Source organism: Eumetopias jubatus, unplaced genomic scaffold (genome assembly GCF_037043125.1).
Source record: "Eumetopias jubatus isolate StellerSeaLion01/CBP00866 unplaced genomic scaffold, mEumJub1_p1.0 scaffold_9, whole genome shotgun sequence".
Classification (NCBI taxonomy): Eukaryota; Metazoa; Chordata; class Mammalia; order Carnivora; family Otariidae; genus Eumetopias; species Eumetopias jubatus.
This window is the reverse complement of record NW_028274815.1, coordinates 84,669,063-84,957,420: the sequence shown is the minus strand read 5'-3', so window position 1 is coordinate 84,957,420 and position 288,358 is coordinate 84,669,063. Positions and strand designations below refer to the sequence as shown.

Genomic DNA, 288,358 nt, shown 5'->3' with positions numbered 1-288,358 from the left:
GTTTTCAACATTATACTAAGCAAAAGAAGCCAGTCACAAGAGAGTACATATGGTATTATTGAATTTATATGAAATGTCCAGAACAAGCAAGACCATGGAGACAGAAAGCAGGTTAGTCATTGCCTAGGGCTGGGTGGGGGGAAAACTGGGGTGAAATGGGGATTGACTCCTAATGGGCATACAGTTTCTTTTGGGGATGATGAAAATATTCTAAAAATGATACACAATTCTATGAATATACTAAAACCATTGAATTGTTAAGAAAGGAAAGCCAAAGTGAAGGTTTCGATGTAGTATGTGTTTCACATTCTAGTCGGTGTTGTAGGGTTCAAATATGGAACCTCCAGTTGTGCCTGCAAGCCTACCCCTTACAGAGCCCAGGGCAGTGCTTGGCATACATCAGACAGCCAAATGTTAGCTAAACATTGACAAGTGTCAAAGTAGAGAATTTAAAACACAGAACAAATTCCACGTTTTCCTTGTGCTTTATTCTGTCTCTCTCTGTCCACTGATTTGGAAGACATTTCAGAATCTTTCTGACCTCTACAGTTAACTACATGAACTGTATGAAGGTTTCCAGGTGCTAGAATGCCACATACCAGAGGTAACCTGTAATAAGCTAGACCTTTGTGTCCAGGTGTAGAGGATTTGTTCCAAGCCCCCAGGGAAGATTTTGGCTTCATGATGCTGGGTTGATTTATATAGTTTCCAGATTGCATTGACTATAAATTTCCATCCTCTTGTAGCAGGTTCCCATTATTCTCTGCAAATGGATGATATATTACTAAAGCTGGTACCGTCCTTTACATATCTCATAAATGTGCCGTCCTTTTCGGCATATCACCAGGCCATCTTGAAGGTACAGCTGCTCACAGACATAACACAGCACCTTAGTGCCCCAATGGGCTGGTGGCCACAGCTGGGCCCGAGCCATTGGTCTTGTCTCCATCAGTTGCTCTTTCCATGTTAACCTGAGAGATGATTCTCTCTGATCTCTTCCTTCTTTATCTGACTGCCCTCCCTTCTCCTTTCCGGGAACCCCAGCTAAAGCTTCAACAAAAACCCCTGCACCCTTCTTTAGGAAAGGGGGTCTCTCTTTAGCCTTCTTCCCATGCCCCCATACTGAGACTCACACAGAACTTTCTATATAGAATGGGTACTGACAATATAACTTTTGGTACAGCTACCACTGTTAAGCCAGCGACTAGCTTGGACTCTCAAAAACAAAACACGATTTTTCCTGTGATCTTCTGGTAGAAGAGAGTAGGCTTAATAACCAAAAGGATGGTGCCAGGAATTAAAAAAAAAAAAAAAAAAAAGGATGTAAAAACCTCCTGGGGTGTGTCCAGGACAGTGTTATAGACAGAAGTCATGTCCACCTTTATGGTTTAATTTGGACAGGAGTGGATGCTTGCCATCGTCTCCTGAAATTGCACCTCTGGAGATTCATTTTTTAGTTCAACACTTGTCCTACGAAAATTCTTGGAAGACATGTAATACATTAAAGTCACGTAAGTTTTTAGTATTGTACTATGAATTAATTGATTGGTTCTCTCATGTGATGGCTCATGACTTACGAGGACTGATTCTTGAAGGAGACGCTTCACAAAGACACGGGCTCACCAGTTCATTAGGAGGATGCTGGTAGGTGGGGCCAGGCAGCACAGTGACTGTGTTGGTGCAAAGTACGCATACGGATGGGAGCGGAAGAGCCAGCCACTGGCCTGAGGACATGAGATGCCTCTCAGAAGAGAGGGCAAAAGTGAGAGACCAAAGGGATGAAGAGATGCTGCGAGGAAGGAGGAGGTTCACGTACCCCAGGACACATGTAGGGATGCCCAAGCCTGCTGGAGCACAAATTCTCCACCAGAATACTCCATTTCAAACCTGTCTAGCATGGCCGCCAAGCTCCTGTTGAGGTGTCTCATCCTAGCTCACCACAGTCCCCTGTCACTCCATGCACTTCTTCCCCAAACCACTAGAACTTCCTGGAACTCTGCCTGAAGTGTCCTCCACATCTCCAAGGCTGTCTCTGGGCTAGAGCCCTCCTATATTTTGGAAATTCATTCCTGACTCCTCCCTCTGACTGACAGATGACCCTTGTTCCTATAGCACCCTGGCGTCTAGCTCTTTGAACCTCAGCTGGCTGCTCTGTGCTTCCCTTGTGATCCCTCTCCGTCCACATTAGACCACAAGGGCCCATAGAAGAGGGTGAAGTTATTCATCTTTACATTCTGGTGCCAAGCATGGAGGAGACCCTAAAAAAAAATAACAAAAAATAACAAAAATGATTTTTGAGCAAATGAATTGAATAGCTTACACTATTTTGTTTACAAAAGTGTGGCAGTGAATCAATCTTTATTTCTTTGAGAAAATAAACCATGGAATTTGGGGAAAGAATTAATTTCTTCTCAAATATTTTGAGTGGTGACTTTTCATATTCTTTTGATAAAATAAACAGAGATGAACCTGAAAAAAAAAAAAGGTATTATTTTCCAAGGCTTTCCCATAACTGGGCTCCTTTGGTGGAGAGAGAGCTATTTATGAACATCAGGGATGTCTCACACTGGTGTGAAATACCACACTGCCCTTAGGAATACTTGATCAGACCAAGAAAAAGAATGGCAATGTGTTTCAGTCAGTGGGAATATATGGGTAGCTTCAATCTAGGAACATACAAAGCAATTGAGGGGGAAACAGGACAATGAAATGCGTTCAACATGTGTAAAGTGACCAAACTGAGTGAACTGGGAGAAAGGTGAAGGGAGATCTCAGCAAGAAAGCTCGAGCCTGGGGCAGGAGCTCATGGCTCGCTGAGGACCCAGCCATGGCCAAGAAACTCACATGCTCACTTACAATTGCCATCCTCGGGGATGGGAGAGAGCAGGGTGGGCACGGAGGGTGAGGGGCAAGGACTTGAGAATGCTGAGCCAAGGGCAGCAGGAAGGCAGGAGAGGGGAGGGGTGAAAACCAGCCTACCTGACAGATGGACGGCCTGGGAAGGATTGTATTTTCTGCTCTAATGGGCCTTGGAAATGAGACATTCCCGCTCCCCCACACTCTCCTGGAGAGTTCAAAGCCTCTGTACACACGAGTTCTCAATTTCCAAGGCAATCAAGTGAGGCAAAATATATCTTTCCCACCTGTAGTTTCATTGACGAGTTATTTACGAAGCTAAAAAGACTTTTTGCTGGCCCTTTGAAGAGGTTCCTTTTGTTCTTTGCCATGTGACTAAAAAGCAAAAGCAAACCCAAATTGCAGAAATAACTTTGCTACATAACATGTGGGTCAGATAATGTTTGTGAATTCTATCTTGTGGGCCCTTTCTATGTGAAAACGTTCTTGACTAGTAGGTACAGATGAGTTATGATGCTGGGACTTTGTCTGGCAACACCAGATATCACAAAGGACGGAGGCTGAGTTCCTCTTATGTCTTCCCTGTGAGTGAGGGCAGGGGTCACCCAACTTGGAGCCATGGACCCTTGTGAAGGCGAGGCCATCTGCTGGGGCCAGGTTCTTCTTGGCTAAAGAGTAGGTCCCTGTCTTTTAGACCAGTCTTCTCTATAGGGGTCCTCTGCCCTGTCACATCTGAGAAAATCAAACCAAACACTAAAAGACTAGGGCTCTAATAGAATAAAAGATTTCCAGATCTCCAAGGCTAACATCCTACCAGGGATCATGACTGATTTGTACTTTTTTGTGTGTGATTTTAAACTTTTTTTTTTAACTTTGATAATCTCATGAATATTTTTTTAATAAATGGATTGAAATAATATAAAAGCAAATAAATAATAAGCACGTAAACTGGAAAAAATAATTTTGGCTTAGGGATTCCAATAATATAAAATTTTAATTAAGCATAAATCAACTTACTGGAACTCTAAATTAGTTAGCATTTTTAACATCCCAATATGTATTTACAATCATGTATTATTGATGTCAATTTGTCCACATCTTTATCAACAATGCTATACTGGTTGAGTTTCTATAACCCCTCATTTTGGAAACCTTGGATTTGCTGATAAATTCACTCCTAGCATCTTTTTTCTTTCAAATATTGCAGCTTATACATGTATTAAAAAATTACTTATACATGCCTCTCCAAGCTTAAATAGCTTATACAAGCTTATTTAAAAAAAAAAAAAAATAGCTCATCTATACACCCCAAGGAGAAATCTGATGGAGACATCCAAGTTTAGTAGGTGTGCAATACTGCAATGCAATTCTGACACTAACTGACCAAAGTTAATACAGACCACACAGATTTAAGGACACAGTCCCCAGGAATACCAGCCACAAGTTCCAGAGTTCTCAGGCCACCCACACTTCTGCCCAACTGGCTACCAATTCAGAGGGTTCTCATGAACCTCTCAGGTTTGATAATTCACTAGAATGACTCACAGAACTCAGGACAGCACTGTATCTACAATTCAGTTTATTTTGAAGGATATAAATTGGGGCAGCCAAAAGAAGAGACCCATAGGTGAGGTCTGGAAGGTTGCCAAATGTGGAGCTTCCATGTCCTACTCTCCTGGCACATCCATGTGTGGCTACCAACCAGCGAGGTTAAAGGAGCTACAGTGTCCAGAGTTTTTATTCTGGTTTCACTAAGTAGACATGATTGATTAAATCATTGATCACATGATTGAACTCAATCTCCAGCCCCTCTCCCCTCCCTGGAGGTGGGGCTGATATTACCTGGTTCAAAGCCCTAAACCTCTGATCGCCTAGTTGCTGTTTCAGGCATGACCAGCCTTTTGTTCTGAGTCATCTCAGAAGGTACTCAGGCATCGTCCCTGGAGCCCACCATGAATAACAAAAATATTGTTATGACTTGGAAAATTCCAAGGGCCTAGAAGCTTCCTCCTAGGGACAAAGACTAGACAAATTCTTTATTATACAATGAGAAAAACTGCCTTAGACAGCAGGAGACCTGACTTCTAAACCCTATTTCCATATTCACCAGTAGCTAAACCTGAATAAATGCTGAAATATACCTAATGGACAATTTACTTTCTGTATCTAAATTAGATGGCTTAAGAAACAACCAGTCACAATAGCTGAGCCACATTATCAGTCATTTGTTTACACAACTCATACATTTATCCACTGATTCATTCAGCACATACAAAGAAACTTACTAAGTTCCAGGCATGTTTAAACTGCCACCAGGTGTGACCTACAGTTGAGTTTGGTGGGTTGGTGTTTCACAGGAATGAATGCTTCTGAACCTGAAAAAAAAAAAAGTATTCCTGAAATATTAGAAGTAAGTTAGAGGCAGGGGCAGGGGTGGGTGGGGTTGGGAACGGTGGCTAACATTATCAAATGCCCTCAATCTGTGCATGAACCAGGGAAAGAGGGACTGCAGCTGGGTGCTTATCTTCAGGTCAATCCACAGGATAGATGCTCTAACTATGTGGCAAAGAGGCTGAGCACCCCATGTGACTAGGAGTGTGGCAGAGCCAGTGAGTGAGGGGCTGGGACTGAACCAGGCTTCCTGACCCCAAAAACCACCTCCTCTCCTTCCAGTAGGTCATACTTAACATCGCTCTCACTTATTATTGTTCCCCGGCTGGCATCTCTCCTGAAGTTTGGCTTCAGGATGTTTGGAGAATTAAAGGATACCACCTCTTTTAAGGGAAGAGATTTCTGTTGAATTTGAGCAATAGTTGGCTCCCCTTAGTGGAAAAGTGATACCCACCTTCCCCTAACAACCGTGTCCTTTCTCAGAACCGTGAGCATTCCTCTGACTGTTTTTTTCTTTTTCCAGTTGGGAAAAAAGACCTGAGTGTCTTTTCTATGCCCCCACATCCCCCAGGCAGAAGCTTTAATAAGTAGCCCACAGTATTAGTTATCACGGCTATATATCAGATTACTCCCAGAACTGAGCAGCTGAAGACAACAAACACATTATCTCACACAGTTGGAGCGGTCAGTAGTTTGGGAGTGCCATTCTTGGGAAGTTGTGTTTGGAGACCTCTCATGGAGTCACAGTAAAGGTCTTGACTGGGGCTACAGTCATCTGAAGGCTTGTGTGCAGCTGGATGGTTCACTTATAAACTCTCTCAGGTAATTGCGGGTAAAATGCCTCAGATCCTCGCCACGTAAACCTCTAGATGGCTGCTCACAACAGCTATGGCAACTGACTTCCCCCAGAGTGAGTGAATGATGAGACAGAGGATGGGTACAATGAAGTCAGAAGCTTCAATATCTTTTATAACCTGGTCTCAGAAGTAACATACCAGCATTTCTGGATGTATTTTCCTGGTCATACAAACGGATGCTGATACAGTGTGAGAGGGGCTGGCCAGGAGGCAGAAATCACGGGGGGCATCTTAGGATTGGGTACCTCCATCCGCCTTTGATCACCAATGATTCCTGTCCCTCTCACATGTTAAATACACTCACCTCCTCCAAAGATTCCCCTTCCCCACCTCACCTCTGCCAATCTTACCCCATTACAGCATCAGCTCAGAGTCCAAAATCTCAACATCAAAATCAGGTTCAGGGGCAGAAGAAGCCCATGACATAAAAAAAACAAGTTATGTACCCAACATTGGTGGGGACAGGCAGAGGATAGCTTTTTAGACATTGCTGTGTCCAAAAGGAAAAATGGGAGTCCAAAAGAGCCACTGGTCCCTAGTGATTCTGAAATCTCACTGAGCAGATGTTGGCAGTTCCTGGATTAGGACTTACCCCTACATCTGCCCAGAAATAGCTCCATGGATTCTGGGCTCTTCATTCAACCCTCTGAGTTACTTCTATTTTTCATGACAGGTAAGACTTAATATGAACAGTTTTCTCAACTTCCTCTGCTTCTAGAAGTTGGGGGTTCAGAGGCTTCTTTTTATTTTGAATCTTCTTTCATTTTGAACTGTCTGTGTCAGTCCAAGCTGGAGGTGTTTCCAGGTCTCTAATTCCCCTTATAACATTGTGGGTTTCGTGTGAATCTTATTGGGGTTTACATGAAAACCATACCCATAATTCTCTTCAATATGTACCCTTCTCTACCTGGGATTTCTGCTGAGGGGTAGTCCTTGTAAGCCTCTTAAAGACCCTATTGTATGACTGAGAGTCCATGAAACATACACTTAAAATCTTAGAGGACCTTTTTTTTCTGATTGAATGGTACACTAAGGTACCATCTTTGATATTTCTGAGTTCTTTACAAAGGATTTTATAGTCACACAATGTTTTCATTTCTGGAATATGCTTTTAGGAGAGTGCCCTGTATTTGATCTTTGCTCAGAAGCCATTTCTTAATTTCAGCATCAATTGCCATCCAGAGAAGCTAGAAATCTTCAAAAACAGCAAACCTTGGCTCCTTTTCCCTCAATGCATCTCTCTCTTCTTTCATATTTTACTATAAGCAGCAAGAAGAAAGCAGGTGGCACCTTCAATTCTCCTTCATCCCACCACCCAGTTCACTAAATACATTTCCTACTGCCTACATATTACAGGCAATAGTACTGCTGAATACTGCCACTGCATAACAAAGCTCCCCTTTCCTCCCACATTCAACAAGATTCTCCTCCCTTTCCTTTCACCCTCACCAGCAGCCTCCTCAAATTCAGATTCTACTAACATTCTGGTCAAGACAGCTCCGGCTTTCATCAGTGCTCTCTATAAAGTCCCACTGCCACTAGCTCTCATATTTTAAGTATTTGTTATGGAAACATTCTCCTTCTAGTTACCAAAATCTGAATTAGGTATCTACTTTTGTGTAGGAAGAAAATAACTATCAAAACATGGTAGTTGATGACAGCAGATGTTTATTATGTCACAAGGTTTCTGGGGGTCAGGAATCTGGGAGTGGTTCAGCAGGGTGGTGGTGGCTGAGGATCTCTGATCAGGTTATAGACAAGCCATCAGCTGGGGCTGCAGGCATCTGAGTGCTTGAGTGGGGCTGGAGGGATCATGTGCCCATTGGTGGGAGGTTTTGGTTCCTCACCCCGGGGACTGCTCATGACCTGGTAGTTGACTTCCTACAGAGAGACAGTATTCCAAGAGAGAGAGTGACCAAGACAGAAGCTGTGGTGTCCTCTATAACCTCATCTTAGTAGTGACATGCCATCACTTTTGCCATATTCTAGTGGTCACGCGGACCAACCCTGGTACAATATGGGAAGCAATCACAAAGGACACTACAGGAGGCAGAGGTCATAGGGGGTTGGCTGACAGTCCTGCTAATTATTGACACCTGCTCTCCCTGGCCATCCATTACAGCAGTTTTTCAGTCTGCTCAAAGCTATTACATCAAGGGGCTGGGCCACTTCCTCTTGGAAACACTAAACATAGCCATAAACTCTTTCCTGTGCCTTAGTGGAGGTGAATAATGCTCTCTGAGGCATTTATAGAAGAAGGGAATTTAGATCGATACCCATGTTTTCCCATAACAGAAGCACCCTCCAACCCTACAGTCTGACTTGTGCTTTTGAATTTGATTTGGTATTGGCTTGCTGTTGGGAGGAAACACAGTGACAGTTGTATCATGGTATGAATTTTTCATTTTTGAATATAAAAGTCCTGGAGGCAAGTTGCATGGGAGTATATGCCACACGACTCCTACCAAAGCACAAAGAGTGGAAAAGTTCTGCTCTTGGTTCAATCCTCCATGGAACATAGGGCTTTTTTCTGGGGCTTAGCCAGGCAGGGAGAAACTGTCCTGACTTCAACTGCCACCTCCCTTTCTAAGTGAAACCTTTTAGGCAAAAACCCAAGGCTTCTCTCTGGACTTGGGGCAGGTAGGAGGTCCAACCCTGTCCTGGGAGCCAGGCTTCCATTAAGAGAGCCTACAAGGGTGTAGATTCTTGGTGTAAAACCCTAAAAGTGCTGTGGGTAATGAGAGAGCTAGTGTAGCCTTTGAAAATATTTGTTTATTAATTTGATTTCTTAAACCATGGAAGTATTACATGCTTGTAAAATAATTTAAATGTTACACACACAGGTGTACATATATAACTTACTGTAAGTATGTATGTGTGTGTATATACATGCACATATATGTATAAAGTGTGAGTTTATATATAAAGTATAAAGAATTAGAATATAATTTCCTAGCCTTTTTCCTGTATATCTACAATTTTAAAATAGTTCTTCATTCAGCGATATTTATTTACCCTGCATACTGGGGTACAGCAGTGGGGGGAAAAAAGAACATTATGGAGCATACATTCTTATATGGGGAGAAAACAACAAGCCAAATAAATGGCTAATTACATAGCATATTGGAAGGAGTAAAATGTCCTGGAAAAATTCAAGCAGGGCGAGGATAAGGGGAGTCATGGTGGGAGAGGATTGCAGTTTTAAATAGAATGATTAGGAAGTGCCTCACTAAGAAGGTGACATTTGAACAAAGATTTGGAGGAAGTGAAGGGGCAGAGCATGTGAACATCCAGGGCCAAAATCATCCCAGGCAGCAGGAATGGCAAGTGCAAATTTCCTGCAACAGAAACACATCTGAGGGGAAAGCAATAGAGAGAGGGTTGGATGGGTGGTGGGTAGTGGAAATGAAAGGGAAGTTTGGGTCTTATTCTGGGACAGACCAAGGGCCATCGGGAGGATCTTGAGCAGAGGAACCCCGTAATCCAAGGCTTTAAAAGAGTCACTGTGCCTGCTGCGTGAGAACAGACTGTGGTGGGCAAGGTAGAAGCAGGGCCTGGTGAACCTAACCATGTGGGTCATGTACAGAGGAGGTGGGGGGCCAGACTTACCCAGGGTGGGGATTTAGCCAGCTGAGTGTGACAAGCTCAGAGAGGGACAGAGGGCTGGAAGTATGTGCAAAGAAAGGGGTAATAATTGACTCTAGGCTCACTCAGTTCTGGAGAAGAAGGAAGTGAAGAAGGGAAGAAAGAGGCAAGATTGGGGCACGTGGGTGGCTCAGTGGGTGAAGTGGCGGGCTCTTGGTTTCCGCTCCGGTTATGCTCTCAGGGTCATGAGATGGAGTCCCATGTAGGGCTCTGCACTCAGCAGACTCTGCTTGTCTCTCTACCTCCCCCTCCTCCCCTCTCTCCTCTCTGTCCCTCTCCCCATTTGTTCTTTCTCTCTCGCTCTCTCTAAAATAAATAAATAAAATCTTAAAAAAATAAAAAAAGAAAGATGCAAGATGGAGGAACAACGGAGGAGTATGGGATGGGGGTGGTGTCCATGGGTTGTAAGTCCCAGTGGTATCGAGGAGTTGTTAGAATCAGGATAAGAGAGGACTGAGTGGGAAAATAGGCTAGGGCCAGTGGAGAATAGAATACCTGAAATTGAGACTATGGCCAGCATTGCGGTTTTTGGTGATGTCACAGTCAAGGGCATGACCATGGGCTCGGGTGCAGAGAACACAATTGTCGGACGAAGGGAGGTCAAGAACTGAAAAGCCAGGGAGTAGGAGGATTACATGCATGGAGAGATAGTGAGCCAGGAGTCAAAACTTCCAGAAATGAGCAGCTCATGACCTGAGGGTAGGAAGATGATTGCTTCAAGGAGAGCTAATACTAAATTCTAATGGTGCTGGCTTCAAAGATGGAGGTTTTTAGGGAGAAAGGGGGGAGAAGAGTCTGCAAGTGGCATCGAGAAGTGCAGAGGATGCCACCCCACCTACAGACCTGGTGGACTAATAGGCATACTGCCCCATGTCATCATTCCTTCTGATCACTGCTTGGTTTCCCATTGCATGGGTATCTCATGATTTATTTAACCAGTCCCCTTTGGAAGGTCACTTAAGATCGTTTCAGGTGTTTTGTGGGGGGTTTTTTTTTGGTCATTACAAACAATCCTGCAATTACCATCTTTATTAATAATAATAGTACCCATTGAGGCTAAGTGTACGGGAAATAAGGAAGTGGCAGGCAACCTTGAGTTCCAGTCTGGCCCTTAGAATCACCAGCTGCCCCCGTGATGCCAGGATGAGGAAGAACAGCCTGTCCACAGCCCTTTGCCTTGCTATAGACACTGTAGTCTAGGTACTCACTTTCTTTGGTGTGGCATTCACCCCCCACTGCTCTGATTTCTTCCTAGTGTGCTGTAGAGAGGCCGATGTTCATCAGGTCAGAGCATGATTGTCCTGTGCAGGATGACAGCTGGGTAACAACCTAAGGTACTGAAACTGTAGGTCATCTTGCAACTCTACCTGATGGACATCTGGGAGGGAATGGGAGGCTCAGGAACCCAAGTGTTTAGTGAAGAGAGGACAAATTCACATGCCAACATCTTGGGGGAAAACCTCCAACATGAAGAAAAATGCCCCTGGGTGAAAGGAGAAGGAGCTGTAAATTAGGACTCGGGTTCCAGGCTGGTTCTGCTGTCAACACAGTGGGCAAATTCCCTGCTCTTCTTAGAGCCCAATCTTCTAAAATTAAAAATAAATAAATTAAATTAAATTAAAAAACTGGGGTCGAGAGGAGGCAGCACCATTTAGAGGGAGGGAAATGGATTTAAGAGTCAACTAGAGTTCATTTCACATCCATGTGCCTCAATTTCTCTCAGTGATTAGCTCCTGGAACTTGGTTTTCATGAGTGCTAGGAGGATTTGAGGTACCTGAAGATAGCGACCCTGGGGAGTGTGACCCTCATAGGCCCTGTGCATGTCAGGTTCTGATGAACGGTCACTTCCCATTCTAACCCGGGTTCACAATCCTTATCCAAAGCCTTGATACTTAGGGAATCTAGACTATCATGGCTTTAAGAATAGTCACCACTTATACTATATTACAAAACATCCCTGGTTGGGGCTGGGGCTGGGGCAGCTTCTGTCTTCAAATCCATGAATATTGCTGCAGGGAAATGTATGCGTATTCATAGTCGATCGGGCCAATGGAAACCAGAAACAGCCTTACCTCATTTCAGCTCAGGTTTTGCTGCCAAATAAACTATGGCAAGATTTCTCCTTTCAAGTCTGGTTCTTCCCTCTGACATAGAAAAGGTCACCAGATGTGACGCTGGAGAGAAGACATTTAATAGAACGTGGGAATTCTAGTATCAGGCTTAATGCAAGCCACATTAGAACCTCCTGTGGTCTAACTTTCCTTAGTTTCATTTTCCCCCTAAAAAAACACACAAAAACAAAAAAGCAAAACCATCCTGTTCCCAGAACGAACCCAAAACACACCCTGGTCCCCCCTTGCCCACCCACGGCCCTTCGCCAGGGCCGTGTAGGGGAGGGGGGCAGTGGGTGGCCTCAGGTCTCTTCGAAGAAACCGCTGCTGTGGAAGGTGGGGCCAAATGAGGAGCAAGGATGGACGATCTATTTTGCTGCCTCCTGCACATCACAATGACACTACCAGGCTCTGCCCTGAGCCAGGTTGTGGCAAGGTGAGTGTCTTAGCGCCTGTGGGCTACTATGACAAAAAATACCGTACACTCTGTGGCTTATAAAACAAATTTTTATTTCTTATAGTTCTGGAGGCGGGAAGTCCAAGATCAAGGTGCCAGCAGACCCAGTGCCTGGTGAGAACCCATTCCCTCATTCAGACAGTGCTATGGCCTGAATGTTTGTGTCCCCCCGCCAAAAAAAATCATGTGTTAGATTCCTGATGTCCAGCGTGATAAAAGAAGAAGTCTGCACCCTGGAAGAGGGCCCTCACCTGATCATGCTGTCACCCCAATCTCAGACTTCCAGCCTTCAGAACTGTGAGAGATAAATTCTTATGGTTTCTAAGACATCCAGTCTGCAGTATTTTGTTTCAGCAGCACAAATGGACCCAGACAGATGGTCGTCTTCCCACCTTTTCCTCCCATGGTGGGAGGGGCAGGAGAGCTCTACGTGATCTCTTTTATGAGGGCACTAATCCCATTCATGAGGACTCTACCCTCATGATCTAATCACCTCTCAAAGGCCCTACCTCCAAATGCCATCATGCTGGGGGTAATTTAGAGGGTGGACACAAACATTCAGACCCTAGCAGTGAGCAGGGAGGATTTTTTATTTCCCACATGCTGCAAGGGGATATTTTGCTCTTTCTGCTCTTGGTCTAAAATGCAAAGGAATCAGGACTCCACCTGGCATGACACCTGTCGACATTTTCCTGTGGAAAGGGCTACAGGTGAATTGCTTCCTTGTAGAATAAATGTCTGCCTCTGGGTTCAAATCCTGACTCCACCACCTGCTAAGAAGCCACCATTTCCCTGTCTGTAATACAGGGAAAAGAGCAGCTACCACTTAGCATTGTTCAATCCGCTAAGACTCATACAATGAATGGCATAATTCTTGGCCTAGGATGTTAACCAAAAAAAAAAAAAAGATATCAATGTTATTTTTCTCTCTTCTTTATTTCTGGGTGTGAGGAAACAGGAAGCACATCCAGCTAGTTCACGTCCACTTTTGTTTAGCCACTTCTTTTCATGCTATTAAAAAAAAATGGTTTTAAAAAACTATAACCAGTTAGGGTTTATTTCTCTTTTATTTTTGAAGGGTCATTTCCCAGGGCAAAGAATTCTAGGTTGGTGGGTTTTTACTCTCAGAACTTAAAATATTTCACTCCATTTTCTTCATGCCTGCATGATTTCTGAAAAGTCAGATGTAATTCTTATCTTTGGTCCTCTAGGTAATCTGCTTTTTCCTCTGGCTTTCTTCAAGATTTTTTCCTTTACTTTTGCTTTTCTTCAGTTTGAGTCTGATTTGCCCGGCTGTGTGGTTTTTGTTTTGTTTTGTTTTGTTTTTGGCATTTATCCTGCTGATGTTCTCTGAGTGCTGGTGGTTTGTCCCTTGATGTTAATTTGGAGAAATTCTCAGTCGTAATTGTTTCAAATATTTCTTCTGTTCCTTTCTCTCTTTCTCCTCCTTCTGTTATTCCCTTTGGGTGTGTCTTTTGTGTTGTCCCGCAGTACTTAGATAGTCTCCTCTGTGTTTTCTCTTTGCTTTTCAGTCTGGAAGTTTTTGTTGTCATATCCTCAAGCTCAGAGACTCTTTCCTCAGCTGGGTCCACTCTACTAATGAACCCATCAAAAGCATTCATTTCTGTTACAATGTTTTTGATCTCTGGCATTTCCTTTTGATCCTTTCTTAGAGTTTTCATTTTTCAGCTCATATTATCCATCTGTTCTTGCACATTGCCTTCTTTTCCCATTAAAGCTTTTAGCATATTAACTATAGTTTTAAAAAATTCCTGGTCTGATAATTCCAACATCCCTGCAGTTTCTGACTCTGGTTCTGATGCTTGTTCAGTCTCTTCAAACTGTTCTTTTGCCTGTAAGTGCACCTTGTAATTTTGTGTTGCTCGGCAGGCGTGACGTATTGGGCATAGGAACCTGCTATAAACAGGCCTTTAGTGACATGTTGGGTATGGGGAAAGGGAAACGCTCTACAGTCCTAAGATGGGGTCTCGGTCTTTTGATGAGTCTGTGCCCCTCAACTGTGAACTTCATTAGTGCTTTTCAGTCCCCTGCCTCCTCTTAGGTGGGATAGCATGGCTGGAGGGAGCTGGAGTTGGAATCTCCCTTCCCCAGGGTGGTTAGGCTCTGATAAAACCCCAGCAGGTTAGGCTCTGGTTAACTAGTTTCTCTTGAGGGCAAGACTTTGAGGAAGAACAGAATGCTCTGCATTTCAAAATGGTTCCTTTTCCCCTCCCCCTGCTGAAAGCAGGAGGGGGTTTTTCTTTGATCTTCACTGTGAGAATCTGGTAGAGCTCCAGGACATAAGACTCACGGAAGTGGGGCGCTCCCTTATTCTGGGTCCCCCTGGACTTTTTATCTCTCAGACTCGGCCACACTGAGCCTCCAGAAATTTGCCCGTTCCCGTTTACGTTCTGGTTCCCAAGGAGATTTCTGCTTGTGACTGTTTGCTCTGATAAGTTGTGATTCTCTGTAGCAGACTGTTCGTCTCTCCAACTTTGGGGGCAGGGGTTTGCTGGGCGATCTCACTTTTGTGACGAATCTAAGAAGAGATGTTGATTTTTCAGTTCATCCACCATTTTACTTGTTGTTAGAATGGAGCTAAGACATCTAAGCTCCTTACATGCTGGACTGGAAACTGGAAGTGGCCTGTCTTTTCCTAGCAACATCTTCCTGCTAAATGTGTATCCACAGGTCCCACATTACTAGCAAAGACATGAGAGCTGTGGCAGCTGTCCTCAGTAGACACCCATCGGGCTCGTTCCATGTCTCCATGTCTGGAGCTGTGGTTTCCAAGCAAGGGGGTACTCCCTGGGGAAAGTTCCAGACTCCACTGGGGCCTGGGGAAGAACATTAGAACTCAACTTATATTTACTTTATTATCTCGCTTTTTTATTTCTCTTTTTGTAGGTTTTACAGTGTGCCTAAAAGATTAGTGTAGAAATACTTAATGTATACTTTCTGAACAAATAATGGGGCTACATGCTCAGACATTCTGAATGATAAGAATTGTGTTCAAAATAAAATGGAGACCACTGTTTTAGAGATTGACAAGGTAACATCTCTACTGGCTAAAATAGTGCATTGGGTTCCTTCTAAAATAACACGATCCTCTTCCCCCTCTCTTGACAGAGATTTACCCAAATATATATGTTTTGCCTTGTTTTGTTTTAATGAAAGCCTCAGATCTTTGGAGTAATATTGCACTTTTGCACTGATCTGTTAATGTTTCATGCTCATTCCTTAAATTAAAAAAATAAAAAGTATTTTTTTCCCTCTTCAATTTCTCTCCACTGTAAGTTTCCATGCTGTCAAATGGAGTCAAGCCAATTTCGTCTTGCCGAGAGAGAGGACCAAGATTGTTGATTTCCAGATTAGAGAACAGCCTTCCTTTTTCTTATTTTTCTTTTTTATTGGGGCAGTGGGAAGGAGGGGCCAGTGGTCAGTGTTTACGCTCTCTGGGACCCTCAGGAAGCCATCAGGTGGTTCTGTGGTCCTGTACTCTGGAGTGCTTCCCGAGACACAGCCAGAGAACTTACTCCCAAAGGGAGGACAAAAAATCGCCTGTTGCCTCTTGTACCCAAGCATTTCAGATAGAGATGCTGGTAATGGCAATTTTCAATGGCAGGCCTTGAAAAGCTGGCAAAGATTAAGAAAATGCTTCCATTTTCCTCCCAAACACAAGTTGACACTAGCATTTGGTTTGTCTAGGATTCGGGGTTAGAAGTCAGCGAAATTACAGTGGCTACAAGACACAGCCTGCCATGGTGGGCGGTCCCAGCCCTGGTGGTGGTTTGGAGCAGGCACCTGTTGTGATGTATGGCTGCCACCGACCTTGTAAATGGGTTGGTGAGGACAGCTCTGCCTGCCTCGGGATTGTTGTGAAATCAAATGAGATCAAGTACAAATGAGGAAGAATTTGAAATCTGTGGGCCCCACACAGGCGGGAAGGCCCACCTGCTGTCCAGGTGGCCACTTGGGCTCATCTCTGTCAGCACTGCCCCCGCCCCCAAGTCCATCTAGACACCCCCAGGTGCCCAGAGACACTTCATGCCTGTGGTTCCACCAGCAGAATCTCTCCTTCCTCTATCCATGCACTGAAATGTCCCTGTCCATGGCTTACTCATTGCTGGTAACTGCCACATTCAAAAAGTATTTGAATGAGGACTTTTAGAAACAGAGTTTCAATTTAATTGAAAACCTATAAATTTAAATTAATTTCAATTTTTATAAAACAAATTTTTGGCAAGGTTCTGGGAGGCCAGGTGGAGATACTTAAGGTTGGAAGGCCACTTGGGTACACTTTAAACCATTGTTTTCAATCCTGGCTGCACAGCAGAATCACCTGAGATTTTAAAATTCCTGATGCCACATGGGCACCCCTGCCCAGGGCCATATTGATTTTTGTGAGCCTCTTCCTCTAAACATATATTGAAAATCACATTTTACTACTGCATTGGTATAAAGACAAGTATGTTAATATTACATATTAAAACCTTTTCTTTGACCTAAAAGCTCATTTTCTTCATTTGATTTTAAACAAAATAAAAACACTTGTGCGCCCCAAGCCCTGTGCCTAGTGGGTGAGTCATCCCTGCCAAGAAGGGCTAAATCAGAATTTCTTGGGTGGAACGGAGGCCTTGGTGTTTTCGAAAGGTCCCCAGGCCATTCCAGTGAATAGCAGGAGTAGACACCTGCTTCCAAGCATCCAAGAAGGAATGCCTACTTGACCGGACTGGTGAAAAATAGACTAAAGAGGTCACCTCTTCTCGTCCTAAGGGACCAAGGTTAGCCAAGGCCAGCCCTGCCTGCCTCCACACCCTGAAATTCTGGCAGAACAAAGCATCCCTTACTCCTTTATCATCATACCTCAGGCATTCAGACCCCTACCTAATAAGATACCCCTGAATCTCAGAACTGAAGAAACAGAAAGACCTGTACACCCATCTCCTTTCTAGATGCAGAAACAGCCATCACAGAAGTTCCTGGTCCAAGGTCATGGAAATGGCTGAAGCCAGAACGTGCCCTGAGCCCCATCTACGCATTTCACTATATGTTGCAACCCCTCAAGAAGGAACTCACAGGACGCAAAGGGCAGAACCAGGAAAGTCTCTTGAGGGCATAATTTGCTAGGTCCTTCCATCTGCTCATGAGCAATCATGATCCAATGAGGTGCCAGTTCCTCTCTGGGATGGCATTATCTACAGCTCATCCAAGAGTAGAGTGAATACGCCAGACCTTCCACCAGAAACCTTATTATGGGCACAGGCTCACCATGTTGACACAGGGTTCAGAGAGAGAAGGAAGCAAATGTTATAACAAGAAGTTGCAGGTGTTCTGAGAGATGGGACAGTGATTTGAGCTGCTTTCATATTCAGTGACACCTCTGGAGCCGTTTGCCTTCCCTCCCTCCCTCCTATTCTTCCTTCTCTCCTTCCCTCAACAAACACTTGTTGGGAACCTACTCCTAAATGTGTGGGATATTGTAGAATGTGTCTAACAAAGAAGAATGGGCCCCTACCCAACATTTCAGATTCACAGTCCTGGGGGGAGAAAGGCAGGTACATAGGTAAATTATAGAACATAACCCGCAGGTCAGATACATGAGAACACGGAGTGGAGGGCACATTCCTGTGCCCAGGGGCTTACTGGAGCTGCTGTCTCACAACAGACACCATTTGAGCTGAGTTTTAAAGAAGGTTCCTTGGTTGTCATGGAGATGGGATTGGTCTGTGAGAGCGCACAGAACGTGAAACTGGAGGGGAGTTTAAGGGTTCTCCAGTGCTATTTACTTAAGTGTTTCCCATTAGGAATCAGGGCATTAATTAACTGCAATCACCTGTCATTTTTTTTTTTTTTTTTTTTTGGTGAGTTTTCTGCAAATGCAGCCAGAGCCAGAGCTAAGCACTTGGCTAGAGAAATTCTTTTCCCTTCTGTGTGCACCTCCTGAAACCAAATAACAGTTATGTATGGCCCCCCAAATGTGCATTTTCACAGGTTCCTCATAGTAATCAAATTAAGAAATGGCAGTAGGTGCATAGATAAGACTGAGATAGAAATAGTGCCCAATACAATGAAGAAAAGCCTTGTGAGGGATAAAGCTTCCAAGTTAATGAACAATTTCTGTTTTCCTGAAGGTGGTCCTTTGTAAGTGCCATGGTCATAGTTTACCTGGAACTCTCAGAACCCGTTCTTATTTGCTGGTTATTACAGATCTCACCAAAGCTCTGCCTAACCAAGCATAGCATAGATCAAGAGCTTTTAAAACGGTTTATATTTTGCATCACTATTTTTAGCTATTGCATAAAAGAAGATTGAAAAGAAATATATCAAAACATTAACAGGGTTTGTGCTTGAGTGATGAGATTTTTATGGCTTCTTTATCTGCTCTCTCTCATATATTTTTTTAATTTTTTGTCTTGAACAAATTACAGACTCATAGCAAGTTGGAAAAATTGTGCAGAAAGATCCTATGCGTCCTTCACCCAGCTTCCCCCAGTTGTTACATCTTATATAACTATAATATAATCATCGAAACCAGAAAGTTGACCTCAGTACAATATGATTAACTGACTACAGACCCTACTCAGATTTCACAAGTTTTTACATATACTTGTGTGTGGGGGGGGAGGTGTCTGTGCAAATTTACCAGATACATAGGTTTGGGTTTTCATATTTTGAAAACCTTTTTATAATAAGAAGGTATTTGTCTTATTATAAACAGAAGAGCTTTACTCTTAGATTCTTTTCTGGAAATCTCTCCCAGGGGAAAAATCCCCTAAATATATAAATTGCTAGGTACAAAATTATTAATTGTGAAATTACTTATAACATAAATAACCTTAAATCACTCAAGTGTCCAACTAGATGTAATTAAAGTGAATTAGCTAGAGTATATTTGCTGATAGACTATTGTGTAGATCTATGAACTGTTCATGAATAAAGGTTGTGATAATGTAGGAAGATGTTTATGATGAGGTTAAGTGAGAGCCCAGCTACCAAACTGTGCAGGTGTGAGACGTGCGGGGGCAGGGGTGGGAGGCAGGGGGCAGACCCATACCAAACTGTTCTCTTTATTTTTCCTCATTTCCCCAAATTTCCTTATTGAGGATGTCTCAAATTTTAAAATGCATTACCTCATGATCATATTAAAATATAAATTTTGATTAAGTCAACAAGGACCCAAGATTTTTATTTCTAGCAAGTTCCCAGGTGACCTAGATGCTGCTGTTCTGCAGGCCACACTCTTTAAACAAAGGATTGTTAGTAAATGGACCTTTAGAAATAATAAGGTGCAGGGCAGAGCAAGATGGCAGAGGAGTAGGAGACCTGGATTTCATCTGGTCTCAGGAATTCAGCTGGATAGGGATCAAACCATTCTGAACACCTACGAACTCAACAGGAGATCGAAGAAAAGAATAGCAACAATGCTGAACAGAAAAGCAACCACTTTCTGGAAGGTAGGACGTGCGGAGAAGTGAATCTGAGGCGATATTCGGGAGGATAGACGGCGGGGGAGGGGGCCTCCGTCGGCCGCTTCTGGCAAGTGATAGAGCCGCGGAGCACAAAATCGGAACTTTTAGAAGTCAGCTCCGCTGAAGGATGTCACTCCAGTGGCTAAGCGGGGGGTGGAACCCTCCCGGCACAGTGTGGTCTCAGGACCCTCGGGGTCACAGAAAGACCGGGGGTGCCTGAGTGCGGCAGAGCTCCCAGGTATCGGAGCGGGAAAGCCGGCTGCAGAGACGGAGCTGAGGCGCGGACTCTCAGCTCGGGGTTGCCATAAACTGTGATCCGCAGCACAGTCGGGCCACTTCTCCTCCAGCAGGGACCCAACAAGCGGCAGAGCGGGGGAGACTCCCCTTCCTCCCCCGGGAGGAGCGGCGCGGGAGCGCACCGCAGGGATCTACTGGGTTTGGAGACTCCACACGGGGTCGGGTGCCAGAGATAGCAATGCTCGGTCACAGGCCGGGTGAGCACGGAGTGCGGCTGGAGACCGGGGAGAAGGGAGTGACTGCTTTTCTCTGGGGGCGCACTGAGGAGCGGGGCCCCAAGTTCTCGGCTCCTCTGGGGCAGAGATTGGGAGGCTGCCATTTTCACTCTTGTCCTCCAAAGCTATAAGGAAAGCTTGCAGGGAACAAAAACTCCCAAGAGCAAACCCGAGCAGCTTGCTTAGCCCAGACCGACAAGGGCGGGGCAATTCCGCCTCTGGCAAAGACATTTGGGAACCACGGCAACAGGCCCCTCCCCCAGAAGATCCGCAAGAATGGCCAGCAAGCCAAGACCAAGTTTACCGATCAATGAGAACGGCAGAACTCCAGCGCTAGGGGAATACTGCACATAGAATTCATGGCTTTTTTCCCATGATTCTTTAGTCTTTCAAGGTTAATTTTTTTAACTGTCTTTTTTTTAAAATTTTTCTTTTTCCCTTTTCAACCAACACCTTATCAATCCCTTTTTAAAAAAAACATTTTTATTTTTCATTTTTAGAGTCATATTCTCTCCCTTCATTGTAGTTACCCTTATTTTTTGGCATATATATATATATATATATATATATATATAAGTTGTTCTCCCTTTAAAATTGTGAGATACAGTTTCTTCTAACAGATGATAACAGATTATACCCTAAATCTCTAGTGTATGGCTTTGTTCTCGTCTCCTGCCTGAACATTCTCTCTACTTTTTTTTCTTTTTTCTTTCTTTCTTTTTTATCCTCTTCTTTCTTTTTTCAAACAACTTCTTATCAATTCCTTTTATAAAAATTTTTATAATTTTAATCTTTACAGTCATATTCCATCCCTTCATCGTATCAACCCTTATTTTGTACATATATAAGTCTTTCTTCCTTTAAAATTTTAGGAGGCACGTTCTTCTAACAGACCAAAATACACCCAAAATCTAGTGTGTGGCACTGATCTATGCACCAGCCTGATCATATTTGATCATATTCTGTTTTTTTTGTTATGTTTTTGTTTGTTTTTATCTTTTTCCTTTTCTTTTTTTTCTCTTTCTTTTTTCTTTCTTTCCCTTTCTTTTCCCCTGGTTTCAGGTCTTTTCTGATTTGTATACAGTATATTTGCTGGGGACATTGTTACCCTGTTAGCATTTTCTTCTCTCATTCATCTGTTCTCCTCTGGACAAAATGACAAGACGAAAGAAATCACCTCAACAAAAAGAACAAGAGGTAGTACCGTCTGCCAGGGACCTACTCAATACGGACATTAGTACGATGTTGGACCTAGAGTTCAGAATCATGATTTTAAAGATACTAGCTGGGCTTGAAAAAAGCATGGAAGTTATTAGAGAAACCCTTTCTGGAGAAATAAAAGAACTAAAATCTAACCAAGTCGAAATCAAAAAGGCTATTAATGAGGTGCAATCAAAAATGGGGGCACTAACTGCTAGGATAAGTGAGGCAGAAGAGAGAATCAGTGAGATAGAAGACCAAATGATGGAAAATAAAGAAGCTGAGAAAAAGAGAGATAACTACTGGATCACGAGGGCAGAATTCGAGAGATAAATGATACCATAAGATGAAACAACATTAGAATAATTGGGATCCCAGAAGAAGAAGAAAGAGAGAGGGGGGCAGAGGTATGTTGGAGCAAATTATAACAGAGAACTTCCCTAATGTGGGGATGGAAACAGGCATCAAAATCCAGGAGGCAGAGAACCCCTCTCAAAATCAATAAAAATAGGTCAACACCCTGACATCTAATAGTAAAACTTAGGAGTCTCAGAGACAAAGAGAAAATCCTGAAAGCAGCTCAGGAGAAAAGATATGTAACCTATAATGGTAGAAACATTAGATTGGCAACAGACCTATCCACAGAGACCTGGAAGGCCAGAAAGGACTGCAAACGTGAAACCAGCCCTATAAGAAATATTGAAAGGGGTCCTCTAAGCAAAGAGAGAGCCTAAAACCAGCATAGATCAGAAAGGAACACAGACAATATACAGTAACAGTCAGCTTACAGGCAATACAATGGCACTAAATTCGTATCTTTCAATAGTTACCCTGAATGTAAATGGGCTAAATGCCCCAATCAAAAGACACAGGCTATCACATTGGATTAAAAAACAAGACCCATCGGTATGCTGTCTGCAAGAGACTCATTTTAGACCCAAAGACACCCCCAGATTGAAAGTGAGGGGGTGGAAAAACATTTACCATGCTAATGGACACCAAAAGAAAGCTGGGGTGGCAATCCTTACATCAGACAAATTAGATTTTAACTAAAGACTGTAATAAGAGATGAGGAAGGACACTATATCCTACTTAAAGGGTCTATCCAACAAGAAGATCTAACAATTGTAAATATCTATGCCACTAACATGGGAGCAGCAAATTATATAAGGAAATTAATAACAAAAGCAAAGAAACACATTGACAGCAATACAATAATAGTGGGGGACTTTAAAACCCCCCGACTGAAATGGACAGATCATCTAAGCAAAAGATCAACAAGGAAATAAGGACTTTAAATGACACACTGGACCAAATGGACTTCACAGACATATTCAGAACATTCCATCCAAAGCAACGGAATACACATTCTTCTCTAGTGCCCATGGAACATTCTCCAGAATTGATCACATCCTAGGTCACAAATCAGGTCTCAACCGGTACCAAAAGTTTGGGATCATTCCTTGCATATTTTCAGACCACAATGCTTTGAAACTAGAACTCAATCACAAGAAGAGAGTCGGAAACAACTCAAATACATGGAGGCTAAAGAGCATCCTACTAAAGAATGAATGGGTCAACCAGGAAATTAAAGAAGAATTAAAAAAATTCATGGAAACCAATGAAAATGAAAACACAACTGTTCAAAATCTTTGGGATACAGCAAAGGCAGTCCTGAGAGGAAAGTATATAGCAATACAAGCCTTTCTCAAGAAACAAGAAAGGTCTCAAATACACAACCTAACCCTACACCTAAAGGAGCTGGAGAAAGAACAGCAAAGAAAGCCTAAACCCAGCAGGAGAAGAGAAATCATAAAGATCAGAGCAGAAATCAATGAACTAGAAACCAAAAGAACAGTAGAACAGATCAACGAAACTAGGAGCTGGTTCTTTGAAAGAACTAACAAGATTGATAAACCCCTGGCCAGACTGATCAAAAAGAAGAGAAATGACCCAAATCAACAAAATCATGAATGAAAGAGGAGAGATCACAACCAACACCAAAGAAATACAAACAATTATAAGAACATATTATGAGCAACTCTATGCCAGCAAATTAGATAACCTGGAAGAAATGGGTGCATTCCTAGAGATGTATCAACTACCAAAATTGAACCAGGAAGAAATAGAAAACCTGAACAGACCTATAACCACTAAGGAAATTGAAGCAGTCATCAAAAATCTCCCAACAAACAAAAGCCCAGGGCCAGATGGCTTCCCAGGGGAATTCTAGCAGACATTTAAAGAAGAATTAATACCTATTCTCCTGAAACTGTTCCAAAAAATAGAAATGGAAGGAAAACTTCCAAACTCATTTTATGAGGCCACCATTACCTTGATCCCCAAACCAGACAAAGACCCCATCAAAAAGGAGAATTACAGACCAATATCCTTGATGAACATGGATGCAAAAATTCTCACCAAAATACTAGCCAATAGGATCCAACAGTACATTAAAAGGATTATTCACCATGACCAAGTGGGATTTATCCCTGGGCTGCAAGGCTGGTTCAACATCCACAAATCAATCAACGAGATACAATACATTAACAAAAGAAAGAACAAGAATCATATGATCCTCTCAAAAGATGCAGAAAAAGCATTTGACAAAGTACAGCATCCTTTCTTGATCAAAACTCTTCAGAGTATAGGGATAGAGGGTACATACCTCAATATCATAAAAGCCATCTGTGAAAAACCTACAGCGAATATCATTCTCAATGGGGAAAAACTGAGAGCTTTCCCCCTAAGGTTAGGAACACGGCAGGGATGTCCACTCTCACCACTGCTATTCAACATAGTATTAGAAGTCCTAGCCATAGCAATCAGACAACAAAAAGAAATAAAAGCCATCCAAAGCGTCAAAAAAGAAGTCACTGTTTGCAGATGATATGATACTTTATGTGGAAAACCCAAAAGACTCCACCCAAAACTGCTAGAACTCATACAGGAATTCAGGAAAGTGGCAGGATATAAAATCAATGCACAGAAATCAGTGGCATTCCTATACACCAACAACAAGACAGAAGAGAAATTAAGGAGTCAATCCCATTTACAATTGCACCCAAAACCATAAGATACCTAGGAATAAATCTAACCAAAGAAGCAAAGGATCTGTACTCAGAAAACTATAAAATACTCATGAAAGAAATTGAGGAAGACACAAAGAAATGGACAAACGTTCCATGCTCATGGATTGGAAGAACAAATATTGTGAAGATGTCAATGCTACCTAGAGCAATCTACACATTCAGTGCAATCCCCATCAAAATACCATCCACTTTTTTCAAAGAAATGGAACCAATAATCCTAAAATTTGTATGGAACCAGAAGAGACCCCGAATAGCCAGAGGAATATTGAAAAAGAAAAGCAAAGCTGGCGGCATCACAATTCCGGACTTCCAGCTCTATTACAAAGCTGTCATCATCAAGACAGTGTGGTACTGGCACAAAAACAGACACATAGATCAATGGAACAGAATAGAGAGCCCAGAAATGGACCCTCAACTCTATGGTCAACTCATCTTTGACAAAACAGGAAAGAATGTCCAACGGAAAAAAGACAGTCTCTTCAACAAATGGTGTTGGGAAAATTGGACAGCCACATGCAGAAGAATGAAACTGGACCATTTTCTTACACCACACAAAAATAGACTTCAAATGTTTGAAAGACCTAAATGTGAGACAGGAGTCCATCCAAATCCTAAAGGAGAACACAGGCAGCAACCTCTTCAACCTCACTGCAGCAACTTCTTCCTAGAAACATCACCAAAGGCAAGGGAAGCAAGGGCAAAAATGAACTCTTGGGATTTCATCAAGATAAAAAGTTTTTGCATAGCAAAAGAAACAGTCAACAAAACCAAAAGACAACTGACAGAATGGGAGAAAATATTTGCAAATGACATATCAGTTAAAGGGCTAGTATCCAAAATTTATAAAGAACTTATCAAACTCAACACCCAAAGAACAAATGACCCAATGAAGAAATGGGCAGAAGACATGAACAAACATTTTTCCAAAGAATACATGCAAATGGCCAACAGACACATGAAAAAGTGCTCAACATCGCTCGGCATCAGGGAAATCCAAATCAAAACTTCAATGAGATACCACCTCACACCCCTCAGAATGGCTAAAATTAACAAGTCAGGAAACGACAGATGTTGGCGGGGATGCAGAGAAAGGAGAACCCTCCTACACTCTTGGTGGGAATGCAAGCTGGTGCAGCCACTCTGGAAAACAGTATGGAGGTTCCTCAAAAAGTTGAAAATAGAGCTACCATTCGATCCAGCAATTGCACTACTGGGTATTTACCCCAAAGATACAAATGTAGGGATCCGAAGGGGTACATGCACCCCGATGTTTATAGCAGCAATGTCCACAATAGCCAAACTGTGGAAAGAGTCAAGATGTCCATCGACAGATGAATGGATAAAGAAGAGGTGGTATATATACACAATGGAATACTATGCAGCCATCAAAAGGAATGAGATCTTGCCATTTGCAACGATGTGGATAGAACTGGAGGGTGTTATGCTTAGTGAAATAAGTCAATCAGAGAAAGACATGTATCATATGACCTCACTGATGTGAGGAATTCTTAATCTCAGGAAATATACTGAGGGTTGCTGGAGTGGTGGGGGGTGGGAAGGATGGGGTGGCTGGGTGATAGACATTGGGGAGGGTATGTGCTATGGTGAGCGCTGTGAATTGTGCAAGACTGTTGAATCACAGACCTGTACCTCTGAAACAAATAATGCAATATATGTTAAGGAAAAAAAAAGCAGAAAAAGATAGCAGGAGGGGAAGAATAAAGGGGGGTAAATCAGAGGGGGAGACAAACCATGAGAGACGATGGACTCTGAAAAACAAACTGAGGGTTCTAGAGGGGAGGGGGTGGGGGGATGGGTTAGCCTGGTGATAGGTATTAAAGAGGGCACATTCTGCGTGGAGCACTAGGTGTTATGCACAAACAATGAATCATGGAACACTACATCAAAAACTAATGATGTGATGTATGGTGACTAACATAACAGTAAAAAATTTAAAGAAAAAAAAGAAATAATAAGGTCCTTCTTACCTTGAAAACTGGCCTCAAATGCCAAAGCATAACCCACCTACCCCCCCCCAAAAAAAATCCAATAAAATCCTCTTTCTTTACAGATTCCGCTTGGAATTTCCAAGTAACAGACAATGGAGAGTTGGCCTTGTCAAGCCCGAGACAGTGAGATTATTCCTTTGTTCTAAGTGATCCGGTTTACTAAAGGTGGGAGCACAGTTTTCCACTTGTTAGGTGGCCTTGTCTTCCATCCAAGGCTTGAGTCTTGTTGACTCATTGCTTTCCTTGGGAGGCCTTATTTTGCCTCCATATCATCATAGCGCCTAAAAACAGGCATCGACCTTGAACCCCACAAAAGACAGAAAGCCATGGTTCGGCGGGGCATTCCTCAGACATGTAATCCTTTTGCTCAACAACCACCTGCTTGTTTAAGAAAAGTAATATGAGAAACGTAGACTCCGTTTATCTCTTGGCAGCCTCAACTGTGAAGCACTTTATTTTTCTTTTAATCTTTCAGCAAGGGCTGTTTCTGCTCTAAGCATTGCCAAATTAGATAACAGCACAAAAATTTCTATTTTTAAAACACCACAAAGTCTTTCTTGTGAGTCAATGAAGCAGTATATAAAGACTTTTATTTAGTTTGTCACTTATAGATTTCAGTGCTCTTCTGTAAATATGACTTGACCTTTTTAACATTATTTCTTATTAAAACTCATGTGTGTTCTATGTAGAATATATGGACTTTTTAAGATGTAAAATTAAGGAAATTAATTTCTCCACAAGCTTACTACCTATAATGGTGTTTTGTTGTGTTTTGTCTTTGCCTAAATATAATACACACGTCTCTGTTTTGTTCAGCTGTTATCATACCGTGTTAGCAGTTTTGTAATATCTGCTTTATCTTACTTGATCCTCAGAGTGGCCCTGGGAGGAGGCAGGGAAGATATTATTAACTCCAGGTCATTGGAATGGGCTCACCCCTGATACTCCATGATGGTTCCCGTCACTTGTAGAAACTCCTCCTTCTGGAGCTTAGTCCAGCATCTCTATGGGGGCCACTCCATGGTGAAGGCTACAAATGCTCTACAAATACATATGGATAAAATAGATTAATGGAGGAGAAGGGAGAAATTATTCCTAAATATTAATTGGATGAAGTAGAATTTATGGAGATCTCTCATCTTTGAAGAGGTGGCTGATGTCACCTAAATTTCATTTTCATCCAGCCTGGAAAATGACACTAGTCAGAAGTGTATTAAAACCAAATCTCCAGGTATGTGCACACAGTGGAATACCATAATTTAATGACAATAGATGCTCTAGAACGACAAGCAACAAGATGAACTAGAATAATGAGTGAAAAAAGGTAAGCACAAAAGAAGACACACTGCATGGTTGCATTTATGCAAAGTGCAAAAACAGGGGAAACAAAGCTGTGGTGTTAGAGGTCAGGAGACGGGTTACCACGGGGGCCCTGGTGACCAGAAGGGACATATGCAGGATACTGGAAGCACTGGTAACATTTCACTTCTCCTCCTCCTCCTCCTTCTTCTTCTTTTTTGGCTGTGGGAAACAGACTCCATTTTTAAAGCACATTATTAAGGTCCGATTGATATACAAAAAGCTGTATGTATCTAATGTATACCACCTGATGATCTTGGAAATAAGTATACACCTGTGAGACCATCACCACCACAATTCATGCTGTAACATATCCATCACCTCCAAAAGATTTTTCCAGTCCCCTTTGTGTATATGTATGTGTGTGATAGGAATACAAAACATAAGATCTACTCACTCGGTAGTGCTTAAGTATTCAAAACACAGTATTATTATCTCTAGGTACTATGCTATATAGTAGGTGTCTACAACTTATGCATCTTGTATACCTGAAACTTTGTACCCTTTGATTAACGCCTCCCTACACCCCCACACACATAGTCCCTGGCAACCACCATTCTACATTTGACTTTTTTAGATTTCATGATCATGTAGTATTTATCTTTCCGTGTCTGATTTATTTCACTTAGAATAATGTCCTCCAGGTTCATCCATGTTGAGGTCAAAGGCTGGATTTCCTTCTTTTTTTTTTTTTTTAAGCTGAATAATATTCAATGTAATATATTATTATATTTTCTTTGTCCATTCATCCCGCGATAGACACTTAGGTCACTTCCATGTCCTGGCTGTTGTGAATAATGTTGCCGTGAACAAAGGGCTGCAGATATTTCTTTGAGATCCTGATTTCGATTCCTTTGAATATATACTCAGAAGTGGGATTGCTGATCCTATGGTATCCCCATAGGTAATGTTTTGAGGAAGCTTCATACTGTTTTCTGTACTATCTGTATCAGTTTGCAGCCCCACTAACAACATACAAGGATTCCTTTTCTCCACATCTTTGCTCACACTTACCTTTTTGTTTTGTTTTGTTTTAATAATTTCCATTCTAACTGGTGTGAGGAGCTACCTCATTGTGGTTTAGATTTGTATTTCCCTGAGGATGAGTGATCTTGAGCACCTTTTCATGTAACTGTTGGCCATTTGTATGTCTTCTTGGAGAAATACCTGTTAAGTTCCCTTGCTTATTTTTACAACTTGGTTATTTTGTTTTTTTTTGTTCTTGAGTTGTGGGAGTTCCCTAAATATTTTGGATATATGGCTTGCAAATATTTTCTCCCATTCTGTAGGTTGTGTTTTGTTTTGTTGATTTTTTTTCCTGCACAGAATCTTTTAGGTTTGATGCAGTTCCACTTCTTTATTTTTGCTTTCATTGCCTGTGTTTTGGTGTCATATCTAAGAAATCACTGCCAAGACCGATGTCAAGGAGCTTTCCCCCTATGTTCTCTCATTAGAGTTTTATGGTTTCAGGTCTTACATATGTCATTAAATCCATTTTGAGTTCATTTTTGTCTATAAAATAAGGTATAAGATAAGGCTGTAATTCCATTCTTTGGTATGTGGGTATCCAATTTTCCAAACACCACTTATTTAGGAGACTACCTTTTCCTCATTGTGTATCTTGGTAACTCCGACCTTTGGTATCAGTTGACCAAAGACTTTGAGACCAAAGAGAAATGCAAAGAATCTGACTAATATTGATATGGAAGAGTTTTGAAAAAGGGAAACACTGCTCAATTAAAATGTGACTTTTCAATATTTCTCATTATTCAGTTAATTGACAGTGTACGTATGATGAAACGCCTGACTAGGTCAACCATGTTGCTAGAAATTCACATATTCAAATTAACCATCAACCTTCCTGTGGGATTTTCTCTTTGGGAAAATGGCAGCTCTCCTTAAATGTCGGCTGGCGCATTTTGTTTCTTGATCTGAATAAACACTGGTATGTTGTAGAAATCCTTTGAGCTGTGTACTTACCGTAAGTACACATTCCTGTGTATTCTATGTCACCAAAGGATTCTTAAAAGCCTGTTGCCAGCACTGAGAACTGATGGGTGGTGGGGTTGCCTCTGTTTTTGTAGCTCCCACTCATGCTGGCAGGGCAAAGCCCTCCGACCTCACGGAAACTGAGCCATCAGGTTATTCCTTGGGCACTCAAGAGGGCCTTGTGGACCCAAAGCAGCCCTTCTCTTGAATCCACAGGTTGGCAGACCAGCTATTTCATCTCTTAGACAGCCTGGTTAATAGGCTGCTTGTTCCCTGCTGCTGATGGGGGCTGAGAGCTGAATCTCCTCTCCCCCTCCTCCTGGGGTGACAGAGGGCACTGCTTGGCCCTGCCTGAACTCGGAAGGGCAATTCAGGGTCTTCGGCTGAGATCTCCCTGTTGCCATCCCAAGCACGTCTTCCCACACGAGACAGAGAATCTGCCTGTTTGCTCCATTCCTCTCAGTTTGCAGGGGCAAAGCTCATTCTCCTTTCATTCTTATTCTTTCAGAACTCAAACTCGTTAAGCGCAATGGGGGCAGGGCTGGGCCGGCAGGACTGACTGCACAGAAGGGAAAGCCCATGTCCACCAGCCTCCCACTTCCCCATCTGGTCATCATTAGGCCCATGATCAGTGTCAGTGGAGAAAGGGAAGTTGGCCCTGGCTTTCAAGTTTTATCCAGACCCCCAAAGGCGCCACCTGTCTTCCATTAACACTTGCTCATGGAAGAGGGACAGCATGCTGCTCAGGAAGAGATTTGTTCTCAGATTTTTGGAGGACTGCTGGGGATTTTGGAGCCCGTTGAAGTAATCCGAAATGACCTCACTGGGAGAGGGCCTTCTCTGAGTGAGGGCCTTGCCTTCCATCTTCAGCTGTTTTTAAACAATGAGGAAGACCAAAAACAGTTGTAGCGTTTCCCTGAAAATTCTCACCGGTGACAGTGGGGGCTACAGAACTGTGTCCGGCTGTCGACCCGGGATTGAATCCGGGATCTGCCCCTAAACAGCTGGTCACCTGAGGCAAGTCACTCCCCTCTGAGCCTGTTTCCACAGCTCTCAAATAGGGCTAGGAAGTGCTACTTTTGGGTGATGAGAGGAGTTAATGTATATAAGAGGCGCCCACACAGAGGGTAGAGGTTGGCACATAGTGAGCCATTCATCAATTATCCTTAGAAGTATATTCCCCTGGGCTTTCATCCGTTCAGCAAATGCATAGGCGCCAGGCACCCTGCTGGATACTGGGGACACAGGGGACACAGTGACAGAGAAGATGGGCCACGGCTGGCCTCCTGGAGCTTCCATGCTAGTGGGGGCAGGGGTGGGAGGCAGGCAGACAGTAAGCACCCACATACATAAACAACATACTTCTAGGCTGTGGTGAGTGGCTGTGAAGGAATAAATCCAGTGAAGAGATAGAGAAAGTGGTGCTGTTTAGTCCACATAAGTAGGGTGGGTGGGGGGCGTCTCTGAGCGGCCGTCAGGACTCTAGGACTAAGGGTAGATCCGTCACACGGAGAGCTGACGGGAGCACAGGGAGTCCACAGGTAGCATCCAGGAAGAGAAAAGTGCTTAGCATTGGGGGGGGCAGAAAAGAGGGGCTGGAGAGTAGGAGGAGAGGCACACAGAGGAGGGGTCCTAGAGTAAGGCAGGAGCCTTCACAGGAGAGCTGGGGCCTTTGGAGGCTGTCATAAGGAGTTTGATTTTATGCTAAGAGCAAAAGGAAGCTACTGCTGGCTTTCAGCGGGGCATGTGGATTTGACTTACCTTTTAGAAAGATCACGTTGGAAACTGAGTGGAGAACAGACTGAGTAGGGAGGGACATTACTGAGGTAATTGTAATAGGCCGGGTAGAAATGATGGTGACGCAGGAGGATGGTGGTGAAGGAAAGGAAGGAAGAGCTGTAAGCAGACAGGAGAGAGATCCAGACAGCAGCACTAGCAGGACAGACGGCCCCTAGGTCGTGGGGACCAGTGGGAGGATGGGAGAGTCAGGGTCTGAAATTGAGAAGGGCAGCAGGTGGGGGATGATGGTGGAGGGGACAAGCGCAGATGTCAAGCCCGAGGTTAGAGATCCAGGCTTGGAGCTCAGGGGAGAAGGCCTGGCTTGGAGATAGAAATTTGGGGACAGGGACACGTGGGTAGCTTAGTCGATTAAGCATCAGGCTCTTGGTTTGAACTTAGGTCCCGATCTCCCCGTTGGGAGATGGAGCCCCATGTCGGGATCCTCGCTGACTGGGGAGTCTGCATCCCCTCTGCCCCTCCCCCCACGGCTCACATACTCTCTCTCTCTCTCTCTCCTAAATAAAAATCATTAAAGAAAAAGAAATTTGGGAACGGTTAACATATATGGCCTATAAAGCCTGCCATATGGGATGAACTTCTTTTAGGGAGAGCTGATAGAGGAAGATGATCAGCCTGCTTTCAGCCCTGAGTCTTTCCCCATTTGGAGTTAAGCCAAAGGGGGACCCAGCAGAGAAGAGTAAAAAGGGGGTGCCCGTGGAGGAGAAAATCCAGCCTGTGTGCTGTCTCAGGAGCTTGGTGGGGTTGGAGGGGTGGTCAGCACATGGGATAAAGCCCACAGTCAGAGAAGCCAGCAGGAGCTTGGTGATGAACTTGCCACGAGCGCTGCAGTGGTTGGTGGCCATGGTTTGTATCCACTGAGGCTGATGACTCGTTGCGGGTGAAGCAGGATGCTGATGTTCCACGACCAAATTGAAGTTATTTGAATTCTCAAGGCGAGAGAGTAAAGCTGTGATGCGGTCTGCTGGAAACCGGGTTTGCAGTTGCTAAGGAGGCCTGGCACCTTCAGTTTTGCTTGCTGAACACCACTGCCTCTGTGGGGAGCCCGTGGGGGTTCCTGACCCCTCCAGGAAGCCGGAGCACCCCCCCACACACACACACACGGCCACCCCGCTGTTTCCTTTGTCTTTCCACCCAGTCCACCCACCAGCCCTGCTAACAGCTCAAGGGCGGCACTGTCACACACCCCGGGGCTCTGGCAGGCAATGCTCTGACCCCAGGCCTCGCAGCCAATGGGTCACATTCGGAAAGCGTCCCCTTGCTGGGATGTGGTGGCAGCAGACACTGTAAATACAGGATGTGGGATTCGTACTGAAGCTAGCCTTTCTCTGTTTTATTGCCAAAGGAAAATTTTTCAGGAAGCCAACAACCCTTCGGGTGGAACTGAAAGAAGGGAGGGATGCGGCTCTTGAGTTGTTTGCAGCAAATTTTTCCAGGTGATGTGAAAGAAGTATTTATGGGGGCCGGGAGTGAAGACAGGGAAGAAAGGGCAGGGCTGCACTGTGACAGGAAATGTTTGTCAATGCAGGGGAGAGGGAAGTCAGTGAACCTGATGGCGTCTTCCAATCTAGAGGGCCACGTTTGTAGATTCCGTGGTTCTAAACAAGGGGAAGTGTGATCACAAGTGCCAAAGGACAGTTGTCCATTCGCTCATTCGGTTGGTCTTTACCGAGGCCCTTCAATGGAGAGGAAAAATTAAAAGGAAATAGAGGAAGCCATAAATGTTTAAAGATGTTGCTGAGAAATCTAAAGCCTCATAAATTGTTTTAGATGAGTTTGTTTTAATTTTTTTAAAGATTTATTTATTTATTTGTCAGAGAGAGAGAGAGAGAGCACAAGTAGGGGGAAGCAGGCAGCGGAAGAAGCAGGCACCTACCTGAGCAGGGAGCCTGATGCAGGACTCGATCCCAGGACCCTGGGATCGTGACTGAGCCGAAGGCAGACACTTAACCAACTGAGCCACCCAGGCGCCCCAGATGGGTTTAAATAAAACAGGTAAGAGGCAAGGAGCTGCATCTATGTGATTTCTTTGGGTCACAGGTCATGAAGAGTCCTGAGCAAGTATGGCCTAAGTGTGATAGACGGTGAATTCCCTCCCACATAAAAGAGGGCACGGTGGAGCGCGTAGCCTGTCCGGGGCCGTTTGGTGGCTCTATGAATTTGTCAGGGAACTGCTCTGTCATGCCCAGGCCTGTCCCCGTCCTCTTGGTCCTTAAGCTCAAGCCACTTTGGTCAAGGTCGAGGAAGAAAGAATGATGTGTGGGCTCCACTGTAAGGAAATTTCCTGGAAGTCTCACAGGCCCTTCTGATTGCTTCTGATTAGCTAGACCATCCATACGTGGCCCCATGTAACGGCAAGGGAGGCTGGGAATGTCTTTTGTTTGGCCAAAATGTGGATTTTGTTATTTTGAGAGAAGGGAAGAAAGACTATTTTTGTCTTCCACAGAGGTTAATGTGTAGAAATCGGATATACAGAACAGATAAGAGAGATGATGATTCACTTTCCAGATGATATTTGGTTTTACCTCCGTAGCTAAAGGAACATGGCTCAGCATCGGAAGCCTTCCACTGTAGCGCCCCAACCGACCAGTCCAAACTTTTCTCCACAGCACATCTGAACAGCCCGACCCTTGGGCTAAACTGGTAATCCCTGTTCTGAGCCTTGGCTTTCTTTGCCTCAACCTGAATTTCAATTCACATGCTAGGGATTGTGTGAAGCCACTGGCTTAAATGAGTGGGCAAAGAAAGAGCAATTCCCAGGAGGGAAGCTTGTGCTCACACACACACATACACACACATGAACACACACATGCACATGCGCGTGCCCACATGTAAGTGACTCTGCCAGAAGGGGAGTTCACTGTGTACAGATTAGAGATGGGATGAAGAGCCAGTGGACTGGAAACAGCAGGTGGACGAACATGGCTCATTAGCTGGTGCAATAGCTTCCCCAGTGAGCGAGGTTCTCAAGGGCTTGCCCCATCCTGGGGAAGAGTGGCTCCCAGAAGCAGCCTCACACACCAGCAGGGTAACTGGTCTTTTAATTACCCCCAAAGAAGGCTTCTGGCCTCACATCTTTATGTTCATACAAAATTCTTCACAGATGCATTTCTTTGACCATGGAAGTCTGATGTGTTTGTAAACACAGAAAATGAACTGTCACTCTTAGTGCGGGGGCTTTCACTGGGTTCCAAATGTCTCTCACAGGATTTCATGATGTCACTTCTTGCAATTATATTGACACGGGTAGGCGGGTGTATGCATGCCTGTATTTAAAGGAGGGAACCCAGACTTAACTTTCAAAGAGGTCTATGCCCCTGTGATATTGTTATAATAAGAAATCTATATTTGGACGTGGTCCCCACTCCTGGCACAGAGCTCCTAAATCCCTTGGATTTCGAGTGAGGAGAGCCATAAAAATGTCTTTTGCAGTGCCAACAAAGTGACTTGTGGAAAGTCCTTAGATCACCTAAGGTTGGGTCCTCCTCGCCAGAGGAGCCAACCTTGTGATCAGAGGGTTGGAACTTTCAGTCCCTACCCCTGCCCATTCACCCCCGATGACATTCACTGAGCAGAGGGGCTGGAGATTAAATTTCCTCACCAGTGGCCAATGATTTAATTAATCATGACTTCTGTAGAACACCCAAAAGGACTGAGTTAGGAGAGCTTCCAGGTTGGTAAGCATATGGAGATTCAGAGATAGTGATATGCTCAGAGAGCAGGGGAGTGCCATGCCCCTCCCCACATACTTTGTTCCATGCTTCTCTTTCATCTGGCTGTAAGTAAGATGGTTCTCTGAGCTCTGTGAGCCACTCTACCAAATTAATTGAACTTGAGGAGGGGGTCATTGGAACTTCTGATCTATAGCTGGTCATTCAGAAGCACGGGTGACACCTGGACTTGAGATTGATTGGCGTCTAAAGAAGGTGGGGAGCCATCTTGTGGGACTGAGCCCTTATAACCTGTGGGATCTGATTTTGTTTCCAGGTAGATAGTGTCAAAATCAAGTTAAATTGCATGTCGCCCAGCTGTCATCACAGAGAATGGCTGGGGGTGGGAAAGAAAACCACACGCTGGTCTTGGGTGTAGAGACGAGGCAACCACAGGACCCAACCGCCCTGCTTGGTGTCCCTCACGGAAGAGCCACCCAGGGGCTAGTCTCCAGAGACGGTGCTGTGCAGCCACCAGCATAGCCAGGCTGCCACCGTCTGCACACAGTGTCACCACGGATGGATGCTCAGAATTCTGCGTGGATGAATGAAGGCAGTTTTGGAGGGTCTTCACTGTGCCCTTAGTGGAGCTAAGCTTGGACTTCTTAGCACAGAGGTGGGGGCGGAGGCGTAAAATAAGAACCTAGCAAAATGTTTTAAACAATGACCACTTAAAAACTCTCCTAACTGACCCTCCTACACTGCTGGTGGGAATGCGAGCTGGTGCAGCCACTCCGGAAAACAGTATGGAGGTTCCTCAAAAAGTTGAAAATAGAGCTACCATACGACCCAGCAATTGCCCTACTGGGTATCTACCCCAAAGATACAAATGTAGGGATCTGAAGGGGTACAAGCACCCCAATGTTTATAGCAGCAATGTCCACAATAGCCAAACCATGGAAAGAGCCAAGAAGTCCATCGACAGATGAATGGATAAAGAAGATGTGGTATATATACAATGGAATATTATGCAGCCACCAAAAAAACCGAAATCTTGCCATTTCCAACAACGTGGATGGAGCTAGAGGGTATTATGCTAAGCGAAATAAGTCAGTCAGAGGAAGACAAGTATCATATGATCTCACTGATATGAGGAATTCTTAAGCTCAGGAAACAAACTGAGAATTGCTGGATGGTGGGAGTGGGGGCGGGAGGGATGGGGTGGCTGGGTGATGGACATTGGGGAGGGTATGTGCTACGGTGAGCGCTGTGAATTGTGCAAGACTGTATCACAGACCCGTACCTCTGAAACAAATAATATATGTTAAAAAAAAAAAAAAAAGAAGATAGTAGGAAGGGAAAAATGAAGGGGGGGAAATCGGAGAGGGAGACGAACCATGAGAGACGATGGACTCTGAAAAACAAACTGAGGGTTCTAGAGGGGAGGGTTAGCCTGGTGATGGGTATTAAAGAGGGCACGTACTGCATGGAGCACTGGGTGTTATATGCAAACAATGAATCATGGAACACTACATCAAAAACTAATGGTGTAATGTATGGTGACTAACATAATAAAATAAAATTTTAAAAAAAGGACAAAAATACAAAAAAGAGAAAAAACAACAACAACAAAAACTCTCCTAACTGGTTTTCATGGAGCTGGCCCTCACTATTTACAGGAGACCTGGATTTAAGTATGTTGCTTTTTGTAAGCCATGAGCCATGTGAAATGGCTCCGGGTCAATGTACAGTTGAATAAAAGCTAATATTTCAAGCACTATTTAATATTTTGGTTATATGGAAAATTTTCAACAGCCAGGAGGTCTAGAGGGGAGGAAAGCCTGGGTCTGCATGAGATTAAATTAAATACACTTTGACTTTTATTGACATGGTATCCACATAGCACGGATAACACCATTGAACGCTGCGTGTTTCAGACAGCATATGACCCAGGACTTTATTAAAATATGTTAACTATACAATATAAAAAGCTACTCTCCTGTCCATGGGCCTGCTTCCTTCAAATTTCCACAGTCCAGGAAGGGGTCTAAGAGCTACACTGAATAGATCGTGGGGATTAGAAATAGAAAAAATATGTTTACTTATAAGACATGATATTAGATTTATGTGTCATTCATGTGGGCATTTGTAAATATTTAGTGAATACCTATCTTGAGAAAAATCTAAAACTTGGAAATAAGGAGTGGGGGCAGTATATACTTTCAATGTCACTCTGTGGCATTAATAGGCTTACCCAAGGAATTTCTCAGCCTCCAGGAGCATAAACCTGTGTTTGCCATGACTACTTACCGATTAGAGCTCAGACACTGTGAAGTTATTCGTCAATTTCTGTCCGCTAGAGAAGTCATGGTTTGATTGTCCTACAGAACACTAACCAGTGATCTACCTAAACTAACGTTCTGATTCTGATATCCTGTGTTTCAAAATTCCTGTAAGGACCCAACTCCTTAAATTGCTTTCGGAACCAGCATTATTATTATGTCTTCCCTTATTAATGATTCAGCAGATCTTTCCCTTATTAATGATTTAATATTTTGGGAAGGCCTCATAGTTTTGACTTTTTGGAAGTTGTGCTCCGTACTCTGAAAAGTATACAGGAATATAAATGACTACTCTTGCCCTACAAGCCCGTCCCCAAGGAAAGCATGTAGGAAATACTGTAGGAAATTAAAAGAGAAGAATGAATTAGAGCCAGAAACTTGGGGAAACCTTTACGAAAGCCAGGGGATGCTTTGGAAGAACCTGTGTGGTGAGGAGAGGTATGGGTTGTCCTTTGGGGAAATTTCATTTTATCCCTCTTACTTTTATCTCTCCACTTTTCTTTTCCTTCACTGTTTTAACCCCCCAGAGGCTCTCCTTCTCCTTACCCACCCTCACCCTTCCACCTCCGCTCCTATTTATCTTCCCAACGACCCTTCCTTCTCGTCCTATAGAAGGGAAGGGGTCCGGGGAGTTAGGGGGTCTCTGCATGCAAACAGGCTGGGTAGGGAGCAAATGCTGCTTTTCAGGGCAAATTCCCTGTCGTGCTCATTTTAAAGGGAAAAGCTCTGGGTATCAGCGGATGAGGAAAGAGGCCCAGGTGTCAGACAAGCTACATTTACTTAACTTGGTTTCATGGTGTCAGCTATTCCCTCTAACAGGCAGTTTAAAACAGTATCAGTATCGACGTGGCACAGACACAGCGGGTCTAACACAGCCCAACGTCTCTATCCGTGGGCAGCCAAGGGGTCTAAAGACATTGGTCTGATCCTTTGTTTGAAGGGAGTGGACATCACTCTTCCAGGGCACGGGGGCCATGGAGCGCCCCCCCTAAAGATGCTGTGCTCAGCAGTCCCTGCCAGCCATGCCAGCTTAATGCAGCCCCCCCCCAAAGTGAGTGACCCCTTTCCCCATGAGCAATCGAGTCAGGCTCATTACCTGTCTGATCAAGCCGGGTCCCTGAGTGCCACACAAAGGCCAGAGATTGCTCTCCTCGCCTACGGATGGACAAACAGAAGCCCAGTTATGAGGGGCAGGAACCAAGTCCCCGACCCTCAGTCTAAACTGAACCTCCATTGTGGGGCCCAGGAAGCACTCAATAACAGGAAGGGACAAGCTCACTCTGCTCCCTCCCGGTGGTGACACTTGGGATGCACCGTTTCGGTCCCCGGCCTCAAAGCGGTGTTTCAGAATGAGTTCTGCCCAGGAAGTTAAGTGGTATCTGGTCAGAAGCCCCAGACAAATTTTCTCTTGATTTCCATCCCTAGAAGCAAACAGGAAGGGCTTTATGCAATGCAGCAGAAGAGAGACCATCCCCAGGGGAGAAGGTCTTCACAAGCCTGAGCTCCGATGACCCTTTCCTTGATCTATGGGGTCTCTTCATTGCTCACCCCTCTTCTCTCTCTTCTCTGGATGTGTAAATAAGACTTCCCCAGCAGTGTCAGGAAACACAGAGCGAGCAAATCGCACAGTAGCTCTGTCCTTGCCGAGCCCCCAGTCCAGCCGTGGAGACTTCCAGGCTCAGGCGATAAGAAGCACCTGCTGACGCAGTGCTCAGGGCAGTACAGCGGACACGTCTCCAGTGTGGCGAGGACACCAGGGGCGAAAGCCTCGTAGAACAGCACCCATGTGGTCCAGGCTGCAAGCGCATCAGGCTGAGGATGCGCTGTAGCAACCAAAAGGCAATTTCGGAAGAACTGATGTGTGTTAGCTGGGTGTCTCACACTCCATGAGAACATAGAGACCATGGCTTCTTTAAAATCTCCTGTAGCAGAAGCCATCGGGCGCTGCCTCCATCCATCATGCATACAGGTATCGAGCTCCCTGGGGCCAGCACCTTCATTCCTCTGCCGGAGAAAGCAGAGGCAGGAAGTGGGAGCGAGCCTCACCCAATGAATGTGGGATCGCTCCATTAACACCCCAGCAGACCCCAGTCAGGACCCTGGCGTCCTCCTCGCACGCAGGATACCCTTCCGGAATTCCCAGAAGGCTCAGGCTCCAGGTCCCCAGAGCAGAAACTGGCTACACTATCCTTTCCCGAAGGCCTTCCTTTCTCTCTCTCCCTTTCCCCCTGCCATCACATGCCAAGTGCACTTGTGCTCTGGTTCTCTCTCGGGTCCGCCCGGCACAGCACAAAGCCGAGACATCCGGGGCCCCGAGGAAAACTCCTCCCACAGACCCAGGCAAAGCCCGCTCCCTGCAGCAAGCCGCAGGAGGAAAAAGAAAGCCGAGAATATTCATATTTCCATCATTTTGGCCTTTTCACATAACCCATCACATAAGTCAAAGCCTGGGATCTAACAGGGCCATCTACTAGAGGTGAGTTGTGAGTTAAATTTTGACAAACAGTAATAATAGTTAATATGTAGGAGGGACCACCGCCATGCCTGGCCGGGGCTCATCCTGGCAGCAGTAGGAGGCCCAGCTGCCAGAATCCAAAGCTTCTGCTCTTTTGCTGTGTTGCCCCAAGTGAGTGAGCAAGGGCGGCAGAAGGGAGCCAGGCATGGGGTGCCACGGGGGCCCGTAGGCACAGGGACTGGAGGGCCGCCACCCTTGTAAACCAGGAAGAACCTCATGTTTTGCTTAAGCAGGAAAAAGAATTTTCTAGCCTCTGTTCCCTCAGAGGAAGTGATTTTTAGTGGGTGCTTATACAAAAGCACCACCAGCATCCTCTTGTATCATTGAAAATGAAAGCAGAGCCTCAGAGGTCGGCCTGGATTCTTCACTGGAGCCTCCTCTCCCTGGTCCCAGCAGAGCTTCACTGCAGAGATTGAGAAAAGTGGATTCTGTCCCCGTGTCTTAGCTTCTGAGCTCCTGTCTTGTCTGTCCATCGTTTGTCTCCAGCCCTCCATCTCTTCCTCTTTTTTCGACATCCCTTCCTTTTCCTGATGTCCTTTGGTCATTCTCTCTCTTCTGTTCTTCTCCCTATTTCTTTCTTCTTCTTCTTTTTAAGACTTATTTAGTTATTTGAGAGAGAGCACTAGTGGGAGGGGCAGAGGGAGAGGGAGAGAGAATCCGAAGCTGACTCTGTGCTGAGCGTGGAGCCCGATGCCAGGCTCGATTTCATAACCCTGAGATTGGGACCTGAGCTGATACCGACAGTCAGATGCTTAACTGATTGAGCCACCCAGGGACCCCCCACCCCCGGAAGTCAGATATTTTTCAAATGGTATCAATTCTTAAAGAAACCAGATAGTCCTTAAGTGACATTTCTTTTCAACCAGGTTGCTATTCATTCTAAGGTTTGTTTTGTTGGGAAAACCAGTAACAAATGTTCAGGTTTGGGGCCTCCCCCAGGCAGACCTATTGAGCCCCCTAGTACTTCCTGACAGAGGTGGGTGGGTGCTGAGAACCCCTCCTCCATGAAATTTGCATGGTTCTCAAGGCTCCACCATCATCTCAATATTTAGTACACATAGGCAATTTCTGAAACACACCGATGGCCTCCACGGTGCGGTGGCCTAACATAATCAAGTTTTCTTTCTCACACGAGTCACAGTCCAATGCAGGTTGTTGGCAATGGGGACGGGGGTAGGGGGTCCTCTGCTCCATGCAGCCCTGCAGAAACCCAGGCTCCGACGAGCAGTGGCTCCCCCCTCTTCTACAGTCATGGACTCCTCCCCTGGGTTCCCCACAGGTGCTCAGCAGACAGGAAAGGAGCCTGTTCATGCTGCTCCTCACTTCACCTACCTTTCCTGACCGGAGTCCAGGCACGAGGCCACAGGCAACTGCTAGGGAGCAGGGACCACCAAGGAGGAGAATGACGTGGCACTGGGTAAGCATTGTGCTTGGTGACAAAGACACCTTGGGCTACCTTAAACTATGAGCTCTAAGGGCCATTAGAAGTCCATGCACTCTCGCATTGTCTGAGCTGAAAGGAAGGAGGAGAGATAATTAGATAAACAGACAGAGTCATCTTGCCTAACCAGGTACATCCAGAAGTCATGGATGGATCTCCAGTCTCAACCCCTAGCTCAGTGTTATGCACACACGTGGACTCCTGGCTTGATGCTGCCTCCATCCCACCAAGAATGGAGACGTGGGCTGTCAGACTCCGTTGGTTAACTCACTTATTGTTTGGGCCAAAAGGCTTTCACTAAACAAACTCTACTCTCCCATGGAACAAATGGTTGCACTTTCCCATTTGGAAATGCGCTTTTGTTAAACTTCCTTTTTATAGAAAGACTGAAAGCCCTACTATATCCCAAAATGGCTCAGCAGAGGGTGTTGCGATATAAACGTTGTCTTCCTCTCAAATTGACAGAGGCTCATTATCCTTATTTTTTTTTATTTATTTATTTATTCATGAGAGACAGAGGAGGAGAGAGAGAGGGGGAGAAGCAGAGGGAGAAGCAGGCTCCCAAGGAGCAGGGAGCCCGATGCGGGACTCGATCCCAGGACCCTGGGATCATGACCTGAGCCGAAGGCAGACGCTCAACCATCTGAGCCACCCAGGCGCCCGAGGCTCATTATCTTTAAATTGCTTCAAGCACCACCAAGATTAGCAATCTTCCGGAGTCTATGTTGATTCAGAAAGATGTCGCCTCTGAAGTTACAAGACGCCCCGTTGCCTCCAGATCTGTAGGGTCCCTGGGAGCCTCTAATCAGCTGACATCAGCTGCCTGACCTACTTGGAATTGGGACCAGTAAAAACTGTGTATAGTCTTGTAGAAATCTGCACTGGATTATAGGATTAACAGGCGCTGCTGGAGGCAAAGAGACTTTCGCTGTAATTGACACCAGGGCAGGTGTTTCAAGCTTTTGTCAAAGAACAACACAGCCAAGGAGCCGCGGGTTGGGTCAAAGAGGCATTTTGACGTTTAAAGACTCAAAATGAGGCTAATTGTAGAGAAAAAGAGAGGCAATAAAAGAAAGAGGGATTGACTTCAGGAGAGGAGGTCAGAAGAGAGGAAAGTTGGTTTGAAAGCAAGATCGGACCTCAGAAGAGGGACCGACAGAGGCCAAGGCTGAGCTTTTCTGACGCTATTAGTTCCTGGGGCTGGAAGCCCTCGGCATAGCAGGCCTGAGAGCATTGCTTCGTTGGTAAGACTGAGAATGCCGGAATGATCAGAGTCACAACAGTATCGATGTTCTGTGCCACACCTTCAGATCAGAACGATCCTGGCTCTCGGATCCCTCCGACGACAATCCCCGTGTTTCTAATGATAGCTGCTCACTTCTTTCTGGACTAAAATGTAAGCAGCAGCAAATACATTCCCAGTGCTTCGTTCAGCCGGCTTCTTGGTTTGTCCCCGGGGGACTGGCATATTGAGATGTAGACTAGGATATTAGGGTTCTCCAGAAAGGCAGAACCGAAAGGATATGTACTATTGGAGATATTTATATTTATATAGAGAGATGTATAAATATATCTAATATTTATAAATAATATAATATTTATATATACAAATTTTTATGTTTATATCTATATATAGATATATAAATATATTTATATAGATATAAATATAAATATTAGTATATATACTATACTAAATTTATAGTATATTTAATATTTATCTTCTATTATATTTTTATTTATATCAACATGTTATATTAATATTTATACTATATGCTTATATATAGTATAAATATTAGTACATATACAAATATCACTAATATTATATTAGTAATATATATAATAATAGTACTATATTAGTAAACTTAGTATATATGTATACTAATATTAAAGTATACTAATATATACTACATAGTATATATTAGTATTTATATAGATATATATACTAATAAGTTATCCATCTATCTATAAATGTACATTCTCAGGCTCCACCCCAGACCTGCTGCATCAGACACTCTGGAGGTAGCCTGGAAGTTTGCGTTTTAATCATTCCTCAAGTGACTGTGATGCCCAAGAGAGTTTGAAAACTGTTGGCATGGGGACTAAAAGGCTGAATACTTTCAGTGCGGCTTCCTGCCTCTTGGAGCATTGTGTAATAGTATCCCATACTTATGGGTAAGGTTTTATGCAATTTATTAATGGCTTCCATATATATTTGATCCTCATAATGGCTGTATAAAATAAAGATGATCTTTGCAAATGAAGAAGTAAAATTAAAATGACCTGTCTACTCCTGCCATTGTAATGCATCCTAATACAGTCATCTCCCTCCCTCCTCTCTCCTTCCCTCCCTCCTTCCAGTCACTCAGTCTCTGCGGTAGATACAGTGCTGTGAAGCTCAGATTCCCTTTCACAAAGGAAGGCCATATGCTCCCAGGTGCCAGAAGACCGCCCTTGGCTGCCAGCCGTCTTTGGGGCCCACTTTGCCTGAAGGCAGCCTCTCTGCCCAAGGTCACACCTCCTTCTCAAAGGCAGCCCATATCCAGTGACTCACCCTTATGAGGGTGTACTAGTCTGACCCTGCCCCATCCTCCCAGCGAAAGGCCATCTTGCTCAGAGCGCCTGGTGGCACTTCGGTTTTTGTCCCCTCCCTTCAACAGATGTTCATCCTTGTACATGCCCTCCCGAGTGTCCTGCATGCTATCCACTACCTCAGAGTGGGCATCCCAGGGAACCCAAGCTGGGACATTTCCTGGCATGGTCTTGGGCACTGACTGGACACTGATTGCTCCTAATGACAGATGATTGTATTGTCACTGCTGGGGTGACACCCTCCCCTAGCCATACTCACATGCACACTAAAAATTTTCTGGAAATTTGAGCGCGGCTCAGCAGACATCGAGGCAGCATAGATTGAGAAATATCTCTGAAAGCTCATTCCAGAACAAAAGTGGAGTATGCAAAGTCTCTCTTCAGCAGAGACCCTCGAGATATATATGTATATCTTGAATCTGTTTCCAGGTTGCCCGCTGCAAATCCTTTAGGCATGCAGAGCTTTTATTTCCCCTTGAAAATCTGCCTTTGACCTTTCGAAGTGTCCAGTTTCTGAAGGGCCATGACTTGCATCATTTCAGCATTTCACACAATAGGCCTGGGGCATGACATAGCACAAATCTTTCCAGCTACCTATTATGAAGCTGTCCATCTGGAAACTGAGGGCTCCCTCCACACCATCGATCGCCTTTCCACGGAGCATGCGTCGTCCTCCCAGAGCCAGAGGTGGCTGCCTCTGGCACGGAGAAGTCCACTGTGTCTTGTTCTGTCTCAAACATTCATATCTTCCTTTTCCTCCTGACAAAAAAAGGAAAAAAAAAAAAGATTTAAGACATGACACCCTTGGCACCATCTCTGACAGTTAGTTTTTCCTTTTTTTCCTAGAAAACAGATGAGCTATTGTCTCCACGAAGCAAGTACTAATTCGCATGGCTTTCGTGTTGCCCTTCTTTTTCCTGAAGCTCATGATTTATTGATAGAGGGGCAGGCCTGGTAGAGTCCAGGGGAAAACACTGACCAGCAGGTTAACTGTGAAGCCACAGGGATGGCATGAGAGCAAGAGGAAATGAGTCCTGATGTTCTACATCTGCAAAGTGACTTTAAAGTGCAGGAAGGGGAGACCTGCTCCCTACAGGAGCCAGGACTGGCCTTGACCTTGGCAATAAAGCTTGGCTTTACAAGTGTCAGCAAAGGAAGGACCACATCTAACCTAATTCAGTTTGCCAAAGAAAAGCAGAGTCCTTATTCTTGGAGGTGATTCCTCCCTTTACAGATGATGCCGCTGAGGATCAGAGGGGTCAAGTGCCCCACCCGACATCACAGAGCTTTTGCAATCCAGGCTTCTGTTTTTGTTTTCCCCCTCTTCCGCAATTATTCTTAGCCAATTATGCCTATATTGCTTATTTGGCAATGTTTTTATGAATTTTAAATTTTTGGTTTCAGAGCTAACTGAATTATTCGGGAAAAAAAAAAATGGGCTGAACATCAAGATCTTCCCCCACTACACAGGTAACTTTTCATCAAAGTATTATTTTAAAATGTTTAAACTTAATTTTAAAGCATTTTTTAAATTTCCTAGTTATTTATCTTAACATTTTTAAATACATCTTTTAAACTGTGATAACATAAACACAACATGAAATTTACCACTTTATTTTGTGTGTACAGTTCAGGGGTATGAAGTACAAACATCGCTGCCATGAAGGTAATGCTCTCCAGAACTTTTTCATCTTCCCCAATTCAAACTCTGTGCCCTTTAAAAACTCCCCATTCTCCTCCACCTTCCCCTGCTGACCACCATTCAACTCTCTATCTCTATAAATGTGACTACTCTTGGTCACTCATTTAAATGGAATCCTGTGATACTTTGCTGCGTCTAGCTTATTTCACTTAGCATAATGTTTTAAGGTTCATTCATGTTGTAGCACGTGTCTGAATTCCACTCCTTAGTAAGGCTGAATAATATTCCATTGTATGTCTATATCCCATTTTATCCTTTCATCCATGCATAGAGACATGGGTAGCTTCCACCTTCTGGCTACTGAGAATAATACTGCTGTGAACATGGGTGTACAAATGTATCTACGAGCTTGAACGTGACTTTTAAAATTAAAATTTATTTTTATTTATTTTTTAAAGATTTATTTATTAGAGAGAGAGAGAGAGAGAGTGCTTGTGAGTGGAGGGGGGCAGAGGGAAAGAATCCTCAAGCAGACTCCCCACTGAGCATGGAGTCCACTCTGGGGCTCGATCACATGTCCCATGAGATCATGACCTGAGCTGAAACCAAGAGTCTCTGATGTTCAACCCATTGAGCTACCCAGGTGCCCCAAAATTTATTTTAGAAAAAATAATGTTGCATTTTCTACTGGTGAAGCTTATATCATTTGAGCCAGGTTCTCACCATTTTATGGTCTGTACCTATTATATTTTGGCTGCTTGGGTACCTTTAAAAACACAAACTATGGCCCTCTTTTTTCATCTGGCTAGCCAGCGTGCATAACAATAAAGTGGGCACCACTGACTGAAAAGTGGTACAACTCTTTTGGAACATCCCTCACCAGAATAGGGCTTGCTTGGTGCCCTGCTATGGTTCTGCTGCCTCAATTCATACTTGTTAGATCAATAAATGAAGGAACTATATATTTTTCTACAATTTAGTGTATTGACCTATTCATTTTCTTACTACATTTATTTTTAATCAAACTTCCCTTCAATGTATATCCAGCTATAGAGATTATTTTCTGTCATAACCATCACTAGGTCGGATCAAGAAGAAATCCTTTCAGAGCTGTTAATTTGTCACTAAAAGGTAAAGGCACTCCTTGAAAATAGAGAAGTCTCTAACTTTGCAATAGTGTTTGGTTCTCAAAGTAGCCTTTTTTGGGGCAATAACTTAGAAACTTTGTTGTTGTACTGGAGCTGTTTAAAAATGTAAACTCTCTTAGCTACACCTCAAGTTTGCAACCCTCCAAAAGATTGTCAGTCATAGATGGATCAGATGACCCCGATTATGATAATGCTGTGTAACAAACAACCACACATCTTGCAGCATACAGCAATAAGCATTTACTTAGTTCATGAACCTCAAGGGTGGCTGGGGCTTGGCTGATCTAGGCTGGGTTTGGCTGGGCCAGTCTGCTTCCAGCCATGAGTCCAACGAGGCATAGCTTCTCATTGAGGTTTGGGCTCACTGCTTGATGCATGTTCATCCTAATACCCTGGTGAAAGGGACAAGTTGTCTAAGAGAAGCACTTCTCATGGTTAGGCAGAGGCACAAGACAGCAAGTGGAAACACCAAGGCCTCCTAGAGCCTGAGTTCAGAATTGGCATGCCATCACTTCTGTTTCAATTCATTGGCTAAAGCAAGTCACATGGCCAAAACTAAGGGAGGGGAATATGTTCTCCCTTTGAGGGGGAAAACTGTAAAATCACGTGTCAAAGATCTGGATACAGAAAAGGCTGAAGAATTGCAGCCAATAATGCAACCTTCTTAACCCAGCTATGGAAAAAGAGCCAAGAACAATTCGGCCTCTCCAAAAGAGGCAAATGGCCTGCCGACAACCTAGCATTTTAGCATTTAGTTATACTCATACAGTGCAGACGGTGAAGGCTCAAGTAGGAGTCTGCTAAAATCTGGTGGCAGAATAAAAAAGAACTACAATACCTGCTCCTTCAAGTGTGCTCCTTTGAGTCATTAACATGCCAGGCCTCATGGCAGCAGCCAAGAGAATGAGCCTGCTACCTGCCCTACTCAGGCAGAAATCATCACTCTGCCTCAGATTCTTTCTAAAACAGTTCTCTCTGACTATTGCTAAAGTAAACCTTTCTCTTTCTATGAGAAAAAATGAAAGGTATGCCTTGCATGTAATCCCCTCCATGCAAGGATAATTAGTGTCAGGTGCCATTTTGATTCCATTGCTCACCCAGCAGCTAGTGGTCAGCACATGGGATTAGTCAAAAGCAAACAGCAAGGTCCCTTCCAGCTGTTGGCCCTAGAAATTGGGTATGATGTCAGGTAACTGGAGCAACATTTCTCTAGGCTCTTCTAACTGGTGCAAAGCAGTTGCCATCAAAAACTTGACATGCTGGAAGAAAGTCTCAGTGAGGCTGTTCTCCTTTGAGATGCCCCAAGTTCTCATGAACATTTCCGACCACACTTTGCTCTACAACAGGCAGGCCTGCAACAGGGGGACTGGGTCAGCCCAATTCTACCCACTGTCCAGTTCCAGTAACAACAGGAAGTGTCGGGGACAGAGATGAGGGGAGGAACCAAGGGCTCCCTTGCATAGCTGGCCTGTTTCTGAATGACTCAGATGTGGGTATTTTTCTCATCATGAAAGCCCTCCCTAGAGTTCCTTCCCTTTCATAAAGGTCTAAGTGATCTCTTTTGTGGAGATGACTCGGGGAAGCTGGGCTCCTCTGAGAGGAAGCAGAGTTGATATGAAAGAGATGACTGGGGTTGGTAAGGATATGGTGAAAGTGGATGTCAGAAAAAACAGGCAGATAGGCCTATCTGTGGATTGGTCTAGAAATGGTTAGAGAGAAACTAGGACTTATTAAATGTAATCACATTGCTAATCCCATGTGGTACAGACTATAAATAGACATGTCCATTCTACAGAAATGCATCACTGAAGACTGATAAATACTGACAAATGAGTCAGGCCTATGGTGGATGTTCAATCGATGTCCTGGAATGAATGAAGCCTTGGTGACACCACCAAGGAGACAATATGGTGTGCAGGGATTAGAGTTCCCTCTGAGGGAGAGACTTAGACATTGCATCTCTCCCAAATTTAGGGATAGACTTGGCAGCCACAGCAGGTCACCATGACATATGTGTTCTTGGGTTCATGAAGAAGAACTTGCATGACTCGTATTAGTTATGCAGAATTTCTGACATTCAGGATCTTGTTGACTGCATCTCCCTGGTGTCTTTTCATGTGTTCCACTTTTCTCTAGGTTTCTAGTAAATGGTAGAGTTATAAGCTTGATTAGATTATGACTCAATTCTTCTGGCAAGAAGTCTTCAGGGATGGTGCTGTGTATTTCGCATTGCATCTCATGAAGAGGTTACTGCACTTCTGGTGATGTCGGTGTTGATCAAAGGGCTATCAGCCTGCCCCACCTCATAAGAAGTTACTCATTAACCCTTCATCTAAGTGTCCTAGCACCTACTGGGGATTGTTGCCTAGATCCATTATTTCATGAAAGATAATGTGTCTCTTCTGAACTGTTCTCAACCCAGGGCCATGATCCCTGATTCTATCAAATTCTCCCAAGTTTATGGCTATCTGTGGGTAGGGTTGGGGTTGCGGAGGGACAAAAAACAACAGAAGACAACTGAACAGCAAGACGTCTTTATGATTGACAATACATTCCTTTCCAGTTGTCAATCACTCTATGTTATGCAGAGGACGTTCTTCAAGTCCAGTGGCTTTCGTAAGTGGCGAGGCCCAGTATTCTTACTGCTACTGCCAATGGAGAAAGACACTTCAGTGACCTGGACTCAGACCCGGGTTACACACCTCTGTAAGCCAGTCTGCGGAGTAATTTTATTTAATGATGTTATTCGACTCCCTGCTCCATGCTCCTGAACTGCGTCTTCTCGATAGTAAGGCAGTTCTGGATGTATCACCTCACCATACACTCCAGAGTTCATTGTCATCCTTCTGATAGCAGGTGACCCCAAAGGAAAACTGTAAACTTTACCAGTTCTTCTTCTTTTCCTCTGTCTTATCTGCAGGGAATGTGTATGAGGTTGGTTTAGGGGATAATCTGGTAAAAACTGAGCCTCAAATCTGGGTTATTTAGCATTTAAAAAGTTTGCTTTTCACTCACAGTGCACATCTGAAGTGGGCTGGTGGGGAACCTTGGCCCATACAGTCACACAGAGTCCTAAGTTGACAGAGACTCCACTGTTTTAATCCTGCATCGTCTGGAAACTTCATCTCCATGGCAAAGAGAGTTCTGGAGGTTCTTGAACAAGAGTCAAAATCTTTGGCTGGAAGCAGCTTAAGTCACCTCTGCTCTCAGCCCATTGGCCAAAACTCATCACTGGTCCCACCTACTCCTTTAATCTCCCTGGTGCCTGGAATGGGAGGAAAACCGGATGTGGGTGGGTATGAGAAATACCCACCACTGAATGTTAGAAATTTATAGAATAAGCCCTGCTCTCATTTGAAAATTGTACATTGAGGTTTGATGGTTGTAACAGTTTCTGGGATTTTGCACATTCTTTTATTTATTTGTTTGAGAAAGTTTTCTGGAACTTTACTACTTGCCAGACACATGTTCCAGACACTCGAAATAGAGCAGTAAACAAATAAGACAAATCTCTCCCTTCATGGTGCTTACCGTCTCAAGTCAGAAGAAAACAGTAAGTGACAACACCGAGTACACAGGAGAGTGTCAGGCAGTGATAAGTGCTCTGATTCCAAGTAAAACAAGGGCACATCTACAGAGGTAAGAAGGTGGGTACGACTTCAGGATAGCCTTCTCTCAGGAGCGGACCTTTAAGCAGGGAACAGTATGGCGGCCAGTCATGGTCAAGAGCCTGGGTGTGGAGGAAAGCACATACACTGCCAGATGTGGAAGTGAGTGGATGGGGTCAAGAACAGCAAGTAGGGATGGGCAAATAAGTGCAGGGAAGTGGGAGGAACACATTCCATTCCAGTTATGGAATCCATAAGTCACAGGGATAAAAGGCACAGCTTAGGGATTCTAGTCGATGGCACTGTAATAGCGTTGTATGGTGACAGATGAGAGCTACACTCGTGGTGAGCGTAGCATAAGGTACAGACTTGTAGGATCACTATGATGTATACCGAAACTAATACAACATTGTGTGTCAGCTCTACTACAGAAGAAGAAGGAGGAGGAGGAGGAGGAGGAGAAGAAGAAGAAGAAGGAGGAGAAGGAGGAGGAGGAGGAGAAGAAGAAGGAGGAGGAGGAGGAGAAGAAAAAGGAGGAGGAGGAGGAGAAGAAGAAGAAGAAGGAGGAGAAGGAGGAGGAGGAGGAGGAGGAGAAGAAGAAGAAGAAGAAGGAGAAGAAGAAGGAGAAGAAGAAGAAGGAGAAGAAGGAGAAGAAGGAGGAGGAGGAGAAGAAGAGGAAGAAGGAGGAGGAGGAGGAGGAGGAGAAGGAGAAGAAGAAGGAGAAGAAGAAGAAGGAGGAGGAGGAGAAGAAGAAAGAGGAGGAGGAAGAGGAGGAGGAGGAAGAGGAGGAGAAAGAAGAAGAGGAAGAAGAAGAAGAAGGAGAAGAAGAAGAAGAAGAAGGAGATGGAGAAGAAGAAGAAGAAGAAGGAAGAGGAGGAGGAGGAAGAGGAGGAAGAAGAAGAAGAGGGAAGAAGAAGGAGGAGGAGGAGGAGGAGGAGGAGGAGATGGAGAAGAAAGAGCAGCAAGTCAGAAGCTCTGGTGTAAGCACAACGAAGTGGGAGGAGCTGTAGCGATGAGGTTGGAGGAAGTGGTCAGGGACTGGGTCACAGGGACCTGCTGAGCCCAGGGAGCATTTTGGATTATATTTTACATGTGATGAGAAGCCATGAGAGCATTTTGATCTGGGCAGTGACCTTGCATAATTTTTACTTCTGAAAGATCCCTCTGATTTCCTGGGGGCAAACAGATTGTAGGGGGAGGGGGAGATTAGGGAGAAGGCTCTAGTGTGAGCCCCGGAGACAGATGGCTATGGTGACCAAGACTATGAGGGGAGTGGCTGGACTCAGGTCACATTTTCAAGGTAGGGTTTGACAGGCCATGTGTCCCCAGAGGTCACGGATCTTCAATCTCTCCATGCCAGCACATCCGGGCACTGAGAAGCTGTGTGATGTGATAAAAAGCGGGAGCTCTGGAGTCAAGCAGAACCGTGTCTGCCCTTCTGCTCCATCACTTGCCAGCTCTCTTATCTTGGGGGACGTTGCTTAATCTCGAGAGCCTCTGAAATGGAGGTGACGATGCCCATTTCACAGGGCTGTTGTGAGGGTTACAAGAAGAATATGAAAGTGCTTCCATGTTGCTTACCATTTACTTTGGAATATTCCACTAGGGTAGTTTTAATCTACTCCCGATTCATAGTGAAATGCATCTGAAAGACCCTGATCAGTACTCTGCCCCCCAGCAGAGGCTGGGACCAGTGCTTCTATGCTTGCTATTCAAAGTGCGTACACAAGAGCTTGCTTAAAAATTAGCTTGAGAGACGTCAGGAACAATATTTCACTAGTGAAATTAGTGCTGACTAGAAATAGCGTAAGAACAAGGTGAACTCAGCAGCCTAGCACTTTCTGGAAGGATGACTTCAACTTCTGTTGTTCTAGCCAATGCCATTTCCTGGAGGATTTCCCCTGCTGGATCTGATTCGAAGGTGAGAAGGTCCTGCCCCTGATATATTACCACATCTGCCTTCAGGAACCCCTTTGTGCAAGAGGTTGTCAGAGGGCCCAGAGGACAGGGAGAACTGGACTTCCACAAACTTGCACCAAGAGCTCATCTGACTCCTCTGGGCTTTCTAATGAGGAACATTTTGAAAGTCAGCCTGATATCTGCCCTCACTATAACCTTCCACCCAGTGGGAAGGATGAGACAGAGCTGATCTACAAATGCCCCCTCCTCCAGCTCCCACTCGTCTTTAATCCCCAGAGGCTACCAGATCAACTGAAAACACCAGCAACAATGAAAACACAGTTTGACCTTGTGGATGGGCAATTTGGCTGGGTCAGTTCTTCCCGGTAGCTTAGCCCAGTGCCTGGCATACAGAGGGCACTCAATAATAGCAGCGGTTATTATTTTATGGATGAGAAACCTGAGGCCCCGTTACCAGTCAGTGAGTGGCAGAGCTGGGAAGAAGGCTGAGCTTCAGAAAATTCGGTCTTATTCACCCCATTACACAGCCTCCAAGGAGACAGACTAACCCACTGAGTTACTCTCATGCTGCAGGGAATTGGGAGTCATCGATAGCTGGATGAGAAGTAACACCAGATGTAAAATTTATAAAACTCTTCTGACAACAGAGTACAGGATAGATTTCAGTGGCTAGAAGCTAGGGACAAGGAAGGTTCTCCTTAAAAGGAAAACCAGACTTGGATGTGAATGATAACAAGGGGCAAGCCTAACGACTGTGTGTGGGGCAGCTTGCAAAGGAAGGGGTAGCGGAACATGGCTGTCACGTCTTCATCCATCACATGAGATGTGTGAGGTGATGCTGAGTCTCCGTTTGCTCTCTGGAAGATGATGGCAATACCGGGGATGGGGACACTTGCTCCCGGGGTCTGAGAAGTGTAAGACCGGGAATCTACTCCTTCTCAGCAGAGCTGTTCATTAGTTAGGGCACCCAAGCTTGAAGACATCTGGGAAGGTCTTCCTCATAAAGGTAACCCACCAAGGAAACGAAGAGGATGAGATCAACGAAGAAGGTGAGGTTGGGGGTTCTAAGTCAGAAGGTGTGTGTGTCAGAGAGGGGAGGGTGTGTTGGTAGAAGGGTGCGAGTGTGAATGTGTGTGTATGAGTGTGCGTGTGTATATGTGTGAGTGTGTATGTTGGGTGGGGTGTGTGGACCGAAGACTCGCTTCAAGTAGCAGGTGCATGGTTACATCCAGAAGCGAATACCGCACACCATTCCTTTGAGTTCCCTGGGTAGCTGAGCTTCCAGAAAAGGTATCTTGGAGTTGGGCCCCTCTATTCCAAATATGCAACCTTGCTAGTTACAAGAAAAATAAAATCCCGGCATCTGCCAAGTGTGATGGGGATTTGCTTTGCAAGTAGCCACACATCACTTGCCCAGTCCATGAATGATTTGAGGTGGGCAAGGATAACGGGGTTAGGCTTCTCGATCTTGACTTTCTGGTGTTCTCTTGGGCGTGCAGCAAGGAGGGGGCAGGGCGAGGCATCAAAACTGGAGGTGGCCTGGTCTGGGCTCCTTCAGAAGACCAGAAATTGACCGGCAAACGGTCGACAAGAGTCCTTGATGCAGGCAAGAGAAGATTTAGATTTTGAAAGGTCTGACACATGCCGATTATGTCTTTAAGAGCTTAGCTATATGTTGGTGGGGGAAGGAGAGGTTTGTTTAGTTTAGTTTTGTTTTTTCAAATACAAGGAAATTTTTGGTTGAGAGGAGCAGTTGTGTTACTAAGAGTTACACTTAACCCATCTAGCTGTCATTTCCTGAGAACTTCTAAAGCTTTCGGCTTTTAGGTTGGAGAGATGCAACACATTGATCTCAGGAGGAAAATCTGATTCAGGCTAGATTGAATCTAAGTTTATTCCAGTAAAAGAGTCAGGGGCATTTTAAAATACCACATTTGCATCACTAACTGCATAAACAACTTTCTAATTGCCCTGTTGTCTCTTTCCACACCTCTAACCCAGCCTTCTTTCAAATAAAATATTATGATTTTTAAGCTATTCTGTCTTTCATCGTCTTGAAAAGATCTTTATTCCATCAAATGGTGCTTGAGGTGGAGATTTTTCCCCCTCCAGGCTGATTTCATTTCTCTAAAGAGAAAACCCCCATTTTTTAAAATTCAGTTAGCCAACACACAGTACATCATTAGTTTTAGATGTAGTGTTCAACAATTCATCAGTTGCGTATAACACCCCAGATTCTGAAAGCCGCCTTCAAAGTTCTGGTCTTGAGGGCAATAAGGGAGTCAGAAGACCCAAGAATCCCATTCGCTCTGTCTGCAGAGACATTTTTGCCAGCTTGGCAAAGCACAGGCCCGAGCATCGGGAAAGCCAGACGTGGGTCCCTCGGCCTCGGGCCTGTCTCCTTCACCCTGGATGTCTCCGTATCCCCATGCAAGTAAGGCAGGTGGCAGGTCAGGTGATGGGCCAGGTCCGTTTCAGCTGTGAAACTTCCAAAATGGCCAGGTAGTGCCCACTCTGGTTCTTAGACTTTATGTTACCACCTTCCCACCCCAATGTATCTTGGGATCCCTAATTTTCCCTTAACTTCCCTTTATGGAGCAATCGTTCCTGAATTTATCTGGAAGTATTAAACTGCAGGTGTAACCATCCACTGTTTTACCTTATAGAGGAGGACCCTGTAGGTGTGGTGACCTAGAGGCAAAAGGCCCTGCTCCTTTGTTCTCTTTCTGCCCCTTGCTGGTCTCAGCATCTGGGCCAAAAACCAGGGTTCCCAACCACAGTCTGTTCTTTCCACAGTGCAAGACGCTGTAGTCTCTCTACGTCCTGTCTTCCACCTCTTGGAACAATGAAGTCTCAAATTGTTCTACCAGCTTCAAAAAGTGCTGTTAACTATCTGCCCCCGAGCTGCCTCCCTCAAGGCTCCAGAGAATTCTCAGACTGGAGGGGCAGATGTGATTCCTGACCACCTCCCATCTTGGAATGTAAGCTTCAGAGGACAGTGTGGGGGCTGGGTGCTCCCAGCACTGTATCCTGATTAGGTAGCACTTTGCCTGGCACACAGAGGTCATTCAGTGAATATTCTAGAATAATGAATGAAGGAGGTGTGAGCACTCCACCATTATGTGTCTCTCTCGGGCATCTTTCCTAATCGCCTTAGCACGTCCCCAACTCCAAAGAATAAGTAATGGCTGCGGTATTTCTGTGGCCACCAAGTAAATCTGTCCTTCCTGCTCATTGTCCATGCCATCTCCATCTGCAGAGTGAGGACCGGCCACCGCGGGTAGTTCTAGAATGCAAAGGCATTGGAAACTCTCAGGCAAATTCCAGTCAAAGCTAGCCCCTCCAGGCTTTCTCATTTCCCTTTGAGCAAATTGGCGTGTGGAGAAATCCTTCCTTATCCTTCTGCAGCTTCTTAAGCCTTGCACACTTGACCCTAGCCCCAGTGAAGCTGGTCATCTGGAGTTGCCCTGTCTTTGAATTATCAGTCTTCCCAAATCCACAGCCTTATTCTTGCAGTTTTGTTTTTTTTTTTTTTTTAAAGGTTCATGACCTTGGCATTGCTTTTCAGTGACATTCCCATGGAACTTCAGAGATCGGAATCTTTCTAAAATGCACACTCCCTTTGGTGACATCAGCAGATGGCCTTGTTCTGTGTAGGGGCCAAGAGCAGGCTGCCCCAAGATGGGTCACTTTGCCATGAAGACGAGTTTGAGTTAAAAAGTAACTGAAACCCGACAAATTCCGGAAAAGCTCTTTACCCTCCCCTCAACTGCCTAGGAGGAATTGAAACAGAGGACCCGCTGCAGGAAGGGAGCTGTCCCTGTAGATCATGAACTAGGTGAGGTAGACAGGAAGAGGAACGTAGTGAGGCCTGTTTGATCGAAGTCCTCTGTGTCCCGTTGTTTGTGAGGGGCCCAGCAAACATGTGGTTATCAAACATTTACGCTTTGTCACTTTCTTGTTTAATTGCACTCCTTCTCTTTGAAGTCCCAGACTCCTGCCCCCTTCTCCTTAGTTCCGTGTGACATCTATGCCTCATTTGGCCTGTGTCTGGAACTTCCACGTCTGTGTGGACTCCCTGTATGTACGAAGTTAAAATCTGCTTTTCTCCCATTTGTCTGTCTCATGTCAATTCGATTCTTAGTCTGGCTAGTAGGACCTTGAAGGGGACAGGACATTCTTGCTCCCCAACATCTGTGAGAACATCACCCCCCGCCCCAGCAGGCATGGCACCGGCCCAAAGGGAAGCAGGAAGGAGGGCAGGCGGACAGATACTGACCAGCTCAGCCATACGGGCTTTGTCTTCTTCTTTCGGAAGGGGAAAAAAACAAGACCCAGTGTTTGGGCCGCATGCTCCTCAGGAGTGTGAACTCATGAGACAGAAAAGAGGTGACTCTGTGGGATGAAGTTTAAACAATGGGTCCAGCCCTTCATTTCAGGAAGTCACAAGGTTGTTTTTTTTTTTTCCTCCCTGCAGTTTGGCAGACGCTAAGTTCTTGGTTGCTGGCCTTCCCCCTCACCCGGCAAGTCTCTCTCCCCAGACACAAGAAACCTCTGTAATTCCTGGAAGTGAGATCACAGAACAGTCTCCTGGAAAAAATCATGGCAGACTCAAAATTTTGTGTCCAGCTCACTGTAGATTTGCGCCTTGACTGGTTGCAGCACAAAGCTGTGGGTCCCAACATTCTCAGACCCCATGTTTGCAGAAGATAGGAGATCATAAAAAGCTGGATAGTGTGTTTTTAAGAACCAGTCTCCCCACAGAAGAATACTTTCATATTGAAGGTGTGAGTGTTTGATGAGAACATAGGGCATAGAGGAGGAGGGTGTGGGTGCCTCAGCCCCCAGCCCCCTCGCCTGCCTTTCACACCCCCTCTCCCCTCACTGCCCTGGCCTGGGGGCCCCTCGAGGGCCAGGGTGGTCATCTATACCCACACGAGCCCGGAGTGCCCCTTCCCAGAGTTCCAGTCATGATTTCCTTCCTCTAAGATCACATCTGCTGAAATAAAATGTTTCAGACATTAGTTTTAGGCTCTTCACTCCAATAAATGTTAAGCCTGTTAGACAGTAGCAGGGTCACTGAGTTTTCCCCGTCTTTTTCCCGATCCTGCTTTCAGAAGATTTGCTTAAAAACAACAGAAGTAAGAGAAAGTAGTAAAATGAGCCCAAGGCAGGGGGTGAGGCAGAAGAGGCCAGCAAGGCCAGGCGGGTCCCGGTGACAGAGTTGGCCCCAGACCCCTGAGGTGGTGTGGGGGCCACTGTGTGAGCGGCGGACATTCTCTAGGCTTTAAAGCTCTGGACGGTGGGGAAACTGTCCTCTGCTCCCCTGTTCCTCAGTGGGGAAACCCACTCAGTGGTGCAGCAGGTCGGCCTCAGGCCTGAACAAGAGCAGGTCGGCCTCAGGCCTCAGGCCTGAACAAGAGGCCATCGGTGGGCCTCTTTTGGCTACTTGAAAGTCTTGCTTGGCCAAGGGAAAGTCTTTTAAGTCCGTCCTTTACACTTTGATTCTAGAAAACAAAGAGCAGGAAGGGCTTGCTCAGGGCCTTTTAGGCGAGGCCCTCCCCTTTGGAGGCCACACCCGGACACCTTCCCTACCTGCAATGTCACTAAGTAATTTCTTCCTGCTGATTGCATGTTTCCCTCCAAACAACCCTGGAGGGCTGGGGCAGGCATTCTCCCTCATCTTTCAAAAAGAAAGCTAGACTATAAATTGATCAGCAACTTGGTCTGGCAGGATTTCAGGGTGGTGAAGGCATCTTGGTAAAAAAAAGGCACAAAGCGGTGGGGGAAATGGGAACCATGGCTGAGTGACCTCTGTGCCCTCAAGGCAGTTAGGAGTTTCTGCTCTTTGCCCCAAGAACCATTCAGACATCCTTGGCGTTCTGTGGGTTAGTGCTCCACATAACCAGGAAATAAGGCAGAAGTCCAGAGACGTGAGGAAGGTAGGAAAAGGGGCGAACGGCATTCCTTGGGGTTGGCTGTGAGCCCACTCCTGGACCTGCTCTGAGCTGAGCCCACAAACGACCTCCCGCGGGGTCCCTGCCTCTGCAGCTCCCACCAGAGCCGGTGACAGAGACTGGGTGGAGTTCCAGGGGCTTCCTTGGTGGGTGTGCAGGGAGGGGTGGGTCCCAGGGAGGATCATGGTTCCTTTAACCAGGCAAGGACCCCAACAAGGGCCTCTCTCCTCAGCCCTGAGGCGGGGCTGGGAAGTAGAGGTCATTTTAAAAAAACAAAATTCAACCGAGTGAATTTGAAGATCTAATTGGCTTTCTTCACAATTCCTGAATCAGGCAGCATCCCATCTAGCAAGTAGAGGAGCTCCTCTGAGCTGAACAAAAGAAAGGTTTTTAAAAACAAAGAGAGGGCATAAAAAAGAAGAAGAAGAAGAAGAAAGGAATTTATTAGCAAGGAGTTCCTTGTTTAGGCAAGTTTGTCCTCCTAAGGAGAGAAGATGGGGCCTATCAGCAAATTTCCTAGTATTGACCAGGAAATTCTATGTCAACTGGTTAAAGGTTACATTCCCCGGGGGCTTGACAATGCTGTTAGGTTAGGTATTAAGTCTTGGTTTGCTGACTGGGGGCCTTAATCTACGTGATGTCATTTGGGGCCTGTGGTTTTCCTTTTAACACCACTAAATAATTATCTGAGGCGTGAATGAGAGGATTTTGTTGTATTCAGACACACACCCCTAATAGTGCTCAAACCCAGTTCTGTCCAATTGTCAAGGCGTGGTCTCTTTCCTCCATCATGCCGAAAACAATTCAATTACCTTTGCTTCAATAGAAAGTGATTGCCTGGCCCCTGTGAGACAATCCTGTGCAGCCACAGTGAAGGAGACGCAGGGAGTGGGGAGGAGTAGTTAAGACAGACAGACAAATTCCAAGTCTCTTCGTAAGAGCGTGTGCTGTGTACGTGCTGAGGAGCCACAGGGCGTGTGAAGGTATTACTGAGGAAACAGAGATCACCAGACACTTTCTGAAAAGGAAAGAACAAAACAAATGTAGGTATTTGATGAACCACACATTGATAAAATGCCAAGGCCTAGAGGACTGTGTGATGAGTAAGAGTTCTCACCTTTGAGATTTCCTATTTTAGAGGCCGGATTAGTCAGGGTTCTCCAGAGAAGCAGAACCAGTAGGATATACAGAGATGCATAGATTGAGATGCTATAGGAATCGGTTCACACGGTTATGGAGGCTGAGGATCCCCATAATCTGCTGTCTGTGAGCTGGAGAACCAGGAAAGCTGGTGGTGTAACTCAGCCCAAGTCTGAAGGCCTGGGTTCCAGGGGCCAATGCGGTGGGTCCTGGGCCGATCTGAAGGACCTGGAAGCTGGAGTGCCAGTGTCTGAGGACAGGAGGAGAGGGACGTCCAGCTCAAGCAGAGAGCAAATTGGCCCTTTCTCTGTCTTTTTGTTCTATTCAAGTCCCCCAGGATAAGTGATGCCCATCCTCACGCATGGGTGAGAGCAATCTTTTTTTTTTTTTTAAGATTTTATTTATTTATTTGACAGAGAGAGAGAGAGAGAGCACAAGCAGGGGGAGTGGCAGAGGCAGAGGGAGAAGCAGAGCCCCCACTGAGCAGGGAGCCCAATGCGGGGCTCGATCCCAGGACCCTGGGACCATGACCTGAGCCGAAGGCAGATGCTTAATGACTGAGCCACCCAGGCGCCCCAGCAATCTTTTTTTATTCATCTATAAATTCAAATGCTAATCTCTTCTAGAAAAACTCTCACAGACATAGCCAGAAATAATGTTTTGCCAGCTAACTGGGCTTCCTTTAGCAAAGTCAAGTTGACACGAAATTCACCACCACGGAGAGGAAATCAGAATTGAACCCAAACATTTCCAAACAGGGGGTTAAGCCTGGAAGCCAGCTTCCTTTCTTGCACTGACCCTGCTGCTTGCTGGCCTAGAGCTAGGTTGTCCCATACCCTAGCCACTGCCGCATGTAGCTACTGAGCCCTGGAAATGTGGCCGGTCTGGGCTGCCATATGTCCTAAGTGTCAAATACACACTGGATTTCAAAGACTTACTTTAAAAAAAAAAGGGCTATCTCAATATTTTTTATATTGAACACATCTTGAAATAAAATACTTTGTTGAGTTAGATAAAATATATTATTAAAATTAATTACAATTATATGTAGCTATTAGGCAATTTTAAATTACGTCTGTGGCTTGCATTTTTTTTCTACTAAACCAGCACTGACCTAGAAGGAAACCTAAGATCCCCTTTCACAATTTTCCTTAAACCAAGACCCCAGGAAGAGCCCTGGGGAGCTTCCAGAATTGTCTTTTTTGGACTCCCCCCGCCCATCCCGCCCCGAACCTTTGGGCTTTCTTGGTTCTCCAGAGTCAGAGACCACCCGAGCAGATGCCCCTAAAGTCAAAAATATTCCTCCTGTAGGGACCCCTCCAAAAAGGGCCTTGGAAAATGGACTCTTAAAATGGCCTACAGAGATTCTGGACAGAGAGCTCCTCACCCCCAAACAGAGACCAGAAGCACATCTTCCAATTGTCTGTTTCTCTGTGTGCTCTGAGGCATCGCATGCAAAACCGTGTTCGTAAACTTGGTACATGCTGGACTAACCCAAGTTACAGGAATGCTCAGAGCCTATGTGTATTAATAGATATTGTGACTTCCTAAGAGTCAAACATTTTTTTTTAGAGATTTATTTATTTGAGAGAGAGAGAGTGTGTGCAAGTGGGGCGAGGGGCAGAGGGCGAGAATCTTCACGTGGACTCCCTGCTGAGCACGGAGCCCAACTTCAGGCTTGATTTGACCCATGAGATCACAACCGGAGCGGAAACCGAGTTGGACACTTCAAGGCGCCCTTAAGAGTCAAACATTTTATGTGACTCTTCCTAAATTTATTGAAGACAGATTCCTCACATCTTGTTTGAGCATCCACCAAACATACAGCAAGAAAGGCTGTGTGGGCTCTGTGACTTCTGCCACCACCCGGGTCGTCTCCCTCCCCAGAAGTGGCCAGGGTTACCAGGCACAGCCCTCTGGGTCTGAGACAAGACCGCAGCTGCCTCTAGTTTCTAGAATACTTTGCTCACTGGCATTTGGCAAAATGGCACTTGATTTAATAGCAAGAGGAATTTGCTGATATTCAACAAGGTAAGACCATTTTTCTCTGCCTGTTTTTGATATTCTGTGCTCCAAACCTCGGGAGCACTTAATTGCCCTCCGATTTATATGATTATAAGAGATTTCAAAAAATATATATAATTTGTGTACTGGGAGTAAATGAGAGAGCTTTATATCAATGCCTAATTCATTCACCTCTGTGGAAAAATATGATCAATTTCCAACAGATAGCTTGGAGATTTACAAAGTGTTGGATTAAGGACCTTACTCAATAATCATCATTTCTATTAGTTCATATCCGGGCTCTATCCTGCCCAGGGTGCGGGGGCAGAGGAGGAGATGGAGCCTGCCGGTGGCCACAGCTAAGCTTCCAGTGTCTGTCACTGGTTTCCCATACATGGCTCACTTAAAAAAAAAAAAAAAAAAGAAAAAAAAAGTCACCTATAGATTGGTCTTGCTAGCTCAGGTACTTTCTTACTCTTAACTCAGTCTTCCTGGCTTCATCATCACTAAACGTTTTTCATTAAACAGAACAGCAACACTGTGCCAGGCATGGGCTAAATGCTCCTATAGGGTCTGCACATACAAAATTGGTTCATCTGCTTTTTCTTAAATTTTATTTTATATAAATTCAATTAATTAACATAGAGTGTGTTAGTTTCAGGGGTAGAATTTAGTGATTCATCAGTGGCATGTAACATCCAGTGCTCAGTATATCACGTGCCCTCCTTCGTGCCCATCCGCCAGTTACCCCATCCCCCCAGCCATGGCCCCTCCAGCAACCCTCAGTTGGTTTCCTAGAGTTAATGATTTAGGTTTAAAAAAAAAAAAAGTCCTGGCCTCATTTGGTTGAATTCATTATTCCTTTGTGTTCTTTTATCTTCGTGACAATGAAATTAAAGTTTGATCCTGATTCGTGGTGGACCACGTCGACCAGCTGTCTTTCTTCTGGAAAGCTCCCTCATTATCCTAATGCTGGCAAGTGCCCCTATTCTCCAGAGAACCTGCTTTCTGTTCTCCTCCGGGTGGGTCCTGGAAACTGCTTGGTGGCTGGTCACAGGGCAGGGCCATCGCCAGACGCGGAGGCTTCTCTGCCTCTGCTAACACAGCAGAGACCCAGTTTCAGCTGACAATCTCATATTGCGGGACAGGAAACAAAAGAGCAATTCAGTCCTTGTGAAAACTTGCCAGATTTCCATGCAATGATTTTCCTTCCTAAAATCACTTTTTGTGTTTCTATCACAGAAATGAACTCAAAGGAAAAGGAGTAATTGCTGGTCTACTCGGAATCACTGGGTCCCCACAAGTAAGTGCATTCCTGCATGAATCTATTAATTTCCATTTCCAGGGCTTTCAGATGTAAAACAAATGTTTGATGTAATATGCACCACTACTCTGCTATAATTAAACAACCTCTTACTGTCTAAATTGGTGACGAACTTCATCGATCAGTATACATTTGGTCCTTAGGAGGAGATGGCTTTCAAATTTTCTTGATACATGGGAAAATGGCCACAAGTCTTCTGTAAGATTTCCTGGATGCTGCTCTCCCCCAGGTTACAATAGTAGAAATGTAATGCTCATGTCCAGTGATGGCTCAGTGTACATGTACGTAAAGGGGAGGGAATGGTGGGGAGTCTCCAATTAGGAATCAAATACAATTGACCCATGAATAGCACGGGGGATTAGGTAGGCTGACCCCCATGCAGTCAAAAATCTATGTACAGGGACACCTTGGCCTATCAATCGGTTGAGCGTCAGACTCTTGATTTTGGCTCAGGTCATGATCTCGGGGTCATAAGATGGAGCCCCACATTGGGCTCCGTGCTGGGTGTGGAGCCTGCTTAAGATTCTCTCTCTCTCCCTCACCCTTTGCCCCTCCCGCGCCACTTGTGCACACTCTCTCAAAAAAAAAAAAAAATCCATGGGGCACTGCATGGCTCAGTTGGTTAGTCATCTGCCTTCGGCTCAGGTCATGATCCCAGGGTCCTGGGATCAAACCCCTCATCAGGCTCCCTGCTCAGCGGGGAGTCTGCTCCTCCCTCTGCCCCTTCCCCTACCCACTCGTGCTCTCTCTGTCTGAAATAAATAATAAAATCTTTTAAAAAAACCCCATGTATAATTTTGGATTCCTCCAAAACTTAACTACTAATAGCCTACTGTTGACTGCAAGCTTTACTTATTACATAAACAATTGATTAACATATATTTTATATGTTATATATATTATAATACTGTATTCTTACAATAAAGTAAGCTAGAGAACAGAAAATGTTATTAATAATATCACAAGGAAGAGAAAATACATTGACAATACTCTACTGTATTTATTGAAAACAATTTGCATATAAGTCGACCTGTGTTGTAAGGGCCGACTGTGTATTCCATTCCAGGACCATTTCCTGAGATCCTATGCAACACCATTCTGAGCACAATTTACTAAGGCCCTTGCATGTACTAGGAGCCAGTCACAATATTCAAGATGTGGGTTCCCTGTTACCCTAACTATGCCTCGTATCATCTGCTTCCTTCTTCCACAAAGTGGGGAGGCTGGATTCCTGCCAGGTCTGATAGCCTGGAAATCACTCCTCACACATAGCCAATAGGAAGCCCGGAGTCATTCTCAGCTACTGCTCCCTTCCTTGCCCAGGTGTTGGGGCTACCACATCCAGGTCAGTCCTGGCCCCAGACCCTAGGGCTAAGCCAGACCCGAGGCAGGGAGGCTGTCAGTACTCCATCACCCCATGGTTAGCCCTCACTGCACACTGCATTTCAGACACCACAGCTTCTGCCTTAATTCTCTGAAGACAGCTGCCATGTCCCACCTGTAGTCATTCTCAGGGCTCAGCTGCAGACAAAGGATCCGCTTGAGCTAGCTGAAGCAGAAAGGATTTATCACGGGCTACTAAATGGCTTCCCCAATGCTTGGAAAAGCTGAAGAACAGACCCCGGGAGGAGCTCCCTGGAGCTACTCTCAAAGCCAACTAGCAGAACCAGGAGACATTCATGGCCTTCAGGCAGGGGTCTGCAGGATCAGCAAACAGCCCCCACACCTGCTGGCTTCAGAACCACTTCCCTCTGCTCGTCACACCAGTTGAAGTAGGTGTCTCAGCCTCTGCCTCTCTGGCCACTTGACTCTTTCCAAATTTAACCTCCCCTGTTTGCATCAGGAGGTGGATCCTAAGTGATGCCTAGAGTCCTAGTTGCTGGGATTCAGGGGCGAATGAGGTTTTCACCTGCCCACCTCTGCAGGATGGGAGGGCACACGGAAACCGGAAGGGCTTTGGAAGACAGGCTGAAAGAGCCGACACCCGGTTTTGTCAGTTTCCCAAGCAGTAACGTGACGCCCTCCCCGTCCTGACTCTATGCATTTTTATCTTCATAGTTGGCTTAGTCCCCCAGGGCTCCGGAAACCTATTTCTACTGGCTGAGAACCAGCTGGGAACCAGCCACCTGCTGACAAATGCCAAACCCAGGACTGTTTTGTACTGAACACTTCTCTTTGCTGAGGTCCTAAATTTTCTGCGAAGTGCCTCTTCTCCCCAGCACTCCTCGACATAGTTACCATTTCATGAGGTGAGCCTCCACCACCTGAGGCCACATTTATTGCTGCAGGAATAAGCAGCCCCCTGATCCGAGCCAATCAGGGATCTCCTCTTGAAACTATGGGCTGGAACGCACAACGACTGCATCAAACTTAGCGGCTGAAGCTATAAAAAAATATCTCGGGAGCTCTCAGAGGCCGTGATTTCTGCCATGTGGACAGCACTGACCATGGTGAGAGCAAAGAAGGAAGTTGACAGAAATACAGAAGGAAATTCATAAGAAGGAGAGGGAGTGCTGAAGGCATTTGCACCCCTGGTTCCGGTTTCTCCTAACCCCATCCTCTCCCCCGCCCCCCGTGCCAGCCTTTTAGCCCTGGGGGAATGGTTCTGTGCCCGAGGAGTGTTGTCATTCTCCCTCTTTTGCTGCAGTTTGAGGTGGCCTCTGTCATCTGAACCACGGAGTGCGAATTAATACATATTTATTGAGTGGTTCGAGGGGAGCTGTTTGATTCTCCTTAGCGTACACACATACGGTTATTTCTCCTAACACACACTTGCTGGCTCGGCCAGTTCTTAAAGCTCCAGTCCTATTACTCTGCTCCCCTTCGTAGCAAAGCCTCAAAAGAACTCTCTGTACTTCCCTTGTCACCTCCTCTCTCCCATCCGCGTGGCCTCCATGTCATCAACTTCAGGGTCATCTCTCAGCCTCTCTCTGGACCTCTCTGCTGCACTTGTCGCCACTGATCATTTCCATCTCCCTGGAACTTTCTTCATTTGCCTGCAGGCCACAGGTTAGCTTGGCTTCCCTCCTGCCTCACCATTGCCCCTGCCCATTGGTCCCTCTTGGTTCCTCCTCATATTCTTGACATCTTAGTGTTTGTGCCGTCGGTTGGCCTCTTTGCTTTCCTGTCCCTCCCTTGTCCTGCATCTGCTCCTCTATCGCAGGAGACCTGGCTCGAAAGGGTGCTTTCCCAGATGACCATGCCTGCTGGCTTCTGCTGTGTATGACCAACTGGAGGCTGGGCTGGGAGCCTTGAGCCTTGTCTCCAGCAGCAGCTTCATTTCATCTTGTGTCCACCTCTTGGGGGCTTGCCAGAGCTCAGCGTCCGTCAGGTGAGCCCAGCCCCCGGGTTCTGGTAACACCACCTCTGCCTTATTCCCAGACGACATGACTGTCTGTAGAGAAAATTGGATGGAATCTAAAAATCAGCTAGGAGAATGAATGAGTTTAGCAAGTTTGTGACATACAATATCAAGATACAGAAATCAACTATTTATCTATATATTGGCAACAATCAAAAATGAAAGCAAAATCAGTATCACTTAATATCACATAAAAATATTAAAAACTTAGAGATAAATCTAACAAAAGATGTAAAAGACCCCACAATGAAAACCTTTGCTGAGGGAAATTAAAGAGACTTAAATTAATGGAGCTATATACCTTACTCATAGGCTGGTTCTCCACCAAATTGATCTAAAGATTAAAAAGACATAGGCAGAGGTGCCTGGCTGGCTTAGTTGGAGGAGCATGAGACTCTTGATCTTGGGGTAGTGCGTTTGAGCCCCATGTTGGGTGTAGAGATTACTAAAGAAAACCCAAAAAAGGGCGCCTGGGTGGCTCAGATGGTTAAGCGTCTGCCTTCGGCTCAGGTCATGATCCCAGGGTCCTGGGATCGAGTCCCGCATCGGGCTCCCTGCTCCTTGGGAGCCTGCTTCTCTCTCTCTTTCTCTCTCTCTCTGTCTGTAATGAATAAATAAATAAAATCTTTAAAAAAAAAAAAGAAAACCCAAAAAAACAAAACTTTAAATAATAAATAAAATTCTAAAACACATAAGGAATAGAGTCAATACTATTGTAATAACATTGCATGGTGACAGATGGTAACCATGTTTATGGTGGTGAGCATCACATAATGTGTAGAATTGTTGATTCACTAGGTTGTGCACCTGAAACTCATATAACATAGTATGTCAACTATACTTCAATTAAAAAAAAAAGGAACAGTGCCAATCAAAATCAAGCAGACCATTTTTTTGTAGAAATTAACAAGCTGATTCTAAAATCTGTATGGAAAATGCAAAGGACCTAAAATAGCTAAGATAACTTTGAACAAAGTTGGAGGATTAATGTTACTCAGTTTCTATAATTATCATAAAGCCATAGTAATCAAGACAGTATGTCACCGGCATAAACACTGACAAATAGAACAGAGTCTAGAAATATACCCACATATACAAAACTGAGTTTTAACAAAGGTGCAAAGAGAATTCAGTGAAGAAAGGGTAGTCATTTAAACCAATGGTACTAGAGCTATTAGATAATCATATACAAAAAAAAATAAATTTTGATTCATAACTTGTACCATATATAAAAGTCAATCCAAAATGGATCATAGTCTTAAATGTACGACTATAAAACTTCTGGAAGAAAGCACAGAAGAAAATCTTTGTGACTTTGGGTTAGGCCAAGATTTCTTAGTTACAACACCAAAAATAATGATCCATTAAAAAAAAAAAAAGTTAATCTTTGCTCTTTGAATGACACTGTTGATAGAATTAGAAGATAGGCCACAGGCTGGGAGAAGATAATTGCCAATCAAAGCAGAAAAAGACTGTTAGAATAAATTATAAATAAATAAATAAATAGCTCAATAATAAGAAAACAAACAGCCTGGTTTTGGGGCGAAAGGTTTGAACAGATACTTTACCAAAGAAGATATTTGGATGGCAAATAAGCACATTGAAAACATGTTCAACATCATTAATCGTCAGAGAAATGCATATTAAAACCACCGTGGGCTAACACTACACACCTATCAGAATGTCTAAAATATAAGAGACCGGCCTTACCAGCTGTGAGGGTGTGGAGCGACGAACTCTCTACCCTGGTGGTGGGATTGCAGAATGGTACAACTACTTTGGAAAACAGTTTGGTTGATTCTTGAAAAGGAGAACCTCCACTTACCATATGATCCAGGCTTGCCAGTCTAGGCATGTATCCATACAAAGGCTCATACAAAAACATGGACAGCAGCTTTACTTGAAATGTCAAAGACTAAAAGCAATTCCAATGTCCACCAACAGACAAAAGGATACATTTTGGTACATCCACATGATGGAATGCTACTCTGCTCTAAAAGGGAATGAACTGTGAATACATGCAGCAAGATGGATGAATCACTAAATAAATATCCACTGAAATAAGCCAGAGAAGAGAGCACACGTGGTGTGATTCTACAAAATGCAAATTCATCCTTAGGGACAGAAAGGAGGTGAGTGTTTACTTGGAGGAGGGGTGGGAGGGGAAAATACAAAGGGGCGTGGTGATCTACCCATGATCTTGATTTGGTGATGTTTTCACGGGTGGGTTCACATGTCTACGTATTAAATTGTACACTTACAAATATTTGCAGTTTATGGTATATCACTGATACCTCAATAAAAGTGTTGTAAAAACAACTAAGTCAGACCGTATTTGTCCTCTCCTCTAAACCCTGCATTTCACATGCCCTGAAAGCCAAGATCCTTACCCCGGCCTCACACATTCTGGCTTTCCCCATCCTGGTCTCTGCTCCAAGCACCCTGAGCACCTGCCTATTCTTCCCACAACTGTTCCAAGACAGCAGGCAAGCTTCCACATTAGGGACCTTTTTGTTCGCTGTTCATATGCAACCCAAATTTGTTACCCAAATTTCCATGTGGCTAGGTCCTTCTTTTAAGCCTTTGCTAATGTGTCACCTTCTCAATGAGACCCACCCTGACCACATTATTTAACTCCCCCACAATCCTGAGTCCTCTTTTCCTGCTCTGTTTTTATCCTAGCACTGACCACATTTTAATAAAATAGGTATTTTACTCATATATTATATTTATGACTTAGTTTGTCTCCACCCCCCGCTAGAATATAAGCTCCATGAATGCAGATGATTTCTGCTGTGTCCACCCCACACTGATGTATCCCAAGACCTAAAACAGGGTCTGGCACATAGTGGATTCTCATAAAGATTTGTCCAGTGAATGAGTGAATGAGTAATACATGGATAACACTTGCTAAGGACAGAGGTAACCTACATAAATAGAGTTATAAAATTGAGCTCAGAATATGTTGACAAAGTTTTGACTTTCATGTCCAGAAAGTGCTTCATAATTTTACATGATTGTGTTTTGAGCAGTAGTATTTTCAATCAGTAATGATGCCCCCCCCAAAATGCTCACTGAATGTGGATGATTGCAAATACAGCTTTTGCTAACATCTCCTACGTCAAATCTATAAATAACAACTGCCCATGAGTGGCTTTTCCCATAACAGGCTGAGTTAGAAAAACAGCAATTACGGATATCCCGAGAACGAATAACTCATTTTTTACACGTGTTACCCTTTGAGACAGTAGAATCAGCTTGAGAAATTGAGTGCAATAGGCCACCGAGTTGCTTCAGTCAAATCTGGTTTAGCTCTACTGAAATTTCATCTTCACACAGACAAGGCTACCATGGTTCAGACGCCAGCAAGCTTGTAGGTAAAAAGTCTTTAAAGTAATTTCGTGACACAAAAATGTGCCTGTTGTTCTTTCTGATTTGATGTTTCAAGTTCAGGTTGCCTACCAGTTTCTGCACAAGAACTGTCTACAGCAGTAGTTCTCAAAGTTGGATCGCTATTAGAAATGCAGTTTTCCAGACCCCAACCAGATCGACAGATCAGACACCCTGGGGGTGGGATGCAGACTTCTGCAAGCCTTCTAGGGGATTCTGATGGCTGCCAAAGCAGAACCGGGACCCCTGGGTCTACACAGTAGTGAGGTTTGGAAACAAATTCACTCTGGTGTCACTTCTACTGACTGAGCTGAAATTAGTGCCCTGAATAAATCAGCAAAATATTCCTTATTTTAACAGTTTTGTTCTTTCTTCTGTTTTCTTTATTTTTTAAACGAGACAACTTTTTCAGGAGGCACATTAAAATTTAGTTAATAAAAAACACTATTCATTTCCAGGATTCAGCAAAGCCTCATCAAGAACAGAGGAAATAAATGCATTTTTAATATGTTAATACAATAGATTTACTATCCAGTGGTAAAAATGAAGTACACACACACACACAGTGTTTTTATTGATATGTGGAGGAAAAGAAGTCAGATGCAAAATAATACAGTATAATTTCATTTATGTAATGTTGAAAAACGGGTTAAACCAAACTGTACTGTTCAAGGAAGCATACTCAGGTGGTAAAAACTACAGAGTCGAGAATGGTATTAAAGTCAGGACAGTGGTTGCCTCTGGAGGGAAGGAGGGTGTTTTGATGGGGAAGAGAGTTATGGACAGGGCTTCTGGGGTAAAAGCAATGTTCTGTTTGATGACCTGGGTGGCAGTTTTGTGGGTGTCTGCCTTATAAATAGATTAAACTGTACATGGAAGTTTTTATGCATTTTATTATAGTTCACAATTCAGAACTGTCTTAAAAAAGAAAAGTAAAAGAGTTGATACTGTTGTGCCCCCTTCGGCTTCAGGAATTAATGTTACCAATACAGGTGGAGGGCCTGTGGGTTTCTCCCTGATTTCACTCCTGTCTTCTCCCCTTCACCCAGGGGAATTGTTCTGAATTTGTTATTAATCTTTGTGACTCATTTTATCTATTTCTGTTATGTATGTGTATATGTATGTATGTGGCCTTAACTAATGTATGTCACTGTGTTGCCCGTTTTTAAACTTTATATAAATAATCTCACACTGAATATATTCTACTGCAACTGTTTCACTCAAATTGCAAATTCATGTGGATTCATATGACTATGGTCGTTCGTTATTCTTTGTTTAGCTAAGCGCATTTTCTGTGGGTATTTGGTTGTTTATAGATTTTGTTATTTATTATAAATTGCATTGTTATGAAATCTTCTTGTGCATATGCCATAAAATTGCATCTATATGTATAGAAGATGATATTGTTTTAGATTTATATAAATTACAGAAATATGTATATATAAATAAGCATATAGAGACATATATGTAGAATATATATATATATGGAATTTCCTGGTGTGTGTCTAATGGTGGATTTCTCAGCCATACGGTATGGTTACAATGAACTTGATTAGAAATTGCTGACTGGTTCCCCAAGGAGGTTGTACCAGTCGACATTCCTCCCAGCAGGACACTGTGACTCATAGCCCTGGCATACTGGGACCATGTTACGGGTCTGAAACAGAATCAAAATTTGGTTCTAATCTGCATTTCTCTGTTCCCGGACTGGATGACCATCCTTTTATATGGCCATTTATGTTTCCTCTTCTGTATGTGGCCTGTGTATATGTGCACCCTTTTTTATATTGTTCCTCTTTCCCTTTTTTAAGTTCTTGTTGTCAACAATGTGTTGAGCATATTTTCTCCCAATTCATGACTTGACTTTATCTCTCTGGATTGTGTCTTCTGAGAAATGGAAATGTTGGTTTTTAATGTAGTTGTACTTGTGTATTATTTCCTTCAAGATTTATGCTTTTTGTGTCTTATTTGTAATTTTTTCCATGTCAAATTCATAAAAATATGGTGTACAGCATCCTCTAAAAGCTTTGCTTCTCACATTGATGTTTGTCCTGTCATGTGAAATGGGGCTGAGTCCACAGCCGTGGGCTGGCTTACTATGCCACCAACGGTCCCTTTCTCTACAGACCATCACTTAGTATTTACTTCTGGACCAAACAGCTAAATATAATGCAGTTATGCTGCTCTTTCTCAGTCTTCCAGTTGTAGACATTTTCTACCAACTTCCTAGTAAGAGGGATGAAATGTCGCTTTTTGACATGAACTTGAATCTCCTCTCCTCCATATCCCAGAACTTTCCATACTGTTCTCCCCAACACTTTCTCCCCTCTCCTTGGGGTGGGAATTCCTAACGGTTGTTAGCTCTTGCGTATCTTATAATTTTCTTATCTCTTCTCTCCATTTCTAGAAGATTTTCTCAACATTGTTACACAGCCCTTCTAATAAACCTATTACTAAGGCCATCTTATTTGTCATTTCCAAGAGCTTGTTCTATTCTGTCACTGTTCATGTTTCATAGCATCCTGTTCTTGCCAGGGACACATGGTGTCCTGCCTGAGAGCAGGATCGTGTAACAGTCGGAGGTGCAGGAGGGAAAGCTGTAAGGGGACTGGGCTGGGGGAGCCTGGGAATTCAGGTTCCCATAGAGACATACTGCCACCCAATTATGGCATTTTAAATGTTCTTTTTTTTAAAGATTTTATTTATTTGACAGAGAGAGACACAGCGAGAGAGGGAACACAAGCAGGGGGAGCGGGAGAGGGAGAAGCAGGCTTCCCGCCGAGCAGGGAGCCCAATGCGGGGCTCAATCCCAGGACCCCGGGATCATGACCCGAGCCGAAGGCAGACGCTCAATGACTGAGCCACCCAGGCGCCCCCATTTTAAATGTTCTAATAGACATATTTTTGAAAGTGCAAAGGAGGTTGGAATTCATTTTGATAAGGTATTTTATTAAACCAATATATTATCATTTTGACATGTTATAGATTTAAAAAATTATTAATGAGATATTTCATATTATTTTTTGGTATGTCTTCACAATTTGGCATGTATCTCACACTTAAGCATATCATCATTCGGACTTGCCACATTTTAAGTTCTCGGCTGCCTGTGGCTGGAGGCAACGGTGTTAGGTAGGTCAGGTCTACAGGGAGCTCGACCAAGCCAGTAGGCTCATTTCAAAGCTGCCTTGACTCCTTCAAGAGCTTCCTCTCCAGCCCACCTCCTGTCTTTCTGGAACTTGCCCCCAGCACTCTGCCCCACCCCCCACCCCCCTGATGGTGGGCCCTAGAGAACTGCTCCATCCCAGATCCCTGCCTCAGCCATGCCTCACTGGCCCCTGCCCACCTCTGCATCGTCACCTCGCTTGGACATCATTTGTGTTACTTCATTTGCTCCCAGTTTCAACCCTTTAGAAAGTGCTGGTACACCCAGGGCTCACTCCCTGTCCTCTCCCTCTACCAGGGCCTGTCATCCTTGGGCTCCACTTAAGACCTCCCGCTTTGCCATAGCAGCCTTGATTCCCAGGGCAGTGGCCCAGCTGACTGGCCTCTTAATCTGGTTAGAAAAGCTGCAGCTTAAAAGTGTCATGGCAGGCTGGAAAGAGCTCATCGCTGATATGGTGAGTACTAGATCCAACCTGCAGCTAGCTCTGGGTGGGGTGTGAACTCCCAGATGGGTGGCCAGCTCTGGTCATGACAGGCTCAAGAACTGGAGTAGGCTTGGGGCTACAGTGTCTAGGGGCTGGGCTCTGGCCTTTGCCCTGGTAGAGAGAAGGCAAGGCCAGGAAAAATGCAGTAGGGGCCAGCAGGAGGCAGAAGAGATGCCCCCAGGGCTCAGGGGGCAGAGGCGTGGAATGAGACCCAGGGTACACAGGACGCTCTGAATGCCCCAGACCCCTGAGGAATGGAATGGGCAGGTGTGCCTGGTGAGTCAGCCCTGGGCCCCTGCTGCCCTCCTGATGACTTACAGCTCATACAATAGCCCAATTGTGTCACTGCATATAGCTATGGCTTGGGTTGCAACCCAGGGACTCAGCTCAGGGACCTCTAGGGACAGAGAGAAACAGCTATGAGAGAGGTCTTTGTGCAAATCTGTCCTGCAGGAAGGAGCCCAGGGGTCACAGAGAGCACGGCTGTGGCTGAGGAAGGACAATGCTGGACAAGAGGAGATGGTCTCAGCAATTCGTTTGGACTCATGGCCTGTGGGTGTCAGAAAGTGGCGAGAGGAAAGCTTATCCAATCAGTGTGGAATTGCTGTGCATTTTAAGTAGGTTTTCAGACAAAAGACTGTAAGTCTGAAGTCTAAGAGAGGTTAGTGAGGTCTCAAGATACTGCAATGATTTCTAACCAAGTGAATAATTAGAATGCATTTGCCTTTTTATTGTTCTATTGTCATCACATGCAAGGACCTATTTGAGACTGTTTGTAAACAAAAATGAAGGGTAGCTTGGCTCTCTTGGGGCTGACAGCTCAGTCTCCCCTGGAAAAAAGTTTAACCCATTTTTGCAGAAGGTGAAATTTCTGAACGGTTATTCTAGACCATGTTTAGACATGAGAAATACAGAGGCATTTCACAGCTTATTTCTGTGAAATGGGAAGTTAAAATGTTCAGACACAGGTGTGGGTCTAAGACCAATGGAGCCAAGTCCTTTGTCCAAGGCACCCGAGAGTGGTGTGTTTTCCTGGGTACCAGCTTGCAAGGAGGGCTCGCTAGGTGTTAGCCTCTTGTCTCCTAGAAGAAATAGGTGCGGGAAAATTTTTAAGCTCAACACTATGTTCAAATACTAAAAGTAAACTTTTAGTTTACCTCTGTTGTCCCACTTTCACCAGCCTACGGGCTTGAGGTTGTAATATCACTGGTTTCTCTCTAGCTCCAGCTGATTCATTAATGCTGGGTCTGCAGCCCCGCTTGGATTCCCACCCGATTCTTTTTTTTTTTTAAGATTTTATTTATTTATTTGAGAGAGAGCGAGCACATGAGAGAGGGGAGGGTCAGAGGGAGAAGCAGACTCCCTGCCAAGCAGGGAACCCGATGCAGGACTCGATCCCGGGACTCCAGGCTCATGACCTGAGCCGAAGGCAGTCGCTTAGCCAACTGAGCCACCCAGGCGCCCTCCCACCCGATTCTTTATGGAAACAAAGGATGAATCTCACCTGGACCGTGAGAGCCTTCTTTGCTCCTGGATGGACCCTTCACATTCTTCCATTCTGGCCTTTCTTGTTGGAGTCCACTGCGTTGGCCTCACCACGTCTATAGGGACGCCTTTTCCTCAGCTTGTGTGACCTCCAATGGGCTCAGACGGAAACGCAGTGTGAGAGTGGGGACCATTCTCAGAGAGACCGGATGCTTTCCTTTTCCTTGTCTTCCCCTTCCCCCGCCCACACGGCTGCATTCCGTGGCCATCATTCTGTCAGGAACCCTCATGCAAATTCACTTCTACCTCACCTCCGGTCATACATTCACAGAGAAGTCTGAATCTAAACGGCAACTTAACTATGGGACCCCCACTATTAATGAGAACTTAAATCCTGGGGGAAACTCTGTGAGGTGTGATAAGATGCCAAACTTAGACTCAGTTTTGGCAGGTGTCCCAAAGGCTGTCCTTTTTGTTTCTCTGTAGGTTAACTTCGTGACTTTAAGCAACTTACAGTTCCAGCTACTGTCTATCCACTACTGACGGGCTCTCCTGTGCTTTCCTTTATGCTCTCTTTCCCTCTTCCCCTATCAACTTTGCTATCTGGAATTTTATTTGTACATTGTCAAGGTGGACAACATTCCTATGATGTCAATAGCCATATCATTTCCACGCTTTTTCCAATTAACGACAGTGACGTTCTCTCAAATCTGAGAAGATGAATTTTGCTGCCTTTAAAGTACTTATTGAATTATCTCTGTTTCTTCAGTTGTTTGTTCTATTTTTGGACTTTGGTGCTTCTCCTTATATTTCCTTTAGTATTGATAATCAGTGGGTTTTGGTCACCTGCTTCTCGAATGCCAGTTTTGTTTACCAGAGCCTGCCTCAGGTAATAGGCAGATACTTACGGATATTGTTAGTTAACATTAGTTATCACAGATAATGTTAGTCATTGCCATGTAACCTACCATTCCAGAGTTGGGACACATCCATCCGGTATCCCCACATACACTCATACATAATTCTATACCACTTCGATTCTGCAACTGCACTTTGGGTACCAACAGAAAATCTTCACAGTAGTGGAAACCTCTGGGGTGGGTCCTCTAGAATCAGGAAAATGCTGAGAATATGGTCTGGCTTGGGCTAATTTTGAGTGCAACCAAGAAAGGCACTTGGAAACATCCAGGAAAGAACTTGACTGCACAAAAGTAGGCACAAATCACTAGAGAAGATGGGACCTGGAAGTCTCATCAGGATTTATCTCAGAAAATAGCGTATACTGGGGGGCGGAGCAAGATGGCGGAGGAGTAGGAGACCTAGATTTCGTCTGGTCTCCGGAATTCAGCTGAATAGGGATCAAACCATTCTGAACACCTACGAACTCAACAGGAGATCGAAGAGGAGAGTAGCAACAACTCTCTGAACAGAGAAGCGACCACTTACTGGAAGGTAGGACATGCGGAGAAGTGAATCCGAGGCGATATTCGGGAGGATAGACGGTGGGGGAGGGGGCCTCAGTAGGCCACTTCTGGCAAAGTGATAGAGCCACGGAGCACAAAATCGGACCTTTTAGAAGTCGGCTCCGCTGAGGGACGTCGCTGCAGTGGCTAAGCGGGGGGTGGAACCCTCGCGGGACAGTGTGGTCTCAGGACCCTCGGGGTCACAGAAAGACTGGGGGTGCCTGAGTGCGGCAGAGCTCCCAGGTATCGGAGCGGGGAAGCCGGCTGCAGAGACGGAGCCGAGGCGCGGGCTCTCAGCTCGGGGTTGCCATAAACTGTGATCCACGGCACAGTCGGGCCACTGCTCCTCCAGCAGGGACCCAACAAGCAGCAGAGCCGGGGAGACTCCCCTTCCTCCCCGGGGAGGAGCAGCGCGGGAACGCACCGCAGGGATCTGCTGGGTTTGGAGACTCCACACGGGGTCGGGTGCCAGAGATAGCAATGCTTGGTCACAGGCCAGGTGAGCACGGAGTGTGGCCGGAGACCAGGGAGACGGGAGTGTCTGCTTTTCTCTGGGGGTGCACTGAGGAGCGGGGCCCTGAGTTCTCAGCTCCTCCGGGCGAAGATTGGGAGGCCACCATTTTTGCCCTGGTCCTCCAAAGCTGTACCGAGAGCTTGCAGGGAACAAAAGCACCTGAGAGCAAACCCGAGCAGCTTCCTTAGCCCGGACCGACAAGGGCAGGGCAATTCAGCCTTGGCAAAGACATTTGGAAACCACGGCAACAGGCCCCTCCCCCAGAAGATCAGCACGAACAGCCAGCAAGCCAAGACCAAGTTTACTGATCAAGGAGAACGGGAGAACTCCAGCGCTAGGGGAATACTGCACATAGAATTCATGGCTTTTTTTTACCATGATCCATTAGTTCATCAAAGTTAATTTTTGATAACTGTTTTTTTTTTATTTTTCTTTTTCCCTTTTTCAACCAAGATCTTATTAATCCCTTTTAAAAAAAAAAACATTTTTTATTTTTCATTTTTAGAGTCATATTTTATACCTTCAGAGTAGCTACCCTTATTTTTGGCATATATATATAAGTTGTTCTCTCTTTAAAATTTTGAGATACAGTCTCTTCTAACAGATCAAAATATACCCTAAATCACTAGTGTATGGCTTTGTTCTAGTCTCCTGCCTGATCACATTCTCTCCCTTTTTCCTTTTTTTTTTCTTAAATCTACTTTCTTCTTTCAAACAACTTCTTATCTTATCAAGTCCTTTTATAAAATCTTTTATAATTTGATCTTTACAGTCATCTTCCATCCCTTCATTGTATCAACCCTTATTTTGTACATATATGTCTTTCTTCCTTTAAAATTTTAGGAGGCACTTTTTTCTAACAGACCAAAATACGCCCAAAATCTAGTGTGTGGCACTGATCTATGCACTAGCCTGATCATATTTGATCATATTCTGCTTTTTTTGTATTGTTCTGTTTTTGTTTTTATCTTTTTTTTCTTTTTTTTTCTCTTTCTTTTTTCTTTCTTTCCCTTTCTTTTCCCCTGGTTTCAGGTCTTTTCTGATTTGTATACAGTATATTTGCTGGGACGTTGTAAACCTGTTAGCATTTTGTTCTCTCATTCATCTATTCTCCTCTGGACAAAATGACAAGACAGAAAAAATCACCTCAGCAAAAAGAACAAGAGGTAGTACCGTCAGCCAGGGACCTACTCAATACGGACATTAATACGATGTCGGACCTAGAGTTCAGAATCGTGACTTTAAAGATACTAGCTGGGCTTGAAAAAAGCATGGAAGTTATTAGAGAAACGCTTTCTGGAGAAATAAAAGAACTAAAATCTAACCAAGTCGAAATCAAAAAGGCTATTGATGAGGTGCAATCAAAAATGGGGGGACTAACTGCTAGGATAAATGAGGCAGAAGAGAGAATCAGTGATATAGAAGACCAAATGATGGAAAATAAAGAGGCTCAGAAAAAGAGAGAGAAACAACTACAGGATCATGAGGGCAGAATTCGAGAGATAAGTGATACGATAAGATGAAACAACATTAGAATAATTGGGATCCCAGAAGAAGGAGAGAGAGAGAGAGAGGGGCAGAAGGTATATTGGAGCAAATAATAGCAGAGAACTTCCCTAATGTGAGGAAGGAAACAGGCATCAAAATCCAGGAGGCACAGAGAACCCCCCCTCAAAATCAATAATAATAGGTCAACATCCCGACATCTAATAGTAAAACTTACAAGTCTCAGAGACAAAGAGAAAATCCTGAAAGCAGCTCGGGAGAGGAGATATGTAACCTACAATGGTAGAAACATTAGATTGGCAACAGACCTATCCACAGAGACCTGGCAGGCCAGAAAGGACTGGCAAGATATCTTCAGAGCACTAAACGAGAAAAATATGCAGCCAAGAATACTATATCCAGCTAGGCTGTCATTGAAAATAGAAGGAGAGATAAAAAGCTTCCAGAACAAACAAAAACTAAAGGAATTTGCAAACACGAAACCAGCCCTACAAGAAATATAGAAAGGGGTCCTCTAAGCAAAGAGAGAGCCTAAAAGCAGCAAAGATCAGAAAGGAACACAGACAACATACAGTTAACAGTCACCTCACAGGCAATACAATGGCACTAAATTCATACCTTTCAATAGTTACCCTGAATGTAAATGGTCTCAATGCCCCAATCAAAAGACACAGGCTATCAGATTGGATTAAAAAACAAGACCCATCAATATGCTGTCTGCAAGAGACTCCTTTTAGACCCAAAGACACCCCCAGATTGAAAGTGAGGGGGTGGAAAACAATTTACCATGCTAATGGACACCAAAAGAAAGCTGGGGTGGCAATCCTTCTATCAGACAAATTAGATTTTAAAACAAAGACTGTAATAAGAGATGAGGAAGGACACTATATCCTACTTAAAGGGTCTATCCAACAAGAAGATCTAACAATTGTAAATATCTATGCCCCAAACATGGGAGCAGCCAATTAGATAAGGCAATTAATAACAAAAGCGAAGAAACACATTGACAACAATACAATAATAGTGGGGGACTTTAACAACCCCCTGACTGAAATGGACAGATCATCTAAGCAAAAGATCAACAAGGAAATAAAGACTTTAAATGACACACTGGACCAAATGGACTTCACAGACATATTCAGAACGTTCCATCCCAAAGCAACGGAATACACATTCTTCTCTAGTGCCCATGGAACATTCTCCAGAATTGATCACATCCTAGGTCACAAATCAGGTCTCAACCGGTACCAAAAGTTTGGGATCATTCCTTGCATATTTTCAGACCACAATGCTTTGAAACTAGAACTCAATCACAAGAAGAGAGTCGGAAACAACTCAAATACATGGAGGCTAAAGAGCATCCTACTAAAGAATGAATGGGTCAACCAGGAAATTAAAGAAGAATTAAAAAAATTCATGGAAACCAATGAAAATGAAAACACAACTGTTCAAAATCACTGGGATACAGCAAAGGCAGTCCTGAGAGGAAAGTATATAGCAATACAAGCCTTTCTCAAGAAACAAGAAAGGTCTCAAATACACAAACTAACCCTACACCTAAAGGAGCTGGAGAAAGAACAGCAAAGAAAGCCTAAACCCAGCAGGAGAAGAGAAATCATAAAGATCAGAGCAGAAATCAATGAACTAGAAACCAAAAGAACAGTAGAACAGATCAACGAAACTAGGAGCTGGTTCTTTGAAAGAACTAACAAGATTGATAAACCCCTGGCCAGACTGATCAAAAAGAAGAGAAATGACCCAAATCAACAAAATCATGAATGAAAGAGGAGAGATCACAACCAACACCAAAGAAATACAAACAATTATAAGAACATATTATGAGCAACTCTATGCCAGCAAATTAGATAACCTGGAAGAAATGGATGCATTCCTAGAGATGTATCAACTACCAAAATTGAACCAGGAAGAAATAGAAAACCTGAACAGACCTATAACCACTAAGGAAATTGAAGCAGTCATCAAAAATCTCCCAACAAACAAAAGCCCAGGGCCAGATGGCTTCCCAGGGGAATTCTAGCAGACATTTAAAGAAGAATTAATACCTATTCTTCAGAAACTGTTCCAAAAAATAGAAATGGAAGGAAAACTTCCAAACTCATTTTATGAGGCCACCATTACCTTGATCCCCAAACCAGACAAAGACCCCATCAAAAAGGAGAATTACAGACCAGTATCCTTGATGAACATGGATGCAAAAATTCTCACCAAAATACTAGCCAATAGGATCCAACAGTACATTAAAAGGATTATTCACCACTACCAAGTGGGATTTATCCCTGGGCTGCAAGGCTGGTTCAACATCCACAAATCAATCAACGTGATACAATACATTAACAAAAGAAAGAACAAGAATCATATGATCCTCTCAATAGATGCAGAAAAAGCATTTGACAAAGTACAGCATCCTTTCTTGATCAAAACTCTTCAGAGTCTAGGGTTAGAGGGTACATACCTCAATATCATAAAAGCCATCTATGAAAAACCTACAGCGAATATCATTCTCAATGGGGAAAGGCTGAGAGCTTTTCCCCTAAGGTCAGGAACGCGGCAGGGATGTCCACTCTCACCACTGCTATTCAACATAGTAGTAGAAGTCCTAGCCACAGCAATCAGACAACAAAAAGAAATCAAAGGCATCCAAATCGGCAAAGAGGAAGTCAAACTCTCACTCTTTGCAGATGATATGATACTGTCTGTGGAAAACCCAAAAGACTCCACCCCAAAACTGCTAGAACTCATACAGGAATTCAGTAAAGTCGCAGGATATAAAATCAATGCACAGAAATCAGTGGCATTCCTATACACCAACAAGACAGAAGAGAGACAAATCAAGGAGTCGATCCCATTTACAATTGCACCCAAAACCATTAGATACCTAGGAATAAATTTAACCAAAGAGGCAAAGGATCTGTACTCAGAAAACTATAAAATACTCATGAAAGAAATTGAGGAAGACACAAAGAAATGGAAAAACGTTCCATGCTCATGGATTGGGAGAACGAACATTGTGAAGATGTCAATGCTACCTAGAGCAATCTACACATTCAATGCAATCCCCATCAAAATACCATCCACGTTTTTCAAAGAAATGGAACAAATCATCCTAAAATTTGTATGGAACCAGAAGAGACCCCGAATAGCCAGAGGAATATTGAAAAAGAAAAGCAAAGCTGGCGGCATCACAATTCCGGACTTCCAGCTCTATTACAAAGCTGTCATCATCAAGACAGTATGGTACTGGCACAAAAACAGACACATAGATCAATGGAACAGAATCGAGAGCCCAGAAATGGACCCTCAACTCTATGGTCAACTTATCTTTGACAAAGCAGGAAAGAATGTCCAGTGGAAAAATGACAGTCTCTTCAACAAATGGTGTTGGGAAAATTGGACAGCCACGTGCAGAAGAATGAAACTGGACCATTTCCTTACACCACACACAAAAATAGACTCCAAATGGTTGAAAGACCTAAACGTGAGACAGGAGTCCATCCAAATCCTAAAGGAGAACACAGGTAGGAACCTCTTCGACCTCAGCCGCAGCAACTTCTTCCTAGAAACATCGCCAAAGGCACGGGAAGCCAGGGCAAAAATGAACTATTGGGATTTCATCAAGATAAAAAGCTTTTGCACAGCAAAGGAAACAGTCCACAAAACCAAAAGACAACCGACAGAACGGGAGAAAATATTTGCAAATGACATATCAGATAAAGGGCTAGTATCCAAAATCTATAAAGAACTTATCAAATTCAACACCCAAAGAACAAATAATCCAATCAAGAAATGGGCAGAAGACATGAACAGACATTTTTCCAAAGAAGACATCCAAATGGCCAACAGGCACATGAAAAAGTGCTCAACGTCGCTCGGCATCAGGGAAATCCAAATCAAAACCTCAATGAGATACCACCTCACACCCGTCAGAATGGCTAAAATTAACAAGTCAGGGAACGACAGATGTTGGCGGGGATGTGGAGAAAGGGGAACCCTCCTACACTGTTGGTGGGAATGCAAGCTGGTGCAACCACTCTGGAAAACAGTATGGAGGTTCCTCAAACAGTTGAAATTAGAGCTACCATTCGATCCAGCAATTGCACTACTGGGTATTTACCACAAAGATACAAATGTAGGGACCCGAAGGGGTACGTGGATTCCAATGTTTATAGCAGCAATGTCCACAATAGCCAAACTGTGGAAAGAGCCAAGATGTCCATCGACAGATGAATGGATAAAGAAGATGTGGTATATATACACAATGAAATATTATGCAGCCATCAAAGGGAATGAGATCTTGCCATTTGCAACGACGTGGATGGAACTGGAGGGTGTTATGCTTAGTGAAATAAGTCAATCAGAGAAAGACATGTATCATATGACCTCACTGATATGAGGAATTCTTAATCTCAGGAAACAAACTGAGTGTTACTGGAGTGGTTGGGGGTGGGAGGGATGGGGTGGCTGGGTGATGGACATTGGGGAGGGTATGTGCTACGGTGAGCGCTGTGAATTGTGCAAGACTGTTGAATCACAGATCTGTACTTCTGAAACAAATAACGCAACATATTTTAAGAAAAAAGAAAAAGAAGAAGATAACAGGAGAGGAAGAATGAAGGGGAGTAAGTCAGAGGGGGAGACGAACCATGAGAGAGGATGGACTCTGAAAAACAAACTGAGGGTTCCAGAGGGGAGGAGGGTGGGGGGATGGGTTAGCCTGGTGATGGGTATTAAAGAGGGCAAGTACTGCATGGAGCACTGGGTGTTATATGCAAACAATGAATCATGGAACACTACATCAAAAACTAATGATGTAATATATGGTGATTAACATAACAATAAAAAAATTAAAAATAAAAAAAAGAAAATAGCATATACTCTCTCAGCTCTTTGCCATCAGTCTGCGCATCTGGAATTAGTACTTCATGAAATATTTATTGAGCATATAGTTTATGACAGACACTGTCCTAGTCTGTTCAAGCTGCTGCTATTACAAAATACCATAGATTGTGGGGCGCCCGGGTGGCTCAGTGGGTTAAGCGTCTGCCATAGGCTCAGGTCAAGATCCCAGGGTCCTGGGATCGAGCCCTGCACCGGGCTCCCTGCTCAGGGGGAAGCCTGCTTCTCCTTCTCCCTCTGCCCCTCCTCCTGCTCATGTGCTCTCTTGATCTCTTTCAAATAAATAAATAAAACCTAAAAAAAAACAAACAAAATACCATAGATTGGGTGGCTTATAAACCACAAAGATTTTTTTCTCACAGTTATGGAGGCTGGGAAGTCCCACGATGTAGGTGCCAACAGATTCAGTGTCTGGTGAGAGCTCTCGTCCTAGTTTATGGATGGCTCTTCTCTCACTGAGTCCTCATATGGTAGAAGAGCAGGGGAGCTCTCTGCAGTCTCTTGACAAGGGCGCTAATCCCATTTCTGAGGGCCCTACCTTCCAAATGCTCCACCTTTAATATCATCCCCCAGGGGGCTAAGATTTTAACATATGGACTTTGGGGGATGCGAACGTTCAGTCTCTAGCAGACTGTGCTAATCTCTGGAGTCACGAAGACAAATAGGACACATTCTTCATACAGGAAGCTCCCCATCTCAGGAGAAAACGAGAATGGACCCATTACAGTACAGCGTGGTAAGTACTACCGTGAAGATAAGCACAGATCCACGTGAGACCACACATGGGGGTGGGGGGCTGTAGCTAGTCCACACTGAGGAGGGGACAAGCCTCTTGAATGGGTGGTTTCTGAACTGAGTCTTGGGAGACACCCTTAGGTAAGAGAGGGTGGCAACCGGGGACAGGAAGATGAATGGTCCAGGCAGAGGGAAGGGCAGAGACAAAGGCTTGGAGGCATGAGAGAGCACAGCAGGCCCCAGTCTGAAGATAGCACGTATGGCTGGAGGACTGGCTGCTGAGGAAGAGGGAGCAGAGCACGAAGGGATGAGAATCTGGGAAATGTGTGTTCCCAGTGCTCTGGTTATCTATTGCTGCAAAACAAACCACCTGAAACAGTGGCTTAGAACAATAACAATCTTTCACTTTACTCACAGATCTGCAGTTTGAGCAGAGCTCATCACAGAGGGCTTGTCTCTATTCCACATGGGGATCAACAAGTTGGCACAACTAAGGGTGGGGGATCTGCATCCAAGATCACAGATCTCCTTATACAGCTGCCAGCCCGTGCTGCTGATTGGCTGGGAGTCTGGCCAGTGAGGAAGGCCATGAACCTTGGCTTCTTTCCATCAGGGCCTCTTCATGGGCCTTGTCTCCCTTGTGGCACAGTGGCCGTGTGTCCAGGGTGAGCATCTCAAGACAAAGAGCCAGGTGGAAGCTGAACTGGCTTTTGTGACCTTGCCTCTGAAGTCATGTAGCCTCATTTCTGCTTACTCTATTGGTTGAGACAGCAGGAAAGGCACCCAGTTTCAAGGGGAGGAGACCTAGCCCCCATCTCTTAATGGTTGAGTGGCAAACTTCCAGAAAAGCATGTGGGACTAGCTATTTTTAGAAATGCAATCTCCCACAAGCAGCAACTGTATGCAAGGCAGAGTGTAGGGGCTTGATACTAAGAGGCAAGGAGATCCATTAGGACATGTTGCAAGTGAGCAAAGAGCAGACTGGGGAGATGGAGATGTATTCCAGAGTCTCCTAGGTTCTGAAGGTCAGGAACGGAGGCTCAGCAATCAGGGAGCAGCACTGGCTACGATCCACCTTGCCAGAGGGACATTGAGCCCTTTGGTGGGTCAGTCTGTGTGTACCGGCTCTCAGTTTCCTGGCCTCGGTGCTAGGCCAGCTAAGGGTTGTTGCTGTGTGCTGTCCCCACACCAGATGGGGCCGTGGTTTCTGTGGTCCCAAGGAAGTCTGGGATACCACTCACAAAGGCCTGCTGTTGTTACTGATTGATAATAACACCGGGACCTTGCTGCCCAAAGAGACAAATCCTCCCCAGACACCACTGCTGAGAGAGAGATTTTCACCTGGGAGGGAATGAGAAGGTCTGGTCCACTTTCAGAACATGGAAACGCCTCATAGTGGCCTGCGGAGGAGGTAGAGGACACTGACCTCCAAATGCCTGGCCACCCATTCAGTGGACGAACAAGGACATTCAAGATAACATTCAAGAATGTTCAAGAACATTCAAGATGCTTCTGAGAAAGTCCATGGACCTTCAATGGTCCGAAACTGAAGGATGGAAAATAATACTATTCAGCTTGTTTGTGAAAGACAAGAATACCTATTGGGATGTTTACTGTTTCCTTCTTCCCACCAATGGTCACCTATCTGTCTCTTGTTTTTTAAGCAGCACACACCTTCCTCTCTACCAACCTTGGAATATACCTCTGATCTCCCACCTGAAAGATGACACCTTCACCTCACTCCCACCAGCAGTGAGCAGGAAGCCCAGTCTGGGCTCAGAAGCCTGGCCTTGGCTTTGACCCCATTATGCTGGTGCTGAAACCTAGCTGGTTGGCCAGCAGAATCCCACCATCTCTGAGACGTTTGAAAGTGCATGAGGACCCCGAGACAGGCTCACAGAAGGAAGTTCTACCTGGCACCAGCACGGAAGTTGTCAGGCAGAGCTGTCACATGCTTTTTCCTGATGCCAGCAAGACTAAGTCTTCGAAAAATCAAGAGCCCCTTGCCATGGCATGCCCCATGTGAAAGATGGCCCTCCCCAGAGATCGGTTAGAAGAAGCCTATGGCTGCAGACACTGCTGATCACACACTCTTCCCATGGTCCTCCTACATCTCTCTGAGCCTCACTGTCATTGTTTGTAAATGCAGTGGGCTTAACCATCCATGTCAGTGCAAACCTTTGAAGTACATTTTTTTAAGATCAAGAATTGGCCGAGGTCATCCAGATGAATCCAGTTTTTTGACTTTCTTCTCTTCGATGATTCTTCCCTCCTCTCCTTCTTGATCATTCACTGTGATTGACAAGTCCTATTTGGCAGCCCACACAACCAATTATCCTTCCGATTCGGTTACTTAATCTTTCAATATCACATAGACCTCTGAGTTCATGGATCCCTGGGGGTCTCTCTTCCTTCAATTCCTCTTTACTCTCCCCTTTATCCGGTTTAGATCCCGTGGTTTACCTTTATAACCTTTATAACTGTAGGAGAGGGTATTTTTCCAATGTCATTTGGTCAGGAAAGTGGTAATTTAAGTAAGAAAGTGTTTAAAAAGTAAAACTATTCAGTTAAAATTGGGAAGGCCAAAAACTGACACATACACTTTGAACACATTATTGTGGCTTACAACAGATAGATGGGCATTCATTCACCAGTCTTTGGAGTTAGGTCCATGCCTTTCCTTTGAGAATGGGTCCGCTTATGGGAATTCTGCACTGCCTCTCTCGCACAAGTCACTATAAATCCCCCACTACAATTTCGTTTGGTTTTCTTTAGAATGGAGTGAACACCAGTCAATGCCTGCGAAGTGACCTGAGTGCAACTGCGTTCTTACAACAGCATGTAAACCGGGAATAAACAGGTGCTAAAACATCTGTGAGCCCCGAACAAATAAAAACCCTTCTCATTACATAGAGAAGAAGAGTGGACAGAGTGGGTGCTCAGGAGTGGCACCTGCCTGCCCCCTGTGCTCACCCTCTGGTCGGGGTCCAAGCCCACAAGGCCAATAAAACCCTTGTGCTCTTCGAAAGCTACTCCCCAGCACTTCTTCTCTCCTCAAACCCTCATCTCTCGGTCTTCTCGGGCATCCCTATCAGCTTATGGCCTTGCCTCCATCACTGGGGTGATCCTAGAGCCAGACAAGGCCATGAGAGACTCAACCAGGGCTAGGTGTTTATTTAAGAGTTGTGGCAGTTGAGGAGGACAGATGGGGCACGAATCCCTGGTAGAATGGGGATTCTCACTACAGAGATTAGGTGCATTTAATAGCATGGAAGCAACTGCAGGCCTCCCTGAGTAGTGAAACAGTTAGCGGTGGGTTAGGCTGGGGACCACTTACAGGAAGGGAATGACACAACCACAGGCAGGGCCCACACCCCCCTCCCCTGGGGGGGTCACAGCTAGAACCCTGTCACTGTCTGGGCTGGGACCTCTCTGATCATAAAAAAAATCCCTGCAGGGGCGCCTGGGTGGCTCAGATGGTTAAGCGTCTGCCTTCAGCTCAGGTCATGGTCCCAGGGTCCTGGGATGGAGTCCCGCCTCGGGCTCCCTGCTCGGCGGGAAGCCTGCTTCTCCCTCTGCCTCTCTCTCTCTGTCTCTCATGAATAAATAAATAAAATCTTAAAGAAAAAAAAAAATCCCTGCAGCTGAGAAGGCAAACCCAGAAACCTCTTAGGAAATTTCTGCCAATACCGTTGCGGATAGCTATGATTGTTTTTGTAGATAAATGTTTCTTAATTCGGAGAAGACTAAATTATATATATGTTTGCTGGGATGAAACTATAGCATTAACATTTTTGAGGTAAGGAAATCTGTGTGTATTTGGTAGCTTATGTATTTACAAAATTTAAGAAAATTTGGCCTGTTAATTTAAAACATCTAACTGAATTTAGACTCGAATTTAGGTTGGACTCTTAGTAAATGTACAAACAGCAAAGGAGCATTTAAGAGAGCTTAAGACTCACTGAATTTGGTGAGTTTAATTTATTAGAGTTCCAAGGATTACTTAAGTGCTTGGAAAGGTTTGTTTGTTAATTAGATCTTTGAAGTACTTAAGACAGGAAATTGAATTAATAGAGAGATAAATGCAATTTAAAATGCTTAAAGAAAAAAAATAAAATGCTTAAAGGAGTTTAATTCCATGTTAATATGAAAATAGTCGTTAATCAAACTAATTAAAAAGGATCGCTTCATATTGCATTTGTAAAGAAAGTAAGATTTGTAAACTGAATCAAGAAACTTAAGGTAGAGCCAGGGTTTGGTAACTGTATTTTATTTTATTTTTTTAAACTCAAGTAATTTCCTTTTGGATAATCTTACCTCTAGATTCAAAAGCCATTTTTGAGGACACAAAAATCTCCCACTGAGAGCCTCATACTTCATGGGGAGACAGAAACCATCCGACAGGCACCCACCCCATCACCATCTCATTACCAAATCCACAAGCCAACTATATCCACTATTCCTTCTTCCAAGTAGCAACAGAGTGTTGTTCCTTCTGTCATTGCTCAGTTTTTTTGCTCCCTCTGTCCCTCCCTCTGGGTGTCCCCTTTCCCACACCATCAGCTCTGCACCAGCATGCAAAGAAGCTAGCACAGGGACCCACATGCAAACACTGGTTGGACCAAGAGCTACATATCTACATGAAAAAGGATGGGTGTCTAAGTGGTATAGTGACAGAGCTCTTGTGGATCCAACTATCCCAGGTGGGTTGGGTAGCCGATTTCCATCCTAAGGAATTAAATTCATTCATTAAAGTCACAGGCAGAGGGGAGTGGCGAGTGTTGGGACAACATTGCATTCTTTATTGCTTGACTTGGCTGATGTTAAGTGGTAATTATTTTCTAGAATCGATTTCCTTCTAAGGCTAATCTCCAGTCTCACGATCACTTGCTTTTAGATTTCATTTTTTTTCTAAATTAGGGTAAGCTGTACTCTCTGCATTACACCTATGAATTAAGATACATAAAAATCAACCTTTCGAGATAGTATACTGTAAGTTGAAGGTACTTGTTAATGCCAAGAGGTGTGTGGGTTTGAGGATATGCAGACACTCAAGTTTAAGCTCATGCATGTAGTTATGAACATGAAACTGAGCTATAATGATGTGACATTTTCCTCTAATCTTTACAAAAACATCACAGTAATCATACTCATTAGTATGGCTACCACTGAAAAGCCAGAAAATAACAACTGTTAGCAAGGATGTGGACAAATAGGAAGTCTTGTGCACTGTTGGTGGGGATCTAAAGTGGTGCAGCCATTGTGGTAAACGTTATGGTGATTTCCCTAAAAACTGAAAATAGAGTTACCATATGATCCAGCAGTTCTACTTCTGAGTATGCGTCCAAAAGAATTAAAAGCAGGGACTCAAAGAGATATGTGTACGCCCATGTTCATAGAAGCATTATGCAAAATAACCAAAAGGAAGGGAAGCAACCGAAGTGTCCACTGATGGATGAATGGATAAAATATAGCATATACATACAATGCAATATTATTTGGCCTTAAGAAAGGAAGGAGATTCTGACACAGGCTACAACATGAATAAACCTTGAGGACACTATGCTAAGTGAAATAAGCCATCTGCAAAAAGACAAATACTGTATGATTCTACTTATATGAGATACCCAGATTAATCAAAATCAAAGGTAGAATGATGGTTGCCATGGGCTGGGGGAAAAGGGAATGGGGAGTTGTCAACGGGGACAGAGTTTCAGTTTCAGAAGATGAAAGAGTTCTGGAGATGGACGTGGTGATGGTTGCACAACAGTGTGAATGTACTCTATGCCACTAACTGTACAAATAAAAATGACAAAGATAGTAATTTTTTTAAAGATTTATTTTAGAGAGAGAGACAGCGGGTGTGTGCAAGCAAGAGTGGGGGGGCGAGGATGAGGGAGAAGGAGAAAGAGAATCTCCACTGAGTGCGGAGCCCAACATGGGGCTCGATCTCATGACCCATGAGATCACAACCTGAGCCCAAATCAAGGGTCAGACGCTTAACCAACTGAGCCACCCAGGTGCCCCAAGAGAGTAATTTTTGTTACATGCATTTTACCACAATTTTTTTAAAAAAGTCACAATAGGTCACAGGGCACATTTGGTGTCCAATTTAAGGGGTTTTCCAGAAATCCTATGGTGGGTTAGACAGATAAGAAACAACACCTCTACCGAGTGAGACACTGACTCAATTTCAGATGCCATATGACCTTTTTCAGACACAGAGAGAGAGATGCAAGAGCCTGAGAGACGCGAGCCTTCCCTCTAAGGCTTGCATGTGCAAACTCAGAGTAAATCAAAGTACCACTGGGTCTTAGAATGTACTCTTTAGAGCTAATGTTTAATTATGTCGAGGCTTCCTTCTAGTGTTTTAAAGTGGCTTGTTTAATTCTTATTTAACCAGAGGGAAGGATGTTATTTCATTTTATAGGTTCTCTTTTTCTGTTGTTAATCGACCAACAAATATTTGTTAGGCACCCACTATGTACAGACAGCACAGTATTAAGAACTTTGAGAAAAGTTTTTAGGTTGAATCATATGAAACTGTTCAACCATTTTTGACCTGGAAAAAGGGGCAATTTCCTATGGCTCACCATAAACTCAGTTGTTGATAACCTGGGGAGAGAAAAGATGAAGACAGAGAGGTTGGCCAGCAACAACCTGTACAACAAGTACAACAACCAGTAGGACCAGTACACCCCCAAAGCCAGGTACATGCTGTAGATCTTCTAGAGAAGAGGCAGCAGGATAGAGGAAATGGAGAAGGGACTGGGACAGTGGGGCTTGATGGGCACAGGACGTTACTCATTTACCAAAATGGCTGCTTGGTGGGGTGCGGACGCAGGGAGATGGGCATGCCCGGACTCCGTGTGGAGTCACCGGTAGCGATGAGGCGGCACTGGGGAGCTGAGGCTCAGAGTGGAGTGGGAGTGTGTGGGCAGTCTAGTCGGGATTTCATCATCTCTGTGGGACGAGGGAGCTGCTGAGCACTTCGGGGCTACGATGGAAGCAGAGGTTCAGGAAGAACAGAGGTTGAGTGAAGACATTAGGTGAAGGTAAGTGGGCAAAAGTTGCCATTTAGTATAGCAGGAGCCGTGAAAAAATTCTTGGTGGTTGAGAATGGCAAGTGGTATATGAGGGAGAGCGGAGGACCTTACAAAGGAAGCAGGTGCCCTGGAGTTGCGCGAGGCGGGGCTACATGAGAAAGGCAGAAGCAAGTGCTATCGGTGAGGAGGGGATGAAGTAAAAGTGGCTTAACTAAATGTCGAAAAGTGACAGAGCTTCCTCTAGAATTTTGAAAGAAAAAGGATGTGATGTGTGAACGATATCCAGCCAAGCGAGCATTCTTTTTCAAGAGCAACAGGAAGGTGTTTTTAGACATGAAAGGTCTCAAAGCACATTGTTCTTTTCTCTTAGGTTGATTCATTCAGTGCCATTAGACAAATACTTACTGATTACCTACTACGTGCCAAGCACTGGTCTATTTTCGTTACACTAGGCAGCAAGGCAAATAAACTGAATTCTAGCTGCACACACATAGTAAATAATAACCACAGCACATGAGTGAGTTATCTAGGATGTTTGAAATTGTGAGTACTATGGGGGAAAAAAAGAACAGAGTAAGGGTGGTCAGGGTAGGCTTCCTTGAGAAGATTCTAGATGACCCAGGTTACAAATTCTGTATTTCACAATATTCATTATGCTGTTAAATGACTTCACTACATGTTTAATTTGGCAATTATGATTTTAACAGTCATTTTGCATAAAAATATTGGCTAAAGAGAAAATTATTTCCTAATACTTTCAGGAAGCCAAGCAAAGTCCAGAGCAGAAATCTTTCTCCTAAATATTTTTCTACAACCAATACAACCAATTGAGCATGGATTTTGTATTCACCGTTTTGGCCCATGCAATTTTAAATACAAAATTTTTTAAATGTGTATTTCTTTCCAATAATTTATATCCATTGTAGAAAATTTGGGAAATATTAAAAAGTGTAAAGAAAATACATTTCCAATTGCTCAAAATGATTTCTAGATAATTTTGTAGCCAATATCACCATCCCCACCAAGAAAATCTATCACTGAGAAGTCAGAGGCTACACCTGCAGTGTGGGTGGACCTTCCCCAAAGAAGAGCTCCGAAAGCCTGTTTAGCAAAGGTTGCTCCGCTGAGCCTCCAACACCTAATATGACCACTGTGATTTAAATGCTATTTGGATATCTACGTTCTGGTTAGGCAAATGTTTTAATTGGTTTCATTACTTCGAGGTCATTCCTTTCTTATGATTCTTTACTATGCACAGCGCTGGAAGGGAACTGCTTGCTTTGTAGAAATGAATACCGTTAGCATCTGAATCCAATCTGTGACTAGATGGGAGTTGGAGGTTGAAATCATTTGAATACAGTGCCTCTGTGGTTCTACAAGCAGATGTGGTCTGGAATCTTGGGATACCTTGGGCTTCGTTTAGATGACAACTTAGCATATTAATCTATTTTTCCCTTTTCATTCACATCATTTAACAAGCTATACAAAGGTTCTAAGCATGTTGCATTATTATGCAAAGCAGTTCACCTTATCTATATGCATAATAATGTCTGACAACTATAACATCCTTAAATGGTTGTGCAGAGGTGCGGCTCTGTACCAGTGTTTCTGAGGCCATTAAAATGGTACAGAGGTCTCCAAACGTGGTGGTCACACCAGGGCCCAGGCTTACTCCCAGGGCACATGCCAAAAGGGTTTGACAACCACGAAGACAGGACAACTGCCTCTTTGGAATTGGGGTTTCCCCAGGCCATGACCTATTCTTGGAAAGCCGCATGCCCTCACCCATTAGCAGGAGCTGGAGTACCAGGCTCTGGTCCTCTGGTTTCTGACTTTAGCTGAAGAACCTGGTCTCCAAGCTGAGGAGTTGGCCAAACGCCCACCCCCTAGGGAGGAGGCCATGCATTTTAAAAATCTGGCAAAGTGAGCTTTATACCAGCTGTCAGGCTTATCCATCTTCGGTAATAACTTCCTGTCATGTAACAGGATCCTCCAAGGATGGAATGAATCTTTCCAGTTAGCTTGTACGGCTAGAAGGTGTGATATGAGAAATCCACATGGAGGTTAAGGCAAATAAAGATTACTCTTTCAAAAAAGACCACTCTAGTTATTCAAGGTCTGACATTATTCTGTATAGGATCCAAAGAAAGGATATGCTATAGAAGGTGTGTTGTTGTCAGTACTGTGAACACAAGGGGGTGGGAGCAGGTGATTTTTCCAAAGGTTTCAAGTAGACTTAGAACAGTAGCCAAAGTGTAGGCCTCAAACCACCTACATCAGAATCTCCAGGGAGCATGTTAAAAATACAGATGCCTGCCCTTTGCCCCCCTTCAAATTAGAATCTGGTGGTTGAAAAACTTCATAAAAGAACATTTTCGAATGGCTGGAACTATAAGCCCTCTAGATCTGAGTGAGCTGTATTTAGAAGAGCAACGGCCAGTGTCCTCAGGACAATGGGAATAGCTTTTGTTGAGAAGAGGGCATTAGGGACTGAATGTTTGCACTGCCCCCAAATTCATGTTAACATCTAATCCGCAATGTGATAGCATTCGGAGGCGGGGCCTTTGGGAGGGAGTTAGGTGAGGAGGAAGGTGCCCTCACAAATGGAACTACGGCCCTGATGAGCTAGCAGTCTCTCTGCCATTTGAGGAGACAACATGGTGGGTCGGATGTCTGCCTCCCGGAAGAGGGCTCTCATCGGAACCTGACCACACTGGCATCCTGATCTGGGACCTCCAGTCCCCACAACTGAGAAATCAATCTCTGTTGTTTATGAGCCATTTGGTTTATGGTGTTTTTTTGTTTGTTTGTTTTATAGCAGCTCGAGCTAAGATAGGGGGCAGAGGTTTTCTGAACATTGGTTGGTCTATTCAACTTTTGCCCAGTACTCAATGACTCTTGTGTTGTCAGCTCAAGCTAAGAAATATAAGGAACTTGGAGGATGTTCTACCCTGCCCACCCCACCTCCACGCCAAGGAGAAAACAAAAATGGTTGCTCCTCAAGGGAGGATTTTTTTTAGGGATGTGAATTTGTCGACTACTTGAGGTAAGAATGTAAGGTGAGTATGGTGCTTGGTATAGCTAAGTATGGCTTTGGGGCCTGGGCTTCTAATGACAGATGGGTTACATATTTAGAACGAGGAGTTTCTTGGAACACACGTCCTCGCATACTTGAAGAGTCTAAGTTCTAAGGAGTGGGGGTGGATTGGCGCTGACACTGCCGGTAGGGGCCACGCTGAGGGTCTCATGGTGCCACACCTCTGCAGCCGGGCTCCTTGAGGAAGCCTGTGGCTGGTGGAGGCACCAAAGTTCCAACAAATGAGGAAAAATGTCAAGTAGATTATGTGACACACAATCGGCCTGACCGGCATTGATGAGTGCTGTGTAGCATGTCCTACAAAATTGGTCAAGTGCTCTATCCCAGATAATTCTCACACAATCCTGGGAATAGCCAAGATGGCAAGCAGCCCCATTTGCCCGCAAGCAAACACACTCAGAGGAGCTAATTCGCTTGAAGTCACAGGGTTAATAAGGATAACCGGGCACTTCCACACTTGGCTTTGGCAGTAGCTCCCAAGTCTGGAAGAAGGATACTGCTTCATGGGAGAGCAGACAGCACCCCCGCAAGGTGTCAGACAGACCTAAAACGACTGTATTAATTACACGAGTGGTAATTACAGGAATTACACGCCTATGGCGGAGTTCTAGTGAGAAAGTGCCCAAGACCAGGCCTGGATTTACCGGAAAGTTGTATTTTAAAAGAATACTTTCAAGCGTTTCTAGGCTCTCACAGTTCCAAACTTTGGTCTTAAAATTAATTTGGCATTCTGATATCAGGTGGCAGAAATGGTAGAGAAGTAGTTTATAAACCACTTCACATATAGAAACCAAAGACAAAATCGTACTGGCACCAAAAATACTTTGTTTGAAATGTCAGAGTTTCAGTAGACCTAAAGATTCTAATTATAATTTAAGACTCTAATTTGTGATGCACTGTGGGAGAAAACATGGCCAGTTTTAGCTCCCTAGAAACATGATTTAATAGCATCTGGCACTCGTCACGTGTGAGGGCTTGGTAGTTCAGGGCCGTAACGCAGCAGGGCTGTTTCTGAAAAATGAAGGCACACTGAATGCAAACAAATGAGCAGAGTCACACAACTATAAAATGACTGCCCTCTATTGTCCTTTGCCGTCCAACTTGCAGAGGCAAGGGATTGGAAACTCAAGATCTGTCCGGGAAATCTCGGACATGCAGGAAGGTGATGGCAGAAGGGCCACCTGGACAGAGCATCAGCGGTCCACACTCCAAACCACATGGGGACCCTGCCTTGACTGCCTTACCCACCGTCAACAGGCTCATACCGTGGCTATCAATCTACCCTCCACCAGTCCACCTGGTGCCAGGAATTCCAGGGATGCTGGAACTTTTATAAATATGAATCCTGATCTGCCCCAGGCAGCTGGAGGACTTCCCATGGTGGTTTGGAACAAGATTGAAAATGACGGTCAATTTTAACTATAAGCCTTAGAGAAGTTCCTGAAGCCAAAATGTCTACCTGTATTGTGTCCTTTAATTGCTTGTTTCTTCCTTAATTGCTATGTGTAAACCCAAGTCTTTCAGCTATCCAGACACTCATTTCATGATATGGAGGGATTCTAACATCAGGTGAAAATGGAACACACAACAGTGAGACCTGAAAAAGTCAGAAGGACTTGTAATTTCCAGGGATAAGGTATAGAACAGATGTGCTTTGTCTAAAGTAATGATCCACTTCACTCACCTGGATATATATTCTTATGGAACTGGGCACCCCAACTCCAGGTACCAGACCCCAAACGTCTAATTTATATCAGGCAACAAAGAGATACAATGAACTCACAGAGAACAGGAATGGTAGGTTAAGTGTAAGCTCTCACCAAATTGCTTATTTCTCCTGGAAGCCCCCCTGGGCTGATGTTGGAAGGGTGCGGCACCAAAGCCAGCTCTCTGGGTTTGCAACCCTCTCCGACCATGTAACAGCCATTTGTGCATTTACTTTGTGCCCCATTTTATCCATCTATTTAAGGGGGAGGAGAGCAGGACCACCTCAAGGGGTTGTGATGAGGAACGAGTGAGGACGCTGTGTCTGCGAGTCTGGCATTGATGGGGTGCTGAACACACATGCGCTGTCGTTAGCCCATAAAGGCACAACTCCTCTGTGATGTGACTGTTTCCAGCGCCTGGCACGTTGCAACTGTTCGAGATTTGTGTACCAATTGAGAGAATGAAAGTAAGACACGGGTGGAGAGAGAAAAGCTGGTGCTGAGCAGCGTGGCTGACCAAAGTTTGGTACATTTTTTAACAAATAATTTCCAAAGAGTAAAGTTACGACCAAGCTTGAGATTCTGTTTTCTCTTGGAGTTTCACTAATTAAAATTTATTATTTCAGCATACAAAATACGTGGTGGTAGAAAAAGAAAACACGCAAATAATAAATTTGTTAAACTCCTCTAAAAATTGTTTCCCCATAGGCACTGAGCGTCCAGTAAATGCTAGAGCAATTACTCTCCCACATTGGACTCTGAGTTTTCCCAAAGATAAATACACACATAGTCTTGTCATAATACTTTTTTTTTTTATTACAATATCCAAAAAACTGAGTATGCAAGTTTAGGAGGTCTCAAGACCCCTTCTTCAGTTGTAGGAATGTGCCATCTCCAGACTGTATATTTAAACTATAAAGAAGTTCAAATGTAAAGAGAAAAGAAAATGCAATTTCTTCATAAACATTCTGTGTCTCTTACTACCAATCACATATTCTCTTGTAAACCCTGAAAAATTCCCTGTAAAGCAAATAATATATATATATTATATATATGTATATATATATATATATATATATATATATATGGGGTGGGTGTGTGTATGTGTGTGTGTGTAAAGTATACGGTAGCTCCCCTTCCCCAAAGATCAGCTGTTTTCCTTAATCATCTGTATTAGTGTCAACAAATGGCTACGGATACATATTATTTTGAGAATTAAATACATAATTGTGAAATTTAAACAAGCCGAAGGGCGAGAGGAAAAAGCACTATGCGGATGGCACATTTGGGGGATTAACAACCACAACATCTGTCTTTTTGAGTCACGGGTCTCGCTTCTGCAGACTGACTTTCAAGGAAATTCTTTTATTGCAAGCATAGCCCTGAAGGCACTGGACTTTCCTCACTACTCTCTCATCTGGTGGTTCTGGTATTGCGACCAGCATGCGTGTCCACTCCCTGGACAGTCTGGAAGCCACGCAAGAGCAAAGGGCACGGAGCCACGGCTGCCAGGCCCAGGGCCGGGGACGTCTGCAGGAGCGTCCGGCCCCCGCTTTCTGTAGTTCACTTAACGGCAGCTTCGGTGCGTTCCAACTGTGCCCGATGTCTGTTTAATGAAAGGGCTTCTGTTAGCATGAACAATCTGAACAGACTAAGGCTGTTTTCAGTTGAGCAGGAGTAAAGTGATCGAACATCGCCCTCTTCCACCTCCCGTTCTGGAAACCTGGCCGGGAGGAGGGCAGGCCGGAAAGTGGGTGTCAGGGGCCGGCCTGGCAAAGGGTTGGCGAGTGGAAAAACGAACCGACCTGCACGCAAAGGTAAACGAGGCAAAGGAAGCCAAGAACCGATGAACCACCGGACCGAGCGGAGCCCGCCGCCGGAGGGCCCGTGAGCGCGGCTTCTTCCTGGGGCAGATCCGCCAGGCTCTGGGGAGGTGAGTGTGGCACCGAGGCCCTGGAGGTGGCAGGGGCTGTGGGTGGGGCCGTCACTGCAGCGCTCGGACGAGGTAGAGCTTCTCCCCGTGCTCACTGGTGAAGATAGGTGCCTTTTTGTAGTGTTCCACCAACTCGTCCATGGTGTGAAACCGCCGCTGCCCGATGCAGTAGACATTGTCCACGAGCTGCACCTTGAAATGTTTGTTCTTCCCTGATGCTTTCAGAGACACGGAGAAGTCACTGGGCTGGAGAGGAAACGAACAGGAGTCAGGAGGGGCCACACGCAGGAGACGCGGGGGAACGCCCCCCCACACGCACGCACGCACGCACACCAGGCGCGGTAGTATCTAGCGCGGCCCCTGAGGCTTGCAGCTACCCAGGGGCCGTCCGAGGTCTGCGTGCTCTGAATCCAAGAAAAACTGCATTTTGCTTAGTACAGCTTCCGTGCCAAATATATTTTAGTTACTCGACAATTGGGGACCCCATACATAGCATATGGGATACCAGTGTTACCCTGATGCTTAAGAAACTTGAATTTTATTTCCCAACTTATTTCTGATAAACTGGGAACTTTTTAAAGAGTGGTTTGCATATAGGCAGCAGCTAGAAATCTCCCTTCCTCTATTAGAAATGAAGCCATCAAAAATTTTTCTAATTCTAAACTATTTAAAAGTAAGTACTTTAAGAGCAGTTGAAAACTCTGACTGCATTTTAAACATGGTTTGTAATATCCCAGGGAGGTGGCTGTACTATGGTTGAAGCGCAGATTTTATTGAGAAGTATCTGAATTTGTGATTATGTCAGTGCCTTACTTGTATGTGAATCAATTTTAGAAAGATACTATTATTTTTATTAAAACTGGTCCTGCCTCTTCTGAGACACTGACTAGCCAGCGCAGCTGATGGGGAAGTAGGAGGCTGGCCCCTACTTTTCCAACCTGAAGAAGCCTCCCCATTCTCTCTTAATCAAGACAAGTTCTTCCCCTCCTTGGCTTGCCATACAGAAGAAAGCTGACAGCTTCCAGTGACAGAGCAGAGTGTATCCCAGTAACTGCACTGTAATAAACAATTTACACGTATGTCCTATCCCTTCACTATGCATTAGGCCAGGTGGATCACGTCTTCTCCACTGCTGTATTCCAGAGAGCCGTACAGATGGTGGGAGCCTACTACAGTTCTTAACAGAATTCCTAAAGCTGGGTTCAGTGCTTCTCAAAACCCAGCAACTTCCCGCTGCTGAGGACCACCCAGCTTTGTGTCCTTCCCATGGGGACAAAATTAACAAGCACCTCAGCCACTGTCTTTTATACGGAGCTTACAAACCTTTGGACCAAAGTGTGCAAATCTTGCAGAACAAGTGAAAATCCCATAAACCAGTGACATCCCAGGGAAATGGGTATCCAAGGGCATTCAACACTGCAAAAGCACTGCGGAGCTCACCTACCAGTCACAGCTGCTACCGTGCAAGAATCGAGAGACAATTGTATTCACAGTTTGTATTTATGGATCCCTCTACCCCAAACAGACCAAAGAGAAACAAACCTTTGAGAGAAAAGCCCCTTCTTATCTCTGTGCTAACCCTGGGACTTGATGCCCCGGAGGAGACCCAGGAAGTGCTGGTAGGCTGGACCTTCACGAAGACACAGAAAGACTGATCTCCGATTCAACCTCATGCTAGATAGGATTTTCAGAATCATGGCCACGAGAGGGTCTAGAGGGTGGGAAGGGGGAGGACAAAGAACTTGGACATTATTTCCTCCACTAGACCTCTTAGAAACGAATCATCACAAACCCTGATGTCACAGATGATCCTGGCGACCCGCCCTGTCAATATAATAGTCTAAATGGCACAAAACATCATTCTAAGTCATTCTAATCAATTCTCAAATCATGACTGTTTTCACGGGACTGAACAAGATGGATGCAAGCTAGCCTCAGTGTCCTCCATATTGTTTTCCAAGTTGATTGCTGTGTATGGCTCCGAAAAAAGAACCAAGTGAAACAGGTACTGTCTGACATGTCCTCCACGTGGGAGCAAAGCCTGGAGCACCGGCATCACTGTCTCTGTCCCAACAGTTATTAGTCCTAATGCATCAGGACACTGCATCCCTACACAGCAGTACATATAGCTTATGAACGAACCACTCACCCCTCTCCTGAGGGCTTCAGGTTTTCCTTAAAGCAGTGTTTAGTTTCAAGCTTCTATTACATTGTGTGTGTGTGTGTGTGTGTGTGTGTGTGTGTGTGTGTGTGTGTATTCTGTGCCAGAAGTTTGTGCCTTTAGATGAAGACAGAAGGCGATCTCACTTTTATAGTTTAGCACAAGCCAGGCACTGTGCTAGTTTTATACATCCTTTAATCAATTCACAGATGAAGCAGCATCGCAGTTGAGGTAGTATGTGAGTCAGGGTAAGTACATGATATACCCAATTTTAATTAAGCCAAATGATCAACAGATGACTTACTGAACAGGGAAATGTGCTTTTAATTTAAGCTCCTTAATTTAACACCATGGTGCGCCATGTGTATTTGTGTGTTATGGCAGTGGGGCCGATGCGGCGGCGAAGGTAATTTTTAATTTCATGGGCTCTTGAGCAGAAACCTTAAAAGTTAAGGACGTAGAACGAACCAAGTTTATGTCAAGCAGGAATGCTGAACACTTGGGGGAATTCTCGGTTCATCCCGAGTAGATTTTCCAATCTACATCACTAAATAGCACTGAATGAAGCCTGAAGATGAGCTAGACCAGTGGTTCTCAAGGTGTGCTCCCAAGACCAGTACCAGCAGCAGCATCACCTGGGAACTTGTCAGAAAAAGCAAATTCCCAGGCCTTGCCCCAGACCTGCTGAATCAAACTCAAGGGTGGGGCCCAGCCATCTGTGTTTCAACCCCGGCCATCTGTGTCTCAATGAACCATCCACGGGATGCTGATACAGTTTGAGTACAGAAATGCATTCTGCGCCAACCACCAGCAGTGTTTTCAAATCTTCAGAGCCATGGGAAAAAGATATGAACATGACTGATGAGTAGCCCCTCACAACAGGGAGATCTGTGGCCAACCTCACCCCCAGCCTGCGGATGCCCTTCTGATTCTCTCCTAAGGAGTCCAGCCCCGCCTGACATCCCTGTGCGGAACTGCCTCAATGAAACAGCTGGGATGCCGGTGGACAGAATCTCTTTTCCTTAAATTGGGCCAGTGCCCTGGGTCTGACAGAGATGGAACGGCTCCAGACCCAAAATAACCCTGCCTCCAGAGAAAGAGCACGAGGCAGGGGAAGACCCCTGGGGAGGCGATGCCACCAGCCTTGTCCACATCTTGTCCATTTTCTGGAATAACTTAGGGGAGTCGGATGAAAAAAACCATGCCACGCTCCCCTCGCCTAGTAGCAGTGTGCTGATACTATGCCTTTGCACTCTCTGGTCAAAGGACCTTGACAGGGTTTTGTGTGAATACTTACGTTGAGAAAGAGGACCCAAACAGACTCCAGCCCCGCCTTCTCTCTCCACACAGGTTTTTGTTTTGGGGTGTTACTGATCTGAAGACACAGGCCCATATGAGGTAACTAATAAGCTTTCCATGCTGGGGCCCAGGGCTGAAGCCTGTTGAGTGTCCCTCACTGGGAGGCCAAGGTGCCACAGTGATTCTGAGGTGGAAAGTGTGCTGGACTGGGGAACTCCTCATGGTTGGTGGGGGTCCAAGCCAGTACTACTGTTTTTGCATGATGGAGACGATCAAAACAGGCATTCTTAAGAACTCCGCAATCTCATGGCAGGAATGTGCTCTAGAGAAGTGCTCTAGAGAAGCATGCACATGTGTCCTAGGGTACAGGTTTAGGAATGTCCAAGCAGGATTATTTATAATGACTTATACACTCTTCACGTCCACCGACAGGAAAATGGATAAAAAGATGAGGTATATACTTCATCAATGACACAGATGCATCAACATGGACTAAATAAATCTCACAGAGTATGGACCAAAAGAAGGAAGAAAAGAATAGCTACAGGATGATACCATCTATAGAATTCAAAAGCAAGCAAAGCTAAAATGTACTGTTTAGGGATACACACATAACAATCAAGAAAATGATTATCATAAAATTAAAGGTAGCTGTTACCTCTAGTGGGAGGTGTGGTGCAATCAGGAGGCTAATCTGGGGGTGGGCAGTAGCTTCTAGAGTACCAGCAATGTCCTATTTCCTAACCTTGACCTGGGTTAATAATATACTTAAAAGACATTTCCTGTGTTATGTGTTCCAATAAAAAATGTTTTAAAGGTGCTAAATTGAAAGGAAGGAGACCTGTCTTGGCTACCCACCAGTCAGGTGGCACTGGTATTCATCACTTCAAATACCGCCTCCACCCTCTTGCCGACCTCTCCCCTCTCCCCATCCATTCTTTTGGGACACCAATTACATGCATGTTAAATTTCTCACCTGGGTCCTGTAAATCTCAGTTCAGCCTACCATAACCGCACACCATAAACTGGGTGGTTTAAAGACAAATTTAGTTCTCCCAGTTTTGGAGGTGGGCAAGTCCAGATCAACTAGCTGGCAGGTTTGGTATCTGATGAGGGCCTGCTTCCTGCTTCACAATCATCTCATGGTGTCTTCGGAAGGCGGAAGGGCAAGAGAGCTCTCTAGGGCCTCTTTGATGATGGCACTAATCCCATTCATGAGGGCTCCACCCACCTAATACAATCACATTCTCCCCAGTAGGGCCTCAGCATGTGAATTTGGCAGTGGTGAGGCGAGACACACATTCAGTCCGTGGCAAAATCTCTTGTGCTCTTTCTGTATCTTGTCCTTTTTTTGTGTGTATCCTAAAAATCTCTAATTCCTCCCATTTACTGACCCTTTCTTTGGCTGTGTTTTATCTATGGTAAACTCACCAAGTTCTTAATTTCAGTTATTGTTATTTTTCAGTCTTAGTATAATTCTCACTTTTGTTCCTTTTTATTGCTTCTAATTTTCTACTCAAATTCATCTTGCTGAATTTCTTAATCCATATACCTTAAAGACCACATTGACACATTCAAAATCTGGGCTTCTATGGGTCTCTTTCGGTTCTCTTTTCCTCCCCTCTTTGTTTTTGGTGATTCAGTCTTGTCTTTTGGTACTTTAATTTGAATGCTGCATACTGATACGAGGTTTGAAATGGTGCTAGTGTCCTCCAGAGAGGATTTGCTTTTGCTTCGGTACTCAGTGACAGTGGGGCAGAACACCTTAATCCAATGAGGAACAGAACTGATGACAGTTAATTTCAGGTTTGCCTTTGTGTCTAGCATGTAGACCTTGGGGAGTCCATACTAAAGGCCTGGATTTTTTTCTGGGGTCTTGCCTCCTGGGTGGCCCTGACCTCCAATTTTTGCCCCCCCAGCACTGTAGGCTCCTGAAAGACTACTTCTTGGTTGCTTTTTGTTTCACGGTTTCATCCAGCTTTTCGAGGTGTTTTTGGCAGAAAGTGTTAGTCTGTGAGAAATTAGTCCACCACAACCAGAAGTGGAAACTGGTCGTGTGACATTGGACAAGTGGTAATTTGTTCAGACTCCAGGTCTCTATACAGTTACGCTATTGAGAAGCAGGATAGTTGGTTGTATTAGAGGCTCTGGAACCAGGCTGCTTGGGTTCATATTCTGGCTCCTTTAGTGACTAGTGTTGTGATCTTGGGCAGATTTCCCAATGGTTTTCTGCTTCAATTTTCTCAACCACAAAAGAGAGATAATTCCTGAAATTGGGAAGAGACTGGAACAGTTTAATAAACTAGAGTAATGTCAGAAGTACAACATCTTTGGGGAGATATTAAGCAAACACTGTCATTTAGGGCTCTTCTTTAAGTTCCTTTTATGAGACTTTATAAAGATAGCCATCAGCATCTTGTCAATATTTAAAAAGATTTCTTTTGACTGGAATTTCTAGAGAATACTTAACTTTCCAAGCTAACTAGAAGAGGTCTACTTCCTATTGCAGAAGCACCACATTCTACTTCACACGTGATCATGTTGTCGTCCCTACTTGTTTACATCTGTCTCTCCTACTAGGCTCCAAGCTCCCTGAGGAAGAGGCTCATTTCTATCTCATTTTTATATACATAGGAGAAAGAATGGATCTGATACATAAGCACGAAATAGATGGCCACTGAACTATCTGCCACTGAGTATTTCTGAGGTCCCCTCCTGATTTTCAGCAGAGGGAAAATAAACATTATCAACATGACAGGTACTTGTTTGCTCTTTCTTTAAACAACCAATGGTAAAGCTGTGTCTGCTGAACTCTGTCATTTTCTATTGTCGCCTTTCTCACAGTCTTGCCTTCTACCTGGGGTACCATATTACTTGTCTATTGCTGTGTCACACATCATCCTTAAATTCAGTGGCTTTAACAGCAAACATTTATAATTGCAGTTTCTGTGGCTCAGGAATTTGGGAGTGCCTTAAACCTTGAGCTAAAGCCACTCAGCTCCTAATGGGCTATAGTCAAGACATCATCTGAAGTCTCAACTGGGGATGCAGAAGCTGCTTCTAAGAACCAGGTCTGCTCACATGAACCACTCAGGAGGCCTCTGTTCTTGGTCTTATGGGCCTTTCCACGGGGCTACTTGAGTCTCTTCACAACCTGGCAGCTGACTCCCTCATGATCAAGTGATCGGAGAGAAAGGAGAGCCAGAATGTCTTTCACAATCCAGTCTTGGAAATCACCTAACATAACTTCCACCACATTCTGTTCATTAGAAGTGAGTCATTAAGTGCAGCCCCTCCTGAAGGTGAGGCAATCTGGCTCCACCCTTCAAGGAGAAGGGTATCAAAGAATTTGTGGACACCTTTTTAAGCCATCACAGGTACCATATTTGTTAAACTTTCTTTGGCTGCACTAAAATCTAACTAGACTCAGTCCTTTACCTTCTCTTCCATTTTGAAAATTCTGCCTTCAATTCCTGTAGTTGAGCTTCCTCCCACTGTCCAAATTTCCTCCCTTTCCTTCTCCAAATGCTATACTTACTATGATTTCTTTTCACTGAACACTGTATTAACTTTTGAAATTTTCTAGTATCAGACCATGTCCTTCTTGTTCTCTCCTTCTGACTGTCCCTTAAAGGAATGATTTTTTTCCTATCTCATGCTTTTGAACCAGAGATTATGAAGAATTATCAGTTGGGATAAGCCATTCATTCTACCTGCCCCCTGCCCCCCCCTTTTTTTAGGAAGTCATTTTCCAAATGGAATGGGAGGACAATTACAAGATTGGTAGAAAATCAACCTCTTTCAGGGCTTTTACTAATATATTTTTGTTTAGGTTTTAGGTCCCCTATTTGAATATAAGCCCTCTAAATACTAGAACTTGATTTAATCCCACATGTCCACACTGGGATCAGAGTAGGTGTTCAATAAATACACTGACTTATGAATTTCCCATTCTGACCATCTCTTCCAGTTTTCATTCCTTTAAGTAATTTTTACATCTCACCTCTTTGCAATTTCTGCTCACAAATAACCACTTTTAGAAAAGAAAACCAAAGAACACCCTCTTTGATACTATTTCTATTTCTACAGCTTCATCAACTTGATCCACTGTTTCAAATGTTTGCTGTAAAGCACCTTTGCATTTTTATAAAACTGATACCCTCGTCGAATATTTCTCTCCTTTCCTCAAGATTTAATCACTATTTTCTCATTGGTGGAGAAAAAATGGATGCTGAGAACAGTCTGTAACGTCCTTTATTTCTTCTTCCATCTCAGATAGCTTAAGTATTAATATTGATTTTCTTCTTAGCACATGGCTGGAAAGAAATACCAGGGAAGGGTGGGGCCTTGCTCCCAGGTACTCCTGATTCTTAGAACTTCCTATCTTTCACTTCGGAGAGTAGAAATGTCGTTTGTGTGGTTTGCCAAGCCTCCCAGGTAGACTCTGGACCTATTTCCAGTCATGCTGGTTTTTGAACATCAACAATTTATGCATATATTCAACACTCCCACAACTTCCAAATCCAGGTCACCTGGTTGGTTTCTTCTCAATAACTGGATCATTCTTTCCTTTTGTTTGGTAAATGGATCACTCTCTTCTTTACTTCTTCAAGGAAGGTACTCTTTGTCCAGAGAAGTAGTTCCTTGACCAAAAAAATCTGAGTACCAATGGATTAGAGGCAAACTCTATTCCACTGATCAATACTCTCTCTGTTCTTATCTCAAAAAAGCTGCCTTTTGGTTTTATCATTCTGTTAGATCACCTGCCCTGGTTGTCTAATATGGCCTTCTTTTAATCAAAATTGACTCACTGTCTATACTTGGGCCACTAGCTGTCAACTGATACCACTCTCTTTGTTTCTACATCAGATTATCTCTTCAATGGCGTTTTCTCTTCTTCTACAAAATGTGTCTTTGAAGTATTTACTCCACAGACCTGAAGCCAATCCATATGTGACATGATCAAACATTCTCATTCTCTTTTGAAATAAACTTTTTTACATAACTCAGTCATCAATCACAGAACAGTCTATTAATCTTTAAACAACAGTGTTTAAAGTTAGTACATGCATGTGAGTTTATCCCTCCCTGCCTCCCAAAACATATTTCCTAAAGTTAAATGTAAATACTTCAGAGTCTGGGCTTTTAGAATATTGTCCTTGTCACTTGTTTTTCTGCCATGTCATGCCCAGTGTAAATGATCAATAATAAATGACATTCAATAATTCAATTCAGAATCTTACCATATAACACAGTCCTGTTCAAATGGGCTGGAACCAGTTTCATATGCCACAATTCAGTGGTTCCCAAATCTGAGCATCAGCATCACTGGAAGAACTTGTTCACACGGAGGCTGCAGGGCTCTGCCCCAGAGACTCAGATTCAGCAGGTCTGGGGTGAGGCCTGATAATCTGAATTTCTAGCAAGTTCCCTGGTGACATTGATGCTTGTCCAGCAATCATACTTTGAGAATTACTGCCGCCAAGCTAAGGAAAATTTTACATGTGTCTTTTCCCATTTGTTTGCTGAACTGCTCATGCTTGATTCTGTCATATTTCCAGGGACTATAATCTAGTGGGAACTTTCAAAAAGGTAAAACAGAATACAGTAAGGAAGAATGGGGTGAGCGGGCCAGTTTGTATACAATTCCACTTGTAGTTACTACCCGCAGACCTAATTCATAATGAACTGCTTTCTGTGTTATAAACTCCGCGGGGTAACTCTATTTTGTTACTCTCCCCAGCTCTTGCCATGCTATGGAGGTCATGGGGAGGAGCTGCTTAGTACTAGTGCCATGAGAAACATCCCCAAAGAAGCAAACAGTGAAGCTGAGATTAAGAGGTTACATGCTGATGCAAATCAAAACCACATAGCTGTCACTTCACACCCATTTGGGATGGTTATCGTGAAAAACAAAAACCAAAAAAAACAGAAAGTAACAACTGTTGGCGTGGATGTGGAGAAACCCCGTGTACTGCCGGTGGGAACGTGCTATGTGCAGCTGCTGTGGCAAACAGATAGCAGGTCCTCAAAAAATTAACCAATGAAATACCATTTGACCCAGGCATTCCACTTCTGGGTATACATTAAAAAAACCCCGAAGGCCGGGACTCGAGAAAATCTTTGCACACCCACATTCACAGCAGCATTATGCACAATAGCCAAAAGGTGGAAGTGACCCAAGTGTCCAGCAACAGATGAATGGAAAGCAAAATGTGGTCTTTGCATACAACAGAAGCTCATTCAGCTTTAAAAAAGGAAGGACATCCTGTCACAGGCTACAACATGGATGAACCCCGAGAACACTGTTACATGAAATAAACCAGACACAAAAGGGCAAATACTGTATGATTCCACCCATATGAGGAGCTTAGAGCAGTCAGATTCCCAGAGACAGAAAGGAGACAGAAAGCAGAAAGTCACCAGGGGCTGGGGCAAGAGGGAAATGGGTGGTATTTAATGAATATACAATCCCAACCAGGGAGGTTGAAAAAGTTTTGGAGGTGGATGGTAGTGATGATTGCACAATGTGAATGTCCATATTGCCACAGAACTTAAAGATGGTTAAAACAGTAAGTTTTATATTATGTACATTTTGCCACTATAAAAAAAACATCTCTTAAAAGTTTCTGTGTGGGTCTAAAAAGCTTTGTGAAGTTGCGATGGAAACAAGAGGCATGTGACAGAGGGACCCAAGGCATCAGGACGGGTGAGGACACGTGCTCCTCCTGCCATGGATGCTAAGCTGCGGTAGTTTGGGAGTGCAGTCTCTGGCTGTAGGGGCGCTGAAGGGGGCGCGGAGGGGACGGGGTCCAGCACCCCATTCCTAGTGAGGGCACAGCGGTGGTACACAAGAACTCAACATTTCCTTCAGATCACCTGCAACATCTAGTGACCCTAGTTAACGGCTTTTCCTGGGAAGGGGCATGCAGGAGGGCATGTGACTGTTGGGAGACAGGGCTCAGACACACCTCCTGATCCAAAAATGTGAGGAGCATGCTTTTCCTTTGGCCTGGGGTCAGGCAACAATGATCCCTAAACTTTACTTTTTTCTATGAATCACTTTTTTCTTGACCTTCCAAAAATGCTACAGTGATACAGCCTGGCTTTGGCTGGGACACCCACTGGGCCCTCTTAGAATATTTGAATATTGGTGGTATTAGTAAGATACCCTAGGAAGCTTGTGCGCTGGGCAAGCACTTGCCTCGCACACACCTTGAGACCAACGTATACACTTCTTGCGGAATTCCTTCTATACATCGCAAAGGAACAGTTTTCTAGGGGCACCGGGTGAAGACCCCTGGCAGGCAGTCAGAGTCCTCAGTTTAAGGAGAGAAGACATGTGAGCTTGCCTTCCAGGCGCTTACTTACACACAAGAACATCACGTTTCTGTTTACCAAGTGTCAACCAGAGCCGAACTTAAACATTTCCGTCCTGATTCCTCAGCCATCTCACACTTCCCAATCCTGAAGGCTGGAGATAGCACTGGTGATCTTCCTTCACCAGCAGAGAAACCATATCCGCAGCAGAGAACGTGCCCCTGGACTGGCCAGTGGGCACCTGCCCTTCGCTCTGTGTCTATGCATGTGTGTGTTGTGAAAAACAGAACAAACCGCCCAGTTCACAAAGATCCTAATAATTTCTATGCTTTTCTTTCATTGCTAATTTAGTGGAGTGATAGTTGGATTACTGGGAGGTAAGTCTAACTTCTACCTCTTGTAGAAACCAAACGGAAGTCTCCGTCCAGAAGACAAATACATTTAGCTATTTCTGTAGCCACAGCTAAAAAGAAACTGAGTTAAAACAAAACAGACACCCCAGAGGCTTACACTGGTACTGCAGGCATTTGCCATATAAGCCTTTTTAACAGATTAAGTGCTAAAAACTTCCTTGACCCAATTTTTAAAAATTTCCATTACATCTTGAAATAGTTTCTGGGGAAAAACATTTCTTATAGATACTAGTGATTTTCTATGAGAGCAATATAAATATTTAGATAAACAGCAGTTCATGTTGTAGGCGATTTTTATGAAAATCTTTCTGAATACTGTTATGGATAAATTATTTACTTTGACATATTTTTTTGTTTTACTTTGAAAGACTTGTCCTTCAGTTGCCAGTGGTTATTGGATGACCATTTCTCTCCCCACTTTGTTTGCAGGCCTGAAGAAAGGGTGTCTGGACACCCCTCATGGCAGCAAAAACTATGCCAGAGGCCACGGTTCTGATTCAAGCTCAGCAGTGCATTTAGCACAACCCCAGGAGAACACAGGCATGGACAGAGAACTTTGGAATCTTTAGCACTCTTCACTGGTTGGCTGCTGATTCCCATACTGAATCTATTATGCACATTCTGAATAATTAATCCATCGGTTAACGCAGAGTATTTCTTGGAGTCCCAGCAAGGTAGTGGGATTCAATGGCCAACAACAGGACACAATACGCACTCCCTGTGCTGAACTGGCCTTTGAAGGGGCCAACACAGCCATGCTCAGCAGCGATGCCACCCTAGCTTAAGACTGCCCTGTGACCCAGGAGCATGTGGGGAGCATGTGGCCCAGGCCTGCAGGTCAGTAAAGGCTTTGCAGGAGCAAAGGTGGCCGGAATGAGACTTGAAGGACATGTGTACATTACACTGGCGAGGGGGGCAGGGAGGGGAACTGTATTCTAGAATTTTCTAGACCTGTACGATGGTCTGGAGGAAGAGAAAGCCCAATCCAAGAACCTAACAGCAGGAACAGAGGTGCAAGAAGGGAAACTTGCATACTAGGACTAGAGAGACACGAGGCACGAACAGAAGAGGCCACTTAGCAACTCTCAGGGATACAAGGGGGAAGAGTGGCCACACGCAGTTTCCCCACCCTAATCCGATGGCCTGACGGAGCCCACTCAGCAAACCTGCGCCTGCTTCCTTTACTCGTCACAAGTCAGCTGAGTTTGGGGTAACAGACTACTCTTCCTTTTTGACATTCATCTCCCTCCAAACACAAATCAATGGATTCAGTACTATTTACTTTATTTGTAAGAAAGCAGAAACCAGACTCCATTTAAAGCCCTTCATCATACATAATGGTTTTCTAAGATTCTCAGGTGCCTTCCGTGTTACTGAAAGGCCAGTTATATTTTGCCTGCTGGTTACATGCAATTGTATCGGCAGTCTTTGAAGACATGGGAGCTCCAGGGCAGAGCACTCACTTAAATGAACCAGTCCATCCCCCTCCCTCCCGGGAAGAACGGGGAGCCAGGCCTTTAACTGAGGCCAAGAGCACAGTACAGAAGCCCTCTTTGGGTTCTGAAAAAAATTACGAATGATACCCTGAGCATATTTGTGATTGGTTATATTTTAAGAACTAGCTTTAAATAAGGCTCTAGTCTTTTTCACAGATGCCAGTTCATAGCCTGGGTTTACTGATTTGTCTGAAGGTAAATATGGTAGGGCTAGCCAGGGCTGAAGACGTTCAGAGCCATCTGAGAGTCGGGTCAATGAAACAGGTGATGAGGACTGAACTCTTAGAAAAGTAGCCATCTTAAGTGATGCTTCGGATCCTTCCAGTTTTAAGAATTCGATATATTTCAAGTGAGACATACTATAAAAATCCAGGCGTAGAGCTTCCATTCAGTACTGGGCAAACAGCCTGACAAAAAGTAACTTACTATTTTTGCAGTTGGAAAGATGCATGTAGGCACTGCTCACAGTAACCTATGCTCTTTCTTAGCATTAACCCACACTGAGAAGACATCTAGAGATCATGGCCCCAGACTGTGGATTTAGAAAGCTCGTGAGCAAGTCACTGCTGGAAGGAACTTGCTCTGGGGCTCCCCATCCTCTCAGCTGCTTACGAAGCAGTGTTCACTCTGCTCTGACAACCGCACTCTTTCCCATTCTCTATGAAGCACAGAGCAAAGGCCGCTTGTCTGTTACCAAATTCTAAACAGCTGAAAAAAACAGAAAAGCACTTTAGGAGGTTAACTCCACTCAACAGAAGCCAAGAGTTCTACCTAAAGGAAACTTTAGAAGAGATAAATGTTCACCTGTAAGCATGTTTATATATAGTTCCCATAAATGTAGGATTAAGCAAATGTACTATTTCAACGACTGCTGTAAATATGTCTAAAACCATTCAGGTTACATAATCGTTTTCAAAGTGTGGTCCCGTGCTCAGCAGCATCAGCATCACCAGGAATGTGCTAAGAAATGCAAATTCTCAGGCTCCAGACCTCCCAGGTCACGGTCATGAATGTTATGGGTGGGACCCTGAGGTCTCTATCTTTCCAGGCCCTCAGGGAGATGGTAGCACAATAGGACGGTGTGAGCATCAGTGATCTGGAGAGGCGAAGGGATGACATCACCCAGAAACAGAGTTTTGGCAAAAAAAAATTATGATTTCTATAAGAAATAGAACTGGAATTCTGTAGCAAGGCACTATACTAATTCTTTCCTTCTGCTCCTCCCTGGCCAAATAATCTTAATGGATTTTTTTTTTTTTTTTTAAGAGGAAGGAATGGAACAGATGACTGTTCGTGTGGCCAACACACACATTATGTTATCTTTAGCAAAAGGTGGTTTTTCTCCATCAGAAACAAATGCAGGAGCGCCTGGGTGGCTCAGACGGTTAAGCGTCTGCCTTCGGCTCAGGTCATGATCCCAGGGTCCTGGGATAGAGCCCCACATTGGGCTCCTTGCTCAGCGGGAAGCCTGCTTCTCCCTCTCCCTCTGCCTGCCCGCTCCCCCTGCTTGTGCTCTCTCTCTCCAATAAAAACAAAAAAACAAAAAAAAACCAAATGCAGTGTATGACCAGAAATTAGTACCCAAATCCTACTGTGAAACATAATACACGTGAGGAAGAAGGAGATCTCTCTGGGATTTTTAAAGTCTGGCAGAGGAAAATAGCTCCCTAAACCACAGCTAGGGCCCTTGGCCGACCGCATCCCAGGTGTAAGCTGTCTCTTTCCGAATAACCTTCTCAAGGACGGAGGGTAGAGCACCTGGAAAGCTAACTACTGACAACTTGCACAGCTTACTGGAAACGTTGCTGCTGGGTATTCTTAGCTGTGGGCACAGCTTTCCAGCTGTATCCATAGAGTAAGTGTGGGGAAATACATAAGGATGTATGAGGAGCACACAGAGGACAGGTATGAACTTTGAATTCTCTAGACTTAATGAGCTCTGGATTCGCAGGGGAAGGCAGGGAGCGGAACATGGAGAATAAGAAACCGTGCTATCTTCACCGTGAGCTGCTGAGAAGAAATGACGATTATGGAGTGGAGAAGAAGCGAGAGAAGATGGTAGAAAACAGAGTAGGTATTGAGAGTTGGGACAGGAAAGAGAGCCCGAACAGGATTATTTGGTTATTCTGTTCATTCCTTGATAAAACACGCCTGACAGATACCTCCGAAAACACCCATGACATCACTCACACTGGCTAGCACGGGATGCGGCAATGTTTGTGTTGGTTTTTCCAAAATACGCACTTCTCCTCCCCCAAAAGCACACATGTCCTAGGGCTCAGCGTTGGGTATATTTTTATTTTTCAAAACAGAGAAATACTGAGAATTTTTAAATGCAAGATAACGTCAAGCAAGCGCCTCACTTATTTATATTGGAATCACTCAGGAGATCTTCACGAGGCCTATCTGGAAGAAGGGCTCAAAAAATGCTACTGTGCTTATTCAGAAGTCAGGTGTCCCGTGGTAACCTCAATCAGAGGAAAGTCCCAGGCCCAAAGACTGCAAGAGAGATGAGGCAAGCGAAACGACGTCTCTGTGTCCTGCAAGAATGTAGACCCCATCAGAAACCTTTCTGACCCCGGCATGACACGATGTGCTGTCAGATTACGACTGCTAGATTAAGGGCTCACACCGGTCTGGTGGTTGCTTTGAAAGCCAGACTCTCATCTCAGAAGAGCCAAAATGAATAAGAAAGAAGACAAAGAAGGAGAGGAAGGGGTAAGAGAGCACTGGCAAGAGGCAGAGGCAGTCAGTAGATGGTGGAAAATGAATAAGGAATGGATCTGTCCCTCTGTCCATCCATTTCAAGTTCCTCAACAGCCTCAGATGACCCGGGTATGAGCGAGAAAAGCAGACCTAGGTCTGCTGTTGGGAGAAATGCAGCAACATGCCTTGGAGACCCCTGCAGCCTCCCTTTGGCACAAGGCAGGCATCCCAAGAGTGGAAAATGCCACGTGTCATGGCACAAGCCACTAGAACAAGGCATCCCTGCACACCATCAGGTCATGTGGCCCTCCTCACCCTGGTGCTAGTCAGGGTGCAGGGCTGATGCAGGGCCATCTCCTGCCTCCATCCTCCTGGAATCACACTATTTGTGTCTCATACCTTGCTTTTCTAAGTTAAGACAAAAATGCAAAAAATCCGGAGAAGGTCCTATAAAAATGTCAAAAATTAATGTTTCAATTATTTAGAAAGTCAGCATATTCTCATAATAGGAGACAAACAAGACAATGGAGCTTATTCCAGTGCTAAGACAGAACCCAGATAATGCAAGTTTGGGCACACCTCAGAGATCATCTAGACCACCGCAAAGAAGCAAATCTCACACTAAAGCGAATCAAATGAATTCTTTGGTTTCCCAGAGCACATAAAAGTCAGGTTTACAACACCCTGTAGTCCATTAAGTGTGTGACAGCATGATGTCTAAAAAATAATGTACATGCCTCAACTAAAAAGTACTTTATGGCTAAAAAATTCTAACCATCACCTTGAGCTTTCAGGGAGTCAAAATCCCTGATCGCAGATCACCATAACAAATATAAACATAATGAAAAAGTTTCAAATACTGTGAGAATTACCAAAACGGGATGGGGACACGAAGTGAGCAAATGCTGGTGGAAAATGGTGCCTATCAGACTTGCTCACCACAGGGCTGCCACAAACCTTCAATTTGTGAAAAACACAGTATCTGTGAAGCACAATGAAAAGAGGGGTGCCTGTACCCCTCCCTATTCACAAGGATCTGGTCTCTGGGTTCAGTGACACCCACTGAGTATGCTTTTCCTACAGAAACGTAGTACGAGGTCCACGCCAAGGCCAGCAATCTGGAGGGCGTTTTTCTCATCTACCCTGTCCCGGAGCCCTAGACAGGAAGAACAATGAATGAGGCTAAGGGCTGCTTTGGCCCCTCCCCATTCTAGAAGTGTCTTCAAAACTCAAAATTTCTTTCTTCTTTTTTTTAAGGACTTTTTATTTTTTTTATTTTTAAGTAATCTCTACACCCGTGAGGCCTGAATCACAACCCCAAGATCAAGAGTCATATGCTCCACCGACTGGGCCAACCAGGCGCCCCTCGAACTCAAAATTTCTAAATCAAGATTATACTTTCTGACTGGGGATTATACTTATCCCTTAAGTACTGTGGACCAACCACCTTCTACTGTAATTGGTTTTCCAGTGATTCCTCTAAGTTTCTGCTCAAAAGTTAAACGTGCAGCATACTTCATTCTCCTAAGCCTCCAGCATGATCTAAAGGAAGCTATGCACAGAGCTTACGTCACGTGAGAACAATTCAATCTGATGTCTTCCCAGCAACGATAAGCTCTGGCGGCTGGATAAGAACATCTCAGTTCAGATTTCAGAGGGAGTCAATATCCAGGCCTGGTGTGCTTGCCTCAGCACATCTAAGGTGGCCGTCAACCCTCTGACCTGCTGACACCGTGAGGGGTCTGGCTGCCACCACCACGATGCTCCTCCTGACCCAGAAAGAACAGACCACAGCTGCCTGTCTCTCAGAAGAGGAAAAACATTTCTGTGGCCTTGAATTCCTCTCAGATCAGTCTGCAGGAGTCTTGAATATGCACTTACTGATGGTGGTACCAACCTTCCCAGAGGACACCAATTACAGTACAGATCACATATTTCCTAATCTTACAGTTTGCATTTAAAAAAATAAACTGAAAACTGCTAGAACCAATACAATGTATTGCAACGGACTCTACCTACAGAAGTCTTGTATCGGGGGAATCTTACTATATGGAAGGTGTATCTGCAAAGGGATCAACAAAACCCGTTGGGTTGAGTATTTCCAGAACGTTTACACCGTGACCTTGCATGACACTGGCCCAGTTCTTCCAGACAGGACCAGCCACATCCCCAAAACACAAACCCCACATCTGTCTACCGCTAGAAATGGATCTGCTACAAGTCAAGCGGCCTCATACCTCTGATTCAGTTTACACACGCAAACTCATCTCTCTCAAGCCCTGTCTTCTTTTCAATTCTGTTCATAAGTGCTTTAAAAGCTTTTCGGAGATGAACTCCGCAATGCCGCCTGCAGTGGAGATGACCTTAGGACTGTTTGGTTTCAAAAGGAAAACAAACCAACCAACAAAGGCTGTGTCGGAAACCAGGTGCCCCTCCCGCTGAGTGCAGCAGACATGCCTAGGACCCAGAAAGGAAACAGAGTCAACCACCAGGGCTGGGGTAGGGGGAGTGGGGTCATGAACAGAATGGAAAGCCCGGAGAGAAAATGATGTCTGAGTCTGTAGACCATTAAAGGGGTAATCTCAGTAGAGCAGGAAAACCACCTTCGGGAGCTAAAAAGCTCTTTGACTTACCTTCCCATCCGCGAGGGTATGTCTGCAGGAGAGTGATGGCCACCTTCCCCAGCTGGGTTCCTACACCCACTGCAGACTTAAGTCTATTACAGAGCAGCAACCTTATGCGGGTTTACAGGCAAATCGCATTCCTCTAGCTTAACTGGAGCCCCAAATATGGGGGGCTCTAGGCTAATGGGAGGGCCAAACATTCTTTGGCTACGCGTAGTGTGTGGAGAGGGAACGGTGCCGACCAGTGTGGGGTGCGATGTACACACACAGCAGCACACTGCGGCGGGCAGACCTCAGCCACCCCGGGGCACTTACCGAAGACTCGCTGTCCCTAATGAGGAAGTCACCCTCGACGCCCCGCTCGTTGAGGGCGCACTCGGCCTGGTGCCGCGTCACGTTCCCGTAGTACCACTCTCGGCCCGCAAAGCGCCCACTGCACGCAGGGCCCGCATAGCTTATCTGCGGCGCGTGCGAGGGGTGCAGGGAGGGCCCATCACTTAGGACCACCACGTAGTTCTTGGGGACTAGGCCGACCTGCCCCCGGGCGTTTTTGCACTTCCACCACTCAGGGTCATTCTCGGGCTTCTCGATCACCTCCATGGTCTCCCCCTTCTCGAAGTTGAGCTCCTCCTCAGTGACCGAGCTGAAGGGGTACAGTGTCTGCACCACGTGCAGGACCCGGGCACCCTGGCCATTGCTCATGGAGGTGCCCTTCCGCAGGCTCAGGAAGCTGGGGGACTCGGCAGCCGCTTCGTCCATCTCCTCTAGGACATAGTTGGAGGGAAACCAGCCAATCTGCCCATTGTAGCTGCCTCGCCACCAGCCGTCGCTGCACTTCTCCATGACAGTGACACGTGACCCCTTCACCAGGGACAGCTCGTCCTCCCTTTCGGCCACATAGGCGAACTTGACGAAGGCAGGGATGTTGAGGTCGTAGATGCGGTCGGCGCCGCCCCCATTGGCAGGGTACTCGGCATCCGTGCTGGGCGTCGGGGACGCGTCCCGTGCACTCGTCTTCCTCTTGGTCTTGCCGAGGCCTGTGGAGACAGAGCAAGGGCTCAGTGGGCACGCAGGGGCATCACTGGTGCTTGGACACAATTCCCCATCCCTCCAACACACGGGGGCTACCGTGGGCACACCCTACAGCCATCGCCGGGCAAAAGGAGGTGCAGGTGAGGTGCGCCTTGGCAAAAGCTGGGAATTCCGACACCTCCTCTCTCTCATTCACTTCTGAAAGAATACCAGAGTACTAGCAGCACAAAAAGATAACAAAACAGCAGAAAGCTAGTTTCCTTCTCAAGGATGATACTTTTTAGAAAATTCCTGTGCCCCTCAGAGAGAAAAATAAGGTAGAAAGGCTTAGACAGGATGTCTTCGGCCTTCTTGTACCCAGAGGGAAGTTGGACTGATGAACTCAGACGTGCTCCAAGTCTAGGAGCGGTCAGAGCTGCCCGCCCTGCTCCCACCTTGCCAGCCCACCACCTGCACCACTCCAGGGACACTCAAGACCCTCCCAGGGCTGCCTGGCAGCAGACTGGCCCCACTGGGTACAAACCAATACCCTCCTTCCCTTCTCTTCCTGCAATTCTGTCCTTTCAAAACAAGAGACTCGTTTCCCACCTGTGATGAGCCAATTAGAAAAAATTAGTTGATCTGTTAAGTCTAAGGCAGAATTTTTCATACTGTGATTCAAAACCCACTAGTGGATCATAAAATCAACTGAATGGATTGTGACCATCTTGTATGTGTGTGTTGAGTTGTTTTGGTTTTCTTTAAGGGAATAAGAAAATCTCAAAGTGCATCAAGCATAGTCTGTTGCTTCAGTTACATAAGGGACTGAGTGCTGAGTTGCAGTGTGAAACTTCTTCCTGGGCATGGGGAAAACAGTGTTGAAAAGCCCTAAGGCAAAAATGTTTCAGCCCGGGTAGAATGCAGAGAATTCTGGAACCTTCTTGAGAAGTGAGCCTAGGGGAGGAAGACGCATCAACGCTCAGAGCTGCGGTGTGCCACCAGACTTGTAGGGTGGGCCATGCTCCCCAGCTTTTCTTAATAGATGGCTGCCACCCACCAGCTCTGCATCACCTCCTAAGTTGGTCAATGTGGAGATTTTGATGGTATGGAAACTCTGGCCATTTGCAGATTCTCCCCCCCTCCCCCTCCCATGACACTTTTATGGGTAGCTTGTACCTCTCATTTTCTTCCTTTAAATGGAGTAAAGACAGAATGATCCTAAGAGTTACCTTTGCTTCTACTCCCGTGTTGATGGGCAGGAGTTCAAGGGGAACAAAACGTTGCCCTGTGATCATCCTCTACTCTGGAGTGTTGCACACTGCCTCCTAGAGCAGGCTCACCCCTGGTCTAAGACTCCGCAGCCCCACTCAGTGCCCCCAGCGGGGGCCAGCCACTGAAAGGCCTTCGGACGGCACAGCGATGTGAAGGGACTGTTCACAAGGTTTTTAGGCGAACATACCAATTCTTTAAACAAATGGCTTCTGTGTGTGTTTTTTTATACAACATTTTGTTCAAGCATATAGGAAATACAAAAGTAAACCAGGGTATTAAACCAAGTTAAGATTTTAGACTTCTACTTACAAGTTAACTCACTTCACATGAAAACATAAACCTCTAAATCTTCAAATGAATCCTCTCATGCGATTTCAAACCCACATTAATTTAGCTATGCGTGAGAGAGCACTGTGGTGGTTCACTAGCTCCAGAATCCAGAAGGCAGACCGTTCATGAAAGTACACTTCTGTCCAGAAGGCTCGGGCACCAAGGTATTCTAAGCCTCATCAAGAAGTCTGCATGCTAAGGCAGCAATGACCAGGGAGAGGACAACTTCTACTGGTAACAAGACTTCAAGAAATAATATTTACAAATAACATTTTTTAAAAAGATTTATTTATTTTGAGAGAGAGAGAGAGAGAGAGAGAGAGAGAGAGAGTGTGTGTGTGTGTGTGTGTGTGTGTGTGTGTGTGTGAGTGAGGGGAGGGGCGGAAGGGCAGAGGGAGAGAATCTTCAAGCAGACGCCCTGCTGAGCACAGAACCCGGTATGGGGCTCAATCTCACGACCCTGAGACCATGACCTGAGCCAAAACCAAGAGTCAGACGCTTAACCAACTGAGCCACCCAGGCGCTCCTATAAATAACTTTCTAATAGACCTTTCCAAATTTGTGAGTAATGAAAGCTACTTGAGAAAATATGTACAGAAGAGCAGGATTCAGAATACTCATCGGCACAGAAAAGTGTCAAGATGAGCAGAAGAGACAGCATTAGACCTTAGAGAGTGGCACTGTGTCAGTGTGCTGGGGCTGCCACCATAGAGTACCACAGCCCACGGGGCGTAAACAACAGAACCTGATATTCTTCTCAGTTTGGGGGGCTAGAAGTCAAAATATCAGGATGTCGGCAAGGTTGTTTCCTTCTGAGGCCTCCCTCGTTAGCTGGTAGATGGCCACCTTCTTGCTGTGTCTTCACATGGGCTTCCCTTCGTTGCATGTCTGTGTCCTAATTTCCTCTTCTTACAGGACACCAGTGACACTGGACTGGGACCCACCCCCCCCAAGACCTCGTTTTAACTCAATGACCTGTTTAAAGGACCTTTACCAAGTCTAGTCACACACTGACTTACTAGGGGTTAAGACTGCAACATATGAATTCTGGAGGACATAATTCAGCCCCTAACAGGTACCTAAATGCAGACGTAATATAAGGCACAGGGAGCGCTCTATGAATAACAATTACTACTCTGACTGAGTGAGGGCTTGGAATTTCTTTTTTTCTCAGACATATTTTATCAGGAGAGGGCCAAAGTCCTCTGAACAGTCTTGGCAACAACTTTACCCATGCGAGATGGCCACCAAAATAGAAAGCTTGCCTGGCGAGCTTCTGGCACCTGAGAACCATTATTCCATGGGAGCACTGTCACATATAGCTGCAGAGGCAGTGAAATTCAAGAGACAGGTGTCTGGGAGGAACCTGACCTTACTGACACCTACATGATCTGAACACTCCCAACAGTCCCGTAACAAAGTAAGAATCCCCCCATTTCTGCAGGGGGGGAACTGAGGCTGAGGGGGATCAGGGAACTGGCCCAACACATACAGCCAGTGAAGTGGTGCAGACTCGTGCACCAATAAAGGTCTATTTAATCCATGAGCATAGATCAGAAGACCCTGTACCATGATTTCTACGGTAAATGCATGAGGTCTGTGGAGTGTCAAAAGTCTATCCTCACTTTCCATAAAACCCTCCAAAGCCATGATGAGTGCTCCCTCTGATCCTAGGGAAAGGAAATGGCCCGCGTCTCTAGGGGGAAGCTGGGCTGAGGTTCAGGGAGTGAAGATTTGGGATAAGAAACGTATCACAAGTAACCATGAGGCCACGAGGCCACTGCCATGCGGCAGCTATGAGATCTCAAAGGCTCAAAGGGAAATCTCTGAATGCAGAACAGGCAGTGTGGTTCACGGACGTCTCAGAGGATGGCTGTGCCCGCCCAGCCCAAAGCCCCAAAACACTGCACAGTGTCCACGCTCCAGGCAACATTTAATTTAAAGGGAAACCTGTTACCCTCTAGGGAAGGAGGCAGAGTAGGAATTCCACAGCCTCCCCCCTTTCCTGTGGCTATTTTGCCCACACATCTGCTCTATTTCTTCTTCTTTCATTCAAGTCATACCATCTACTTCTCCCAGCTGTAGCAAAAGCACCTTGAATTCCAATGTGTGTTTTTGATTTTTTAACAAAGATAATGGGATTTTTCTTTCTCTTAGAACTTTACACATTTTCCCAGCAGGAGAGGCAAATCCTCACACTCTTCTGCAAAGTCTCAGGCAATCTTTACCCACTATAAGTAAACAGTAACTAACCAAACGTGGTGGACTGGAAGCCCTCATTAACCAGTGTTTCTAACTCACACCTTCTCTGTGCCATATTTTGGAAGAACACACTTTCCCATAAGGCCTGCTCATCTTGGCCCAAACATGAATTCCTGGGATAGCCTGGGCTGTGGACAGAAAGAAGAGCCCAAGAGCAGCAGCCCCTGCTGGGCCACACCCCTTTTCCAACACCCTCTCTCTTAAGTATGGGAGCTGGATACATACAGGATACCAGGCAGTTCCAGACCCCGCTACATGGGACCTGAAGCATGGGGGAGTACTGGGTGTTTCAGCAAGATTTGACATTACTTCAGATGATGGGCTTTTCTTTCCATTCTCCCGTTAATCATAAAATCCAACTTCACAGATTTTATTTGGTGCTTGAGCGTTTTGGTTGGAGGCTTTACTGCACTGTGCTCTGCATGAATCGTATTACGGATGAGAATATCTAGAATGAGACCATCAGAAAGTCTCTGTGATTGCTGGCATGCTGTATTACGTGATTCTAACTAACATTTTTTCACCAAGTAATGACTTCCTCTACAGTTTGTTCAATAATGTATAAACCGCAACATCTTCGCACAAAGAACAAAGAATGAATGGAAATCACTGTTAAAAAATGAAAAAGACGCTGTCTCATGTAGCATGTGCTCACAAGTGACCAGGATTTTAACTTCCAAGCTAAAGATTAGGCTCCCAGAACAACTGGGGTCCACAACCCCCCAACCCCCGCCCCCAGCAGCTCTAACGCTCTCCTTGCTCCACCAGGGGTCCTGGGCAGGAAGGTGCTGGACGATGTGCTCCACATATGGAGATGGTAAAAGTCTTGGAGAGCCTGAACGCCAGCCCAGGATTCCAGGCCAGTTAGCGGTCACACTGCACAGAAGGGTGGAGACCCATGAGCGCAGGCTGCCTGGGATGGACTGGATTTACAGTTGGTGAACAAGCTCCTTGACAGAGCCACCTCCAGAGCTGTCACGTTAAAGACCAGCCACAACTTGTTCCATGAACTTTATCTGCATCTAATAACAGTAATAAAAATATGATTTGAAGTGGCAAACAGGAGAGTTGGAACTAAACAAACTACACTTTTCAGCTTTTGTGATGATTTTCTTACACCAAGCTCTGGATCTTTGATCCTGGGTTACATTTTCATTGATAATAATGAGCACATTTTAACTTTCTTGAATAAAATTACATGCACTAAAGGCGGAATTCTCATAAAAGCTTGAATATGTCATACATTATTAATGTTGGTGATTTCAAGTCAAAATCTTTTAAATACTCCTTTTAAGATGAAGAGATGTTATAACAGACGACTTCAAAATATGCTCTGTCACCTTCCAGCTGGGGTTCTGGAGATTTAAAACAAAATGTCAAACAAATTTGATAGTTCAGAAGTATATTCTAGACGATTCGTTTAGACATTGTACACCCGAGTTTAGGAGGTCCATGGCAAAGACATTTTATTTTTGTTACTTATCGGACCTGCAACATAAAGCAGATTTAACCAGAAAGCTTCCTTGTACCTAAAATGCCATTTACAATAAGACTGAAGGTCATTAATTTGTGGGGATTTCCCCCATTAGGGTTAGGGGCTGCTATAAGCGTCAACTAAAAATTCCAAAGGGCTTTTATTTTAAATACTAAGGAGATCTGACAAAGTTTGATTAGGGTACAAAGCGTCCAAAGTAATTTTTCATATAAGGTTAGGATATATTTAATGTTTGGCTTCTAATAGATTTTTGTGCTATTATATGTGCATTTAATTTGTGTCTGGTTTTTTTAGCTATGCCAGAAGATTAGCTTTCACCAGTGCCGAAATTTAGGATCAAAATATTTGATATATATATAAAGGAAAAAAACCCTCAAATTTACTAAACTTCCGATGTTTTATTTTTTTAAAGATTTTATTTATTTGACAGAGAGAGAGTTAGCGAGAGCAGGAACACAAGCAGAGGGGAGTGGGAGAGGGAGAAGGAGGCTTCCTGCAGAGCAGGGAGCCTGATGCGGGGCTCGATCCCAGGACCCTGGGATCATGACCTGAGCCGAAGGCAGACACTCACCGACTGAGCCACCCAGGTGCCCCTAAACTTCCTATGTTTTAAAGGGTGACCATTTAAAATCAATGCCGTAGTCTTCTGTTGTTGTTTTCAACTGTTCAGTATCCTTTATCGCTTAGAGAAGGGATACTCCTCTTATGGCTTCAGCAGGGCCATCCCTACCCCATTGGGCCATCCATAGGGGACCCATGACTCCCACCCACCGCAGTTATGAGGGAGTACTGGCTCTCTCCACCTGGAGTTGCCCACGTTTGTAGAAGTCTGTGAAGAATGAAGGGCTGAGCAGGGATGAGGCCCAGAATGAGACGAAGAGCCCCTGGATCCAACCATACTTCCCAGTGATGTGAGCTGACGGATTCTCTTTTGAAATTTTCCTTTTTTTTTTTTATGGGGCGCCTGGGTGGCTCAGATGGTTAAGCGTTTGCCTTCGGCTCAGGTCTGGATCCCAGGGTCCGGGGATCGAGCCCTGCATCGGGCTCCCTGCTCAGCGGGGAGCCTGCTTCTCTCTCTGCCTCTCTCTCTCTCTCTCTGACTCTCTTGAATAAATAAAACATTTTAAAAAAAATTTCCTTTTTTTTTTATCTTGTCTACTTTTGATTTGATTTTCTGTCACTCCAATGAAGAGTGCTGAAAAATACAACTGCCCACCCCCACTCTCACTCCTTCCAGCCCACCTCCTTCAATATGCCAAACTGTTGATTCCCCCTTAGCAAAGTGCTATATTTGGGTGAGAAAGTCAAAAAAATACAGTCATAGCTTGGGAGCACCCAGGTTTGAATACGGGAGTGTGGGTGGGACAGTGAGGATGGGGGCCAGCGTCCCCGCCAGGTCACGGTTAGCTGCCGGGCTGGCGTGCCTGCTTCCTAAACCCAGAGAATCCTGGGTTGAAAGTACTTACTGCAAGAGCCATCATGGGAAATCTGTGGCACTGGGTGGCCAAAGACATCAGGCTTAACCGATCCACACCACTGAACCTCAATCTGATGGGGGCCAGCGTATTTGACTTACGATGGTCCCAAATGAATTCACTGTGGCTGGTATCTTAGGCACCAGATAAAAAATCTTTTTTTTTCCCACAGTCCAGTAATTTATTTTAAATTTGAGTAATTTCAAATTTCACAAACAAAACTGAAGAACAGCAATATTTTGTTTGAATTCTCTCTTCTGTACACTCAGTGATCTAAAACACCACAATATCCAACATACACAAACCCCAAGGGCAGCTCAAGGGGGGGGGGCACGCTCTTCAGCACAACTTATTTCAGACAAGGCCAAATCTAAGTCAAAGTCGACTCAAACAAAAATTCCCTCACTCAGCTGTTTCAGTGAGCATGTTTCTTTTGTCACACAGAGGCTCAAACACGTCACCAACTGCTGACCAGGGATGAGCTCAGAAGAGGAGAGGCAGCGTGGGGGCAGAGGAGACAGGCTGCACGGGGCTGTGAGCAGGACATGAAGGAGGCCGTGGGGCCACGCTGTGGAGGACCAGTGGGAGGGCCGGATGTGGGACGAGGCCAGAGAGCTTGGCCGTGCTGGGGCGAAGACGGGTACGGTGGAGGCCGGCTGAACTGTGCTGGGCAAAGCAAAAAGCTTGTCAACTGAACCCTCTTCTGAGTGTCCTGCTGGCAGAAAAAGTTCCACCTGGCACCATGGCTCACCATCAGGACCAGATAGGCTGAAAGAAGGGGAAATACTAAGTTTCTAACCACTTGTGAGACAAAGACCTAAATGCATCCTTGGCAGCTTTTGTGTCTCTTTGGGCAACAGCTTCATTTGCAAACCAGCCTTACTGTCATTGCCGCTGGGTGCCACAGTCCATCCACGCTCTCTGTAAGGTCTGACAACAGGGGAGAATACATCCTTTTGACAGCCAGGCTGGGCTAGAAACAAAGGAGACTGGAGTATCAAGTTGGCCAGGAAACTTTCTTTCTCCAGTGGTTTGAATCTAGCTTTTAAAAAATGAAAACCAAGGTTTTTCCCAAAAGCTTAGTCAGTCTGCATCTCCACGGCCAGACCCCAGGCAATATGACCATGGGAAACACCAGGAGCTCATGGGCAGGACTCAGGGTCAGCGAGTAACTAACTTCCTGTGGGCCTTTCCCCCACAGTAAAGCGAGGGCTGATCCCAAACCCCTGCTAAGATCCTCAAACAGGAAAATGTCATGTAACCCCCATGCCCCCCCATAGTACTCTGCCACCTTGATTTCAGTGCCCGCCTCACTGTGCTGCATTAGCACCCTGAGAAAGATGGTGCTTGGTCCTGTTGTGGCCTCAGGGCCTGACATTCAGGAAGTGTTTGCTCAAGTTAATAAACTCCACTTCCTATCTCACCACCATACCACTACATCAGTGTAGGCACTGATCTGTCCTTCCCAATTGAGCTCTCCAATGATACACACCCATGTTGCCGGGAGTGTTAACACATTACTGAGAGGGGACCGTGATCACGATTAGCAACCCTCCCAACACCAGAGGGAGGAAGGCCACGTGTAGATGGAAGGGGGCTGCCTAACCGGAGGCAAACCCCCACTGCCTGAGTAGGGGTTGCCAGCTGAGGGAGGGACATAGTGACTACTGGCCATCCCTCTGCCCCTCTTCCAATGGGCAGACATCCGAAGACCCAGCTCAGAGACAGGTGGGCAGTCACACGGGGCTATGCGTCCAGGGCTCTGAACTGGAATTTCCATCTTTGGGCATCAGAAAGCCTGTTCACGTGTGAGCGGGCAGTTAAGTAACATGGTTGAACATTTAAGCCCGGAAAAAAAAAATCATTTACAATATAGGATTTTCTATCAAATGTGAAAGTCGAATGGTAACACAGATGCCAATGAAAAGAATTTTTTAAAATTTTCATTATAATTTTTAATTAAAAATATACATATTTAGTACCTCTCAACACATATTCCCGACCCATTAGCACAAGCATTTCTGAATATGCAAAGGGGTGTATGAGACGTGGTGCGGCTCAGCTACGACACACTGCCATATTACTGAACGTGTCAATCCACTGGCAGAGGCTCAGCATGCATGCAACTTTTTAGGACCGTACCTGCTAAGTAAGATGAAATATGATAAATACATGCAAACGAGTAAAGGGACAGGCACAATCGTGGGGAAAACACAGGTGGCAAGTGGCGGGCAGAGACGACGGAACCATACTTCAGACTGCATTCCAAGCCTGGTTCTCACACCAACTACTAGCTTTGGACCTCGGTGGTTCAATAGCATCTCTATCCCTCGGTTTCTTCATCTGTAATATGAGGATATCGGTGCCTCTGTGGGCTGTTAGGAAGGTCCAGGAATGGGGGAGCACGTGAAGCGCAGTGTCTCAGACACAGCAAAAGACCAAGCGACAGCCGTCATTGTGTTTATTGCTATTATTAAAACATCTAAGGGTTTCCCTTCCTGGTTGAGAACATAGGCAGGGGCAAGTGGAGAAGAGCACAAGCAGTGTTCTCCCAACAGAGGTGGGCACATACCTGTTTTCTTCCTAAATGCTCTGGGGGCAGTCCGGCCCTCAACCTCACTCCTGCTTTCCAGGTCCTGACCTGGAGCAGTGACGTCACAAGGACCGTCATGATCAGTCAGAGGGAACGAGCGATCAGTGCAAAATGGGCCTTCGCATAGGGTGAAAAAGGAGCCCTGTTTTCCCAGTAGGGATGAGCAGAAAGGCTCACATGCTGCTCTGGACAGGGCAGACACCGTTACTAAGATGCCAGGCTATACCTGCCTGTGCTCCAAGAAGGGGCCTTTGATGTCTCTGGGCTCCTGGCCTCCAGGCCCTCCTCATGTCTGGCTTCCATGGACAGCGTCCCGCCTGCACCTGGACAGGCCTGGCTCTGCTGTGAATGAGCCTTGCAACCTTGGGCAAGTCACTCAATTTGCCTGATTTTCGTAGAAAAGCTTGGACCAGGTTATCTCAAGCCTCATTCTGGTATTCGAGGGTTCTACAGAGAGCCAAACTCTCAAATGAATTCCACTTTTTAAACTTAACTATACACATTTGGATAAAAGAAAAAAAAATCCACGGAAGAACCTCAAGGGGTTCAAATGGTCACCACCGCATTTTTCTTAGCACCTTAGATTAAACATTATGGATTTAGCCAGATTAAACTAGTAGCTGAAGAACGACTACAATTCATGCTCTACTTATAAACACTCCAATTTTCCAAGTCAGACCATCCACTGTGTTGCTCCCTGAAAAAAACAAAAATACAAAGTCAAGCGAGATTTCCTGCAAACAACTGCCACAGAATGGCCCACTCCAAGGAAACACGATGGCTCTAGCCCTAAAAATGGATGAAGAACTGCCCTCCGGGTGGCTTTCCGGCTGTGAGAATCACTGGAGCAACTGGGGGTGCTTGTAGAGTCTGTGGGTTCGCAGCAGAGCTGGGGAAGTATGAAGACAAGGCATCAACGGTGTAGAGGGCTGCCTGCAGCCTGCCAATTACACTCCAGCCTAGTGTGGGGATTAGGCATGGGTCCTGCAGGTGCCCACTTGCCCTCCAGTGATGAGCACCCAGCAGGGGCTCAGCGGGAGGAGGCACCACAAGGAGTTGCCCAGGCGGGCCCTGCAGGGATCTGAGGGGCTCAGCATCAAGCACCGCAGCACATGCGGGTAAACAAATACCCTCTCTGCCCTCCATGTCTACCCCCAGGGAACAGACCCAAAAATGTAACAGTGAGAAGGAACATTTGAGACATATGGAGAGGGTTTAAAAAAGAGGGTGCCATATGGGGAAATGCAGTTAGAAACATGGTAAGAAAATTTTACTTTAATTCCTAGGCATTTTTAGTTCATGTTTCTCTGTTCTAAAACTTGAGGCTCCCACATGAATAACTCTTTAGTCAAGAAAGGGTATTCTCTATGTTCTTTAGAAAACTGAAGCAGAAAATGGTAATTTTAACAAGCACCATACAAGACATCGGTTTCTGGGAAGTACTTAACCTGTGTTCTCCTCCTTCCTCAGGGCACGGCGGGGGGGGGGGGGGTAATGTCCAGCCCAAGAGCGATGTGGCTCTCGCACACCCACAGGCAACGTGGCTCTCGCAGACTACACGCCTGCTTCTCCTGGTTTTCTGGGGTACAGACCCCTCCTCATTTCCCCTTGCCTCTCCTGGCTTTTCTCTCGTTAGCATTCTTTTTAACAATCTGTCTCGTCTCTAATTATCCTCCCACTAATCTGTTGTGAGTTGTTTTACATTTTTGGTTCTAAATACTTGGACGCTTATGATATACAAAAACAAATCCAAGTTTATTTTGGGTCGCTGGCACCACAATTGCCGTAGAAGCTTCCATATTATGTGGGCAATACATCTGGCAGGTCACTTCTACTGGGAACGAGAGCTCCCAAGACAGAATCCTAAAGAATTCCAAATTATGAAAAGTGTAGGTGATTCATGGTCATAACAACGGTAGATTATACAACAGAGACCAGCAAGGTAAACTTCACATGCTAAATGTAACTCAGACTCCCTGTTTTGTTACTGTGGAGGGGTGATAACTGGCTGGAGGAACTGAATGTTCAAAATCAAAAGGAGTTACCAGGTGATGGGGATTAAGGAGTGTACCTGTCATGATGAGCAGTGGGTGATGGATGGAAGTGTTGAATCACTGTACTGTACACCAGAAACTAATAGAACACTGCATGTTACCTATACTGGGATTAAAACAAAAATCAGAAGGTGTTACCTTAATCTTTCCATGTGTTATATACAAACTTTTCATGAGGGATGGTTTGGCTTTGCACTTTCTCGAAACAAAGAACTGGTTCCTCAGAGAGACATAGCTTAGGAATCACATTTAAGTGACTTCCAGCAAGATTAACAGCGATTTTCTTACTCTTGAAGAACATTCCAACTAGGAAACAAACTACTTCTTTGACAGATGTACCACAAAGAAATCAGCTTCTCCTCTTGCATGGCTCACAGAATATCCAGAACTCAGGGACGTGCTGGGATCAGCACGTGCACCTTGCAGAAAGAGCCTGGTACCATCCGGACTAATAGCAGTATTAGTAACAGTGAGGAGTCACCTACACATCGTGGTTCTCATTATATACGTGTATAAATTACTGAGAAAACAGACACAGATGATTACAGACCCAGGGATAAGTTCTGGGTGAGGAGATCACAGGTGATTTGTATTTTCTCATATTTTCCAGGCTTTTAAAAATAAGTATGCTGCATTAAATGGTAGTTTGATAAAGTACCAGCATCTCAGAGATTACAGGGCTGAGAAATACCTGTTTGCAGAGACCTGGGTCGTCCAGAGAAACCATGAGTGGCCAAGACGGCTGAAATGTATGTGCCCAGTAGTGGTGGTTACAGGCCTGCTGCTGGCCAAACGGCTCCCGAAATAAAAATCAATGTTCAGACAAGGAGACATGTTCCCGTGACATTCAGCTTCTAAATCATTTTAATGAATGGCTCTTGCTCACCTCCACATGAAGGAACTGGGCAGAATTACTAAGTGACTCCCTTGGGGTCAGGGAGAAAATGATGCCCACTGAAGGAGCTGGTCCCCTAGCATTTTAGGGGCCAGAGCAAGAGTGGCAAGAAACCACAATGGCTGTGTGGGTGGGGACCCAGGGAGGGGTGGATTTCACTGGCAGGCACTGTGTGTGTCCCCCCAACCCTGCCCGATCTGAATCCCCAATTCTAGCAGCTGATCAACAACAATAGAGGTTGAAGTCGGGCAGAAGTGGTGTGAATTACAACCCTGTCTCTTACTGCGTGTTCCTGGGCACATCCCTAACTTCCCGGTTTTCATATGGGGACCCAGGATATCAGCACATCCCTCCTCGAGTTACTGTGAAGATGAAAATAGAAATGCATGCAGGCACCTAGCATGCTACCGGGCACAACGAGACACTCAGAGAGAGATGGTTACTACTGTCCGCTCACTGGCAGACTGCACACAAAATCTGTTTTGGGGTCCTGGTCTGAATTTTTCAGCGGCATTTCGCTTTTGGTTTGGCTGTGGGGTGTGGGGGAGACACTTTTTTGCAGGGAATGTCAGGAGCACAGGGAATGTGGGCTCAGGGAGCCTGCAGGCTCTTCTGCCAGAGCACGGCTGTGGTGACAGAGCTCCAAAGGGGACTGGAGGCCTGGGACCAGTCCTCGGGACAAAAGAAACACTGAAAGACTATCTGAGGTCCCTAATACACTGTTGAAGAAATGTCAGGTCTCCACTGTGGGCCCTGGATAAAAATATTTACACAGAAGTCCAAAACCAAAATCACTTAAAAATAAGAAGTACATTATCACAAACATCTGAATTTTGTCTCCTGAAGTTGACATTCATGCCTGAAACATCCCACTGAACATTTTCACAGATGTCCTGCAGTCACCTCAAACTCAAACAGGTCTTGCCCTCACGGCCCTGTTTCTCTTCCTACTTCCCAAATTCTCTGCTGGACATTCATTCAGGCTCAGAACCCCAGAGTCGTCTGTGGCTAATACTTCTAGCTGCTCCATACCCAGTCAACACAGAGTCCTGGGGCTTTCCTGTGAAATCCCCCTCTACTGCTGAGCTCAGGACTTACAACATCACCCCTGGGTGGCTCTGAGGCCTCATTCCCAGCCTCCTACGGACAGACAGGTCCTTTCTAGTCCCTTCCTGAGGACCAGGCTGCCTCCTGCATACTCTGATGGTCATCTCTGTCCACCATATGGAAACTCTTGGGGGTTCCCTTTCTAAATGGTACCGGGCCTGGTGTTCAGGGCGTGCCATGAGGGGCACCCGGATGCCTCAGGATGCCCCCATGTTCTCCCTCACCCTAGTCCAGCTAGCTCCCTGAACATCCTCCGACACAATTTGGATTCCAGCCTCCAAATCTTAGCTTATGTTCTCTCTTCCTCATCTGAAGCCCCATCTGCTCTCCTGAGGGTCCACTCAGCCTGGGTATTCTTTACTGAATGACTCCATTCAATTCTCAACAATTGCAGAAGACAAGCAGTCACTTATCCCATTTTACAGATGACGCAGTTGAGGTTCACAGGGTTCAACAGTTTGATAAAGACTGGATCTGAACATGGCGGTGAGTCTCTCTCCTAACCACTATGCATATGGCTCTGTGAAGGGTAGGACAGAGGCCCACACTGCAGTTTTCAATGAGACAGGCCGAGACAGTGCCACAGCTCAGCTGAGGACTGCTTATTTGTGCCACTGTCATTTCCCCAGTTATCACAAGCTTCTCAAAGTCAGGGACTGAACCTTCTCTTTTCTTCATATCCCATCAGATGAAACAACATCCGGCCAGGCTCCCACTTCTGATCCAGACATACCCTATTACACCATGCCGATCTGCACATAATGTTTGCATCTCTGTTTCAAAGGCTTTGGTTACTGTTTTCAGAAGTCACTCAGCAGGGAATGAAGCTGCTCAGAAGGGATTTCCCAGGGACAGGGTGAGGAGGGGAGAGCACAGACTCAGACTCACAGCTCCCACAACCACAGGCTGGGGCATTCGTTACTCACCGTTCATTTTTAACTGACCACCTGCCCTGGCTCAAGCCCTCAGAGCACATCTATAAGCACGGCAGAGATCCACAATCCTGTGGTCTCTAAACAAAAATTCCCTCATAGTCCACACAATCGTGGAAGCGGTGAGCCCAGGAGGTCATTTCTGACCATCACTCTCCCTCTCTCCACTTCAACAGAAAAATAACACACTGAACTGACTGAACAGTCCGGGCTAATCCAGCAAGCAGCAGGGATCCTCTCACTTGCAAGCTAGTGACAAGGACAGAACTCTGGATAATTAAAGTTCTCAAGTATTGTGGGAAAGCATTCTCAGGAAGCATCAGTCGGACATGTCTACACCCGGTGTTATTCTTACATTTTAGGTCCAATGGCAGCAGGTGCTCAGTGATACTCTGATCTCTGAAAGGCTGAAGCCAAATTTAGGATAAGTAGATGCCTAGACAAAGTGGGGGGTGGGGGAGCCCAAGTTATATCTCCTCTGCTACAAGCCAACTTTAGACCCTTGGGGTGGTCCCCAAACCACTCACGTCCGTCCATTCAGTTTAACGTAAAGTTACAACAATGGCGCAAAAATCTTATTTTCCCTGAGCCATCTGAGAGCCACTCCCCGTCTACACAATGTTCCAACAAACCTAAACGCTCAGTGTGTATTTCTACAAATAAAGACATTTTCCTCCACAGCCGCAATACAACCATCAAATCAGGAAGTTAACATCAATGCGTTATTATTCCCAATTCTCTGAGCCCATTCAAGTTTTGCTAGTATGTTTTTCGTCTCTAAAATAAAGGATTGGGTTTCAAGAAAATCTCCCCTAATATTCCAACTGCCTGTCTCTGCAACAGAATTCTATCAGATGTCTACCTACTAAATCCGGGTATTCAACTTGGATTTGGATTCAAGTTTGAGATGAAATCCCATCTCCATCCCACAAAAGGACTAGCAGTGTGTTCCTGGGGAAGTCATGTAGCCCCCTGAAGTCAATCCCAGCATGGCTCTGCCTCTAGGGGCCTTGGGAATTTCACCCATAGGAACTGCCCCCTCCCTGTCTGAAAGCATTAGCCCAGCAGGGTCCGAGGGCTATTTTACAGTTAGTTAGCATCAGGGAGTCTCCCTCTGCTCCCAGGTCTGGCTTGGAATCAGGGGTGGGAGTCCGGGGCCTAATCACTGGTAGGGTGCTAACTGGCCTTAGGTATGGTCACACTGGGACAAACGCTAAAGAAACAACGGTGGGGGTGGGGGGTGTGGGGGATCACTCTGACTCCAGATACCCAGAAAGGTGGTCAGCAAACAGCATGTGTGCCTTGGAACAAACCCTCCCGAGGAGGTTGCTAATAGCTTCTAAATGCAACCGTATCGTTTTAGGCAACCCAAGGCAGCACATGGACTTCAGTGAACCACCGAGAACAGAGTTAACCTTTGGGGCTTTGCTGGATCCCAGCTGCTGTCATGAAGTTATAACAAAAATCGTTCTTCAGTAGTCTGAGGGAGAATCTTTGAAAACTACCTCCCTGGAAGCAGCCACCTCATCTCAAAAGATGCAGCACGGTGCTTTAAAACACCTAACCTACATGATTTAATAAGGAGGCTGCAATGTCAAGGCCAGAGTGTAGACCAGGAATGCTCTTCATCGCAAAGAACTGCACGGTTTGAGCCCTTCAAAACATCAAGTGGGCTCAGCCAGGAGAATCTTAACAATTGCCCCTTGTTATCCGCGGAAAAGTTCTCTTTGACTATTCATGATCATAAGTTGAGTATGAGAGGAGATCCAGTGTATAAATGTTTTGCTCATGTGCAAATAAGAGCTCATATTGTTTTATTCAATTATAAATTATTAAAGGAAAAGAAAGAATGTGAATCCTTTCCTAACAGAGATCTTTCTGTCAAAGGTACTGCTTTCTAGAAGTTACTGTAACCAAGTATTACATGTGATTAAACTGAATTTTCCACTGACCTCAACAGAGCAACTGGGTATAAGAAAGCAGGAGGGAGCTCCACAGAGTTCCAGTTCTCTGCAACAGAGACGTAAACACATTTATAACACTGTGACTTTGCTGGGGAGTCCGGTGCTATTTTATTCCAAACCAGGCACCTGCCAGGGAAATTTTACTCCGGATTGAGGAATCAGGTGGATTTCCATAGCATAAAAATCACAAACGTGGATGACACCATGAGTAGCTACTGGAAGGGCGACACAATGCCGTGTAGTTTTCAACATAATTTTCACTCCTTCTAATACGCACTAGAGAGAATCTCTGCTGGCTGCACCATCAACTAAAATCACACTGTAGGGGCACCTGGGTGGCTCAGTTGGTTAAGTGACTGCCTTCAGCTCAGGTCATGATCCTGGAGTCCCAGGATCGAGTCCCACATCGGGCTCCCTGCTCAGCAGGGAGTCTGCTTCTCCCTCTGCCCCTCCCCCCTCTCATGTGCTCACTCTCTCATTCTCTCTCAAATAAATAAAATCTTTAAAAAATAAATAAATAAAATCACACTGTAATTGTGACAGCATGTTGGTGACAATACTTTAAAAGCAGGGAGCCACAAACACCTGGCTCCAATCTTTCTAGCCATAGGGACGAGTGGGAGGCAGGACAGGCCGTGGAAGGTTTTCTCACCTTCCTTGTTGACAACAATGCCATGTCAGGGCCAACTGTGGGGGATTAAGAAGTCACTCCACTGTGGGGATTTCTTATTGGGGGAGGGGCCTCCCTTCCCTTTGGTACTTCCTTTGGCAATGGAAAACTCATGCTGGAATACCAAAGTCTCTCTTGGTGCAACAAAAGCAAGGCTTCGGGGCAACATGGTGAACACGAAATAAAAAGATACACAAAAACGGTGGTGGTGGGGGAGCATTTCTCCACAGATACGGATGTTGAAAATACAATTTTATTTGTGTTTTTACAACACGTAATGCTTAGCACAAATGTGTCCAAGCAGATGCATGCCTGAACTGTGACTGAGGCCTGGTGGGGAGCTGTCATCTTCCAAGAGAGGAGCACACATTAACTCAGGCAGCTCTTGAGAGCCAAGGGGAAAAAGTTAAAGAAAAGCAAACTTTGATTCTATTTAAGGGAGAGCTTTCGAGCAATCTGTGTTCTCCAAAAATGGAACTGGCTGACTGTCGAGGTAGAAGTATTCTGGCAGAGCTGGGTGGCCATCTGTCAGGGGCGGGGCAGTGGCCCAGCACCCAGCACCTAGCACCGTGAGGGGCTGGTGGAGTGAGGTTCCTCTAATGCTGAGAGCCACAGTATCCCCAGCACCCAGCGCTGGGAGGGGCTGATGGAGTGAGGTTCCTCTAATGCTGAGAGCCACAGTATCCCCAGCACCCAGCGCTGGGAGGGGCTGATGGAGTGAGGTTCCTCTATGCTGAGAGCCCACAGTACCCCAGCACGCAGCACCTAGCATGCAGCACGGGGAGTGGCTCGTGGAGTAAGGCTCTCCTCTATGACAAGAGGGCCACAGTTTCCCAGCACGCCAAGCAGATCACAACTCGAGAAAAAGTAGACACAGAGTGAGACATCTGGTTAATGGTTTCAATTTGAGGCTTTGTCTTTTCTCCTTCTACCAAGTGAAGGAAAAAAAAAAATGACAAGGTATTCCAAGGAATTTCTAGATAGTTTGGAGTGCTTGCTTTGTCTTATTTCCCTTCTGATCATCTCATTCAATTTCCCAGTATTAAAAAATGGGTAAGAAAGAAAATGAAACAAGTCAAGGATGTTCAGCAGCTCCCAAAGAAGGTACTTTGGTGGGTGAGAGGCTGAAATTGGAAAAAATAAATAAAATTAAGCTCAGGTATTTATCTGTTCATGCTAACTGCATTTCTGCCAAAGTTAATTAAGAGTTATAGCTCAAGGACAACAATGTTTCTTTCAAAGTGACTTGGGAAAAAAAAAAATTACAGGGGTTATCAGGTTAGTGGAAAAAAGAATCAGACTGTTCATGCAAAATGAAATTTCTACATCAGCCTCAGAATCTGTGATAACTGGCATGATTCATACTCAGGCCTGTGTCTCATTTCTCTTTCCACATCACAGAAATAACCTAAGCCCTAACACAAAAACACTACCCAATAAATGAAGTCTTTAAGTGGATCTGAAGAGAGACTTTACTAGCAGACTCTTCAAGATTGCATAAATTTAAAACGAACATTTTGCAACACCCGCTGCATTTGGTGTATAATTTTCTTTTGTTTTCCCACTTGCTCCCTTCCCACCCCACATGAAACAAATCCTCCTGTTAAAAACAGAAAGGGAAAAGTCAAGTAAATGTAACACAGGTGATAATTTGACTTATTTCATACCAAACTCTTAAATGATAACCAGCAGTCTCAGGTATGACCCACATTAGACTCATAAGGAGGTAACACCAACTTCTGCAAATGGCAGCTCGGCTCATGGTTCTTTGGCGAGGCCCTCACAGTTACTTCCCCACATCATCTGAAGCAGTCACTACTGTAAGTACATTGGATATGCACACTAAGACAAGAGCGGACACCAGTAACTTTAGGTGATTCAAGGTGGCCTGGGTCATGTTGGGATACAGGGCACGTGGAAGAAAACCGGATGACGAACCAGCTGGGTTGAGCTCCCAACACTCCGCACCCGAGTGACCGATGCCAGCCTCTGGCACCACACTGGTGCACACCCACGGCCACCTGTCTAACACTGGCCAGGACTGCGGTATGGGCATCATCAGTCTAGGAGAGGGGGAAAAAAATCCACGCGGTTCAAAGTGCTCTTTGCTCCTTCCCACTGTATGCATGAAGGCCACATGGAGAGGGCTGTGTGAGATGCAAGACCTGATGGGGTGACACGGGCAGAGCAGTTGACATTTCTGGAGGTGGTAATTGCACATCATGAACCTCCAGAATATTGATGTCAGGAGACAGAGACACGTGCAGGGGTCCCCAACGCAGAAGTGTCAACTTCCATAAGACTCCAGACTCTAACATCTCCAGGAAATGACAAACATGGTATTTCTCCACCGTGACTGCTTCATTTTCAGAGATTTAAAAAAAAGACAACCAGAAAGATGTCAACTTTAAAACAGACCTTTTTAAAAACACACACACAAACTAAAAAGATGAATGCTCTCCCCTCCAAACACGCAAGGCTTCTTCGCCTTCCCTCACAGGAAGTAGTTCAGCTCTACTCCGGGTCCTACCGAGTGGGCACACTCACCTAGCGTGTCCTTCAGGTTCTTCACGAGGGAGCCCTTCTTCAGGCTGTTCTTCCTCTCCACATAGTTGGACGGCACATAGCCCGTCCGGTTGGCCGCGTTCCTCACCCGCCACCACGTCTTGGAGTCGTCCAGCAGCCATAGGCGCTCGTTTTTCTTGATGTCCAGCTCCTGGTCCTGTTGGGCAGTGTAGTCCCACTTTGCTATCACAATAACTTCCTCTGTCATCTTTCATGGAGTCCTTCTGCCAGCAAAACATTTGGAGATGCTCATTAGAGAACCAACCAAACACTTCATCCTGCATATCAACTTGAAAAATTATGCACTGACAGCTTTTATTAAAACTGGGCAACCGGTTTCCTCCTGGGTCTTGAAATAACCTTAAGATGACCTTCTTTCAACAAGCCTCAGTATTTTGTTTAGAAACGGCAACCTAATAAAACAAATCCTCATTTTGTACACTGGGAAATCTGCCTGCTGTGCCAAAACCGAAAACAAACTTTCCAAAAATTCTAAGTAACAATGTCATAATTAAATGTGTTCACTTGATTAAGTAACAGCAGCTCCTTGGAGCTGCTATGTTCACATCCACTGTCTCAAGATATGCTGAATTTTATGAATGCATTTAATGTACACACACACCCAAACTGCCCTTATAAATTAAAACTAAAATAAATGTGGTATCCTGGGTGGGCTCCTGAAACAGAAAAAGGAAATTAAGTAGAAACAATGGTGAAATCTGAGTAAGATCTAGTTAATAGTAACACATACCAATGTTCATCCCTTAGTTTTGACAAATGTACCATAGCTGTGGGAGAGATTTACACTAGATGGTAAACGGAGGAAAAGGTATATGGGGAATGCTCTGTACTATCTTTGCAACTTTTCTATACATGTAAAATTACTCTTGAGGGGCACCTGGGTGGCTCAGTCGGTTAAGCATCTGCCTTCGGCTCAAGTCATGATCCCAGGGTCCTTGGATCAAGCCCTGCATGGGGCTCTCTGCTTCTCCCTCTGCTTTTGCCCCTCCCCCCACTCATACCCTCTTTCTCTCTCTCTCAAATAAATAAATAAAATCTTTAACAAAATAAAATAAAATTACTCTTGAAACCTGCACATGGGTGTTTATAGCAGCTTCACTCATAACTGGCAAAATTTGGAAGTGATCAAGATGTCCTTCAGGAGGTGAATGAATAAACTGTGGTACATCCAGGTAATGGAATATAACTCAGTGATAAAAAGAAATGAGTTATCAAGCCATGAAAAGGCATTGCTAAGTAAAGAAGCAACTCTGTAAACACCACCCACTGTCTCACTCTCACGAAGACCCTCTCCTTGATAAAACTTTAGTCAGACTCCTCTGAATCCTCTTCCCAGACTAAGCCTCAACATCTATACTTCCATGTTTGTCTCTTCGTGTCCCAATTTTACCAAGAATCCTGCTAAGCTGGTTGAGCCAGAATCCTCCACTCTTACCCAGGGGATGCCTCATTGCCTGGCCTGCCTTCAGGAAGAATCCTGTCAGGTCAGTTTAGTCAGAATCCCTCCTTTACCCCTGATGTTTCCTCTCAGTAACCATCCATTCATCTATGGCCTACCTTACTCCCTGATAATGAACTCCTATTTTTCCTTCCTGTATTTAGAATTGAGCCCAAATGCAACTCCCTTGTAGTAATGCCTCTCAGTAAAGTCTGCCTTATCCTTCTTTAAAAAGTGTCATGAATATTTTTCTCTTTAACAATGCCAACTCTATGACATTCTGGAAAAAGCAAAGCAATGGAGACAGTAAGAAAATCAGTGGTTGCCAGGGGTGATGGAGGGGAGGGCGGGATGAGCAGGTGGAGCATAAGATTTTTAAAGTTGTGAAACTGCTCTGTATGATACTTTAATAGTGGATACACATCATTATACCTTTGTCGAGACCCATAAAATACGCAACACCAAGAGTGAACCATATATAAGATCATTCCAAAATATAAAGTTTATTAAAACAAGAAATAAATATAGTATATTATACATCTAGTTAAGTCAGTTCTGGAAGTAATATATAGCAAAGGCATAGGTGAATGACTAAAATGAATATAGTTATCAACTATGTCAGCAGCTCTTTATTTTTTAGGTACAAGATGGCCCAGTATTTTTTCCAGCAGAAAAATTCGATATTCAGTCCTTCAACTGACTAGGCTTCCTTAAAACTTGGAAGGAAGGGATAATGGAAAGACTCTTGATTAAAACCCTCCTCCCCTCTGACAGAGACAATTTCTCATTACTTTCTAGGGATGACTTTAGGATTATAGAGGGAACCAATGTGCACTGACTCCATGGAAGCATGAATACCATTTTTAAATAACATGACACTTTCTACTAGATGCTAAAGAGACTTATAAATAATACATGTTCTCCTGTTTCTTGAATTAACTTCCAAATTTAGAGATAACAAACCTTTCAGGAAGGAGGAAATATTTAATAATCCTTATGCATAATGTATGCAACATCCAAGAGAACAGAGTTTACACAATGCTTATTTCCAAACTGTAGACCATTTTGTTATATACTTTTTGGGAAATCTCCAGTCCATACTATGTATCTCTCTCTCTTCTGACCTTTCTGTCAGGGTTAAACTTTTCAAAGTCATAAAGGCAGTTTTTCTTTCTTTCTTTTTTTTTTTTTTTTTAATAATAATGAGAGCAGTAATAGGATTGGGGCTCAGAGAATATCCCATTTGAATACCAGGCTAGTTTCTTAATTACCCAGTTTTCAAGAGAGTTTTTAACAAGATCAGCCCATCACGTAAGGCCAATCAGAGCAATGTATTACTTTCCTGCATGATTTAACTGCATGAACAGCAGTTAAGTAAGGAGCTAGCCAGGCAGGGTATGCTTCAGTGTATGCTGACATCACTGGTAGCTTAAACACATATGGTGTCTGGGCTCTACCACAAACCAATTAGATCAGAATCTTGAGGAGTGAGGTCTGAGCATGTTTTTACAGTTCATGTTTCTGACAGTCCTTAGAAGAGAAAAACCAAGTAAGAGGGAACTGAGTCACAAAATGCCACCGCAGGATGCTTTCCTTGGGTTGTTAGACCTGTGGAAGATCATGAGAATTTTGAGGCCGTGATGAGTACCTGACACAGGTCAACTCATTTAATCTCCAGAACACCCACCTTTCAGGGAGGTGTTATGTTTTAGGAGACTGAGGATCACAAGAGATTTAAGTGATGTGCTGAATAACAGAATTGGGATCTGAGCCCAGGTCTGTCGACTCCCAGATCTGTGCTCATGTGCCCCCTTATGGGGTAGGTGGCTGGGTGAGGGTCTAATGTGTGATCTGCATTTTGATGGGCTTATTCCAACCCAGGAAATCTAGGATGAAAATTAAAAGTTCCCTTGCACCTAGAATATGATAGTAATGGATTTCAAACCTATTCTAACTGACTTATGACAACTTCCCAGCAATATAAAAACTTCACGAGGCCAGCCAATCAATAACTGCCTCATTCCAGGGAAGTCAGCCAATCAACAGGTGCTTTGCCCCAGTGCTTCAAAGCGCTAGCCAATCAACAACCATCTCACCCCAATGGAGTCCACCAATCAATAAACGCCTTACTCCAGTGCTTCTGAATGTTAGCCAATCAACAGCAGTCCCAATGGAAAGAAGACGAGAGGGGAGTAAAAGCAGGGGCGATGGAAAGAGGTGATGCTGAACCAGGTACATGGCAGGAAACTGGGATGTGAAGAAAAGGGAAAGGAGGCTGATTTCAGTCTTAGAAGATGGGAAGGATTGGGGGGGCAGTGGAGGCAGAGGGGGGCTCTCCAGGCCAGAAGGGTGTGAGCAAGAACCTGAGGGTAGGAACACATTACTAAGCAAAAGAATTAAGAATAAATGACTCCAGAAAGTCATTTAAAATAAAAAGTAAACAGAAAATGTACCTCTGGATATTTTTTTTTTAAAGTTTTTAATTCCAGTTAACAGACACTGTAATATTAGTTTCAGGTGTATGATACAGTGATTCAACACTTCCATACAACACCCAGTGCTCATGACAACTGCACCCCTTAATCCCCATCACCTATTTCCCCCATCTTCCTGCCCACCTCCCCTCTGGGAACCATCAGTTTGTTCTCTGTCTCTGTTAAGAGTCTGTTTCTTGGTTTGCCTCTCTCTTTATTCCCCTTTGCTTGTTTTGTGAAATCATTTGGTATTTGTCTTTCTCTGACTGACTTATTTCACTTAGCATTACACTCTCTAGATCCAGCCATGTTATTGCAAATAGTAAGAGTTCACTCTTTATGGCTGAGTAATATTCCATTGTATGTATATACCACATCTTCCTTATCCATTCATCAGTCGAGGGGACACTTGGGCTGCTGCCTTAAGTTGGCTATTGTAAATAATGTAAATAACCTAGGGGTGCATGTACCCCTCTGTATTAGTGTTTCTGTATTCTTTGGCTCAATACCCAGTAGTGTGATTGCTGAATCATATGGTAGTTCTATTTTTAACTTTTTGCAGAACATCGATACTGTTTTCCACAGTGGCTGCACCGGCTTACATTCCCACCAACAGTGCAAGAGAGCTCCTTTGGATGTCCTCTGGTTTTGTTTTTCTTTTTTTTTTAAGACATTTCAATGTGAAATTCAGTACCCTTCCCCCACCCTACACATCGCCCTGTATCCCAGCAGAGGTTTCATCTTTCTTTTCTTTGCCAACACAGGTTGGAAAAGCCACCTGGAGGCCCGTCTGGAGGGAACTGCAGGTTGGCCAAGAGTTCAAATTTCACCCTTTGGCTCAGGGGCCCAACAGGAGGCCATGTTAGTTTCAGTGAAGAGTCAGTTGCCTCAGCATGTAGGATATATTGGAATAGAAAGAGATGCAGCTGAATCAAGATTATTCCATAAGAAAATTAGATTTAATTTTCTAAAAGCAAAAAGCCTTAACAGAAGAAAGTCTGAAAAAATACACTTTAACTGCTGAATATTAAGTGAGACACTATTCTGATTTAGTCTAAGAATCACAGAGGTCAGATCCCAAGAATTATGCACATTTATCACTCCAGCTTAGGCAGTTCAAGAAACCTCATTTTTGCCTTTGTTAACTACAGCTAATTAAGTCATCATGTAGGTCTAACCAACAGAAAGAAAAGCCACATATTTGATATTATACAGCCAGATCCTATCTTAAATGCCATGCGGCCGCTCTAGAATAGAGCTTAGCAAGAACCTCATGTCATATTGGATAAAAGAAATCCTCAAAGAACCTAGCAAACGAAGCTACTTTTTCAAGATTTAGGTGGGAGAAGATTAAAAAAAAAGGTCTAAAATAGCTATAAAAACTTTCTTGGCTCAAAAGTTTTCCCTAATTCCTAATATAACATTGACCCTATTCTAGGACCCTATTTTCTTTCTAAAAACAATCCTGTTAACTGCATCTTGCTGGGTTATGGTGGGGTTACATGCTACTCATAACAGCCCGGGTTCCTCCAACACCCCAAAATGATCATAGGTGTTTCCACGGAGGTCTCCGGGACCAAGCTGAGCCACTCGGTCCTAATGATAAAGAGAAGACATGAGTCAAGGGGCTGGGATTCTAAGCTTAGCTAAACCACGCTTAGGTCCACCGAAGAGTTCAGCTTATTCTGTAAAATGGGAGTAACAGTACTTGCCCGGTCTCACAAGACAGTCTTAATGCTCAGGAGAAGCAGGAAAATGTAGTGTTTAAGAGGGTGAGGTCTGGTGTCATACAGACATGCATTAGAGTCCCGCTCTGCCATGTTAGCCCAGCTGCCTCTCGTATAACATGGGATAATAAGAGCACCTCACTTGGGAGCTTGTGAAAAAATGCCCTAAGCACACTGTCCAGCACAGAAAGGACTCAAGAACAGGAGGGACGCCTGGGTCGCTAAGTCGTTGGGTGTCCGCCTTCGGCTCAGGTCATGATCTCAGGGTCCTGGGATCGAGCCCTGCATCGGGATCCCTGCTCAGCAGGAAGCCTGCTTCCCCTTCTCCCACTCCCTCTGCTTGTGTTCCCTCTCTCGTTGTGTTTCTGTCAAATAAATAAATAAAATCTTTAAAAAAAAAAAAAAGAATAGGAGCCAGAGGATACAGAAGATGTATTTATATACAATAGAGTATTTCTCAGCCATAAAAAAGAATGAGATCTTGCCATCCGCAACAACATGGATGGGCCTAGAGGGTATTATGCTAAGTGAAATAAGGCAGGGAAAAAAACCATATGATTTCATGCATATGTGGAATCTATAAAATCTAGAAAACAAAACAAACAAACAAACAAACAGACTCTTGAATACAACTGGTGGTTGCCAGAAGGGAAGTCAGTGGGGGAAGAGACAAAATCGATCAAGGGAATTAACTGGTACAAACTTTCTGTTATAAAATAAACAAGTCACGGGTAAGTACAGCATAGGAATATAGTCGATAACATTCTAATACTGTTTTATGGTGAGAGATGGTAACTACACTTATCGTGGTGAGCACTGAGTCATGTACAGAATTGTCGAATCACTATGTTGGACCCCAGAAACTAACATAACACTGTATGTTGATTATGCTTCAAAAAAAAAAAAAAAAAAAGAATGAGAATTACAGTCATAATTAAAACCCTCTGTACACTACAGCATACTTTACAAAGGTAAGGTAGGGCTATGTTCTAGTGCCTCCTTCCTTCAGTCAGTCAGGATTCCCTGAGCACTTCCTATGCAGCATTCTTCCAAGGCACTAGGGTTCCCTGCTTAGCAAGCCGGACCCAGGTGTCTGCTCTCGTGAGTCAAGCCTGAGGCATGAAGAGCACCCCCACAATCACGACCCCTGACCCCCATCTAAGGCAGTATCACTGTTCGTGCCTCTCCTGTTCCGAGGTCAGTTAGTGGACAGCTTACCGCTTTACTTCCTGATCAGTGCCACCTGAGACTGCCTGTCTGCCTACTTACTGTCTGGGAGGTCCCACGGTGTGACAGAGGCTGTGATGGGACACTCAAGCATAGGGCGGACTGATAATTCAAGGGTAATATACATCTGCCTCCTGGGACATGGCTCAGTCAACTGAGTGTCTGCCTCTTGGTTTCAGCTCAGGTCATGATCTCAGACCCTCAGCACAGAGTGCGCTTGAGAGTCTCTCTCTCCCTCTCCCTCTGCCCCTCTCCCCTATACTCTCTTTCTCTCTAAATAAAAATAAATCTTAAAAAAAAAGGAATTAAAGAAATACACACACACACACACACACACACACACACACACACACACACACACACCTGCCTCATTTACCCTTCTACCAACAAACCAATTTAGCCCACTGCCGAAAAGACCAGAGTCATAGAGCTTTAGAAGACTGCCAATCCCACTTTGCAATATAAACCTTACATGGACAGAAGAGAATTTCTTGAACTTAAGTCAAAACACATAGGTAGATAAGTAGACAGAGCAAAACGGTGTAGCTTTTTACCCCTAGAAAATTAACTTGGAATTTCAGAAAAATATGTATGTTCACACGTGGAATACAGACCTATCAAAATATATGTGTCTATGGGCAAACAAATGTAGAGAGTAATCATGTAGGAAAAGAAATTAAGACTACATGAAAGAAATTATTGCCCTCCCTACCTTGATTTTTAACACACAGTCTGAATTAGTAAAATAATATAATCTAGTTCACTATGGGTCTAAAGGATTTTTCTTCCTTTTTAATATTTCATGGCTTCAATACAGTCAACCAATTATTACGGAAATTCACTCAAATACAGGCTTTTAGCAGATGAGGTAAGAAAGAATGAGAGCCTTAGAGATGAGGTAAGAAAGAATGAGAGCCCCCCAAAGGTATCCCGAACCTAGTATCTACAAACCTGCGAATGTGTTAGATTACATGGCAGAGGGTAATTAAGGGTGCTCATCAGCTCATTTTGAGAAGGGGAGATTATTGTGGATGGCCCTGGTGGGCCCAAGGCAATCACTAAAGTCCTTATCAGCAGGAGGAGGCGGAAGTCAGAAAGTTGGAGACGCTGCACTGCTTCATTTGAAGACAGAGGAAGGCACTGTGAGCCAAGGTAAGAAGCCAGCTCTAGAAGCTGGAAAAAGCAAGGAGCAGATTCTCCCTCAGAGCCTCCAGAAGGAACACAGCCCCGCTGAAACCCTGATTTTAGCCCTGTGAGCCCAGGGATTGGATTTCTGACCTCCAGAAATGTGAAGAGGGTAAGCTTGGGCTGCATTAAGCCACCGAGTTTGTCACGAGTCGCTACAGCAGCCAACAGCAAACCCATGCAGTGAGTAATTATGCTAAGGTCGGTCCAAAAAGGGAACACCTTCTCCGTTCTCCCTCCTGTATTACAATGTCTTTGTCCCTTGGTGTCTATCTTTAAAAATAGTACATTTGCATTAAGGAGATATACTCAAAGAAACAGTCCCAGAAGCAACTGAAATACCTTATAACTTCCTTATTAAAGTTTCAAGTTGTGTTGTAGATAAAAGACTCGCCAGATGCCAGCTAGTTTGACAGGAGTTGGCAGGAACCTGTGGTATCCTGTGGGGGAACAGAAAGGCCAGTTGGTGGCTTTTTACAAGCAGGATCACTAATTACAGCTAATACACTTCCATTTTAAGTAGGACACAATATGGAATCCAGTGGCTGTTCCAACTCTCAGTAAGTTAATTAAGCCATGACAAGAGTCAAGGTCTTACTACTTCCCCAAGGCACACAAATACACCACATGTAAAAGAGAAAATAAGTAAAAGCGTGAGGCTCACTGCACCTTTATTCCACACAAGGGGAGAAGTGCCAATGCAAGCTGCCAACTGAGTGGTTGAGGCGTGCACGGTCGTGCGTGAGCAACGCCATCCACCTTGTCCCTGCACGACACTGCTGTGTATGCACTAGCTCATCAAATGTTTACAGCAACCTTCTGAAATAGAAGTTATCTACGGATATATTCAATGAATGATCATCCCCGGGCATAATTAAATAACCTATCCAAATCCACAGGCTGTGAAGGGCCTGGGCAGGGATTTGAAGCCTAAGCTTTATATCCATTATCCTCCATGGCCTGGGAGTGTTTGCAGGTAGCAGAATTTTGCAGCATGGATAAAGAAAGAAATTCCAAGGGCGAGGTAGATACTGATACATAAGAACCAAATTTCAATTTCTTTTTGATAAATTGGTAAGTGAAAATCCTAAGGGAGAAAGAGACAGGAGCTCCCAGTCTTCCAGGTGCGATCCGGGAAGGCCTTGTTGGCTTTTTAATATCCCACTGGAGGAGAGGTAAAGGCAGACGAAACCAGATGCAAGGGAAGTTTCTTGATTCCCAAACACAAAGTTGAAGAGCTCAGTTCCTCCCCTGGTGCAGAAGCAGGCCCACTGGTACTACTGTCACCCCGATGGCCACCTCCCTGCAGCTGCTCCTGCTAAGCATGGCAGAACAGGACAGGGCTGAGGCTTCCAACGCACTCTAAGAGCCAGGTGGGTTATTTTGGATAAGGTCTTTTTTATGATTTGTTGCTAATTTTATTGAATCATAGAGCCTGTGGCCTGTACAGTCTCTGAATTTGCAAACGTTTCCTTTGTGATTATTCCTCTCCAGCTGGAGAAGGCCAGGGTTTGAAATGCAGTCTTAGCACCAACCAGGCAGGTGACAATGGGGGAAGTTGCCTAACTTCTCTGACCTCCATGGCTGTGTTTGTCCACGGGGTTGGGACTTCTGTGAGGACAAAATGAAACAATCCACAGGAAGAACCCTCTACCTGGTCCATGCTGGATACATGGTAGATATTCTTGCTCCCCCTACATCATGCGATGCCAAATCACAAAACTTGCTAGACTTCAATGTAGCCTTTACAGGGATTCAAAAATACATTACCCTAGATTATGACAGTGTCATTTAAAAAGTGTGAGAGAATTTAAAATAACAGTAAGACCAAATGCTCTAGGGTAGTGTCATAAAATTGAGATGCCATAGTGCCATCAATCCTATTTTGGAGTTTTACCAAGAGGTCCCAATGGGTCTTGGGTACACCCCAGCTCCCACGGTGGCTAATACGAATGATAAAAGCTTGCATTCAGCCTAGAGAGAATTTTCATGTGTCCACGGTACTTATCACAATACATTTTATAGAAAGTTGGTGTAGCCAAGTTATTTCCAAAACATAATTTTTTTTAAAAGATTTTATTTGAGAGAGAGAGAGTGCATGAGAAGGGGGAGGGGCAAAGGGAGAAGCAGACTCCCCGCTGAGCCGGACGTGGGGCTCAATCCCGAGACTCTGGGATCATGACCTGAGCCAAAGGCAGACACCCAACCAACCAAGCCACCCAGGTGCCCCTCAAAACATAAATTTAAAGTATTTGTTGAGGTTTATTCCAGAGCACCTGCCAGTAAAACAATACCCAAGACAAGGGGTCACTGGCTTTTTCTTCTCCTCCTCTTCTGCTGCTCCCCCCTAGTGTTCCTGGACTCTTTCCCACCCCTGGAGCTCTGCAAGCAAGCTCCCTTCCCACTGCAGGCCCCAGGGCTCCTGCTCCCAGGCCACTATTCCTGGGGCTGCAGGCTCTGCGGCACACCAGCATTTTCCCCGGCCCACGGGGCTTGTCCTCATGACCCAGAGCAGTACTGACCACTTTTTAAAGACTGATTACAGTATTAGCAGAAGCTCAAGCACACAATCTGCCACATGACTTCTTTTTAAAAATTGTGGTAAAATACACTTAACATAAAATTTACCATTTTAACTAATTTTAAGGGTACAGCTCAGTGGCATTAAGTACGTTTACACTGTCGTACAACCTCCATCTCCAGAACTTTCTCGTCTTCTAAAATTGAAACCAGGCATCTGTTACACACTGATTCCAGCCCCCCCGCCTCCCCGCCAGCAACCACCATTCTACTTTCTGTCTCTATGGAGGTGACTACTCGTGTAAGTAGAATCAGACAGTGTTTGTCCCTTTTGTGCCTGGCTTATTTCACTCAGCATAAAGTCCTCAAGGTTCATCTATGTTGTAACAAGTGTCAGAATTTCCTTCCTTTTTAAGTCTGAAAAATATTCCATTGTATGTATCAACCACTTCCACCTCTTGATTATTATGAATTACACTGCTGTGAACATGAATGGGCAAATATTTCTCCAAGACTCTGTTTTTAGTTCTTTGGGGTATGTACCCCAAAGTGGATTGGATCTTATAGTACTTCTATTTTAGTTTTTTTGAGGGGCCTCCATCCTGTTTTCCATAAAGCTAGCACCATTTTCCATCCCCACCAGCAGTGCCCAAGGGTCTCAATTTCTCGACATCCTCACCGACATGTGTTATTTCGTTTTGTTGATAGAAGCCATCCTAGTGGGTGTGAGGTACATGTAATTTCTTAAGTGAACCTTCTTTCTACTGGATCCTAAAGAGGATTTGTTAGTGGATGGCAATTCTCCAGAAGAGGAAAGTTTTATACTTTATAATTCATCTCGGGTTTTCTGCTGTACCCCCTCCCCATCCTTTTTTTTTTCCTTTTTAAGTGAATACTATTAATTTATCCTTACTACCAGGATCAGACACTCCCCCAAACTGAACCATATTAAGAAAAATACCTTAAAATGTGAGTTTGCAGAAGTTCATCACCAAGCAGCTAATTTTACTATGTGAAATGCCTGGACACAACCAGAATTCCAAAGACCAGACTAATAAGTCAATACGACTCATTAGTGCCTCAGAAATTTTCCAGAAGAAACAGAATTGGGAGTTCTGTTGCTTCAGTAGAATCTGGGAAGTGCAATTTTTTACAGTATTTATAGACATAATTTACCACTCAGGCCCCGAGAGTATCCATTTTGCTAACCTTTGCTAACTGTTCTTGGTTTCTGCATGAGCCTCTTAGACATTCGTCACACTGAGAAGCAAGTTGTGAATGTTAAGGCCTGAGTACCATCATTTTGGAGACTCACAGTCAATGTAATAAGCCAATTTCATTATACAGTATTAATTGTAAAAACACATGGAATTCCAAACACCTGCACTGGACTTAGATCCAACAAACACCACCTTGCACTGACCCGGAAGACATCACAGTAACAGGGTCATGAGACAAAGGAGAGCAATGGAAAAATACCCCCCAGAAAAAGCAAACTCATAGAGGCAGAGCAGGGAAGTGGTTGCCGGTGGATGGGAAAGCGGGAGAAATGGAGAGAGCTTGGAAAAAGGACGAAAGCGTTTTAACTGTAAGATGAATAAGGCCTGACATCTCCTGTAAAACACAGTGACTACAGCTGGTAACAGTGTACTGGATAACTGAAATGTGCTAAGAGAACTTAAATGTTCTCACCAAAAGAAGAAATAAATACATGATGTGATGGGTTTTTTAGTTAACATCTAGGTGGAGAGAAGCCTTTCACGATGTATACGGTAAATCACCACGATGCACACTTTAAATATCTTATAATTTTATTTGCAATTATACATCAATAAAGCTGATAACGAAAAAAAGAAAAACACTCATCTATGAAAATGGACATTGATGGCTTTGGCGAAATCTGACCCTCCGTTACCACACCAAGGGAGCGTGAAGTATTTTCAGACAACGCATACCCACTGCTCCCGTTGACACATAGCCATCGATCACCATTTTTAGGGGTTTATTAGGCCTTGCTATTTTTTCCCCACAAAAGTAAGTGTTATAACTTCAATATCTATTTCATAAACATATCAAAATGTAAATGTCATGAGCTTCCTCGGTTTCCTAATGAATTCAGCTACGCTAATCAATAACTGACCTTCTTTCTGACCACCTTATTATTCACATTCCTCTGCCTAATTCTGAAACACACAAGAGTGAAACAAGCAGCACAGTGATTTTAAAAACACTACAGTATCAAGGTCTCAACATTCAAATATAATTAAGCTGCCAAAATCATTTTAGTTCTTCAGATATGCAAGGTTTATACCCACAGTCCCAAATATTCTATGTTTTCAATTTTCCTATTTAATGGGGAAAGAAAAATTACAGAAAGCCCTTCCGTACCTAGGCCAGGGGATGGGGAGCTTCACCCATCATGCTGAGGACAGAGCCTGGCCCAGGTCAGGTATCCAGTACATGGGAGGGATCCTGGCTACTCTGGTTTTTTACTCACTACACATATACAACTACAAATGCTTTTATAAAGATACTGAAGTTTATTACAAACGTGGTATTCCACACAGGAGACTGGTCTCTCTTCCCCTGGTTTAAAATCCATTCATTTATTTTTATCAGTGTAGACTCAGATATTTTATGCTTTGGGCACAAGCCCGAATTCCTTATTTATTTAGTGGCTCAAATTGTTCTAACTAACTTTGGCTGTTGGGAACTCTTTCAGTTGGCTCCTGTGTTCCTTTGATATTCCACCATCATTGTGAGTTTGTGAATGTGTGTGTGTGTGTGTGTGTGTGTTTTGAGTACATCCTTATGTTCTGGCATCATGAGATACTCCAGGCTCCTCCTGTACATCTCCTGCTCCAGTCCCAGACTCAGGATGTCTGACTTCATAGTAACCAGCGGTACCTACATCCCACTTCGTGCACATTTTACTGACTCTAGCCCAGCTCGTGGGTCACAGAACTGCTGAAGAAAATAAAGAAGCCATTCTGTGGGACTGCTGCTGTCTGGCTTTGACTAGCCTTCCCTCCTGTTAAGCAGTGCGGTTAGCAGATGCCTCTCCCGGATTCCTAACGTACCTGTCACTGTGTCTGCCCTGCTGACTACCCCATCCCCTTCTCCCACTGCCCACTTCTCCTACAGCCTTGGCTGGGTCCCATCCCGCATCCGCACTAAGCAGGCCTCCCTGATCCCAGCTACAGTCTGCCGTACGTACTTCATGCTACCACAAGTGTAATTATTTTTACCCTTGACTTAGGTGAGCCAAAACTTGGTAACAGATGTCAAGAGCACCTCAAGAAATCCCAGCTGCTATAAATCAGGGTTCTGACAGGTCCCAAGGGGGCATTTAGAAAATTCTGGACACACCTACCCTACCCCTGCCCCACAGCAGCTGAAGGTGCTACAGAGGTGCTCACAACCTGCTGACCAGTCCCACTTCATACTTCTGATCACTGGCCCAAGCAAGCCCTGGGTGCTGCCCAGCAGCTCGCTCCAGGTCCTATGTGAATTCCCTCCCTTGGTCTGTAAGGAATCTGTTTCAGATCTTCCTTCTCCCTCCACAAACATCCCCCGCCCCTTCTGCAGTCTCAGGTGATGAATGACCTTGCCTCATACTTCATTGAGAGAAACAGAAGCAGTCAGAGGGAAATGCCTACCTGTGCCTGTGAACGCACCGCTCGTCCCTTTTGTTCCTGGGGCGAGCATCTGGGCAGCCTCCGGAGGCCCGTCCTCCTCTACGCACTGGACCCCACCCCTCTGCCCCTGGAGGAACCTGCACCTCTAGTCAGTAGTCCCCCCTCCACTGTGTCATGAGTACTCTCCTCCCTTCTGGATCATCTTACCTGCACGCTGACAGCTGACACTGTCCATCAGCCCTTTCTTGAACGCACCCCTCACTTGGCTTCCGGGCGATCACACAGCCCTGCTTTTCTTCCTCCCTGACTGCCCCCTCTCGGTCTCCCTGCTGGCTCCTACTTTGTTTCGGACACAGAGATGCAGCAGTAGCCAGGCTGTCTGGGTGCTCCTACTCCATCTGCCTGCCGTCTGGATGATTCCATCCATCCTCCTGGCTCTGAACGCCATCTTGATGCAGGTCGCTTCCAAAAGTAAGTCTTCACCCCTGCTCTTGCCCCTCAATGCCAGACTCTTCCACCCAAGTGCCTACTGAATGCATCCACCTGAATGTCTAACGTGGTCCTCAAACTGCACACGCCTTAAGACAACTCATTCTCCCCACCCGAAACAAAAGAAAACTAATCAAATCAACAACAAAACCCTCCTATGTCTCCCACTGTGTTCCCTTCTGAGTAAATGACATAAAAGACAACCATTCATCCAGTTGCTCATCAAGCCAAAGCTCTTAGAGCCATCCTACAGCCTCTTCTCATGCACCACCCACCCCACTCAGCTGACCCCTGCAGGCTCACCTTTGAATGTCTCCAATCCAACCAGTCCTGACCCCCTCTACTGCCCTGCTCCAAGCCAGCAGACCCTCTTGCCTGTGACTTTCTCCTAACTGGTCTCTCTGGGTCCACCCCTCCCTGCAACGCCACTCTGTTGCCCTAATGGACAGTGATTTGTGTCACTCCTTTGTCCAAACCTTACTGCAGCTTCCCATCACGTCATAAAAGAATCCAGAGCCTTTACAAAGGCCTCACATAACTTGATCTTGGGCCCTTTTCCTCCACGCTCGTATCCTCCTGCCCCTCACACTTTGCTGTTCCTCGGAACAACCAGGCGAGCTCTTGCCCGCAATGCCGTTACCCAGATGTCTGCAGACTGTCCAAACGTCCCCTCCCTTGCCCTGCTCTCCCTCTCCCCTATCCCATCCCTGATTCAATCCAACTCTCTGCCAAGCCCCGCCTGCCCCACCTTATCTAACACAGCTGCTGCATTCCCTCCATCCCCTCACGCTGTTTTCTTATTTCCCTGGCACGTCCCAGGAGTACTTCATGCATGTCTTATTGATTAATTGTCTATTTTCTCCCACTGAATATAATTTGTTGAGCACAAGGACTTTGTGTCCTTGTAAACAGAGCACTTAGGCGGGCGTGAGCCACTGCATGTCCCCAGCAAGCATCTGAAGGAGTGAATGGATGAATGGCCCATGGATGCTCTTTATCAGTAGCTGTGGACGGCCTCCACCAGAAGAATCCGCTTGTGGGTATGAGATACTGAAAGGCTGCTGTGTCCTATACTGAAGTCCTGGTTTGCAGTTTGAGTCACATTTAAGATGCTTCATCTGAGACAATCTCACTCCCTGAGATAGCCATTGTTATTCTATGTAATAAGGGCTCTTGACTCATGATGGAAGCCATAGAAGAATTCCAATTAAAATTTTAAATGTTATACTATTCAGCTACTTTGAGTAAAAGGATAAAAGTACATGGAATTGGGTGCCTGGGTGGCTCAGATGGTTAAGCGTCTGCCCTCAGCTCAGGTCATGATCCCAGGGTCCTGGGATCGAGTTCCGCGTCGGGCTCCCTGCTCCTTGGGAGCCTGCTTCTCCCTCTGCCTCTCTCTCTCTTTCATGAATAAATAAATAAAATCTTTAAAAAAAAAAAGTACATGGAATAGACATAAATATTCATGAAATGCAGATCAATAATGAAGAGTGAATCTTCCAACTCTTTCTAGCAACTGATTAGCACAGCAACAGATAACGAAAGATGCCAGTTCAGGGGCACCTGGGTGGCTCAGTCGTTAAGCATCTGCCTTCGGCTCAGGTCATGATCCCGGGGTCCTGGGATCGAGCCCCACATCGGGCTCCCTGCTCGGCGGGAAGCCTGCTTCTCCCTCTCCCACTCCCCCTGCTTGTGTTCCCTCTCTCGCTGTGTCTCCCTCTGTCAAATAAATAAATAAAATCTCAAAAAAAAAAAAAAAAAAAAGAAAGATGCCAGTTTAGGCAAGCCCACAACACGTCTGAGAACGCACAGTCCGAGACCAGAGGACACACCTGGCGAAGATACCCTAAGTACTGTGGATAAAATTCCAGCACTGGAAAGCTTCATATTTATCCTTTTGACCCCCAATTTTCAAACAGGCAGTTGAACACTGAAACACCACCAAGTGGATGTGGTCCTTTCAGCAGACCTAGAAGAATGTAAGATTCCCTTTTACGTGAAAGCATTAAAGTTTGTAACTAGTGGTATCCTTTGCTGGCACAATAAAAGACTCTATTCTCGTTGAAAGAACGTCTGGATTCTCAAGTAGGAATTCTCGATTTCCACAGATTAAAATCTGATAAAATAACCTTGAAAAGAAACCATTGTAAGCACCATACATAATGACAAAGGGCTGGCATTCAGAAGACATAAAAACCCTTCAATTCCAGAAGAAAAAGACCAACAGCTCAATTAAAAAGCAGGCCAAGAACACGGTCCTGGCACAGAAGGGCAGCATAAATGGTGACTACACACCCCAAAAGCTCTGCCGCGTTCACGATTTGAGAGCATAGTAAGTAAGACGCCTTTTGACTCCAGATGGATAAAAAGGAGACAGGTTGATTGAGACAGGTGTTAGGAAGGCTGGAGAAACGAAAACAGAATGACCGCTACGAAAGACGACTTGGAGTCTTCCAGGAAGCTCGACATGGCCTGCCGTACGCATCCTCCCTCCGAGTCACAGGTGAGAGAGAAACTGGCACGTGTGTGTCGGGGACCTGCCCAGCAATGGCTCACAGCAGCGCAGCTGTGACAGCGAAGAGAGACAAAGAGCCCGAGCAAGGGGAGGAAGGGGGTGTGTGGTCACACAAAGCCGTACTGTACAGCAGTGACACGGAAGCAAGTTAGAGGACTCCCAGACACCATCCTGAGTAGGGAAAAAAAAAATCAAAGGACATCCTACATGGTGCCATCTTTGGAAAGGCCTGCGATCAGCCAACTGAACAATACTGTTTAGGCTTACCGATGGATGTAGTGAAATGAACTTTAAAAAGCAAGGGAATGGGGACGCCTGGCGGGCGCAATCGGCAGAGAATGCAACTCTTGATCTCGGGGTCATGAGTTCAAGTCCCACATTCAGCACAGAGGTTACTTAAAAAAAAAAAGAATAAAAAAGCAAGAGAACAAGAGAATGGGCAGTTGGGTAAAATAAATGAGGGAGAAAAGACAAATGTCCCCAGAAGAATTCCAAATAAATTATGTAGCCTCTCTCTGTCAAGGAATGGTAGCTTAACTCCACTCACTTAAGTGTGGGCTGCACTCAGACCTCCTTCCAAGGAGGACAGCACGGGAAGGGCGTAAGGAGGAACTCTGGAGCCAGCTGGTCAAGGCCGAGGTCACGTTGGTAAGGCAGATGGACAATACACACCCTGGATATTAGGTGATAGAAAATGGCGCTTTGCGCCTATGGTCTCCAAAAAATGAGGATCAGCTAAATCCCAACTGAGGGACACCTGACAAGTGCTCAAAACTGTCCAGGTCACCAAAAACAGGAAAGTCTGAGGAACTGTCACAGTCTTAGGACACATGACGACTAAATGTAATGTGCTCTCCTGGACAGGACCCTTTGTACCTGGGAATTTTCCATCCTCTGAAGTATACTTTGATATTAATATAACCATTCCTGCTTCTCTTTTGATAATGATTAATGTTTGCATAGTATATATTTTTCCATCCTTTTATTGTCAACATACGCACATTACATATCAACTGTTTCTAAAGTGTTCCAGGATATGACGGGAGAGACAGAAGCTCCTCAGAGGATAGGACACTTACGTGGCCTTATTTTGCGCTAAAATGGAGGGGTACTGTAGGCATAAGTCAGGAACGGGCCAAACCCAGGGGTCCCACCACTAGACAAAAGAGTTCAGAACCCTCTACTAGGTAATCCGTGTGGAATCCAGCTCTAATTTGGGAATAAGACATTTCTGGTTTATTTAGTTATATTTTTTCAGGGAAATAACCCAAGTGATCAGGTATTCTCTACAGCAGTCTCTCTGAATTTTCCACTCCTGAGACCGTCAAAATGACGACCTTCCCCACAAACAGCATTCACACTACAAGCAAAACATCTGAGGGGACAGAACTGGGCCTCACGGATCAGCCTCCAAGGGACACAAAACAACTTCACAGCTCTAGAGTCACAAAGGACACAATGCAATCATCTGGTTCACCAGCCGATCCATCGGGATCCTGCAGCACTAGAAGCTCCAGTCCTGGTCACCAGGATATTTAGACCTAAGGGACCTGGATCCTGAGGCTAGAGGGTGTGGGACACCACTGACACCAGAACCGACTTTGGCTGTGTTGCCTTCTATAAAGCTGTAACTATTTCACACCTTTCCTATGTTCCACAGCTAACCCAGATATTGGCTCCACTGGGCAAAAGTCAAGGCTCTGTAAAAAGTCCCTAGAAGAAAATAATTTCCTTTTCACACAAAATAATATAGACTCTGCTGTGTGATTTCTCCACTGACCCTGAGCCCCATTTTGCAGGAACCCATCATCCCTCATGCTGAAATCTTCAAAGTAGAGAACATAAGGCATGGAGACAAAGTATTAGCAGCCCTCCTATTTCTGGTATGTTCTAACACACCAAGGAGCCCTGTGCTGCTTCCTGTTTATTGTATTCTCCAAGATTTCCGTGTAGAAGACCAGTGTCCCTTGAGGGGTAGCTCACAGTAAAGATCAAAACTCAGAACTGCCAATAAACACTGTAATCAATTGTGGAACGGAGGTCTTTAAGTCTCTCAGATTATCTACAGCGTGAATACATGAACATTCTCAAATGGAGGACTTCAAAGTAGAAGGTCTCTTGCAGGAAGATGGATGCAAAAACAGACAGACGTGCAGGCCAGGGTGGTCTAGATTCCAGCCTGAGCACCCTAGTGGCTCTGTGAGGAAAATGCACATTCCAAAGTGGCCCAGAGCACAGAGGGGTGGTGAGCTGGCATAAATGCAAGTCAGGCCCATCTAGGAAACAGGAACACTGTCCTGTGACATCCTCTTTACCCCTCTTGTCCTGCCTTACCTGTGCTCGCAATCCCAAACTGGCCCTTTATCTGCCTAGGGCTAAAATAAAATCCAAGGCCTACATTAGCAGTTCCCAAACTGGCCCTTTATCTGCCCAGGGCTAAAATAAAATCCAAGGCCTACATTAGCAGTTCCCAAACTGGCTGATCGGAAAGACTTGAGAAGCTTTAAAATAAAGCAAAAAGGTCCAGGCTTCCCAAAATCGAATCCCCAGAGCTGGGACCTGGGCCTGGGGTCTGTTTTTTTAAAAGAGCCTCCAGGAGGGGGAAGCAGGTTTGGGAAGAGTTCTGATGAAAATGTTTGTACCTGCGATTCTCCCCTGCGTCAGCATGTCTGAAACCCCGGCGAGCTTGCAGCAGGAGATGCCAGGGCCCATCAGCCCCTCCAGGTTGGTGGCTCCCTTGTGCAGCCAGCAGGCACTGACTCAGAGTTCCCTGAGGCCTGTGAGCTTGCTTCTGGAAAGAAAACTGTGAGGCAGAGGCCGTGGCACACCCGTCTCCTCTGGTCGCCAAGCACCTTTCAGGTGACCAGCTCCTTCTATGCCCAGCCCACCCGGCCAACAACAGGCAGGCGGCACGGGCAGCTTGTAGCTTGGGGGAACCCCTGGTTCCCTCTCCTGGAAGTGAGAGGCCAATGGGAGATGAGCTCCTGTGTTTCCTGCCAGTTGGGGCTGGAGGGGGAGCCTCCAGTGTTGTACACACCATAAATGGTTCTTCCCACAGAATTCTGTGGGGTGTGGTGGCCAGGACTGTGGTATAAAACTGTCCATGTGGCACTATCCCTGAACTCCAAATCACAGCCCTGGCACTCCTTGGGTCCCTCCATGTCCCTGGCCCAGAAACCAAGGCCTAGATGTTAACACACGGCCATGAGAAGCACAACTGAATGGATGTCAGGTCCTCAACCCCATGCCCGCACATACACGACTTTCTCCAGAGGCCTCTGTTCCGAGCACAAGTCAAAGAGGCTTGGAATCCAAACACCAAGAAGACAGGGCCAACGTTTAACAAAACTGTGCTCACTATGGAGTTTTGGGATGATAAGACGTAGTCATTTGACGATGGCCGGTTCATAGCTTTTCCCACAACGAGGCGGCCACCAGACCCAGGCTGCTGACAAGAAAGACTTATCTCAGGCTCCTGGGATCAACGGCTCTCTCCAGATCCTCTGATCTTGGTGTGGAAAGTCTCTCATAATCTTTGTAAGCACCACAGAATCTACAACAAAACCTCCGGGTAAAATCATAAGCTGCAAGTCCCCAAACCTGCTAAATAAAACAAATCTGGGGAAGGGGGTCTCAGATCTGTTGTACTCCCCACTCCTTCCCCATGAGCACAGCCTTCTGTGGAAACATCCCACCTTGCGCACGAAGCATTCTGCTTCCCCCACTGGGCTTGGGTCTGGCCTGGAGTCCATGGTGGCCCTGGGATGCTCTTGATTGCAGCCTGCCCACACCATAGCCTGCGCAGCATTCCACACAGGAAGGTCAGAGAGCCAAGGGCTCTGGGCAGGGAACCACCACAATGGATTCCAAAATTGGGATCTCCCCTACTTCTTCCAGAAAGTAGTCATGCTCAAACCTAACCAATGAACTTGTCAATGTTATTGCTGGTCAAGTCCAGCTCTCTGAGTGGGTGAGAAGACACATGTCATTTCACAGTGAGATGCAGGGTGGGCCCCCACAGTCACAGACCTGGCAGATGGACACAGTTACCGTCCCCTCAATAAGCACTGGGTGATACTAGTTTCCATTCAAAACTTGCTTCTGTTACTATTTTGTGCATGAACACAGTTCCAGTGATCTTCTATGGTCTGATTTAGTCATACAAAGTTTTTATTTAACTTCTTGGAGCCAGTACTGTTTCCAAAGAAAACTTTTCCCATGTTCTAATAAAAGTGAACAGGAAAAACCATTCTGATGAGCAGAAATCTAAAACTCAGGTTGCATTTTTGCTCTCCACACTAAGGCACACCAGTGACATGAGAAGGTGGAAGCTAAGAGGTCTGTAGGACCCCCGCCCCCGCCCCCCCCCAAGTGTTCCAGGACTATGCTGCCTGTGCAAGACAGCTCTGCGGTCTCCCACATACCCCTTCAGATTGGCACACGCTGGTGGGAGGTCCGTAAAAGGGATTCTCACACTGACAAAGCAATTTATTTTTCAACTTTACTGAGGGATACTTACTATTAAAAAAAGTCACACATATTTAATATGTACAATTTGATGAGTTTGAACATATGCACACACCTTGGTATCATCACCGCAAACAAGGTAATAAACACGTCCACCACCTCCAACAGATTTACCTGTTTTGGGTCTACAGATGGCCCCCAACTTCCAATGGGTCAACAGAAGACTTTTTGACTTTACAATGGCTTGAAAGCAATACACATTCTGTAGAAACTGTACTTCAAATTCTGAATCTGGATCTTTTCCTGGGCTAGCGATACGCGCTCCAGCCCTTTCTCCTGATACTGGGCAGTGGCCACAGTCTCCGTCAGCCTCACAATCAAGAGGATCAACAACCGGTACACTGATGACCATTCTGGTTTTCACTTTCAGTACAGTATCCAATCAATCACAGGGGATATTCAACATTTTATTAGAAAACAGGCTTTGTGTTAGATGATCCCGCCCAACTGTGGGCTAACGTAAGTGTTCTAAGCATGTTTAACAAGGTGAAGCTAACGGATGATGGTCACAGGTGTATTAAATACCTTTTTGACTTAATATTTTCAACTTACGGTTTATTGGGATGTAAACGTATTCTAAGTAATGGATGATCTGTAATCTGCTAAAAGCCTCTACCTCCCTCCGCTGCGACACACGCACATGGTGGGAATGTACTTTTTGTTTTTCTGAAGGAAGGTCAAGAAAAAAACACTCTCCTAATTTTGGAACCTTGACTGCAGCAATGCTCTCACTCAAAGCTCCCTATGATCTGTGTCTTAGTATACTGTTCTGTCACATCTACATGCCCAGTCCAGCGGCTCTTAAAGGAACAGTGCCGCTAGGTCACTGTGCAATCAAGCGTGCACAACTAATTACAACCCATGACTCCTGGCTCATTTCCTTCTTTTATAAAATGGTGGTGGTGTGGGGCGAGAGAGAAGAGCCACGTCCTCTGGTTTTAAAGAGAAATTATGCAAGTTTACATGGAAATTCCTTTGTAAACTATAGGGTACAATTCAGAGAACAGTGGAGAAAGGACAGGAATGCCCTGAACTCTGCTTCTACAATCTGTCAGAGAGAAAAGAAGGGGGGGGTGTGGGGAACAAGGACTTGTTTTTTTGTGTTTTTAATTGGTTTTTCCAGCTTTCTAAGAAGCCATACTGCTAGGGCATGTTAGGAAGGACAGAAAAGAAAAATGATTGACTAAACTTCAATCATCACTTCAACCACTAGAAAATGATGATATCATTGGCTACATAAAAAAAAAAAAAAACATTAAACTGAAATTTTATGAGCTTCACTCTGTACAAAGGTGCTGTGGAAGTATAATGGACCACGGGGAGGACCCAGCACACGGCAAGTATACAAGGTCCTCTTGCTCCCACAAATGACTTTTTCCAAAGGTCTGTTCGTAAGTTTGGAGTCACCAGTACAAGGTGACTCTGAACGTAGTCTGGGAACTGCACAAGGGGAAGTCCAAGGCCTGCATCTTGGCCTCAGCTTGGTCCTGAGCTGCTGAGCTCACCCTGGGGACTTCAGAAGGTACAAGACCCTCCAGGGGACTGAGGTTCCTGCCTCCCACCCCTCCAGTCCTTCCCAAAGCTTTTCTTCCTGCTCCCTTCCTTAAAGTTCCAAAAGAGACTTGTTCCCAAACCATACTTAGTTGCTGGCGACTTTTCTATGAGAAAAAAATAAGCAAATAAATAAAATTCATGGTCTAATAAGAATGAAAGACTTTGGGTCAGGAAGATGTGGATGCGCAGCCTGCTCTGCCCTTATGAGCACTGAGCTTTGGCCAAACTGTTTAATCTCTTGGAGTGTCTGTCAAGTGGTGCCTGGTTCAAGGTAAGTGCTCAAACCACAGGTCGTTACTATATCATTGCCAGGGTATGTCAGGGTCATGGGGAAGAGAAAGAACATGACCTTGGCCAAAATGCTAGTGTGTAATTTCAACTCTATGAACACAAGCAATCCTCTTAACCTCTCCTGAGGGTTAGTGTCTCTGCCTATAAAGTGGAAGTAATGAGGTCTGTGTTTCAGATTAGACATAACAGTAGAGGTGGCAAACCCTGTGCCAGGTACCAGGCAAGTGTCTTCACTGACTATACCACCAGGTTAATTGTGGTAGAATCAACACTGCAACATTTTTAGCAATTGCCAATACTTACTGGATATTTATTTAATCATTTATTTAATTGATTATCACAGATCTAGCTGCTATAAAAACTGGAACATCAAAGGCTATTGCTCTCCCCATTCAGTATCCCTTAAGGAAAACCCTATTAGTCCAGCTGCAGAGTCCCCACCCTAGACTCCTCAGGAGTCCCAGTGAAGAGGAGAGTTGCAGTAAGAGGGCCAAGATGGTCCCTTCTATTTTGGCATAAATCAACAAGTTACTTCCAGATATCTCCACCTCCCAAGATCAGCTATAGCCCTAGAAACTTAATGACTTATATAAAAGAAAATAATAATAAAATAAAATAAAAACTTAATGACTGAGAGATGGGTTTTGTATGTAAAAGGTCTTTCTAAATAATCCCTGTGGGGGCCAAGTGAGTTACTAGCAGTCTCGTAAAAAAGCTGGGATATGGTAAAAGTGAGGAGAAAAATTAAGGCAACTTTACTAGGTATATAAACTCAGGAAAAAGTATTATTATACAAATTGAGGCTTATATAAAGACAAGAAATAAAAATTTTCCTTTACTAAAAGTAGTATTACTGGATAGGATTTTTATGAATGTAAGAGTGACAGATATGGTTGGCTTTTCATTTTCTCCTGCCCAATGCATTCTTAAACAAATCATTGCTACTTCTATGGTAGGCTGGAAAATAATACATACAGACTTGTTATCAGATGCTTAAAGTAAGCTGTTATGAGATGTTTTATAGAAGCCTCATGGTAACCACAAAGCACAAACCTTTAATAGACACACAAAAGAGAGAGAGAAAGCAATCTAAGCATACCACTTGAGGAAATCATCAAATCACAAAGGAATCGACAAAGAGAGGAAAAGAGCAAAAGAATTACAAAAAGCAAGAAAACAACTAACAGAATGACAATAGTAAGCCATAACTATCAATAATTACATTAAATGTAAATGGACTAAAATTCTCCAACCAAAAGATGGGCTAATAGAGTGGCTGAATGGATAAGAAACCTAAGACACATCTATGTGCTTCCTACAAGGGACATTTTTGAGATGTAAGGACATACACAGACTGAAGTAAAGGGATGAAAAGATATTCTATGCAAATGGAAACCAAAAAATAAATAAATAAATAAAAGCAGGGGTAGCTGAACTTACTACCAGACAAAACAGAATTTCAGCCAAAAAAATGTAATTGAGACAGAAAATGTGATTATATAATGACAAAGGGGTCAATCCAATAAGATATAACATTTGTAAATATTTATGTACCCAATATATAAAGCAAATATTAACAGATGCAAAGGGAGAAATACAGAGCAATACAGTAATGGTGGGGGGTTTTAATACCCCACTTACATCAGTTGAATAGATAGATCATCCAGACAGAAAATCAATAAGGAAATTTGTATGTAAAATACATGCTAGAGCAGACGGATTTAATATTTACAAAAGACTCCACCTAATGTCAACAGAATATTTTTCTCAAACACACACAGAACATTCTTAAGAATACATCATATGTCAGGCCACAAACAAGTCTTAATATATTTAAGAGGACTGAAATCATCCCAAGCATCTTTTATGACTTGTAATGGTATGACACTAAAAATCAATTGCAAGACAAAAACAGAAAAATCCACAAAAGTATGTGAAGACTAAACAACATGCCACTGAACAACCAATGGGTGAAAGAAGAAATCAAAAGATAAATCAAAAAATATCTTGAGACAAATGAAAATGGAAATACCATACACCAAAAGTCATGGGATGCAGCAAAAGCAGTTCTAAAAGGTAAGTTCATAGTGATAAAAACCTACATTAAGAAAAAAACAAAGATTCCCAAATAACATAACTTTACACCTCAGGGAACTGGAGAAAGAAGAACAAATGAAACGCAAAGTTAGTATAAGGAAGGAAATAACAAAGACCAGGGTAGAAATAAACAAAACAGAGACTAAAAAGACAACAGAAAAGATCAATGACACTAAAAGCTAGTATTTTGAAAAGATAAAATATATAAACCTTTTCTAGACTCACCTAGAAAAAAAGGAGAACTCAAATAGATAAAATCAGAAATGAAAAGGGACATTATAACTTATACCACAGAAATACAAGGATCATAAGAGACTACCATGAAAAACTGTATACCAACAAATTGAATAACCTAAAAGAAAGGGACTAATTCCTAGAAATATACAAACTGTCAAGACTGAATTATAAAGAAATAGGAAAATCTAAACAGACTGATTATTAGTAAGAAGATTGAATCAATATTCAAAAACCTCCCAACAAACAAAAGTCCAGGACCAGATGGCTTCATTGGTGAGTTCTATAAAACATTTAAAGAATTAATACCAATCCTTCTCAAACTCTTCTGAAAACCAGAAGAGGAGAGAACACTTCTATACTCATTTTACAAGGCCAGCATCACCCTAAAACCAAAACCAGACAAGGACATTACAAGAAAAGAAAATTACAGCCCAATATCACTGACAAGTATAAAAAAAATCCTCTACAAAATACTAGCAAATTCAACAGCATATTAAAAGAGCATACACCATGATCAAGTGGAATTTATCCAGGGATGCAAGAATAATTCAAAATGTGCAAAACAATGTGGGATGTACTATATTAAGAAAATGAATAAAAATATGATAATCTCAAGAGATACAGAAAAAGCATTTGAAAAAATTCAGTATCACTAATAAAAGCTCTCAACAAACTGGGTATAGAGGAAATGTACCTCAACATAATAAAGCCCATAGCTAATATCATACCCAACAGTGAAAAGCTGATAGCTTTTCCTCTTTTCCTCAAAGATCAGGAACAAGATAAGAATGCCCACTCTTGCCACTTTTATTCAACGTAGTACTAGAAGTCCTAGCCAGAGCAATTAGATAAGAAAATGAAACAAAAGGCACCCAAATCAGAAAGGAAGAAGTAAAACTGTCACTATTTGCAGATGACATGATATTATATATAGAAAACCAAAGACTCCTCCAAAAAAGTGTCGGAATAAACGAATTCAATGAAGTTGCAAGATATAATATCAATATACAAATATCAGTTGTGTTTCTGTACATTAACAATGACCTATCTGGAAGAGAAATTAAGAAAACAACCTCATTTACAACTGCATCAAAAAGAATAAAATACCTAGCAATAAATTTAACCAAGGAGGCAAAACATCTGTACACTGAAAACTATTAAGACATTGATGAAAGAAATTGAAGAAAACACAAATAAATGGAAAGATATTTCATGCTCATGGATTTAAAAATTAATATTGTTAAAATGCCCATACAACCCAAAGCCATTTTCAGATTCAATGCAATCCCTATCAAAATTCCAATGGTATTTTTATCAGAAATAGAACGATCTTAAAATTTGTAAGGAACCAGGGTGCCTGGGTGGCTAAGTTGGTTAAGTGTCTGCCTTTGGCTCAGGTCATCCCAGGGTCCTGGGATCTAGCCCCAAGTCGAGCTCCCTGCTCAGTGGAGAGTCTGCTTCTCCCTGCCCCTCCCCGCCACTTGTGGGCTCATGTGCTCTCTCTCTATCAAATAAACAAATAAAATCTTAAAAAAAAAAAAATCTGTATGGAACCATAAAAGATCCCAGATAGCCAAAGCAACCTTGAGGAAAAAAAACAAAACAAACCAAAGCTAGAGGCATTAGACTTTTGATTTCAAGGTATACTACAAAGCTATGATAAACAAAACAGTACAGTGTTGGCATAAAAAGAGACACACAGATCAATGGAACAGAACAAAGAGCCCAGAAATAAACCCATACATATATGGTCAATTAATTTCCAACAAAGGAGCTAAGAATACACATGGAGAAAGAATAGTCTCTTTAATAAATAGTGCTGGGAAAACTGGACAGCCACATGTGAAAGAATGAAACTGGACCACTAGCTTACACCACAGATATAATTAACTCAAAATGGATTAAAGGCTTAAATGTAAGACCTGAAACCATAAAACATCTAAAAGAAAACACAGGCAGTAAGCTCCTTGTCATCACTCCTGGCAATGAGTTTTTGGATTTGACACCAGAAGCAAAGGCAACAAAAGCAAAAATAAGCAAGTGGGATGACATCAAACTCAAAAGCTTCTGTACAGCAAAGGAAACCATCAACAGAGTGAAAAATAGCCTACAGAATGAAGGAAAATATCTACAGATCATATATCTGATGAAGGGCTAATATCCAAAATATGCAAAGAACTCATACAACTCAACAGCAAAAACACAAACAAAAAATGGGCAGAGGATGTGAACAGACACTTTTCCAAAGACGACATCCAAATGCCCAAGAGGTACATGGGAAAGGCGCTCAATATCACTAATCATTGGGGAAATGCAAATCAAAACCACAATGAGATACCACCTCACACCTGTGAGAATGGCTATTAGCAAAAATACAAGTGATAACAAGTATTGGCACATATGTGGAGAAAAGGGAGCACTTTCCCACTCTTGATGGAAAGGTAGGTTGGTGAAGCCACTATTGAAAACAGGATGGAGGTTCCTCAAAATACTAAAAATAGAACTACCAGATGATCTGACAATTCCACTTCTAGGTATACATCCAAAGGAAATGAAAATGGGACCTCGAAGAGATATCTGCACCCCCATGTTCACCGTAGCATTATCACAATAGCCAAGAAATGGGAACACCCTAAGTGTCGGTCCAGGAATGGATGGATGAGAATGTGGTATATATGTACAACAGAATGTTGTTCAGCTGTGAGAAGAAAGAAAATCCTGCCATTCTTGACAACACAGATGGACCTCGAGGCATTATGTTAAGCGAAATAAGCCAGCCAGAGAAAGACAAATACTGCGTGGTATCACTCATATGTGGAATCGTAAAAAAAAAAAAGGTAAACTCGTAGAAACAGAAAGTAGCAAAGGGGTTGCCAGGGGCTTAAGCTGGAGGAAACAGGCAGAGGTTGATAAAAGGGTACAACTTTCAGCTGTAAGATGAATAAGGCCCGAGGATCTAATGTATAACACGGTGACTACAGTTGATAACACTGCATTATTTAATTGAAATTTGCCAAGAGGAGGAAATTTAAATGTTCTCACACACACACACGAAGATAAATATGTGAGGTGAGGAATGTGTTAAATAATTAGATGGTCAGGATTCTTTCATGGTGTATGTGATGTATCAAATCACCACAATATACACTTTCAGTCTCTTACAATTTTGTCAATCATACCTCCATGAAGCTAAAAAAAGCAAAGACGGAAACGACATTACAAGATCGCTGCTAACATCTGCTCTCCAATACTCATATCAGCAACTGACAGTTTGTGGAATCCATGGCCTCCTTTCCCTCCCTTCACTCATGAGTCTTATCACCTAAGCCATGGTCTTTCCTCCCCTGTTACCCCAACATCCTTCTACCCCTTGGGCTTCTGTCCTAAAAATGTCTCCAAGTAGTTTTTCAAAAAATAAATTTTCAGCACAGTGTACAAGGCCCTTCACATCTTCCATCCCCAGTAAACATCAGGCAGCCTCCAATGACAGTGAACTAGAGTCAATTTTCAATGATACATGGGAAGAATTAAGTGCAGGCTCTACATTCATTACCAGTGCCAGTGTAAATGGAAGGGGCTTTGCTACCTGCTTCTCCCATGATCCCCACTCCCCACATCAGGGAGGGTCAGGGCTAAGGATTTCCCAAGACTGCTCTTCAACTTCAAAGTCGGGGAGGCTCCAGGGAAGACAAGAATACAGGGCAGGGAAGCATACCACCTAGAAACAGGGGCTCGGGACCCCACTCAGGCCCCTCTGAGATGTAGCTGGGACACTCCACCCTCCTCAAACTGCTCCCCACAGCCCAGGCTTAGGTACAGGTCTCAGCTGGGACAGGGCAAACTTTGAGTCCTAATAACTGGGAAATGCATCAGAGGCTGACATCCCGCTCACCACTTTACCAGGCTAGCGCGGCCTCCATTTCTTTCCAAAATATGCCCTTGGATAAAGTCACTTTTCCTGCTGGCGCGTGAAAGACCACTGACCAAAGAGCATGCTGGGTCCCCACTCATTATTGCTTAAATGATCTGGAGACTCTAAGAGCCATTACCCAGCGAATCCACCCAGCCTGTCCTTACCAAAGGGACCCACTATGCCTCTGCACACACATGCCCTCATTCTCTAAAATTCACTCCAAACACAGCTTCCCGTGGCTTTTCCAGACTCCTTTCGGAGGGGCAGTCCACTCTGCCTTGGGCACCAGGGACTCATTTTAAGAACCTCAACCAGAGCTGTCAGAGTCCTGCCCCCATCCCAAAAGGGCAAGAGAAATGCTGTCTAGAGCTTATTTTATCTATTTTTGTAGCTGCTAAAACACAGTGCTAAAACTGTAAGAAAAAGTAGTCTAGAATCCAGTTGGTGCTCACAATATCTAGTATATGAATGGATACATCTAATGATTTTCCCACTGGACATTTATCTAAACCACAGAAGTAATTTTTAAGAAGTTACAGGGTTTTGGCCATGGATGTCATGAGCTTGTAAAAATTAACTCTTTAAAATAATATGGGTATGGATATTTTTCTAACTATCTTTTCATGGTTATGAATGGTTCTCTACCTAATTGTACCCAGGAATCAGCCATTTGCCCAACAGTCACTGACAGCTGCCAGGCACTTGTGCAGAATACCCTGCTGGGAGTGAGCATGTTACTACCCTGCCCACCACTCTCTGCGAAAGAGAAACTTTCAGAATAATTGAAATGATTAAGTGTGTTAATATCATTGTCAGATGTTGACACTGATGAATTACTGATGAATTCTGACAATCAGATTTGAGGATTTGTGCTTATTTTTCTCTTATTGCCATGAAATACATGACTGCATTTATAAAATACTAAGTCTTAAAAGGTTCCACTTCAATGACTATTAAAAAAAAATGATCTGCGACGGGTAAGAGCTTTCCTGTGTAATGGAAATCTCCTAGGACTGGATGTCTAATACCCCAATGGTGTTTATCTTGTATCATGTCTGCAAGAGAAACTTGGGAGTGCCCCATCAATGCATGAGGGGGTGTAAGGCTAGAAAGAAACAGGTCCAGGGAGCAAGGTCAGAATAACTTTGAGCATAGCGGGAGGAAGGAAGGAGGGCATAGAATCAGGCTGCACAATATGACCTCCAAGCTTACGATTCCAAACCAGGATGTAGATCTGGAAATCACAACACTCTAAATAAATGAGATGTATCATTTCCACCAAATGAAACCATAAAGGATAATAAGGTGAAGACACCCAGACACTTAATCCTACCCTTATGAAATACTACATATTATTTCTGTGCTGTTTTGGTTACCACACATCAATAAGGAACATAAGTGAAATTAAGAAGCCTCCAAAGAAGAAAAAAAAAAAAAGTGGTCGGGGGGGGGGAGGAAAAACCCACTCACAAGAAGTTTAGTAGTAGTTTTAGGCCAAATGAAAGACAATTCTAATTTATATTAAACCAATAAACTTACAGATATCACACCAAGAGGTTTTATAGTCCAAAGCTATAGATCCAAGAATAGTTTAAAACAATTTGTGAATAACACAGGCAAAATAAGGTTCTGAAGGAAAGCTAATGAATTGGGTGCTCTCCCTACTGGGGATGAAACTGTACCTTCTCATAAAGCACTCCTTATTGCCTGGCCAGAGACACACCACCAGATTAATCAGACTATCAAACCACAACTCATATATTTAAATCAAATGTCCCAAACGATTTTTTAGGGTTGAGAAGTATCTCTGTTATACAGACACATGTTTTTGTCCAGTACCTGTTATTATAGGACCCCTGGACCTCCGAGCCCACATGCTGTATTACCGGTACAATTTTAACACACATGAGCAGATTTCTCATACAAACAAGCACAGCATTCCCCAGAATCCTTTATCTGTTGGCATATTTTCATGTAGACTTATCTTCCCAAGACCAAAGTCGGAAGGAACTTTTACAAGACTAAAAGTAGCCTAAAGGCAATTCTTGTTTATCTCATGCTCCCAAAGCAGCGCACAAAAGGCCTGGCTCAGGACCACCTACTGGACTGCAGAGCTGGAGTATCAGGGCATTTTACAAGTGGGGGACACCCACCATTCTGCTTTCTAGCTACTCCATGCCATCATGTGCTGATGCAGGAAGAGCAATCTAATTTTTGAACCAGAGCCCTTGAAACCTTCAATTGGATGTGGCTCAACACTTCGGGGCCACACTTACTGCCACTTAATTCATGTAAAACCTACTCTGCAAATCAAGCATTTGAGGCAAAAGCACCAATTTCTCGCATTTGTTTTAAGCAGGGCACTGCAGACTTACCTTTGGCACTCAGTTGTAAGAGATGACTGGCAAAATGCAGAACTCCTCAAAAGGTGAAGTTCTCAGCTGGTCACACGCCTGAAGTTACAAAGCTGCAGGAATTCTCCAAATTCTTGAATCCAACCCAAATCTCAGCAGAGAATTATGATCTGGGCAATCACTTGTATAAAAGGAACACCGGAAATCTGAAGGGAAACAGAAAAAAAAAAAAAAAACCAACATATATTACGACTGCCTGCTTATAAGTAACTGCATGATTATTTATTTGCATGAAACCAGTATTTTTAATACACCCTGGAAACAAGTTGCTTTGTACCTACTGACCTCTACCCAAACAAAATTGTTCTCCTCCTCTACCTTCAGCTCACTGTTATCAGCTCTGAGGCAGTCAGGTACCTCTGTGGAGGGAAGAGATGGGGAAGGTAGGGACAGGCGGCCACCAACAAGATTCTTCCAGCCCTCCTCTCTACAACTTCTCCCCACACCCTTCAAAGCCTGCCAAAAACAAAAGAAAGGTGTGCCAAGTGGAAAGGAAGCAAGTCTGAGAGCCCAATTAAAGGGAGAAGGGTTGCAGAGAGCATGGATATTTAAATTTAGAGACTCATTCCTCTTTTGGAGATCTCCTGCACTGGCCATTTATTGAGAGAGGCCCCCTACTGGACCCACTGCCTTGTGCTAAAAACATCCCTGCAGGAAATCTGAGAATAATATCCTGAAACTACAAGGAAGTTGAGACAAGAAAAGCCTGACAGAGGTGATGGGTAGCCTCTCCCTCCTGCTCCTGGAGAGTTTGCAGCTGCCTTATGTTCTCTGCACTTGGGTGGCTATTGTCAGTCCTCGCCGGCGTTGGTTAGGGGTCCCTGAAGCTCTGTGGACCTCCAAGAGAGTTCACTGACATTTTTAATTACATTTCAAACCCAGAGGGGATCTGTCCTGACAGTTCACTCAGAGAAGATCTATTAATTCATCCCTGGCATGATTATGACCCAAAACGTTAAATACTCCATAGAAAAATCAAATTCTATTTTAGCCAAATATAAAAAGATAATTCAAGTAGGACTTTCATAAAAGTGTTATACAGCAAGTTCATAAATTTTGATTAAAAAATTAATTCCTCTTTGTGCATTCTCTAGCATTATTTTAAAGGCTGCATGACTTTTTTTCAAGATTTATTTATTTGAGAGAGAGAGAGCAGGGGAGGGAGGAGGGGCAGAGCGGGAGGGAAAGTCTCAAGCAGCATCTGCGCTGACTGTGGGGCTCGAGCTCACGATCCCAGGATCCAGACCTGAGCCAAAACCAAGAGTCAGATGCTTAAGCAACTGAGCCACCCAGGAGCCCCAAAGGCTGCGCGACTTTTAAAAATTACACGATTTAATGCAGGGAAAAGGTGATGCCCGAACACAACAGGAATACTAGACGGGGGCAAGACAGTAAATGTATACCTGGACAATTACACCCTTCCCTCTGCTGAATGTTTACAATAAAATGACAGGGTTTCCAAAAATAGAAGTTTTGGTATCTGGACTCAGGTCCCGACCAAGTGTTCTATTTCACTTTACTGTGCTTACCGAAGAAAGCCACCAACTAAACCTAGTCATGCCCAAAAAATTCACCTCCATATTAGTATTTTCAGGAGTATAAGCTGGATTTTTAAAATTTTAATTGAAAAGTGAATCTGCCTGGAGTCAGATCCCCTGGGCTGTTGTGAGGGGGGCGTCTGGCAGCTAGTAGAGCTGTCTGCACATGGGCCTCCCTCTGGATGCATCGTGCTCTCACCAGTGAGGTTTTTTTAATTCTCTCAACAACCTTCCACGATAGCTATTAACACCCTCTTTTTCAAATGAGTTAACTTTCTCGGGGAGGTGAAGGGTTTTCCTTAACAGCCTTCAGTGAGGAACACAGGCCTCCAAAGCTCTAGACCCACCACAGCAATGGCAAGCCTGGTGCCACAGCAGACTTATTTACCAGCCCGTAGCTGAAGAACAATGGGCTGGATCTGGAAGCCCAGTCCTTTGATGCTCAGTGTCTTGGGCAAGGTGGAAAAGCCAGATGGAATAGAACAGAATTTGAACTCATGGAAGAGCTCCAATCAAAGTGACACCATTTCAAGTTCGTTTAAAGGTGCCCATAGCTATCTGGGATTCAAGATGGCAGCATTTTCTTGGAGAAAAGCATTTCATGGACGAACTGTCGTCCATGCACTCAGCATACGACTCAAATGGAAATAAACAGAGGGATCAACCTTGTGTCACCCTGGGTTTCAAGGTAGCCTGCCCACGGCCTATGTCTAACGTGGTGGTTATGAGCATATTCAAAACCTCTGTTAAGGACAAACATTTCAAATCAGATCTTAAGTACAAAGATCTAAACCCATCAGGAAAGCAGACACTCTTGTGCAAAAACCACCACAGACTGCAAACACTACCAGGTACACGGTCAGTTGGAGCGTAGAAGGCTCTCACCCAAGAAAGAATTCACTCAAGGATGGTCTACGCAGTGCTGTTCAGGCAGATGGGACTGTATGAAACGGGTCTATGTTTTCCTTTGAAAGTATTTCTCCACTAGCTCCCTGTGCATCTCGCCTTAGAAACACAAAAGGAAGAGGTAGGACTAGAAAGGAATTAACACTAATACCAAACATATCTCCCTCTCTTCATTATTTTGGACCCCTAATAACACAAAATTTTATCATTGTGAAATCCACAGGATTATCTGAATTCTCTGTAACACTGATGTTTTCTTTTTTCTCAACCATGTTTTGAAAAACCCGAGCCACAACTCGGGGCTTCTCCCCGGTCTTATGGGGGTCAGCTGGCCGTAGCACTTGCTTCCGCTGTGAGGGCATGCTCTGGGCTTGCGTGCCTCAGTGCCTCGATCTGCAACTCTGGGAGCACTGCCCGTCCTGGGGCCGGAGCCTGGCACCGAGATGCCCCCGTGTGGCTATCTTAGTCTCACTTAAACTTCCAGTGCCTGCTGCAGCACAAGACACACGTCTTCTGGATGGTCCCAGGCAGTTCCTTCACACCCGCATGGAGGTCCAGGGGTGATGTCCATCACGAATGCACTTCACTCCGGAGGAGTCACTAAGGGTTAATAAGAGGCTATGTGCCCCACTCCGCGGATGGTGATGTGCTGGATACAACAGCTCTACCTGTTTACAGGTGGCCAAAGTTCCCGGCCAACTCGAATCTCCCAAAGCCTCAGACTGAGTGCTCAGGTGATACCACCTCGCCTCCTTTGATTCACAGAACTGAATAACATAAAAGGCAGGGAGGAGAAGAGTTTGTACTGGTCCCAGTGAGACACGGCACTGGTACTCCACCCTCACAGCGACCCTGGGAGATAAATCTTATCATTCAGCTCAGGAACTAAACCACCAGATGCCCCCCAGCCGGAATCTGAAGTTACCCTGGGGTCTGATTTCAAAGCCCAGCCTCGCTCCTTCTTCTCTAAAAAGATCACCACTAGCAGGCAGAGCCTGGAGACTCGGGCGAAGATTGTCTGCCGTTGCCCTCTGTCGGGAGTCTCTGCTACCCCGGGAGGCTGGCTTCAGCCTCTCAAAGCGGGTAGGGGCAGCACAATGCTGTAGCAAAGAAGCCAGCCCATGAAGGTACATACCACTTTATTTTCAAAGGAACTGTTTCTCTTAGATGTTAATGCAGCAAACAGAGAATTACTGAAAGCCACAATCTGACTGGGTTGGGTACGGCACACAACGTAAAGACTCACAGGCCCCTCAGGTGTGCATCATAACCAAAACTTACATATGCCAAACACACCAAGAGAACCCCACAGACCCCTAATCTGTAGACAGCGAGAAAGGCAATTATCTTTTTTTATTTAAGAAAGGGGGGATCACGTGACTATCATAGGCCTCCGGGCTCACGAATGCCACAGCCTCATCTTGTCCTTTCTTCCCCTCTTCGCCCTTCCCATGTGAGACCCCTCTTCAGAGCACATAGGTCCCGAAGTGGCCTAAGGGACATCCAGCTCAGAACGAATATGGAGGGTCACCGCCTGACCAGAACAACATGGGGCCAGGCCGTCTTGTTGACTTCTGGCAGAACAAGCTATATTTCATTCCTACCCAAACTACTTGGCGGAAAACTTTATTCTGGTGGAAAGGTGCTCATTTCAGACACTGAACAAAGCTACACAAAAGTCTCCTTGAATGGCTTGGCTAAAACTCAAGCCTGGTTTCTCCCCTCGTGCATGGTGGTTCCCAGTCAGGGCCCAGAGGGTACCAAAGGCCATAAGCTAGTTTCCAAAATTTCAAAAAGTCCCATGAAATTAGGATTTTTACTCAAGATAAAGCAGTCCCAAGCAGGACAGATACCAAGTTTTTCTGCACTGGGCTAGATTTACAACAGTTCTAAATGATAAAGCTGGTTCTCAATTGATTCTGTTGATTAGAAGTTCGTTAATGAAAATGGAAAAAAAAAAGTACTAATTTCTAACTCTCCGAACAGCTTCCAAGAGGCATCACACGTGGCTAAGGCGGGTGTCCGGGGGGGAGGGTAAATGGTCAGATTTTCAGCTCTGAGGTTTCTAGGTTCTAAAATAACAGAGAATTCTGCCTTCCAGGACTGAGAAAAAGAGCAAAACCGCAGGCAGTGGGGTCAACCACATATAAACAGGCCAGAGAAAGTGGCAAGAGACCACGGGACAGGAGCATGAGGGTTCCAGGCTCGGCTCAGCAAGCCCAGTGCCCTGTACTGTATGACTCTGCCTGTTTCCTCCACCAGAACCAGGGTCCCTCAGCTCTGATTCAGCAGCTTTGACATGCAAATGGATTTAATAATTATCAAAAATTGATGATGTGGTACCAAAAAAATTATTAAAGCTTATCTAAAATACCATGACAAAAAAAGTCATAATGAAAATCTTAATATGAATTTAAATATTACAGTCCACTGCTGAAAAATTAACAGATAGAAATTTGATTAGTAACACCATTTCCAATGGTTTATAAAGATTTTGTTTATACATTTGATGGTAGCCTCTTCAATACAACAATATTCCATTCTCCAAAAGGTCTGATAAGGTGTTACTCTTAAGATCTTCCCACTAGTCCAAATCAGTTTTCAGAAACAGCATGAAAAACCCTTGCCACACATCTCAATGCGGTAACTAGACAATCTAATTACATATACGGGCATACCTTGGAGATACTGTGGCTCCAGGTCCAGACCACTGCAATGAAATGAATATTACAAAAAGCAAGTCATGAATTTTTTGGCTTTCCAGTGCATTTAAAGTTTTGTTTATACTAGAATGCAGTCTACTAAGTGTGCAATAACATTAGGTCTAAAAAAAAAATGCACATGCTTTAAAAAATACTTTATTGCTAAAAAATGCTAGCCATCATCTGAGCTCTTAGTGAGTCATAATCACTGATGACAGATCACCATAACAAATGTAATAATAATGCAAAAGTTGGAAATACTGCAAGCCTTACCAAATGTGACATAGAGACATGAAGTAAGCAAATGCCGTTGGAAAAATGGCACCAATAAATAGGCTTGAGCAACCCAGGGTGGCCACAAAGCTTCAATCTGTAAAAAACGCAGTATGAGCGAAGGGCAACAGGATGAGGTATGGCTGCAACGTTTTCAGAAGGCTCACTAGCACTCTTCATGACACAGGGTTTAGTTGTTGTCCAGGCAGTTACAACACCAATAAAAAGCATACCGACAACATAAACTTTAAACACTAAAATGCACTACTGAATAAAACTTGTGCAAACCCCTCTTTTATTTAAAAAGACAGCAGAACAGGAAGGCAGGCAGGAAGGCAGGCAGGAAGGCAGGAAGGAAGGCAGGCAGGAAGACAGGAAGGAAGGAAGGAAGGCAGGCAGGAAGGCAGGAAGGAAGGAAGGAAGGAAGGAAGGCAGGAAGGAAGGAAGGAAGGAAGGCAGGCAGGAAGGCAGGCAGGAAGACAGGAAGGAAGGAAGGCAGGCAGGCAGGAAGGAAGGAAGGAAGGCAGGAAGGCAGGAAGGCAGGAAGGAAGGCAGGCAGGCAGGCTTGCTCTGAAATCTTATCTGAGATTAAATTATCTATATATATGATCCAAAATATTTAACTCTGAATATATGTAAGAATGATATTGATTATTTTGCTGAAGTTCATGTCCCTTACCTTTTGGGGATAAAGGACTGGAAGAATGAGGGAAACGCCAAGAAAGGCCAAAGTCAACAAACGGGGTCAGGGCAAGCAAATCCTCTTTCCCTTCCCCCCCCCCAGCCACCCCTCTCTCTCTCACGTGTGTGCGTGAACACACACACACACACACTTGCTCACATTTTTTTTTTTAAATAGTCTTAAAAAGCAGGCAAGGCCAAGCACAGGCTGTTGGTAAAACCAGGGTGAGGAGTATGATTTTACTTTTTAACTTCGTTCTCTTCTGTAACATTTTTACAACTGCATCTTACTCCGGTGATTAGCATGTTAAGCTATTAGATGAAAACTCCAACCTCTTCCTCATTTCTCTTCACGGCCTGGTCTTCTGGGGAGGAGCCTGGCCTGGTTGCCCTAGGGCACGTGCTCTTTCCCCTCCCTCTCATTCATCCCCCACCCAGCCCAGAACAAGCCCTCACCACCAGCCCTCCTCTCCATTCCTGGTTCCCCTACTCCAGATCTCCTCTGCTGAAATGGCTGCTCACCACCTTGGTCTGCAAAGCTCTCTCCCCCACCTTCACACCTCATCTTTGGGAACTCCCTGCAGACTCTCAGCTCCCGCCCCACCCTGCCCCCAGTGCTCAGTGGAGGGGTGAAATCCTACCCTCTTTCAAGAGGCTGTTCAAGGCCCCTCCTCTGCGAAGAGTTCCTAGATGTCTCCAGAGTCCGTTAAACACTCTTCCTCTAGGTTTGAATTTTGTCCCCCAAAATTCGTATGAAGGCCTAGCCCCCAGTACCTCAGAATGTAACAGTATTTGGAGACAGGATCTTTAATGAAGTCACTAGATTAAATGGAGACGGGGGCTAATCCAATATAACTGATGTCCTGATAAGAAGAGGAAGCGACAGAGGGGATGGGTAAGCACAGAGGGACGGCCATGCAAGGAGGCAGCAAGATGGCAGCCATCTACAAGACAAGGAGAGAAGCCTCAGGAGAAACCAAACCTGCCAACGCCTTGATCTTGGACTTGCAGCCTCCAGAACTGTGAGAGAATAAAGTTCTGTTATTTAAGCCACCCAGTCTGTGGTATTTTGTCATGGAAGCCCTGGCAAACCAATATACCATCTCCTTCACCAAACTGTTAGCCCACAAATTCTCACCACATACAACACATGCAACAGGAACCTGAAAAATACGTCCTAAATGAATGCAGGAATGAATGGATGGAAGGAACCAGTCAGTAACAAATCCACCAGAAAATCCACAGAGCATCTCCCTGCCACCTTCCTTCTGGGCACAAAAGGAACAGATTCTCCAGTCTTCGTACTTTTGTTAAAACCCAGTTTAGATACTGCCACCTCTGGGAACATGCTCCCGAGTCTTGCCTTCCCTCCTCAGTGCAAAATCCTATTGCAGCATTCACCATACTGTACCATAGCCATTGTACTTTGTACTTTAATGTAGATATTTAACCATTTACAAAAATAACCAGGATATATCTCCCCAGCTACCTTAACACTCAACCTCAACATTTATTGGCCTAGGCCAATCAACCAGGCCCCAACCCTGACTAGGTGACTTTAAAGCAAATCCCACAGAAAAATTACTTTATCTGTGCACACTTCAGTGTATGCCACCAACAGATAAGTATAACTCCATTATTACACCTAAAGTAATCATTAGCTCCCTAATATAAACCTCATATTTAGTGTTCCCATTCTCCCAATTTTCTCATAAATGTCTTTTTATAGCCGATTTATTTGAATCGGGATCCAAATAATGTCCATAAATTACAATGTCTTGCATGTCTTTTAAGTCACTTTAAATCTATTTTATTTGAAGGATGATTTGTCGAAGAAACGGAGTCATTTGTCCTGCAGAATACCCGGCATTCCAGACACTGTAAATTTCACCCCTCTGATGCTGTTTTACAGCGTTTCCTCCACCCCAGCACTTCCAGTGAATGGGCAGCTGGCAAGGGACTCATCAGATGGGAGAAGACTTTCTCAAGGGCAGGGACCCAGTGCTGACCCCGTACTTGGTACCAGAGAGCAACCCAATTAATCAATGATTCAGTAAATGACAAAACAGATTGGAGGTGCTGATGTTATCAGTGCACTTCTCTGCTTCCGTCCTTTCCACTGGTCCCATTTTCAAGCATGATCCTCCTTGGGATCAAGGGTATGGCGTTTCTCCAGTTGTGGGCCCTTCAGAAACAAAAAGGTCCTGTTCTCCTTCTTCAACTGGGAATAGGTATATAATACTTAAGACTCAAAGTTATAAAAGAGTCTAAGCACTGAATGATGTTCTTCTGGTTTTTAAAGAAAATAGTTTAAGAAAAATAACCATTGGTGGGGCAGATGAGCCCTGCTGAGCAGTGGCTCAAGGTGGCTTGGTTTCACTGATGGACATTCTTACACAACTCTAGAAAGGCAGCATTCGTGCCCCCAAACTACCCTATTGAGAATGCTTCCCCTGTATTTCTCTAAAACAAGAATCCTTTTTTTTCCCTACAAGAAACATTTCAATTGTTTTATATAAATCTAGGCCCAGAATTAATCAAATCAGAAACCTCAAATCCTTTATTTCCCTCGCCCTTTAAGTTCAACACCTCGGTGTTGTTTTAGCACCACACATTAATTTTAGAGAGAAAACTACATCTCCTAAGCCTGCAGTTGACACGCATGGGCATCACGGGTTGGAAACAACCAGAGAGAGCTGTTTAGGTCTGGGTTCTAATTAACTCAGGATTAAACTGTCGTATCCACGACCGAGTGAACTACACGTACTGATGCAGATTTTTACTATTCCAGGGATTTAGTGTTTACTCAGACCCCATCTTTGTTCTAGATCACAACACTGGCCTTTTAATAAACCAAAACAGAACTCTCAACATGAGGGTGGGGAACATGACTTTTACAACTATTAGATAAAGGTAATGAGTTAAAAAACACTGGCAACAGTCCCTGACCTTTGGCCCCTGAGAAGTCCCTGGAAGCATACAGAACCATTAAGTTCTGGAGAAAGATTTTGTGGGAAGGTTGTTTGTTTGAATTTTGTATATTACTGGTAACTGAGAAGCCTCGCACAGAATGAATTTGCTTCTAAAAAACTGTGGGGAAAAACATCTCACTGCACATTATCCTATTTTACTCCTGATGGGTACTGAATAAACTTGATTTGTTTTCCCCACTTTAGGGGTGATGCTCATATACGTATTATAGTATCCCCTAAACTATTGTATAAAATTCCATAAAATATGTAACGAAAAGGGAGTAAGTTAAATTTTGCCACCAAAAAAGGGGCTAATAGTTATAAAGTTTAACTTACAGAGAACAAATTTATGATTATTCCAAATGAACAGGAATTTTATTAATACTGTGTTCTGAAAGTATCCTTAGCTACTTTTAAATATTCTTAAAATGGTCAAAGTGTGTTTCAGCCACATTTCCCCCAAATGCCAGATGCTTTCACAACTCTGTGACTTTATGTCTACTATTTCTTTCCCCACACTGGGATAGCTTTATCGCTCCAGCTTCCCAAAGCCACTGTCCAGCTAAATCCAACTCATTGTTCAGAAATGAACTCAACCAGGGCGCCTGGGTGGCTCAGATGGTTAAGTGTCTGCCTTCGACTCAGGTCATGATCCCAGAGTCCTGGGATCAAGTCCCGCATCAGGCTCCCTGCTCTTTGGGAGCCTGCTTCTCCCTCTGCTTCTCTCTCTCTCTCTCCGTCTCTCATGAATAAATAAATAAAATAAAATAAAATAAAAAGAAATGAACTCAACCAGTTCCCTGTTTGGGGACATTCTATAGAAATGGAAGATGTTCCTGCAGAAATCATTCTTTTATAATCATAAATTCCCCTATTTAAAGGCTATCTAGACAGGAAGAGCCTCTAGGAAAGAACCTCCACATGCTGAGGTCCATATGGCTTGGCCACATGGCAGGTGCTCGATAAAATGATAATAACAGACATTCATCATCCAATAAACTTTCACTTCTTTAATTATATTTGTAAGATCTGTTGCAATTGTCCAATATCCTATAGCATTCAGTTGCATCTGGCCCAGAATCCTCTCCTCCCAAATTTCAATCCAAGAGACCCTGAATCCCTTATACAACTGTCCTTGAGCCAGCCCATGAGTGTCAACATGGAACCTTAAATACAGGTAATAACCTAACTATGCCAAAACCAAATGAGGGTTCTACTTACAAACCATATTTCTTAATTTTACCGTTATAAGTTCATTTTTCTTGAGTTTTTCATTTGTGAAATTAGCAATGAACCAATGAGAGAGAATGAATCAAAGAGTACTTTGAAATTCTAGAGCTAAAAATATATATGTGTATATATATATATATATATATATATATATATATATAACTTCCTATGGCAGCTGCCCAATTAATGCCATTGATAAAGCCATTCAAATGCTGTGTGTGGGCTGAAATCCAATTAAGTCATTTCTGTCTGAATATCCCCAAAGAGCCTCCTGGTGAGCTCAAAGTGGAAATAATCACAAATGCCAGATTAGCTGTGTAAGCACTTCCAAAGCTGAAACCAGACAAGAGCGTGAAAATCTACATGTCCAGCCTTTTAACTGGGCACAAAGGAAAAAACATTTCAATGACCGCCTGGCAGAAAGTCAAACCCATTTCCTTGGTCTGCCAGGTTTTCTCAGATAATCCTCACCCAGTGTAAGAGTCAAAAAGAAAAAGCTTTGATCCCTTCATTTACACACATTATGAAATGATAAACTTGCACTCCACAATGCAATTTTGTGCACAGAGGAGACAGAGTCAGGAAGAGATTTCAAACTTTCTCTGAATTCACCATTTTACTCAACCAACCCCTTTATGGAATATGTCTTGAATTTAATAAACTCTGAAATTCACAATTGCCTCTATGCATGGAATTTGTCCCATAAAAACATGCAAGCAAAGCCAAACCTTTGAGAGGCTGCAGGACAAAACAGACTCAGCTCATGAGTTCAATTGCTCTTTCATCTTACAATTCAGATTTACAACTCAGCAAAATACAGAGTATCTTCAGCTTATGTACCATAGCCGAAATCTTGAGTGTTCTAACCATGCTTTTCAGAAATGGGAAGGGCTTTAGCTTGCCTATTCATTCTAAATGGATCCCACCTGAGACCTACTGAATTACAAAATCTGCAGGTTGGAAAAGCTCCTAGGTGGTTAAAATGTCAGCCCCAGGTAAGAACCAGTACCGTAGAGAAAAGACCAGAAAGTGAAAAGGGCCAGTTCAAGAAGCCCTATTCTCTCAACCCTAAATTCAAATACAAGGGTTGTCTGAAAGAAGATTAATCCAGGTAATGAAGTTTGCCGTGCCTCTGTGTATGATGTAAAGGACGCAAGGACTTTGTTTTAAACAGGATGCCAATCCCCATTCTACGTCTTTGTAGTTAAAGGGTGTTGAGGCTGCTACTCTGCCCCAAAGCCTAGGTTTCCTTGGAGGCAGTATCATTCACCTCGCTGGTGGAATGAAAGTCACACTTATTCAATGAAAATGTGTTGCACATCTGCTGTGTGCAAACACTGTACATAAATAAGGCACAGCACAGATGCTGTCCTTCCTAAGGAACTTGGGCTGGTCAGGGACCAAAGTCAAATAGGAGATGACACAGCAGTGCTCTTTATTTCATTTGCTATAAGAAAACTCACCTACCAAAAAAAAAAAAAAATCAGCTAAACTATGTGAGGTTACTTATAAAACAGATGCATGCTATCCAAAATATCTGCTAGTATCTGCTTTAAAAAATAAAAAATTCTAAGGAGACAAGCAAACAGTGTGTGTGTGTGTGTGTGTGTGTGTGTGTGTGTGTGTGTGTGTGTGTGTGTAACAGCTTTAGGTAAAAAATAATTTATGATGCAACAGAAAGTTGGACTAATCTCGCTTTCCAGAGACCAATATTAGAAGGTTGGAGGAACTACAATGTCTCTCGGGATCTCTTCTCCAAGCAAAACCTTCCTCGCTGGAACAATGCCAAGGTTCCCTGAAACTCACTATCCCAATACTGTTCCTGCTTCTAGACAGACTTCAAGTTAATTAATCCAGCAAGTATGTTTTGAACTCCTACCAGTACCGTGCCAGGCGCTGGACACACAACATACAAGACAGATGTATGTTTCGCCCCCACAAGGCAGACACAACAGACAACTGGAGGAGCCAGAACGGGGACCCTGGATGCTACGGGTCATTATCGATCACCCCTGTAAGTGGCGCACGCACTCAGATGAGGACGTCAGTGCAGGAAATGGAAATGCTGGTGCTAACTAGCAGGTAGCGATGCCTGACCCTGCCCTGCTTCTCAGGCAGCATCACACCTGCACGGTGGACACTTGGCAGGTGTTTTCTAAGTGACATGTGCTCCTCACAAGTCCTCCTGTTGCACCTCACCATGCCAGTTTCAGTCCACTATCCCAGCTCCGCAGGAGTCCTAGATTCTGATTCCATCATGGATGCTCCCTATCTCTCCATCCGTTTATCACCTGCAAATCTGACACACAGGTTAACATCCACGCTGCAGCACAGATCACGGCCAAGGACAGCAGGCATCTGAGACCTGAACCCAGGGGCAATCAAGCTAGCAGTCCACATTCTGTGGCTGTGGCCGTCCAACCAGCTCCTAATTCACATAATAGTTCAACACACATGGAGACAGGCCTGTTACCTGATTTGGTGAACGAGCTTTGGCTCTGGAATGAAATGCCAACTCCACCTCTGCTTGGCTCTTTCGGCCAGATGGCTTACCACGTCTAAAGCTTAAGTTTTCTCCTATAAAACAGATAGAGAGAAGAGGATTCCCTTACAGATGTGCTGTAGACAGTAAGTAGCTATAAAAAGCACCCACAAAGTTCCAGGTACATAGTAGGTGCTCAGAGAAAACATTACTTTGTTCCCTCTACGAGACATTGAAATGCCTCTTCTCGTGGGGGTGAGTGAGCTCAGGGCCACCCTGCCCCTAAACACCCAACCTTTGAATGGGGCCAGCCAGGGAACACCAAGAACAATCCCCACAGGTGTTACCAGAGGAGATAAGCTCAGCCAACCGGGAGATCAGAGGACAATGAGCGGAGGTGAGAAATGTCCTTTCTCTCCTCTGGCCGCGGCACTCCCTATAATTCCTTCGTGCCATAAGCCACTCTCCTTACTCCACTGAGCTATGTCTCACATACTCTGTCCCTCAGATCTTCTCCTTTTCTGTCTGTTGATGTTGTACACCCTTTTTTTGTATGGAAACGGACTATGAATGTAAAAAACACATGACTGTTCCCCAACCTCGTACGGAGTGCATGAGATGATCTGGGGGTAAGTGGAAGTCAAGGGCACTGGTCAGGGGATAGGGCTGGGGGAACAGAGCACGGGGAGGGCAGACGACCACAGACAAATCCCCACGAAGACAACAGCCCAGAAGGCTCCTAAAGAGTGACCAGGGTCAAGAGGGGAGGGCCCAGGGTGAGGAGGTATGTGAACACTAGAGATATAAGCAGATCCGACTTTATGCAGGCACCCTGCTGACATCCAGCCACATGGCATCAAGGAGAAGAGATGCCGACAGGTTCCTGGCTGCCAGCTTTCACCTCCATTCCGTAATCTGTTTAAAGGCCTCTTTCCTGATTCTGCTTTTTTCTCCATTTAGAAAATTAGGACATTCCCCATCTCTAGCCTTCTGGTACTTCTCTCCTTCAAGGCCGCAAAGAATATCAACAGGGATCCTGCCCTCCACCTGTGAGCGCGCATACTTCATCTGAACCTCAGTGTGTGAATGCAAAGCAGTCAAGTGCTCTCCTCCTAACTTTTCTCCTTTTGAGCTTTAATTTCTTCTCAGTGATACCTGTTCTATACGATCCATTTTGAGGATTATTCTTTTTGACAAAAAACACCAACCAAAATGTACATGAAAGGTGATCTGTCCTGCTCCTGCTACTGGTCCTATGTAACACCAAGCACCACCACGCCTATGCTGCTCTGGATCCCTCTCTCAGACGGACCAAGGACAGAAAGAATACCTTCTTGTTTTAGACCTTCGAACGTTGAAGTTCACCTCACCTCATCTGTGGTTCAGCCTGTCATGTGCTACTCGAACACGTACATCCCACTCTCTTATTTACTCCCAAATTATATCCTACCTTCCTTCGGCTTGCATATCCAGGAACTGTGGGCCTCGGAGTTTCATGCACTAACGAGGGAAGGAAACAGACCAATGAAACAGCAAGCCTTTACTTAGCATTTAGTGGGTGCCACACACTAGGCTGAGCACTTTTCCTACATTATCACATTCAGTCCTGACACCAGGATGTTTCACTGTCCCCGTTCGCAGCAGAGGAGTTAGGGGATGGGCTGAGGTGCGCTGAGTACACAGGTGCAGTGAGAATTTGGAGTCCAGTCACTTGGGAGCCCTTGGCCTTGACCTTGTGCCTGCTGCCACCAACTGCACTGAACCCTCTTCCAAAGGATCATGTGGTAAGGGGGGAACTGGTTATGATCTCTGTTAAACACTGATGGAGAGAAAGGCTTAACGATGTCACATGAGCAGTGGTTCTAAATGAAACAGATTTCCCAAAGACCAGAATCTACACTTACCAAAGAAAACTCTTCAAGGAACTCTTACACACCCTCCCTCTCTTTAAAAAAAAAAAAAAAAAGAAAAAAAATATGTTGTCATTAACTATTTTCAATCAAATTTCTCACCATACATCCTTAACTCGCCTCCCACATCCAAGAATACAGCTGGCGAGACTGCAGAGGGGTGGGCCAGGTAAGGACCATCAAAATGCCTTCTTGCAATGGATATTATTTCGCCCACTTTTGGACGTAAGAGAGGGAACCATCTGCCTTCTACCCTAGGCCAAAACAACTCTGTGATCTTTGGGCCTCTGCTGTCTCGTTTACTGATACACAAGCACAGCCATTAGCTTTTTAGAGACTTTCATAGAATGCTATTTTGTTTGGTTTATTTAAGATAACAGAAAGTTTTCAGAGAACTCATCTCTTCCAGTTTGGCATGGCATATAACGCAACTAAGAAACAGGAACACAAATAGACCCAAGTGCTTCTGGGAATGTAGTATATGATAAAGGGTGCTAGCTCCAGTCACTAGGGAAAAGGCAAGACTTCTCAATAAATAGCGATGGGATACTTTGGTAGCCATCTGGAAGAAAGATGGAGCCACACTTCACATCCTACAACAAGATGAATTCCAAATGCATCTAAGGTTTACCGGGAAAAATAAAAGTAGAGAAGGACATATGGAAGAAATTCTTTATAGCCTTGAAGGAAAAACTTTTTTAAATCTATGACTAAAAATCCAGAAACCACAAAAGATGTTTGAATTCATCTACATAAAAATAAAAACTTTTTTTTACCTGGCAAAATATACCCCGGGCAAATCCAAAAGACAAAAAGAAAAGGGATTACTTGCAATTTGTCACACAGACCAAGGCCTACTCTTCCTGATTCAGGGAGAGCTCCTTACAATTGATAAGAAGACCAGCCAATCAAGAAAAAGAGGCAAAGGAAACTGGGTAGGAAAATATCTGCCTTTCAGATAAATGCTGGGCTTCAACAAAATAAACGTATACTAGAGTCATACGAAGATACCACCTCTCCCCTATCAGACTGTCAGACCTGAAAATGTGGTAACAGGTAGCATGGTGTCAATGTGAACTTCCCATTTTGATCACTATCATGTAGTTATTTAAAATGTTAACATCTGGGGCACCTGGGTGGCTCAGTCAGTTAAGTGTCTGCCTTGGCTTCTGGTCATGATCCCAGGGTCCTGGATCAAGCTCCCTGTAGAGCTCTCTGTTCAGCGGGGAGCCTGCTTCTCCCTCTCCCTCTGAGTGCTGCTCCCCCTTCTTGTGCTCTCTCAAATAAATAAAATCTTTAAAAATAAATAAAATGTCAACATTTGAGGAAGCTGGATCAAGGGTATGCAGAAGTTTTTTGCACTATTTTTGCAATTTTTTGTAAGCTAAAATGTATTTCAAAATAAAAGAACATTTTTTTTTAATTTAGTGTGATAAAACGGCATATTTGGTGAGGCTATGGGGAAGCAGGTAGGCTCGTGCACTGGTGACGAAAATGCAAAATTGCACAACTCTATGAAAAGCAATTGGGTAAGACGTATGAAAATAGAAACAGCCTAAATGCCCATCAGTAGGAAAAGAGTAAAATACATTACATCTACAGACAAAGTGCTTTTCACTTATAAAACAGGAGGAATGTCTCTAAGTTCTAAACAGGAAAGAGTTCAGAAATAGTTACCTCAGAAAAACAAGGTAAGAACACTTCAGGTTATTTTCCCCAAATGCGTTTATCTATGAAGAAACTTAACTACCACTTGGCTGCCTAGTTAAGCTGCCTCAAGTATATCCCAGCAGTTTATCCTCATTATGTTGAGATTCATGACCCATTTGAACTTAATTATCAGTAACCTTGGTGAGCTCACTACAGGCTTCTACATCTAAATAACCCATAAAAATATGTTTTTAATCCAAGCTACAGGGATCTCTGAGGAACCTCACCATTTATATCTGACGATCTGAAGATGAAAGCATTTCACCCTTCATTTCTTCTCTCTCAAACCAGTCCCCAGACTCTTAGGTTACTTTTTATTAAATTGAGATATAATTCACATGCCATAAAAATTCACCAATTAAAATGTACTATTTAGTGGTTTTACTTATTTTTTAAAAGTTAATAGAGAAATCTCTTTATATTATAAAAAGAAAAAGGGGGGAAACAAGAGGGAAACTAATGAGTTGAGTAACCTATTACTTAGATATTTCCGGAACCTTCTGGATGTACAACAAACCATAAACCTTGCCTCTGGTAAGGCCATCTGGGCGCCTGGGATAGGAGGAAGGCTTCCCTCCATGTTAGATTTCAGGTGCCTTTTGCCTGTTTGTTTGTTCTTATATGTATTACTCTTTCAAATAAAAATTTCTTTCAACAATAGCAGATAGAAAACAAATCTTACAACAAGCTAACCTTACCGCCTACTCCTTTCACAGAACACTAAATCCTACAGATACTTCTGTTCAAAAACACATCTTCTGGAGCTAGGAGATAATTTAATATTCACCCTGAAATAGATGGATCACACCAGTAAATTAATGAAAATGTAGTTATAATTTTGTTCTCTTCGGAAATGAACTGAATCAGATTAATGCAGCTAGTCATCCTGCAGTCAGACCTTCCTTAGGATGATTAAACTCTTTAAAAATCTGCAGTTAGTTGCCAGTAGCTTTAAAAAAAAGTGATGAAATCATAAACTAATGAGTTCACACCAACCTGCTGAAAGAGTTCTCAGTGCCAAATTTATGAACTAGTTTTGTTTTCTAGAAGCATCCTGCTTCCACAGAGAGGCAGAAGCTGATAGGCATCCACAATCTAAGGTGCTTTAACTGTGGTTACAAAACACTTGGCTTCTGCTCCCTCATTCCAACTATGGGAGAACCATAATGAATCTCATCTTGGTTGTGAGTTGCTGCAAACCCAGGGACTTGTCGACTGGGATTACACCCCTCTCCCACGGGCCTGGCAGGAGCCCCAACAAGAGGAGGACCACGCGATACCCCCCACCAACCCTGAAGTCCCTAAGCCCCCGTCTTGTGCGTAGCTTCCTGCAGCGCGCACAGGAGTATCTGAAGACTTCCTTCCACATGGCCACACAGACTGGTGGCTTGCTGCTTGGGCACACCGACTCTTCTTCCTTCGAAAGACATGCACAAACCATCTTCTGCCCTTATACCAAACAACGTGGAATTGTGGTGCTGGTGGTCCCTTCATTCATGCTCTAGAACGCTGAGTGCAACCCTCACCACTCAGAATAGCACAAATTCTTGTTTTATTTCCGTGCAGGGGAAAAAAAAAAAAAAAATCAACCCCAGGCTTCAGAACCTTATCAATATTTAAGGGCTTCCCCTAAAACACGAGTTGAAAGGCTGAAATAGGGGTATTTTGTAAAGTTCTGAATTTAGCAAAGGAAAAAGGCTTATAAATCAATGTCAGCTTCTCTCTTATGGGGGTAGGGGAAGATGCAGAAAGAAAAGGGTTGGTGGCATAGGAAATGAGTCAAAGGCCTAAAACGGATAATAAATGTTTATATCTTCGGGCCACAAATTAAAACCAGAAAGGAGTTTTGATGACTCAATCTATTTCTGAAAGACCACCCTCCTAACGTTCAGAGCACTCTTCCACACCCGCCGGCAGCATCAAAACCAACCACAAAGAAGCGTTAAAGCTCACAAATAAAATGTTAATAAAATTTATCCTAGAAAACCAACTCCTAAGAGGGCTACCAAACCTGTAAACTGTCATCATTAATGTCTTAACTATTCTAGTGATACATATTTCCTTTCCTGGAATCGAACTGCTATTGCATTTACTTGTGTCAAGAAGAAATGCCAAGGGGCACCTGGGGTGGCTCAGTGGGTTAAGTGTCTGCCTTTGGCTCAGGTCATGACCGCAGTGTCCTAAAATCAAGTCCCACATCGGCCTCCCTTCCTCCCCACTAGTGCTCTCTTTCGCGCTCTCTCTAATAAATACAATCTTAAAAAAAAAAGAAGAAGAAGAAGAAGAAGAAATGCCGATCAGGTTTTTTTCTCCCAAAATCACTTAATTTACCCGATGCAAGAGTGGGAAGTACAAGGGGGAAAAAAAGGAAAAAGAACAGTGATGTTAGGAACATCTGGAATAACACTAAACTACTGGATCTCTTCATCACCAAAGGCAAAAGGTAGACGAGGCTCTGAAACCATCAAGGACCGGACAATGTCCACCTTCAACATCAAAACCTCAGCCTCCTACGCCCTGTCTCACACTCCCAGGCCCTCTCTGGGAAGGACCAAGTGCAACTGACCCCACTGTCAATAGCCCCCAGGTGCCCCCTACCTGAAAAAGGGAGCATGCCCCCTTTTATCCATATCGCATTAAAACCACAATGCGGTTGAATTATTCAGTCCTCTTTTTAGTGAAATGGAGTATTTCATAAGATAATAAAGAGAGAAAATGCAAAGCATAGAGATAAGAAAAATGTATCCTGTTATCATGCACATCATCAATGACAAAATAATTTCATAAGAGTAGCAACACTGCCAACCTCCCCATGGGTCACCTACACTCACACGTGTGCCTCTGAAGCACAATTTTTTTTTAAGATTTAACTTTTTTTTGAGAGAGAGAAAGCATGAGCAGGGAGGAGAGGCAGAGGGAGAGGGAGAAGCAAACTCCCCGCTGAGCTGGAAGCCTGATGAAGGGGCTCGCTGGAAGCCGGATGCGGGGCTTGATCCCAGGACCCTGAGATCATGACCCAAACAGAAACCAAGAATCGGACACGTAACCAAGTGAGCCACCCAGGCGCCCCTCGGGTCTTTTCATTTTAAATGACTTCTGTTCTCCTTAAGTCCTAGACATAAATATCTACTGAAAAAGAAGAGAGAGAAAAGAGAGAGAGAGGGAGGACAAGAGAGAGAGGGTGACCCAAGCTCTGAAAATTGTGGTTGAAACAGAGGGCTTCTCACCGGTGGCTCACTGACATGTGAGCGCCGATCAACCTCTGTTGCAAAGTTCTCCCGAGCACTGGAGGACGGTGAGCAGCAACTCCCATCCTCCCTGGAGTGGTGACAATCAAAAATGTCTCCAGACACTGCAGGCATTGCCAAATGTCCCCTGAGGGACAAAATTACCCCGCTGAGAACCAGTGAACTAGAATACATGTAAATAGACCAAGTTGTGTTGTTTTCTTTTTAAACAGCAAAAATAAGACAGGAATATTCATGTATTTTCTAACTATTCTGGAATGTGATTAAAATATTTAGACGGCAGTTGCTATAATCACCTCCTTCCAAAATGGCACATTCAGTTAAACTCAGTGTCATGATTAACTAAGTCACAGTATGCCATATAATTAGAAGACAACCTCTAAACTCTAGCTTTGGAAAAGTGGGTAATGCATGCTATTGTTTATTTAAGAAAATGAGAAATATTAAAAACAAATATACAACTGTATGAATGTATGTCTGTGTTTGCATTAAAAAGCAATAAATAAAAGGAGGAAGGAAAAAATCTTTTTACAAATAGCGATGGAAAGGGCTTGAGGGAGAAGAGCCTGAAGATACAGAATGAGACTTTGAGCACACTTCTGGCTCTTGAACCATCTAAATGGTTTATGTAACTATAAACGAATATTAACTTTTTTGAGTCCTAAAAATCAAGAGCAGAATGGAAACCAATTAACCAAATTATATATTGAGTTGGTGACATAAACAGAGAGACATTATTCCAAAAGACTTAGAAACACAGTAATTTGACTGTATTTCCCTAGAGGGATAAACCCTGAAGACAAAGATATCTTCTGCCGTTTCTACTACTCATATGGTTGGTAAAAATGTTGGTAGTTATTCCAAACATGTATGTGTTGTCTATAAATAAGATAATCAAGCAAATAAGTTCTTACGCCAATGTTCTAGGGAGAAAAACTTTCAGCCTAAGAGAAAAGTGATACAAATATAAAACCAAAGAAGTAAAATATCCTGTAATTCGAATTCAGAATTAGAAATATCGGCGTGAATTTACAGAGGATTATGTCAGAAAACAAACCAAAACAAACGAGTGAACAAACCCACCTCTGTCCACTGAAAAGGCCCAGATCCAACAATCAAGTCTGGAAGCAATAATCCCTAACTCCCAAACTGCGGTCCCCAAATTCCACTTCCTCCTAACGGGACCACGGTCTTTGAAATGTGGGCCTCTGCCTGGGGTGGGCACAGCCGGTCGGACCCAAAGCACGACAGCCCTTAGCCTTCAGTGGCGATGACGTCACAGACTCTGGGCATGAGCAACGGAACACAGAAGCAAGCTCAAGCAGCCCAGCTAGGCTGCAGCCGGGCACTCTCAGCATAACAAGGATGCCAGCCGCAATGAAAGAAAATGCTCCAGAAATACCTTAGATCATGAGCTCATAATGTCTCTAAAAACACACAAGCAAACCACCTCACTGGTGGCTTGTGGAGGATGCTGGAGAACCAGAACTATTTATTCTGAGAACTGTCAAAGAAAAGGCAAGACTTTCCTGCGTAAGTGGACCTCAGGCTAACAGCCACGCATTCTCCTCGTCTGGCTAGGAAACAAAGAAGGAAGGACATGATCAGAATGGCATCATTTTGCAACCCTGATGAATTCTAGATGGAGGCGGTGATCACCAGGGCTATCTCTTCTCACGCCCTCCTCCTGAAGCACACACCATCCCCGATAGAGTCTTGCCTGAAAATCAGAGCAGAATGGGCTCCAGATCTGACCAGCAGCTTACAGGAAGGAAACTCAGGGGCTGGGGGGCATGGCGAGTGAGGGTCTGGTTAGCAAGCTGCAGCTGTGGGAAATCCAAAGGACGAAAGACTTGCTTTCTCCAACAAATCAATCGCCGTGGCGGAAAAAAATGAGAGGGTGGAAAAAGCAAACACACCATTCAACAGCAATAAGGGTCTGAGATAATTGGGGAAATTGGAACACTAGTTACAGGTTTGGTAATAATAAGAAATTAGTTACTGGAGTATTTACTATAATATTTACAGAGGAACTGATATCTCAGATTTGCTTCAAAAATAGGCCACTGGAGTGTGCAGGAGTTCAGATGGAATAAGACTGGCCATTAATAACTATGTGCTGAAGTTCTAATAATGGATTCATGCTATGAGGATTCATGCTATGATTCTACCTTTAAAAACTACACTGAATATGATTATCCTGTAAACTAAGAAATCACAGCTTAGGGGTGCCTGGGTGGCTCAGTCCGTGAAGTGTCTGCCTTCAGCTCAGGTCATATTCATGGAGTCCCAGGATGGAGCCCCATGGAGGGCTCCCCGCTCAGCAGGGAGTCTGCTCCTCCCTCTGCCCCTCTCCTCGCTTGTGTGAGAGGGCGCCGCGCTCTCTCAAACAGTATTTAAAAAAAAAAAGAAAGAAAGAAATTACCTTACAAATGAGAGACACTCCAGAACATCAAAAAATAGCACAGCCTGAAGGGCCTTCAGAAACCCCCAGGCTCCAAACCACCTTCTCCCTAGGAAGGCTAGTAGAGCAACCCCAGGCCCCAGAGCGAGGGGCCAGCAAGGCCACCACAGGACCCAGCTCCTGAAATCTCCTCGGTCTCTCCACGTAGTGTCGCAGGACTGGGTAAAAGAAGAGTTCTGACACACTCATAAGCCTTCTTTTTTTTTTTCTTTTAAATATGGGGGGGAGTAAGAGAGAGCACAGAAGCAGGGGGAGGGGCAGAAGAAGAGGGAGAAGCAGACTCCCCACGGAGTAGGGAGCCTGATGTGGGGCTCGATCCCAGGACCCCAGGATCACAACCTGAGCTGAAGGCAGACACTTAACCGCTTAACTGGCAGAGCCACCCAGGTGCCCCATAAGCCTGCTTTTTATCATCAACTGCTAAGATATTAAGGCTCTTCCTTTTGCTTGTGAATATACTTCCAAAAACATTAAGTTTTTGGTCATTTGAACTCCACCCCCCCAAGAAAAAGAATAATCAGTTCATTCATTCAATAACACTGTGAGAGTTTATTCGGCTGTGGACTACACAACAGACAGTGAAACCTCTAGTGTCCTGGGAAAGCACATCATCTGCACACTGATCAAACTACGTACGCTTCCCAGCTCACAGGCTGTGATGAGAGTGTGCGGCACTGGTTTGTCTGAATTGTGAAATTATAAAAATTAAAGCATTTATCAAGCACCCGCTCAGCCAGGTCACCCTGATCCGTTGTTTTAAAGTGAGTCCATGAGAAATGTCCCCCACTGCCAAGAAGCTGCGCCCATCAGAGTACTCTATAAACATAAATAAACTGTGCTGATACACAAGTAAAGAGTAAGGACATCCCAAGGACATGAAGCCAAGATAAAACTGCTGGAAAATGCCGGCTGGTGAGGCCTGAGGAAGGAGAGAAGGTGCATTCACTAAATGGGTATTTTAAGCCCCCACATCCCATACAGCCCCCAGCCCTGCCAGCCCCACGCAGCAACTACCCTGAAATTGACGGAGCCTACACCCGTGCCCATTCCCTGTTCTCTGGGGCAAGGACAAAGCAATGAAGGCACAAGAGATTAAATGAGGGAGATGAGAAAAGACCAATTTCTTATCAGCATGGCATAATTGACATCACTTCCCTAGGCTTCTCCAGATGAAATCAACATTCTCTTACAGATTACTAGAATTTAAATCTTCATGGGGGAAGGATTACGATGTGCTCTAAGCCCTTCACTTCACAAATGAGAAAAGAAAGGTGCAGAATGGCTGAACCCCAGGCCACGCGGGCTTCAGGGTGGCTCAAGCACCTTTCCAGTTATGTTACTCAAGGGTATTTCCGGAGCCCCAAAGTTTCCTGGCTGGAGGTCACAGCACCCAAGCTGTGTCATCCAGTTCTTGTCAAGTTCTACGAGACCAGAGAACTACCCTAGTGGTTTGTATCTGTGTGTTGACATGAAAGGGAGGACAGTTTCATTCTGGCTGATTACTTATGAAGCCCTGTGGGCGAGAGCTTTCCTCATCAGCACAGGCTGACCATCCAGACTCTTGCTCTGGCATGGGTCAGAGGTCAAAGCACAGAGCTGAAAGTGCCCCATGACTTGCCTGTGCTCATCAGCAGGTGGCAAGAGGCCCACCTGGATCGCAGCCTTAAAGTCAGGCAGAGCCCACCGAAGACAAGCTCCATCTATTTACACTTCTTTCCAGGCGTGCTGAGAATGGAGCCAAAGGCCAGGGGTTCCAGCAGCCCACCCTAGCGTTGAGCCCCTCTGCCTGAGAATGAAGAAGAGCCAGAGGCTGAGGGGCAGGGAGATATAGCCCATCAGGTGGTGAGACGCTTCATGCAGCACCACCAGACTCGGGGACTCCATCTACGGCTCCTCTCAGGTGTGTGAAGCAGCAAGAAGGGGCCAGGGGAGGTGGCTGGGCCCCCAGGCTGCCTGCCCAGGGATGCACTCCCCAGCACACCACCTCACACAGCGCCCAGGCATATAACCTTACCCGTCTTAGGAGCCTGGCCACCTGCCAGCCTATGGCACCGAGCAGCAGAGAGCTCAGCACTGGTTACCACTCTGAGTCAGCAGTGCAAGACCTCCTAAAAATAGGTGGTAAGCAGTTACACAAGCTGCAGGAAGTGAAGAAATGAGAGTCTGTAATTGTAATCCGATCAACAAATTCTAAGGACACGAGCACTGTTTCTTAATGGTTTGCTTTTATGTCTGAATGTGCAGGCCTATTTATGGGTTTTGACGAAGAAGGAGCTTACTGTATTTTTAGCTCACAAATCAACTTTTAATTCTTCCCATTCTACAAATGGGAAATAACATTTCACATAGCACAAGCAATAAAAATTAAGATATTTTGAAGATAAGCCACTTCTGCTCATTTGCATTTAACACACGATTGACTATACTATGCATTAAGCTCTGATTCTATGCTCCTCCTCCAAGCCGGGAGTGAAGACAGAAGTCAGCATTCATCTGTGGAAATTCAGTTAACTGCTGCTCGTGGCCAATGTTTTCTGGTGGCCAGGGCAATGGTTCTCCCCTCGTGCCCGACCAGCAGCAGAGACACTCAGAAGCTTCCTAGAAATGTAAATTACTCGGGCCCACTCCAGGTTCCAGAGGCAAAAACTGGGAGGTTGGGGGCAGCAGTCTGTCTCAAAAAGCCCTCTAGCTAATTTGGAATAAACTCAAGTTTCAGAACCAGGAACCACCAGGCAAGATGCTCACAAGAGATCGTAATAGGCCATAAACGCTTTGCAAGGCGTTTCACAGACACGTTTTATTGCCCATATTAGGATGTTATCTAGCAAGAGAATCATTTTCATCAAAAAGACTCCAAGAAACAGTTCTCCAATTGGAAAGAACTCTTTTATTAGGATCAAAAGAAATAGGGTAATTTTTTCTCATTGAAAAAAGTTATGAAACTTTTTTTTGTGCACCAGGGTCAAGTACATGTACGAATGCAACCTTGGCCTGGTTGGTCATCACCCCTGTGGGAAGGTCCTGGTCGAGCCACCCAGGAAGGCAAAGAGGACAGCTCCTTCCCCAGAGCAGCCTGAGCACCAGAGACTGGGGGCCTGCGGAAGCAAAGCCTGGCAGAGACGCGTGCATTAGATACATCACAGTCACTGTATATTTTAAATTGGAGGAGGCTGTCCACATCTGCTTAGCATTCTGAAAAGATTAATGCAACTAGAATACATTTTTAAGAACTCAAGGCAATGGGGCGCCTGGGTGGCTCAGTCATAAGCATCTGCCTTCAGCTCAGGTCATGATCCCAGGGTCCTGGGATGGAGCCCCGAGTCAGGCTCCCTGCTCAGCGACGAGCCTGCTTCTTCTTCTGCCCCTCTCTCTGCTCATGTTCTCTCTCTCTCTCTCAAACAAATAAAATCTTAAAAAAAAACAAAAACAAACGTAAGGCAATAAATAAGAGATCCACTGCCCTGACTATCATCTCCCTCTGTCAAAAACACACGGAATTAATACAGATGACTTCTGTCTTGATGCACAGAGTAGTGAATTACAATGGCTTATAACTGATTTAAAGCTATTTAAAAATGAAGAGAAGGAATAGAGGGAAACGAGGAAAAAGCATCCATTTCACGGATAAAGAACTTTTAAAGAAAAGAAACAAAAACTAGAAAACTCGGAAAGAGAAGGCATCTTGGGGAAGGTTAGTAAGATCTGCCCTGGCCGGGAGAAGCTCATGTATCACGTATCTAGTTCTCTAACACACCCTAGGTAACACCCTCCCTTAGAGTACAACGTACACATCCATGTAAATTCTACTTACAGTACCTGTTAAGAGATGAAGACAAGCAGTAGTTTCAGAATATCCATCCCCGTTAATGAGGAAAGTTAATTTGGACAGAATACGGGTGCGCGTACACAAACCAGAGAAGAAAGCTAAGCATCAGGCTGAGCGGTCATCAGCTAAATGGTGCTGACAGAAATGGTAGCAAACGGAAGAACTTCCCGCTCCTGTGAACCTACTTTTAAGCAATGGCTTACCCCACCAGAGGGTATTTACGGGTGTAGGAGTTTCCAGGGCATCAAAACCCTTTAAACCAGTGACAGCGACAGTGTCTAACTTTGACATCTAACTCATGTAGCTGATTTGAGGCTCACTGTATTCAGAACTGGTCTCCTTCCTCCCACTTCCAAGCCTCCCAAATTCAAATAAGCCAAAGTGAAAAGAAAGTCAGCACTTGACAGCTTTTACAGGCCTGGTCCTCATTTCTGCATCCCGGTACAGTAGGTGCCACCTAAGAAGGGCAGGGTCCGAAACAGAATCTGCCCCTGAGGGGCAGGAGTCCACTAGGTCCACCTGGTCCCTCGAATGGCCAGCAAGAGACCTGTGAGCCAGGGGTCTGCACACCGGCCTCATCACAGAGGAGCCGGGCTCACACGGGGGGGACGAGTTTCTCCTACAGAATGGCCAGGGGTCCAAAGTGAAGCCAAAAAGCACTGGTCTCGATCTTCCCATCCCACACTCCTCACTGTTGTCAAGGCAAGAGAGCAGAGCAGGGCATTTCTTGCAGGAGGGAAGCTGGCTGCAGGGATGCCCTTGGAGGGTGGGGGGAGCCGGTCTCCCCTGCACTGAGGGGCCCAGTGAGGCTCACTGTATTCGTTTGCTTGGGCTAATGTAAGAAAAGACCGCAGAGGGGGTGGTTGAAACAACAGAATTATGTGTTCATAGTTCTGGAGGCTGGAAGTCCCAGATCAAGGTGTGGGCTGATGTGGTTCCTGAGAGCTCTGTTCCTGGCTTGCCGACAGCCGCCTTCTCCCGTTCTAGCTGTGTCTCACGTGGTAGAGAGACCGCCAGTTCCCCGGCACTCTTATCAGGAGGCCAGGAATCCTATCCGATCGGAGCCCCACCCTTACGAACTTATTTAACCTTGATTCCTTCCTTAGAGGCCCTGTCCTCAAACACGGGGGGGGGGGGGAGCTAAGACCTCAACAGTGGACATGGGGTGGGGGTGCCCAAATCGGTCCAGTTGGGGGAGCTGGCCCAAGGCAACTGCAGCAACAGGATTAGACCTGACCCTCCTTCTGCAGGAAGAAAAGGACTCAAGAAAGAGAAAGGCAGCTGAGTGGTGCAGGGCCACGGGCTGCACAGATCAGGAGGGCAGGAGGGACAGGCAGCTGCCTAGGTGTTGCCACCCTTCGGGGGGCCAGGCCAGAACCCAGGACCAGTCGAAACAAAGCGCAGGCAAGAGGCAAAACGCAAACCACCACACTCATGGACGCTGACATCCTCCAAGCCCTGGCAGGGCACCAGGCCCAGCTGAGGCCTGGCGGGGTCCCCTCCTCTGAGTCTGATGACAGTCCCCTGGGGCCAGTGCTGAGAGCGTCACTCGTGAGAATGAGGGGCTGAGGAGCAGAGGTCAGGGAAGCTGCCCAAGGCCCCCCTCAGCCGTGAGGGGCCAGGCAGGGGCTAGTACCAAGGCAGCGGGCCCGAAGGCAGCCCTCTTGGCCTCCAGGACATGTGGGAAGGGGAGAGACCTAGGAAGGGTGCAACGCTGGAGCCCGGGGAGAGCGGGAAGGAGGACGGGGCAGAGGCCAGGACTGGAGGATGCAGAAAAACCAGAGACAGCGGTAGAGACAGGAATCCGAAGGGCAAGGCTGCCGCCCTCCACAGAGCCATACCCTGAGCTGGCACACGTCAGGTCCTTTACAAAAGGATTTAGCTCTCCTTCACTGCCCCGGGATTGTGGCAATTCGTCCTTCTCCTAAACACACATACAGGCCATGAGCTGAAGGAACCCCCTAGCGGCCTGTGCCTGGAGCGGAGCAGACACCAGACCCAAGTGGAATTCAAGGCCAACCCCAAGGCTGGAGGCAAAGTCTCCAAATCCAGAGAGCTTCCGGGGCAAGCATGGAACAGCACACCCACCCTGTACCCCACCGCCCACCAGCTGTTCCCAGGGCCAGGTGAGACGAGCAAGAGCTCCCAGCCAGGCCTGGCACACAGCTAGTGCTGCTCAGTTAATGGTAACGGTTGCTATTACCCAGACTCAAAATAACTATTTTGTTTGATATCAGAGCCATCTGTATACATTTCTCTGTCTTCCCTGTATCAGGTGCGGAGGCTGTCTGCAATTTACCGTTCTGTCCACAACACTAATCATGCAGCCCTCCACAGAAGAGAGGATCGATAAAAGGCCGGATGAGTGAATTAATTAACTGACAGAGAAATGTACAATGGAAGGAACATGAGAATAAGGCAAATAAAGCAGAAGGCAAATGAGAAAATCGACAGATGGGCAAAGGGTGGACACACATAGATGAAAAGATGCAAAAAAAAAAAAAAAAAAGGCAAAAGATAGTAAGTGCAGGGGACAGAATGGTCTGGGTTAAATGATTGGTGTCTCCCTGGAGTGTCTTTCTGGACCAGAAGGATTTCATCGCTACCAGCTATAATCATCCATTTTCTTCAGCACGCCAGATAACGAATAAATAAAGACATTGCACTTACTAGGAGGAATTAAGCACCCTATGCCCAACCTCCTGCTAGCCCAGGGGTGACATTCTGCATATGACTGAGTTCTCTGGGCTTTTTCATACAAAGCACAATAGCAAACATCACTGTCCACACAGCAGAGTGACCCCAGCCTTGGCAGGAAGGCTTCAGACACCTGAGCTGACACTGACACAGGCTGGTCAGATGAGCTCGGCAGCTCCCACTCCATCCCGGCTGGTTTACACTCTCCCTGTATTTCATGGCAGGGAAACCCATCTGTGTGGGTCCTTTCAGGTCAAGAGAGGTAAACCAGGCAGCATTAAAATTCAGCTTTCTATTGGATGTCTTCTGAGTCGCTTTTACTTCGCTTTAATTTTATCTCTGTGATTAACAAGAATTACATTCCCATGTCCCTCCCCACTGACAACACTATGACTATTTTGTCCTGTGGCTCCAGACATCACAGGAAAAGGAAGCTTCTAGACAGGCTCCTCGGTGGGGAGGGGAAACTGCCCTCTGTGCCGTGCCCACTGGCACACAAACACCATGGCCACCTCAGGCTCCCAGCAACATTACCCAGAACCACATGCCTGCTCCAGAAAGCATTCTGGATTGTGAGGCTGTCCACCTGCATTCACAATTTCTTACCTTTAGCCATATATCCTATGCAGTCGGTTTCATAGGATGAAATACCTATGTATATCACAAGAATACTGAAATGGGAAATGTCAGAAACACTAGTGATGCGGATCTGTCACCCAGCCCACTCCCCAGGGCCTGGAACACAGCTGGACACCAGACCCAAAGCAGGCAGATAGGTGTTTCCTCCAGAGGCCAAAATGTCGTGCCCTTTGTTCACAATTTTGAAGGTGCTATAGTTTCCACTAGATTAAGTGAGAATCTTTTATGGAAAGTACTTACAACGGCCTGACCCATACCCACACTCAATTTAATGTTAGTGATTAGCATCGTTATATATGAGTGACAATAGTACATTCATGCTCACTTATGTTGTAAAACCCCAAAAACCTCTTCACATTGTATACCCTTAGCCCTTCCCCGCTGGGACACAGGAAGGCAAGAACAACGTGCATTCCTCGGTGCATTCCTAGCACAGCTTCTGGTACATGGTAGAAACGGCTCGTGAATGTCACATGCCCCTTCACACTTCAATGGAAGCGGTACTCACCATTACTGGCATGAAAAGGAAATCGGGAACAATTTGCTATGTAAGCAAATGAACCTTTCCTCTCCCCTTCCTCCCAAGCTCAATCTGCAGGGGGGAAATACTTCTTACTGGCCATACAAATTAGCACGTACCACTTGCACAGTTTACAACCAGCAAGTAAGACCAGCTCAGGGCCAGCTCCACATCAAGCTATTCTTACCCTAAATAAAAAGCACCCTATATGCGAGCGACACAACAGAATCCCCACCCAAGGGCACCGTTCAACCACTAGCTCTGCCTTTCACCTAAAATTCTACCAAAGGCAACTCACATCGACCTGTAGAACAGTTAACATCTACGTAACATCTGAGCAGGAACAAATTAATACAGAGACTGCTAACCATGCCCCCATCCTGGTGATTACAGGCAAGTCAGCCCTTGTGCACTGGGTTACTTTTGCAATTAAAACAAAACACCTCACTAATTAAAAATGGAAAACCAACCAACCAACTAAATGATCACAGGGTCCCCACTGGCTCATAATTATGCCATTTAGCACACTGTGATTGATAAGCCAGGAAGTTCTGACATCAACTAGAGAAAAGATGTAAACTGAAAAGCCATGTCTTCCTAAGAGCAAAATTATGTTTTCAACAGAATCAATGACTGGAGGACTCATTCACATCTAAAACTGCTTTTACAAAGACTGTAACAAGTATGCCTTCAGTTCTGTTCATGCTTACATGCTGGAAATTCACGATGCACAAGGACATATGTTTCTGTTCTCTGTTACAGAGTACACGGAGCTGATGTGGCAGAGTACGTGGCCCACAAGGAACAGAGTCTCTGCAGACCTCTGTCACCCACACAATGATCAGATGAAGATGCAGTATTCAAGGCTGTGAGTCACGGAAGAGACATCAACTTTTACACTTTGCGTTTTACTTCAGGAAAGTCAAACAAGACAAAACTGCCTTTTGCTAGCTGTGATATTTTAGTTTCCAGGAAAGGGATGTATCTAACTCTGCAAAAGACTCATGAATTGCTAAATGTCTTCTCGTCTCTCCGATATGAGGCTGGTCTTCCACAGATGCCACCACGTTCCCCCCTGAAGTGGCCCAGCGTGGTGATGGTGGCCTGAGTTTACCTGTCATACTGCAGCTGACAAGCCCCTTCCGGGGACAGGCCAGCACCTCACTAGTGAGCCAAGGCAGAGCCAAGACAGCCACTGAGGAAGCTGACATTCACGTCCTTTTCCACCTCCCACCGGCACGCATCACGACAGGGCGCGGTGGGGGGGCCCCTGACCCAGTGTGACTGGTGTCCTTATAAGAAGCCAGAGACACAACACAGGGGGGCCACCATGTGATGACAAGGGCAGAGACTGCAGCTCCACAGCTGCAGGCCAAGGAAGGCCAAAGCCTGAGGTAACCTGAAGCTCGCAAGAGGCAAGGAAGGACTCTCTCCTCCAGGTGTCAGAGAGAGTGCAGCTGCCAACACCTGGACTTCAGACTTCTCACCTCCAGAACCGTGAAACAATAAACTTCTGTTGCTTTAAGCCACCGAGTCTGTGGTACTAGGAAAGGTACACAGTCAATTTCCGGGAACATGGGGGCTATTTCCCAGGCCAGACGGTGGCCACCCTTCCAGCAGGCTCCAGCCTGCACCATCAACACCCCCACAGCCCCGTGGCCTGGAAGCTGCAGCGGGGAGCCAAACTTGGGATAAAGAACCAAGTGATTTTCTCTTCAACTTTAAGCAGTTTGAGGGCTTTTAAAAATGGTTGCAAAGTCAGGCACAAAGCAAGAAAAGTCTCTTTTAGAGCATGATCAAAGACATGAAAACACCTCCGATCAGACAAGTACTTGAAGATCTCTGAGGAAAGAAACATACTGCAATAATCACTAGACTCACTGACCACAAAACAATGCTCTCCAGAACTTCCAAGGCTCTGAAGAAATAACAAAAGAAATTACTTAATCATTTACATAAAATTAAAAAGCTTCCATAGAAAAAAGCCAACAGAAAATCACTCCCAATGGGTATGAGTATGTATTAAAATCCAAATATCAACACTGCCAAAATAATAGTAACATTATCCACACCAACAGTTACTAACACAAGTAGTTTTATACATATAACTGACATAAAGCACACAACATATGGAACACTTTCCAAATTACCAAGCACCCATCAGAAATGATTAGCAGCTGAGGCAAACTCAGTGCATCTTACTAAGTCGTATACTGCATTAGGGAATATGGCAGCAAAGGGCATCATTATGCATGATGCCACACTGTGCCCCTTCCCCACCCCCACCTAGCTCCTTCCACCTGTGCAGAGGGGAGACTTTGGCGGGGAGTCAGATGCCCCAGGATGTTGCGGACCTCATTTTACTATCTGCCTTCCACTGCCCTCATCCTCCATAGGTAGAAAAAGTACCTAATTGAATTGTAACAATCAAACACAAACAATCAAACAAAAATAAAACAATCACTGAATTGTAATAAGATGTTCCTGCAAGGCACAAACCTGGGCTCTTTGTTTCAAAGAGCTTCAGTTGCTCCTGAAGAGGCCATCAGCATTTCCGAGCACATGCTACATGAAGCAGGGCTAACCAGGCACAAGCTCAAATCTGTAGGGGAGGCTGTGCATCTCTCTGGTTTTGGGAAGGCCTGGTCTTCAAAACACACACACGCAAGAAGAAAGTTCAGGAAAGTCTCTTTTCTAGTGACAACCTACGAGGCTCCCCAAGGGGATGGGGACCAACCAAGCTCAGGCTAGGTTACAAACGGCCCTTTTGGTACTTCTAAACACCACTCGGAGCATTTTCATTGCTATTGCTGTTCAGTTTTAAATCACTGCATATTTTATTTTTATTTATTTATTTCACAGAGGCAGAGAGAGAGCACGAGCAGGGGGAGTGGCAGGCAAGGCAGAGGGAGAATCGGGGTCCCTGCTGAGCAAAGAGCCCGATGTGGGACTCGATCCGAAGACCCTGGGATCATGACCTGAGTCAAAGACAGATGCTTAACTGGCTGAGCCGCCCAGGTGCCCCTAAATCACTGCATATTTTAGAGAAAAGCCCATGGTAAGGCTTGCCACGGCCCTTTTGGAGCTAATTCAGCAGGAGCTAAGACTCAGGCTCTCTGTTTCCCCAGCTGCTTCAGCAGAAAGCCTAGCACATCTCATGCGGATTTTAAAACCACCTTTCAGGGGATTTTAAAACCACCTGTTTTACCTTCCAACCAAGTAAAAAGAAAGAAAAGTACTAAAGTTAGACACTAGCTCCTAGCAGAATTCAGGAGCAGGGTGATAGGAACATACAACATATGTGACCAGCATTCAAGTAAGAACTTGTGTGGAACTGAAATTAACTTTCACAGTTAAGAGTGCTGAGTATGTAGGGCGTTTCCTCTCAAGATCTCAAAAGGCCTTTTGCCCAACCATCACCTGAGGCGGAGAGGCGGAAGGCATGGCACTGGTTTGAAGGGAACACTAGCGGCAAGGGGAAGGCAGATGACCGGCCCCCCACTAGTGATGTGCTGGTCCCCTGTGCCAGAAGGGGAGCCCGTCACCAGTCTCCAGACCTGTCTGGCCTGTCGGCCAACAATCAGGCCAGGAAAGTCATCCTCCCTCTCAAACTATTCAAAACCAGAGATGGGAGGAGCAAGAAACCACCTAATGAGAGGCTTCCACACTAGGAGAAACCAGACAGCAACTTCTCTGGGTCAGAGGCGGGGCTTACAACCTGCAATCTCTGTGTTTGGGGGCTTCTTCTCTTTTAAAACCAGTCATGGTTACAGGCTAGCATGTGGCCATCCTTCCCTTCCCCCTGCCTTTCTTTTCCTTGGCAAGCACAGAGTGAGGAAGGGGACGGGGAAATTGGGTCTTTGTCCTGGAGCCCCTCCCTCGACTTACGGGACCCAGAGGGCCCCAGGTCATCAGGTCACTGGGATGCTGTCACGCTGATATCAAAGAAATCGGCAGCTCTATGTAGTTAATTTCAATCCAAAGGATTATGGCAAGAAATCAGCAGGGATTAGAATATATGCACACGCAAACACCCAGTGACCCAAATGACACTGCCAGAGTCCTTCTACTTATGCATCCAGATGCCAGCTGGAGAAACAGGCAAACAGGTACAGAGAGTTGACAGCTATCACCGGTCATGGACAACTGCAGGGTCATCACATGCCAAGGAACAGGCTCCTTGTAGGCACCTGTTTATAAACCTCTTTATAAACCTTACAACTATCCTAGGACATAAGTATTACTATTGTTCCCATTTCTCAGATGGGAAAACCGAGGCATGAAGAGCCCTACCAAACCAAAGTCACACAGTGCCAAGTGAAAGGCCACGATCCATGCCAGGGGACCAGATCTGTACCACCATAGTGTACTGCCTCTCGGGGTTAAGTGCACGAGGGTTCAAAGACAGACGTACAGGAGAGGCCCGGGAGACCTTCTAGGAAGGAGCCACTAGTTCTAGCTCTGGGGTAATCCAGACACTCCAAAGGAGAGATGCCATTGCAGTCCTGCCACACGCAAAGAGGTAAGCAGTGGGGCCGGTGGGGGAGGCAGGCTAAGCATTGGAACAGCATGGGCAAAGGCACAGTGTGTGAAAGTGCATGGCCTTGTTGGAAGTAAACCAGTGTGATTATGTTCATAAAATTTAAAAAGTACTAAATGGTGGCCGATAAAGCAAAGATCTTATTTTTAGGGCCCTTTAGTAACACCCAGGAGCCCAGACTTTATCATGAAAGGGGGACCCAGAGGCTTCTAAGGAGAAAAGTGAAACAAGTACATCTGTGTATTAGAAAATCAACCCTGCTACCAATAGAAGAGGTTGATGAGAGGGAGAAAAGTCCACAAGCAGGAGGATGAGAGGACTGTGGCCAGGTAAGAAAGGCCTGGTCCGGGCAATGCGAAGAGAGAAGGTCAATGTTTCAAGGCGTGGTGACCACATGCTACCCTCTGATCTGTGACTGTTGGCTCAGCGTAATTATTAATAGCACCCCTTTCTGCTAGCAAAGGTGCCTGGTGCAGCCAGAAATACGGTCACTGTATTCCACACCCGCTTGGGCACAATATATGTACCGTAAGAGGGCGAACCAGGATTTGAGGATGAACGTAAGAATTTTAGCCCAGATACCAGATAAAAATAAGGCTGTGTGTCTTTCAGATAAATTTACATACATGAAAACCGTATTATGGAAATATGGTGACAGATCTAAATATTTATGACCATCCTGCCCCCACTTAACCTAGATGCTGAGAAACAAAGCTTTTTGTCCTGAAAATTTCACTTTAACTATTCTACAATATTTCTTCTTCTTGATTAATCTCACAATCAGAAAATGTATGCCTCATCTCCAGTGCATCCCAAATATTCTTCGTTGAAGTAATGCATACCACGAGAAAAAAACAAAACTAAATGGGAGGAAGAGCTTATGAAGAGGACAGACTGAATTAAATAATCGAGGAACAGCAAGGTCCAGAGAACTGACTCCGCTGTAAAGCACGTGGGCGCGTGTGTGACATTACGTAAGACAGCACAAGGCAGTCTGATCACACACCCACGCAGGCTGCGCTATCCCCGCACTGCTTCTCTCCTGTCAGTTCCTCCTTTCATGCAGCGAAGAAAGTTATCCCATCCTCCAGCCTGTATGAACTCCACAGAACAAACCTCCTGCTAGGGATGTACGGGTGCGCGTCCGGGAGTGTGGGTTTTAAACCACAGACAAACCAAGAGGTCCAATTCAAAAGCCGTATCATTGGTGGAATAAAGCTAGCATTCTTTACACACACCCTCCACCTGTGCCGCACTCAGTGGGTGGGGAACAAGTTCTCTCTTCCTTCCAGGCACCCACGGGTGGGTCCTCTACAGTGTCTGGATTCACAGGGGCTGTATTCTGCTCCAAGAAGCCACGCTGCAACCTCTCACTTCGCAGGGGGTAAACAGGGATGCTGCCATACTCTCATAAAGGACCACAAGGGCACCCGACTTAAAGCAGCCCCTTTAATTAAATTAATGCAAAAGTAAAAGTTCTGAGTGTTGTCTTCTTTGTTCTCTCCAGGAATGAGTATAAGAAAAAACACATTTTACTAACCACTCCTAGTCCAATTATTCTCGACAATTTCTCAATTTTGATATTTTATGGAAACCACATTTCTGAGTTTCAAAGAATATATTCTTAGAGCAAGTTCATAACACTCTTTTTAAAATAGCCATTAGCCCAATTTATGCACACAAGCAGCAGTTCTAACTAAGGGCGTTACTTCTTACCGTCCAAAGAGACCTGAGCAGGGGCTCAAGCAGACGGCGCCCTGGCTACCTGATGTGGCCACAGTGCTGGCATTCCTCTGTGGAAGGCTCCTCTGGAAAAGCCTCACTGGGAAGCGGCCCCGACCAGTGACTTGCCCTCTGCACTCAGTGGCCCTTCTTCCCAACCCCACGCATACATAGTAAGGTAGTCCTGTTCTCCAGGACATCCTCCTCCTCCCTCACAGGGGATGGTCCACTGACCGGCTCCAGGTGGGCATCTGATCGACGTGGACCAAAGACGTGCCCCCCCGAGAGGTGGGATACAGAGTGGCGCCTCTGTGAGCCACACAGCGTCCGTGCTGTTGGGGCGACTGTCCCCCCACCCCCACCCCACAAGCCCCAGGAGAGGGACCACAGGCCTGCAGGGTGCAGAGAGAGGCAGAGAACAGAGGCAGGGCGACTCTCCCGGTCCCCTACGTATCCCCGAAGCCTTGCCCACACCCCTTCGGAAGACACCCCACCCTCAGAACGACTTCCTCTCTTGCTTCAGGGAGCTCCAGAGGGGCTCCGGTACCTGCCACCCTGGCCGCTCCTCCCAGTGCGCTGGGGGAAGCCAGGGAGGGGAGCGCCAGATGCAAACATGGAGTGTGAGGGGGCCCGCATAAAGGCAGGAGCTTCCTGTTCCTGGCAGAAGGGCAGCAGGGGCTGGACAGATAAGCGAAACCACTCTGCTGGGGTCTGAACCCCGTCAGCATCACCAACGCCGAGCGGCCCCTGGGCAGGGCTGTGCAGGAGAGCCTGTGGTCGCTTCCTGCTTGTCAGCGGGGAACAGTCTGTCCAAGGCTTCAAAGCGTGGTTCTGCCCCCCCCGCCCCCCCCAACACAGCACACCAGAGGGAACCGTGGTGCCTCCCCGAGACTGCACAGCAGCACCTGGGTGTGCAGCGCACACGTGGACGGCTGGTAACTTCCCCACGGTGCAGCTGCGATGGGATCATTTATATTCATTTCTAGTAGCCAAAGCAGGCATGTTCAACTTTTTGTTTTGGTTTCCCTCCTTTTCTGTGAGTATAGTCTGCCTGATGCATGACTGGTGGATTCTCAGTACTCCATTCCTACTGATCCACGCTGAGATGAAACAGCAGCGACCACTCTTTGTCCCCCACGTGCCAGGTGGCACCAGGGCAGTTCATTCCGCCCACACTCAGGAGAGTCCCTGTGCCAGACGTGCCCTGGCGTCCGGACCACCGCCATCCGGCCACGCTCCCCTCTGGACCACTGGGGCTACATTTCCCAAGCCCTTACCAGCTGGACTCTGGGTAAGGTTCTGCCAAAGAGGGGCCCTGGTGCAACATTAAAATGCAGGAGGGGGGCACCTGGGTGGTACAGTCAGTCAAGCATCGGACTCCTGATTTCCGCTTGGGTCATGATCGCAGGGTCCTGGGATCAAGTCCCACAGCATCGTGGCATCAGGAATCTGTGCTCAGCAGGAAGTCTCCTCTCGAGAGATTCTCTCTCCCTCTCCGTCTGCACCCCTGCCCCCGAGCTCGCTCGCCCTCTCTCTCTCTCTCTTTCTCTCTCTCTCCCTAAAATAAATAAAAATTAAAAATAAAAATAATAAAAAAATAAAAGGCAGGAGGGAAAGGTGAAGAGTTGCCCACCCCCACCCCCTCGAGGCAGGAGCAGGGTTCCAGAACAGCATGGCCAATGCATGACAGCAAGTGGCTGAGGCTCAGGCTGTGCCTTAGCTCCCAGGGCAGGACCAGCAGTTCAGGCTTTCTGCTGGCATGGGGGGTGGGGGGTGATGGCGGGGAGCACCTGCTCCTGGGCTCTGGGGGACTCCCACGTCCTTGTTTTGCTCCTGCAGACCTAGAGCCAGCGCTGGCTCAGTTTCTGATCTTTGGGTATTATGTCCTCCCCCTTTAGCTCCTTCAGCCCTTTATACCCTTTTGTAACCACTCCCTGGACTAGACCTTGTGCATGTAAAATACCTGAGAGGTTTCTATTTTGCTAACGGAGAAGCCCTGAAGAAGGCAGAAAGAACCCCCCAGCCAGAGTGAAACAGAGTCCATCTGAAGAATTACGGCTGGCCAGTGTGACTCTCAGGTGAGTCAAAACAGAAAAAAAGCAAAGGGCGGTGTCACTTCTCACCTGTCACCTGAGGTCTGACTGCTAAAGGTCCCTGCAGCCCGGGTAGAGCTGACATCACTCTACTGGCAACAACTGAGCTCAAACCAGCTGGGCCACCTGGAGGAGGAACACAGCAAGCTAGCCCACATCAGCCGCTCAAGCAACCAAACCTAGAAGAAAATCCACAAGTTCCTTTTTCTGCTCATGCTCAAAATGTCATAAAGGTCCCCTGCTGGGCCAGGGCGACAACCCAGGACTTGGGCGGTGCAGCTGCCCTCCATGGATGGGGAGGCAAGGCATAGGGAGCAGCCCTGACCACAGCTGGGCGACCCCTTACCAGCCAGCCAGAAGGCCCACCTGTCATAGGCCTGGTGACAGAGGGCTCTGAAACCTTCCTCTCAACTTTCTTTGGCTGCTTTCAGATGATACTGAAATTTCAAGATATTTAGAACACTTCGAGAAGTAAGGGACAAAAGGCAGGTAACTGAATTACTACAGAAAATCCAGGAGGTACGATGATTGTAGCTGGAACGAAAGTTGGGGGTCTTCCGCCCCGCCCCCGGGACACGAAAGAGAAGTAGGAGCAGCTGGTGACAGACAGCAGAGCAGACCTCTGGGATTCTCTGGGGAGGATCTGAGGGCCACAGGTGGCCTTTCCACACCCACTTCTCCCCAGAGGTGGCCCACAGTAAGGGACATACATGGTGCTATGCCAAATTAGGCTAAACCAAAAATACAATGGGTGCATTTTCTTCCAATTATTCCCTAGGTAGAAGTCATTCACTCCCTAAGCAAGTGATGGTCAACAATTATGCCTTCTGCTAGATTTGGGGCTTTTTTATAACCACAAAACCAAAAGGGAACTTTGACAACCAGCTATTCCAACCCTCTCATTTACAGATGAGGAAATTATGAGCATGATCAGTGAATAAAAAAAAAATTCCACATTGAAAGAATCCAAGTGAACCAACGTAGCTCCTGAAACTTACCCACAGGGAGGCGTGGTGCTCTTGGTTAAGTGAACCAGGCAGCAAGGTCAAGAAGGAAAAAAACCCTAAGTTTCAAAAGGGTATAATTAGCTATTATTCTTCACTTAAAGGTAGCCTGAGACAGCTCCTTTATCTACAGCAGAAATTACTGACGTTCAACCATAAACTCATAAATAATGTTTAAAACCCAAAGGAGACAAGAACGAACCTATATATAAAGGTTCAATAGCGACAACTGAGAAAAATAAGCAAGGTGGAGGAAAAGCAAGTTAGAACACACCAATTTAAAGTTAAATTTAAACATTACATTCTGGATAAAAATAATCCCAAGAAATGACATATATCTGGAATTCACTTTACGATCCTCTAGTGAGGAGCACAGGAGAGGGAAGTGAGTGAAGCAGAGATGAAATAAGATGAGCCCTGAGCCGCTGAAGCTGAGTGATGTGCTACACGTTCTCTGTGCTTCAGAATTTCCCAATTTAACATCCCCATAAAACTAGCAAATTCTCATCAAACATGCACCCTTGTGTCACACACACTGCAAATTACTTAGCATGGGACTGGCATATCAACGCCACTCCTAATGCATGTCACTTATTATTACTTCTTACAAAATAAAGTTAAGCCAAAATCACGAGGTATTCAGATGACATGACATTACTTAATTTCTAAATAAATCAACCTGGTAATGATTTTTGAAAGCATTTTTTTTCAATTATACGTCATGAATGACTTCTTAAGCTAGATTTCATTAGATAAACATAATTCAAAAGAAAGGTTGCTTTATAGATGATCTATATTAATCAGTGTCCCACAGATGCCTCCCACAAGCTGCTAAGTAAATGTGAGTTAAAACTGAGTCTGCCTGTGGACCCAGATTTTCGTGATTCCCAGGCCCCAGGCAAACTGAGATACACTCCCACCTCGCCCATGATGGAGGATGGGCCCTGCAGTCGAGTAATTGTGTGCTACCCTGGCCACAGCTGACCAGACCAACAGTGGACACCTGCCCTAACAGACAACTGAATGGGCTCCAGGACCCAGAATCACTACTTCAGGGACTCTGCACACCATGACACAAAAAGGACCCCTATACCCTTCACAGGTCCACCACCAAATTCTTACATTGATTCTTTAATACTTCAATTTTATTTTTGCTCAAACAGAAAACAGTGAGCTTCGGTCAGACCACCATCACGTCGGGCAGAGTAAGAACCTGCTTCGAGGAGGCAGAGGTGCTGGGAGTGAAGAGAACTCAGGTACCTAAAACATCCCTCCCTAAGGCACCTCTTCCGCCAGATTTCCTGATGCGCATTTCACTTGGTGTCTCTGGTATTTTTCTTATGATGCAAATGGAGACTCTATTTTTAATTTTAAGCAAAATAAATCAGTTACACAAATGATTACTACTCAAAGGAGGACAGAAGAGCAAAGCAAAAGGCCACACTACTGTCACTCTCCCAGAAGCCATTGGACACATGTTCCTGGGAGCAGGGGTTGGGGCCCACCTCTTCCGGGCAGGATCACCAGGGCCTAAAACGCCACCTGACATGGAGTAGGCAAATACTTGTTGAGTGGGTGACTGACGCTTGAAGTCTTTCAAGGAAAAGATACCCACACACTGGAAGCTACAGCATTTAAGTAAGGAACCATGATGTGCCAAAGGGATGCCACCGTGGTCTGAATGATTGTGTTCTACCCCAAATTCTTACCGTGAAATCCTAACCCTCAAGGAGATGGTATCAGGAGGAAGGGCCTTGGGGAGGGGAACAGGTCATGAGGGAGGAGCCCCCATGAGTGGGATCAGTCTCCTTATAAAGACCCCCTGCAGAGCACCTCTGCCCCCTCCACCACGTGAGGATCCGAGAAGTCTGCAGCCCAGAAGAGGGCCCTCGCCCGACCAACCCTGATGGCACCCTGACCTTGGGCTTGCAGCCTCCGGTACTGTGAGCAACCAATGTCCGCTGTTTAGAAGCCACCCACTCACAGGTATTATGGGATGGCAGACTAAACAAACTCACATTATGGCTGTGGTCCTGGGGACGATTCTAGGAGAGATTTTAAGTATGAAGTGGCACAGATTACATACACCACAGGAGTCTTTCTAATGAACTTGAAGTTACCTGTTCAGCAGGTTACACAAACATTGTACACAGTCACAAACAACACGAGAAGCAAGGGGGTGTTCCAGGGGAGAAGTAGTACAAGCAAGACAGGATGGAACCCGCACGTTCACTGGACCGGGAGAAAGATCTGCCTAGAGCTGGTGGCTGGAAGCCGAAGGACAAGGGGGCTCACGCTGCCAGAAGACACAAGGAACTGCTGCATTCAAGGGCAGGGAAATGACAATGACAGTCCTTGGCTTTATCTGGGAGGACCAAGAGACCAGGTACAGGGAGAGACGCCGACTCCAACACGACACTCAACTGCACCCACTAGGTAAGCGGAATGGAGAGAAGAGGCCACTTCCAGACAGAAGCACTCAGGAAACAAAACTCAAGCAGGAACTTGGAATGCCTCAAACTCCCTGAAATCAGGGGCAACACTGCATTGCTGTTTTCTTTCCATGTCCTCTACAGTGAGGACCCAATGCTGAACATCAGTGACACTCAAGTCCTGGCTCAGTGCAGCCATTTGTCAAAACTTGAGGCTGACCCCAAGCTGGACTAGTAGGGGAGGGGGGAGGGGAGAGGGGAGCAGAACCAGAGATCCAGGCACTTCCGGAGAATCTAAGACTAGACCAGCTGCCTAAAGAGGGGATCGAGGGCACCCAGGATGATGCCCACAGCCATCGGGAAAGAAGAAAGGCATGTTTCCCTTTTCCTCGGCCTTCCCCTCACTAAACACAGGCAGATGCATAGGATGTTTAGTGCTGCTCATTCCAAGGGGTTGGAAGGTTCTCTCTGGGGACTAAATAAGCAAGCTGAGTGTTTGAGCTGAGCCTTGAGAAAGTGAAAACCAACAGTCTAAATCCATGGTCCTCAAACTCAGGGCCAGAAAGGTCAAGAGTTCCCAAGAGGCTCAGAGAGGCCATTTGGGAAGATTCCGATAAGAGACTGCTCTCAATTCTCCACCACCCTTGAGACCATCGGCCTCAGGTAGGGGAAGACTCGCTGCCCTCTGCGCCACAGGCAGCTTGGCAGACAGGGGGCAGCTTACAGGCTGTAGTTCCCGAAGCCTTCAAGCGGAAAAGCTCTGGGACCCTTCTCCAACACCTCATCTTTGCAGAGTGGCAGGGAGGGGATGGAAAATTAGGCCCTCCAACTGCCCTGGGAGGGAGAAAGTCAGCCTGAGAAAGCTTCTGGGAACAGCTGTGAGGAAAAACAGATTTGAGTGACGGGCAGGCCTGACAAAGGAGAGGAGCCTCTGATGCCAGAAGGGTTTTTAATTCAGACAGAAGAAAATAAGAAACAGTGGCAAGGAGTGTTCTGCCAAGGCACGTGCTTTTTCTAAAAAGGTTTATGAAGTCAAAGCCAGTCTCAAAGCTGCTGTTTCTGAATGAGTCTCCCCCAAAATCATCTGCTAAACCCTAACCCCCAGTCGTGCTCTATAGGAGGTCATGAGGGAGGGGCCCCAGGCTGGGATAAATGCCCTCATCAGAAGAGGAACAGACCAGAGCCCCTTCTCTCTCCACCTCTGGAGGACACTGCGAGGAGGTAGCTGTCCCCAACCCAGAAAGCAGACCCTCTCCAGACACTGCATCAGCCGGTACCCTGATCTTGAACTCCCAGCCTCCAGAACCGTGAGAAACAAACATCTGTTGTTGAAACCACTCGGTCGAAGGTATTTACTCTAGAGCCGCTCGAGCTAAGACAGCCTCTATTTAAGAAAAATTGGCTTTAAAAAAAATTATCCTCTAGTCATAAGAAAAGAACATAGTTTTCACTTAAGCCATAATATGATGAGAAAGAACAGGAAACCACTCTTGAAACATCTGTCCAAAATATAACTTATTCACATTTCCTACTGTAAAGTCAGAATGAAAAATATGAAAGAGGGCAGAAATGATATTAACATCAAGACTATCAACGATGAAAACTGAAATTATAAACAGTTTAAAAAATGACTTAACGTAATATAGCTTACTTCCCCAAAATAACTTTCTGGAATATCTTTAGTATTTAAAGAGGCTAAAAATACTTTTTCATAAAAATATTTTTCTTGACCTGTTAAAATAAAGATGTCTGAATGAAAATTAATAAAAACACCCCAGACTACTAACTATCAAGGTCCACATCCTAGGCAAGATAACTTTCTAGGACTTACCACATGAATCAATCTCTGAATCATGACCTCATCATTTTACAGACAATGGCCTATGCTTCTGGAGTGCATCTACAACCCCTTAGAAATGACAGCCTGTAGCCTTCTATTCCTTAAAAAGAAAAAAAAATTATTTTACATGTGATCATTTGTGGTCACCCACACACCATACAGTAAGCTGCAGCACTTCAGTTATAGAAAAGCACAGTATCCTATCTGATACCTCTTATCACATATGCCTCAGAAAGATAAAAGCCAGATGCAAACACCACCCTTTAATAAGATCTTTAACATCAGATAGAGCTACTGACCCTGCTTTTAACTTCCAGACACACTAAGAGAAATTTTATTCATGCCCTTAAAGTTTAAAGAATTTTGAGAAAGCCACGTCCAAAACATTACATTTTTTTAAAACAAATCTGATTCTTAGAAATTCCTTTAGCAACCATGCCCCTCTTACACAGCTCCCAGACATTCTCTGCCACCATCCCTTTCTTGCTGCAATATACCTTTTCTTTACCTGTTAGTGCTTTACACAATGTAACAAAACAAATGCAAAAATACTTAGATAATGTCATGTGTAGGGCACTGTTCTCAGTGTTTTTGCTATTTTAATCTTCATAACAGCCCATTTTCCAGTGCAAGCAACCAAGGCACCAAGAGGGGAGGTAACCCGCCCAAGTCCCAGTCCTAGTGATGGACCAAGATCGCCCCCACCCCTCTGGTTCCTGAACCCTGGCTTTAAATTGCACGAGCAAGCTGAATAGTAAACATTAAGAATACAGACACATCATGCAAGCAAGGGAGACCAAAAACTACATGAGGAATAAAAATCTTAGTTTTTCTCTGGTCTTCCTCCCGAACCAGTTTTATCGGTAACGTCTGGATGCTCACGTGCCATGCCATGGAGGTGCCTGGACAGTCCGACTCCTCAGGGAGGGAGCTGCATGGACAGGCGGGCCTTCTCGGCCAGATCTACTTTACCCTGTGCTTCCACATGGCAGCAGGTGGGGTGGTGGCTTCACCCCCCACATCCCACTTCTTAGAAAACCTGCACCCTAGACGCCTATTTGCTACAGTGGAGTTATTCTTCTGTAAGTTATTCTAAGGAGAGTCACCATTTTTGTGTTACATTTAATCAGTTTGGATCTCTAAGCTTCCCTAGAAACGTTACTGTATCTTTCCTACATTTGCTTCCTGAGAACCAAGAACTGGGGGAGTTAGCACAGTCATGATTAGTCAAGAGAGGGTAGAGAAGAATGTAAAATAAGAATGCATCAGCTGTTTTAGAGAGGAGGAGTGTTCTTAAATAGGGCACAGCCAGCTGGGGAGGAAAAAGGGAGGGAAGGCATTCTAGGGCTGTCCTGGTGTGGTATAATAAAAAATATATTTGGTCTTGCTCCGTGGTTTCTGGCACAGAGCTCCCAAAACCCCTGGAATTTCCGGAGTGACAGGGACGTCTTGTTATTCAGACCAGCCCCTTAAGACCACGCCCAAGTTTATGCTAATGAAGTGACTCAGGGTTAGCCCCAGCTAGCTTCAGGATGGGGGCTGGCCACAGAAAGATCAACCTACAGGATTAAGGGGGTGGGAACTTTCAGTGCCAGCCCCCAACAACCAAGGGGGTGGGGCTAGACACTGGGTTATAAAATTTCTAGAACAAGATTCAGGGAACTCTAGGGTTGGGGAACACACTGATGTGCTAGGAGGGTGGCAGGTCTGGAGAAGGTATCCAGGCTCTGTACCTCCCCCTGGACATAACTTTCCCTATGCACCTCTGTCATCTGGCTGATCCTACATCCTTTGTGATAAACCACTGATATGAAATTCCGTGAGTCCTTGCAGCAAATTATTAAGCCCATTGAGGGGGTCACGGGAACCCCCAATTTTCAGTCAGTCGGTCAGAAGTATGGGAAGGCCAGAACCTTAAACTGGCATCTGAAGCGAGAGGAGCCTTACACGGTCTATGCTAACTCCAAGGAGCTGGTGTCAGAATTGAACTGAATTAAAGGATGCCCAGCTGGTCTCAGAGAAGCAGAGAGCTACGCGGTTCGGTAGCCCCTAGCCACACGTGGCTGCTGAGCACTCACGATACAGTCAAGTCCATCTGTGTCCTGCTCTAAGGGAAAAACACACTGGATTCCACACACTTATGCAAAAAAGAAAGAAGAAAAAAAATTAAAAATCAAACATCTCATCAGTGATTTTTTTTTAAGATTTTTATTTATTTATTTACGAAAAAGGGAGAGAAAGAGCAGGAGCAGAGGGAAGGGGCAGAGGGAGAGGGAGAAGCAGACTCCCTGCTGAGCAAGGAACCTGAAGCAGGACTCAATCCCAGGACCCTGGGATCACAACCTGATTCGAAGGCAGACGTTTAACAGACTGAGCCACCCAGGTGCTCCAGCATTAGTGATTTTTCATATTGATTATAAGTTGAAATGAAATTGAACTAAATAAAATACATTACTAAAATTAATTTAATCTATTTCTTCCTACTTTTTAAATGGGATTAACTAGGAAATTTCAAGTTACAGATTTAGCTCACATTGGTGGCTTGCATGATAGTCTACGGGATGGAGCTATTTTAAATGCTTTCATTTCTGACCATGTAGGGACTGAAAGCCACTTTTCATCTCAAATTTTCACCTGCAAAGAAAGCAACTACCTGAGGATGGGAGAGCGGGATGTGAGTAATCAAGGGGAGAAGGAATTAATACTCATCATGTGCTTCATTAGTGCCGGGAACCACCCAGTACCCGGTACAATTTCACCCTAAATCCCCTGGATGATGAGAATCCTCTTCCTATCAGAGAAAAAGGCACCAAACCTCACTTGCACCAATGAAGTCACAGAGCAAGGACTCTGACTGTACCCCCATTCCTTCCTGCACAGCAGGGCTGGCAGACTTTTTCTGGAAAAGGACCAAATAAATATTTCAGGCATTGCAAGCCATACAGTCACTGATGTAATGACTCAGCCCTGCCCTGTATCATGAAGGCAGCCACAGACCATATGTAAATAAAAGCGGCCTGGCTGTGTTCTAATAAAACTGGCATCCCAAAAACAGACAGGCGGCCGGATCTGGCCCACAGGCCAACCCCTGTTCTACACAGTTAAAAACAAGACAACGGGTCCAAAATGGAGTTGCTTACGCTAAGACCGGTGTCACCAAACCGAGACTTAACAGTTTCCACTCTCCCAGAAATGGTATCTTAAACCAGTCAGTGAGGAATTGTCTACAAAGTACTACTTGGGTAATCTGCCTGACAGCTCCCCCCAACCCCTGCCCCAGCCATCCCCTAAAGGAAAGCGACCTTGTCATGACCTACCGACCTGCTTTTTTGTCTAGTAAAACTTCCTTGTTCCCATTCCCTCCCACCTACAAAAGCCTTTCATTTTGTATAGCTTCTCAGAGCTCCTTTCTATCTGCTAAATGGGATGCTGCCCAATTCACAAATCGCTGAATAAGGCAAACAAAATCTTTTCACTTTACTCAGTTGAGTTTTGTTTTTTAAGTCTGGTGGCAGTGGTAGGATGCAAGAGACTCCTGACGCACCTTCAGGGATGGGAAACATAGGCCAACCCTTTGAGTTGTCTGTCTTGCCATTTCCAAGGTCCTCTCAGATGTGAGCTCCACTCATGCTGAGCTCCCAATCTAACTGGCTCTCTAGTCCAGGGCTGACAGGTCAGTCTACACTGACAGAAGGCCCTAACAAAGCACCAGTCCTTAGTTAGCCCCTGATTAGTCCCCTGGATGGTCCACGGTCCCAGTCCTGGACTTAGCAGATCAGCTTGAGCTGGCAGATGGTTTCCCCTGAATCCCAAATCCCTAGCCCCTGGTTAGTCCCTAGACCCCACCTGTTGGAGTCTGCTGGTTTGGTCCATAGTTCCATGTTGGGAGCTGCTGGTCCTGCATACCTAAGGCCTTCTTTCGGCCGGTCCACAGTACCATCTCTGCTGGTGTCCACAGCTGTTTCCTCAGTTACTGCTGGTCTCTCTTACTGTGCACATGAGGTAAAGGAATAATGGACCCACAGTTAATGGGAATCTCAGAAGCCAAAGCTGCAAAATTGGTGGGCACGGCAGGCCAAGCACTGAAAAGCTCTCGGAATGCTCGTGCGAGGATAAGCTGGTCACAACATGGGTGAGATGGACACTAGGCCACCCGCCAACCTCAAGGAAATTCCCATGCAATGAGGTGCAACGTAAAGCACCACCTAATCCCCAACCCAGTGGCACATCCCTCTTAAGTATTAATTTGGCTCCGAGGGACCCGAGGCTTAGCTAAGAAATGGGAACCTCTAGTTCCAAAGATCTGAGCATGCCAACTTCTGGTAAACCTGCTTGTTTTATATCTAAACTGTGGTCTTGGAAGCTGTAGAATCTACAAAAAATGACAAAATCTCATGAAGACAAGATAGAATGGCAACGGCCGTCACGGAGAACGTTCCAACTAGACAACATCATTCATTTAAGAAATGCACTTGAAAGCAAGGGTTCCCAAATCAAACAGATTGGGACACCTATTTTAATTGGCATGCGGAAGCCTCCAAAAGGCCTCAAGACTACAAAATTGCTTCACTGAAAGGTTCTTTACAAAAGGTTAATAAAAAATTAAAGACACAAGAGGTACCCAAACAAAAGCCTAAGATAGGACTCCTACTGCTCCCTCTATCCTCCTTTATCTCAATACTCAGTCTGCCAATCCTCTGCCTGAACTGCCTTTCCACTCTGCAGAGACTATACAACTGTAAACAAGTCTGCGGGACTAGTGGCCTTACAGACGCCCCCATTTCTATCCTTGCAGACACTTCATATGGGCTCCTCCCACGGTCAGTGGGACTCTGAGGGATTCAATTCCCACCAGTCATTCTCTTAAACAGCCAAGGGGAAACTAAAATTGAAATTTATGGAAATCCTTTCCAAATTCTGGTCGATACTGGAGCGACACTCTACTTGAAACCCTACTCCGGAGCCTCCAGCTGGGACTGTGGGAAAAATGGCAGAAGTCGGCGAAGGGCGACTCGTGCGTCTTCTTGTACATCTCATTCTGTTTTCTGAGAATTGTCTTAAGTCTTCTTCCTATTGCTATCCAGAGTTGCGGGGGGGGGGGGGGGGAATAGGGCGCAGTAGTATCCTTTGCACCCTCCTTGGTAATGCCTTGTGCGTTCAAGGGCAGGGAGGGATAGTTCAGTACTGTCAGGAATATTTACTGTTTTTCCCAGCTGAAACCTGACAGGGTATTTGAAAGGATTTTTTTTGGCTCTGTGGTCAGTTGGCCAAATTGGAAGTGATATTCAGAACTTAATAGTAACCGTTTTTAGGGCCCCTCCCCTCAGCTAAAAGTACTCAGAGTCCTGGGAAAGGAAAACATTCTAAAGACAAAACTCTAAATCTAGAACATAGGAATCCTTTGATTTCCATCTTAGTTGAGTATCTTCTCCCAGATACAAAGACACAAAATGAAGATGAGGTAGTTGGACAGGAGGGTCAGCCCTTTTGAAATCATTTAGATCACAACCCAGTTCCTTGAGCTATTAAAAACAGCTGCCCTTGTCTTACAAACTGAGTCTTTACAAGAAGAGAAATGCATCTCTGGCAGCAATTCAAAGCCCAGCTATCCTTTTAACCAATCCCCAAATCTCACCCATTCATCTTAAAATGCTCACAGGTACCATAAAATACGGAATTTAGGAAACAGAAGTCCCAGAGGAAGGAACCTGCATTCTCTCCCTGTGCTTCTGAGATGTAAATGTTCTACCTGGTCTCTCTAGGAAGTGAGGTACTTCTTATCAAAGGAAGAAAAAGAGTTGGGGCGGGATGTTTGGAAAGGAAGCAAATGAAAACTCTTGAAAGTCTTCTCCACAAATATTGGTAAAAAGTTTAAACCATCAGAATGGGTAACCTTAACTTATCCCATCTTCTAGAAACACAATTAGATTCCAACTGTTCTTTTAGAAACTAGAGAGTTTTGCATTATTGTACCCATCTTACGGTTAAAATTTTATTTTTTATTTTATTTTTTTAAAGATTTTATTTATTTGACAGAGAGCAAGCACAAGCAGGGGGAGCAGCAGAGGGAGAGGGAGAAGCAGACACCCCACTGAGCAGGGAGCCCAATGCGGCACTTGATCCCAGAACTCTGGGATCATGACCTGAGCTGAAGGCAAAAGCTCAGCCGACTGAGCCACCCAGGCACCCCATATGGTTAAAATTTTAAAACAATAGTTGTAAGGTCTGTGTTTGTATGTACATATGTTTATGTATGTCTAATATGTATGCTGTAGATGTGTGATATTTTTCTACCTCTGGATGGTATTGCCAAAATTTTTTTTTTTAAAAAAAAGGTCTATTTAATTAGTTTAAATAAAAACACGCATTTACCAAATTAAGAATTTCTAGACTCTCAGAAATATAAAAACTAACCCAAATATTTTTCAGGTTTGCCTGATCTAGGATAGTCTTCGGTAAAAAAAAAAAAAAAAAAAAAAAAGGCGCAAGTTTAAAGTTTGTTGGTTTAATTAAAACAGGCATGTATTTAGAGCTACCAGCATTAAATATAATACTTTTATTCTGCCTGCATTTTCTACTCAAACAGATTAACCTTATCTCTGTTACAAAGTTTGTCAGCAAGAAAAATATCTTAATAGATAACTTTGTTTAATGTCTGCAAAATTTTCATGAATAATTTAAATGTTAAAAACAAGTGATTTAGATTGACATTAAGTAGGATAAAAGTTTTTAGGTGAACTTTTTAGCCATGATTATGTTTTACGGTGTGTCTACTTAAATAGTTTCCCCAAATATTTTTGATAACTTGAAACTTTGGAGTTTTGCTATGTTAAGTTAAATGATGTACAGCCATTGAATATCTAGATCATTTTCAAATAAGATAAAATAATGAACATTAATTATTGAACACAGGTTTATCTAATTCTACTTCTGGTTTATTATAGAGAAACTTAAGATATGCAGGTATTTAAGTAAACATGTTCCATACAACACTGAGAAATTTACTAGGAGAAAGAATATACTTCTTCAAGTTATGAAATGTATTTATGAGTTTGCTGATCCACAGAATGCTAGTGTAAGAGACAGTCCATGATTGCTTACTTCTTAGTTTTCACTAGGAAATAAGGACTCTGGGCATTAAGAATTCTAGTCAATAGAAGTACATGAAACTTCTTATAAATAACAAGGGTGAAGGGAAACAACTACGTATTAAGAGTAGACAAGGAGAGTAAAATGACTAGTTGTTCCAGAATGATAAAAAAACATATACGTAAGATCTGAACAGATATAAACACAGTTGTAGGTTTGTGGAAAAGGAATCTCATAGAGGGAATTTTACAAGTGGTCAAGGTGGCTAAGATTGGAATGGATATACTTAAGTTTTTCTAATGAGTTTTAATAGCAAGAGTACACTGGTACAAAATTAGAATTTGATTTTCTTCCTGATAAAAGGACAGTGTTCTCTTGGACCTTTAGTATGCTTTAGATCCGAGATGGTGAAAGTTTCCTTATCTTTTAAGTAATCTGCCTAGGCAGCAAAGATTTTGTGTTTTAACCAAAATAACTTCCCGTGCGTCACACTGTCTTCATCAGCTCTTGGGTTACTTAAGAAAACCCAATCTTTTCAATCCTAAAAGAGCTAAATTTCGTTCACAACTTTGTAACCTTCTGCATTTGCCTTTAACAGCATCTTCTATTGTCATTTTGGTTAAACAGATAATGAAGTATTATATCATAATGATCTGTGATCCTATTTAGTCAAATGTTCAAACCGCTTGACAAAACATCAACTTCCTAAAATCAAATTCTAAATGGAGGCTTCTTCCACCTTAAAGTAACTCTGAGATTTCCCAGACAGTTCCTGGAAAATCTCAAAGGATTTGTCTCTCACCTGGGTAAAATATTAAATTAATTAGGTTTATCTGCTGTTAAGTTACATGGGAAGCATTCTCAAGAGATGCTAAACCTCCTTAGCTTATACTTGTATGGACACAGGTTCTGAATATAAGCGTTCTAGAAAATGTATGAAATTCCTAGAAATCTGATATGTCTCAGTATAATGTTATCAGTCATAATTGCATTCTCTTAAAATGCTGTATATTGCACAAATGATCAAATTTCCTTGTCATTTCCATTACAAAGAATCCTAACAATGATGATCTTTAAGTCTTTGACATTTACAGACAACTACTGTTTTACTCTGATGCTTTTGCAGAAGTGAGAATCATAAAAAGGACCCTACCAGGAACTCCTGATCACTGACACCACTGACAAATTATAAGGTGTGAAACTCGGTGCATATTTCACAGCTGAAGGCAGGTCCACCTGACATCTGGTCCTGTGCAAATGCTGGAGACCTCAAAATCAAACTGGCAAAGAAGAGAAGCAGCCAACATCAAGGCAGACTGCTTCCACCCAAGACACCAGATCAAGAGTGTTTCTCTCTATTCCTCCTTCCCTCTCTGACCATCTTTTTCCTAATTTTTATAATACGAAGGCCTTTATGATTCATTTGCCCATATTTTGATCTGCTCTGGCCTTAAAGATTGTTAATACACTTGGGCCACTGCAAACAGGGATAATCCAATCTCCAAACTACTGGTCGATGGGCCACGATGCTGACAATCCTGTAATTCTGTCCATCACACACTTTTCCCTGATTGACAAATGCCTCGGTTTCAATGGAACTAAGCCCCCATCTCTATTAAGTCAGGCTCCTTAACCCTGGGTATCTATTTCCCTGCCTCAGTTTAACAACCACAAAGCCAGGGAACCTTGTGTCCAGGCCTTGTATCAAGAAAGGGACACAAGGCAAGGGAAACCAGAATAAAACTGTGTGGTCCACAGACCATTCCATTTTACTGGTCTCCATGGCTGTCACCTTCCCACCCCTGAGTCATGGACTCAAGTAGGAATTACCAGGGGGTATCCATAACACCAAGATAGCTTCCTTTGGTAGATCACTGTTCCCCTGGCTACCATTAAGTGCAAATGAGGCTATTATCAGAACCTCACCTTTTAACTCTTGAAGGTATTGCAGAATCCACCAGCTGCCAACAAAAATTCCCGGCCTCTCTGGCCAAAGTTCTTCTTGGTAATAGGATAGCCCTTGATTATTGTTTTAGTCTGTGCTGTAGTCCATGCCACTTGCTGTACTGACTGACACTTCTGGGGAAGCTACATAAGATCAGTGTACCAAGCCAGCTAGCTTCAGAAAGTGACTCCTTCAGTGGGATTTGATCTTGATTGGTATGGGTCTTAGGGACCATGGCTCTGAGGTCCTCCAGACATTGGGAATTATCCTGCTTTTAATAATCACAGGGGTGCCTGGACGGAGTGCAGTCGGTTAAGCACCAACTCTTGATTTCAGCTTGGGTCATGATCTCGGGTCCTGGGATCGAGGCCCATGTCCAGCTCAGTTCTTAGCAGGGAGTGTGCTTGGGATTCTCTCTCTCCCTCTGTCCCTACCCCCCACCCCCGTGCATGCGCTCGCTCTTATAGATAAAAAAAATCATTAAAAATAATCATCATAATCTTCCTGGTGCACTGTACTCTCTCACAAGCTTTAAATGCATGTTCGTGTTCACAGCCGCTAACCACCAAGCAAATGATCTCACTGAGAATGGAACATCAGAAAGGAATGAAGAGAGTGACTGACTTAAAGAATGTGAACCCGAAGTCATGACTTGTGAATACCACACAAAGAGTCAGCCAAAAAAACACCATCACCTGTGAATATCGACAGAGATTCCGCAAAACTCAACTTCCAAGTGGTGGCTGTGAGTACTGCTAATGCCTTAAATTCTGATCACATCTCTCAGGTTAGAGTCTGACCAAAAGAGGGGAATTGTTAAAAATAAAAAATAATAAAAATAATAACAATTAAAAAAAAAAAACAGGCCCCATGTCACCAAACTTCAGTTTCCATGCTCCCAGAAATGGAATCTTAAGCCAGTCAATGAAGAATCACCTCATCAGCACTACTTCGGTACTTTGCCTGATAGACCCCTGCCATCCCCTAAAGGAAAGTGACCTTGTCACAACCAATCTGCTTTTCTGTCCACTATAATCTCATTGTTCCTTTTCCCTTCTGCCTATACAAGTCTTCCATTTTGTACAGCTCCTTGGAGCTCCTTTCTGTCTGCAGGATGGGATGCTTCCCAGTTCACAAATCATTGAAGGAAGCCAATAAGATCTTTAAAAAACTGACTCACTTGCATTTTGTTTTTTAACACCACCGTGAAGAGAAATAGCTATTCCTAAATATTCTATCAGTGCACCAAAATATAACGTTATAAAGGATCCCTTTCACAAAATACTAATTAGGTTATTGTCATAACAAGGTTGACCCAGGAAAGTCAAATTCCGTAAGCTACCTCACTGTTAGGCCTCTAAGCTTTTCTTCAACACCACAAGTCGGCCATTTAGGCATTGGCACTAGAGATATCAAGTTAACAGCACATTACGTTTGATTCGATGTATATGACACATGTGGCAAAAATAAAATCAAAAGTCACCCAAGGGAATACAGAGTGGAGGACAGGACATGAAACACAAGGAGGATCCGGGCAGAGAAGGTTAACCACCCCCATCCTGGCACTGACGTGTGTGTGTACCCGACCCGGCTAACTTCACACATACGAGTGTCACGCACCCGGGCAAATACACCCGGCCATGGGAGGAGTTACACTTGACTACGTCAGCGTTCTCTTTAAGAACAACCTCACCCCTTCTTTGATTCCCAGTTCGGACCAGCTCTTTACAGGCAGCTCAGATCAGTTATTCCACAAATTTGAAAACTTTTAGAACTATTAACTCATAAATCATTACTCACTACAGATGGAAATAGTTTGTGGGGCCTCTGTGTGGCTCAGTCAGTTAAGCATCTGATCCTTGATCTCAGCTCAGGTCTTGATCTCGAGTGTGAGTTCAGGCCCCCCTGTTGGGCTCCACAATGGGCGTGGAGCCTACTTAAAAAAAAAAAATTGTGGGAAAAATCCCTGCATGCCTATCAGGGGAAGGAAGGCCAGGGAACACAAAAGTCTGGGGCTTAAACTGAGGTTGGCTATGCTGTTCACATGGAGAACCCCTGCTCCCTGCTTTCTCCTATAGAGACCACCCTGATCGATGCCTGGTGGATAAAGACAAAGGAGAATACAGCACTAGAAAAAAAGAACATCTAAATGAAATAAGAGAGGGAGAAAAAAATAACATCGAGTTTGTCCCACTTTATGGTCACTCTCAGTATCACCCACAGCACAGCCATTTCCCAGCTGGGAAGAAGTGCCCACATTCCCAGTCTCATGCTACTATCCCTGCACTCATCTTGCTCACCTTTCCCCACTTAATCCCCCGCCAATGCCCCCCCTTCATTCTTTTATTTTCTTTAAAAATCTTATTAAAGGGCTTACCATAAACGGGTTTCTACTACATCTTGAGCCAATTAGGAGAAACGTCATAAAAACCTAATAAAGAAGGAGGGTTGCAGTTTCAGGGAGCCCTGCTTTGCAGCAAGAAAGTCTAAGAAAGTCTGACTGTGGAGGAGTAAGAACAGTTTACACTTCTATGCTGTATTAGTCACCTACTGCTAGGTATCAAATCACCACAAACTGCGCAGGTTAAAACTACACACGCTTATTATTTGTTTCTGTAGGTCTGGAGTTAGAGCATGGCTTACATTGGCTCTTAATTCGTTACTCAACAACGCATAGCTAATACGCATAATTAGACACACACACACACACACACACACACACACACACACACACACACTCTCCCTCTCTCTCTCTCTCTCTCTCTCTGAACTGTACCTTTGGGAGGTGATCTGCCTGTTCTAGGTGTGGCAAATTTACTAAAAGTATCTGCAACTCCTCCTAAAAATGTCTTCAGAGATAATAGCAGCCTCATTCCCTCTGTCCCAAGTGGCCAGGGACCAAAGCAGGATAATCCATTTCCGTCACCCAGTTTATGCCCCAAACAAGGCTCCAATCTATTCTTCACAAAAACTAAATCCACCCTCAAAGGGAAGAGACATGCTACCGCTGAGCAGCCCACCAGCTAGAAAGTCAAGTTGGCAAGTTGGCAGCAGGGCCCAGCCTTGAGAAGGACCATGTAGTTCTCAATCCATGAGCACCTGCAGAGTCCCTGACATTCAAGGACTGTTTTACACTAGGCCTGTTTTAAAGGACATGGTAGTCACCATGTGGACAAATTCTAGTCCACTTGTTTTTAAACAGCAGTGACGCTGTTTTAGGATCTCTCGGAGATAAGGTCCTCTAGACTACACGGACTCAAAATGCCTTTACGGAGGAGCCACTGATACTTTTTCCAAAGCAGTGTAGTTTCGGGGACATCGACACTTCTACACTCCTGAAAACTGCTGCAAGCCTTTTGAAGAGCATTATGGCGACATGTATCAAGAACCATAAGGATGTCCCCACCGTTTAACTCTGCAACCCCTCTCTGAGGAATGGATTCTCCGGAAACAATTCAGTAGAAGAAACAAAATATGCTCAGAGATGCACACGGGCTCCTTATCTGCTGGAGCAGACACTTAAATGACCAAGTCAGTAGGCTGTTTCTCCAACGGACGGAACTTTCAACTCTTGGGGACATCACTCAACAAGAAAACAGTACAAGGACTACTAACAAAGGGGGGAAATGTTCCTATTAAGAAGAACATAAAATTGTACAGATGGTTACAAATACTTACAAGGACGAATTACAAATATGAAGTTTCTCTCTTGGGATAAGATTGCAGGAGGCATCTTCCTCTTCAGATACTATCTTTAAGAGTTAGTATGTTGTCTTTATCAGGAAAAAAAACTCCACCCTCCCCCAAAAGAAGGAAAGAAAAATTAAAAGAAAAAACAGCAGTGCCAGAAAAGAGATGTCTCAGAAAGCTAGGTCTCAATACGGCATGTGAGCGTTCAGTTCACCTCCTTTCAGACCTGGCAGAGTTGCAAACCCCACCTGGGAAGGGCAGTGCAAGCGAGGGGGCTCGGTTGGCTTCCGGTGAGCCTTTCCCAACCGGAAGGGCGGGGCCCCTGAGTTTGGAGGCAGCTCCGTGACCCGCACCTGGAAGCGGCGCAGGACGCAGGCGCCCGCCCGCGGGGATGCACGAGGCAGCGGAGGAGGCGTGCCCACTCAAGTCCCAGCGGGGCGCGGAAGGCGGAAGACTGCCTGCCCGCAGGGCCATCCACCTGCACGCCCAAGGCAGAGCGGGTGACTTCAAAGGTCACCGTGCACGTGTGCAAACAGAACACGCCCCCACGAAAACAGAGAGGCTGTCAGGACTAACACTCGGATAAATCACTTAGCTTCTCTAAAGGGCTTGCTTCATCTGTTACACGGGGATAAGGGCAGCCTGGAAGGTGGTGGTGAAGAGCAAACAGGTCACTGTATGAAATGTAAAGTGCTCAATAAATAGTAGCGACTGTCACATTAATACTTAAGGAATGTTCCTCCACACGGTCCATCATTTTATGGGAATTCCCAGCAGCTAGTATTTATAATCCTGTACAAGGAAGCACAGTGCAAGCCATGCACACACCAGTTCTTCTTCCAAAATGCTTTTTATAGCATATTTCTGTGAAACATGGGGTCAAAACTCCAGAAACCATTTTGCCACAACACCGCTGCGAACCAAAAAGTCCAACTCTTTTATGCAAGAGATTTTTAAAAGTCATCGACATTTTCCCAATGCTGGTCGTTACTATAAACCCCCAGGTACCAAATCCACAACCCACCCCCATCACTCTACTCGGATCAAAAATCCGAGAACACTATTTATATTCGCTTTTCTTTTAGCTAGTAAACTGAATATATATTTTCCTACCTTGACAATTTAAATGATTAAATTTACAAAAACAATGATTTAGGCTTCTTATCTAAGTAAAATTCTTTTTAGAGTTTTTTTTTTGGTTTGGTTTTTTGCAGAAAAAAAAATATAGGGGCGCCTGGGTGGCTCAGTTGTTGGGCGTCTGCCTTCGGCTCAGGTCATGATCCTGCGGTCCTGGGATCGAGCCCTGCATCGGGCTCCCTACTCCACAGGAGGCCTGCTTCTCCCTCTCCCATTCCCCCTGCTTGTGTTCCCTCTCTCGCTGTGTCTCTCTCTGTCAAATAAATAAATAAAATCTTTAAAAATATATATATGTGTGTGTGTGTATATAAATATATATATATATATATATTTTTTTTTTTTTAACCCACTTGGGAGATGTTCTGTCATCACTGCAGGGCTGGAAAGAGTTCTGCCAGGCAACAAAATTAAATCACTTTTCTGCAAGGCCTGTGCAGACCATCTCTGGCCAGAGGGCTAGGGCCCAGCAGCTGTATCCTCTCAGACAGAAGAGCACCCAGTCCCCGAGAAGTGTTGATCTCCTGTGCACACCCACCCACCCCCAAGTCAGGCTGGTGAGGCCTCGGGACTCCTCCTCACGATACTTCCACATGGTTTTCATTTTATGCAGTTGTATTAAAGCAGAGTTATTAAAATATTATTTAAAAAACACATTTGAGATATTGTAATATATGTGCTACTTTATTAACTCATTGAACAAAAGGGTGTCGCGGCAGATCTAATAACCACCATAATTTCAAAGGAATGATAAGAGTAGCTCGAATTTCAACATATCTGCAACCACCGTGATGCAGTTATGAGAACCCCAGTCATTTCTGTGAGGACCGTGAATGTCAAGGGTTGTGTGATCTGCATTCGCAATGGAAGGAAATACTAAATTTCAGTTAAAAACTAGTGAAAATAAAAATATAAGTTTCCTCACCTCATGTGGTTGGACCCCCCCCCAAAGTCCATCCACTCACAAACAGGGCCCCTGGGTCAGGATTCCCACTTGGGGAGTCACTTGGAACTTCATGTTACGCCATGACCCCAGGCCATCAGATTCAGCAAAATCCCTGGAGTCCAGACTTGGGGCAAGGGGGCTGCTGGAGGGACCTTTCGGAGCAGAGGGCTCTTTTGCTGCTGAGAATAACAGGAAGGCCTACTGATGTGGAGACGCAGCCCAGGACCTCGACCCAGCCCCCAGTCTGATGCTCTGCCTACTAGGTGCGACCCATTTCCTCGACCAAGGCCTCTGCCAGCTTGAGAGCTGGAAAAAAGCTTCAGAGATCACTTTGTTCAACGCCACTCTTACATATGGAAACTATGCTCTCAAAAATCTCATGTATTATAAAGAAAACCCAAGACCGGCCAATTGGGCAGAAATACTGCCCTTAAATGTTTTCCAACAAAGTGCGAGTCCTCGTTTTCACTTCGAGTGATTCTTCTACACATGGCTGCCAAAACCTCACAAAAATTGGGTCAAAACAAAAATTTAGAAAAAAGGACAAGATTTCTTAAAAATTAGAAATCCGGGGGTGCCTGGGTGGCTCAGTCGTTAAGCGTCTGCCTTCAGCTCAGGTCATGATCCCAGGGTCCTGGGATCGAGCCCCGCATCAGGCTCCCTGCTCAGCGGGAAGCCTGCTTCTTCTCCCTCTCCCACTCCCACTCCCCCTACTTGTGTTCCCTCTCTCGCTGTGTGTCTCTCTCTGTCAAATAAATAAAGAAAATCTTTAAAAAAAAAAAATTAGAAATCCGCAGGTCAAAACAGAAATCGCAAATTATACGTTGAACACAGAGGCACGGATTTAAAAGGAAATCAAGTTCAAAGAAGCTGCTGCAGATGTTCTTATCTAGTGAATTTTAATAAACAAATGCACTAATACAAAGTATATTTGTGTGCATGAGTACAGTTGAATCTTTCTGGTCCGCGTTGCTCTGGGGAGAGCGGAACAGTAAGAAAGCCTTCCACTCCCTACCCTACCCTCAAATCCTACCACTGCTGTGGGAGAGAGGAGGCATAAAAAGGAAAGTGAATGGTCTCCTGGCCTTAACTCTGACCCTTTCTGCACCTAAGAGAAAGGTCAATCACTCTTCTCACTCTGGAGAAAGATTCTCTAGAACCTTCGGTCAGTTGCTAGAGAAAAAAGTTCCCTCCCAAGGCCCCCTTCCCCCTCCCACCCCAAGCCAGCTTCTGAGCCAACTCCCACCTGGGCCCAGACCTCTGCTCATACACACACCTGGAGCTGTATCACAGTACCTGGGCAGGTGGGAAGGGCCACCAGCAGCCCCCTCTGCACTAAGCACCTCCTCCAACAGGAGAAGCCACTTCAGGCCACTGCCTTCCCCTGCAATCGGGGATCGCCTAAGAGATAGATGGCCATTGCATAGCAAGAGGCATCAGGCACACAAGGAGACCATGAGCATCTGCTGGCCATTCTTATTTGCCCAAACTTGGACAGCGTCCACAGGCCACCCCCACCATCACACAGTCCCTCGCTTGCTTTCATGGGCACACACATACGACAAGAGCCTTTTCAGACAGGGCTGGGCATTTGAGGGCCGCCCTCCTGCGGCCAGACTGACCCCTCCTGCAGGGCCCACGGTTTGTAACTGCACTACTTCCCCTCTGCTGGAGCTCTGAAAGCATCACACCGAGGCAAGACTGACCTTGCGTTTACAAAGTGAACCACTTAGACAGGCTATCCAGAAGGGGTTAAAACCATGGGGGTGATCAGGCCAAAAGCCCTTTGCAGGGGAGCCATGGGAATAGAAGCTACTGGCAGGAGAGAGGGTTCAAACGGTAAAACAGAGCAGTGGTTCTCCACCTTGAAAATGCTTCAGGGCACCTGGGTGGCTCAGTTGGTTGGGCAACTGCCTTTGGTTCAGGTCATGATCCTGGAGTCCCAGGATCGAGTCCCGCATCGGGCTCCCTGCTCGGCAGGGAGTCTGCTTCTCCCTCTGACCCTCTTCCCTCTCGTCCTCTCTCTCTCTCTCATTCTCTCTCTCTCAAATAAATAAATAAAATCTTTAAAAAAAAAAAAAGAAAGAAAGAAAATGCTTCAGAACCACTGGGGCAATTGGTTCAACAGGAAGAATTCCAAAACCAGCGCTTCCCAGGAGACTCAGGCAGTGCGGCCAGAGCAGGCCCCAGGAATCTGTGTTTCTAATACGTGCCCCAGGACCATGTTCTAGAAACAGGGCAGCTCCTATCTTCTCTGCCCTGGAACAGCACCAAGGGCAGTGCCGCAATGCCCCTGCAACCACTGAAAACCTTCCTCCCTCAGAGAGAATAAATCTCCCATGCAGAATTCCAAATAACTGCAGGAAATGCACCTCCTTAAGGGGGTAGAATTTAACTCCTGTTTAAGTGACTTCCTCCCAAAACCTACAGTAGGGTCAGTGGAAAAACCAGTTAACTTTACAGTGGGGAAGCCTGCAAACACCACTTCAGCCAGGGGATCAAGGTCAAGAGCAACAGTGCCAAGTCACATTGACAGTATGTATCACTGAGACAAGGCACTGAAAATGGGACTTGACCTCTGACCTCCATGATCTTCCTCCCCGAAACCTGTAACTCCAGTCTAATCATAAGAAAAACAGCCGACAAATCCCAACTGAGGAATGTTCCACAAAACATCTGATTGGTATTTCTCAAAACTGTACAGGTCATCGAACCAAGGAGAGCCTGAGAAACTGTCACAGCCAAGAGGAACCTCAAGAGACATGAGGACTAAGGGTCATGTAGAATTCTGGGTGGGATCCAGAAAAAGGACATTAGGTAAGAGTTAAGAAAATCCAGGGGCACCTGGGTGACTTAGTCGTTAAGCATCTGCCTTTGGCTCAGGTGATGATCCCAGGGTCCTGGGATCAAGCCCCGCACCAGGCTCCCTACTCAGTGGGAAGCCTGCTTCTCCCTCTCCCACCCCCCCCTGCTTGTGTTCCCTCTCTCACTCTCTCTCTGTCAAATAAATAAACATCTTTAAAAAAAAAAAAGAAAATCCAAATCAAGTATGGACTTTAGTTAACAATCATGTACCGGTATGATCTTTAGAATTTTTTTGTAAATCTAAAACTATTCTAAAATTAGGGGCACCTGGCCTGCTCAGTTGGAAGAGCATGTGACTCTTGATATTGAGGCTGTGAGTTCGAGCCCCACGTTGGGTATACAGATAACTTAAATAAACTTTTTAAAGCTTTAAAAAATTATTAAAACTTCTAAAATTAGAGGTCTATTTAAAAATATATATGTACTATACATAAATACATATATGCAAAGCATAACATGGATGACTTTCAAGAATTACAAACTGTACTTTGGACAAGTAGGTAAAAACCGGAATGAACACAAGGAGATAAATGTACCCAATTAGCTTAATACAATAAAATAAGATTATTACATGGTTGGAACTCAGTACAATTTTTGTGCTGTTCTTCAAACAAAGAGCAAACTATATGTACTTGAATATGTAAGATAATAGACTACATGAGTTTGTAAACAACAACAAAAAACTTCCTCCCTTAAATGAGATCCAGAACCAACTAATTGAACATACATTAAATTCTCTCCTACTCAGGCCCCCAAGAGCCAGGAATCGATGTATTCTAAGCAATCTTTAAAAGTGCATCACATAACTCATATCTCAAGTTACACTCTCATTATTCTCAAATTAAGTTAATTTGAGCACTAAGCATTAATTACAGTATATCACAAATTAATTACAGAATAACATAAAAACTATTTTCCACTAATCCACATCATCAAAAGTGAAATGTAAACTGGTTCCGTATGAAATGGAAGACAAATCACTGATTATGGTTTTAATTGTTTGGAATGCCAGCATTATTTCCATACACTAACCAAAACTAGAACAGAAACACCCAAATCAGCCCACCTTTAGAAATTAGTTTCATACCAACATGCTGTCAAACGGCACAATGATTCGGGTACTAGATAAAGCAGAAGTCAACAATCTGAAACACTGCATTTAAAATACACAAAACATCTATAGTGAAGTAAGAAAGGGTTCAAGTTTCAAAGGAGACACACTTCAAACTAGACTATCAGTAGGACACAAAATAAGCCTGGGAAATGTCTGGCCAAGAGTGGTTTATAATATTCATTACTAACCCAAGTGAAATAATAATTTGCTAAATAAATCTTTTCCAGATTAAAATGTAATGGCACAAAGCATTTATGCCATTATCAATAAAAAAAGAAATGAATAAGGAAGTATAGTGGGCTAACTCACGCCAACATTCCTTTAAAAGCACCGAAAAGTAGCTTTACCAATTTTTAAGAGCTAAAAGTCTCAGGCAAATAAACAACATATAAGTAGAGTTCACATTCTCTGAAAATTATGGACTAGCTGACCCCCCAAATCGAGTGTTCATTCTAAGCAAACAGACGGCCTGCACCTCAGCCAGGCCCTGTGAGAACAGTGGCCATCCTGGGAAGTGGGAACGGCATGCTGACCCAGCTGTGGTGGCGACAGAGATCGACAACTGGCAAGTGGGACTTGTCTCTGCTCTGCCGGCATGCCACGGTCTCTGGGGCCGCCTGCAGAATGAAGAGTTCCTGAAAATCTCAAAGAAAACCTTATCCTTCCCTGGAATACGTGCAATGAGGTCTACCTGGCCTTGGGGACTTCCCCAGCATCTCTCCTTGTAGCCCCTCCAGGACTCCACACAGAGGTGACAGTCATTTTATAGACTAGTTAGCTGGGAGGAGAGCTGAGTGGGAACCCGTGAAGCCATCTCCCACTGGCTTAGAAGCTCCCTGAGGGCGGGTTTTTGTATCCAGAGCACCTGGCACGAAAGTGCGAGGTGTGTGACAATGTAGCTAAGTGAAACTGGGGCCTGCAGTCCAATCTGTAGGTCAGATCGGGATGAATAATGCAGCCTTTTCCACACCTGCACACACGTGCCTTTGCGGTCCTCAAACCCAATTCACAAAAAAAGGAAGAGCAACAAAACTGACCACAGAAGTCAGCTCATGCCACCCTCCTCTGGAAGAAACGTCTCTGAAAAGGCACGGTACGGTTCAGATTTTTAAACAGGGAACAGCAGGCCTTCAAAAACAGGAGCACTAAAGCCTTGTTTCACAGATGACAAAACAGAGGTTGGGAGGTTACAGATTCACTGCACAACCTGAGCCAAATTAGCAGCAGGTGGAAAGGAGCCTAAAGGAAGCAATTTATTTTTGCAGTTCAAATCTAGACTAGCTCTTAATTAAGTTCGGGATGATATAGTGTTATTCCAGCTCCTATTATAATTAAAAGTCAAGAAGTCACTGCGTAAAGGCCAACATTTTATTTTTGAGGGAGGAGACATACATACAAAGCCTGAAGGAAATCCAGGGTCCACAGCTCCAGATTCGAGCAGCTCACACACACCCCAGACCCACTGCACTGCTGAGAGGGTGGGCCTGGGGGGGCTTCTCTCGGCCACTCACAAGACCCCTGCGGGCCAGTCACTGCCCTGTGACCCGCACTTTCCTCATTTACACAGTGACTTAGTGACATTATTTGCCTCCCTCCACCCAGGCTGGAAGAATCAAATTATACCGAGCCTGGGCAAAGAACAATTAGATATGTTACATTGTTTCAGAGCCCATACCTAGAATGTTTGTCTGTACAAAGAGTTACTAGTGACTTTTCAGAGGTCTTTCTCAGTCCACTGAGGACGGGAGCATTTTGGAAAAGACAAGACTGATTGTACTTTTTAACGATAATCACCAAGAGAAATTCAAAAACTTAAAAAGTGCTGATTTTGTGTTTATCCCCATAACCGAAGAGGAAGGAAGAAGATAAGCAACAAAGTAAAAAGGAAGAGCAGTACAACAGGAAGTGATTTATACAAAATAGATCTAGATAAAGCCAGGGAAATTTCTAATTGACGGCCCTCTGAATTCCTGGGATTATCAGACTTTGTCAAGTGGGAGCCTCAGTCTAAAGAAAAAAAAAGTATGAGCATCAACATCATATTCCAGGCCAGCTAATAGGCAGCTCTGCTGCTAACCCTGACAGAGACTAAGAGCCAAATTATAATTTTCTCTTTCCATTTCCCTGGAAAAGGTCTAATTTGTGGTATTTTCATTCGCTCTCCCCTGAAGAGTTTATTTTTTGGAGCTATACAAAGATGGGAGTGAAACATCTGAAAGCTAACAGATGTGACCAGCTCAAAGATTACCAGGTTGAACCTAGAATCTTATGAACTTTGGTAATAACAACAACAAAACTTTTTTTCCTATGGACAGTCACCAATTGAAAGGATTCTGAGCTATGTAAACAGATTTTGAGTGGACCAACCTCTGAAAACTGATGACTTATTAAAAGCAGCTGAGAGGGAACCTGGGTGGCTCAGTCAGTGAAGCAGCCGACTCTTAGTTTCGGCTCAGGTCATTGTCTCAGGGTCCTGAGATTGAGCCCATCGTCAGGCTCCGTGATCAGCAGTGAGTCTGCTTGAGATTCTCTCTCTCGATCTCTCTCAAATAAATAAATGCAATTGAGAAGAGACCCCATTATTTTCTTGTAAGTGGACATTCTAAGGGGAGTATGTTTTTATCACAGTTCAGCCAGATTTCAAAATGTTTCCTAAAAAATCAACATTTTATACTTATATGGTCCAAATATGTAGAAGTAGAAAATTTGAAAAGCAATGTATGCCATATTTTACCACAAACAGTATTACAGATAAACCGTGGTTAAGTCAGTTATATTCAAGTAGGTTTCCCCTTTATATAACTATTAAGATGTATAAATAGTGTCTGACTCTCTAAATAGATATTTTTCATGTTTATAGAAATGGATGGGGCGCCTGGGTGGCTCAGTCGTTAAGCGGCTGCCTTCGGCTCAGGTCATGATCCCAGAGTCCTGGGATCGAGTCCCACATTGGGCTCCCTGCTCAGCGGGAAGTCTGCTTCTCCCTCTCCCACTCCCCCTGCTTGTGTTCCTGCTCTCATTGTCTCTCTGTCAAATAAATAAATAAAATCTTAAAAAAAAAAAAGAAATGGATGAAAAAAATGATCTCCATATGGACAACTGTGTGAAAAAATACATGTGCCACTAATTTAAGGGTTTAAGTCAAGTAGAGAAACGCATTCACTGACATCAGGTTGCTGAAATACTGAAATTCTGGGCCAGTGAATTTTCTGTGATGGGGGCTGTCCTGTTACGTTGTAGGATGGTTAGCAGGACCCCTGGCCTCTACCCACTAGACACCAGGAGCGCTCCCCAGTCAAGATAATTCAAAAATGTCTCCAGACATTGCCAAATGTCCACGTGGGCAAAATCACGCCCCAGGTGAGAACCACTCACCTATATATAGGACTGGAGGTTCAAGTCTCAATGAAGTTTTTTAAAATACTAACAATTAAAAAAAGGTATTTCTCTATTTGCAAAAGTGAATGGCTTTTATTTCTCAATCCATACCTAACAACCAGTAAGATCCGAAAATGGATGGGAATTTACACGTACTAACGTGCATTATGTTGAAAACATACCTTCTTCCTTCAACATGCAGCCCTCACCCGCCTGACACACCGAGGAAGAGCTAAGAGGAGCTGCCTCTCTTTGTTGGCAGGTAGAATCAGCTTTCGTGACCAGCACTGAGTGCTGGCACAATCAAGTTTAAGCCGCAATGTATTCAACACCTGAGCCTTCACCTGTGATATATAAGTGAGCTTCGGTTCCACCCAGGGATGCTCTGAAATGGAAATTATGACAGTCTAGTGTGTGTGATCCCCCCTCCCCTTTTTCTTTTTTAGAGGATAATGGCAATGTTTGTTTACAGTTGCCACTGGGTCTTATCTCCTGAACCATATAAAACATATGACTAAGAAAAGCAGGGGAAGGCACTAACGCAGGACAGAGAGGTAGTGGGAGCAGCTTTGAACCACAAGCTAGGGATGGCCCAGGAAGACCATACCGGAAGCATATAAAGGAAAAAACCATCAGAGGGCAGGTATGGAAACAGATGGCAAACAGACTTTAAGACAAACGGTCAGGATGGCAGTGTACATTAAGTCAGTCACATGCAAAGGTGAAACACGGAGGGAAGAACCAAGAGAATGGAAAGAGAAATCTACTTTTCTGTCTTGCCAGATTCTATTCCTAAATAGGTTTTTTTTTAAGTGGTTTGATGAAAATTCACTCTTCACCTATATCAAATTTCCTGAAACTGTCTCTAAAATAACTCCCTGAATCCCTTGTTATTTCTTGATCTCTTAAAAATCCTCAAGCAGTTTGCAGTTTTTAATGTCAATGTCCCCAAGCTGGCTTCCCTCACTCAGAGCAGTAAGAGGGCTGTTTATCACCCATTCAGACCTCTCCCCGTCACCCCCACCCAACACCAAGAGACTTGCAAACAGGGAAACAAGCTTTTAAAGTGATCGTCCTTAAAATGGACACGGCTGCCAAACGCTCTGCTCTTCTCTTCTGCAGCCCGACTCGTAAGTGACATAATTAAAATATTTGTTGACTTGCAGACGTCCTTAAATATTTAGCCAAAATTCATAAGATATTAAACTGAGGCACATCCTCTAAGGAAAATCGATGTCGACACTGATGGGCTTTGTCTGATAAGACAGCTACTGGCACTTTCTAGGCATCTCACTGTGACCTCAGCTTCTTGTAACATTTCTTACTAGTAGGCCACCCCCACAGCTGCTGGGAGAATTATTAAGCTTGTTTAAGTAAATAAATCTTTGCCGCTGCTCCTCCTGGAACATGCTACATACAGAGCTGGCCACAGGAGAAACAGCCTGACTGCAAATCTAAGCCTGTTAATTCAGAGAAGCTGCCCAAGGTGTAGTCCATCCAAAACCACTGTGTTCCCGAGTCTTGGGACAGACATACAGACGCCTCCCCCAACAGAGACACCAGACTCTTGGTTCTACCTCAGTTCTACCCACTAAAAGGCTAGCCAATGCTCTGACAGCCCCTAAGAAAAGGATTTGGTGTGTTGTTGGGCTCCAGGGCTCCAAGCACCTCCCTCCCTACCTTCTCTTTACTACACAGGAACTCATTAAGAAGAAACAGCTGCAGCTGACAATGGCCTCCCAAAAGGCATCCCAACAATACAAGGGCTCAGGAGCTAGGTGGAGGGGCAAGAGAATCGTCAGGCCTCCCTCCTCAGTCCCCACGGTGGCGGAAATTGGGTGGGGACCCACCACACAGCCACATATGAAGGGAACAGGTGCACAGACCTGAACCACAGTGCCTAGAGGCAGGCTTGCAGGCCACTCTCGAATTACAATGCTGTTACTACCCAACGTAGAAACCTCCTCACTCACTGCCCCCTCACTCACCAGTGTCCTATTGCAAACCCCACCGTGCTGGTTCTCAATGTGAGGCGCCCATCCCAACACAGGTCACCTGGTTCATTCTGGACCTTCTTTTGTCAGCCAAGCAGTGGAGGAAGCCCCGAGCTTAGGAAGGACGTAACGAATAGTCACCTGGGAACTCAGCAGAAAAGGGCATCCTCACTCCAGACCTTCGTGTCAGACCCTCTGCGGTGGGTCCAGCCACCTGAGTTTTAAGGCCAGCCCTCCAGGGATGCTCATGCCCATCTCAGAGCTGGCGAGTTTGCCCATTTGAGGAGCACCAGCCTACGGGACATGGCAAGGAGGGGCTAGGAGGAGAAGCAAGGCCAAGGATGCTCAGTCATGATCCCCTGTGACCCTGCACAGCTAGCCTTCCCCGGCCATGAGAGTGGAGGCTCTAACTATTCGTTAGGTCCTTCCCAAGCTCGGGCCTTCCTCCACTGCTTGGCTGATGAAGGAAGTTCCAGAATGAACCAATATCCAAGCTCCACTCTTTATCAATGGTTTTCTATCAATGTCTCTCAAATCTTATACCTAATAAAAGCTTATGGTTCTGTTTACATATTTTCAGATACATCTTAACGAAGAGATGGTGGCCTAGCTTCGTGGATAAGAGCAGAGACCCCAAAGTCAGCCTGAGTTTGAGTTCCAGACCTGCTGCTTGCTAGCTATGGAAACTTTGGCAAGGTAACCTGCTATTTCTCTGTACCCTTATCTATAAGGATAAAAACAGGAAGTATCTTGACACTTTTGAGAGGATTCAAGGAGTTACTACTTTGTATGAAGTGCTTAGAACAGTAATTGCAATGTGTGATTGTGTGTGTGTGTGTGTGTGTTCATGGATAAACTAATCACTAAAGAAAATACGATTTTAGCTTTTGTACTAATAAATCAAGTACTTAACATCCATCAGAAATATGTTGAATCCTAATACCCAAAAGGTATTTTAAATTGGCAATTTAACCTCTAGAATCCAAAACACATTTCAAAATCTTTGTAAAATATACAAAGTATTTTAATGACATGTAGTCGAATCTGACTTTAGTACTCTAAAATTGAGTGCATGAGATATCACGTTATTCCCTATAACCACCCAGATTACACCTTTCCCACTCTGGAATAATAATAATTGCCATTACTATTATTCTAACTTGTTCCACTCTGTCTTTTTAGCTATCTCAATTTTAGAATGTACAAAATAAAGGAAGCGGCAATCATGAGAAGTCTATCCACCTGCACTCCGCGATATGGCAGTCACTAGCCTCACGGGGCTCCTGGCCACTCCAAAGAAAGAAGGAACGTGATGTGCCCTCAATGCAGAATACATGCCCGATTTCAAAGACTGCGCACAAAGAAAACAATGTAAATTATCTCACTTATAAGGCTTTACATTGATTACATGGAGAAATAAAAATATTTTAGATCTCTTGGGTAAAATAAAAATATAAAAATTTATTTTTTAACATAATTTTACAAAATTTACATAATTTTTAACATTTTTAATGTGGCTACATTGAAAATTATGTCCGTGGCTCCCATTGTGGCCCGCAGTAGATTTCAACAGAACAGCACTGCTCCTGACAATCAGTTCAAAGGGTATCTGCAGGGAAACACGCCACATGAGAGCAGACACACAGGATGTTCTGCACCCACGCTCTCCTCCTCCCACAGGGACATGCACAGTTCCGAGGGGCAGGGCCATAGCTATGCACGACGCCTCTAGTATAAGGGGTAACAGTGAATCAACTCCAACGGACAGAAGTCTTTGAAACAAGGTGATTATAAACTTCGGTACTGTTACCACAGTTAGCAAAGTGCCATTCAGGGTCCAGCCACCGATGACTGTAGTGGCTCAGGGCACGGGGCGGAGTCATTCTGCAGGCAGAAAAGAGAGGGTACACAAGGACACAGCTAGAAGATGCCCTTCTACAAGCCAGGACTGAATTGGCCTGTCCTTTGATCTTGGACTTCCCAGCGTCCAGAAGTGTGAGAAATAAATTTCTGTTGTGCACCCAGCCTGTGTGGTTCTGTTACGGTATCCAGAGCAGACTGATACACACAGTAAGCAAGAACAAGCACACTTCAACTTGCAGACGCTTTCCAGGGTAATGCTGGCTCCTAGCAAAAAATCAAGGACAAAAGTTTCACTCAAACTGCTCACTGAAACAGTCTCCCCTGAAACGGTTCACCTTCAAAGAGTCTACCCACACATAGACCCTGCTCCCACCGCTATCTGCTCACATCTGCCACACGGCAAAGGCATCCACGCAAGGTCTATCATGCTCTTCTTCCTCAGTGCGACGTGCTAGCAGATCAGTAGCCTTACAAAAACATCTATCCAGCACCCTTCTGGTGTTCCCTACCTACTGCCTGCTTAGCCACAGAGCTAAGGGCCACAGGGCTCTCCAACGGAACAGACTTACCCTCAAGTTCAAGCTCTGTCCTCCTTGGTGTTGTCCCTGAGCTCTAGTCTCCTCACACAGAAATAAGGGCCAGAGCCCATTTTACCATGTTATTTCAAATATGAAACAGGATGGCACATGTGGAAAGCAATTTGTAAACTATAAATTAACATACAAGTATTAACACCAATTATTTGTATCTGCCTATGGCACTTTGGATCTTCATTAACCACTGACCAGCAAAACTATCAAGAGGAAACTGCAATATTTCAATTCGGAATGTACTTGAAGCTTCTTCTCTTAAAAACATGAAAAATACAAAGGGGACAAAAAGGTAAGGTGGAGCCAATGGGCCCACTGACCAAGCCAGGGTAACAAAGGCTTCACCCCGAGTTTCCAGTTCACGCCGGCACACACAGTCCACTGAAAAGCATATGGAGCCAAACCTCCAGGTGGTAATGCAACTGGGTTTGTTTTTTGTTTTGCTTTTTGTTTTGTTTAAGTTTAGCTGCAGGACTAGAAATGATTAATTTGAGCAAGAATTTACCAACCAGAGAGGCCACCAGACCAAATTCACCCATTGTCTGGACATCCTGGGGCCAAAACCTTCCACAATGTCACAGGTTCTGAGCAGATGTACAAAGATCCCAGAGATCTTTTATTACTCACATATCAGTGGGAACCTAGAGCCCTAATAACTCGACAGACTCAGAACTCAATATTCATGTGTTTAGTCAGTATTTATTGGGAACCATGTGTATAAGGTATGAACACAAGAAACCACAGGGCAGATTGTAATGTGTGTGTGGGTGTTGGGGGCCAAGGGGGGGGTTAATAACTTGCTAATGTTGATTACACCTTCAGAAATAGACATACTTTGGGATCTCTTCAAAGTAAAAATGTAGGAAAAGAAAGAACAGTCTAATTTTTAAAACTGTGTTACTAAAGTGGCCTAAAGAAATAGGAAACTATTTTTACTTTAGCTGCATACTTTTGATAACTGGTTAAAGGCTGTCTTGACCTCCTTCTAAGTTGCCTGAACTCAAGCATTTAACAACATACATGATAGCATTTTTTTAGCGTAGGCCCTTTGAAAACATGCCATGAAGAGTTTCCATCACTCATCTGAAGAAAGAGAAACAATTTGGAAGCGCCATTTGCTATCCCTCTGGATGGGAAAACTAATTCCCTAAGCCTTTGGTGTGAGTCGTGGGGAGTTTCCAGTTCATTTGTGGAAAAAAAAGTTCAGCTTACTAGTTTTCCCAAACATTGTCCACTGCCCTCCCCTGCAGATCCAGCAAGCAATTTTCAGCTCCTCAGCTAGCCAGTTTCATTCTGAATGATGGAGAACCATGTCCCCAAGCTCCCCCCACCCCCCCACCCAGCACACACTGCAAGTCAGTCTGGGCTGTTAGAAGCATGTGTATCCTAGAGAGCAACAGAGCCTCATTTACCCAGGGCAAATTAAGCTAATGCAAGTTATCAAGTAAAGGACTCCAGGTTATTCCAGGCAATCAGGGAGTCTTTAGGGTATTTCAAAAGGTTGAGTTTGTGCGCATGTAAGGAAGATTTCCCGTGTATTTAATATGGATGATAATGCCTTTCTCAAATACTATGTACATAAGATCTGCTGTTGGTTGGAAAACCTCAATAATCCCCAATGCAAATGACAGGGCAGGGTCACAGATTTCAAGGAACAAGAGAATTTAAGCATATAGCATGTAATAAAGCAAAACTCAAAGCCTGGGAACTGAGCACAGCTATTAGAAATGCGCCTTACACAAGCCCCACCCATTTAAAAGGGGTCAGTTTAGGGGCACCTGGCTGGCTCATATGGCACAGCATATGGGACTTCTGATCTCAGGGTTGTGAGTTCCAGCCCCACATTGGGTGTAAAGATTACTTACAAAGAGAACATACATACATACATACATAAAGGGCCCGTTTCTCCACAAGTGGGCAGAGGTGGGTGATGGAGCGGTCAGTTCTACGGGTGCCACCCAATTTCATCCTAAGTTCCATGATCAATACCGTGGTGTGTTTAGGTAGCAGCTGAGAAGCTCTGAGCCCAGGTGAGGCCTACCGGACAGCAAACAGAGTCAAGCACCTCCACAAGCTCCGCACTGCTTAAACTTCTCAATTTCAGCCTCCAAGTCACTACAGCCAGAAGACCACAAACATCCGGCCTTTTTCTCCCATCAAAAGTACATCTAGCCAACCTCAGTGGAAGAAATAATTAAGGTAGGATGTTCCCTTGTTGGTCACTGCTCCACCAGCACGGTTAACACCCATTTCTTGGGAAATCCCTGTTCCAAACACCCAAACACCTACACCAGCAGCCCCATCTCCCAGTTAAGCCCGTTTCCTCTCCATGCATCCACTAACTACCACCATTTTCTTTTTATACATATAAACGCCACACATGCTTAATCCTGTTAATTTACCCGTCTATCTAAGAACACCTGGTAAGTGCATTAAGAGAGTGTTCTGAAGCGAAGTTTCGATCTGTTTTGATAAGTTAAAGTAGCCCTGGTTAATTTCAGTTTCATTCATTTTTAAGACTTGAAAAGCACTTCTGCTAACAGTATCAAACGAAATGGTATGAAACACACCCGAATTACTCTCATTCCTACCCAAATCCCTTCCCAGAAGCCAGGAGAAGCCAGGGCTGGGCCTGAACCCGGAAGGGCCTCTCCTACCTGGTCCTGGGCTAAGCCAATGCCCACTGGCCTCTGTGGTTCAGTTTCTGTTTGGGTCAACGGAAGGAGGGGCCTGCAAGATTTTTAGGTTGCTGGGGCCCAGCACTGGGGCCTGCTCATCCCATTAATGCAGACACAAACTTGGCAGATTCAACCTTAAACCTGTTGGCAAAATAAACAAAACCAAATAAAGGGGAAACCGCCAACCGGAATTGTCTGAAGTGACGGAGGCCCACTATACTCGTTTCTGCTTTGTCCCTGAAGCTGTTACAATGCTAAAGTCAGGTGCCTGAGGTTCATCAGTCAATGACCCCCCCATCCCCCCACCCAAACCCCCCACCCCCCCAAGCCCCGCATCCCGCGCAGACCTTCCAGGGCGATCCTTACTGTCTACAAATTAAAGCGTTTGGCAAATTAGATACCTCCACACAATGCCACGCTAACTGCGCTCACAAGGGAGTTACCTTCAGTGCCTTAAAAATCATACACCGAATTCTTCCAGAACCACTTGGTGGTTAAATCGCCCTGAATAAACCAAGAGGGCAGAGCGATGTGAGAAACTTTCTTTCAGGTGGCTGTAAGAGAGTCATGTAAATCTGGGACAGGACGCAGAGCCTGGAACCCATCACAAAGCGCCCCTCGCCCAGGCGAGGACCTCCTTTATGCGATGTGACAGCAGCTTTGTGCGGGATCATAAATAGTTGCCATAAACACAGTTAAGTTCTCCCGGCCGAGCTCGGCCTCCCGCGTACCCGCGCTGCGGCCGGGCGAACCGGGGCTATTCTTCCCGGAGACTCTCGCCACGGCGATCCTGGCCACCGCACGGTCCCACGCCCGCCCCCGGGTCCGTGCCCGCCGCGGCCAGCCTGCAGGCCGGGCGCCCCCAGTCCCCCCCCCGCCCCCCGCGCCTGGGGGTCTCTGGTCCCGGGAACGCGCCGCTCAGGCCCCCCTGAGCCCGCCCACCCGCCCGCCGCCTTCGCCGGCGCCCCCGCCCCCCCCCAGCGCCGGCCCGGAGGGAGGGGGAGGGAGCCCGGAAGGCGGGCGGGAAGGTGCGGAGCCGGGAGGTGCCGGGCAGTCGCGGCCGCGGGGGGCCAGGCCGCGGCTGGGCCGAGGGCACCGGCAGGACACCGAAGGCACCGGCCCCCCCGGCCCCTACCCGGGCGCGCGCGCCAACTCCACCGCGCGGCCCAAGTTCGCGGCCCCCGCCCCGAACCCGCGCGCAGCGCTTACCTCGCCGTGGGCCGCCCGCCGACGCCGGAGGGCAGCGGCGCGGGTCCCGGGGCGGCGGCCGCTCAGCGCCCGCCCAGGCGCCGCTCTTTGTCTGCGCCGCTCCCTCCTCCCGTCGCTCGGCGGACGCTGCCGGCCCGGGCGGACCCCGCCGGCCCGGCCGCCGCGAGCCTTCCGCCACCGAGCCCTCCCCGCCGCCTGCCGCCCGCTCGGCCGCGCGGCTCCGGCCTGACGATCCCCGCGGCGGCGGCGGCGGCGGCGGCGACCCTCCCCCGGCGCGCTGCGCCCGCCTCCTCCGCGCGCTTCCTCCTCCTCCTCCTCCCGCCGCTCCTCCCCGGCCGCGCCGCGACACCGCCCAGGGGCCGACCCGGGCCCGCGCTCCGGGCGGGGGCCCGACACCCACCTGGGGGCGCGCAGGCAGCGCCGGGGCCCGCAGCTCGGCCGGCCTCGGCCACGGCCCGGAGACCAGACGCACCGGAGCGGCGGGCGCGAGGGGGGCGCGCGGGGCTGGCGCCGACGGGGAAGAAAGGTCCCCGCTTCCCAATCTGCCCGCTCGGGGCGTGGGGCAGCGATGGGGGTGAGCCAACGAGAGAGGAAATAAAGGCAGCAACTTCCAGCCTCAAGTGATTGCTGGGTGGCCTTTCCATCCTCTTTTTGTTTGATTTTCTTATCACGACGCTCTAGTTGTTTGGCGACCGGCCCCCTCCCGGAAGCATTCCCACGGCACTCTCAGCAAAGCAGGCCTGTGGTCCATCAGGAAAGTGACTTACATAAAAATGTCACTTCCTTTCTGTAATTGCTTCTGGGCATTTTTATTTATTTGCCTTGTATCTATTTACTTTCACAGACACTTTTGTACTCCATCATTCCGGTCGGAAGCACTTCTTAAGAGGAAGAGAGGAAACCCAGCCCCTGCCGCCTCCCATGCCTGCTGTCCAGCTCAAGCGCACCCACCAGGCAGAATCCTGGAGGGAGCTGCCAGCATGTGGGCCCCCAAGGAGTTACCACTCCTCGTGGGACTGGTCCAGTCAGGCGGCCACACGTAGGGCCTTACCTGTAAACAAATTTGGAAGATTAAAACCCAAGACGAAGGGGAAAGAAAAGTTTTCCTATAACAGGCACATGCATCCAGATGTCTGTTCTCCAGTCTCCTTCCCATATGGCTTCCCAAAAGGAAATACTACTATTCAGATTCTGATTTCCTGACGGAATAGCCTGGATCCATGTTAATGAGATTCTTTCTTAGGCTCCTGGTTTCTCATTATTATTAAAGCAATAATAATTTACCCAAGGCGACAAGGCTATATCATCTGAATCATTCATCCCCTGCCTTGTTCCCAAAAGGAAGTACCCAAGTAGGGTAACAAGAACCAGTATAACTTTGAAGTCACAGTATAGTGTTTGACCATCTGCTTTTTTGACTGTGGAACCTTGTACAGGGGTTTCTTAACCCATCTAAAATCTAACAAATGGAGAGATCATATTTACCTAGCTCCTATGTCAGTCCCTGGCATCCTTCCTGACTATAGGGAGCACTCAGGTCACTAGTTGGAAGTAGGTACAGTGTACTGAGCAGCGATGAGTCCAAGATCGGAATCTGGATAGCCTCCTTCTCTTTGACCTTGGGAGAAAAGATACCTCAGTCATCCTTTTGTCTTACTAATAAGGAAAGCAGAATCATAATAAATGGTCTGGCCCAATTTTAAATTAGTTTACCCAAAATACATATAATAACATTGACCCAGTTTTTAACTTGTCTGCTTTGTAAACCACCACTGAATCATCGTTCTCGAACTCCTCTTCCTTTTTCCTTCCTTTACGAAGGTAAAGTCCCCAAGGACATTCTCTACCTAAAACCCAATGTCCCTTTCTTAATCTTTATCCTATGCAGTTTTCAGAAGCACCTGGCATTTCTGCTATTACCTGAAATTCAGTCATCTTCATTTGTCTAACACAGCTACCTTTCTGACCTTTCCACATCTGTCCCTTATAGGGCATGTTGTCCTTCCAGCGTCTAACAGTAATATTCCCGAAGCAGAATTTGGCTCTTTGTTTTTATTTTGATAACGTGCCTTTTTTTTTTAAGAGAGTTGATCATTTTTATTTGTTTATTTTATTTTATTTTATTTTATTTTGTATGCTTCCAGTCTGGATGTTCAGGGATTAACTCCTAGATCTGTAGCCTTAGAGAGTTCCCCAGCCGGTCTGCAGTCTCTCTGGGCAGCTCATCATCTCTTCAATATCACCAGGTCCAGAATGAAATTTATCTCCTTCCCAAAGTAGCTCCTCCTCCACCGTCTCAGGCTTAGCCAAGAATCCACCAGGCATCTCAGCCCCTGGGAGAAACTTCACTGCAATTCCATTTTTTCCTTCCCTCTTCCAAGCTCTCCCCAAGGGTAGTGAGGAGAGAGCACTAGATGACATTGGGATCCTTCTCAGTCTAAATCCTCATGATTCTGAGTCCTGGTGATCTTGAAACAGTTCTTTGTATCTTCTTTTTCCTTTCCAGTGGTACCTTCCAAATCTTTACATTATTACTGATAATACTTATGAAACTTCTTTTAGTTCTTTTATATATATATGTATGTATGTATATATATATATATATATATAAAATCTGTAACTCACACATGATAGTATTATCCTCATTATACACATGAAAACAATAGAAACAGTAAGTGAAGGAACTGGGGTCAGAACTGAACATACTTGACTCCAAAATTCGTGTTTTTTCCAGTATACCCATTACCTTCCAACTAGCCTCCTGTCACTCACTTCCTCCCATCTCCCAAATTTATGCTGGATATCAGTGTCACTGTAGTTTTCCTAAAAATTGCATCTATCCGGCCTTACCCCTGATCAAGAAATAACCATGGCTCCCCATTGCCCACCACAGTTCCTCAAAAGTTCTCTGACAGCAGAAGACTTGAGCCTTTGCTCCTGAGAAAGCTGAGGAACTGAGCCCTAAGAGGCCTATATTCGTTTCCCTGGGGCAATCTTAATAAATTACCTCAAACTGTATGACTTAAAACACAGGATTTTATTCTCACAGACTTCTGGAGGCCAGAGTCTGAAATCAAGGTGTCAGCATACTCTCTCAGAAGGCTCTAGGGGAGAATCCTTCCCTGCCTCTTCCAGCTTCTGGGGGCTCCAGACATGCCCTGACTTGTGGAAACGTCACTCCAATCTCTTCCTCTGTCTTCCCATGGCCTGATCCCCTGTGTGTTCTGGCCCCTTCTCTCTTGCCATTGGATTTAGAGGCCTCCCCCGACCATTCCAGGATGATCGCATCTTGAGATCCTTACTTATAACAGCTACAAAGATCTTTTTTCTAAATAAGATCACATTCACAGGTTCCACATGAACATATCTTTGGGGCCACCATTCAACATGGGGGAGACATTTCTTTCAAGCTGATGTTTTGTCTGAAAATGTATCTCTCTGCATTCCACTCCATTAGTATGCCCTGTTTGTTTTACTCTTGAAATGTCTTCAGTAATGAAATACTGAAAGTGAAAAGGTATAAACCTGGGGCACCTGGGTGGCTCAGTTGGTTAAGCGTCCGACTCTTGATTTCGACTCAGCGTTGGGAGATCCAGCCCCGCCATGTTAAGATTCTCTCTCCCTCCTCACTCTCTCGATAATAAAAAGAAAAAGAAAAGGTATAAGCCTTTCCCCAAAATCAATTCAACGTTATATCCTAAGACTTATCTTTCGAAGTCCTCTCAAACTTAGTCCTACCACAGCAATCTCATTGTTGACTCTGTCCCAATATAAGCTATTTACTCCAGTCACTCTGCTCCCCGCCCTGTGTCCCACATGGTCACACCTCAGTAGTGCAGACACAGGAAGGAACTCCTCATCCCCCTCCTCTTCCTTCAGAGTTCCATTCAGAGCCCCCTCATTGGACTCATGGGAAACCCAAGGTAAGGTTGGGGGTGTTGGGTCAGGCTTCAGAGGCCTGCAGCCTGCCTACAAGCCCATGACTTGAGATCATTTAACCTCTCTGGATCTCAAATAGAAGTAACACTGCTCTTACAAAAAGCTGTGAGAATAAGTGAGATAATGTAAACATGTCTCAACTGTGTGTTTGGCACACGGTAAACACTCATACCAGCTTTTCTATGACCTTTTATTTCAACGTCCAATTTAATTAAACATACCTGGTCTATTTCTATTTGTAAGGCATTATGAGAGAGAACTTGGGAGAAATAAGTATAAGGTGAGATTTTAATCTCATTGGAAGGATAGCACCAGGACACAAATAACTCTAATATAAAACTAAATATGAAAAGCACCAGGTGAAATATGTTCGGGGAGTCAAAGGAGTCTTTAGATTTTATGAAAGGTGGTGGCATTGGGAGTGGACCTTGAGAGACTTTGGTGGCCCTCCAGCCAGCCCCCTTCCTGGTTGTAGGGCGGCCCCCAGCTGACCTTGGGGGAAGCAGAGTGGGCTTTTCCCTCTCCTCCCCCGCAAAAGCCTTGTAAGAATGAATGGTCGGGGGTTGACCGGTAGAAACTTCTCACTCAGGACTTTGAAACTGGAAAGTGTGGTAGAGAAGAGGAAGAGGAGATTCAGTTTGCTTCCTTACAGAGATGTTAACCTGCTTGGTTCTGGCCCCTTCCCCCAGCTCCTGCAGCCCCACTGCAAATTACTTGATATCCTTCCCATAAATCCCTGTTCTGCTTAAGGTGGCCCTTACCCTTCCTGTTACCCAAACCCCTGAATGATACAAACTATAGGATTTTGAAAGTTAGAGACAGGGAGGAAATTCCCAGTGGAGGGAACTTAGAACCCCGAGCACAGGGGGAATGTGGGAGGATTCCAAGGAACAGGGAATCCTGTTGCCCCCAGTTGCCTCAATGGAGCAGAGGATGCCAGCCAAGGATCCAGAGGAGATAAGACCAAGGAGATACGGTAGTTAAGTGTGGGCATCACCCAGGCTTGGTGGCAGGATAATTCATTAGGTGTGCATACCAAGGAACACCTGGAGGTAGGAAGAGCGGTAATACATTTGCATTACTCAGAGAAGTAATAATCCAAACTCAGGTGGAGTCTATGGATGCGCAGTGGTGTAGGAGAAATTAAGGGGAAAGGCTCACAAGGAATTGACAAGTGATCGGATGTGGGGAGGCAAAGGAGAAGGGGCATCAAATACAACCTGAGGGTTCAGATGTGGATGCGTGCGAAGATGATGGTGCCAATATCACCAATAGGAAAGCAGGGTAAACTGGTTTGTGAGGGATAAACAGTTCTGTTTCTGTCCCTTTACTTAAATTTCATGCACATTATTGCCAACTTACTATAGAGAGATTGTTCTACAGGAGGTACAGAAATGAGTAAGTCACAGTTCCTGCCCTCGAGTGACGTTTGGCTAGGAGAGTAGCTATTAGTGCTCTGGATCCGGAATATTCCACTGAGGTAATGACCCGTACTGCTCCTTAATTGTGGCATCCATCTTAGCATGGATGGAAACACCCTGAGGGCAGGGACCAAGTCTGATTTTCCTCAGCAGCTCCAGCATCTTGTCTCCTGTACCCAGTATGGGCAGACTCTTAACACATCTGTAATGATGGATGGAAATTCTTCACCTCCGTGAGTTTGCCAAAGGCAACAGAGGACTGTGAGTATTCGTGAGGAGACCTAAAAAGAGGACTTTATGAACCCACAGTAAGAATTTCAAAACAAATTACTGTGGACTTGCAGATTTCACTATTTCATTTTACCTACGTTAGCGGAGGGGGATGGGCCAGAAACAGGAGTCCGGAGATGGCATGGTAATTTCTTACCCAAACTCCTAAGTACCTTCTCTTACTTCTTCAGATTTGAGAGGGGACAGCTAGAAACCCATGAAATTCATCTCTCAGCAAATGGCAGGATTAAGTTTTTTTTTTTAAAAAAATCACAAATACAAAGAGTAAGGTTCATACAGACCAACAAAAAAAAAAAAAAAAAAAAAGACTTTTCCTATGTCTTGCCAATGCAATTCTCCTGCTTCTAGCTCTGAATTATGTTCTGGATTTCATGAAGTGGTGATGCATTGTCTAATTGTTTAAATAAAAGAAAGACAGGTGAGATGATAGTATAAAGCTGGGTACGATTTAGGGTAAAAAGAAAATTAAAGAGAAGTAAGTGTGCTCCCACACTCTCCAGTCTGTCCTATGCATTTTGTCCAGGAATACTTACTGTGGTAATAGATCTATACAGTAGAACTTTCAAACTTGAAGTCGGCTTGCTCCAAAATATAAAAATGATCAAACTTTAAATTGTTTGTGATTATTAGCAGCAGGGAAGAATTCATTTTAGGTAGGAAAACTTTTAAGAGAGCTCCATAACTTTAGAAAAGCTAAGAGGATTTTACTCAAATTTCCATTTTGAAATCTGCCTTTAGGGGAACATCCCATATGAAACATTTCTGTTAGATACAATAAACCCTCAATTAATCAGGATGCCTCAGGAAGGAGGTGTTCTGATAAATTAAATTTTCAGTTTGGGTAAGGATTAACCAGAAAGCCCCTTTAGCTGGAACATAAGTTGAAATTAAAAATATATATATATATTGCAAGCTGATATCTTACCTTAAAAATTGCAGTATAGTACATGAAATGAGTCTTTGATGTTGGGGTGCACATAGTGCCTCATTTTACAGTGCTGAATGTATGGAGGCTTGGGCGGAATCTGCACCAAGGCAGAGCCATGTGCCAATATAACTTTTTAAAAAATTAATGAAATTCATGTGTTTTCCTGCATTTGTTACTTCTTTTTTCCCCAGAAGAGGGAGATTTCCAGTCAATGAGGGTTCCAGTTACCTATCGTCTAGTTATTTAGTGTTTTACCTGTATATTTTAAAAGGGAAGACTTCTAAAGTATAAAGCAATTCTCAACTTGAGTATTGGTGAAGAGAATGGTGCTTTTATTCACCACATTCTTTACTGGAACACAAATAAGGTAATGAGAAAGTATGTTCTGGAAATGCTGCGATATGATTCTGCTTCCACTTTAGTGTTTGTGCTGCACCGCTCAGAACAGCTCTATGGTCCATGCATTTGATGGAAAATTTTATGGCAGTGGCTGTTTGAGAAATGATACTGTGTAGTTTGGCACCTGGTAGTCAGGGATGCCCTCGTTCCCAAAGCATTCTCCTCCATTCAGTATTCAGTAAACTCTCTGCTTGGAGTCCTCCTCCCTACCCCCACACTACTTCTGGGGCACTTAGCCACAAATCCCTTGATTTGTAATCATTTATGTCCTTATGATCTTTAAACAGGACAAATGGATTAAGAGCAAGAGAGATTTCTTTGAATTCCACAGAATATCTCATACAAAGTTGGCTGTTAATAATGTTTTTTTGAAGGAATGGTATAGGATAAAACCATTTAGAAATATTGTTTCTCTAATGCAGATGTTTACCTGTATGTACTTTAAGAAATTTTTAATGCTATGATTATTCACTTATTGTGTTCTCACCACTTGCCAAGCACATTGTCTGAATCTCACAACCCATTGAGGGAGGCATGATGATCCCCATTTTACAGATAAGGCTGAAAAAGCTCCAAAAGCTTGTCTAAGGTCACACAGGTAACAGGTGGTGGTGAAATATTTTTTGTGACCTCTTGTACAAATATTGGCTCACAAGATGCCTGCGAAATACCAGCAAGATTAATAAATTACATTTACTTTATTTTCTCATTAATCACTTTCATGGTGAATTACTTTTTCCCCCATGACTTATTTATTTTATAACTCAAGTTCGTAATTTTTGATTCCCTTCAATCATTTCACGCCACCTTCCCCCAGCCTCTGGCGACTACCAACGTGTTCTCTGTGTCTTTGAGTTTATTTTGTTTTGTTTTTAAGCGTCCACATATAAGTGATATCATACAATATTTGTTTTCTCTGTCTGACTTAATTTCACTTAGCATAATGCCCTCAAGTTCCATCCACGTTGTTGTAAATGGCAAGATATTATTTTTTTATATGGCTGAATAATATTCCATGATACACACACACACACACACACACACACACACACACACACACACACACATCACCATTTCTTTATCCATTCTTCCATTGATGAACACTTAGGTTATTTCCAGATCTTGGCTTTTGTAAATAATGCCATAATGAACATGAGGATACACATGTTTTTTGTTACTGTTTTTGGGTTTGTTGGATAAATACCCAGAACTGGAATTGCTGAATCATATCTTATTTCTATTTTTAATTTTTTGAGGACCCTCCACACTATTTTGCACAGTGGCTGCATGAATTTACATTTCTATCAATACTGCACAAGGGTTCCCTTTCTCCACGTCCTCACCAACAATTGCTATTTCTTGTCTTTTTAAAAACAGTCATTCCAACAGGTTGAGGTGAGATCTCATTGTGGTTTTGATTTGCATTTCCCTGATGATGAGTGATCTTGAACATCTTTTCAAGTACCTGTTGGCCATCTGTATGTCTTCTTCGCAAAAATGTGTATTCAGATCTTCTGCCCATTTCTTAATCAGATTGTTGGGGTTTTTTTGCTATTGTTTGAGTTGTATGTGTTCTTTATATATTTTGGATATTAACTTCTCATCAGATATATAATTGGCAAATATTTTCTCCCATTTGGTAGTTGCCTTTCCATTTTGTCAATGGTTTCTCTGGCTGTGCAGAAGCTTTTGAGTTTGATGTGGACCCATTTGTTTATTTTTTCTGTTGTTGTCTTTGCTCTTGGTGTCAAATCCCAAACTTATTGCCAAGGCAGATGTCAAGGAGGTTACTGCCTGTGTTTTCTTATAGGAATTTTATGGTTTCAGGTCTTACATTCAAGTCTTTGATCTAATTTGAGTTAATTTTTGTGTATAATGTAAGATAGTGGTCCAGTTTTACTTGCATGTGGCTATCCAGTTTTCCCAACATCATTTATTGAAGAGACTGTCCTTTCCCCATTGCATATTCTTAGCTTCTTTGTCATAAGTTAATTCACCATATGTGAGTGGCTTTAATGCTAGGCTCTCTATTCTGTTCTATTGATCTGTATGTCTGTTTTTTGTGCCAGTACTGTTGTGATTAAAATAGCTTTGTAATATATTTCCTAATCAGGGAGCATGATGCCTCCAGCTTTGTTCTTATTTCTCAGGCTTGCTTTGAGTATTCAGGGTCTTTTTGTGGTTCCATACAGATTTTAGGGTTGTATTTTTTTTCCATAAAAAATGTTACTGGAATTTCAATAGGAGTTGCATTGAATCTTTAGATTGCTTTGGGTTGTATGGACATCTGAACAATATTAGTTCCTCCAATCCATAAGCACGTGATGTTTTTCCATTTATTTGTTGTCTTCCTCAACTTCTTTCATCAATGTCTTATAGTGTTCAGTATACAGAAGTTTTACCTCCTTGGCTAAATTTATTCCTTGGTATTTTATTCATTTTGATCCAATTGTAGTAGGATTGTTTTCTTAATTTCTCTTTCCGATAGTTTGTTATCAGTGTATGGAAATGCAACAGATTTCTGCATATCGATTTTGTATCCTGCAACTCTACTGAATTCATTTATTAGGGTTTTTTTGGTGGCATCTAAGGTTTTCTACGTAAAATGTCATCTGCAAATAGTTACAGTTTTACTATCTCCCTTCAAAATTGAATGACTTTTATTTCTTTTTCTTGCCTAATTGCCTGGCTAGGACTTCTAATACTATGCTGAATAAAAGTGGTAAGAGTGGACATCCATGTGTTGTTCTTGATCTTAGAGGAAAAGCTTTAGCTTTTCACCTTTAAGTATGATGTTAACTGTGGGCTTGTCATGTATGGCCTTTATTATATTGAGGTATGTTCCCTCTATACATACTTTGTTGAGGGTTTTTATCATAAATGGATGTTGAATTTTGTCAAATGTTTTTTTCTGCATCCATTGTGATGATCATATGATGGTTACCCTTTATTTTGTAAATGTAATGTATCACACTGATTAAGTTACATATGTTTAAGTTTTTTCCGAGCTACCCTTGAATACCACTTAAACCTGATTTCACCAATACACACATATTTCCAGTGTGATTTGCCTTAAACCCTGAAATCTCTAAATTTCTATTATTCATAGGTTGATTCTCAAGATCAAGTAGAAAGCAAGTTGCAGTCCATTAAACCACCTTTCCTAACCAGTTAATGTAAGTGGGAGAAAAAAAAATGTGTTGTTATTGAAGAAATTGGTCTAAAACCTGTACTAATTTTTAAACACCAAAGCAACCTAAAAGTAGATACTACTGTTTAATCCAAATGATTGTAGTAGATGCCACATGTCCTCTCCAAAGCCCAGTTGCAGCTTCATTGGACAGATACCCTTCTTCCCTACATGCTGTTGTCTTCCTATGTCAAGTGAGGGCAAGGCAGAGTTCTAGAGAGTTAATCCCCCCAAGAAATCCAACCAAAAGGGAGGTGCATCTGTAAATGGATATCCCAGCTTCTTTAACTCTTTGTGGTTCTACATGGAGGGCCCCAGCAGGATTGAGCCCCCGTTGCTCATAGCAGTGGCCCACTGGTTACTTTCCTCTCTTTCCCATCTCACATCCCTATTCCCCCCCTGTGCTTCCAGAAACACCTACTCATTTAGTCTGCTAGAACTGCCATAACAATAGGTGACTTGAACAACAGAAACTTATTTTCTCACAGCTTTGGGGACTAGAAGTCTGATATCATGATGCCCACAGGGAGGGTCTCTCTTAGCCTCCTTTCCTTGGCTTGCAGATGGCCACCTTCTCTGCATGTCCTCACGTGGCCTTTTCTCTGCTCTCTCTTCCTCTTCTTACAAGGAGACCAGTTGTATTGGATTAGGGCCCCACCCTTATGACCTCATCTAACATTAATTACTACTTTAAAAGCCCTCTCTCCAAATACAGTCACATTGGGGGTTAGGACTTTATCATATGAATTTAGGGGGGATATTTAGTCAGAAACATCTACCAAATAAATTACTTTCACTCAAATCCTTATTCAGGGTATGAGCCCAAAATAAGAAAGCCATATGCCGGGGTGCCTGGGTGGCTCAGTTGGTTAAGTGACTGCCTTTGGCTCAGGTCATGATCCCGGAGTCCTGGGATCGAGTCCCACATCGGGCTCCTGGCTCAGCGGGGAGCCTGCTTCTCCCTCTGACCCTATCCCCGCTCATGCTGTTTCCCCCTCTCTCAAATAAATAAATAAATAAATAAAATCTTAAAAAAAAAGAAAGTCATATGCCGATTTGCCTTAGACCCTGAAAAAAGTTGTTATAAAGAATAACACACACACACACACACACACACACACACACACACCCATCTGGCTTGACAAAACAGGCATTCCTGCAGTCAGAGAATGCCACTGAGCATCCCAAGCCAGATTCCATGTAGACTTGGATTGCACAACGCAAGAATAAAAGCCGTGTGTGTGTGAGGATTCTCCTTAAAAGAATGTACCTCTGGATTCATGGCATTTTGCTTTTTCTACATCAATCCCTTTAACTATGCTATTTACTATTGTTCTGCATGAAGGCAGGTTGGGTGCACAACTAATCTTGACTGATGGGAGGAAATTCAAGAGACAGATTTCTCGGGGCGGGGGTGTCTCATCTGAGGAAGGCCTCATGCGATGTATTTGTTGGGCACATATCTAAAACAGTTTCATGGTAGACTTTTCAGGGTCCTTCCATTATGACTCATCTTCACATGGAGGGTCACCGTGGTACGCCCCTGAGCCAGGATACTTTCCCAACCTGTGGGCTGAGCAAACCTCATATCTTGCACCTCTCGCACGTGCATAAACTAGGATTTTTCAAATACATGCAGATGCTGTGGTGATGACTAAAACACAAGTTCATTGTGCAGAGCTCCCGAATTCATTGTAACTTTCAGTCATGTGGTTGTCTAATCAAAGGATATTTAAACTGCTACCACTTATACATGAAGATGCTCAAAAGATTATGTAAAACGGGACCCTCTTACTCACAATTTTGGAGTCATTGTCCTAATCTGTAACAGAGACATTTCTAACTCAGCTGCCCCTCCATGGATGGGGTCTAAGAAGAACGTCTGTATTCCACTGCCCGTTTACAGCCCTTTGTCTGTTGGAGAGTTCCCTTAACCAGAATTGCCCATGCCTAGGTCTTCTGTTCTAGCTAACCTGCTCTTCTATTTCCTTTTGTTTGTCTTGCTCTCTTCTTCTGCCAATACTTTTGCTTCTCCTCAGGTAGGCTTTCCTTCTCACCCTGATCAATACTTTCTACATTCTTTAATCCCTTCTTTTAATCACCAGTTCTTGGAAAAGCCTTCTTAACCCCATCCACAAGTATTTCTATCAGGTCTGAAGAACTTTACCCAAATGCAGAGATGGAGCATTTAGACCAGGAGAAGAATCACTCAAATCTACACTGATTCTTAAAGATTGGCGGCACACAGTGTAGCAGATGCAGCTGGTATCCAGTCACATCCGTTTGGAATACAGCATGGCCCTGCCCACAGGCCTGGCTTCCAACTGCCAACATTTGCAGTGCTTTGCCTTCAGGCTCTCTCTGGCCAGCCGTGTCTGTTCTACCCCAGCGCAGGGCAGGGAAGAAGTGCGAGGACGTTAACACCATCCAGAGTTCCATCAGCCAATGACTGATGGGAATTCATTGACAAATACCCAGCTCCCTCACCCCTCTGGAGGGATAACTGAGGTGTGTATCCTACACTGGCTCCCAGAGTTCTCTGGGTGATAAAGCCCCAGACATCCACAGTGGTCACCTGGTTCCTAACAAATCTCATATTGTCTTTTTCCCTTGTCTTGTCACACTCCCCTGCTCCCTAATGCTGTTTTGTGTGCTCTCTTCCCAACAATCTTCTTACACTGCAATCCTTGTCCTTATCTTACCAGGAAACCCAAATTAGGATGCCCTGGGACATTCTCTGCCCTAATACATTTTAAACCACCTATTTCTAGATTAAAGAAAAAGATAATTTGGCTGTCATCAAGTCCTGCTTGGATTTGTAATTTCATTACCTGGAGTTGACGCTTAAGTATCTATGACCTGGACAAGTCACTTAATGTCGTTGTGCCTCAGTTCCCTGATTGTAGAATAAGGGTTGGACTGGAGCAGTGATTTTCAAAGTGTAGGGTTCCTCTGAAATAACTTTAAACATTCTCCAGACAAAAGCAAAATCTGAAGATGAAAAGGCACTCATAGAATCATTTAAGTTAAATTGCAAAATTTCAGGAAAGGGAGAAGAATACACTGTTGGGTATTGGGAGACAATTCTCCATGGGTCTCTCGTGTTTCTGCTCATGTCACAAACAGAGGCCTTGACAACCTTTATTTCAGACTGCCTTTTCTTCTTTGTATAGCAGAGAGCCTTTGGAAATAAAGGCAGTGTCTCCCAACATCCAGTGGCAGGTTTGTTTACCATCCAGTATAATAAAGATAATGCTTCCCTCCAGTACCATGGTTGAGCAGATTAGTTAGCTTGTAGCCCATTATAAGAATTCGAGTTCCCTGCGCTTTGGGTTTCTGGGCACTGATGAACACCCACTGCCTACATAGCTTCTCTGGACCAGTTGGAGTTAACCCCAAATTACTTGAGAGGCAAGGGGAACCAAAGCAGAGATGAAATTCATGTCATTTGTTATCTGGGAGTATGAAATCCCTTTGTCTCTGATCCAGGAATTTCATGTCTTCCACCAGCATTCATGAAGCTATAGCATAACTTTTTAGCTAACAAGTTGGGTAAAACTTCAGACTCCTCACCATACTTAACATGTGGAAAATGCTACTGAATCTTGTATTGTTGGTGTTACCAATGAAATGTGGGCTGATAGAATGTTTGTACAATACAATGATTACCATTGTCCAACAACAGAATCTAAAGTAGAATCCGAGAGTACAGACCCAAGATTCTGAAATAATTGGCTTAAAGTCAGAGATCAGTAAAATCTTTACATTTCTAATAGGCCAGTGTATGGATTGGTGATTTCTCTAGTTTGACTTTTTTATATGTTTTTTTCAGGCAGATAAAAGGGATATTTATCACTTTATAAAACTCTCACCACAGACATATTTGGAGAAGAAAATTGTAACTGCTTAGAACTCAAATAACACACCACAAATAACCTCATAAAAAATATAGCAATGTCTGTATATCGAGTGATAGAAAAACTATTTGCATAAAAATTATTGCCAATACGTATGCAAGCAATGTATTTGCATAACAAGCCCTGGCTGTTAACAAAAAGGCAACTTTGACAACTTTATTAAAGAATTGTCTTCCCATTGCAAACTCTTCAGTTATTTACAGTGATAAATGGGGTGAATTCCAGAATTTACTTTTCATATTGAAGTTCACTGGTTATATTGAAGAGAGGCATCAGTGCATGTAAATACTTGAAGTGAGACAGAGAATTACCATTGTGTAATAGAAGCATCTTTAACTAAAACTCTCCAATATAGCATGACTGTGCTGTTTGCATGTCTTGGGGATATTTTTAAAGAACTAAATTTGGCAACGCGAGGCCCCTATGTTACCATGCCTAAAATTACAGTTAAAATGTCAGCAGTGAAACTGAAAGCTAATGTTTGTACTCAACATGCAAAACAAAGTAAATTAGACTATTTAGAAACCTCAAATTACCATCTGACAAAGAGCTGTGCTACTGTGTCTGATTTTTAAAATATTAATACAGTTTTATATTGTTCGTGGTTATGTTTGAAAAGTATTTCCCGCTCAGTGATAATTAAAATTGTCTTACTATTTCTCTGTTCCCTTACTATTCATCATATTTCTGAATTAGCTTAATTGATATGTGTCCTAGATGGCAAGAAAGCCATTTTTTAAAACGTGTACCATTTGGAACTAGTTGTGTTTGTCAATTTTAACTGCTTTGTTCTGTACAACTAGAAGCAGGGGAGAGGGGCAAAAGACTGCACCTGACATCCTTAAATCCCAATTCCTAAGTTTTGTATTCATGTTATTGTTCTCGATGATTTACTTTATAAGTACATGTTATGGATTTGAATGTGTAAAATAAATTTATGTTAACAAAATGCCATATTTTCTGTTGTGCACACTAGAGCTTTACCTAAGATTTTATTTTTGTGAGAAGATTTGAGGGGTAAAGAATTTTGAAAATCACTAGACTAATTGGTTTTCAGTTTCTTTTATTCCTAAAGGCTTTATTCCTCTAAACTGAATTTAAAACCAACTTTTCTATTTTTCAAAATTATTGAAACAGAACACTGAAATGCTATCCAAATTAGACATACACACCCCCACACACATATTCTTGTCTCACTGTCCCAGCATTTCCTTCTCTGGTGCAATCCAATTGCCTTCTCTAGTCATTGTCTGAATCAGATGTGCCAACTTTTCTGATTATTTGGTTTTTAAGTCCTCATTTGTCTTCCCTCAAGCTGGTTGCTTTTGGTCTCATTCACGGCTCATCTATACTTTTGCAAAAAGATGGATGGAATAATTTACATATAACAACAAAAATGGAAAGCAGGTCATTTTGGTATTTTGTCAACTCTGATAAAAATCTTTTAGTGGAGTAAATATTTAGACTTATTGGCTGGGACAATATTTTAGTTTTTTATGCTGCCATATGAAAATGTCTGTACAGTGAAAGATTCTGGAGAAAACCTTGTATCACACAATTGAAATATTCTTTATTTCAGATTATGGTGTTGTGTCTCAGGCTATGTATTTGTTCTCTTACTGGGTGACAAATTACTGCATAATTTAGCATATGAAGCAAAATACACATGTGATCTCACATTTTCTATGGATCTGACTTCCTGGTGCAGTTTAGCAGGATGCTTCTGTCAAGGTCTTTCATGAGGTTACAGTCATGCTATGGTTCAGGGCTGTGGTCTCATCTGAAGGCTCTACTAGGGGATGGAGGCTTTGCTTCCACACTGACGAGTATGGTTGTTGGCAGGATTCAGTTCCACACAGGATGTTGGACAGAGGGTCTAAGTTCCTCATTGGCTGTTGGCTGGATCCTCCCGCAGTTTTTTTCCACATGGGCCTCTCCATACGTCAGTTTACGACATGGCATCTGCCTCCTGTCAGTGTGAGCAGGAGAAAGACCAAGAGGGGGGCTCAAAACAGAAGCCACAGCCCTTTTATGACCTAATATCAAAAGTGACATCCTGTGGCTTTTTCCATATTCTGTTTATTAGAGGCAAGTGACTGGGTCCAGCCCATACTCAAGGGGAAGGGTATTGCACAAGGGCATTACCCCAGGAAGTGTGGATCACTGGAGGTCCTCTCTGAGCCAGCTGACCACGGGGTGCTCTGCAGAAACCTCATGTCTCTCCCACGACCTGAGTGAGCCCAAATCACACAATGAGTAGGTCTATGTGACCGACATCACTCTGTTTCTGAAATTGAAAGGAAATGACAGCTTCCCCGCCCTTATGTGGCCAGCATTTTGTAACCGTCCAATTCAGAACATGGGGATGTTGGTGGCAGGGGTGGACAGCACACTCACTCCCATCACCATGGACACAGTTTCACAGTGTGCCCATCCAAGAACAGGAATGAGCCAGCCTGACTTCTCCATGAGAACCACAGGACACACCACACAGGCCCAGCATGCTTCTCTCCTTCTGTACTCATACCTTATCTCTACCTGTCAGATTGTTACCACGCCTCACTGCATATAAAGTGACTTTTTAAGGTGAAAAGAATTCCTTCCCCGAATTGGAGTTGACATACAGCAGGTATACTGCAACTGAGCCTTTGCTGCCCTGACTAGCTGCTGCGGCAGTTTCTGGAAACTGCTAATTGGCGTGTGCCCAGATTTCAGTACTGTGCTTGCTTCAGCTGCTACTCAAAGTAGGAGCCAACGGTGCCAAAGTCTCTGCACGGCCCACATCCCTGCATTACTCATAGTGGGAGCCGCACGGAGAGCCACCTGACTGGAAGCTTGATTCCCTGTCAGCTACCACTGCTGATAAAAAAGAAACTGCATGATGGCTTAAGTAAAGCTCTGGATATATGCATGAAAAAATGTATATTTACATGGAGAAAACCATGTATGAAGAGTTAACTCATATTCTGAAATGCAGAGTAGACAAGAGGAGATGGTGATCTCAAATTGAAGACAAAGTGGAGTGTCACTCCTCTTGAGAAACACCCAAGGAAGATGATCTAGAACAATGAGCAAGGAAAGCTCTAGTTTTCATCAATTAGTATTATAACTCAAAATATATATGGTTCATTCCAAGTGCAGATCATGTTTGGCTAAAAGTTCTCTTAGGGGTAGAGTCTTGCCTAGCCTTGACGGAACCTAACTACTGGAACATTCCGAGCTCTGTAGGAATGCTAGGGATTGCTGTGGCAATAGCAATTTGATTCCCTGAGACTTCAGCTGCCCCACCTCTCCTCAGTACAGATTGCAGAGGGAGGAAGGAGTTATGCCAAGAGCTATTTTAAGGCTCTGTACATTAACTAAAGAGGCATACCTATTTTTAGCCCAAATGTATAGACTTTCATTACCTTAACCCTAAAACTGAAGATGAGGGCAAGTTGGTGGCCCTTCCTTTTCCATCTTAAGCATTCTTTTTAAGTCTTTAGAAATCATTCTTGACCTAGAATATAATGAATTCTGAAATATGGTAATTATCCGTTTATAATGCCAACAATTGGCAGCACATCCTTGATCAGATCCTCAATACGAATCCTCAGAGCTACTAGAATTCTTCCCCAAGCAGCTCTTGAAACATGCATTATTTTTTACTTACAAACTTTGACAGTACAGAGGAGACACCCAACTCTCCTGTTCCCGTGCCATAAGCTCAGGGGATTTGTCTTCCACTTTGAATGAAGGCTGGCTTGACACAAGCTCAAGGAAAAAGCTTAGAGGTAAAACCAAAGAGAGAATTAAAGAGCAGATCCATGATAAAGGGAGTCAGGACATCCAGAAGACAGACACAGAGTTGGGATGGGCTACTGGCCTCTGGGTTGCTTCCTTTATGCCTAAAAATGATTCCTAAGTGTCTCTATTTTCTATCATCAAATTACAAAATATTAATAATATTTAAATTTACATTTAATGCAACTATATTCCTTTTTAAGCAAATGTGATACACCAAACTTCAAATGTTCAGAATTGGCAAGATGAAGAATTATTAATTTTTTAACTGACATTTCTGACTTAAATAATTTTTAGGGTAGTCTGTTATTATGTGTTTATATCTATTGTACTATTTCCCATCAAATGTCTTCCACTCAATATTTCCGGAGATCTTTCTTTCCATGGAAACCTATCTTAATGTGACTTTATGATGGAGATCAATGGATAGTTTACAATATGGACGTTTGCTCTATAAGCTATTGAAGTAAAATTTATCTGCTCCATAGTGTAAAAGAGGCATGGAAAAGCACGTGCACTCCACTGTTTATCACAAGTTAATATTGTGAAATACCACCGGGCTCCTGGGATCCCTTTCCTCAGGAGGTGCCAAGACCCTCCATTTGGGGCCAATCAAATGGAGCTCTAGATCACTTCTAGATCGTCCCTAGAGCCCAAAGGAGTGCAGGAGCACCCACTTTGCCCAACAGCAGAGGATACCATGGACAGCACGAGCAGATGGCCAAACCCAATGTGACCCTGAGAAGCTTGAGGCGAGACTCCATGGCAACCCATGGCAGTCTGGCTCGACCAAGGAAGATGGACATCCCTGGAGTACCAGCCAGGATAGATGTCATCACCCAGGGAGGTCCCCTGTCTCTTCCCCCATCCTGCCCCTGTGCCCTAACACTACGTACGCAGAACGACCTCAGGAAAAGTGTTATGTGCATATGTTTGTGTGTTTGAGGGGACACTGAAGTCACTACTGTTAAGTTTCCATCACCAGGGAGCAGAGAGGGGATTGTACTCCTCAAGGAGAAGAGTTGTAGATGAATTAAGGTTCCCTTGGGTTCTTGGATGTGGGTGTTTTACCGGCAGTTCCTGTAGACTTCTACATGAAGCTCAACTTATCAGTTTCCCAACTTTCTAAAATAACCCAAAACTAATTCCAAAAGGACATTTTCATGTTTGCTCAGAAAATGCTCATCATGTACGCTGCAGTGGTACTTTATTTTTAACAGTTTTATTGAGGTATTATGCTTGACATTTTGTAAAGTACACCTCTTTAAACTATACAATTTGATGAGTTTTGACACACTTATACACCGAAGAAACCATCAACATCATCAAGAAAAGCCAACACATCCATCATGGACAGTAGTTCTTAATTCTTCAACAGCTACAATGGCTAGAAACAGTAGGCTGAATAATGGACCCCGAGACTACCTTTACCTTACATGGAAAAAAGGGTCTTTTGCAGATGTGATTAAATTAAGGGTCTTGAGATGGGGAGACTATCCTGGATTATCCAGGTGGGCCTTAAATGCAATCACATGCGCTCTTTCAATAGGGAGGCAGAGGGCGATTTGGGCAGACAGAAGAGAAGGCCAGGTGACAGAAGCAGAGTCAGAGAGAGGATGCTGTATGCTGGCTTTGGAGAGGAAGGAAGGGACCAAGAGCCAAGGAATGCAGAGAATGAAGCTCTAGATGATGCAAAAGGGAAGGAAACATTCTCTCTTGGAGCCACCAAGAGGGAACTCAGTGCCACTGACAGTGTGGTTTCAGCCCCGTAAAACTCAGTCCACCTTACTGGCCTCCAGAACTAAAAGACGGTGCATTTCTGTTACTTCAAACCCCTAAGTTCGTGGTAATTATTGCAGCATCCATGGGAAACGAGTGCAGGTATCTTTTGACTCAGATTGGAACTGAAGATAGAATGGAACAAAGACATGGTTGTAAGCTCCCTTGAGATATCCCCGTGGTCCTTCTCGGCTCCAACATGCTCTGATTACCTCAATCACCAACAACTCCCTTTCCTGGAATTTCCAGAAATTTCAAGGAATCTACTACATAAGTCTGTTTTTAAAAATTAGATGTCTTATAAACCTTACCCCCCCATTTTTTTTTTAAACTAAAGAAATCTCACATCATCCTATGGCCACAACCCAGACATAATTATCTTTTTGGTATCTTTCCTTCCAGGCTTTTTTTTTTCAAATGCACATTTTACTTTCATAGTTGGTTTTTTTTTTTATTGCCCATACAGTTTTTCACAGCTTGTTTTACTCAATAATATTTTCTCCATGTCCCATTATAATTTTTATAGTCACTGCATGCGACGTACAATGTGCCCCTAGCAAGCATGCCAGAATCCAGCTGCTGGACTTTTTTCTGACTTTTTCGTAGGAAGTCTTTAGTAATTGTCTTCCTGTATATTTTTCCATATTTAGGAATATTTTACAAGTAGGGTTATTGGAGCAAAGGAAATTAATCTTTTTTTTTAACCTTTATACGCATTTCTAAATTCCTTTTAAGAAATACAATACAGGAGATGCCTGGGTGACTCAGTCAGTTAAACATCTACCTTCAGCTCAGGTCATGATCCCAGGGTCCTGGGATGGAGCCCCGCGTCGGGCTCCCTGCTCAGCGGGGAGCCCGCTTCTCCCTCTGCCTGCTGCTCCCCCTGCTTGTGCTTGCTTTCTGTCAAGTAAATAAATAAAATCTTAAAAAAAAAAAAAGAAATACAGTAGAGTAACAGCGAAAGTACAAATTTCACTACATCCTTATCAGAATTGGGTAATATATATATTTTTAATTCAATTTAAAAAGTGAAAAGTGTGGCTACTTTGTTGTTTTCAGTTACATAATTTCACTTACAAGTGAGAATCACTGGTGGGGATCATATTTTGATCATTAATTCTATTTCCCTGATCACAAATGATCTGCTTGTGTTCTTTTGCATTTGGCTATCAAGGTTTAATGTTATTATTTACGCATATGACCTCTTTAGCTAATAAATATATTGAGCATTTTTCTACCAAATTTGTCCTAGTCTACAGATTTTCCTTAATGTGCTAAATATTTATTTAGTCATATGTTTCCTTTATGACTTGCTGTGCCACCTCAGTGCTTCGGAAACTATTCCTCTTCAGGGTCTTGAAAAATATTTTATTTATTTTATAAATAAGGTTCTTCTGTGTTTAGCTGTTGGAATTTTCTGACACTGCAGATAAAATCTGAAGTAAATGAAAACACATATTCTTCCTCGGACTGTAATCCCGGTTCCCTCCCTCGCCCCATCTCGTTGGGCCTCCACCACCAGTCACATTGCTCCTCACTTCCTCCACTTCTTTGAGCAGAAAGTGGGACAGTTTTGTGGCAGGCAAAGCGAAGGGATTATGGTGGCACCTCCCTTACTCTGGCCTCCTTTGTGATCTCTGAGAAAACAGAGCCGCTCACCTCAGCCAAGTTATACCAGAAACCATTTGGCAGCTCTGATGCACCAAGCCTCAAAATGGCCTTCTGCTTTGGCATTATGAAAATGTCTGCTGTCTGCTGTGGGCATCACCCTCGTGGACCTGCTGCCCTCAGGGCCGGGTGCCCCTTTCACTTGAGAGAAATATACCGTCACAATGTCTTCCTGAGGCCCTTCAGATGTCTCAGGACTTTCCTATCGCTCTCTTTTTCCTGCCTGTCTCTCATTTGGGCTGCCTGGAACTTTATGCATCCCTAAGTGTGAAGACCACCCCCCGCCCCGGTCAATTAAATTCTCACCGACTATTCTTCACTGAAGAGCCTTTAAAAAAGAATAGACAGCCATTTCTCTGAGAGAGTTTAATTATGATCCTGCCCTATGGCAGCAAGATGAATTAGATGGCATCTCAAATTCTTCCCAAAGGAGCAACTGGGGGACCTCTAAAGCCATTTGTCTAGACTGGAAATGAGGGAAAATCCTAGTTGTCTTAAAGTGGAGAAAGTCCATAGAGTTACGTTTTTCAAAATTTTACTTAGTTAATCTCGGGAAATGGACTCCTACTTTTAAAGCTCTGATAATGCTCAGTCTCAGGCCACTGGTCACCCGAGCCTATATATCAAGATTTTCTGAATTTCCGGGGACAGCATGCCCCTCCCCCATGCAAAGATGCCTGGAGTTGGCAAGGATGAAGTTTTCCAGAGCTATGGAAACCACTTCTACAAGAGACAGACGTGAGTCCTAGACCTCAGGAGAAACACGACTTTCATTTGCTATTAATTTTTCATCCTTCTTGACCACTTTTGCCCCAGAAATTTCAAACCTTATCAGTCTTTCACCATTCACTCTGTACCATATTCACTGCAGAAGGAAATGAGACCACTATTCTCTCACATTATAAAAAGTACTTTAGCCTGTTTATATCATGTCTTTGTTTAGATTCCAGTAAACTAAGGTTGTGTTTTGTTTTGTTTATTAAGACTTGAGTAGAGAATCTAAATACCTACTTTAAACATAGTCCTACATTTATTTTATGAATGTTATTCTTTTCTTGACAAGAGGGGTTTGGTATCTTAAGATGTCTTTCCAGCCTGTATTATTATCCATTGAGCTAAAAATCATGCTTTACTTTTTAAAAAAATTTTTTTATTGTTATACATTACATCATTAGTTTTTGATATAGTGTTCCATGATTCATTGTTTGTGCATAACACCCAGTGCTCCACGCAGAACGTGCCCTCTTTAATACCCATCACCAGGCTAACCCATCTCCCCACCCCCCTCCCCTCTAGAACCCTCAGTTTGTTTTTCAGAGTCCATCATCTCTCATGGTTCGTCTCCCCCTCCTATTTACCCCCCTTCATTCTTCCCCTCCTGCTATCTTCTTCTTCTTTTTTTTTTTACTTAACATATATTGCATTATTTGTTTCAGAGGTACAGATCTGTGATTCAACAGTCTTGCACAATTCACACATGCTTTACTTTTGTTAATGCATCTGCAAGAAGAAGTAAATGTTTTCTCCTTGAAAACCTAAATAATTTCATTTAGGTGACTTAATTGACAAACAATATATCTCTATGATTGATAAATAATAAAAAAAAATACAACAGCGAAATGAAGATACCTAATGAAGATTCCTAACCAAGGAAACAATGCTTTTATTTGAATAAAGGTTATATCGAGAGAGGGTCAGCCCTAAACAACGCGGACAGGTGTGTCTTATTTAATAAGTGGTGTCTGGATAAGTGTTTTGCAGTTTGGGGGGGAAACCTACTTAGTTCCCATAGCACGGATTGGTAATTTCCCTCCAGATCCATTCCCTTCTTCCTCTTTACTAATAGACCCCCTGAGCTTTAGAAGAGCACCTCCATTGACACCTGCTCTGCTCCCCAGTTCCCTGGCAAGTAGGTAAATCATACAAATTTCTTTACCCAGAAAACTGCATGCTTTTGGTTCTCTCTCCCTTCCCGTAGGCCGGAATTCAGACTTGCTGGTGGCAGATCAGCGGTGGCCACAGGAGAAGAAAACAGCATGGGGACTAGCGTGACTGGAAGGAAGAAGCCTGGGTCCCAGGCTCCCTGCGTGATCTCACGGAGCAGAGCCTCCTATCCTGACTGGCCCTGGACCTTTGACAACAGTTGATCATCACATAAGAGACTAATTATCAAATTGAATGAACAACTGAATATTTAAAACGGAGGTAAAGACAAAAGATACGAAATAGTCAAAGGAGAGGAAATATGAATACCTCTTGAACATATGAAACAATGCTCAATTTACTCCTAATAGGAAAAAGCAAATTAAAATAGCATTTTTAAACCTCTCAGATTGGCAAATAATTAATACAAAGTGATAAAACAAAAACAGTAAACTTCAAGTAAATAAAAAGGGAGGGGTGCAAATAAAAAAATCATACAGAAAAATAAATATTTATTGAAGACAACAAGCCAACATTTCCATATATTCATGGGCAATATTGCCAATATTATGGTGGAATATGTACATTCCAGCAATGTTATGAGGAAATCGGGTACAAATCTTATGGAGAATCATAAAATTGTTTTTTTGCTAGCCTTTGTCAATCTACTCAGTGAAATGATTCAAAATATAACAAATGTATACATGAAGATATTCATAGCGATATCATTAATAATAGTGAAAAATTAAAGTCAAGATGCCCACAGAAGGGAGATGGTTATTATGCAACCACTCAGTGGAATAGTGTAATCATTTCAAATGATGCTTATGAAAACTGCAACACACGACAAGAGGATTGATATATTTTTTTAAGTGGAAAAAGCAAAAGTCAAAACTGCATATACATTAATTTTGCTATTGCATTTTCTATGCCTACGTCAGGTTCTGTATCTTCAGCCCAGATCTGTCTCTTCAGCATAATGCTGAATATCTGATGGCTATCTCTACCTGTCTACTCCTTATCCTTCTCCAATAAATCTTCCACGCTTCTGCCAAATTAATTCATCCACTATTTATTCCACAAATATTTATTGAGTGCTAATCACTAGCTAGGAATAGTTTCAGAAGCTCGGGATATGCCACTGAACAAAACAAAGAGCGCTGATCTCACAGGGATTATGTTCTTGTCAGGGGAGACAAACAATAAAAATAAGTCAATAACTATACAGTATGTTAGAAGGTGGTTAGTGCTGGGGAAAAAAAGAAAAAGGAAAATAGAGCACTGCAAGGTGGTTGGGATGGGGACAGTTCGCAGGGTGACATAGGAGCTCATTGAGAAGGGAGATTTAATCAAACACTAAAAGGAAAGGATGCAGGGAACTGAGTGGTTATTTGAGGCAAGAACCTTCCAAGCGGAGGGGCCAGCTGGAGCTAAAGCTCAGGGGAGGGCTGCGTGTGCACCATGTTGAAGGCCCAGCGGCCACTGTGATGGATCAGATTGGTTGGGGGACGTGGTGAGAGGTGGGCCAGATCGTGGGGGCCCCTGTGAGGATCACAGCTCTGGTCTGAGTGAGACCCGGCGGCACCATGGGGTCTGAGCCGTGAGGCGCATGCTCTGAACCGGCTTTTAGAAGAGTTCCCCTCCTGGGCTGGGAATGGAAAGAAGGGGCGATGGGAGAAGCAAGCCCCAATTTAGGGGACTCTTCCAGTCATCCGGGTGAAAGGTGAGAGGATGGGAAGAAGTGATAGTATCTGTTGAAAGTAGGGCTACAGGATTTCCTGACAAGGCATGAGAATGGAAGAGAAAAGCCGGGGTGCCTCCAAGCCCTGGGCTTGATCAACTCAACAGATATAACTGCATCATCTGCAGTGAAGGAGTGGAGGTTGAAATGTCTGCGGGACCTCCAAGTGTTGGTGCTGAACAGGAAGCGTAGCATGGAAGACACCGCCATTGCTGTAGAGTTGTATGATGTTAAGTTGCTCACTTCCTTTGCAGTTTTTCCCTTATTTTATATTTTTAAAGATGTATTTATTTATTATTTGAGAGAGAGAGAGAATGAGAGCGTGAGTGGTGGGAGGGGCAGAGGGAGCGAATCTCAAGCAGACTCCCTGCTGAGCGCAGAGCCCCATGCCGTGCTGGATCCCATGGCCCATGAGATGAGGGGCTGAGCTGAAACCAAGTGTGGGATGTGCAGCCTACTGAGCCACCCAGGCACCCATTGTCCCCTTATTTTAGATTTGCCTTCAGCTCTCAAAGTCCCTGAAGGGTCTGTGGGCCTTGGGCACTGGGTCTATGGCCCTAACGCCTTCAGTGAGCTGAGAGGGTGGACAGTGCTCCTCCACCTGAGCCCCGAGCTACCTTTTTAGTTCAGTTTCTGCCACTGTCCTCATCATACCCCCTACAGCTCATCCAGACCCATCTCCCTGAATATCTTCTAAAGAGCCGCACTCTTTGTGCCTCTGATTATGCTACTCAGGCTGCCCCTAATGCTTAGTCCCACTTCCCTCTTCTCATTATGTGTTTGTTGATGGAAGTACCCAAGATTCCAAGAAGCAGATATCCCCAAATGATCGGAGCTGTGCTCTGGCAATGGGCTTCTGACAATTTTCCCTGCACTTTGGAGAAATTCTGTAGAGTTATACTCCTTGAATGACTTTTAATTTTTGTCCTTTATTTTTCTTTCCTTCAAAATTAACTGCAGAAAGAGTGAGTATAAAATTATCCCACGGATGTTGGCTTTTTAGCTTACATGCAACTGCGTGGGATGCTTTATAATAAAAGTATTGCTGTGATCGTCATTCTACCCCGACTTCCGTGCTTGTGATTTCAAGTTCTTAGTGCATTTGAAATGAGCCAGTTCACAGATTAATCCAAAAAGGTGGCAGTACATTTTCTGCAGGGCAAAAACTATACCTAAGCAGGGACATTTGGTGCTCAGACAAGAAGCTCAGTCCAAGTCAGACTTGTTTCTGGTGAAAACAGAAGTTCTGGCTCTAGTTTCTTTCCATATCAGGTGGCTGGATAGGACCCGGGGTGGCAAGAGTGGGTCCGGGGAAAAAGAGGGATAGCAGCACGTTTTAGAGGAAATGTGACAGAAGCTGGAAGTGTCTGACATGTGGGGGCAGGGAGCAGAGCAGGAGAGCCGGCATCCTGGCTTCCAGTTCTCATCTTTTGTGAATCCTGACACGTCTTTTTTTTTTTTTTAAAGATTTTATTTATTTATTTGAGAGAGAGAGAATGAGAGACAGAGAGCATGAGAGGGAAGAGGGTCAGAGGGAGAAGCAGACCCCCCGCTGAGCAGGGAGCCCGATGTGGGACTCGATCCCGGGACTCCAGGATCATGACCTGAGCCGAAGGCAGTCGCTTAACCAACTGAGCCACCCAGGCGCCCGAATCCTGACACGTCTTAATGTTCAGCGTCTCTATTCCTGTATTTATAACTAGAGACAATAAAAACTGTCATAGGGTTTAGTGCGTGTGTAAAGACTTGGCAGTTTGGAACGCACAAGTGTTTCAGGTGCTATGTTCTCAGTAAATATTAATTTCTCTTCTTTTTGCTGGGATTTTATAATAATGACAATACAAAGATGTCACTGATCTAATAAATCTGCATGTTCAGGTGGCTTGTAAAGGTTTTGGTGATACCCAAAATATCTTAACCCTACCTAGGCTCCCAAATAATCACACTGATTATTTATCTAGTAATCGCTAATAGCTCTAGAGAGCCAGCCAAGGGTCTACGCATTTATGTATATTTACACATCGGCCTGTTGAGGCAGGACCTCTGATTGCTATCCTTCTGTCCCGTGAGAAAGGAGAGTCACAGAGAGGGGAGGCAGGCCCCCTTAAGGTCACAGACAGTAACTGGGAGGGGCAAGTTTTGACCCCTGCACTCCACTGCCTTTCTGTGAGCCCCTATCTACTCAGTGCAGGCTGTAAGCAGCCCTATCAAAGGGCTCCCATATCCAAAATACCCAAGTAGCTCCTGCTGAGTCAGTCCTGCTGACTAGGCTCGCACAAAGATCTTAATTCACTGTGACTCCACCGTGGCTATTTTCACTCTTCCTGTGTGCTGATTCTGCTCACGATGACATTGGCAAACGCATGACATGGAATGAAACAATGCATTCCTGGAAGCTAGATTTCCAGAAAGACTGTCATTGTCCCCCAGCTTCCTCTCATCTCCCCACCCAGGAAGCCCCCAACCCTGGGGGAGTGACTCCAGAGAATACTTTCCTTCAAATGTCATCATTTACACTCTCTGCCAAGCATCTCCCTAACTCAACGTCTTGCTGTTTTGGCTCAATCAACATAGGCAAGTTGGTACCTTGACTCCTTCAACAGAGGACTGTCAGGTATCAACATCAGTTACTTTATGCTGGAAGGTGTTCCATTTCAGTGCATTTCTGTAAGGACTACTGTCAGATCTTTAAGGCTTTGAAATGTCGAGGCCCCATATTCATCCATTTCACCACAGTTGACATCTAACTGGCTGAAAATTGCCTTTGAATCCTGCTCAAACATCTGAACTGTTCCATCTTATTGTTTCTGGTGCTCGAGGGTGTCAACAAACAGCGTGTAAATCCGATGGCTATATTGTAAGTTCCTATGCATCGTCTCCTTTGCTACGATTCCACCTTAAGAAAGAACGAAGATCTTCCTGTAAAAATCGCAGTGTGCACAAGCACAGGAAAAGACAGCAGGGAAGTGTCTGCTGATGAAATTGATATTCCTCAAAGATGGATGGTCATATCTATGCAATAAATGCCAAGTGCCCGAGGTAGTTCACTGCAGGAAGTGAGAGCTGGGGCCTGAAAAGAGGAGGAGGGTAATTGGCTAAATTAAAATTGAGATCAGAGTTAACACTCTTACATGTGTGAAACTCGCAATGCAATCAAAATGAGCTAAAACTTGTTGAGATCAAAATACTGGCTGGCCTGCATTTGAAGTTCACTACCCACTTCCAATCCTTGCCATTTCCAAGTACCTCTTCTTTCTGTTACCTGGATGATGTGAGAGAACAGATAATCCATTGTTCCCCTCAACAGGGAATCATCTGTCTAGGGGCTCTCACACTGGAGGGGACATTGGAGCCCCCCCAACACACACACAGGGGTTCTGCCCACACCCCAGAGCATCTGAATTAAGACTGAAGGGTGGATATAAGAATTTACATCTTTCAAATTTCCCGGGTGATGCTGATGCTGCTGGACCATAGACCACCCTTGAAGAACCACTGGTCTATGTAACGTGGACTATGACTTTTTCTTAATTTCCATAAATCCAGTAGAGCTGGATTAAGGGTGGGAAAGGAATCCGGTTTGGATTAAGACAACCATGGACTAAACTTCCAGTTCTGCCAATTACTGGCTGTGTGAATTTGGAGACACTGCTTAACCTCCAGGAGCTTCAGTCTCCTAGCATGCAAAATACAGATAGTAAGAACTGCCTGATAGTCATTGCCAGGATACAAGGCTGTATAGATTTCACAAATAAAAATATCAGCGAATAGGATCTCTGCATCCCAGACTTTGCTCTCTACATAAGCCTTGATTGCATGTAATACAATCTTCCAAAACACTAACGCAGTAATCCATACCCCAACAGGAATCTGCTCTGGGACAATTTGGCTTCTTATTTATGTTAATATCGCCTTTTTGCTTGACCAGCACACAGCATAGGAGGCTATGGTTCTACATCGACTTTGGTTTTTCAAAGAGAGTACTGACACAAACCACAATGGTGGTCTAGAATCATGGTACAGACAGACTGAGCATTTCATATCAAATATGTCACCTGCTAAAAGTTTGGTCTAAAAGTTCTCAGTATCTCACAGGTGACAAATGTGACCATGCCTCTCCGATGTTTTTCCAGCTGATTCTGGAATTTGCTAGTGTGGGATCCTTCTGAGCAGACCAGCGATTGAGCCTCGTCCAGATAATTCCCTCCTATGATAATTTCCAAGAGAAAGCTGGGACCAGGCCAGTGATGAGTCAACCGCAGTGACTAAGAACAGAGGCTCAGAGATGTGGCTGAATCCTTTCCCACTGGTCCTGTGAGCTCACTCATTTCCAGGTCCCATTTGGTGAAAAACTGGCCACTCAAAAGAGTTTTTTAAATGTTATTCACATCTTACCTAACTTCACTCCAAACTCAGGTGACCTGTTCATTAACAGCATTACTCACAAGCCAAAAGATGGAAGCAACCCAAGTGTCCATCAGGGGTTGAACGGACAAACAGAATGTGGCATATGCACACAACGGACTATTATTAGTCTTAAAAAGGAAGGAAACTGATACCTCCTACAATACAGATGAACTTTGAGGATGCTGTGCCAAGTGAGATAAGCCAGTCACAAAAGGACAAAACTGTATGATTGCACTTTTATGAGGTACCTACTAGTCAAATTCAGAGACAGAAAGTAAGATGGTGGCTGCCAGGGGCTGGCAGCAGGGGAATGAGGAGATAGTCTTTAACAGCCACAGAGTTTGTTTGGGATGATGAAGCCTTCCGGAGCTAGGAGGGGGTGATGGTTGCGCAACAAAGTGAATGTTCTGAATGCCACTGGACGGTAGGCTTAAAAATGGTTAAACTGGTTAATCTTCTGTATATTTTACCATAACAAAAAAATTAAATAACACCAAAAAACCTCAGTGAGCTCAGCTCAGCACTGGGGTCGTCGCTCGATGAATTCTGAAAATGAATGGATGCTGGATCTCCCAGCTTCTAAGTGACTTTCTAACATGAAGGTTAAGCCATCATGGTGTCTGCAGGCTGCCTAGACCCCCCCTCTAAGTTTATACCACAAGCAGATAGCAGAAGGAAATAACTTGAGGAAAGGATACTGTTCTTATGAAACCACGGGCTTATAATATGTCAGATAAGAATGCCAGAATTTTCTCCAGTGTCACTGACACGAGGTAGCTGTTGGGAGGCCGTGGGAATTAAATCATGCATTTCCCACCATGCAGCTCAGGCAACATTTCTCTGATGTTCACCAGCAGATTATATTCCACATAAATTGAATCTATGGGGAGACTTTGGACGTTCTATAAAATGACTTTTACTGACAAATTTGTTTTGCAAAAGCAGTGGAGAAGGGTCTGCTTTCAACTCTCCCCTCTGCTCCTCTGGGCAGACTGAGCTCTTGAGCAGAGGCAGTGGGAACTCTGAATCCCTCCCAGAGTTCTCAGCCATGCTTTCCCTTTGGCCTAGACCCGTCTGCACAAGCTTTTCTTTTCTCATACATGCTCTAACTTCCACAGATCTAGGCACATATGAAAGCACGTGGAAATGTGCTAAGCACTTAAAGAATTGCAGAGGTATGCCGATGCACGGGGAAGACATTTATGAGTGAGTATGCGCCAGGCGCCGTACACGGATTTTTCTCATTTATTCCTTACACCATTCCAGTTTTGTTACCCTTATTTTATAACTGAGTAAATGGAGGCTTAGAAAAGTAAAAACAAAACAAAACAAAAAAATAATCATCTAAATAAGATCCTGCAGCTAGTAAGTGGTCAAAGGCAAATTTGAAACCAGATCCTCTGCATTTCTTATTACCACTAATGGAAACAAAACAAAGCAAAACACTGATCTTCCGTTGGTTTCCTTTTATCACCTCTGATCAGCTTTGAAGACTGAGCTATTGAAAAGAATAGATAGGTAAGCAAAACAGATGCTTCAGTATTTGTATTTGAATGTAACCAGGCAAGCAGGAAAGGTGGAAAGAATTTATGGTATGACTTAGTATTCAGAGAGAAATGGGCAAATATGGAATGACAAAGGGGAACCAAAGTATGGTCAGATTACCTGTAATGATTGAATGGTACAAAAGTAGAAATCGTAATAAGTGGTGAAATCTTGGGAAGGAAAGCAAAGGAAAGTAATGTAAAGACCAAGAAACAGTACTTGGATATAAGATTTTTTTTCTGTAAGAACAAAGAATGACAGCAAGTTGTAAGATGATGTCAAAGATATATATCTCTGCCCCACTTTCCTCTTGGAAATCTGCCCCCCCAAAAAGAACAACAAACAAGATGCAAAGAAAGTAGGAAACACTAATAAATCCCACTTAAAATTTATGATCAAGGGCTACAAAATGCATTGAAGTCACACTGGGGCGGGGGAGGGGTAAGACAGAGGCATGATGCCTGGCATTGTGTCCTTGGGCAAAGTCAACAGAACGAAGTTCTCCAAAGAGACACACATAGAAGGAGAACTGACAATTTTTCGCCTGAACTACATTTGTGCCAGATGGAGGCAGTACCAGAGAAAGCACATAAACACACCATCGTTGTGGGAAGCAGTCTGACAATGACACTGGAGCTTTCCCATAGGACTCTTCTGCAAATAACTCATAAAATATAATAAAGGAAAAGGACACACACACACACACAGAGAAAGGCAACACATCAGTCTGTTCAGGACATAATCCATGCTCATAACAGAATATCATGGGCAGGGTGGCTAACACAACAAAAATTTATTTTCTGACATTTCTGGAGTCTGGAAGTCCAAGATCAAGGTGTCATCAGGGTTGATTTCTGGTGAGACCTCTCCTTCCTACCTTGCAGATGGCCACCTTTTTGCTGTGTTCTCACTTGGCCTTTTCTCTGTGTGTGTGCATTCCTGGTATCTTTCCTTCTTGTTTTTTGGACACTAATACCATTGGATTAGGTTCCCATCTTATTGACTTCATTTACCCTTAAAGGCTAATCCAATACAGTCCAATACTATCTCCAGTACAGCCAAATTGGGGGTTAAGGGCTTCAACATATGAATTTGGGGGGATAAAATTCAGCCTTAACAGATAATGAAAATACAAATTCACAAAAGCTGACCCAAAAAGAAATAGAAAACTAGAATGGTCTTATTAAAGAAACTGAATCAGTGATTAAAAATGTTCCCATAAAATAAACATTAATCCCATACGGTTTTTAGAGCTAGGTTCTACCATGAATGGAATTCTGATCTTACATAAACTTTTTTTGAAAATTGAAAAACAAAATAGAACAAACCATCCTTAACTCATTTTTGAGGTAAGCATAAAATTGATACTAAAATTTGACAAAGGTAGTCCAAGAAAGGGGAATTATAAGCCAAACTGATTTATTAACACAGATGCTGTTATTTACTACACTGAATATTTTAATACATGAATACAAAAACATATATTTAGTATTTTCCTAGAAAAGTATAAAAGTGATTTACCTGAGTCTATTCAGTTTAATAGCATTTAAGGTCTAGTGATTGTTGAGAGAAAAAGGATTCTGGCCTTCAAGGAGCTTGCAGTCATACAACATTGCAAAGGAAATCCAATGAATCAGAGAGCCATATGTAGATTTCAAAACTAACAAGTACTGAGCTTTGAAAGGATATGCAGGGTATCATAACAATCATTATAGCAATCATTTATTTTATCAAGTACGTATCGTAACTTTTCACAATGGTCCTGGAAGTTAGGCATTTTTACCACATTTTATATATGAGAAAACCAAGACTTGGGAAAGTTACCCCTACCACACCTCAAAGGAAATAACAGTTCTCAGGGCCCCTTGGCCAGAGGTATTCTGGGGCATCCACTCATTGGCCGTGGAGGGTCTGTGGGCTCATGACCTTCAGTTCTCTTTATGCCGGCTGGTTTCTCAGTCACATCACTACCCAGGCTGGTTCCCTCTTCCTTCTCAGAGTCATTCCCTAACCCACATGTCTCCCCCGGGTGACCCTTATCTGGGTCTTCTATTTTTCCATCCAGTTTATTGAGGCACTTTCAAGCATTTACTCTTCCTGGGCCTTCTCTTTTGCTTCTCAAGAATATTTTCTTGAACAAAAGCCAGTACTTGTAAATCACAAGCTCTAGCTTTGTTTTATCCAGAAAATGAGAAGGCAACATACTAAATGGGAGAAAATACTTGCAAATAATATATATGATAAGGGGCTAATATTAAAGAACAGATACAATTCAAGAAAAAAAATCTGACTTAAAAATCGGCAGTGGATCTGAATAGGCATTTTTCCAAAATATACATACAGAAAGATGTCCAACAGACACGTGAGAAGATGCTCAATGTCAGGAAAATGCAAACCAAAGCCACAGTGAGCTATAACCTCACACCTGTCAGAATGGCTATTATCAAATAAACTGGAAACAAGTGCTGACAAGGATGTGGAGAAAAGGGAACCCTCATACACTGTTGGTGTGCACGTAAATTGGTGTAGCCACTGTGGAAAACAGTATGGAAGTTCCTCAAAAAATTAAAAATAGAACTACCATATGATTCAGCAATTCCACTTCTGGGTATATATCCAAAGAAAACAAAAACACTAATTCAAAAAGATATATGCGCCCCCATGTTCACTGCAGCATTATTTATAATAGCCCAGATATGGAAGGAGCTTAAGTGCCCATTGATGAATGAATGGATAAAGAAGATGTGGTATAATATATATTAAGATGGAAAAAATATATATAATATAGAATGTTATATATATAATATATAATGTTATATATAATATATAATGTTTATATATATATAATATTACTCAGCCATAAAAAAGAATAAGGTCTTGCCATTTGCAACAACATGGATGAATCTTGAGTATATTAAATTATGCTTACTGAAATAAGTCAGAGAAAGACAAATACAGTATTATTTCACTTACATGTGAAATCTATAAAACAAAACAAATAAACCAATATAAAAGTAAACTCATAGATACAGAAAAGAGCAGATTCATGGTTGCCAGAGGGGAGGGGAGGGGAGGGAGGTAGGTGAAATGAGTGAAGAGGATCTAGAGATACAAACTTCCAGTTGTAAAATAAGTAAGTCACAGAATGTAATGTAGAGCATGGTGCCATGCTCAAGCGTGGTTGACACACAATGTTACATCAGTTTCAGGTGTACAGCATAGAGATTCATCTTCTCTGCACATAATGCTATGCTCACCACAAATATAACAACCACCTGTCACTGCGCAGCACTCTTACACTACCATGGGCGATATTCCCTGTGCTGTACCTTTCATCCCCGTGACTGGTTCATTCCACAACTGGAAGCCCATGCTTCCCGCCCCCCTTCACTCAGTTCTCCCATTCCCGCCCCTCCGCCCCCGTACCCCCACTGCCGGCAACCACCAGTTTTGTCCTCTGTATTTGTGGGTCTGTTTCTGCTTTTTGTTGTTGTTGTTTTGTTTTAAACTGCCTCCCCCCGCCACCAATTAACAAATTATGACATTTTCCTGCCAACAAATACTTCCTGTAGCAGGATTTTTTTAAAAGTGACTGAGTAGTGTTTCTATATAATTTATTGAACCCATTTCTTGTTGTTGCAAATTTAAATTGTTTCCAGCATCCTCCCTTCTATTTTCAACACTGTTTCAAAGTCCTCACATCTCTGAGTACATATGTATTTATTTCCTCAGGATACATTTCTAGAATGTTCTAGAACTGTTTTGTCGGAAGGAGTGCAGAGAGTAAGGTGATAGTATTGCTAAAATAGGCTCTAGAAAGTTTGGAGATTACATGCCCACCACCAGAGCATGGGAAATGTACTTCTACATACCTAATGCTATTATTATTTCTAAAAATCTTGCCAGTTTCATGGTGGACACATGGTAGATATTAATTTTATTTTATGTTGCATATTTTATTTCTGGTGAATGTTAACATATATCCACATGGTTAGCAGGTCTCTAAATTGCTTCTTTAATTAATCTAATACTTCTATTCACCCATTCCTTTTTTTAAAGATTTATTTATTATTTTTAGAGGTGGGGAAGGGCAGAGGGAGAGACTCTCAAGCAGACTCCCCACTGAACGAGGAGCCCCATGCAGGGCTAATCTCACAACCCAGAGATCACGACCTGAGCCAAAACCAGGAGTCAGACGCTTAACCGACTGAGCCACCCAAGCACCCCTTCACCCATTCTTATAATATGGTCTTCTTTTCTTGACTAAATTTTAAGAGCTTTCCTATATTAAGGCTATTCAATCATTTGCAACACATTGTATTGCCTTTGATTTTCTTTCTGGTGCTTTTTTCACATACACAAAACACGTGAAGTATTTCCATATTGGTAGGTATATACACACATGCATATTTGTGCAATTGCACCAGTATATCTGTAATATAAATTCTTACAAATGGAGTTACTGGGTCAAAAAGCAGGTGAATTTAAAAATGTTGATTGTGGTTACTAATCACCCAGCGCATTTAATGCCCGTGGCAACCCTCTGTGATGGCTATTCCTATGGCGATTGCAAAGATCAGAAAAAGGAGGCTCTGGGGGTAACTTGCTCAGTGGTAGACAGCTAGTAGGTGGAAGAGCTCAGAAGGGAAGACACATTCTCTGACTCTTAGCCAATACACTCGCTGTCTTTGGTATATTACACACATACACGCACACATACACACAGAAAGGACTTTATTTCCAATTTCTCAGACTTCTCCCTTACCAGAAATTAGGATTATAGAGACTAAATTAAACAGTTTATTTTAAACCTCAAAAGAGAACATGACCTAAGTTAGGAAAGGAAAATCTAAATTTGCTGCGAAGTGATCGTCTCAGCCCTGAAGTCTGTTCCAGGCATCATGTTGCTTAGAACAGGCAGCGAATTCTATTTTTATAGGGGTAGCCCCTCTATATCAAATCACAGAAAACACATTCCTATGTCCTCAGGGCTTTTGTTTTCATGTCTCTGGGTATTGTAGAACTGATGGGAAATCTTCTAAGAAAAAAAATTGCAGGCATTGAAAAAAATAGACTTTCTATTATATTCTACACAGTAAAAAAGTTTAGATGAAAACAGTTGAACCTAAAAAATGATTTCAGCTTGTGGGTAACATGAGAATATATACAATATTATTTATTACTCTTTTTCAACTGAGAAACAATGTGGCATTTCAAAATGGTATAATGTAATGAACTTTTCTGGCACAGTATATAACTTTAGCTACTGTCACTGAAGTAATTGACTGTTTCAGAAAAGCCTCCCAGAAGGACTGATAGAGGATGCCAATGAACTTGACTATTTGAAAGACAATGTCTTCTGGTTCTTTACTTTGCTATAATTGTACATGAGAAAAGCTTCTTCTGCCAATAAAGTCTCCCCTCTTAAAGAATGGAACTGCCTGTTTGGATGCAAAGGAACCTAATAAGATATGGTAGTTTTAGGATGGGAAGAAAGTGACATAGCCACAATTAAGGGTCATTGATCTGCTATCATGAGCCCCTCTGGACAATCAAAGGGGCGGAAATGGGATCGATGGGCAGCTCACAGGGAGGAAGCAAGGATGGCAAGAAACATCCTCTGCACAGATTCCATGGCACACAGCGTTTCATATATTAACACCTCTCTCATCGGGATATGTGACACACTCAGTGGCATCTTACAACGATGGCTTGCTTGTTTATTTGTCACTGATGTTTATTTATCACAATCAACTGATGGCTTGCCTGTTTATTTATCACAGATATTTTCTTCCTCGTTGATACAGAAAATAATGGTGCATCTCCCCTCACTCCCTTAGAGTCAATGAAGTAGGGATGCTTAGGTATAAATAAGCAAAGCCTGGAGGACATCATGGAGGAGGAGGTGGCCATCATTCATACCCCCAGTTAGCACTTAGTTGCAATTATGGTATGAGGGGCTAGCACACAAGACTTTAAACCAAGGTTAAAGGGATATGATGTGTTCGGGGGAAGAAGGACGGCAAAAAATTGTGATGAGGCTGCTTATTTGCTGTTAACCTGAATAAGACCACAGCCCGAGCCCGGTGTGGGAAATGGCCACATTACTTCATCTCCCAGAAACAAAGGAGCTGTTTATTTTTAAAGTGCGTATTAGCATTAGAGCCTGAAATCCAAGTAAATTAGGGTTGTTATAGAAAATACCAGATTATTTAGAACACAGTGTTCATATCTATTGATCGTGATTTGTAACAATTAATTAATACTCAGATGTCATACCCAAACAAAATGCTTCTGTTCTACAACGTGATTATAGCATTGATTTTCTACAGAACATTTTCAGGTGAGGTGGAGTTATGTAGCTAAGAAGGTGTGAGGAGAGCAGGCTTACACTTTGAACTGGAATCAATTCTAGCCTTTTAAATTCAGAAGCATGATAACAGGACCCCAAGCCGTGACACCAGAGACCCCAGACCCAGTATTGCCCAGGCCTTGCTCCCTCGCTGAGCGCAAAGTCAGCTGCTCTCCTTGGACCTTGAGGTCCTTTCCAAGCATACATGATCATTGTGTGACGAGGCCGCCTAACCTAACAACTGTCACATAAGGCCCAAGAGGAGGCCCTGCCATGAGGGAGGAGTAAATACCACGAATGTTCAAAGGGCTGAGATGTCCGCCCTGGTTGGGATGGAGGTGATGAAAGGTTCCATGGAGAAAGCCCACTTGAGATGCGTTTTAAAGGTGGGATTTCATGATGTGGTAAGAAGGGCCTGCTGGGGCACATTCCGTAGAGAATGGAGGGCACAAGCCAAGGCACAGTGGCAGGGAGTGTAATATTTAGTACATGGCTCTCAGTCCTGGCTGCATATTAGAATCACCTAGGGGGTGCCTGGGTTGCTCAGTTGTTAAGCATCTGCCTTCTGCTCAGATCACGATCCCAGTGTCCTGAGATCGAGCCCCACATTGGGCTCCCTGCTCAGCAGGAAGTCTGCTTCTCCGTCTCCCACTCCCCCTGTTTGTGTTCCCTCTCTCACTGTGTCTCTCTGTCAAATAAGTAAATAAATCTTAAAAAAAAATAAAGAATCACCCAGAATACTTTCCCTAAGCAATGCCTGGCCCAGCACTGTCCCTGCCCATCCAGATACTCACCATCCACCTCCATTCTGCCTGGTGCATGACCATACCATTCTATCTCACCCAGGTCAATGGAATCAGAATCTCTGAGAATGGATATTTTATTTTATTTTATTTTAATTTTTTAAAGATTTTATTTATTTATTTATTTATTTAGTGAGAGCAAGCAGGGGGAGGGGCAGAGGGAGAGAGAGAATCTCAAGCAGACTCCCCACTAAGCGTGGAGCCTGATGCAGGGCTGCATCTCACTACCCTGAGATCCCGACCTGAGCTGAAATCAAGAGTTAGACACTTACCTGACTGAGCCACCCAGGCATCTGAGAGTGGATAGTTTAAAACATTTTTTCAAGTAATTCTGATGTGCAGTCCGAGTTGAAGACCTCTGGTTTTTGGCATAGCAGGTAGAAAGAAGAGTTGTACTGAAGTTCAGGTATGAGTTAGGAAGGTCCGAGAGAATGGAGAAACAGATCAGAATCTTTTCCAGAAGACATGCGGTGTTGGCAGGAGAGAGAATCCAAGTCAGCCAGATAAAGAGGCTATGGGCCATGGTAAGGGGATCAGCAAGGGATGTGAAGACATCAACAGAGATCACCCCTAGATCTGGGAAAAGAAGGAGCCCCATGAAAGCCAGACCCCGCAGGAGGGACAAGCCAGCAAGGGGCTGGAGGCTTGGAGGGGCTGTCAGCAGGCAGGGGTTGGGAGGATACCAATACCTCTCTCTGCCCAACTGTCAGACCCAACCAGAAGCCACCAGGCCATCCTCCCGGAATGATGAGCCTGGCATGAGATGGTGGGGAGAGAGAAGCAGGTGACAAATGGAATATAAATAACACGGTGTTAAAAGCATTTCTACAAGTTTTGCCTGAATTTGCTAGGCAATGGTGAGCCACTGGAGGCTTTTGACCAGGAAAGTCACGATTAGAACCATGTCTTTAAAATGTTTAAGCTGCCATGATATTAAAACTTAATATGAGCGGGGAAAATATTGACACGTAGGTTGATTAAGGCCAAAAGAAAGCAGGAGATCTCTTGCATGCACACTGGCCTTGGCCTGCCCCATGGGTCAGAGGCTCCCCCTGGGGCTGGTGATCACGGCCAAGAGCAGTGGGTGATCTGCCGGCAGCTGCCCTGACCTTGGCTTGCCTGTACAGTGTTCACTGGCTGCAAGTATTCCATTCTCAAGAACAAAAGCCTGTCTGTTCATAAACCAAATTTATGGGATTGATTCATCCCGTGTCAACATTAAAGAACTATGAAAATGTTGGCAAACACACAGGAGCATGTAGATTCTGAATTCCTGCGTGGGACTGAGGAATGGATAGCTCCTTGGTGGACATGTGGGAGGGAGGGGAGCCATTTCCAACTGTAGCCACCCTGGGAAAATACAGTGGGGGGAGGAGGAGCCCCACCTAGCCACTTGGCTCTCCACTTTTGCGTGAGAGAGGACCTCTCCGGGCTTTTCACTGTCGAGCAGCTCTGAATCGGGAATGAGATTGAACTGAGTGCTTCTGTTGGGGTCCAATCCAGGCATCTCCTTTTGCCTGCTGTGGGTCAGCAGTGAAGTTGAGTCTGTCTGTAAATGGAGCGCTCACCCGTGGCAGAGGGATCAGACCCTCTGCCCCCTTGCTAGTTCTGGGGCAAGAAAGACAAAGGAGAAATGCAAAGGATGATTGTTTTACTTCAACACATGCAAAAACTCGACCAAAGTTCCCCAAGAGCACCTGGGTGGCTCAGTCCGTTAAGTGTCTGCCTTCGGCTCAGGTTATGAGCCCAGGGTCCTGGGATAGAGCCTTGAGTTGGGCTCCCTGCTCAGAAGGGAGTCTGTTTCTCCCTCTGGCCCTCCCCCCAGTCATGCTCTCTCTCCGTCTCTCTATCTCAAATGAATAATTAAAATCCTTAAAAAAAAAAGAAAGTTGCCCAAGAAAGGGATGGGCTTCCTTGTGAAGCGGTGAGTCTATCCAGACAAGTACCCAAGCAGATACCTGGTGGTACAGTTACGACTGATATTTTATTTTATTTTATTTTTTAAAGATCTTATTTATTTATTTGACAGAGAAGGAGAAAAAGCACAAGCAGGGGGAGCGGCAGGCAGAGGGAGAAGGAGAAGCAGGCTCCCCACTAAGCAAGGAGCCCAGTGTGAGCTTCATCCCAGGACCCTGAAGACAGACGCTTGGCCGACCGAGCCACCCAGGTACCCCTATGACTGATATTTCAGAGGATTTTTCTCAAAAGGACCAGAACAAAGGTTACTTTAGATGACTCTGCTATTCATATACTGAAATCCTAATTACCATATTTTAGAATGTGATTTATCTGAAGACAGGGTCTTTAAAGAGGTAATTAAGTTAAAATGAGATCACTAGGGTGGACACTAACCCAGTATGACTGGTGTCCTTACAAGAAGAGAATACCTGGACACAAACATTTGGCTTACAGAGAGAAAAGGCTGTGTGAAGGCTCAGTGAGAGGGTGGCCATCTGCAAGCCAAGGAGAGAGGTCTCGGAGATACCAACCCTGACAGCACCTTGATCTTGAACTTGAACTTGCTTTGGAATTTCTAGCCTTCAAGACTGCGAGAAAATAAATTCCTGTTGTTTAAGCCATCCAATCTGTGATACTTGGTTATGGCAGCCTTAGAAAACTAATACACCCTTAATCTTTCTGAGACTCTACCATTTGATGTGAAAATTTGGAGAAAAAAAAAAGATTCACTGGAATGAGGAATAACAGTCAGGATAACAAGTCTTGGCATTTAGTAAAACAGCAGGGGCCTCAAGCTGCAGTTGCACATTACTTAGCTTAAATAATTGAAATAGGAGGGTATCAAGAGGAGGAATTATAGGCAGGATGTATTCATTCATTAATGAATATCTGTTGAGGACTTTCTGTGTGCCAAGAACATCAAATCGAAGCTATAAGCAGTCAGCCGGCTTGGTTGCAGAATGTCGGGGTACTGTTGAGGCAACTGGGGCTTAACCATCCGCTAGGCAGGTAGGAAGTGTCCAGGCAGGTGGACACTGGGTATCTGGGTGCTAGGATGTAGGGGCAAATGGCTCTTGGGTGGGATAGAGAACTGACTTTTCTGCACTCCTATAACTAAGAGCAAAGTGTGGAAGTTTCTTTCTTCTCTTCCCTGACCACACAAACTACATAACTGGATTTGGTCCATGGTAAGTTTTCTGTAAATCAGTGCATCTCCAAGTGCACTGTGAGGGTGGGGCGAGGTGTTTTGTGCCTGGCCAATCAGAGCAGCTCTGGTTACCTCTTAGGCTTCTCTCTAAAATTTTATTTGTATAAAGGATTTCACAACAAAGACTCAGCTTGAAAGCCTCTGGGAAAAAGAAAACAATGCCCTAATTTTGAGCACGGATCATAAACTGAAGTTCTCATCCGATCCTTGCCACAGACTTCAAGCAACCCAGGATCTCGTCCGTGTCTTGGGCTGTAACTTCTCAGTACAACATCAGATAGAGTCTTGGCATTTTTCCATTTAATATGATAAATGTACATTACTAGCAAGATGGAGTGGCTTAGTGTCTAAAGAAATCCACTTTGCAGTCTAAATTATTCAGGTAACCTATCTATATTAATCAAACCAGTTGGATAACTGCCAAATCTCCACTTCTTTTTGTATTACTTAGGGCCAAGACAAGATGACAAAGAGGGGTGGGGAGGGCAGGGGAAATTGGTGCTACTTATATCTTCATAGGGATGCTGTAAGATAAAGTCTACTTGCTTACATCTAACCAGCCCATGAGAGTCTGGCAGCAAATACTTGTTTTTAGGGTGGCTCTAAAATGTGAGCCTCAAGACAAGCTGTGTATCCTCAAGAATAGATACTTCAGTAAGAATGCACTCCAGACATCTGTGAGGCACCGTTATGGAGACCAGAAAATGTCTTCCTCCCAATACGGGTGCTCTGTCAAGTGTAATGTTAGACAGCGCCTGTCAGCTGAGCACCTGCGCTCAATGAAGAAGCCAGAACAGAAGTGAAAACTAATTGGAGAGGCAGATGCCAACAGTCATGAAATGAAACACTCTAACACCAATTGCTTCAGGACAATGTCAAGAATTGTGGAGTCTTTGCAACTGTTTGGTTCCACCTGAGATTTCACATTTCTAGAAAATAGAGACGTTTCTGCCTTACAAGGTACAAGGCAGGTGAAAGGTGGAGGTCAAGGGAGGGGGGCACACCGTCACGTGGCAGCAGACGTGATCGCTCCCTTTGAGGTCTCCTGACAATTTACAGGATGGGGAGCCCAGAGTGGCTCTTTAGAAAACACGTCTTCAATTGTTGAAGATCTGCTCGTGTCTGTTTACTATTTTTTTTCTCAGCAAAATGGCGGTTTGGAGAGAGCTTTGATGGGGGCCTCAGAAGAACTGGATGAAAATCCCACCAGGCACACTAACGGGGAGTGAGATGTTAATGGCGCGTTGATCTGGCAGGATCTGTGAGAGGAGGAAGGCGGTGCGCCGTAGTGAGGAGTCTCTGATCTGCAGAGCTTAGTTTGTCCAGTTTGAGCATGAGGGTGAGGCCTCTTCACCAAGGACTGACCTTCTTTGGATGGGTTCCAGGCTGGGCCCAAGAGTGGAAGTGTGGATGGATCCACAGAACAGGGGCCTTAGGTGGGAGAACTAGCCTCACTGAGCTTCAGTCCCTCTGCTGAAGAAGAGGGCTTGGCTAGAAGATTCTGTCATTTCTTCCACTCCTAATATTCTACAATTTCATATCTACTCATCCATGAAGCACCAATTCTTCTCTCTGAACTAATTACTCAGAAAAAATTAATAGAGTTCTTAACATACTAAAGTAATCTTTCCTTTTCTTTCATTGAAAATAATAGAAAATTAAGGCATAGATGACTGGTTTTCATATATAACTGCTTTCAATTTAAAAACTTTTTTTTCTAACCAAACTTAGTGTATAGCTTTGTGTTGCTTTTTATATAGAAAGCACGTTTTTGTTTTTGTTTTTTTTTTTGATGGATGGCATTTTAGCCCAGATAAGCCAGAAGGATTATGTTCTATGCTTTAGCAATTCCGTGGACATTGGGAGTCTCAGCTCTGTTAGGCTGATCTGATCAAGAAATTGGAAGATCAGAATTCACTCAGAATCCTCAAGTCTGGACATCCTCTTCTAAGGTCAAAAAAAAAAAAAAAATGCCACCAGATGGGACTCTCAAAAAGATAAAGACCTTTTTACTTCCTTTCTTACAAGAATCTTCCTAAGGTTAGTCTGATTGAATGTCAGTCCAGGAACTGATGTGCTGACCCATAAGCTTGTATTTTCTGCTGTCTAAGATCAGATGTCATGAGGTGAGAGGGACACTTTAACATGATAAAGAGGCATAAGACTCTTGATATTAGAATTTCAATATCTAAATTAGAGGTCAAGTCAGGAAATTCAGAAATTTCTTCTAAAACAGGCTTTACAAAGCTAAGCAGATTCTTAAGTAGTAAAAGTCCATAACTCAAAGAATTTAAAATGAGAATGGGGTACCTGGGTGGCTCAGTCAGTTAAGTGACTGACTCTTGATTTGGGCTCAGGTCCTGATCTCAGGGTGTGAGATCAAGCCCCACCTTGGGCTCCTCGCTCAGCAGGGAGTCTGCTTGAGATTCTCTCTCTCTTTCTCCCTCTGTTCCTTTCCCCTGCTCTCTCTCTCTCTATATAAATCTTAAGAATAAAACTTGTGCCCATCAGGGCGCCTGGGCGGCTTAGTCATTAAGTGTCTGCCTTCGGCTCAGGTCATGATCCCAGGGTTCTGGGATCGAGTCCCTCAACGGGCTCCCTGCTCAGTGGGAAGGCTGCTTCTCCCTCTCCCACTCTCCCTGCTTGTGTTCCCTCTCTCGCTGTGTCTCTCTCTGTCAAATAAATAAATAAAATCTTAAAAAAAAAAACACCTTGTCCCCAAATCTGTAACATCTGATTTAAAAAAAAATTCCTTGTAATTTCGATCTTCCCTGGCCTCATCTCTCTGTGTGATCATGTGAAGACTAATGTCTCTCAAGCAGGAGTGATGTGTCATCAGCCTAGTAGAGTGATTTAAAGGACATCAGAAACTTGTAAAGCCAACAACCTAGGGACATGCTGAGTGGTGTAGTATTAATGACATACACTGAGTTGGGGGTCCCCAAGTCCAACAGGATGACCTTCTTTCATTATTTTAAGTGAACAGCTAAGGTCAAGGCTATGTCAAGTGATTAAAAGACATCACGATTAAATTGTCTTTTAAAGGAATGGTTTATTATGACAACATGACATAATTGTAAGTAACTCTTTTTGACATGGAGCATTTTTAGGGTGATAACTTGCATAAAAACAAGGGGTGGTTGGAACACACTGTATCCATAGAATGCAGTATCAGATTTGAGAGGACAAATGAAATGCACCCCAGAAAGTCATGCATTTATTGATAAGTATACCTGGTAATAGGTAGTAATTTTACCTTTTTTATTGCTAACACAGAGGCAGTGTTTTGTTTTGTTCAACATGAAGGAGCTGAGGGCAGTCCTAAAGCTTGTTAAGCCTTAGGGATGAGTCTGGCTTAACACAAGCACTTGTTTTCATGGGAGAAGCAGTGTGGCTTTGCCTAGGTAAACTGGTCCTTAGAGCTGCTCAGTCATAGGCTGGGCCCCATCCCTCAGGCTGCAGATCCTTGTTGCTCTCTTCCCAAAGGGAAGAAGTCAGACAGAAGGTCATCTTTATGGGTTCCAGTCTAGGCAGCTAGCAATGTAACCAAGCACTACACACAACCCTGAATCCTGACTTCCCACTGCTAACACAGAGGAGTGGACAGAATGTGGTTGCTCCCTGACTGAGAGCTGATACTTCTTCACAAGTAGAGGCCAGCGTCATTCACTCCATGATCTGACCACTACTCCTTGTCTTCCCAGGTTTCTCTTCTAGTCCCTGAAAAATTCCGGAAACCCTCTGACCCCACCAGGACCTGCACCACTTATCCTAATACCTCCTCCTCCACTGTCCTTCGCCCCACAATGTCCTCACCTCCAATTTAGGGCTTTTGCACTGGCTGTTCCTTCCACCTGGAACATTCTTTTCTTGGATATCCATATGCTCACCTTATTCAAGCTGCTGCTCAAATGTTACCTTGAAGCCTAGGTAACCCCTTTTAAATAATTACGACCTACATCTGTCTCTCCATTCCTAATCACCTTCCTGACCCACTTTAAAGAAATGTTCTCCGACTGCTTACCACCTTCTAACATAATACGTCAAACGTATTTTTCATTTGTTAAGTTTACAACTGTTGTTTATCCTCTCTCCCCAGCCAAAAGGAAAGTTGCATGAATGACAGGGAATTTATGTCTGCACTGACGTATTCTAGACATCGAGGACAGTCCCAGTCACTCAGCCAATGCTTGTTGAACTAAATGCATAATGGGATCCCATAGAGATGCACTAAGGCTGCAGCTCTTCTTTTAGAGTACGACTCTTGGATCTATACGAAATCAGATCTGGAAAACATGTGTGAATTTATTCAGTTTTTAGTGAACACATTTTGACTATCCTATTTCAGGGTGTCAATCACATCACTTTTTAAAATTTTAATTTATTTAAACAAAAAAAAACACAAAAAGAGTTCACACATTTCTCCCCACACACACGCCCCCC

At 44.4% G+C, this 288,358-nt stretch overlaps 1 protein-coding gene across 8 annotated transcripts; it reads right to left on the bottom strand.

Annotated features, from left to right (window-relative positions):
• Window positions 1–96,687: 96,687 nt before the first annotated feature.
• Window positions 96,688–242,880, bottom strand: NCK2 (NCK adaptor protein 2). Of its 8 annotated transcripts, none has more exons than XM_028103777.2 (7): window positions 242,664–242,880; window positions 181,515–181,618; window positions 168,701–168,885; window positions 144,887–144,984; window positions 136,455–136,696; window positions 116,163–116,884; window positions 96,688–98,074 (listed from the first exon to the last, which is right to left on the bottom strand). In XM_028103777.2, the coding sequence occupies exons 5-7, from the start codon at window positions 136,678–136,680 to the stop codon at window positions 97,880–97,882; spliced, it is 1,143 nt and encodes a 380-aa protein (XP_027959578.1). In that variant the 5' UTR covers window positions 136,681–136,696; window positions 144,887–144,984; window positions 168,701–168,885; window positions 181,515–181,618; window positions 242,664–242,880; the 3' UTR covers window positions 96,688–97,879. The 8 variants fall into 8 exon arrangements, with proteins under 8 accessions (XP_027959578.1, XP_087882731.1, XP_027959579.1 ...); XM_088026605.1 differs by lacking the exon at window positions 242,664–242,880 and adding an exon at window positions 224,881–225,169; XM_028103778.2 differs by lacking the exon at window positions 181,515–181,618.
• Window positions 242,881–288,358: the final 45,478 nt, after the last annotated feature.

Coding starts and splice junctions, on each gene's coding strand:
- NCK2 (XM_028103777.2), bottom strand. CDS start 136,680: ATGACAGAGGAAGTTATTGTGATAGCAAAGTGGGACTACACTGCCCAA. Junction 116,885..136,454: donor GAACCTGAAGGACACGCTAG/GTGAGTGTGCCC, acceptor CTGTCTCCACAG/GCCTCGGCAAGACCAAGAGG. Junction 98,075..116,162: donor TTAGGGACAGCGAGTCTTCG/GTAAGTGCCCCG, acceptor TTTCCTCTCCAG/CCCAGTGACTTCTCCGTGTC.